The sequence below is a fragment of the Neolamprologus brichardi genome, chromosome 6, assembly GCF_056152115.1.
Source record: "Neolamprologus brichardi isolate AB-2024 chromosome 6, ASM5615211v1, whole genome shotgun sequence".
Classification (NCBI taxonomy): Eukaryota; Metazoa; Chordata; class Actinopteri; order Cichliformes; family Cichlidae; genus Neolamprologus; species Neolamprologus brichardi.
In genome coordinates, this window is record NC_142109.1 from 20,819,745 (window position 1) to 21,108,102 (window position 288,358).

At 40.2% G+C, this 288,358-nt stretch overlaps 12 protein-coding genes across 20 annotated transcripts; 9 read left to right on the top strand and 3 right to left on the bottom strand.

The window, feature by feature from the left end:
- Positions 1-12,533: 12,533 nt before the first annotated feature.
- Positions 12,534-23,739, top strand: LOC102794026 (ATP-sensitive inward rectifier potassium channel 12-like). Its single transcript, XM_006787375.3, has 3 exons — positions 12,534-12,679; positions 20,299-20,477; positions 21,370-23,739. Exons 2-3 carry the CDS (start codon positions 20,386-20,388, stop codon positions 22,967-22,969), a joined length of 1,692 nt encoding a protein of 563 aa, XP_006787438.1. The 5' UTR covers positions 12,534-12,679; positions 20,299-20,385; the 3' UTR covers positions 22,970-23,739.
- A 13,037-nt stretch (positions 23,740-36,776) lies between these two features.
- On the top strand, positions 36,777-41,401 carry LOC102794315 (transcription factor Sox-10-like). The gene is made up of 4 exons (XM_006787376.3): positions 36,777-36,893; positions 37,247-37,908; positions 38,290-38,561; positions 38,791-41,401. The coding sequence occupies exons 2-4, from the start codon at positions 37,469-37,471 to the stop codon at positions 39,576-39,578; spliced, it is 1,500 nt and encodes a 499-aa protein (XP_006787439.1). The 5' UTR covers positions 36,777-36,893; positions 37,247-37,468; the 3' UTR covers positions 39,579-41,401.
- A 3,343-nt stretch (positions 41,402-44,744) lies between these two features.
- rnaseh2a (ribonuclease H2, subunit A) lies at positions 44,745-55,433 on the top strand. The gene is made up of 9 exons (XM_006787377.2): positions 44,745-44,842; positions 46,154-46,289; positions 46,910-46,981; positions 48,475-48,601; positions 48,687-48,774; positions 50,665-50,802; positions 51,339-51,426; positions 54,690-54,813; positions 55,123-55,433. The coding sequence occupies exons 2-9, from the start codon at positions 46,163-46,165 to the stop codon at positions 55,283-55,285; spliced, it is 927 nt and encodes a 308-aa protein (XP_006787440.2). The 5' UTR covers positions 44,745-44,842; positions 46,154-46,162; the 3' UTR covers positions 55,286-55,433.
- Positions 55,434-72,789: 17,356 nt separating this feature from the next.
- Positions 72,790-154,480, top strand: mast1a (microtubule associated serine/threonine kinase 1a). Of its 3 annotated transcripts, none has more exons than XM_006787378.2 (27): positions 72,790-73,887; positions 89,262-89,293; positions 113,479-113,567; positions 114,226-114,301; positions 114,818-114,890; positions 119,747-119,907; positions 122,086-122,161; positions 124,967-125,176; positions 125,266-125,367; positions 128,605-128,737; positions 130,285-130,352; positions 130,455-130,531; positions 134,161-134,369; positions 135,194-135,332; positions 138,899-139,031; positions 139,989-140,154; positions 140,373-140,474; positions 140,938-141,060; positions 141,193-141,302; positions 145,681-145,844; positions 147,337-147,581; positions 147,750-148,001; positions 148,095-148,327; positions 148,741-148,863; positions 148,991-149,127; positions 149,739-149,926; positions 150,015-154,480. In XM_006787378.2, exons 1-27 carry the CDS (start codon positions 73,849-73,851, stop codon positions 151,679-151,681), a joined length of 5,127 nt encoding a protein of 1,708 aa, XP_006787441.2. In that variant the 5' UTR covers positions 72,790-73,848; the 3' UTR covers positions 151,682-154,480. The 3 variants fall into 3 exon arrangements, with proteins under 3 accessions (XP_006787441.2, XP_035762249.2, XP_006787442.2); XM_035906356.2 differs by having other exon boundaries at positions 89,265-89,293; XM_006787379.2 differs by lacking the exons at positions 72,790-73,887; positions 89,262-89,293 and adding an exon at positions 96,673-96,874.
- Positions 154,481-157,378: 2,898 nt separating this feature from the next.
- atg4da (autophagy related 4D, cysteine peptidase a) lies at positions 157,379-169,775 on the top strand. Its single transcript, XM_006787380.2, has 11 exons — positions 157,379-157,720; positions 160,821-161,091; positions 161,199-161,282; positions 161,632-161,805; positions 162,463-162,814; positions 162,921-162,985; positions 166,264-166,415; positions 166,504-166,582; positions 167,251-167,327; positions 167,508-167,627; positions 168,337-169,775. Exons 2-11 carry the CDS (start codon positions 160,872-160,874, stop codon positions 168,514-168,516), a joined length of 1,503 nt encoding a protein of 500 aa, XP_006787443.1. The 5' UTR covers positions 157,379-157,720; positions 160,821-160,871; the 3' UTR covers positions 168,517-169,775.
- A 780-nt stretch (positions 169,776-170,555) lies between these two features.
- smarca4b (SWI/SNF related BAF chromatin remodeling complex subunit ATPase 4b) lies at positions 170,556-188,897 on the top strand. Of its 2 annotated transcripts, none has more exons than XM_035906390.2 (34): positions 170,556-170,750; positions 171,189-171,445; positions 172,216-172,348; positions 172,875-173,417; positions 173,618-173,716; positions 173,933-174,191; positions 175,015-175,141; positions 175,309-175,482; positions 175,578-175,751; positions 175,846-176,019; positions 176,133-176,180; positions 176,634-176,764; positions 179,062-179,119; positions 179,231-179,340; positions 179,455-179,602; positions 180,756-180,919; positions 181,029-181,095; positions 181,176-181,286; positions 181,851-182,093; positions 182,184-182,297; positions 182,457-182,564; positions 182,964-183,050; positions 183,277-183,323; positions 183,417-183,583; positions 183,709-183,872; positions 184,127-184,387; positions 184,471-184,548; positions 184,649-184,867; positions 185,007-185,269; positions 185,694-185,802; positions 185,957-186,058; positions 186,409-186,541; positions 186,697-186,836; positions 187,172-188,897. In XM_035906390.2, the coding sequence occupies exons 2-34, from the start codon at positions 171,230-171,232 to the stop codon at positions 187,205-187,207; spliced, it is 5,007 nt and encodes a 1,668-aa protein (XP_035762283.1). In that variant the 5' UTR covers positions 170,556-170,750; positions 171,189-171,229; the 3' UTR covers positions 187,208-188,897. The 2 variants fall into 2 exon arrangements, with proteins under 2 accessions (XP_035762283.1, XP_035762284.1); XM_035906391.2 differs by having other exon boundaries at positions 184,127-184,354.
- Positions 188,898-194,824: 5,927 nt separating this feature from the next.
- On the top strand, positions 194,825-218,257 carry ldlrb (low density lipoprotein receptor b). 2 transcript variants are annotated; one of them, XM_087841817.1, is made up of 19 exons: positions 194,825-195,049; positions 196,986-197,111; positions 197,406-197,528; positions 198,224-198,595; positions 211,824-212,198; positions 212,355-212,477; positions 212,600-212,716; positions 212,890-213,012; positions 213,131-213,259; positions 213,377-213,548; positions 213,692-213,919; positions 214,613-214,731; positions 214,837-214,976; positions 215,292-215,433; positions 215,523-215,660; positions 215,745-215,921; positions 216,373-216,450; positions 216,587-216,747; positions 216,853-218,257. In XM_087841817.1, exons 1-19 carry the CDS (start codon positions 194,968-194,970, stop codon positions 216,889-216,891), a joined length of 2,964 nt encoding a protein of 987 aa, XP_087697943.1. In that variant the 5' UTR covers positions 194,825-194,967; the 3' UTR covers positions 216,892-218,257. The 2 variants fall into 2 exon arrangements, with proteins under 2 accessions (XP_087697943.1, XP_006787444.2); XM_006787381.3 differs by lacking the exons at positions 194,825-195,049; positions 196,986-197,111; positions 197,406-197,528; positions 198,224-198,595 and adding exons at positions 206,729-206,981; positions 210,943-211,068; positions 211,382-211,504.
- A 7,577-nt stretch (positions 218,258-225,834) lies between these two features.
- ap1m2 (adaptor related protein complex 1 subunit mu 2) lies at positions 225,835-233,714 on the top strand. The gene is made up of 12 exons (XM_006787393.3): positions 225,835-226,029; positions 228,706-228,862; positions 228,997-229,064; positions 229,259-229,389; positions 229,597-229,744; positions 230,801-230,927; positions 231,042-231,184; positions 231,532-231,603; positions 231,996-232,154; positions 232,260-232,385; positions 233,276-233,351; positions 233,469-233,714. Exons 1-12 carry the CDS (start codon positions 225,988-225,990, stop codon positions 233,492-233,494), a joined length of 1,275 nt encoding a protein of 424 aa, XP_006787456.1. The 5' UTR covers positions 225,835-225,987; the 3' UTR covers positions 233,495-233,714.
- Positions 233,715-234,050: 336 nt separating this feature from the next.
- Positions 234,051-236,765, top strand: cdkn2d (cyclin-dependent kinase inhibitor 2D (p19, inhibits CDK4)). 2 transcript variants are annotated; one of them, XM_006787391.2, is made up of 3 exons: positions 234,051-234,117; positions 234,677-234,835; positions 235,799-236,765. In XM_006787391.2, exons 1-3 carry the CDS (start codon positions 234,076-234,078, stop codon positions 236,150-236,152), a joined length of 555 nt encoding a protein of 184 aa, XP_006787454.1. In that variant the 5' UTR covers positions 234,051-234,075; the 3' UTR covers positions 236,153-236,765. The 2 variants fall into 2 exon arrangements, with proteins under 2 accessions (XP_006787454.1, XP_006787455.1); XM_006787392.2 differs by lacking the exon at positions 234,051-234,117 and adding an exon at positions 234,128-234,303.
- A 4,813-nt stretch (positions 236,766-241,578) lies between these two features.
- Positions 241,579-248,356, bottom strand: si:zfos-323e3.4 (volume-regulated anion channel subunit LRRC8C). Of its 4 annotated transcripts, none has more exons than XM_006787388.2 (5): positions 248,280-248,356; positions 247,596-247,714; positions 247,054-247,180; positions 246,740-246,898; positions 241,579-244,613 (listed from the first exon to the last, which is right to left on the bottom strand). In XM_006787388.2, the coding sequence occupies exons 4-5, from the start codon at positions 246,878-246,880 to the stop codon at positions 242,331-242,333; spliced, it is 2,424 nt and encodes an 807-aa protein (XP_006787451.2). In that variant the 5' UTR covers positions 246,881-246,898; positions 247,054-247,180; positions 247,596-247,714; positions 248,280-248,356; the 3' UTR covers positions 241,579-242,330. The 4 variants fall into 4 exon arrangements, with proteins under 4 accessions (XP_006787451.2, XP_006787450.2, XP_006787453.2 ...); XM_006787387.2 differs by lacking the exon at positions 248,280-248,356 and having other exon boundaries at positions 241,579-242,235; positions 242,316-244,613; positions 247,596-247,755; XM_006787390.2 differs by lacking the exons at positions 247,054-247,180; positions 247,596-247,714 and having other exon boundaries at positions 248,280-248,323.
- A 1,554-nt stretch (positions 248,357-249,910) lies between these two features.
- Positions 249,911-266,728, bottom strand: keap1b (kelch-like ECH-associated protein 1b). Its single transcript, XM_006787385.3, has 7 exons — positions 266,631-266,728; positions 262,160-263,355; positions 260,849-261,094; positions 259,132-259,808; positions 256,038-256,243; positions 253,608-253,784; positions 249,911-252,636 (listed from the first exon to the last, which is right to left on the bottom strand). The coding sequence occupies exons 2-7, from the start codon at positions 262,463-262,465 to the stop codon at positions 252,395-252,397; spliced, it is 1,854 nt and encodes a 617-aa protein (XP_006787448.1). The 5' UTR covers positions 262,466-263,355; positions 266,631-266,728; the 3' UTR covers positions 249,911-252,394.
- Positions 266,729-269,241: 2,513 nt separating this feature from the next.
- Positions 269,242-273,534, bottom strand: s1pr5b (sphingosine-1-phosphate receptor 5b). The gene is made up of 2 exons (XM_006787394.3): positions 273,389-273,534; positions 269,242-272,065 (listed from the first exon to the last, which is right to left on the bottom strand). The coding sequence occupies exon 2, from the start codon at positions 271,796-271,798 to the stop codon at positions 270,587-270,589; it is 1,212 nt and encodes a 403-aa protein (XP_006787457.1). The 5' UTR covers positions 271,799-272,065; positions 273,389-273,534; the 3' UTR covers positions 269,242-270,586.
- Between the last annotated feature and the right edge of the window lie 14,824 nt (positions 273,535-288,358).

A 288,358-nucleotide genomic window follows, 5' to 3' on the forward strand; every position in this document is an offset into this window, starting at 1 on the left:
CTATAAGTGAGCAAATCTCTGAGAGCTGCTGGCATCATTGGCTAATTCCTTTCGGGAATACTCAGTCTGCTTTCTTCTGGGATTATTATGCTTGAGCAAGCCACGAGAGGGGGCCTTTGGTCTCAAAAGGGATGTACAGTACACAAACTGAGGACAAACATTAAATGCTCACAATCACTCTCTACTGTTTTCTCCCCCTACAGTGCCTGGCCACGGACCATCTGCTTGTAGATCCCCACACTGCTCATCAAACGTCCGCAGAGGTTCTGTGTATTTATAAACGCACTTTAATCTGCCTCTTGTTATAAAATGACAGTTGAGAATGAAGCGCTCAGGCCCACTTTGCTTCTTGTGAGCGTGTGCATGTGTCTCGTTTTAGAACATGTTCACAGTTTGTGATGATTAATTACAGTTTCGTAAGCCTACATTTTGTCAAGCAGCGGTATCAAATGAACTCCCAAGACGAAGTATAATTAAAGATTTTTGGCAAGTAAAATGACAATTAAGGGGAGATATTTTTGTCTTTGCTGTGTGTCACATGCGTACTGTAGCTACATTCAGCTGCTCTGGCAGCAGTTGGTGTAATGAGAGAGTAGAGCCAGTATCCATGGAAATGCAGTTGGAAAAGTTCACCTCACACAAGTTAAAACTAACACCAAGGTAAACATGTTAATGACTGGATTAAAGCTATTTCATGGCCACATGGAGATTTTATTCCTCCCCCATGTCGAGCACTGAGGTAGTCCAAGGTTTCTGCTGCTGTTTTTTTTTCTGGCAAAATTATTCAAAAACACTGGCTGACTGAATTTAGATAAACTTTGAGGAAAGGTGTAGCATGAAAAAAGAAAAAGGCAAGGAAAATGTGTGGATCTGGATCATTTTTACTATACAGTTGCAATGTTGGTCTATCCATTTCAAATGTTAGTAGAAGCATGTGTCCTTGGCAGTGGAGAGGGATGTGTTCTCTGATTGTCAATTTTTCTGTTTTCCTGAATAATTAGTGATGGTGACTCTACTGTTCATAAACACACTTAGAAGCTAAGGTCTGAATTGACTCCTCAATTAAGATTTATGCAGGGTTGTGAAAAACTAAGTACACCTTTCCTGGTGTTGTACATCTAAGTACATCCAGCCAGGTGTTGATATTCAGATGCACTTGATCAATCATTATCATTATCTGTCAGGCTTTCTAGGTTTGGATGTCCCAACAAGGTCAGAGAAAATGCAAAAATTCAAGAGTTACATCTCAGACTCCACAGGCCTCAGTTAGCATGCTAAATGCTAAAACACATGACTGTACATTTAGAAAAATGCTGAAAAAGTATGGCTTATTTCGAAGAGTTGCCAGGAAAAAGCCTCTTTTATATAAAAATAACATGGCAGCACTGCTCAAGTTTGCAGAGTTGTCCTGGAACAATGTCCTTTAGAAATAACAGAACAAAGTGGAAATGTTTGACCGTACTATCTTAATTAAAACGCAACATGTCAGCACAAACTCCTCATACTAGCATGCACGGTGGTGGAGGGGTGACAGTTTGGGCTCGTTTTGCAGCCACAGCATCTGTGTAGCATCACTGAGTTGACCATGAACTTCTCTGCATGCCTTAAAAATGCTTAAAAATGCAGCACAGCAGCAAAAGTTGTCAGAATGGCCCATTCAAAAGCTAGAGCTCAACCTGATTGAAATGCCATGCTGGAATCTAAAGAATGCCCTCAAATCTCTATGGAATAAATCAGTAGTGCAAAACTATAGTGGGCTTGCAACAACATAAGAGACCAATGAAGTTTTACAGAAAATGATTATTTCAAGTTATTGCTGCAAAAGCTGTTACTGCAGGCTATTGAACTATGGGATGTATTTATTTTTACAAAGCACTGCAAAAAAAATCACTCAGTTCCCTGATTATTTGTTATTATAAAGTCCACCTTTTCCTTTCACTGATGGATTGGGAGCTGTGTGGTGGATAAATGTAACACTCCACGTGTTGGAGCTCAAATAGAGCATTATACAGTACATAGAAAGTGATTTTGGACACAAACTTTGTTTATTGTTAGTTTAAAACTAGTTTTCACAATAAAAATTAGATTGTTCAGTCCTTTCACGCATAGCGGTCACTACAGTGGACAGCTATTCAAAGGCTCTTTTCTTGTATTTGTGTCAGTGTTGGTGGTATACTTGCACATAAATCACTACATTGGACACTGATGTGTCACTCCATACCCTTCCACCCACTGGTTGTTTAATGTTACTATAGATGTATGACGTGTTTCATTGTAATTATTGTAATTTAACCCTGTCATGTATGAATTATGACAACCCCAATCAAGATTTCTTTCTTAAGTATTTTTATTCATCTTTTCATGCCTAAAGATGAATAAAAATACTTGAAAATCCTGATTGTGGTTGTCATAATTCATACATGACAGGGTTAAGATCTACTTTCCCTGCACCACATAACAGACAAGCACAGGGTACAGTGAGGTAGTTGTGATTTGCTGGTGCAATATATTTCAAATAAATAATTAAATCATTACTCGAGAAATGCAATCTAAAGGGTAGTTCAACTGTTTGCATGTTGGGCTCTTATCTTTTAACAGCAGACCAAGAACTGCTTGGTGTTCACTTCAGCTTCATGCTTTGTACTTGTCAATGTTTCCATTACTTCACCCCTCTTCTGGACATGGGGCCACTCACCATGTGCTCAGCTTTTAGTATTGTGGCTTTTACGTCAGAGTTACAAATGCCATCACGTGTGATCGATCACTCTCTCCGTTGGAACAGAAACAACGTGAAAACACTAATAAATGATGGACAAAGAAACTGGCCTCTGCAACAGAGTCTGTTACAATGTAACCAATCACACATGATTAATTGCATACCATCATTAATTACCTCAGCATGGAGGGCAAAGATTGCTCTCATCCTGGATCCTATCCCTGACCCAAGGCAAGTATTGATCGTGACCAGTGCTCCTGATCAGAACAACCTTCTGAACTCAACAACTTTAACCCTCTTTTTCACTGTCAGATCAACAAGGCCACACATTTTAGAAATCTATAATTGATGTTTTATTTAAAGCAGTCTAGGTGTTCGTCACGCATGCTTGAGTTTTACAGCAGCTGGACTTGCATACCTTTAGTTTAAATGCTACAGTATTTACCAACTTATTCTACTGCATCATTGCTGGCATTAGTTGCCATCATCTGCTACCCTGGTGTCTTACAAATCTTTAAAAACAATGGGGCAGCAACAAGTCTAGCACATGAAGCAGCTCCAAGGTTGTAATTTCTCCTTTTTCACTACTTTATCTTTTATTTTAGTCTCCCAAACCCATCTGCCATGGTGAAATAGCAAATACTTCATAAATAGCCTTAACAATAATTTACTTCACACTGTAACACATTTTAACTCTTCCCATATGTTTAGCATTCATAATTGGTGTATGAATGAATATCTCTCGCTATACTTGCATGGATACCATATTATTTATAATGAAGCAAAACAATGAATCCGTCCAATGTGTCAAAACATATTTACCAGCTGTTTATGTAAAATTATTTTTTCTGAAATCACTGTGGAGGAACTCTTCATGCTTTTGTCAAATGCACTGGAGGGTTTTTGAGCATGAACATCCTGTTTGAGGTGTTTCAAAATTCTGGACTAGGCCTCTCTAAAACCTTTGTTTTGTTCTTTATTTATTTATTTTTCTTTATTGAACCATTTGTAGGTGGACTTGCGGGTGTATTAGCAGAATTCATGGTTCCATCAATTACAGCAAGTCATCCAGGTCCTGAAGATACAAAGCAGCCTCAGACCATCACACTACCACCACCATGTTTGACTGTTGCTATAATGTTGTTGTTGTTGTTTTTTTAATGCTCTGCTAGTTTTATGTCAGATTAAACTTGACTTAAACCTTCCAAAGAATGAAACTTTTTGTCTTGTTAGTCCACAGAGTATAAAAGTCTTGGGGATCATCAAGATCTCTTTTTTTGGCAAATGCTAGACGAACCTTTGAGTTCTTTTTGATGAGCAGTGATTTTGGCCGTACAATTCTCCCATGGATGAGATTTTTGCCCAGTCTCTTTCTAATTTTGACCTTGACCTTAAGCGAGGCCTGCAATTCTTTAGATGTTGTTCTGGGTTATTTTTAGATCTACTGGATGAGCAGTGTTGGGGAGTAATGGAATACATGTACCGCCGTTACGTATTTAAAATACAAAATATGAGTAACTGTATTCCGTTACAGTTACCGTTCAAAAAGGTGGTATTCAGAATACAGTTACTTTGTTGAAATAAAGGGATTACACGGCGGTCTTTTCCTGTTTCATATTTTAGGCTATGCTCTCTCTATTTTTGGTAATTCCATGCCGGTGGAAACCCAAACAAAAGAGGCTCTAATGCCCGTGTCTCAATCTTGTGTCTTATAATGACGTGAAGAAATATTTTTAAAAATGATTTAATATGAAGGCAATAGGCAGAGTCTTACAGGCATTGCCCTAAAGAATGTAGCCTGATGGGTAGTGTAGTCCGTGCTGCAGGGAGGATCGACTGCTATACCCGTTATGTCCGTGAGCGCCAGGGAGGGAGAAAAAGGAGAGTCGAAAAGTACGAGCTGTCACTGACCAGAAACAGGAGCTGGAAGCATGTAAATATAATAATAACCACTGCAGCCAAAAAGAAAAGAGTGCCTGACAAGCCCAGTTGTAAGTAAGCTATTAAGACTCGACTGTACACTGTGTTCATCTTTTCCTCCGAAACAATAAGTTCCGTTGGAGCAGCCTTTCAAATCAAATCAAATCAAATCAAATCAAATCAAATCAAATCAAATCAAATCAAATCAAATCAAATCAAATCAAATCAAATCAAATCAAATCACTTTTATTGTCACATCACATGTGCAGGTACACTGGTACAGTACATGCGAGTGAAATTCTTGTGTGTGAGCTTCACAAGCAACAGAGTTGTGCAAAAATACAATAACATAAAACAAGCAAAATATAAGAATGGCTAAATCTGAGACTAATAAATATATGTACAATAAATAATAGTATATGCATTACTGGATGTGTATACTAAATATGTTTTTCTACGTGTGTGTGTGTGTATACATATTTTACAAATTAAATAGAGTAAGCAATAAAATATATAAAATAAATAAAATATACAGAGGTTTGTAGTTGGATTTCAACGCCTCTCTCTGTCTCTCGCTAGCAAAGTTGACCCAGACAACAAAGTAAAGCTAGTTTTCGGCTACGAGCCCGACACGGAACCCGACGTATTAGCCAGAGGTCCCTTTACTACGGTTCAGAGCCGCAGACCTGTTTTATATAAGCGTGGAATAGTTTTCTATGTTAGATCGCCTCAAAAAGTGCAGCCTTACCTAATGTCCACCCTACTGTTACTCATTTATATTAAGATTTAAAAATCTAGTTGGTATTGGTATGGTGAGTAACCTTCAGTAATAATAATAAATCACACAGCAATAGTACATTCATGTAGTTGTAAAAAAGAATGATAATATATTAAGTAATGCAAAGTATTCCGAATACATTACCCTCATTGAGTAACATAATGGAATACGTTACAAAATACATTTTGGGGCATGTATTCTGTAATCTGTAGTGGAATACATTTTAAAAGTAACCTTCCCAACACTGTGGATGAGTCATTGGTGTGTGCTTGGAGTAATTTTGGTAGGTCGGTCACTCTTCCCATTGGGAAGGTTTACTCCTGTTCCAAGTTTCTCCATTTGTTGAAGATGCTTCTTGCCACAGTTTACTGGAGACCCAAAGGCTTAGAAATGTCTCTGTTGATGTCAGGCCTGAGTGTGGAAGGTTTGTTTGATGATCTGAAACACTAGTGTGTAACAAATATGGAAAGAAATTAAGAAATCAGGAAGGGGGCAAACAGTGGGCTTGAGAAACATTGACATAACATTTATATTTGTAAGTAAGTAAATTTATACAAATTCAGACAAAGTGCTTCACGTCAAATAAAACCAACAACAAAATGGTAAATGGCCTGTATTTTATATAGCGCTTTACTAGTCCCTAAGGACCCCAAAGCGCTTTACATATCCAGTCATCCACCCATTCACACACTGGTGATGGTAAGCTACAATGTAACCACAGCCACCCTGGGGCACACTGACAGAGGCGAGGCTGCCGGACACTGGCGCCACCGGGCCCTCTGACCACTACCAGTAGGCAACAGGTGAAGTGACTTGCCCAAGGACACAACGACCGAGACTGTCCAAGCCGGGGCTCGAACCAGCAACCTTCCAATTACAAGGCGAACTCCCAACTCTTGAGCCACGATCGCCCCAACAAAAGAACTAAACAATAAAATAGAGTGAAATGTTACCAAAGTTCCAGTCTAAAAAGCTTTTCGACTCCACTGAGTTCACAGATCACAGACTGGAGAGACTGAGATTTAGAGTACTTGTTTCTATTTGTACTTGTTTTCGTTTCAGTCTCATTAAATTTGTTTTGAAGTTCGATGAAAACAAAATATGCTAAACAGGGACGTGTGAATGCCTTTTTCTGCTATTAATCACAACGTTGTGTACAGATCTTATTTAGAATTTCCTTTTATAAAATGTATTCATGCACTGGGAATGATCCTGGCTGCCCTCAACCACCTCCTGTCCCCCACCCCCCCGGCCTGCTTTTCTAAAAACATGTTGACCTGGATTGGTTCTCAAAGTGAGAAATGAGGCAGCCGCCTGCTTCTGTGTAAATTGGCTCTTGTGGCATTCGAGGGGGAGTCATCAAGCTGGGCCACAGAGACGAACAGCACTACAGAAAATAGCTCCAATCAACTGCTTATCAAACTTAAAAAGGACTAAAGAGATGAGTTATTAAAAAGGTGTTGAGGGCTTTTGGTGATAATTTCCATCGTTGACCTTCTCAATTAGGTTTGCTGTGGGAAAATGTGTGGGTGCTTTTGAAGGGAAAAAGTGATGTCTGAAACAGAGACTTGCCTGCAGCAAAACATGTCACTAAAATGAATTGATATCCCACTGCCACCTATATGGGTGCTATATCTATACACAGGTGGCTCTGTTGGCAGCAGTGACAGTCTTCCCCTCACTAATTACAGGCCTTTCTGTTAGACACAGTATTTGGTATTTATAGGATGGCTGTAAGAGTGTAAGAGTGGCTGTTTTCAGCTTCAGGCTTTTGCACTGTAACAAACTGCTGTAAAATACCAGAAATTAAGTCCTTTAATGCACAATTTAGTGTGAAAACCACTAAATACTGTGAATGCTTAGTCCTCTAAAGAAAGAAAAATAATTAACAGCAACCTACCACACATTTTAGTGTAATACAGAGTTTTATATTTAAGCTAAAAGAATCAGGTTTAACATACTTTGATGTTTATTTTAGTTATTTTGTCTTTAGATTGTTGTGATGTGATGTCCATTTTGTGTTGATGAATGCAACTTGCAACTTTTTTCACGTGTGTTAGTAAGCATGAATTTGTAAGTAATGCATTTTAATAGGAAGTATATTTTGTGCATGAAGCATTATTTTGTCGAGAGAAAGCTAAGAGACATTACCATGGCAACCATGAAACCAAAACTTGAATCTTGTGTTTTAAACAAGATTTAAGCTCAAGATCATTTCTGTCCCTACTCAGGTCTTTATTAATACACCAACTTTACATATAACAAACAATATTTAATTAATACTGGATTTAAAAATGATGTCTGAAAGTCTGTGACATGCACATGGGTCTCCTGCATAGAGAGTATTTAGGATTTTTCATGTTATGTGGATAGTGCTTGAAAGTTGTCCGCCATATTGGATGTAATACAGCCATTGGCTGCTTGGGAGAAATGTTGTTCCTGGGAGATGCTGGCTCTCGCTGGATCAAAAGCTGCATCAAAAGGTTCTTAGTGAATGCTTTGGTTGTCACAGCTTCCTGCAGTTTTTCATGTACTCGTGAACTACTAGCCCAGTAATTAGGAGGTACTAGTACGTCTTAATAAAGTCTTCAACACAAACTGGAAATGGAGAACGTTCGCTTTCAAAGTAAAAGTTGTGGGTCAGAACTGCAGGCAACATCTGCAGGGCAGGCATCACACTTTTCACAGTTTCTCTAAAGTTTGGAGAGTAGCTGGTGAGTATTTATAGACAAGTCTGTCACTTCAAAAAACAAACAAAACAAAACTATGACCGTAGCAATAGTGAAGAAAACAACAGGTTTTTAATGGCTGGCTAGGCATAAACACTTTTTCCCCAGCAGCATATGGTTGCCAGATGGTCACTGTGTGTGACTTAATGTTGTCACAATGATTGTCACATAGCCAAAAACTGTGGACTAGTAAATGTTGTGTGGCTAGTGGTCATGTGTTTGCAAAACCAAAACAGAAAAAAGTAAAGTAGCCCCTTGGTTTGAAAAGTAAAGTCAGCACAAAGTGACTGTAACCTGCATCTTTGTAAGGGCCACCTAGGGGCAACGGCTGTGGTTGCAAAAGCTACCAAGCTATATATACATATATATATTACTTTGAGTGGATTTTCTTAATACAAAAGTTTTAAAAAAATCTATAAATAAATTTAGGAGGAGAACATTTAGGAGGAAACGTTTTATAATAATGGATTGCATTTATATAACGCTTTTCAAGACTCTCAAAGCACTTTACAGTTCCACTATTCATTCACTCTCACATTCACACACTTGTGGAGGGAAGCTACATTTGTGGCCACAGCTACTAACAGAAGCGAGGCTGCCATATCGCGCCATCGGCCCCTCTGGCCAACAAGTAGGTGAAGTGTCTTGCCCAGGAACACAATGACCAAGCCAGACAGAGCTGGGGATCGAACCGGCAACCTTCCAGTTACAAGATGAGCTTCCCAACCCCCTGAACCACGATCGCCCCAATGACAATAAAAAATAAAAAATGACAAAAAGGGAAAATAATTATACCCCATAAATGACCCGACTCAGTCACTTGAATGTTAGTCATGTGTATTCATGGCTGAATGGGTGAGTAGAGTAACATTCCCTTAACAGTATGATTTAAAGTGGGTAGGAGAAATACAACACACCTTAGTGCAAGAACAGAAGAAACTCAGAAACATAACACAAAATGTAATCAAAATCATACAAATTGCAATACATTAAATAACTGCTTTATGAGTACTTAAGTAGAGTATAGCCTGAAGTATAGCCTCCTAGATTAATTCTGGCCATCTCAGTGCAAAGTTAACAGACAAATTTTTTACAGTGTACAATAAAGATCTGTCACGGGATTATTATTATACTGCTTCATGTGTAACCCACATTCAAGTGTAAATGCCACCTTGTTTTTGATTGTGAAACGTTGTGAATCATCACACTCCTGCCTTTAATGGGCAAAACAGTAATAACATGTTTAGTTTCATTCAGACTTCTTAGAAGCAGCACACGCTGTTCCTTCGAGTTATTGTCGGCCCACTTTGTCCCTCTTTGTACTCACTTACTTGATTCCCTGACCTCTGACCTCTGTGCCTACACTACTTAGTCCTATTTCACTGCAACCCAACACCTCCTCATGCGATGTAACGCCCACCTGCTGTCTCATGACTAGAAAGTAAGGAGTTTTTAAAAATAAACCATGTGGCGAGTGCGTTTGTGTATTTATGTGCAAAAGAAAGAAGGGAAAAATAAGGTTTCCATGGAAACTAAAGAATTGTGTCTAATTGGCAATAACACTTCAAAGAGGTCTGAAATAAAAGGCCATAAAGCTGGCCTCGCGCAGTCGTTTGGAAATGAATGACAACATACAATCAACACTGCTTGTTTTGATTTATTATTAATGCTTTATTTATTTACACAAATTGATAGTTCAATCTGTGCAGAACAAGCACAACATGGTTTTGGCCACTGTAGCAGCCCGTTCTGTCTATTTCTGGGATGGACGCTTATAAGAATCCAAAGAAGGAGAGATTATTTTGGCACACAGGTGCTCTGTTTATTCAGCATTCCCCCCCCCCCCCCCCCCCCCCCCCCCCACACACACACACACACACACGCACACATGCAAACACACATGTGAAAGTGCGTGAATGGACAAAATCAAATATCGACCTGACTGCCAAAAGAAAATCCCTCTGAAAGCTAGTTAATCCCCAGTTAATCTGAAGATTTTCACATTAATCAGAAATGTGCATCCATCAAATTTCAAAAAGTACTGAAGATGCTCATCACACATTTTTTGATCTGTAAGTGAGTCCTGTAATTGCTCATTCAATTTCACCTCTCATAGCAGACCACAGCAAGCCCTAGCTGCCCTACCCTAGCTTAAATTTGGTGAGAAATTAAAAAAAAAATCCTGTGGTCATAATAGCTGCAGCTCAATTTTCCTTTAAGTGTTGAGTTTAATTTATCTGCAACTTAGAGGCTTTAGATTTTTATTTCCAAATTGTCAGTTGAAGTTTCCAGGATGTTAACACAGACATTGTTATGTAACCTGTTAATCCAGATGTTAATCTTACTTAAATAACACTTAATCAAATGAAAAATACAAATGACTTGGGAGCAGCAACAAAAGTTCCATTTTATTTAGTCTCACATAATTTATGGTTGATTCTTAGAGGAGGAAGAACTGAACCGGTGGAAGGTTTGTAGTGATTTCTCTCTTCTACCACTCTTCTTGTCAAAAGACTGGTTGTTCAGTCATCAGGGTTGACAGTGCAAGCCATTTGTATCCTGCAAAAATAGACAAAAAAATGGAAGAGATCAGTTTTGTGTGTCAACTTAGTTGTAAAGCATGTGCCATTTACAGTATCCTCTTGTTGCCTACCTTTAAAGAAGCTTTAAATGATTCAAAACCAGTCAGATCCTGTGTGTCGGTGTGCTATTCCTGTAAATAGCTGAGCATTCAGCATGTTGCTATGTATATTTTTGTTGACTACTGAAGACTTTTTATATCCACACGTGTTAATATGAGGAATCGATTGCTGACTGTAAGCTGGCGAGAAGTGACAACACTGATTTGAACAGCACGAGAACTCTGCAGAATCAAAACCTGGACAGCTATCTGCAGAGGCGAGCATGGAGAGTCCACGCACAGAGATTTAATGGCCAAAAAGTTTTGTGCAGAGACTTTGGGTCCCCCTCCAGTGATAGGTGCGCTATTCACTGTGTACCCTGCATTCTTATTCTTGCTCTAGCAGCTGAGAATCCTAATGACTGCATTAAAAAAGGAAAATTTTCACACATCCAGTAAAATAGTACACCTTCATATTTCCTCAACATAAGCTGCATTAAATTTTGTAATCTCTGGATTTTTAATTAAAATTTCTGACTCAAACTGATTTATGAATACATTTCAGTAAAACTCACAACATTAAAATCAACCATAGCAGGATTTTCTTTTTAATATGAAACCTGATTAACATAAAGTCAGCTAAGCCAGATATCATATGTCAAAGTAAAGCTGCAAGTCTTTTTTTTTTTGTTGACTTTTCAATAGCCAGATCGATGACTGAGACCCACACCAGTGAAACTGAAGAATACCGTGGGTTCCTCTTTGCATGTACACCACTTTGTTATATCTGATGCCGAGTAATATGACAGTCCTCCTGCTATTAACCCTATAATGCCATCCTCTAGAGTATTAATTCAAAATCAGAGTTAAGACGTGTCCTTGATTAGCAACAATGGGCTTCCCTTAAAATGACACAATGCTACAGATGATTACAGATCAAGGTTTGCTGTGAACCTACAAATATTTCTGCACTTCTGACAATCCTGTCCAGTCTCTTCCTTATTTTCAGTCAGGTTATCAGACCAGAAAGACATATTGAGCATAATAATACTTTCAATCAAGCAGACAAAGTGTTACACATTACACATTTTATTACACATAAAATTTGTGATTTTTTTTCTTTTGTTTTCACTCAGGTCAAAACAGAACCTGAGCAGGACTGATTGTATGTGTTATTGTATGCATTAGCCATAGATATATGTTCCTAATAAATAGGCAAATCGGTGTAATCATACGGAATAAATTTAGCAGTTTTCCCAGTAAGAAGATGAAACTGTAGATGTTCCAAACATGCATCTAAAGTGGGGATTTAAGGAATACCTTTGATATTACACAAGAAAAGTCATGTTGTGTCCTTATTCCATATAAACACACACTAAAATGCTTCACAGACACTTCTTCTATTTCTACAAGATTTTGTCAGGATTACAAAAGTCTTCACTGGTGTTTATCTTTTGTTTTCTTTTCTTTTTTTTGGATGTGAGTCTCAATATCTGCCTGAGTGGGCTAAAGTCTAAATTATACAGTCCACATCTCCACTCTCTGGGGAAAACAATAGCACATATAAATAGGATCATAATCAGAGCTCTCTCTCTCTCCCTCTCTCTCTCTCTCTCTCTCTCTCTCTCCCTCTCTCCCACACACTCACGCTAGCAGGGATCAGGGCAGATGCACAACCACAAGGCTGGAGCGGCTCTGATCAGCTACTATGGAGCAACAAGCCCAAGCTCAGGATGGAGGCATGTGCAAGTTCGTGCAAAACAACTCTTGGAGCGTATTCATGACATAGGTGTTTCTCTATTAAAGGGAAGCAAGGAAGAAAAAGAGGGGAGAGCGGCAGAGACTGTAAATCCACTCAAGTTTTTTTTTTTTTTTTGGAGGATGAAACTACTAATTCAGTCTGCAATAACACAAAGGTGAGTGTTTAAAGCTCCATCTTTATGTTTGTTCCCCCACATTAAAGGACTTAGTCATAAGAAGTGTTTTAAGTTTATAATGATGGAACAATTGTGTAAGCTTTTAGCCCAGCGTATTTCCTTTCGTCACCCAAGTCTAGATCTCTTTAAAAGTGCATTATAAGGAGCTGCCACCTTCGTAGGCTCTGCTGCAGTTCTTCTTTCCCTGTTCTAACTAACTAATTAACTACCGAGAAAATGTAATCAATACTTAAACAAAACCCTGACGCTACTGAATAAGTCAACTGTAATAAATGTGGGCAGGGCAAACAGATAGAGGAAAAGATTTCAAAGGACTACATCATTTTCAAGGTTAGGATAGTATTCCGCTCTCACCACCCTCCTCCTCCACCTCCCAGCTGTCAATTATTCCTGCAGGCTTTGGATTGATTTTCAGCACTGGACAGCTCCTGTGGCCTCAATGAAACGGACACACGTCATAGCTGCAGCTTTGTTTGAAAACTGCCCCGTCATAACTTTTGCGTGCACTGTGTGAACCATTGATCGGCTTGTTAGATCTTCTCCTGCAGGGATGGACGGAGCAGAGATGGAAACTTAATCTTATGTGTTTTTAATGTTTTAATGTTTTTAATATCGAAAGTGCTGATGCCATAGTTCAGTTGTCACTCAAATACCAGCAAAATGCATTCCCTTGAGTTTCAGTCCCTGTTCATTATCAGCAGGATATCAAGTCAATCAAAGGCAAATTTTCAAGTGAAGTCAGAAGTCAGTGGTAATAAAATCAAAGTCCAGTTGCCAGTTTTTGTTTTCCTGTCAAGTCAAAGGTCTCAAGATTAATGACTAGAGTTTGGCTTCATCCACATCTCTATTACAGAGCAAAAATACAGGTGTGAGGTCATATAAACCAGTATGTTTATCTAATGCACTCTAAAGGGAAGTAAAAGTGAAGTGAGAAGAGTAGCATTTTTTCTGAAATGTACAAAATTGAAGCAGAAACTGTTTAAAGTTTAAAAATAAAGATTAGATTCCACCACTGCGTGTAATTAAAATTTATAGACAGACTGTTCATCGTTCATTCTCCAAATTGAACAGTGAAAATCACGACATAGTGTCCATTATAAAAGTGCTTTTATGATACAGATTATTGATACACTGAACAACCATCCACAAACTATCACAGCAGCTGCATCCTTAGAAAGGAAACCATTCTTCCCTTTTTTTTCATTTACTTGAGCTGATTTGCCTGTGTTCATTATCGTGAGGTCCATGAAGCCATGAGTCTGGTAAGCGCAGGGACGTTTCCAGGGTTTTGCAATTGGGGTGACACACGGGGTCATGAGAAACAGGGGCAGGGGTGGGGCACAGGAAATCCAAATATTTAATGAGATTTAAAAGTCAGTGTAGAAAAACTGGGCAAGATTCTCTGCTTCATGCACAGCCTGTTGATGTTTGATGTTGCATGTCCTGTTGATGTTTTTATTTTTTTGTGTGTTGGATACAGTAATTGTTTTAAAAGTGTAAAAAAAAAAGTATGTACATTTTTATTTAAGTAAAAGTTATATTCCTATATGTTTAAAAAACAAAAAACAAAAACAAAAGTAAGAAAAAGGAGAATACCCTAGTAATCTTCTGATGGCACATGATCTATTTATTAAGGTTTTTGTGCATCTCTGTAAATAATCAAATTCAAGGTCTGGTTAAAAATACATAAAAACATTCATAAAAATTGTATTCAGAAAATTCCTTCACTTTAAGATGGCTCATAATACAGAATTTTTATGGAACTTTCTGCAGTGTACTTCAATCGCTTAATAGTGCACAAAAAGTTATACAAACAAAAATATTTTAATTAAATAAAGCAAACATACTCATTATGTTGCACATTTCATAATCACATATATATTCTTATTGGATCATAATTAATGATTCATTGCTGTTGATCACTTTAGTGTTGGAGCTGATGATTATTTATCTTTACAATAAATTGTGTGAAGTAGAAAGTACAGTATTTGGTCATACAGTGGTGCTGGGCAATGTAATACTAGCAGTATGCTAGTCCAGCAGCTGTTACCAGCACTTACTTTATCCACTGGCTTGTATATGTAGAAGACTATAATTCTTTTGTTAAGACTAAACCTTTTCAACAGTTTCAACTAGTCACTGCTTATTTCGTGTGTGTGTGTGTGTGTGTGTGTGTGTGTGTGTGTAGTCAGGTCTGCTGAGTGATCAAGATCCTATTTTTTTTTTACTTGGACAGAGTGTAGAGTCAGTGCTGTCCTCAGGGATATGTAGGTCCTTCTCACTTAAGAACATCTTGTACAGAAATACAGAAAAATAGAGGACAACAAAAAAAGAAAAGTCACACCCAAAAGTGTGCCAGTTCTCTCGCACATTTCTTTATAAAAAAGCCTTTACACAGGCAGAAGGAAGAAATACAAAAACAGGGTGCAGAATACACGTGTGTGTGTGTGTGTGTGTGTGTGTGTGTGTGTGTGTTACTCTATTGCGGTGTGTAAATCTTCTAATTTTATGCAAATGGCACTATAAAATCTGTATTTTTTCCCACTCTTTGGCCACCTCACGTGACCTTGCACCTGTAAACCTTTATTTCTTTGCTTCTTTCCCTATTTCTTTATCTGTGTGTTTCTTTTTTCTCATTCCCCTCTTCTCATATGATCAGATGTCAGATTACATGATCAGATTACACAAAAGGGCTTAAGCCAGGTCATAGAGCTACTGCCATCCACCTTTCGTATTGTTGTTTGGATTGAGGGATTAAGGGAAGTAGTAATCTGTTATTTGGAGAGGGCTTCCTCCATCCTCTCTTCTGCATGGGATTATTATGTTGGAATATGAAAGTTTGGTTTGGCTGACGTAGTTGAATAAGAGCTACGTCACGCATGAGCATCCCTCTCAGAGTCTTTGACACAGTATTTAATAATAATATTAATCTTGTAGAGCTTTGTCATGCACTGTACTGTATCCCTGTTGAGTTTCGGTGCGACTCTGTGGATGGCTCTCTCCTCTCTGTCAGTTTATCTCGTCCTGTCTCACCGGATAAATCATCATCACACACAAACACACAGAGCACAGCGAGTCAGTCCCTTTGAGAGGAGAGATGTTCCTATGGCGACAGCTAATACACTAACTATGATCATCAATCCTCTCTCTCCCTGGACTACTGTCAGCTGGGGAAAAGGGACCAGCATGCATAAAAAACAGTAACTGACTAATGATGAGGAATAAGAAAATAGAAGAGAAAGTACAAATATCCAAAAGTGACATCGCACTACAGTCCGTTGTTTTACATAGAGGACACAGGAAAAGGTAGTGAGTGGGTCTGTGGTAAACTTTTCTCAACTTCGAGGGGAAGCAAACCACTGATTGACATATAGCAGTATAATAGACGGTTACCTAGGCAACAGGGGCCTTGAATGTCCATTAGTGACAAACGGTTAGGTTCAAAGCGATACTTGAGAAGTGATCCGCTTCCTGTGTGGACATACCTTAAGGAGACATTAATTCAGTGAAGAATTGCAGAGAATTTCAAATTGCTAGGATTATTTAAATCCACATGTACAAGCTGTATACTGCTCCGTTTAGGTTTTAGCACCACAGTTCAGCATTTTGACTAAAGCTGGAAGGAATTTTAGGTAGTTTGTGCCACATTTAGGCAGCCTGAAGAGACACCACACAGGAAGTGTTTCATATTCGTAGCTGATGGATGCGATTTAACATGTGTTACATGATGGTAAAGGCTCGTATTTAAAGTAAAGGGGTTGTTCAAACTCTACCTTATTTTATTTTTACTTATTTTGTAACTGGTGGAAACAAAAATGGGCCTGTATTTCATGATGTTTACCTCCATAGCTGTTTTGTTCGTGTTTTAGTAAGAACAAAGCTTGTTTTATGAAACTTATGAAGCCCAATAAAGTGACAGCATTTTCTGAAGCATCAGGAGTGTCACCTGCACTTCTAGAAGGTGAACTTGGTTTTGTGAAACCACTACTTCTATAATCATTAAATACATTAAATTGTATTTAACTGCGTTCACTGAAAGATGTTTCTATGGCTTTGTCAAAATGATGATCACCATGACAACAACACTATACTGTTGTGCTGTACTATAAATACTGCAAGGTATTTCCCTTATTTTGGACACTATGTGATCAAACAGATCAGCCAACGTGGCTCCAAAGGCTTAACTACAACTACAAAAAAAAAAGTTTTGTTCGGGGGCTAATAGTTTGAGAGTTATCATTTTTTATTTTATTATATCCATGCCCTTTCATATCTTCAAACTTTGTAAATTGATTTTTAATTATTTATTTATATTTTTCTGTAGTGTTGTCCGCTCTTTAAAAACAAAAATCTTCTTTACTTCTGACATTGACTAAAACTTAAAAACAAATGAAATAAAGCATAATAAACTTATAAGTATAATTTTAATTTCCACCATTGTAATAAAAAGAAACAATCTTTAACCACTAAGGATAGGCAGTTCAGTTTAATCTGCTGTCAAAGAAGTCAAGAAAACAGAAGTAATAAATGGATTTTGTGAATGTGGCTGAAGCACAAATAACGTGCTTCATGAATGTGTGTATGAATGTGGCGTGGAGTTAAAAGCATTTTGAGTGCTCGCTTAAATGTGAAAAGCACAAGGGTATATGCACTCACAGATAATTTAACTACATGTGCCTGTTCAATCCAAATGTCTAATCATCCAAATACATGGCAGCAACTCCTTGCATTTGGGTATGCAGACACGATCTAGATGCCCTGCAGAAGTTCAGCATGGTATGGTTGTGGCTGCTGTTCAAAAGAGAGAACAGCATTGGTTTCAAAAAAGAGAAAATATCTGGCGCGTGGCAGTTCTCTGGTTGAAAATGCTATGCTGATGTCAGATGTCAGAGGAGAATGGCCAGGCTGCTTTGAGCTGAAAGAAAGGTAGTAAGTTAAATAACAGTCATTAAAATCAAGGTATGCAGAAGAGCATCTCTGAACACAAAATAAATGAAACCTGAAGAAGTCTGGAAAAATGTTGCCTCGTCCAATGAGTCTTAATTTAGATCGCAGGTCAGAATTTGGTGTCAACAACATAGCTGTGTCTTGCCTTGCATCAGTAGCTCAGGCTGCCATCAGTGGTGTAATGGTGTGGGGGGAATATTTGGGACAGTTTGGGCGTCTTAGTACAAACTTAGAATTGTTTAAATGGCAAAGCTTACCTAAGTATTTTTTGCTGACCATGTCATTCTGTTGGCTGCTTCCAGCAGGATAACGCACCATGTCGCAAAGTTTAAATCACCTCAAACTGGTTTCTTGAAAATGGCAATGAGTTCTCTTTACTTAAATGGCCCGCTCAAAACAACAGAGCACCTCTGTGGTGTGTTGGAATGAGAGATGAACGACAAATCAACAGCATTTGTGTGAAGTTATCATGTCAGTATGGCATTGTGTATGTGTGAATGTCAGTACTAGTCAATTTACAATTTAAGATGAAATTACTGATATTTGGAAAAACTGTAAATCATCAAAAAAAACCAAAAACAAACTTTATCTTGAGAAGCGAAACAAAACTGTCATGTAATGTCATGTAAAACTGCAAAGCCTAAAGAAGCAAATATAATAGCGTTATTAATGACATGTTTCTGCTGACAAATCTAAACAAAATTTAGTCAAAATATAACAAATCTACAATAAATCAGGGCAACAACAAAGAGTAATTTTCCCATTATAAATGCAGGCCAAACAGACCAGTCTGTGAACTGTGTCGTGCTCGCCTTAGCCAACAAATGAACTTGTTGACACTCACCCGGGTCTGACCCGTGTGGCATGGCATACCGCCTGACGTCTTTAAGAACTCCATAAGTAAAGGTTCCCTCTTCCAGCTGTGAGAGTTAAGATGATGTAATCATCTGCCCTATTGGGATTATCCAATAGAAGATCATCCTTTATCCAGCCACTGAGCAGCCAGTTCGTAACATCTGTCCTTGGTGTAACACGAGTGTGGAACCGTTGCATACAAGGGTTCATTACACGACATCCAATCCCATCAAAATCTGCTTGCGTGTGTGTGCTCATGTGTGTTAAAATGTGTAGCGGTGCATGTGCTTGTTATTGACGTAACGGTGATATTGAACGGAGGCTTTTAAACTACAGTTGTCAGAAATTTTCCCAAGACAATCCATTTCTGCTCTTTCATTAATGCAGGCCTGTCGGCTAATTCACATCAGCCAAAGTGATTCATGTACAATAAAACATAAACCACTAACGCCCTGTTGTGTTGCGTGTGGCTGGCCCTCTACTGGTTATGCAACCTTGTGGTTTTTGTTCATCCCGGTTCCCGGTTTGCTGACATAACCCTGTCATCAGGCCAAAGCAGCGAATCAATTGTTCCTCTAACAGTAGATTACCACTGATTCATCTCTTAAAACCTTTGTCCCTTCCACAGCCTGTCTGGTTTTCCACCCCTGGTTTGGCCTGAAGGTCCCTAAGGCTAATCACTAGCAAGGACCTAATCAATGTGCTGTCATTATACAAAACTGTCTGGTCTGCTCCATGCATTAGGAAAGGCCAAAGTTTTTGAGGGATTTTTGATTGTGAATTTTTGACCTTTTTTTGTGGATCTATGGATGGTGGGCTGTGGGACATTCTTGTCTTCTGTTTGTGTGTTAGCCCCCATTTGACGAGATGTCATTACTTTATTACAAATATTCACGGTCCAGTGAGAATCAGTCGTACTATCTTCAGTGTCTCTGAGATTGCTTTAGGTTGTTATTCTCCATTAAAAAGTCTAAACTAGCGAAATTGTTATTTTTTATGTTGCTGCTTTTTCAATCTTTATTTTATCACATCAGAGCATATTTGTGTGGTGAATTAATATATATTCACTTGACTCCGGATCTGCCCTTATTCTTCGTAGCATGGATTTGGCTATGAACTGAAGATGCTGGAGATTGGTTCATTGTTTAATGACCAACTATGCAGGTGTACCTAATAAAGTGTCCAGTGAGTGACAATGTAGACTGCGAGTGATAAACAGACAGGTGAAAATTATCCGAATGTTCAGTGTTAAAGAAATTCTCAGAAATTTAAATTGGTGCATTAAAATGTAATGCAGAAATCCTCTAGATTTGCCAGAGGAATGGTGCAGAAGGTTTACAGTAAATCAACTGAATAATCTGCATTAGAGCTGGCAATAATGTTCATGCATGTTACTGAAGAAGACTGGACTGTCCATTTTACTGCTGACAGAATTTTCTATAATGTGATGGAATGACACTGGAAGGGGCAGTGGGAATCATAATCGTATCAATAATATCATTGGATCATTAATTATGGATTTACTGATGTGTTGTATGATGTGTAGGTGTTGTATATCAGTGCCTTTTATAGATCTATATATAACGATGGAAATGATGGAGGGGAAACTGAAGATGGTTAATTCCTGGGCCCTCGGGGGATATGATATTCCTAGGAATTCCCAGGAATTAGCTATGTTCAGTTTCCCCTCTATAAGTTGTTGCATTATATATGCTGTGATCTATGCTCAAGTTTTGATGTATTCTCATATTCTAAAAAACTTCAGCATGGCTCCTCTTTGTCCTCTACATTCACAGAAAATGCACCAAGAGAGCACAGTGCTGATAACAAACGCAAGTCACACCTGAGCTCATACTGCCTCCCTGTTCAGCAACAGTACGTTAATGGTTGGAACTACCCGCCCCAACCTACATTACTGCCCCCGCAGATACAGCCTGATGATCACTGGTGCCATGGGAGCGGTGCGGGTCAACAGGTAAGAGGCAATGGGAATGAAACCATGTCAGTGGATGCAGCTTCTAGAACATTTCTTCCTTTCAATTTGGCAAAGTATGTCCATTCATTAGTAGCCTTTTAAACATAGATATATTAATAGTAAACCACAAAATCAAAGCATTAGATTGAAACAGATGCACAACTTTACTCCAAGTTTTAAAAAATTGAATTACAGGATTTAACTATAGTTTAACTGAGTCTTACTAGATCACTAGGCTATCAGCTTTTAGAACATTGTTTTTAGTGAGCCACAAAACTTTCTTTATTTTTTTCCATCTACGCACTGATATTTACAACAACTAACAAAAGATGATTACAAAAGACAGCGCTGATGCCATGCAAACATGTAACTTTGGCCAAGAAACTCAGAGGCTTAATGATGCAAGGATTAGTACGGCTGCAGAATATAGATTAAAGTTGATACAGCCTGTATTTATATCTGCTTTTATATAACCTAGTCATACTAATATCTGATTGACAGCTTATTAAAAACTAACAACGTGCTTCTGTATAACACTGATCTGCAAATGAGTTACTGTTTGTGAAATTCCTAAAAAAGTGTAACATTTAATAAAGTACTTTAAAAAAGAAAAAAAGAAAAATAGTTGTACTTACTTGTTGCCATATTTCAATCCCAAGTACATAGAGCTGTTAGAGCTGCAGGTCTGTCAGGATTTGTTAAGGCAGCTTGGAAATTATTACGTTTTTTAATTCCCGTCTGTGCAGCCATTCATACTGTTGATACAGGTGGATGATAAAATCTAAAACAGCAGTTTTCATTTTAGGCTCCATAAACTACTAATTAAGAATTTAGTTTGACTCTTTTTTTTTTTTTTGTTTCTTTCTAAGTTTTTCCTTCATTTTTCTTCCAGATACAGCATCGTTTCCACAGATGAAGATGCTCTGAAGATCTCCAGCCTGGGCCTCCACAACGGACACAGTCCTCTGAGCCAGCAAACGATCTCCGGCGCCTGCATGCGAGGTGAGGAAGGAGGAGGGGGAGGAGGAGAGTGTCCCGGAAGTGATGACGGAAGAGGGGCTCTGTCTCTGAGGGTGACAAATGATCCGATTGTCCACAACAGCTGCCGAGCTTCACCTTCATGCCGCCTGGGCCTGGATCTGGGCATCGGGCGTGTGCGCAGTCGCTTTGTGAAGAAGAACGGCCAGTGCAACGTGGTTTTCAACAACATGGAGGATAAACCACGACGATACCTGGCTGACATCTTCACCACTTGTGTGGACATACGCTGGCGCTACCTCCTGCTCATCTTCACCACCACCTTCCTTCTGTCTTGGCTGCTGTTTGGCCTGATCTTCTGGGGAGTGGCATACGCTCATGGAGACTTTGACATTCGCATCCCTAATAAGGACGGAGATACTCGAAGTAGCGCAGAGGAAGGAAAAACCGAGTGGCGGCCATGTATTCTCCACATCCAGGGTTTCATTGGGGCATTCCTCTTCTCCATAGAGACCCAGACCACCATTGGATACGGTTTCCGGTGTGTCACCGAAGAGTGTCCGTTTGCAGTGGTGACCGTTGTGGTGCAGTCCATTGTGGGCTGCATTATTGACTCCTTCATGATAGGGACCATCATGGCAAAGATGGTGCGGCCCAAAAAGCGGGCGCAGACCTTGCTGTTCTCGCATCACGCTGTCATTGCTCTGCGAGACGGGAAGCTGTGCCTCATGTGGCGGCTGGGGAACATGCGCAAAAGCCACATTGTAGAGGCCCACGTCCGTGCTCAGCTCATAAAGCCCTATGTGACTGCAGAGGGCGAATACCTCCCCTTGGAGCAAACAGACATTGATGTTGGCTATGATGACGGACTGGATCGGCTGTTTCTGGTGTCGCCGCTGGTGGTGGTCCACGAGATCAACAAGAACAGTCCTCTGTATAACCTGAACCGCAATGACTTGCAGAAGGAGGACTTTGAGATTGTGGTCATCCTGGAGGGCATGGTGGAGGCGACAGCTATGACCACTCAGGCTCGCAGCTCCTACTTGGCCAAGGAGATCCTTTGGGGTCACCGCTTTGAGCCTGTGGTGTTTGAGAAGGGTGATCGCTACAATGTGGACTATTCCCGCTTCCATAAGACCTATGACGTGCCATCTACACCTATTTGCAGTGCCAGGGAACTGAACCAGATGATGGGTCACAGGGGGCACTCCTCATCCTCCAGCTCGAGCTGCTCTCAGTCCCCCTCACCGTTTGCTCCGAGGGCGAGTCATCGCCTACTGGGCTCACACTCTCCCAGTGCTTTCTGCTACGAGAATGAGGTAGCTTTGTGCTGTGGGGATGATGAGGATGAGAAGGATCCAAAGGAGCAGCTGGGCGATTTAGGTTTCAAGGAGACATTTGTGGAAGAGCAGAGAGTGGAGATGTTATGTGTTCTGGACACAGAAAATCAGATCAGCCTTGACAGACTACAGCCTGCTCTACCTTTATACATCAGCAGAGAGTCAGGAGTTTAATCAATGGTAATGACTGCTCTTCCGTTTATTTCCTCTCTTTGCGTGCACCCAACCAAAGTATTGAACTCTTGTAAAAAATAAAAGATGGTGAACGCAATAAAGCACACACATCTTGCGAAAATACACACAGCTTTTAGTTCACATGGTTTCAGATAATGCACACTTTCAGTGTAACATCAACATCTGTCGAACCGCACAGCTCACCTGCTCTTAAACACGGTGACGAGGTAATTGTCTTCAATCACGAGTTACCCTGAAAATTCAATTGCTTACTTGTCTGTTTCTGTGTGACCTGTGTTTTAGGTGCAACTAAGCTTTCTGTTATTGATTTCCATTCATTTTTGTTTTTGTAAATATGATATAATTTTATTTTAACTTTATAATGACTTGACATCATATGCAGATAGCTACAGGATAAAAAAAAGCAAGCATGACGCAAATGCTTCAAACTTTAACACACTTGCTTTCTTTGTGTAAAAATAAATTACTTCTGCATTTTCATCTTCTGTCTTCTTGCCTGAATTCTGCTGCATTTCACATCTGATAAGTAAGCACTTCTCTCTCTTTTCTTTCGAAGTTCATCACTGTATATTCTTTAGCGCTAACAAAGCACAGATGAAATCCAGAACCACACTATACAATTCAAACCTGTGCACACGATGAACAAGCACTTTACTCTTACTTTTTTTCAACAAACACAAACACTTTGCAACTGTGTGATGTTTTGTATGAACAAAACCACCTAATAAACAGCAGTATGTACTGTTATGACTGGAACTGCCTCTCGTCAGTCTCGAAATCATTTCACATTTTCAAATAATTTTACAGCTGTCATTTACCACTTTGATCAGTCCAATTACGACATACTTTTAGCCTTATTATGTGTTGTGATGTAACAGGTGCTTTTCTATGAGAGTATACAAATGAGTAGTTTCTAAAAAAAAATTAAAACCACTTCAAACTGCTAAAAACTGAAGCATGTTTAAAGCCTAGTGCAAAAAAAAGAAGAAAGGTTCAGTCTCTATATTTGAACCCTCAAAACAACTTTATAGGGGCTCAATAAGCTGGTGATTTGCAGTGCCTGCGTCCATCTTTTATATACAGTCTATGAAAAGGGCTCTAACGAAGGCTCTGGGTTATTTGTTGCACTCTTTTATTGTTGCTATAAACTAAACTTACATTAACCTCCTAGGACCTGGCGTCCACATATGTGGACATTACATTTTGGGTTATTTAGACCAAAATACCTAATTTTGCTCTACAAGGGCCTGATATCCACTTATGAGGACATTATCCTGCTACTGTTCAATCGAAATTTTAAACGAATATACTCATATGTGGCTCTTATTTTTCTTAGAAGCAAAAATCAGGTAAAAAAAAAAAACAAATTGGTAATTTTTTGTTTTTACATTCATCAGGTCCCAATCAGCCCAAATATCAAAGAGAAATTAAAAATGCATGCTGTGGAAGAGTTCTGGTCTTAAGAGGTTAAGATATTTTTAGAAAGAGTATTTTACAGAGTGAAGTCAGTGGATAACAGATTTTTTGGGGGGCTCCACAACTACTTCTTTCACTCTCTTGGTTACCATGGAAGTAGTTATGTTGGAAGTGGGCAAGTCTTAGAAGGAAGAGATGACGCCACATTTTTGTGTGTACCAATCAGGTTTCAGAACCAGCTGACTTTTGTTCTGATGAACATTTGGTTGCTGCTGGTGAAATCTAGTGAATATTGTCTTAACTTAAACTTGAGTATAAATTACTTTGATTTTATATATATGTTTTTAGTTTAAGGAGCTGATGGATGAAGAGAGAGAGAGATGGAGGAAGGTTAGTGAACCAGGAAGGGAAGAAGAGGAGGAAGTGAGGTCAGTTATTAAGGCTGAAGAGTGGAAAAGCGCTTGGTCCAGATGACATACCTGTGCAGGTATGGAGATGTCTAGGGGAGAGAGCAGCAGACTTTTTGAGCAGATTGTTTGAAACAATCCTGGAGAGTGAGAGGATCCCTAAAGAATGAAGAAGTGTACTGATACACTGATAAGGTGATGTGAGGGCTGTGGAAACTACAGAGGGATAGCCCTCATGAGCCTAACCAAGAAGCTAGGTTAAGGAGAGAGACGAGCATCAGTGAGCAAAGGTATGGCTTTATGTCAAGAAAGCGCACTGCAGATGTGATCTTAGCATAAGGAAGCAAAAGGAGTGGCAGAGACGTGTGGTGGAGACAGCGGTGAGGTGTGCAGTAGAAGTGAAGGTGAGGGTGGGATTACATCAGGAATCTGCTTTGAGCCCCTTCTTTTTGACAGTGGCCAATGAGGTCAGGCAGTGGTCTTTGTGGACTATGATGTTTGTTGACAATATTGTGATCTGTAGTGAGGCGGTGGCACTAGAGGTGGAAGAGTTGAGGCCTACTGAGCAGGCCTGTGCTCTGCTTTCAATATGACACGAAGGAATAAATCTTCTGAGTCCCATACATTCTTCTAAAATTGTTACTTAAACAAAGAAATTATGCGACAAATATATTAAGTTGCTCTCATTATATTCCACTCCATTTTGCACCCATCAAAAATCGTGTGACTCCACAGACCTAACTCCTACAGGTATATCATGATGTCACTAGCCAGAAAAAAACAGAACCTTGTTTACAGTTTTTGCTGGGACATGTCAGCCTAACGTTGCATAAACTTGTTTTAACATTACAAATTAGTTTAGACATGGGAGATAATAATTTAGATATATATGTTATAGGCTTAGATAAAAAGATAACCTCTCAAAGTTATATTCTCACATGATAAGATCAACAGCATTAGTCTTTAATGTGAATTTCAGCACTAATCAACCAATTGCTAAGATTAAAATTTGGTCACCATCACAATGCATTATTAATGACAGGCAGCAGATAATTAATAGCCTTCTTCCAGTGAGAAAACAGAATTGGTTCACGCAGACTGGAGAGGCTGCAGAGTGGTTTGTATTTATTTCTTAACAAAATAAATGGACAAAAACAATTCTCAAAAAGCAGTATTACGATTTGGGGAGTCCTGTGGACATATGTTAAGTAACAATAAGATTTATTTTGAAATAAAATCCAAATGAGAAGATTAAAATGAGATTGCAAAATGAAACAACCAGATTCAGCACCAGCAACCACTGTGAGTACCAAATACCATCACTTCTGCCAAAAAGTCCTCTGTCGTGTGCTCTTGATGGGGACTTAGATGCAGCTTTGCCCCTTGGGTTCACAGGCAGGCTAATTCAGTCGTGATATGAAGGGCAAACCCTCCATCAATCTCACCTACAAGACCTACATTTGGACAAGGATGAGCACTTTGCAGTGGCACACATGCAATATTTTTTAATCTGGTTGTGTTTTCGTTTCACAGAGTCACAGAGAAAAGGTCAGATTTCAGCCTGACAAATTGTAGACTGGAATGAAAGGATACTTTGGATACTACTGAAATAAAGAATAAAGACATAAAGAAATAGAAAAGTAGAAAAACAAAGCAAAATATATAAAGAGCATTTAAAACATCAAGAGGAACTGAAGCGAATCTGTAGGAATTTCCTTGGTTGCAGGCTCCATCATGTGGCTGAACTGCGACATTGAACAGTGAAGCCATGAGGAAAGAGCTGTAATATTACTACACTGTTATTATCATGATGTTTATTAAAATGTGATTAAAAACCTTGGAGTAAACAGGTGGTTTCTCTAAAGGGTGATCACTTACAGGAATAATTTAGCACAGTGGCTTAAAATCTGAGGTTCACAGGAGTCATATCAAAGACACAAGGCCCTCAAGAGGATCAGCTGGGTAGAAATGTGGAAAACATCTTGGGATTTTCAGTTTAGATTTTCCTGATTTCTGTCATGGGTAGCCAACTTGCCACTAAACCTCAATAGACCCAATATGTGCTTTTTCTCATCGGAAAAGGTGCTAAAAAACACAGATATTGAACTGAGAATCCTCCAGCAAAATATTAAGATTTTAAAGTGAAGACTACTTGTTGGAAGCGCTTATGTCTTATGAATACTAGTACGTGCCCACGCCTGTTTGTGCTGTCGGCAAACTGCTATACTTAACTTTACTTAACCACATTGAGAAAAAAAGAGGGGATGGTAGCTGTTGTTTATATGCTAAAAATGGGTCATTTCAGCCTGTTGCTAGGTGGTCGCCAGGCATGTACATTTCAGTTTTTGTGGATATAAAGGAAACATTATTGTCATGAAATTAAAACAATACTATTTCCTAATAAACTGCTTTAGGTTCTAAAAGGTTAAAAACAAATAGGTCATTTTATCATATTCTTGGTGGTTTCCAGGCAACCTGAAACCAATTTTTGTAGATATAAATTATAAATATATAATTATAATGCTCAACTCCTCATGGTCTAAGAGGAGTTCATGGACAAAGAAAAAAGAAAGCAGTGACAGACAGAAATTTTATAGAGACGTTCAACCTGCCACCAAAGTAAAAAGGATTCACTATTATAGAATCAGGCTAAATAATCCCATTTAACAACAGAGAAGGTGGGCACATATACTCTCAGGGTTTCGGTCATGACCAAGGTCACGCTTTCTGTTGTAAGGTGTAGCCTGTCTTAAAGGAAAACTCAGAAGTCCAGATCACTTTTAAGTTGCTTTAATCATATTTCCTGTACACGCTGCAACAAGACCTCAGTGTGACAGCTGTGCTTTTATACAATACGCAAGTGTTTACTAAATAAAAGTGTTGTTAATAAAGAGCAACTTTTTGTTGCAAGTATGCTAACATCTGACCTTGCAAATTCCGCACATGACCTCACACATTATAATTTATCTATCTGCAAATCTGAATCCAAATCAAGCTTTAAAAAATGAAGTAGTTGTTGTTGAGTTGACCATCCTTGGAGCAGACTCGCAGTCTTTCTATTTCGGGAGATGCTGTTAAAAGTGTGAATCTAGGTAGCTGCTAAATACACAAAAGTAGTAATGGACTTTAAAGCATAGAGCAAGGTCACGGCATCTCAGTGAAAGCTTAATTAAACAGGGTTTTGTTGTTCTTCCTGTTTTTGCTGTATGGGGACTTCTTGCCATCGAGGAGCTCAATAAATAATTCGTGCGCTACTTCCCCCCTGCTGCTCTTTTTATTTCCTTCTTATGCTTTCAGTCCTTCAGGTGAAAACCGATGCTCTCTCCTGTCTTTCTAACGAGATATTTCCCCTCTTTGCAGTCCTCCTCTCTCCCTGCTGTCACCCTGTCTGTCTATCAGCCTGTTTTCTGATGTCGGTTAATTATCCGTATCGTCTCATCCCCTGTCATCAGTGTCCGTGAGGAAGAGCAGCTGGGTGACCTGCGTGACCTTTGTTAAGGCTGCTAATGGCTGACTAGGATCCTGTCTAATAAGGTGGTGTGTGTTCCTCTTCGTCTAGGTTAAGCGTGTGAGTGTGTGCGTGTGCTTTCATGTGCATGACACCCTGCATATCTGCATGCCCTCTCCGGCCTCACTGGCTGTTTGCGGCCTCAGGCTGTGCGACGGAGCTGGTGACAGTGTGTGCCCTCAGCGGGGGACAGTATTCAGGCACCGGGAGCCGTGGCTGGGGGGATCTTTGATTCCATAATGAGCTGTTGTCCGTTGTTGAGCTGTGAAGCAGCTCGCTGCGGGGACAGAGGAGCATTGTGTGCAGCTCAGGCCAGCAGGGGAGGCCTGACTGAACCAGGCTGGAAGCACCACAGGGCAAACATCTTCTGGATGCTTCTGTCTGTCTCCTGCATCTTCTGTCTGTCAGTCTGTCTATATGTATCCTGCATTTCTGTTGCAACACCACATGTTGGGTTTACTTCAAATCTAAACTGTGAAATCTCTGAGATTATCCCACAATTTGTTCTTAACTACTACATGTGAATTTTAAACTACTTTGGACAGGGCTAGGCTGGCAGTTTCCTCCTGTCTACACTCTTTCTGAGCTAACTGGCTCCTTTGTGCACTCTGATTCTGAAAGGACAAATATATAAGAGAGGTATGTCTCTTCTAATTTAATTCCCAGAAGAAAAGTGAATAAGTGAGCTTTCCAAATTGTCAAACTAGATGAGTGCTGCTTCACTTCCTAATCTAAATATCTTGTCCATTTTTTTGCAGGCAGTCCCAGATTTTCTGATATCTGTACATCTCCCACTTGTCCCGCTGTCTGTGCGTCAGGCTGTTTTCCAGTCTTTTACACATCCTACTCATGTGCTCAGAGGTTTCTGACTAGTGTAAATTTCTCTGCTATTTACAGTCTTTGTGACATATGTTCACAGAGTCCTCTGGTATTGTTAAACTGTGGAAAAATTCAAGCTTTTAAAAGAAGAGTTGAAGAAAGAAGTAAAAAAAAATGACAGACGTGAGGAATAAATAATAAATCACCATATTTCTCACTCTCTACCACTAAATATCCCATCCATCTTTCTGTCTTGTTGCCTTTTATCTCCCTTCCTCTGCTCAGACAACAACAGACTCTTTCATGTAGTCATCTTTTGCTCCGACCCTCGGGCATTTTCCTTCTTTCTCCTTCGTTCACACACAGTAATTAAATGTTCTGAGAGGAGCTCATGATTGGAAAGTGGATGCCGCTTTCTCTCCTGTTTTTTCCCCTGTCTCTCTCTCTACCTCTCTCTCTTTCTCATACAAGTTGTCATGAAATCTATATTTGAGTTACTGTCCCTGATGGCATTTCAAAAGTGTTTTTTTTTTTTAAATGAAAACACAGAGGTTCTTGTTTTCATAAAAATTATTGCTTTATTTGTGGTTTAAGATCAATTAACACACAAATGATAGCATACATCCGAGTTGTCTTCATTTTTACAGTCATCTAAACTTGAGTAGAAAGTGTTGGAGCTGGAAGGGGAATAAAAAAAATCAGAAATTATGAGGTACATTTAATAATGTGTTCTGGTTTAACAGTGACTGATTGTTGTGCTCCACATTTTTTGTCTCTTTTTTTTAGTGGTTTTGAAGAGACAGGCAGGTCTGGATTAATTTACTGAATGTTTAAATTAAAACAAATCAGGGCTAGCTCTCAGTCCCAACCATGACGATCGTTTAAAATCCACAAAAACAGTAAAATTTACACTTTAAACAATAACACAATATATAAATGAAATTAATTACAGAACAAGATCAAAATATGAGAGGCATCTGAAGTAAAACAGATAGAATCGTAATGGTTTCATTTATTCAAACTGAGTTACAGAAATTCATTTTAGTGTAATTTTTTTTACTTCCAGGCGGTCAAAGCATAGAAACTGAAGAGTCAAAGAGTCTTCAGTGTAGCAATAGGAAGACTCTCTCATGGGGGCTTCATAGATAAACACAAACAAAGGTCTATCCCGTTGTTTTCAGTCAAAGAGGACCTCCAGCTTTTTCATATTGAATTCAATTCTGAGTATGTGAACACTGAAATCACCCTAATCCAAAGCAGGAAGGGATAAAAAGTTGCTTTGATTTTTTTTTTATGTAAAAAAAAAAAGAAATTTATTTTAGTCTTCCAAGTTTTTTTGTATTTTCTTAAGGAGACTGTCTATTTGATATTTAATGTCCTTTTTTCTTTAATATGCACTGATTTGGCTTCAATAGCACTGGTTCGTCTTCAACACATATGACACTTTATTGGTCATAAATGCTTTATTTACCAGGTTAAATAGGCTTGAGTGTATGAAGGTTTTTTTTAAAGGTTTTTAAAATGATGTCCACTTGTGATTTCTTTCCTTGTGCTTTCACACATTGTTGTAAACAGAATCACGGCCCAAAACAAAGTGCTGTAGTGTGCAGCTAAAAGTTCTCGCTTGTCCTTAGAGACGCTGATTGATGAAAACCTCTGAGATTAAAAGATACCTGAGTTCTGAGTTCGCCTGGGTCCATTTGATCCTAATCTTCTTTACTTTTGCTCAACTTAAGCCTTATCTCGACGTCTTACTAATTTTAACAGAACTCCAAAGAAACAATGAGAAGCAGACATAACGTGTAAGAATAAAACATGTATGTATGGCAAACAGAGTTTCATGTTCATACGGTCGACAAGTGCAGGGCGATTAATTGAATGTGACAGTAAAAAAATGATATAAGGGTGATTCTCATATTAAGTAAGAAAACATTGATGGCAACCTCAGATTCGGTCGTTGCAGGACTGCAGGGAAGAATCTTGAGTATAGATAACACTGCACATAAATGCATGACTGAACACTGTGCTGGCACGTATGACTGAGGGGCAAACCCGTCATAAATTTGCACCATGAATGCCGCCATTGTCCGCATAACCATCATCCCCATCTTCATCATCACCATCATCATTACGCTGTGAGTTTCGGCAACCTCCTGCGTCTGAGTCACAAATGTGTTTTTCTCAAGCTTCGTCTCATATAAGTCACCAAATAATTTGTAGATTTCTTCCTTGGTCGCCCTGTTGTTCATTTAGTTTCCCCCCCATTGCTCTCAATCAGGCTGAAGTTGTGCAAAGAGATGCGGACACAGCAAACCACCAAACAATAGACCATTCATGATGCCCTGCAATGCAATGATGATCCTGCTCTGCCCTCCAGCCCCCACCCTGCACCAGCTTCCACAGCTGCACAGGAATGTGGTCCAACAAGTTACCCGCTCCCCCCCGTCCTCCCCTCCTCGTCCCTGCTGCCGCCACCGCCATCCCTACCGCTGCCACCACCTCACCAGTGCTGCCGCCATCGCAACCGAAGCCCCTCTTTCCCCAAATAAAAAAGATGAAGAAGGCAAGAAACTATAGAGGGGGGGAAACTCTGCAGACTGAGCACAAAGAGAGGATTCATGCCCGGTCACATACACTCCCAGAGAAAAAAGAGGGAGACCCATTTAAGTGTGGTGCAGCTGCACTAATTCACTGGGTGAAAATGGGTGAAGAAGGACTGACAGAGGTCAGATAGCAGAATCTATTTTATTCATCCCTACGGATGGCGTGTCGCTGCATTATCATCTCCTGAGAAATCAGTCGAGAGATGGATGCAGAAAACACCTGCAGCCACGGAGTCTGTAAAAGTAAGATTTAGAGCCACCCCACAGAAGAAAGTCCAAATCTAACCAGCTTCACAGAGCCCCTAAAAACAAGCTTAACGACCCTATGATCATGACCTGCTCAAAGTCTCAATATGACCCCTGTTTCTCCCACATTTTCAGTCAACATGTAAGTCAATCGTCTGACATCCAGTCACAAAGTCAGTTACCACTGTATGTTGTTGACTCAGAAAACCTCTGAGAGAGAAAACATGCTACGCTTCACTGTACAGGTCTCAGACCTACTGACAGTGGAGTCACATGATGTTCAGTTTTATTGATAGTCTACTTTAAGAGCTGGAAATCCCCAAGCTAATGCACTGACCTCGACTGTTCTTTTGTGTTTTGGTAAAGACTCTCAGAGGAACTAAGAGTGTTTATGAATCACATTTTGCACTAAGTAAGAAAACACAGAGGAACCAAACATATGAGACTGCTTCAATCTCATAGGAATATTTTGTGGTGAAATATGAAACTACGGCTTAAATGTGCCACTTCTGAAATATAATTTCAGATTCTTTTCTTCTTTTTTCTACATTTGCCATCATTCGGAACAAATGACGCCATTCATTTCAGGCCAAATGTGCCTATTGACATCAGAATGAATGCCTTCCATCAATTATGCACCAGTTTGATGCAGAATGTGACCCAGCATGTGAATATTTGACCGCTGTGCATGCTTTCCTTATCTGCATCCTTCTCACACACTCTCTCTCTCTCATATTATCTGCATCTGCCTGTTTTCCTCTCTCTTGCTTTTTCTCTCTATCCATCATCAGATTTCAGGAATTTCCCCCTGGGAGCCGTTCAAGTATTACGGCCAAAGCTGGAGGGTGCTCTCTCTTTTCCTACTTTCCTTGCCCTCCCACCACCTGACCATCTAAGTTACTGTCTTCACAAAAAACAAACAAACAAACGAAACACCCAAAAGAAAAGGTTCTTCAGAAATAAACTCATCTGAAGCAGCTTCATGTTGTTCATACATGAAAATGCTCAGTGTGCACCTGAAGAATGGCTCTTTGACCCGCCTCCTGTTGATGAGGATCTTTGACCTCCCTGCTGATCATGGGACCTCGTCCTGCCATCCTCTCCCCGAGGAGCCACAGGAAACAAGCTCTTGTGACACAGTGGTCTGTGCAGCCATGGAGAGGCCCATTACTGCAGTCACATGGCAGGTTAGCGCAGGGACTGATGCGACCATGTGAGCTCTATTTTCTAAATAGTTACAGCTGCCCCGCGGCTCATGAGAGTTTCACACAGGACATATAAAATGCCAGGAAGTGCATGAGGGGTTTAGATTTCAGACAAAATTTGTCTCTTTCTCATTTGTTTTGTTTGTTTGTTTGTCTTTTTGTTTTGTTTTTTATCTGTGCAAAAATGAGTCAGCTCTAAAGAGATGAAGGTGATCTTTGGTTTTAGCAGCAGGTGTAATAGGCGAGGTCTTGACATTAGATGTTTACAAAGCCCCACATGACTTTTAAACCTTTGCTTTTTAAGAATCTTTTAAGTTTTTGATTATTTTTTAAAAGGGGACTTTTAACGCACATCCAAATATCATGGTTGCACGTAGGGAAAAGCTTAAGTGAAGCATATAAGCTTCAGTATAAGGAAGAAGAGGAAGAAAAGTGAAAGTCGTAAATGCTATAAAATACTGTCCCTTTATATGACAGTGAATCAGAGCTGGCACTGCCCCCAATAAATTAAAGGAGCTCGACTTCCTGCGTAGTTTTAACTGAATTCAATCGCATCTAAAATACAAATAGAATCCATGCGATGAGTAATTGTTTTTTAATATGTGTAAAGTCATTTCAAAATCATTGAGTTTATCTAAATAAATTATCGGTCTATTTTTCTTCCGCTACATATCAAAAGACTTTAAAAAAAAAGACTTTATCCAAGTGAACATCCACAAAGTTTGATCCAAATGGGCGTGGGAGTGGGTTTCAGCTGCTTTCTGGGGCCTGTTAAATTTAAAACCGATGAACAAATTTGTACACAGCGCCAAGACTAAAATACAGTCCGTTTCATGCACATATTTATTTATTTTTAAAAGCCAATTCATTTGTAAAATAGTGATGAGTTTTCAGACCGAAACACAGGGCTTCGTTAAACATTTGACACTTGATTTAATTAAGCAGCCTGGCAGATATTTGTTTTAGTTGAATTATTACTTACCTATTGCCTGTATAGTCACTTAAAAAATAAAATAAAATAAAATAATAATTTCCTATCACTAATTGAAGTTTGATTTTTTTAATTTGTTTCAGTGTGGCAAAAAATAAAGAAACATTTGGTTCAGTTATTTTCTTCGATAAAAATTAATCATGCATTTGCTTTTGTCGCACATGTAGTCATAAATTATGAAAATAATTTGGTCTGATTTTTTTTTTGTCATGCCTAATAAAACCAGAGGCAGAAAGTTCTTTATTTTATTTATTTATTTTTAATCTTAAGAGGAAATTTTGTTCAAATCAGCTGTAAAAATCTCGTTATATTTTCTGCATCGTTTAACATAAAACGCGATAATTAAATAATAAATAAAGTCACGGAGTACATTAAACATAAAAACGTCACAGATTCCAGAAACTTAATGTTAGTAGCAATAATCTAAGCTGATTATAAGGACTTAATGAGACGTGCCTTGCGCTGAGATGATCAGATACACCTCAACGAGCAGCAGAAGCTTTGATTATTACCTGGATGTGGTTTCGACCAAACGTTTTTTATTTTAATGGCGTTCTGATAAACTGGCGACACAGGAACCTCAAGGTTCTTTCAGACATGCTCCCTGGGGGGCCGTGCACATCCAGCTGAACTAACTAAACACTCTCCGTAAAACCACAACTTTCCCCATCCCTCTCTTCTGCACAGGGCTGATGTGAAAATTGCAAACAAAATCAAAATTTGATCACTTTCTTTTTTGAAAACAAACAAACAAACTAAACTAAACAGCAACTATCGGGTCACGTTTTCTTTCTAGTGCAGACCAACAACAAAACAACACAAACCTCGGAGGCCTCACCGCAAGTCCGAGCGTTGAGGGCTGGTCGATGGGGTGCAGCATGGAGGTGGGTGTCCCCCACCATCACCATCACCACCAGCACCACCACACCGCCGACTAACAACCCGTCATTCTCCAAACATCAACTTCCTACCATTAGCACCTCCGAGGCCGATATCCAGGTGCCGCAGTGTGTGTTTGAAGAAAGTGTCGGAGCGGGAGAGAAACAGAGAGATCCATGTGTCCCCGTCTGCTGCGGAGTATTTTCTATGTGTGCGCGACTAGTGTCAATGCTAGGACATAAGGGGAGAAAGACGCACACATCGCTCTCTGTTATCATTTTTTTCTCCATGTTTGCAGCACAAAACTGCTTTTTGTTCCCCTTTTTTTCATTTACGAGGGTTAATGGATAGAGGCTTGGGCGTTTGATCACATGGCTACAATTCACCTGAGATGGAGACAAAGAGAGCAAAGAGAGAAGAGAGAGAGGGAGAAAACTGAGAGTCGGGCTCAACATGAGAGGCAAAAGGATACACAGGGGTCATTGTTGCATTCATTTTGTGTGTGTGTGTGTGTGTGTGTGTCCGTTTGCGCATCAAATGCTGCTTAAGTCAATTCTCTATCTTTCCCATCATGCATTAAAATCGCGGCCTTCAATCCTGCAGCCTACAAATAGATTCTAACACGCGAACAAACGCGGAGCGGGACACGGGAAGAGGAGGTTAAGGAGACACGAAGAATGCAACATTAGATTAAAATCATAACAACACTATAGCACCTAGGTTGTTTTTAGAGATGTCACTATTTATTGAGATTATCTGTTATTATTATTATTATCATTTTAAATCCAGGTGTCTTTACACGTTTTTTGTCTGTTCCTCGCATTTTCACGCAGATAGAAGCGTAAATAACTCTTAAAGATAGATTTCTCGTCTGACATTTCAATTATGAAGTATAACACTCAAAAGTTAAAGGTTATTTCAAGTAAAGGTGTAATATGTGAGATATCAGCTAACTTCAAATCATTTCAAGACATCCCTGCTTTCAGATTCCTGGGTTCCCCCCTCCCCTCTAAAGTCGCATCCACGAATACAAATCAATAGAATAAATTTCGTGACTGTTTTATGAATTGCAGATAATACTACGAGGAATAAGGAGATACCTTAAAAAAAGGTAATGACGCTTTGTGTGATCATTATGAGGTCAAATATAGATTCAAAATGATTATTTAGCATAATGTTTATGATTTCATGATCCATAAACCCGTTCAACACATCCTGCCTAAACTGGCGTTCGTGCGTTTTTTTTCTTTTCTGTGGATTTTCTTCCCGAACTTCTGTTTACCCAAATCTCTCAAATTTGTAAGATAATTTTTTGTAAGTAGAGTTTCGTTCAGTCTGAACTGAACTTTACAATTCATTTGGTGCTTTTTCTTCAGGAACCGCACGGGGCAATAACTCTCTTCATGATTGTTTATTTGTTTGATATAACATGTCAACACGTCCAACAAAGCTGGCCTTCTCCTGCCTGTAAATGGGCGCACTGTACAGTCATTTAAGCCTCTCCAAGGTAAAAATCTCACCTCTTCTCCGTTGGAAACCTTGCAGTGATGGACAGACGGCCATTAACGCTACGTGGCTTCCGCCCAATCGGAGAGCAGCGGGATAATTAGAGGACCAATCAGAGCAGAGTCTTACTGGGAGGGCGGGGCTGCTTGTGCTGGAATGCTGCCTCTCTGGGAATGTTTTCCACTTTCAATCACTTTTTTTTTCTCCCTGTCCCTCTCACAAGGCGCTCTTTAAGCTCCGGTGTTGCCACACAGAGCAGCCATTCATCGGCTCTACAGTCAGCCACACACACTTCCATGCTGAACCACTGGACATCTAAATTGGTAAGTTATGTAATTTAAAAAATGAGAGTTTATACATAAGTGAATGTTTGATATTAATATTTTTGCCAAACGCGTAATTATTATTTTTATTAAACGTTGTATGGACTAAGTTGGATTAATAATTATGATAATAATAATAATGATAATAACAATATGTGTATATTTTACCGGCGGAATTTTATTTTCCGGAATGTGACATTATCGAAAAGAAATTCATTTTCAGTCGCTTTCTTATCACATTTAGTCCCACTAAGTAACTTAACGTGTTTATCTTTAAATAAATCACGGCTCTTTTGTTTCGGACAAAAATTTAAATGATCATTTTAACAAATTTGTGTCTGTGTGGTTTTTAGATTTAGCCGCTGTTGCTGTAAAGGATTTCCAGCTGAAGGTGGAAAGCATTTGGAGACTTTTACGCAGCAGTATGTCTTTGCCTAAGAAGAGTCAACAATAACTGGGATCCTTGACACCCCGGACATTTACTTGAAACCATTTAATTACTCCGAGAAGTTAGTTCTGTGGCAAAGTTTTCATTTGAGGATTGTCCTATAATTTAACGAAATTGAAAAGGAAAAATGTCCGGCGAGGAGCACAGCCTGTCCGAGGCGGAGCTGAGTCCCGCAGGGTCAGACGATGGTCACTCACTGTCACCGACTCAACCTGGAGCCACGCCCGGCCAGGACTCACCTCTGACGGGGCAGCAGCAGCTGACCGCGCTCTGTGTCGCGGACGGCAGCAGTGATGATGGAGGCAGACCCAGAGCCAAGGAAGAGGAAGAGGACGATCGTTTCCCGATCGGCATAAGGGAGGCGGTCAGTCAGGTGCTGGACGGGTATGACTGGACACTTGTGCCAATGCCGGTGCGCGTAAACAACGGAAACAAAGCTAAACCCCATGTCAAAAGGCCAATGAACGCCTTCATGGTGTGGGCGCAAGCGGCGAGGAGGAAACTCGCGGACCAGTACCCCCACCTGCACAACGCAGAGCTCAGCAAGACACTGGGCAAACTGTGGAGGTTTGTATTTAAAAAAAAAAAAAAAAAAAAAAAAAAAAAAGAACAGTGTGGCCATACAAGGGGCACATTTCTTGTGCGTAAAGGATGTACCGGTGCTGAATTTAAGCGTAAAATGTTTGCGCTTCAGTTTGTGGTTGTTTGGTATTAAATCGGATAGAAATAAAAACTTGGTGTTTTTCTGTTGTTCTCCTTTACAGAGAGAATTTTAAAAGTAAACAAACAGATTTTAACCCAAAGAAGTAAAGAAAAAAAGATATTTATGCATTACGCATGATTCGGAAAGCAGGAGATATTTATGATCTTCAGGCATATTTTAATAAAATATTTTCAAAATGAACTTGGAAGCAATATAAGACTAGTCCTTGTTTTTCTGCCCCCTAGGCTACTGAATGAGACCGACAAGAGGCCATTCATTGAGGAGGCAGAGAGGCTGAGAAAACAGCACAAGAAGGACTACCCGGAGTACAAGTACCAGCCCCGGAGACGCAAAAATGGCAAACTGATGCCTTCTAATGAGTCAGATAGCCAGGGGGAAGGGGAGGCCAGCCACTCCCAGTCTCACTACAAGACTGTGCATCTTGAGCACAATGGCGGGGCTGGGTCTCCACTGGGTGACCTGCACCACCACCACCATCATCACCACCATCCTGCTGGTAGGTGTCTTCCCGTTTCTATGGATGTCTTAGTGATATTATTATTTTCATGTTGCGAGAGACCTGATCCAAAATTTCAAAACTTAAATCAAAAATCTCGAAACTTAATAATTTATGCTGTAATTTTAAAATATAACTTAAGCTAGGTAAAACAAACAAACAAACAAAAGCCTTTTTGTATCTGATGTCAAAGTTCACCTTATCATGTTGCTCCTTCTTTCTCTTTTAGGTCAGGGTCACAGCCCGCCAACTCCACCTACCACCCCAAAGACAGAACTCCAGTCTGGGAAACTGTCAGATGCCAAGAGGGAGGGGGGAGCAGGAGCGCCTGGAGGATCAGGGGGGCCCAGGGGAGCCCTTGGGGTTGGAGCTGAAGGGTCATCCGGTGGTCCCTCATCTTCAAGTGCTAAACCCCACATCGATTTTGGCACCATGGACATCGGCGAGATCAGCCATGAGGTGATGTCCAACATCGAGCCATTTGACGTGAACGAGTTTGACCAGTACCTCCCTCCAAATGGTCACCCTCAGAGCGCGACTGGGGCTCCTGCAGCTGGATCCTCGGCCTCGTCCTACGCCTACGCCCTGGCTGCTGCAAGCGGGCACTCCGCCTGGCTGTCCAAACAGCAACAACAGCCTCAGGCCTCCCCGTCTTCCTCCGACCCATCCAAGGCTCAGATCAAAAGTGAATCTGTCTCTGGTACCCACTACGCCGAAGCCTCATCCTCTCCCTCCTCAGGCACCCATGTCACCTACACCCCACTCAGCCTGCCTCACTATGGCTCCGCATTTCCATCGTTGGCCTCCAGAGCTCAGTTTGAGTACGGAGACCACCAGGCCTCCGGGGCATACTATGCCCACTCCAGCCAAGCCCCTGGGCTGTACTCAGCCTTCTCCTACATGGGCCCTACACAGAGGCCTCTGTACACTACCATAGGAGACCCCTCCAGCGTGGCGCCCTCTCACAGCCCCACTCACTGGGAGCAGCCTGTTTACACCACACTCACAAGACCTTGAGGGAGACCAGCTGAGCAGAAGGAAATATGGGAAGTGTGTGAGTGGATCTGTGTGTGTGCAAAATATGTGAGTGTGAGCGCGCGCGTGTGTGTATGCCCGTGCCATATCGATGTTATATTAGAAGTTTTTACTTTTTTAGTCAGTTTAATGCAATGTGCATCCATGGGGCCTTAAACAGTTAAAAAAAATACCCACACAGTATAGAGTGTGATTCCTGGGTCATCCGCCAATCAAAACCAGAAGAAAACTTAACAAACATGTGCCATCAAAAATTTCGTAGGTTGGGACATACAGGAAAGGGTGTAAAGATAGACAAGTGAACGAGACGTTGAAAGTGGACAAATGGATTGATGAGTGACTCCGATTTGACCCAGAAGTGCTGGGTTTAGACTGACATAATCAGAATTTATTAACCAAACTAAAGGTTGTTTGTGATGTCTTTGTGTTATTTTATATGAGTAGTAAGTTTATTGTCATTGTGGATATCCTAGGGTGTAACTTTATTGTGTTTGATATGATATTACACATCTACATCTGCACCACTGCTTTTGGGGGGTAAAAAAAAAAGACATCTTTCAATGATCCCTGGGGTTGTTTTTTCATGGCCGGAAAAGGATAGCTGCAACTTTTCTTTCTCTGTAGATAGTGCAGTCTCACTGTATCACTGTCCTGCCTTTATATTAACTTTGCTGAAGTGATCAATGAAGCATTTAAGGGGAAAAATAGGAAAAAGAGAGGGAAAGAGAGCTCTAAAAGATGCATTTCGACTTGTTGCTCAGTCTCGGACACTTACCTCAGCTCTGTTTGTTTTGTGCCAACAGCAAAGGAGAAATATGACTGGATACATGGGTGACTAAAGCAAATTTCCACTTTTCTTTTTGATTACTAAGTGCCTAAAAGATTCCTGATCCACCTTTAACAGAGTTCAAATCTATAAGTGCAAAGTCTCAACCAAATCTCTCAAGATAATTGGCCAGCTTGGGTCCTGCTTAAGGATTAGAATCACATGTACGGCCGTTCTGCTCCGCATGTGGGCCAAAGCCACGCTTTTGTTTTTACATTTTCTTCCTATGTTGCGCCCTCTCCCCCCTTTTACCAATGTGAATAATGGTCATTACCACAGCTTCATCTTTATTACGTGACACATACTTTATCATTTTATACTGACCCTTTTCTCACATAGTTGATATTTTTATGTAAGTAATAATGCATCGTGTCACACCTTTGTTTCTTCCATTTTGTATAATTCTGGATAGTTTTGTAAAGTGTTTGCTATACATTCACTTGAGTATTTTGCTTCCTTACCAGAAAAGCAATGTTGAAATATTATTGTTGTCATCTATTAAATCAATTTATTTATAAAAAAACAAAAGTCCTGTGTGAGAGTGATTTAATGCAATGGTAGTGGTTCAGGTATAACATATGAAGCAAGTGAAGGGTGAAAAAAAGTAGAAATTAATTAAAAACACACAGCTGATGTGTGAACTGTAATAACAACACAACCAGAGCCCCACCACTATAAGCTGTTTAGTGTGTTTGTGTGTGTGGTAGGCTAAAATTGACTACTAATTCCCCCACATTTAATCGGCTGGGGACTGCGTGTTACTGAGAAAGACAAAGAGAGCCATTCAACGAAAGCAAGGGACAGAAAGAGAGAGAAGGGGTGGGTGTAAAGAGTCAGAGGCAAGGCCAATTTCAGCTCAGTAACCAGCGTACACTCGGACTTTTGTACATGGCCTTCCTTTCACTCTACCCTCTCCTCTCCACCTGAGGTTCCCTCCCTGCCTCCACACTCAGCTGCAGTTTAAACCCATTCAGATGGCACGCAAAATTCAAAGGTCAAGTTCATTGCTCTCTCCGCGTTGGGGGCGATGCAGACATGCGCCAAAATAAGGAAGTGGGAGTTTTAAATGAAAAGAGCAGCTCAAGCCCAAGGGAAATTGTTACATTACACAAAGGCGTCTTAGATTAATCTTAAATTATGGCATCTTAAAATAATCCTACCAATCGGAGAATAAACACTCTTAAAATCATGTTGTGGGCAAGATGAGAAAAAAACAGATAAGCAGCCATGGCTCCAGCTTTTTGCCTACCTCCAGGCCATGACAAAACTGAAAAACAAACCTTGAATGGCTTTTAAAAGGGGACATGTGAAGGAGTGCACTAAAAAAAACCCAAACCTTTTTTAAGAATGTAAAAAGATTCTGAGCAAGTTTCATGAGTAGATATAAATATTCACATAAAAACATTACATTTTTGCTTTTCTGCACCTTTACGTCATTTTATTCAATAAAGCATTTCATACTTTGTTAAACATTGGTGAGTTTATTGTGTTATGCTACATAAACTCATATAAAGTCCAAATAAACTCACATAAGACCATACTTAAAAAATACTTTCATTTCAAAGATTTAGTTTTTTATACTTCATCAGTACAAATAATCCCAAATAGTATTATAACGTAATACTATTATAGTACTTATCTGCTTTCATCCATTTTCAAGGCTAAATTAGAAATCAGCCAAACCAAGCTCAAGTAATTCATATTATGTTATTTGGGTGATCGTAACGTTGCTACAGCAAATCACAGCACAGACACTGGTGTTAGACAGGAGCACACATGATTATCTAAATGCACATGCTACAAATTCCTCAAAGAGTCATAAGTGGGAATTCATTGCTTAGATTTGCACAATTGTGTCTGAAAAAAACCCCACAAGACTTCTGGAACAATGTCCTTTGGATAGTTGAGACCAAAATGGGGGTGTTTGACTTTAATGCACAGCATGACATTTGGAAACAGCTCACACCAAACTATTGCTATGGCCTTTTTGCAGCCACGGGTCCTTGGCACCTTGCAGTCACTGAGTGAAAGTATTCTAGAATTAAATTTGGCACAATCTGCCCAACAAATAAAGCTAAAGAAAAGACTCAAAGTGTTGCAGGGTTCTAGTCAAAACCTGATTGAATGCAGCAGCATGCATGCAAACCTCAAAGAAAAGCAGGCAGAGATTCCTTCACAAATGTGAGCGACTGACACAAAAAACAGATACTTACTGCAGAAAAAAACTCCCAGATAGATAGAGGTTGTTATACAAAAACTATGGAGTGTAAATAGTTTTTCACAAGACTCCAGCTTGTCAGTTATAACATTTTTGGGTCAGACAGCAGCCCAAATGCTGATTAAAGAGAAGAAGCTGATGCAGTATCACTCCTCAACAAACAGTGGCGGTTACAGTTTTGATACAGTTTGCTGATGCCATAAAAAGAGGGGAGGAAGAAGAAGAAGACCTCAGTGCAGAAACAGGCAACAGAAGCAGCAGTTAGTGTTTCCAGCTGTCAGACGGGATTCAGAAGAACATTGGGAGGAGAAAATAATAGAAAGGAATATACTCATATGTAACAGGGTGAACAAATCACAGCTATATTTCTAATGCTGAGAGGCAGAGCTGCTGTATACATCCACACAAACAATTCAGCTAAATTTATTCACTTAAATAAGCTTTTAAATTTTAAGCTTTTTTAAAAACGTGAAATATGATTTCAGCTGCTGTTTTGTCTCATAATCATGTTTGAGTTACAGGTCCAGGCACAGATCAAAACATTTATTTTTTTAACCACATTTGTGAGATTCATGTATGCTGACATTTGCAAACCATTCAAAATGTGAGGTAGTTTGTCACCTTGAATAATGACTGAGTGTCAGCATACTTAACAACTAAAACGGCAAAAAGAAATCATCATGTTCCCAGTTATGAATTGCTCATTAGCTGATGCCAACTTTTCAGTCAAATCAAATAGGAATATCATAGTTTGGTCAATACTTAAAAAAAAAATGGCTAAAGAGCTGGGAAAGCTCAATAAAAGACATTTGCATGAGACAGAAAATAAAGTAGAGGAGGCAAGAAGCAAGACATAAGACCGAAAATAACATAAAGAGCAGATAAGAACTGGTCACAGCAGCTTAAACGGATCATATTTCATGGCTATTACAGAAACAGTAGAGCACATCCTCATCGCCTGCAGAAAAAAGTTATGTATGTGCAAGGATTGGCTAGGGTTAAAATTAAAGCTGTGCAGATTTAGTAGAGGAAAGAAACTCAATTAGTGGGTTGTTGAAAGCAACTGGCCTTACAAATACTGTTGATGGCAGTGTATTCAGTTCAGAAGGAGGAAGTAATGCAATTCTAAATGATGCCAACTGCCACCGAACTCTAAAGAACAAGAGAGTCTGTCGATGTTGTGCCAAAATGTGATTTCTGAAGTTTCTCTGTGCTTTTGAGGTCTAATATATTTTCTTATATTGGTAAACAGGTTGTAGTCAACAAGATATATTAATGGGCTTATAGTAAATGAAATGATCTGTTTTGCAAGTGTCTTTAGGAAATCACTCTGCATCATTGTACTTGTTGTAATCAGTCAAGTCCTTTTTAGCCTCTTAACATGTTTAGCTGCAATTTCTGATGTCCTCTAGGCCAGATCTCTCTTTAAAAAGGCATCTCTAAAGTCAATGAGACCTTAGTATCTGGATAAATAAAGGATACGTACAGTTCAGTTTTCCAAAACCTGATTGGCGCTTCTACCTTATGACAGGAATGTTCATTCTGACTCAAAGAATAGTACACTAGTTTATACAAAATTTCTTTATACGGAATATTATAGGGTTACTGGCTCAGAAAGAGAAACAGCATGTTTCGTCTTTGTGCTGGAATGATGCAAGAATAAAGATTATTAGAGTTTTCCTGTCGGTGACAGAGAGTTAAAAAACTTCAGTGTAGGGACTTATGGGGGACTACAAGTCCCAAAACAAACGAAATAAATACATAATTAAACATTTTTTTTATTGATTAATTAATTAAGGGAATAATTAATTAATTAATGAATATATAATTATTGTATTAAATAGCTGTCCGATTCATTTAAAACATTTGATACATTACTTATTTATAATTTATAATTTAATATTATTTAATTAATTAATTACACTTTTATTTGATTATTTAATAATGTATTTATTTAACTAACTTCGGAACCCCCGTACCGATTCCCTTTAGAGGGAATCGGTACGGGGGAAGAAAAGACTGAAATCATTGACTAAAAAACTGGGGGTGGCAGTAATACAACTCTAGAGAATTAGAACTGCCATCAAACACAAGAGAAGAAGAACCGATGACGACGTCAATCCAGGGGCGCCAAATCTGCGGCACGGTGCACACAGAAGTACTCGTCAGGTGAAGTTTGGGGTGTTTTCATCATCTGAGCAGGTCAGCATAAACTTTGCTTGCGTTTATGACGATGTGTGCTACTTTGGCATTTTCTCCCAGCAGCCTAAACTAATGACTTAAGCACAAATCTCCAGGGCGAGCTGGTTAAAACTGTCCGTTTGAGTGGCGCGTAGCATTTAGCTAACGTTTAAGCTCATAGCAGCCACACGGATGATAACAGAGCATTTCATATTTCTTTTGAAATGCACCTTTTCCGTTGATAAAAACCGTTCTCTAAAGTTGGTAGGTCAGTGTGTGTTTCATTGTGTCTGAATGTGTATAACTTAATGAGTCAGAGCTGGATCTCACATTGCTGTCATTTGACTTTTAGAGTACCATCGCACAGTGGGATCTTACGTCTCCCTTCATAAAGTCCCTTTCACGCTCCCGACACACACCCTCAGATTCACACATCATCATTTGCTCTCCTGTCAGGAGCTCAGTCTGGGTAGAGCTTTTTTTCTCCTCCTGTAAGGTAGGTAAGAAAAACAATGTTGTGTATTTCATTGTTTTTCTTACCCACCTTACATATCAGTTTATTTGTTTTTTCCTGATTTGCTGCTAAATATTGATATTAAAATATTCTTAAATATAGTGTGTAGAATTTTTTTTCTCTTTATTTTTATTTTTTTAAACAGTAGTAGAAACCTGCCAGCCAGCTGCAGCCCTTGTGGGGTACAGTCTAAATTTAATGTTTTTGGTTTCTCTTGGCTGACGAAAACTTGTTTGTCCTTCAACAGCCACCATAGTTAGGATATCGACTTGAAAAGGGAGGAGTAAGAAAACAAAATCCAGTTTACTGCAGTCTTTCTAGCAGTGATATTTTACACACTGCAACTTTTAACCTGATCCTAAAGCGTTTTTTGTTTTTGCACAAATGTATGGTCCCGTCAGTCAATGCTGTCGAAACATTAACACCCCACTGTGTGCCCTGACACACCTGATTTAGATGCTAAGCAGGGCATTAAATGATGCCGCTTCTTCAGCAAAATGTATTAAGTGTGTTGTTGCAGTTTTTCTGAGTTCAAAAAAATTAATTTAAAAAGCTTTACATTTTCTGATTCATTTTTTCCTTTAGTTTTCAGTATTTATTTTCTCTTCAGTTAGGCTTCAGTTATTTTTGTAGTGGATTTGATCCTTTTATTTATTTATTTGGTTTTAGTCTTATTAATTAAAGTTTATAGGGTATTTTTCAGGGCCATCTGTTACAGAAGTTTAAAATAAGTAAAATAATAAATACATGCCTTACTTTGTGGCTCACTAAGACAAAAATCAACTTTAAATTTAATTTAATGTTGCATGTTCTTTCAGCCATCAGTCATGGACCTCAGCCCCTTTGAAGCTGACAACTCCGTCAGCTGCCGGCTGGTTTCTGAGATCCCTGAAGTCTGCAAAACGGAGGATTGCTGTCTTGGCATTGATGAGGCTGGCAGGGGGCCTGTGCTGGGTACGTGACTTTTACTTACTCTAAGCTAACCACTCGAGGTTCTTCTATATTTGAAACACAGAGTGTAAAGTATGTAAAGTTATGCTGAAACATAGTGTTAAAATTGCACTTAACTAATTAAATGTTTGACAAATTGTAACCTTTAATTGAAAATTAATTAAACATTCATAAAATGTTTAGAAATTTTATCCTACAACTTATTTTAAAATTGAATAATTTTGTTTACTGGTCTGGATACACAGAATGTGAAATTCTGGTCTAATACCAGTGTTAAAGAACAGTTTGTCCAATGCTTTTTTTAAAATGTTTGTTTTTAATGTATTTGTTTCTAATATCCCTTCTTTGCTAGAAAAGGGAGAACATTTTTAATGGTTAAAAACCAACAGATTTTCTGATCATCTCACTGTCCTTAAACATTAAGGCAGTGGAAATATTTGACACAAGATAGTTACTTAACCTTTGGTAAATGCCATGTTATTTGTTGATAGGAGCCAACCGTATAGCTATGAGCTGATATTGATGTTTGTTGTCTCCCTGTTATTTGCCATTTGAGTTTTGGGTGAATTAGTATGTACATTTAGTAGAGAAATCTAACAGTTTTGATGTTACTTGTGATGCAGGGCCGATGGTGTATGGGATATGTTTCTGTCCACTTTCCAGAAAGGAGGAGCTGAAGGACTTGAAAGTAGCAGGTAAACCAGTTTGCTTGTATTGCTGTATTTAAACTGAGAAAAACGCAGCAGTCTTTCTGAATATAATGCTTTAAACTCATTGTCACTGCTGTCCTCCCATACAATTAAACAAAAAAAGAAAGAAAAGTACTAAGGGTGGGCGATATAAACAATATATGATAGAAACAATATAAATTTGGCCAACGATAGAGATTTTGACTATACCACTCTACCGCGATAGCGCATGTTAATGATGTCATCAAGCTGCGCCTGTTTTGGTCGAAAGCATCGCAGCGGCTAAAACCATTATCATCTGCAAATTATGCCGGGCGACAGTCATAGCAAAGAGATGAAGCACTTTTGAAATATGGGGAAAGCCAAAAACTGCGCTTCCTCCACTTCCGTAACATTGATTCATTAATGTTGAATTCTCTCGCAGCTGTTCTATTCCCATGTTGTTGCAGTATATTAATAACTAACCTCGTATTGTGGATGAATGATCTCAGTTGTTCTCCTGACTGAAGTTTGGCCCGTGTATAGCATCCTGCTATGCGATTGCATTTGTCCCAAACCACCAGAATCCCTCACGTTAACTTTTATCGAGTGGGAAAAAAGTTGGCGTTCATCCTCCAGCTTCACTGTGCTAATGTTATGCTAACATAGCTGTGTCGCTAGCAATCACGTAGCACATTATATACCAGGTAGTCCAACTTCAGTAACCCTACAAACGCCACTGCTGTTTAGTTTTGTCTTCATTTATGTTGGAAGTGATAGCAGAGCTGTACGTTTTAATTCGTTTCAAAAATCTCTCAGTCAGAACATGGTATGTCATGTTTAGGTGGAAACTAGCGAGCTAACTTCCTGTTAACTTCTAACTCCATTAAATTTAATAAATTCTGTTTTCATGGATGTAAAACTTAATTGTTACACCCAATAAAGCAGCAACGCTGATGATTTAATTAAAGATGAAAGAATTTAGACCGTTTTTAACTCTTAGTGTTCGTTTGACTTTGGGACCTGAAGTGGAAGGAGTTTTGGACCCAGATTACTCCGCGAAGCTCCTCACTACGGCAGTGTAATGCTCTGACAATCCATCAAGCAGTGCGGCTTACCAAAGTTGTACTAAAACATTTTTTTAACAGATTTCTGCACGCCAAAATCGGTTCGAGGTCAGTAAGCACAACCAGAATTCATACATAAGGAACACTCTCGATTTTTGAGAAAATTAAAGGATTTTAAGTTTGCCTTATAGTGCGGAAAATACGTTATACAGAAGAAAAGAATATATCGTGATATATATCGTTACTGCACATGCTTCAAATTATACGGATTTTAGGCCATATCGCTCAGCCCTAAAAAGTATGAAGCTTGCTAATCATTATTTACTTTGTTTCCGTAACTAAAAATGTCACCAGAAAATAAATGAGCATGAAAAGCCCCCCGGCGTTTTCCTTTCCACATTTGAAGATACAATTTGTCATTGTGTCTTCAGTGATTATTTGCTTTTCCTTTAGATTCAAAAACCCTGACAGAGGCAGAAAGAGAGAATCTTTTTGAAAAACTGGATGAAGCTAAGAGTTATGTTGGGTGGGCTCTGCAGATTCTGTCGCCAAACACCATCTCTACCTGCATGTTACAGAGGTAATTTGCGCATACAGTGCCATGCACTTGGAGGTTTGTTACCATCATTCATGCAGACTAACATAATGTCTATTTTTCCTTCAAGGACAAAATACAACCTCAACGCCCTTTCACACGATACAGCAATAGACCTTGTACAGTATGCTTTGGACAGTGGAGTACAGCTTAAAGAGGTAGGTAAACAGTTTACATGAAATGTTTAAATATGTGCACATTATTCTTTTAATATAGGGTCCGCAATGTCCTGTATAAGTCATATTTCCTCTATGTTCCTAAAAGCTAAATCTGCTTTGAAACTGTCCTTTCAGCCTAAGGGGGCACTTTTGTGTGGGTGGGCAGTTAAAGGGCAGGGGGCATTGTGGAGAGCCACACTAATAAGGTGGGTTAAATTGTGCTCAGTATTAATCTCTTTAAACTCTCTTGATGTGTATAAAACAGTTTCTGGTAAGAGAAGATGCTACAATTAGGCAATGAAAATGTGAAATAGACCTAGTAAAAACACCAATATTTTATCACTATTTAATCAACATTTCCAAAAATTAAAGAAGAAAAGTTACATGTTTTTGTAAAATTTCAAAGACTTTTAATTTAAAACAAAGCACTTTCGCTATTTTGGTTATAGTTTTAATTACTTTATCTGCAGTTTTTAAGTTCTTTTTTTCTTTTTCAATGAGCGAATCTTTTCTACCTTGTACTATGTACCTTAGAGCTCTGGATGTGCTTGCCTTTCTTCTTAAAAACAATTTTATATTTCTGCTCTCAGGTCCCACACTCTTGCCCATGAATGAGCCACACGCAGCTGTGTGGTAGCCTCTGTCACCATTCAGACACTTTATCTTGCATCTGCTTCAAAAGTCAGACTTTTTTTTTGTTATAATACCTGCCATTACACCTGCAATTTATTCCATTACAGCCTATCCAAGCTTGCAGTTTCCTAACTTTCACTGACCTCAAACCTTTTTGTTTTCCAACGTCGAAAAATGTGTTGCAGACTTTATAGCTATTATGGAGCCAAGGAGAAAAAGTTCCATCGGAAAACAAAGTTGTCTGCTTTGTTTTTCAATGGAAACTCCATACTTCCTGCAAATTCTATCTGTCTTGTTACTGTTTGCCTTGAGATGGACACATTCCCCAATGCTGCTTTTTTTCCCCCTCATGTTTGTGGGCATATTAGTTAGAGGTGGGAATCACCATACATCCCACGATACAATATTATCACAATACTTAATGCACGATACGATATTATTGCAATTTTTTAAAATATTTTGCGATATTCAGATTCTGTACATAAACTTTATCAATATTCGTTTGATCTAATATCAAAGTCTCACACTCAGTCTTTCTCTCATTTCAGTCAGTTTTATTGTTGACAAACTGAACGGTTTGTATTACAGTCTAGTCTTAACTGAACGCAACCATCTGGTACAATTATAGCTACTATGCAGCCCCTTCAGCAACTGAAGAATTTGAAAGTAAATTAAAACAAAATATAATTTTACATTAAATAAAAAAGTTTTAAACTTAATTAAAATAAAACATGTCTTAAATTAAAATAAGTAAACTGTCAATAAGTAAAATGTTTATTGCTGCCATAAAAAAAAGTTAAACACATTTGGACAGTGAAGGAATGTCAGGATTCTTGCTCAGAAAAAGGATCAACATGCTCTGAAGTCAGAGCATGTTCCAGTCCACAAAAACTTTTTTGTAACAAAATATCGACTTCTGCTGTCCCTGTATCGATACATTATTAGCAAACAAAATATCATGATACTACACAGTATCAATTTTTTCCTCCACCCCTAATATTAGTGCAGAACAGTCCACCAATGACCTCCACTACAGGTGGTCTAGAACCATACATCCCAGGTCTGATCTACTGTATCGTCAAATAAAAACCAAAATATAATAAATCGCTCTTATCCCAGCTTTATTATATTTGAAGTAGTAATTATCCTTTTTGTTTAACTGTTTTAAGTTGTAGCTCTGAGTGATCCAACCGGACTTTTTCATTGTGTATTATTTGCCTCGGTCTTAACTTTTACTATCTCTGTGGTGTTGTGCAGATTTATGTGGACACAGTTGGCCCAGCGGACAAGTATGAGCATAAACTCTCTCAGCGGTTTCCGGGTATTCAAGTGACTGTGAGGCCAAAAGCTGACTCCCTGTTTCCAGTTGTGAGTGCAGCCAGTATCTGTGCAAAGGTTAGTGACCAGTCCTCAGCTGGATTTAAGTCTTTTCTATTTTTAAATCCCTTGGCTATTAGAGTTGGTTGGTACTTTATTATCTCTAGGGTGTGAAGCTACCTTCAGAGATTTTATTGAAGTATTGAAATAAGTAGTTTTTACAAGCTGTAGTAAAGGCAAAATAGTTGTGCATTGGATTTTGCACAACTTTACTATCAGGCTAAAGAGAAGCATTTGAACAATAATACAAAATTATGTCCTTATTCGTGTAAGGATTACACACTTTTTATGGTATTTTTTTAATGATATATCTTATGCGATTATTTAGTGTAGAAAACAGAGCTTTGGTTCTTCAAATATCCAGTATTTTACATTGAGATGTTTTTTCTCCACTTAATGGTTTCTGGTTTACTGCAGTAGACAGCAGACCAAAAGGAGCAATTTTCCTTTTGCGATTATTGACCTACCGTTGCTGTTACTAAAGAATATTCATATTTTATATTTCATATTTTAAGCTCTTAAAGAGTTTTCTGGTGCTATTTTTTGGTTTGCAGGTTGCTAGGGATCGTGTCGTGAAAGGCTGGAACTTTACAGAGGACTTGGGAGAGGTGGATACAGACTATGGCTCAGGGTACCCTAATGGTAGGAAACCATGCACATATGTTATTATCCATCCGCAATAACATGTTTTATTTTAAACTAAAAGTTTGTTTTGCTTAAGTAAAAGTATGTAAAGTTAGTGCTGTGGAACAATAAAGTAGAGCAAACTTCTGAAATGTTGCTGTGAGTGTCAGTACAAACATTGTACACTGACCATAAATGATAAGTCATATTAACCTAGTTAACTAGTTAACTTTAAATTAAATGCACTTAATGCACTTAATATACCTTAGTGTAGCTGTTAAAGCTGGGGTGGGCAGTGAAAATTTGAACTGAAACATGGCACATAAACAGTGTAGAATTACTTTAACCTCAATGGAAAAAATATGACTTATTACATTATTACATACATGAATTACATATCACTGCCTTTGTGCCATTTAAAAAACCAAACATTTCTTTGGGAAATGTTTTTTTTTGTTTTTTTTACAATTCATTTCTGTATCAGCTTTATATATTATACAATATATTTAATGCTGACACTTTTTATGAAAAGATACATGGTTGTATTCACTGTCTCACTATGGGATGCGTCTCCCCCAGAAGCTCATTCATCAGAAGTTTTTATCTCATTCCACAAATCCTGATTGGCTGGTGATTGCCACTACCACTTTGGACAGAACCACCCACCCTTAAATAAGATAAGATAACCTTTATTAGTCCCACGCATGGGAAATTTGTTAAATAGCCTACAGTATTATGTAACTATTTAAACACCTCTTCTCGCTTTGGAGCGTATCTCAACCTGCTTAGGCTAGCTGTGGCGACAAAATCTAGAGTAAAAATGCACACCAAGTCTGCGGAGTATGTTGCTTGTTGCTACTTCTAAGTCACACAGGCACACTCAACATGTCCCCCCACTGCGTCCAGACTCACTGTAGAGGGCACAGTCTAGAGCAGTGGTCCCCAACCTTTTTTGCGCCACGGACTGGTTTAATGTCAGACAATATTTTCACGGATCGTGTCGCGGATAAATACAGCAAAATAAAATGATACAACCAAGGCAAAAACTGTGGTATTTTGTAAATATAATAATTAATGCAAATTCACTGTGTAATTGTGTAACTTTATTAGCAGCGTCCTCCTTAAATGTGTCATCAACATTAAGAATAAAATCCTCCTCTCTGCCCCTTAATGCTCTCTGGTCGCTATGGTGATGCGTAAATATTTCTTTCAAAATAACAAAATAAGACACTCAACTACAACACGGGAAAAGACCCAGGGAAAACGAGTTAACGGTTTTAAAAATCCTGTAAACCATAAATTTTACACCCGAGCCTCAACTCTCGCAGCCCGGTACCAAACGACTCACGGACTGGTACCAATCCGTGGCCCTGGGGTTTGTCTAGAGCGCTCAAAAAGTCAATAAATGACACTATGGCACTGCTGCCTCAAGAGGGCACTGCTGCCCACCTCAGTAACCATGCTATAACCCAGTATTTCCCAACCTTTTGGAGCCACAGTACATATTTCACATTATAAAAATCACACGGCACACCACCAAACAAAAATGTCACATAAGACATATTGATCATTTTTCCCCGTGCACCAGGTATAGCGGAATGGGCTCGTTTGTCCCCAGTTTACCTTTTTTGCTTTCTTCTGACCACTTTTCATGCTAGGGCCTTCATCTGACTCTGAACAGGACCCAGGTCAAACTGACTACTTTTTCTTTTCAAATATTTATCGATTGCTGTTACGCACTGCATTGTCTCACAGCATGACTATTATGTAATTTCTTCATCGCCTTCTGTTTTCCTGGCAGTTAGCAATTCATTTAATTAAAGCAGGTAGTTGTACTGCCCTCTAGTGGAAGAGAATGTAATTGTTCTGCCCGTTACTCATGCCGGTTGCTTAGAGTACTAATCAGGTCGAACCAGATAATCTTCCACGGCACACCTATGTGCTGCAGCACAGTGGTTGGGAAACACTGCTATAAGAAGCTTAACATCCTACGTGTGCTAGTGTTAACTAGGTGTCACAACCATATTCTTCAACTAGATGTCCCCATAACACAAGTGTTTAGGATACGCAGGGTGGGCGAGACACCGCTCCTTCTCTATCTCTGAGAGAGAGAGAGAGACAGCACTCTCAACTTCATCCTGGGAGCTGAAGTTAAGTAGTAAGCAAAATTTATTTATATAGCACTTTTTTAAGACAAGAAGCTATTACAAAGTGCTTCACATGGGAATATAAAAACATACTAAACAAAACAACAATATAAAGGAAGTATAAAAGCGTATCACATAGTTAGTGCTAGTGCAAAGATTTTAACATGAGAGTGATATAGGAGAATTTATTACTGTGGGTTAAGATTTTTGAAACCGGGAGGAGATGAAGGCATGGACAAGCATCTCCATTTCACCTTTGGAGACAATAGTCCTAAGTTTAGCAATATTTCTTAAATGAAAAAAGCAGGAGCAGGTCACAGACTTGATCTGATCTCTGTCAAAAGAGAGAGAGTGATCAAAAATTATCCCAAGATTCGGAGTAGTAGTAGTAGTAGCAGTAGCTTTAATCGAGGATTAGAAAGAACCCAGACTTTGACAAATTTGGGTCTTGATACTCTCTGGGGCAAGAATTAAACGCTCAGTCTTGTCTGCGTTCAACTGCAAAAAATTGTTTGTCATTCAACCATTAATTTCCTTAGACAGTCCATTAGCGGGATAATTTGTCTAATTCCCAAGGTTTAAAGGAGATGTATCATTGGATATCGTCTGCATACAGATGGTAGGAAATAATTTTGAAACCGGTGATTATATGGCCTAAAGGAAGAATATATAATGAAAATAACAAGGGGCTTAAAACCGATCCTTGAGGGACTCCACATGAAAATGTAGCTATATCTGACCAGAAGTTTCCCACTGAAACTAAAAGTGCTCTATCGACAAGAAATGAGGTGAACCACTTTAGGACAGATCCAGATATCCCTACCATATGATTTAAGCGGTGGATTAAGATTTGATGATGAAGTCAGGCTCATCCCATAGTGAGACATCTCACTCATGCTATTCTGAGAACCGGGGTTACACAAGTAACCTGAAGTATATCACATTACAATTTACATCAAAGGGACACTTTTTCATTAGCGACGGACATTGTTGGGATTAACAGTTTGAAATAACATTTCACTTGTTAAATTTAACACTGCCTACTTAAGACTGTTATGCTAAAATAATTTTATTTGCATGTAAATGTTTTGTAGAAAAACTAGCACCGAGTCCCACTCTTTTCTTTGTTTCCAGATCCCAAGACGAAAGCGTGGCTGCTGAAGTACCTCGACCCAGTATTTGGCTACCCTCAGTTTGTTCGATTTAGCTGGAGCACTGCCCAAACCCTAATGGACAGCAAAGCGGTTAATGTGCATTGGTAAAGAGCCTTCAAACTCTATTCTGATCAAAGTCCTACTTTGGTTATGAAATCCTCAATTAAAGGAGCATCTGTCCTTCTGTGATTCTGCTCTTATACTGTTTCTGCTATTTGTGAGCACAGATCTGGCTGATACCAATTTCTCATAGTGTATTTGCAAAATACTTTGTTTTTCAGTGTCTGTTAGATAAGAATACTTGCAAGATCACAGGTTACACTTAATCTCTGTGCTAATCGTTTGACCTTAGGAGACAAGTAGTTGGCACTGAGTTTAAAAAACAGTCATTGTCTTCGTAAATCTTTTCTCAGGGACGATGATGAAGAGGATGGCGAGAAGGCAGCACAGAGACAGAGCAACAAGTCAATGTTGTCCTACTTCAGTGTATCAGCTGGAGGTAACGACCAAAATGCAACCCACCAGGCACACCGCTTCTTCACTGAGCGGAGGCTGAAGAGCCTCAACACACTCTAAAGACACGTTAGAGGGCCTTCACATACATCCTGGAAGTCATAAATGCATTGTGGGACTTTTTTTGTAACACGGATGCAAACTTCAGTCATCTGTCTGTATTTGTCTTGTTTGTAACTTTTTTTATATATAAAGATGTTGTTTAAATATGTTTTAAAGTGTGTTCTGCATTCTGTACCGTACATCAAGAACGAGGGTGGGTTCATTGCTGGATCGCGTTGCAGTCTGTAATGCCAATACTGCCCTCCATTGGTAAAATGAATGAAAAGCATCAACAGAATGTAGCAACTACTATTCGAGTTGCCAACACAAGAAGAACAAATTATTCATCAAAGTCTGACATCAGTGAAATCTTAAACTTCATCGCAAATCTAAACAACTTATTAATTCTGTATACTTTCATTAAAGACCAATGGAAGTGGTCCATTGCAGATGTGGAACACTTTTCATACTCTGCACAGTTTTCTTCAGATTGTAGCTCTTAGGTAGCTTTTAGGTTGAGAATAAAACACAGCGCTACTTAAAACAAGCGTCTTTAATTTTAACAAAAAACCAACATAAATATTGTCACAATAAAACAACCTTTAATTATGTAAATTAGTAATTTCAAAGAAAAATGTAGTACAGCTCTAAGTATCTTAATACAATCTTTAAATACTTCACAGCAGTTGGTAGTTGTTGTTGTTGAATTTCACGTGATAATACACTGAGTAATTCTGTATCCAGCTCTTGTAGGGAGACGGTATCTTTTGATATATTATGACTAAATAAAAATGACAGTCCAGGTTTTCCTTGAGTCATCAGTCCTAACAGACAGGTTGCCAAGAACAGAAGCAACATAAAACAACATGTTACAAAAACTTCTACTAAGCATCTCAAAAATAAAATGGTACATTGCCTTTTTATCACAACCGAGGGGCGGATATTTGGAACTTAATCATGTTTAGCTTCTGTTGTCTTCAGTGTTACATGCTACAGATATGAGGTAGAAGTAGGATGAGGTTTGATGGTATTACTGCATATATTTCTCTTCTTTAAAGCCCACTCTGTAATCTGTATCAATACAACAATGTGCATTTAGAAAGCACAGCTGAATTTTGAGATGATCCTCAAATGTTTATATTCCAGAAATCATCAGCCATTCTTTTTCCGGATCTGTCCCACGCTTCATCCTCTTCTAGGCCTTTTCTCCAGGACACTTTATGATGCATCACATTTTACTACAGGATGATGAAAGGCAGCTGGCTAGGAGTTCCAGTTCCCGTCATGTGAATATGAAAATATATTCTGGCTAGGTTAGCCTAGCTGTTGGCTATGGAGGGAAATCCATTTCTCCACCTTGCTAGTTGCTGTTGGGTTTGTTTCTGGACTCCTGGATCCTCTTCCCGCAGTTCATAGCTAAGCTGGAGACGGCAAATGAGGAAAGGATGATGATAGAGCTCCCCACAAAGTGAGATGAGGCTCCTCTGGGGGCTGCTCTCAGAGCTCTCCTGGGGAAGGTTTCTCTGTCAAAGGCTGTCGTGGCAGTCATTGTCTGTGCCACTGGCTCCATGGTTGTGGAGGGTAGTCAGATGTCAGAAAGCTGAATTCCAAGGCAAGCCTCAGTTGGAGCTGTATGAATCACTGTGCTGCTGATTCCTTTCTTGATCCTTCTTCTATGGTCATTTATAACTTCCCCAGACTCCTCCTAAGTCCTTTGAGGAGCTTGATGTCCTGTTGCGTCAATGGGATTAGTTAGCAGTTGGCCCATGTGTAGATATGACTAAGGCAGATCTATTTCAGCTTAGGACTGTGCAATGTAATTCTATTAGATCATCCTGTCTTTGTTCCATAGTGAATAGGCAGCGTTATATATGGAATACAATCTTGCACTTTGTAAACATACAGTTGTCGGCCACTTTGTTAGGTATACTTGGTAGAACTACCTTAATTCCTCATGGCACAGATTAAACAAGACGCTGAACATATCATGGATCATGATAGCATTACGTGATTGCTACCGATTGGTTTCTCATTCATGATGCAAATCTTTGTGTTTCACAACACGCCAGAGTTGATATCTGGTGACTGAAGTTCAGTTGAGTACAGTGAACTCATTGTGATGTTAAGGAAACCAGTTTGAGATAATGTGAGCTTTGTGACATGGAGTGTCTTCCTGCTGAAAACAGCCATGAGAAAATGGATGTGCTGTGGTCATGGACATTGTCAGTAACTGTAGTCAGACAGGCTGTGGCCTTTAAATGATACTCAGTTGGCATTTAGGAGCCCAAAGTGTGGCAAGAAAATATCCCCCACACCATTGCACTACCACTTTGAACCTGAACCCCAATAAGGGAGCAGAATATCAGCCCTGGCAGAATGTTTCGAAATCTTCTGTTTCATCGAGACTGTGCGAGTTGTAGTCTAAGTGTCCCGTTCTGAGCTGACGGGAGTGACAGTACGGTCTTCTGCTGCTGTAGCCAAGTATTCGAAGTTTGATGTGTTCTGCATTTAGAGATGCTCTACTGTTGATCTCGGCTGTAACAAGTGGTTATTTGAGCTTTTGTTCCCTGCCTATCAGGTTGCAGCAGTCTGGCCATTTTCTGATCTCTGACATCAGCAAGGCAGAGAACTGCCTCTCTCTTTTTCAGATTATAGCATAAACTGGAGATCCTTGTGGAACAAAATCCCAGTAGATAAACCGTTTTTGAAATAGTCATACCACCCCATTTGGCACCAACACCAATACAGATGCACTTTCAGAAACATTTGATCAAATTTTTTTTCTCCCATTCTGATGTTTAGTTTGAACTTAAGCAAATCATTTTGACCATATCTGCATGCCAGTGGGTTACTGCCATGTGTTTGGCTGTTCAGATATTTTCATTTACGAGCAGTTGAACAGATGTGCTTAACATTTTATGACAAAACAAAAAGAAACTATACCACCTTATCCTCCAAATATTTCTTTTGATTTTTAAATCAAACTTCTCCCCATTTAATATTTAATTCAAGTCAGAGAAATAAATATGGAAAGTAAACCTGATAAAGTAAGGCAGATATTCAAAAAGTAAAAAGAAAGAAAAGAAGACATGAGGTGAAGCAGACCAGAACCTACAAACATTTTGTGAGTCACTGAGGACCATCAAAGAGGACTGTTGTGTTTTGTTTTTTTCCCTGACCACGTAACGTCTGCCCCCCTCGTTAAGAAAGCTGAGCTGTTGACTGAAAAGGATCAGGGAAAGATCCAGGCTGATTTGCAGGCAAGAGTACATCAGCTTAGGAAACTGAGCAGGATACGTACACACATCAACCTAAAAGTTATAATTAGCATTCTGTAAATATATTTTTTTAAAATTAAATATCTAATAATAATAAGATAAATATCTAATGATAATAAGTATCACTCAATGTTGATACATTTTAAATAATCTGTTCTCATTTAACCCCAGCATGTTAATGAAATGCTCCAAAGCCAACATCATTTTTCATCTTTCTTCTTTTTCTATATGATTTATCGCAAATACTCTTACATTTTATTACACTCGGTGACGCTGAAAGGACTTTTGTGGATTTTGTCCTTGACTTTTGCTCAAACAAATCAGGAAAGATTTTTCTGAGGGGAATTATTATTATTATTAGGGGAACTATTTTTCAACATTTTACGCATTAAACAGTACACTGATAATCGGGGCCCAAATGTATTATTTTACTCCCAATCATTTTTGTTTATGCCACATTATTTATTTAGTATTCCTAACGCTATTAACATATTTAGTTTGTGATTGAACTGATATCATTGATCATGAGTGAAATATACATATATACTAGGGGTGCAACGATACACAAAATTCACGGTTCGGTTCGGTTCGATACTTTGGTGTCACGGTTCGATATTTTTTCGATACAAAAAAAAAATATTCATGCTGTTTAATTTGTGATTTATTAAATTTTCACGGCACATTCTGCACCACATCTCTGTGCGTTCATCATTCGTTTGAAGCCAGCTCACCTCCTGCAACCACTTTTCCGAGAATACGCGCTTCTTTTGTGGTTCGGACTCCTGACATTTCTTTGGAGGTGGAGGAACACCAAAGTAACTGCTTAAAGGAGCTTCTTTGACATCTTTAAGAGTTCTAAACAAATGTCTGTCCTCCTCCTGAAACTCTTATGGACGCAAACACGCGTTGCAACTTCTTATCTTGTGCGCGTTTTTTATTTTGACAGCGAATGCGCACCTGCGGACCACTTATGTGCAGCCCTGGTTATTTAGCTTGTCATATTGCAGCCACAGAAATTCTTTTGTCCATGAAACCATAAAGCTGCACTTTCTTTTTGCCTTATAGTCTGATTTGTCATAACTTTTCCGTTTTGTGGTAAGCTTTTCTTTGGCTGTCACTTCTTCACCCTGACCTGTCTTATTTGGCTCAGCAGAACTAAAATATATATCCTGCTGCTTTTACACAGGCACTCACATAACGCTCAGCGATTCTCTGCGCGATCAACCTCTCACATGTTTAAGCTGCGGAAGATTTCACTTGTCATGTTTGCATAGTAAGCTAACGATTGATAATACGATGTCAGAGGAATTGGTGCGCAAATTATCATCACTCACCAATCAGTGCTGTCGCTCTCTATACACAGTTCGCGCGATTGCAAAGTGAAAGCAAAAAACAAGCGCAAATTCAAACGCGATTTCAATATGTCACATATTGACAGTGGCTCACCGATGCCAATGACATAATTGCCCAGCTACATTTCCAAAAGAATGCAAAAGCATTGACATATATTTTTCCTTCCTACGATAGGCCGACGGGCAGGGCAGAGATAGATTTTGGTAGCGCAACTGGAAAGATCGCTAGCTGGGCTAGCGATTTTGCGAGCCCTGTATCTGATTGAGGAATCACTCATCTTTGGAAAAGAGTTTATTACAGAGAAATGGCTCTTTCCAAAATAAAAGCTATACTATACGCTTCTTCTGGGCTATATTCTCAGCAGCATATTAAACATATCAGGTCCCCATAAGGAGAATCATGTGTTAACGGCTGTCTAAATGACTTGGGTAAAGTTTGTAGCATGCTGCTTGTTGTTTTTGTCTGCTTCCACTTGTCTTTGCACTAGGATGATGTCGGGGTAAATGTGCAGTCATATTCGTTGTGTTCCCACTAGTGCTGTCAGCGTTAATCTGAAATGAGGTTAACGCCACAACACGGCAAATCTCCGTTAATGAGCTACCGCGGATCTCCCCGTGCATGGGGCTGGACGGCCAACACTTTAACCAGCTAACTGCGCTAACACACTAGTTCCCACCCTTGCAATTGAGCATTGCTGGCACATCCAACATACTGTTTTACTTTAGTCCATGACGTGCTTACCTTCAGGGTCATACCTCACATGAAAACCAAAATAGTTCCAAACGCCAGATCTGAATGAGGGTGGGGGAGGTTCAATTTGCCATGTTGCAACGAGAGCTTAGCTTCTGTCTGCTAGCTTGCCCTGCACTCAGTGAATCTGCGTTAGACTACTCCGCCTAGGCTGCACTGTCGAGCGCAGATCCACTGAGCGCTCAACACAGACAGCATCGTCAGAAGGAAAGTTGATAAAATAAATTAAAAATGTTGTATTGTTCGATACATATGCGTACCGAACCGAAAGCACTGTATCGAACGGTTCAATATCGATACGAGTATCGTTGCACCCCTAATATATACAGCATACAGAGAACTGCACATGTAAAAAAGTAATTTCTGAATTCACTGAGATGTAAGAAAAAGCTTCCACCAAAGGTCAGACTGTACAGTCAGCTTTAATTTGAGCTGGCTTTTAGCACTGAGGAACATATCCTGTCTTGACCCAGGCACAAGGGGTCAGCAGGTCTCTAAATCTGTCATTACGCGTAGTCCTAGTTTCTTTAGTTCATCTCTTTAATTGTTTAATTGGATTGCACTGGTTTTTTTCCACTACTAGCACAGAAAGCTTTCATGAATTAATCTCTGGTGGTGGAGCAGTTGTAGTTGTGTGAGACAAGAAAATCACACTGCATAATTTTGTCCAAAAATAGGAATTATAATGTAACTAATCACAACTCAAACACTCCCTCTGCTGCTCTCTGACCCGTTAAATGTCAGACTGAACTTAATAAGGTCTGTAATAGAGATGCATGACCTAAAGTCATGTGAATAAGAGCACCCTCCTTCAGTCCTCCTAAGGTTTTACATACCAGGACATAATAAAAAAACTGAGGTCATATGGTCGTTACCAGGTTCTGAAATTATTTAATGCAACCCCAGATGAACAGCAACACATGACATTGTGACACTGTGTCATTATTTAACGAAAGCTAAGCCAAAATGCAGAAACAATGTGAATCACTCAATGATTCATGATTGGCCCACACTTCTTTACAGTGTTGCTTCAGTTCCTTGAGGTTTGTGCTCATTTGTTCATGCACATTCCTATCACAACCTTTCAGTCAGGTTGAGGTCTGGACTTTGACTGGGTTCTTGCCATTCTGTTGTATATGTGCTGGATCATTGTCCTGTTGAATGATCCAATTTGGTCCAAGCTTTAATTGACAGATGCCCTCACCCTGCCAAACAAGCCATGCATGTTCAGTGTTTTTGTAATTGTACTTTGATGAAATTTAATATTCTAACTCTTGTTTTATTGCAGTTTATCTGAGTATTGCACAGTCTGATCTTGGGGGACCTCCAGTCATGGGAAGATTTTTGATCTTAAAAAAAAAGGTGCTTGGTCTTATAACTCTTTACTTGCCAACCCTTTACTGCCAAAATTCAAATCAAATAAATAATAACACAGTGTAATATGCTTAGGTTCTGTTCATCTGAGGTTGTGTTTAAATCAGGTGATGTAAGGTGATGGGTGGATGGACGGATATGTAAGAACTTTGAATTGGGCGTACTTCCTTTTCACTGTAAGCATCCAAGCAACATTTACGTAATAAGGTTATCACTTGCAGTATCTTCAGAATGAAAGATCTGTTGCTATGGCATGAAAAACTGTGCTGTAATTAAGAGAAATGTGAAGGAGGCCATTCACATTGTTGACATTTCCACAAAAATGTCAACAATGTGAATTTCAATTTGTGATTAAAAAAGGGTTGCCCTTCAAAACAAATCTCTCTTTTTTGTGATTTTGCATTTTCAATGTGATGCAAAAAGCTGCTCGATGCAATGTTGTATTTAAACAGTCAAGATAATGTTACTGATTTTGTTTTATATAATATCAAAGACAGTCTGCACCATCTTATTAAAAAATATCAGATGGCTAAATGTTTCGTAAATGCCATCATCTGTGTCAAGTGACCTTTGAGGATTTCTTCATTAAACTGCAGAAACGTCTGCCTGACATTTCATGTTTGCCTTCTTCTGCCTAAAGATTTAAAGACAATTCAGCAGATAAGACAGCGCTTTATTTTTAATTTATATTCATATGGGTGTCATTTTGTATTTGCTGAAGGTCACTGGTGTATATTCCCACAGCCTTGAACGTAGTGTGATCTCAAGCTGCTTCTTCTCTGTGGGTCAGCAGTATGAACTCCCGCTGTGCTTTGCTGAACCTCCACAGACACCGCTGGTCCTAAAATTCAGATAAATTATTTTCTGTGGGGCTGTCTCAAGAGGCCTAACATTTCACTTGGCCTTTTCACCATAGGCCAGCTAGTTTTGCTTGAAATAGCCGATCCTGTCCACGTGGTGTCTCTGTTGCCCCACACTGGTATCTGGACTGTAAGCTTCTGCACATCTATGAAAGAGAGATGTTTTCTGTGAAGAAAAAGAGGTTATGACCCTGACATCAACTCACCAGTTACTTTATAAGATACACCCGTGAAGCCAATACAACCGATTGGCCATGATAAAATCAAAAAGTGATCTTTTTATTTACATATTTATTATTTAGGCCATGCACTAAAGTGAATTAAAAGTGTTCCTAATACTTTGCTGCTATTTTGCAATTTTTAGGGCAACTCAAAATCCAGTAAACCACACTCACCCATTATGACCTCAATAGCAAACAAGATTTTTACCTTTTTGATGATCTCAGCAACAAGTGAAAAATAAATAGTTCATTAAAGTTATGGCAGAGTTGTATTGAATTGCACTGTATTTCCCAGAAATACAGAGGGGTTACAGCAAGGTGCAGACCAATCCACCTGGTGCATAACACAATGGTGGAGGTAATAACAATAAAGAAATCTGTACTGCTATTCTTTCAGCTAAACGAGTAAAAGATGACCTGATTTCCAGTTACAGATGTTAAAGATGGCACACTTCATTAATATTTTAAGCAGGATTACTTTTTTATGTCCGTCTTTTGCAGTTTTAAAAAAACTTTGGGAGCCCTGTGTGGTCAGTGCTTAGTAGTATCTTCTTTGGAAAATGTCTGGGTAAGTGATGGCTTTTTGAAGTGTTCCTGTTTAGGAGATATTTCTGCTTTGTTGCTGTTAAACTCTTCCACATGTGAGAGACTGTGTAGTTGTCCTAAAAGCGCTTCTTTTTTGGTGATGTTTATGTCTGAGGACTGTGAAGCAGATCACTAAATCTTAAGATTGTGTTTGTTGAAGTACTCTGTTACGTGTGTTATGGTCTGTTTAGAATTACTTCTCTGTGGTATAAGCCACCCTCTTGTGCTCTTTAGCTTTTTTACAGACTGGGTGACGTTAGAATTTAGAGGTTTAACTAAATCAGGGTTTCCCCACCAGTGAAATGTTCTTGTTTTGGAGACCAAGCTGCTTGATTCGCTCCCTTACTTACAGCAGGAAGAATTTTGTGTGTCACTGCTAAAAAGCTTGTTCCAAAATGATTTGGGCTTCTTTAGAAGTTGTTTTGCAAGATCTAGGTACTGAATTTTATGGTGAGGACACAGGAGACTCTTCCAGTAAGGTCACAGCTGTGAATGTGTTATAGACGAGTACGCCAACGCTCCAGTCTGCTGAAGGTTTTCGATTTGCATTTTGTTGCATTCCTAAGGAGGGGTCCTTTTACAAGTCCTTCTTGTTGTAATCTCTCTCACGAAGTTTCATTTGTCTTCCAAGTGTCAACTTGACCTTAACCTGAGCAAACACCTATCTGAAAACACTTTTCTATCTTCCTTTAGCCTTCGTCTGCTTTGTTGGCTTCAGTTATTTTACTTCTTAGAGTGCTGGGAAGCTGCTTAGGCGTATTAATAAAATATTAATAAGTAGTATTTAAAATGTTTTCAGATTCGCATCACCTCACCCTCCCTAGAGATGATTGTGAACACTAAAGCTCCAGTAAGGTCTTTTTATTAGTTTTATGGGCTATGTGAACGCTCAAATATCATTGGTTGCCCAAATTATTGCATAGTGCTGCTTTCTAAAATTGTACTAAAACAAAGAATTATTAAAATAATGTTTTATTATTAACTTTATACCTTCTCACTTCCTATATCCTTCTGTAATGGGCTGCTTTAAGTGCCAATTAACTTATAAATCTGCACATAACTTCAGTTCATCTTCTACTCACCTAGCTCAGTTTTCACAGTAATTCGGTGCACAATATTTGGCGTGGCTCTGAATATTGTTGGAATTGTTCTATTTTTTAGAGACAGGGTCCACTTTACCAATTAGGCAATCAAGATGCACAGTATCTCTTTTCTGTTTCTCTTGAAGTCGTTCCCCCTTCTCTTTATTTTGGTAGGTTTACGAGTTGTATGATGAGGCACCCCCGAGACTGCAGATCGTATGGTGTTTTATTTAAAGACACTCACTTTCTAGACTAGGCTTTTAGCACAGCTGTAGTCTGTGACCCACTTATACACAGACACTGTTGGCAATGAGGAGAAGGTGGGTGCTGTACGGGCTGTAAGGAAATGAATAAGGAGGTAGATCTGTAGGATAAAAAGAACGAGTAAGTATAAAAAAAGAGAACAATGAGAGGACGTAAAGAGGACTGGGCTGTAAGATGAGTGTTGGGAGATTAAAGATTTTGAGATGTTTGCAAAGTTGATGCTGAGCAAAAGGAATGCAGAAATTTTGTCTATATGCAGTCGTGTAAAATAACATTTACCCAGGACTCTATGCAGTCTTGGAAAAACCTAAAGACACCCGTAGTGCTTCTATATGAACTAAAACTGTGGGTAGTACCGAGGTCCTATTAATGAAATGCACTTTATTAACTGATCATCAACAAGTGTGAGCACCTCTATAAAAGCAGATGTTTTGGCAGTTTGCATTCAGAGGTTTGTCAACACATCCCACCAAATTCACCTCAAGGTCATTCTCCACTGCTTAGAGAAATTAAAAAATACATAGGAACAACATTTCAGACTGTACTGGCCTCATTTAGCATGTTAAATGTTAAAGTTCAGGACAATAGTATTAGAAAAACACTGAATGAGTATGGCTCATTTGGAAGGGTTGCCAGAACAAAGCCTCTTTGCTCTAAAAAGAATATGGCAACACGGCTTAGGTTTGTAAAGTTAAGTTGCATTTTAACCAGGGGTAGGGAACTCCAGGCCTCAAGGGCCGGTTTCCTGCAGGTTTTCAGATCAACAGACCTGAATCAAATGATTAGTTCATTACCAGGCCTCTGGAGAACTTCAAGTCTTGTTGAGGAGGAAATTTAATCATTTAAATCAGCTGTGTTGTATCAAGGACACATCTAAAATCTGCAGGACACTGGCCCTTGAGGCCTGGAGTTCCCCCAACCCTGATTTAAACAAACCACAAGACTTCTGCAACAAGTTCATGAGAGAGATGAGACCAAAATCGAGATGTTTGCACTTAATGCACAGCTCCAAGTTTCATGGAAACCAATCACAGCATATCAGCGCAATGATGGTGGAGGTGGAGGGGTGACGACCTTGCAGTCATTGAGTTGCCTCAGTGAAGCCATTTGTCTGATAGCCGAAGCTTGGCTGAAATTAGGTCATGCAAGAGGACAATGAGCCAAAGCACAGCAGCATAATCTACAACAAAAGATGAAAGAATCAAGATTCTGCAACGTCAAGGTCGATACATCAACCTCTTTGAAATGCTGTGGTGGGACCTTAAGAGAGCAATGCATAAAGAAATGTCAGCAAACCTCTATGACATGACTGAGCAAGTTACACTTGTTGCATGTAGTTTTTCACAGGACTGCAGAGAGTGCTGTAAATATTTTATGCTTCACATGACCGTACATGCAAGCGAATGCCATAAGAACCCACAAACTATTTTTTTGTATATTGTATGTTCTTTTTAATTAAACAAATAAATGTATCATACCAAGATAACTGCAGGTGTGATTTATAACAGTAATAATTATCACATTATATGTAAGCATTCATGGTGTACTTGGTGGAAATTAGACTGATTATTTCATCTGTGTTTTACCTCATTTAGTTTCTAAGCTCACATTATAATGTTTTAGCCAATGCTGTCAATGCAACATCATGTCATGGAATTATTTACCACAGATTGTAAGCACTGCTCATCAATACAAGCATGTATGAATACCGAATGGTACTTAGTAGCAGCCTATCTGCTTTAAATAATTTGTGGCTTTTTGCTTTTTGTATAAACAAACAAACAAGCTCCAGCAAACTTCTTTAAGCCATCATGGCTCAATGTTTAGAGGGTTTTCCCAAAGAATTATATAAACTCTTACTAATTCATTATTTTGCTATGCACTGAGTAAATTTTTTAAGTTGAAAAAGACTAGAGACTCATTGTCAGGGCTGATTTTAAAGTAGCTGTTTTTGCAGGTCAGACCACATCCAACATACACACATTGTGCGATATCAAACAATTGGCTGCTGAACCAGTTAGAGTTAAGAGTTTAGTGGTTTATTCTTGCATGTGGGAGTTCTTTGGGGTTTGGTCCGACAGACACAAGCTGCACTTTGAGGAAGTCTCTTTCTGGGATTGCGATTTGTTTTCCTCTGCTTTCATTTTCTTTCTTTTGATTTAGAAAACAATTAGCTGACCAATTACAGATTTACAATGGAGTTAATTGCAGCCTGCGTGTGATAAAACAAGGTACAATATAAAACACCACAAGTTACACAAAAAAACACCAAAAGACAATTACTCTGTTGGTTTTCTGAATGTTGTATTTATTGTGCAGCTTTTTGACTGGACTGCACTGACATTAACACATTTTTCATGTTTTTTTGGCACACTGTGGTGTAATAATGGTCGTTTGGAGAAGAAAAAGCATATAGCTGATTAATTGGTCAAAAGGATCTCTGATAGTTTGTAAAACATCCTACTGGGGCTCTCTAATTTACTGTATACTCCTTGTATATAAATATGATTTATGACTGCTTGTTCCCAGTAACAGCAGTATGCTACGGTTTGTCTCCACACACACACACACACACATGCACAGAGGATTTGAATGCAGGGGGAACCACTTGCAGTCTATGAAGAGATGTGAGCTGACATGGCTCTTGTGGCAGGCTTACCACGACAGGAAATGGGATCCCAAAAATGGCAGGCATACTCCAAAACCCAGCCCCACCGAGCTTTTGGCTGCTGAAAGCTGACCCAGTGCGACCTCCCTCAGGGCATCCTTTGAAAAAATGTGACATCATTTTGGGGAGCTTTTGCACAGAGTAACAGAAAAAAAGGTATTTGCCTGTGAAACTTCATCATTTCTGAGCTCTGCCACTGCAACCTCCTCCCCCTGTTCAGACCTCGCAGCATTTAATGAACAAAAAGATGTAAAATTCATGTGTCCTCATTCATTATTGAATAATAATACGGAACAAAAAGCAGCATAAGCTAAATGCGTTGGAGAAGTCAGACAAGCTGATAACTGGGTCACTACCTAAAACCTATAATTTTTCACCTTCTGACATGCTGATGACCATATTTGTCAGATATGGTTTGTAAACCCTCCTGCTGATAAGGCCAGTGTCAACTTGATTGGATTTATGGTTAACATGTAGCACTATGTCACATCTCATAGATTTTTAAAGTTAAACCTGAACTTAAACTGTATTTATTAATGAAATCTCATTGATTAATTGAATGAAAATCATTCACTTAAAAACATTGTGGACACACAGTGTCACGATCCTGGGTCTTATGACCCAGTGTTTTGAGTTTTAGTTCTTTTGATGTTTATAGTGTTTGTTTAAGCTTATTAGGTTTCTTATGTTCATTTGCTTATTAGCTCCCTCTTGTGTTTTCAACCCCTGTGACGTCTCCCTTGCCCTTCGTGTGTTTCATGTCTGTGTGTCTTATGTTGTCATGTCTGCCTCTCATGTTTCCTGTTTTATTTTGAAGAGGTCTGGTGTTCCTGTGTTCATCGTGTTTAGTTTTACTCTTCCACTGTGACATCGTTATGTTCATGTGTGTCAGCTGTCCCCCATGTGTTCCCACTTCTCTCATTAGCCTCCTGTGTGTATTTAGTCTGTGCGTTCTCATTCAGTCTTCGTCGGATCGTCTGTGTGTTCCTATGTCAAGTCCTGCGTTCAGGTTTTCATATATATATATATATAGATATGCGCTCATCTTCATTGCCATGTTTAGAGTTTTGTTTGTTTTTCTACCAGGGTTTTTCATAGTTCGTGCTTCCTTTATAGTTTACCCAGTTTAGGTTATTGCTTAGTTTGCATTGTTTTTGCCCTTTTATTTTGTACTGTTCTGTCTGCCTTAATAAACAGCTCATCAGTTAAGTTTGAGTTTTAGAATGTCTGCACCTGGGTCCACTCTTCACACTCCACGCAGTTTGCCGAGGCAAACTGTGACACACAGAGCAATACTTCAGTAAAAAAAAAAAAAAAAAATCACAAATGCTATTAGAAACAGAGGCTTTTAAAGGGATGAGTATCTGGGTCTGAGTTGTTGCTCATTTCAGTAAATGTCAGATGCCATTGTGAAAAAGGTTCAACAAGAATGGATTGAAAGCTGTTCTAAAATAATTTCTAAAGCACAGGGCTGCCATGCACAGCTTAATACTGGTCAAATCCCCTTGAAGAAACATGGTTGCCGCACCCATGTTCTCATTGTTTAAGCTTAAAAACAACAGGAATTATTTTTGCTTGTGAGTACAGTTTTGTTTGTACGATTAAAACAATCAAACAAATATCTTATAGGTTGTTTTTGTTTTCAAGTAATATGTGGTTTAAACAGCAGTGTTGTAAAAAGTAGAAGGTTTTGTTCTATATTAGAGGACAACATACTTATCAATAGCCATGGTAAAATAGATTTCTTTTTTATTCAATATCCTAACCACTTATCAAACGAGGTATCGGGGATATTGGTTAGGGCCTGTCCCAGCAGATATAGGACAAAAAGAAAGGTACACTCTGCCACACACACCATACACTGTACACTCATGTCCATATACTCATCTTCAATTCAGAGGCACCAATCAATGTAGTATCGCCTTACACGTGAGTGACCTCCAGTTCAACACTGGGAGAAGCTGTGCTCCTTGTGCCGATCCCCAAGGAAGGGTTGCATCATGTAACATCTGTGCCAAATCAAACATGCGTGTCCAACCACTGTGGCAACTACTCAGGAAATATGTCTTTGGACTGTGGGCCCATGCAGATTCTTTACAGAAAGCCCCCCTTTAAAGTACCAGGTTTTAGCGAGGTATAACACTGAGCGTCTACAGCCATCTCTAAAACACGTGGAGGCTCTGTTATGATTTGGGTCTGCATTGCAGCCAGTGGTGTTGGTCGCACTTGTTGGAATAATGAATGCAGATTTTGATCCGCCATAGAGGAAATATCACAAGCATTTTCTACATGACGATATTCCCAAACACAAAGGCAATGCACTACAAACACACCTAGATAGAAAAGCATCAGACATGGATTGGCCTCCCCAGTGCCGGGACCTCAATGTTATTGAAAAAGTGAGATCATCTTGACAGAGAACAAATCAAAAGGCATCCAATGTTCAAAAAAGGGCCAGGGTCCCCCGATGTGCTTCAAAGGTACTGCAGTGGCACCACAGTAATAACAAAAATTCAGTTTGAAATTATTCAAGCATAGCTGGTATAGGCCCCGTGGCCCTAAACCTCATCTTTGGGACTTAAAGAAAACACAAGAAAGCTTCCCTAATAGAGTTCAGGCTGTGTTGAAGAATAAAGCTGGACATAACAAATATTGACTTTGAAGCTTGTTAGAACTGTACAAACTCTGGTTTTGCCTTATATTCTGTATTCCCATTTTTATTTGCACAGTCTTGTTTGAATAAATCCCAGTAGCCATTTCCCATTTTCCTAGCAAAGCATAAAGAAATAAAGGTTGACTTTTGCACAGTACTGTACATTAGAAGAGGGCATTTTTCTCCTTATGTCTTCAAAGTAAGACTGAAGCTTTGGTGGTGGAGTATTTGGGGAGTTGACGTTGAACTCAGAATTATCTGTCAGCACTAAATCCCGCAGTGAGAGGGAGTAAAGCTTGCCAGCTCTGTCTGCTCAGAGAGACGGGGATCATTTAGGCCACAATGCTAAAAACCATTAAAGTCCCCCTCCTGTCTCCCCCTCTCCTGAAGCTGGAGCTAGACCAGCTGCCTGGCCTCCTGTGTGTTTTTCCATCTCCACATTGATCCTTCTCACAAGCCACCTTTGACCAACATTTCTGTCTTTCTTTCTTGTGACAATGTTTAACAGTATAATATCATTCAGAGACATTGTGTGAACACTGTGATGGACTTTGCCCCTAAATGTTACAGTGCAGTCAGTGATTACTACTGTGGAGTGATTTTTCTTTAGCATTGATTGGGATGTGTATTCCTTTTATTGACTGTGTATTCACATCTGTCTTCAGGCTCAGCAGGGAATAACATGGTTCACTTGATTTGGATAATATCAGAACGCACACAGTTTCCCTTAATATGCCAGCATCCCAAAAGGCCTTTGTCTTTAAAACCACAGCAGTGGAAATTTCTCATGTTCATTCATTAGCATGTGGATCAGGGATGCAAGTAACTCAAGGGTGAGGAGCTGTGAAATGTTATGTGCCAATGAATCCCATGTGTGACAGGTGTGAATGTTGAATAATGCATAATGCTTGATGCCATTTTTCTTAGGAATACCAATAGAAAGCATGACAGGAGGCGGCTGGAAGACGCCATTTATGAACAGCAATGTTAAATCTTAAACTTGGAGGTAACTTAATAACCCTGAATGCAAACATTAAGGGAGGATTTTTTTTAAAATTTATCTTAGGTAGGAGTTCAGGTTTCAACGAACTGTCATGTAGGGGTGTGTCCCTAAAAATCCACAATATAAAATCAAACAAATGTCCTGCACCCCCAGGACTGACTGATCTTCATCTTCAACTAGAGTAGAGGCGTCAAATACAAGAAGATTCAAATCTGAACCTCTAGACTTATTTGGAAAATGTGAAGGCATACATTTTAGACTTTCAAGTATTTTCATAAATGTTAAAGCTTTTCCTGCTGATAAAGACCTTCCCCCACAGTCATTCATACCACACTAAAGTAATGCATTAATCAATAAATATTAAAATGTCAGAAAAAACCCTGTTTTTCATTATCTACTATAGAAATGGGGACACTGTAAAAATAAATACATAAATTAATTAAATAAGACAATTTATGTAAGTTAACAAAAACATTCTGCTTTATAATTACACTAGTGACCTTTTTCTGTTATTTTTCACACATTTATTTGTTACAATTTAAGCTCAAAGAGCCTTAATGATAGCTTTCTTTCATTGGCTGCAGCAGCATTTCTTTATCATGTAAAAAAAACTGAGGTATACTGTTCAAATTAAACTTATTTTTCTTACACTGAGATATTGTAGGGATTAAATGGCCAGTTAAACCCCTATACACTGACAGAAAGGAGAGTTTCATTGGTCCAGCGCACTTGAGAGACCCTACCTACGAAGTGGGCTGTATGTGGCCCCCAATGTAAAATGACTTTGACATCCTTGCTCTACAGGCCCTTAAAATTACATAAGGGTTTTAATAAGGTGCTGTGAGGTCAGGACCCTATGCAAAGAAAACGGCGAAAACTCCCAACAATCATATTTCCACCTGTGAGCAAACACTTTGGCAATAATGGGAAGGAAAAACTCCCTTTTAACAGGAAGAAATGACATGACCCATGAAATTATTGTCGTTTTTACTTTCATTTAGTGATCCTTTGGGATACCAGTTATGGTGCTAAATAGGAGCTGGTAATTGAGATATACAAAGATAAACTCCTCTACCAAAACGACTGCATTTAGTTTAATACTTTTAATATATATGTAAGAGTTGAAATAACAGGTTGAGCACTCAATGAGTTCTTCAGTACATAAAAATATTCTACAGCTATTTATAGAACAACACCAGGGGCCAGTAAATGAAGAAACAGGTACACTATGTCCCCCAGCTTCACTCTACAAGCCTCTTTAAAAGAAATCGTGTCTCCACTTTCCTCCTGCTCAGTTCCTACCTGAAACCCCTGCTATTATCAGAATAAGGAACAGAAAATCGCACATCTCAGCCGGCACAGCTAGTCTTTCTCACCGTCTCCGGTCGCTGAGGGGTTAAACGTCGCTTGGTAGTAGGAAGTGGGTGGCTGGAGCCGAGGATGGAGCAAAGACTGTGAAGCAAACACAGATCATTTCTTCACAGGAAAAGCGGTGCTACACCCGAGAAGAACAGAGTAAACACATCGAATACCCGAAGACGGACAAATCCGTGTCCCAGAGGACGAAAACGAGAAGCGATCAACCTGCTTTCGATGCCGCTGTGTTTGCATGTTTCACCAGATGGACGGGTAGAGGCGCTTCTCATTCATCGTACCTTTTCCCCCTTTTTTTCTTTTTTTTAAATGCACATATTCCCTGACGTGGATGTGTGATAAGATCGAGATCTGTGGTAGTGATGTGCAGTATACATGCAGTGAACTCTGTGTACCTGCACGCAGCACATAGATGTATGTGGCTTGGCTGCTTGAGGACTTCTTTACTGGGTTTTTAAACCAACGGAGCATCATCGCGACAGAAGCATCTAAAATGGTGATCTAATTTAATTTTAGTGAAAATGTTTTTTGTCTTGGGCCGTGGATCACCGGCTGTTCGGGAGTGAAGATGTGCGCAAACTTTGTTTTATCTTCGCCTCGATAAGCCTCGGTGTGAGGGGTTCTTCTCTATCTCCCAGCTGGACTTAAGTTCATGCAGAGCACGCTGATCCCACCGTGAAGCCTCTTGCTTATTCAGCACTTCGCAGAGGAGCCTAGTCAGTACTCTCTGTCAGTCTCAGCCAGCATGGGATGTCGGCTGGGGTCGAGCACAGGAGCGGCACTTTTTATATTTTGGTCAAACCCCGGTGTAGTTTTTTGCTTGTAGCACGTGACGGTAAACGTTTATATATGCGTATTTATATATAGGATTTATGGTATTTCTCATACTGACCTTAACAGGGCTACCTAATCTCCGGAACATCATCTGCTTTTCTCTGAAAAGTGATGTTGACACCTACCGACCCTCCGTCGGGTGTTTCGGCTTATTAGCGTTCAATTAACACGTCTTGCTGGCTCGCTGAAAGCCACGCGAGAGTGGACCCCTTCTCGCCCCGTCACCTGGAGACCAGGGGGCCTCGAGACCAACCGACAGGTGTGACACCCCCTCCGACACGCGCTATGGATGATTCAGGGATCATCCGAAGACGGAGGCTGCAGGTGAGAACTTTTGGGGTGTTACGCAAACGCAGTCATTACTTGGATAGAATGCCATCATTTCATAATAACAGAAAGTGTTTTCATGGAAGTATGGAAGATTTCTTTGGCCAGAAGCTGCTGCATGGTGGTGATTTGTAGATGTAAGATTCATATAACACGCATTCCTCTAAATTCGATGCAGTTTAAGTAGTTTTTGTACATATCATTGGATCTACAAATTACAGTTATAAGATCATCATCTTACATTAAATGATTAACAAGAAGATTACCCAGCATACAACCAGTCTTACAATCATTTAACGTGACAGAAAGAGGATTACGATACAGATCGAATAGAACAGGAGACAATATTCCCTCTTGTCTTACTCCATTAGATACAGAAAAAGATTTAGATACCTCCATACTCCACTTAACTTGCATACTTCTATGTGAGTACCAACACTGTAAAATCCTAATTAGATATGCAGGGACCCCTCTGCGTTGCAATTTAACAAACTACTTCAGATGTCAAATGTTTTGGAAGCATCTAAAGAGCACATAAAAACTATTGTGTTCTGCCTCTTAAATACAATTCCTTATAAATGTCAGTGTCCTTTTCTTAACCAGCTTACATGTATCACAACTGAGAATATGAATGCAATAATTGGCTAATATGGCACACAGACACCTGACAAATCATAATGTTGTCATAGTTATTAAAATAGATAATTAATTTCTAGTAGTGGTTACATAAAGTGATAATAAACAGATAATAATCCCAGACAGTATGAAGCTTTCTTTATATGTTGGACATCCATAGTAATCAGTCGTGTTGGAGACTGAGTAAGTTAAATGGGTTGTACTGTTACATTTGCATTATGTAGGTTAGTCACTTTTATTGTGACTGACATGTCAAGGCGCCGGTAAAAGCTTGCTCTGACGCTCGTGTGGTGGGCGTGTGAAACTAATCAAGTGAGACAGGCAGAGCTCACCATTAGTGCCACTGTTTGCTAGTCTGTCTAAGCTGCCTTTTAAATTCATTTACAGTAAGATTAGTTTGCTGAAAACTCTACCAAAAATATCCTTCTGTAGAAGAGTTCCCATCACTTATAAATAGTAATAATAATAGAAAAAATAATAGATGTAAACAATTTCCTGCAATGCTATTCCCTAGATTGTAGTTTGCCTGTGTCCCCACTGTAAGGTCAGGAGCAAAACAAGGCAGTCTGTGGGTATCACAGCCATCCCTGCCATTGTTGAGCTGCACTTCTTGAACTCTGTGTTGACATTAAGACCAAGCATTTGATAAAAGTACAGGAAGCAGTAATGTTTGTGTACTTCCCGAAATGCATTTGTGCGTGATTAACAGGTTGTTATTTACCAGTGTAGCCTTTTATTAAAACTGAACTCCCATCAGCTTTTCCTCCATCTAAATGATTTATGCTGATTACCGTCTAGTTTGACTGCTCAGTCTATAAAACAGAAGAAAATAATGAAATTACATCCAATATTAATCTCTATTGAGAGAGCTTGATTTGTTTGTTTCAGTATCAAATGACTAACCTGGACTGACCTGAAACCATAAAAGTTTGTGAGTTTTACGTCAAATTTTGATCATTAAAATAGTTGCTTCAATTTTGCATTTTGCTGCAAGTAAGTTGTTTTTACTCTGAACTTATGTGTACACTGTATTTTTAGACTGAAAGATTGACACCATGTTAAAATATACTGAAACATGGCAATCGCAGGTTACCAGCCTCCACTGGTTACATGTAGTATAAAAAGTAGTAAATCTTGACAGTGTCTTTCCTTATTAAACAGGTGTTATTATTTCAGCTCTGCTCTGAATGGGCTTCTCTGATGAATCCCTATGTGTTAGAGTTGTGTTCTTGCACCTTCTTAACTCTTCACACCAGGAGACTGATCTTGTACATCAAAGAAGTAAAGAGATCTGGATCAGATATGTAATATAGATATTCTTCTCTGCAAATGAGTACCAGAGCTTGTTAGAGTAGAATTTAGTTCACCTCAATGACTGCTCTATGCTATAATGATGGTTTGGCAGGTTTCAGTGTGTGAATAAAACACTCAGAAGTCCTTAGTGTTGAATTATTTCTTCAGAAGTTAATCATATCGGAATTTCAGCCGTGGATCTCAACACTGTCAATAGAAACAGAGAGCGGGTAAACTGGCAGGGGACAAGAGGCAATCTGATGTGCACATTAATGTTATGCACATGCAAATACACAACGAGACAGAGACACACTCTGTAAAATGGACTGTAATGGTAATCAGGAACACATAACCACATAGAAAGACACAGGTACTTGGTTCGTGTACTTTTTAGTCATGTGGTGTTTAATGTGTAGGTGTGTTTTCTAGTTTTTGCAGATTATTTTGATTTAAAAATCATGTCTCCACAAATCGTTATGGAGACTAAATTTCCTTATAGGATCATGAAGTTCCCCTAAGGTAGCATAAACCATTGAATTTTAAGGTGAAGACGTGTTTTGAAGCCAACGGTTAGTTTTTGTGTGTGCGTGCATAACACACAAATTCTGTATATGTACATACAAAATCGACTCCCACCCTCTGGCCCTATACTCTCCAGTTCCATTGAGAAGTGGTCGATATCCATATCTCAGACAGAGGAGGTCTAAATGCTGAGGATGTGGTGCAGTTGTCAGGCCCATTAGTAGGACTAATGGTGGCCTAACAGCCCTGTGTGCCCTGAGGGAGGAAGACCAACCACCAGCAGCAGGATGGCCTGAAAGGGCTCGAGGCTGGGAGGAGGAGGAGGAAGGGTGGCGGCAGCATAGATTAGAAGAAGGCAGCAGCTGTGGGCTATACTAGACCCCATTTAAGTGCTCGTTACAATATCTGGATCCCTTTACTACCTAGATCTGCTTTCATACCAGAGGGATGGAGGAGGGAGGAAAAGGACTGAGTGTATATACTGATGACATGTTTGTGTTTAGCACTGATGACTACTTCACTGGTCAACTATGAATGTGGACACTGAACTAATTTGGGGTAAAACTGAGGTAGCTGAAACACATAAATAAGTGCAATAATGTTTTAGGTCATCTAATAAGTCAATATTATATATATATGTTATATAGCACATTTAGGCACAACAGACAGTGACGTGCTGCACAGCAAGCAAAACTATCATAGGAATAATATTAATGATTTAAGAACAATAAAGAAAAATAGAGTAAATAATAATAAAAATAATAAAATAGTAAGAAAGAGGAATTAGGAAAAATTAAGCAATAGTCTGAAGATGAGAAAGCTAATGAGAAGATGTTTGTTTTCAGTTGCCGAGGAAGATGACTTAACCTGAGAAACAAGATGTGCACTGAGAATGCCTGATCACCTGTACAACCTTATCGGGGATTTGAAATTACAAGAAGTCAACGAAGTGAGCGTCATAGAACATAGCATTGTAAAGCTGTAAACTGGAGCAAGCCCACAAAAGCACTTACATGTGAGAAGCAACATTTTTAAATTGATCCTGTACGTCACAGGAAGCCAGTGCAATGATTTAAGAATGACTGGAATATGATCCCACTTCCATGTAGCAGTCAAGAGTCTAACAGCAGCATTTTGAACCGGCTGCATTCATGATATCAGGTTTTGCTCAGTCCAACAGATGAGGAATTGCAGCATTCTAGTCTAGATGTAATAAAAGCATGAATGACTTCCTCGGGATCATTGATAGAAAGAAATAATTTCTTCTTTTTTTAAATGAAAGACTTTAACGCTTGATTTAATTTGTGAGTCAAATTTAAGAAAGGAATCAAAGATAACAACAAGATTTTCTGATGTTTAAGATTTGATGCCAGGGGCTTAAGATCTGAAATGTCGGGATGAATCACTAAATGTTTGGCATTGAACAGTTTATTTTCGATTCAATAAAGCATAAACAGAAGATACAAGGTAAAACATGGGACTTTAACAAAAGTACCTGGTGCCAGGTACTACGAGTCGCGCTGAGTAGGTGCTAGTGGAAAAGGGCTGCTAGACCTCCTGAATGCCCCATTCCAAACACTTACACATGTCCAGCCTTGAGGTCCACTGTATATCAAAACTTTCAGAGATAAGAAATACTTTATTAATCCTAAAAATAGGTAAAATACTGTGTTACAATAGCCCAAACAGCTTATATCAATAAAATAAATGCAATGTTACAGACCAAAATAGGTAAGAAAGGTTAAAAAATAAAACTAAAGAAAAAGCTTGGTTAAACTGAAAATAACAGAATATACAAAAAAAGTAAAGGCTTCAAAAAATGTAAATCTTAATAAGATTCAATAAGGAGCTTAAATGAAAAAAATGATTGCATTGTACTATGAGGTGGAAAATATTTTCTGCTTTTCATCCTAGTACCAGCGACGCTGAAACAGAAGTTAGATGTATTATTGAAAACATGTATTAAATATGCATCAATTATACATGGCCTGTCGTAATTATGGTGGTGCCAAAGGAGGAAGTGAGGTGATGTTATGACGGAGTGACAGCGAAGTCTGTAACAACAGGAGATCCAAAAACATCAGAACTCAGGACAGTTTTCCAACCAAAGATGATTTCCTTTATAAATGATCATAAATATTAGCTAACTAGTTATTTGTTACCATAGTAATGATTGTTTTACCTTCACAAAGTCATCATTTAAACTCAAACCCATGAAATTGTATATTTATTTCTGAAGGGCCACAAAACTGATGTTTTCATATCAATAGGTGCATCCGATTTATTTCTTGTTCTGGAGAGCATGGGCAAATTTTATCTTTTAATTTGGAGGGCTTGTTGGACAGAAAACAAGGCAGCATTGAGAGGTGTGCCAACAGAAATCTGTGGCTGGGACATCGAGATGTACCTTTGACACTCGTGTGCTGCAATTTCAACACCAGTTTATGTGCATAATGGGTGGATATTGATGAAAATATAGGCCCAACAGATGGAGTGTGTATGCTCGACTCTGCTGTGGCTGGCACGCCAGACATATTTAGCTAATAGATTAAACATATAAGCATGTGAATTTTCATGGTCAGTAGTTTGCTGATTGGCTAAACCTGCTGTCATCTATAGTTTAGTAGTCATTTATCTCCACTGGATCCACAGTAATGTTTTATACCACTTCATCTGCTTCACGTGTTTTATCCACCTATCCTCCTCTTCATGTCCAACCTTCCTTCTGACTGTATCATTTTCATTCTGCAGTTGTCCAGCTGCCACATCATTATGATGTCACACATAAATCACTGTAAAACATTGACGTTCAGTAGATGTTTTGATCTAAAGTTTTGGTTTATGTTTTTTTCCCCCATATCTCCTGTTGGTCCTTTCTGTGATATTTGGACATGCGACAACAGCTTTAGACTGACTTACACTTTTCATGTGAATTTGATATCATGTTAAATGACAATTACAGACTGTAGTGCTCCAAAGACTTTATATCAGTCACACAAAGTCATGCTGTCATGCAACAGAAGCAGTTGCCTCATTAGTAAACACACAACAATAGAAAGTAGATCACCAGCAATCATGACTAACACCCTGAGTTTAGGCACCTTTCCATCCATTTTATTCATCTGTAACCGTAGTCTCTGCTGTGGGAGAAAGTGTATCAGTCATATGAGTTGTTTTTATCTGAAGAGAAGGTTATCATATTGTCCAAGCAATTGTACGTGTGTGGAGTACAATATACTTACACTTAACCCATATGGTCAAACACTCACGCACACACAAACAAACACAAATCATGCTGTGTGTCTCATCCTGCTCTCATGTAGGAGTATGGAGTAAGCCACTTAAACACACACACACACACACACACACACACACACACACACACACACACACACACGCATAATTTGTCCAATATTTTGTTCTGGGCAGTGTGCCCATTTCCAATATGCTAAGCACGAGGGATAAGAGTGTGATCACTGCAGAAGATCCAGCTCTGTTTGCCAAGTCCTGTCACTCATTGCCATGCCCACTGCTTTGTTCTGCCTCAACACGTCCTTCTGATGTCAGTATTATTCAGAAAAGGGTAGGTTTTGCACTGGGAGAGCAAAGTGTACATCAAAGCAACAAATCTAGGCCACAATATATTTGGGAATACTTTCAAATATTTGAACTACTTTTTGCAGAGCTAGAATTCCCATGCCAGAAACCTTTAAAGAAATAAAGTTTTTGTCAGACTTAATTCCCGAAATACATGAAGTAAGAAAAAAATACCAGCTCTTAAGGTTTCAAAATCTGCACATTTCTTCGAGATGCTACATTATTTCAGACCCTGGTGTCAAGAGCTCTGAATTGAAGGCTATTAAGAAAAAACTGAAGACTTGCAGATTGTTAAACTGAACAATACACTGTGTGACATTTGCCTTCCAATCTGCTCTGAGTTTTGGCAGTGGAAACAGAACAGAAGTCTCATGACTCTGCCCAGAGGAGCAACATATTAACATTTTTCTTTTCTATCGTTTGCACTTGGCCTTCACTTGGTCCTTGGGTAGATATTAACTGAAAAGCAAAAGCCAAAGAAAAAACATCTGTCTTAACGTCTTAGGCAAACTTGCATAATATTTTAATTTGGGTTGAACTGTCCTGTCTTTGCAAAGCATAGCGACCGAGGACCATGTGATTAATGGGCTGTTACTTGGCGCATGGAAGCTGTGCATAATACATTAAATGTGCCGGGGAGGTGTTTGTTTGTGTGCAGATTTCCGTGAGTCTGGCTATGTTGAATTAAAGCTGTAGAAAATGCTTAACTAATGCTTTTGCATCTCTGTAGTGCACGCAGGTTACATCAGAACTTTTTTTTAAAGTTGATGTTTTTGTTTAAATATTTGTATGGAGGCTTTCTTGTTATGTAATGTAACTGCAGTGCCATGAATGTGAACTGGAATTTGTCTGTGTGTCCAAGATCACACTTCTAAATTGTTGCAGTGTGAACATGGACACATTTTTGCATTAGTATAAGCACAAAGGCAGAAAATGGGTGCTAATAATGAAACGTCCCATAAACACATTGGTCAGTTTATTACGAACATCTTGCTAGTTCCAGGTCGGACCTCCGTTTGTCTTCAGAACTGCCTTAAATCTTCATGGCATAAATTTAACAAGGTGCTGGATTTTGGTCCATATTGGAATAATTTGGAATTCTCACATTGGCCGTCTGAATAATGCAGCAGAAATTGTGACTCATCAGACCTGGCAACATTTTTCTAGTTCTTTATTGTCAAATACTGGTGAGCTTGTGTGAGCTGTAGCCTCAGTTTCCTGTTCTTAGCTGACAGAAATGACATCCAGTGTGGTCTTCTGCTGGTGTAGCTCATCTGCTCAGATATGTTGTTCTCCATACCTGAGTTATAACGAGTATTTATTCAAGTTACTTTTGTCTTTCTATCAGCTTGAAGCAGTCAAAACTGCTTTCAACTGATATTTTCACATTTTTGGTCCATTTTCTGTAAACATTAGAGATAACTATGTAGAAAAATCCCACAAGATCAAAAGTTTCTGAAATATTCTACACACCCTATCTAGCACTAACAATGATGCTACATTTAAAGTCACTTCAATCACCTTTTGTTCTGTTTTGATGAACTTCAGCAAGTTGTCTTGACCGTGTCTGCATTACCATATGACTGGTCACAAATGGTCATGAATCATATGACTGGTTGATTAAATATTTGTGTTAACAAGCAGTTCAACACATGTACCTAACAAAGTGGCTTGTGAGTGTGTAACCGTGAAGACAGAGAATGAGTTTTAATAATGAGCCTCAGTGATACTAGCACTGTATTGCTTATGCATCTTCTAAAGGATGATCTTTAATCATTTCAGATGTGCCCAAGGTGTCAGTTGTTTTAGAAAAAGAAATGCATAAAATACATGAAATGTCATAAAAAGTGATTTTATTTTGAACATGATACATTCTTAAGCATGAAAGTGACGGTGCCTGGAGACAAATACCGTAAAGGAGATGAAACAGAGATCAGATAAACAGAAGCAAACAAGTAACTGTTTTTCTTAAATCAGCTGATCAGTTTTTTTTTTTTTTAATTAATGTAACAATTGTTTAGTAATGTGACATCTTCGTTGCATTACAATCAGTTCAAAATCTCAAAATTTAACTTTTGGCACAACTTTGTATAAAATAGTTTTACATTTACTTGTACACACCTGGAATCAAAGGAACATCAGCAAATTGTCAGTGTTTTTGTTGTTCTGTATTAATTCATTTACTAAAAATTAGCAAAAACACTTGTTCATCAATTGACCAGAACAACAGAAGTACACATAGATTCAAAAATATGTATTAACTTTTCATTCAGGCTTTTAGAGACTGAAATAGCACTTTGCTACATCATGTTAAGGATGCACAGTGATTTATTTATGAGATTGAAATCCTTATTGATTAATGAAGGATTGCCCTTTTTTGTCTTCTGGCTTAGGTCTGACGTGTGTCAGGAGATTGTGGCTACTGCTGCTATTGATTAATTTTATTGTATATTAATGTGTAGCTTAAATGTACAATTATTACATTTAATATTTAATTATACAATACGAGGTTTGTGTCATTGTCAGAACTTCTTTTCTCTGAACTCAAAACAAAGGAGAAACTTTCTTGAATTAAAGAATCTCAAATCTCTGATGAAAGGCTTTTTAATTATGAAGAGTAATGGAGTTTTCAGATAATTACCAATAATCTTTTTAAAATAATGGATCAATTAATCAGTGCAACACTGCGTCAAATGTGTTTCAGATTTGCATTACTATCATTTTTTATATATTAAAACATGTAAATACTGAACAGTGGAAAAATCTTATATTAGAGCTAAAATTTAGAGAATAATAGTAATATTGGTTTGTGCCTATATCTTGCTGTGATACGCTTAGTAATAGCCAGTAACAAGAAAGCAGTACATACAGTAGCTGTCAACTGAAAAGACAGTGAGAGGGAGCAGGTGTTGGGGTTTGGTCCATTAGCCATCCCTATTGCCCCATATCCACACACACACACACACACACACACACACACACACACACACACACACACACACACACACACAAGACTCCAGTGGGGCGCTCTCTGAGTCACCCTGGCGTAGCTCACTTCCTCTTGATGATGTACCGTATTAGCATCCCTGAAAAAACTGACCATGATAGATGATGTCACTCCCAGATAAAAACTGTCTGCCCTCCGCTCTACCTGAAATGCTATTATTAAAGTTGCATATTTTAATATCGAATATAAGTTGTAATGAGTAGTTGTCAAGTAGCACTTTCTTGGCAAGAGTTCAGTGAAGACGTCATGTCTGTTCGGCATTTATGAAGCTTCAGTTTGGATATGATAAGTGTCTCTTATTATAAAGACTGAAAACAAGGAAGAACACTGCAAAAAAAGATGTGACAAGAACAAAATATGTAGAAAAATGGCTCATGACCCAAAGCACACCACCTCATCGATCAAACATAACGGCTGGTCTGTTATGGCTAGGCCACCTATGGCTGCCAGCTTAACTGGCACACTGCTTTTTATGTATGATTGCACTGCTGACAGAAGAATGAGGAGGTATACAGGAGCAAACTGTTTGCTCAAATTCAGCCGCATGCATCAAAACACGCAGCCAAAGCAACCAGAATTATTCAACTCAGTCTGATTTTTGCTTGTTGAAAACTGGGCTAAAGATATCGACAAGAGCTAAAGGTGGTTGCAGTGTGAGAGCATCACCAAGGCAGATAAGAAGCATCTGGCTGCGAGACAAAGACTTCAGGCAGACAAAAGATTTTCCTCAAAATATGAAGTGTGATGAGCTTATTTCTGTCCTTTCATCCAGTTACCTTTGACTTCAGTTTCTAAACATCTGGACCAACTGTTCTGCGTATTAAAACCTTGTATACCTTAACACATGGACCATTCTTGTCGTGCTAAATACTGAATATTGTAATGTAATTTTCTATCAACGGACTGCAAGTGTGTTCATGGCCCACGGTGTTGGAATTGGGCGGGTTTGGGTAGCCAGCTTGTTTTGAGACTGGAGACAAAAGCTCCAGCTGTCAAGTCACGTTTCATCAGTTTGACTTTGTAATGCTGGTTTACTTAAACAAAGGCAACGAGGGAGACGGAGGGACAGAACTCTCAGGATCAAATCAAAACCAGTGAAAACCAGTCGCAGTCCTTTATAATTACCTTATTTCCCTCAACTTATGTGACCCTAGCATCTCTAGTCACTTATATTCATTTGAATTCACAGACATGGCTGTGTGTGACAAGCCGAGTGGGGGGGAAAAGACGTTATCTTTTTAGCAAAGCCATTGAGAGGTAGAAAATATCCTGATAAGCGACACAGGACAGGCTGACAAGAGAAATTGACAGTAACCTGATCTTAGCTAAACTGAATGTTTAATGGTTTTAAATTGGGACTTGATGGGTAACAAGCAGCATACAGATTCATCCCAGTAGATCGTAATCACATCAGAGTCCTTACAGTTGTGTCCCAGTGTCATAAATATAGCAGCAACAATTTTTAAATTGATTTTGTCTCCCTCCAACCTGGTGTTTCCTGAAGCCCTAAGGTCTCCAAGCACTTACGAGGGATTATTTGTCAAACTGCTTTTCACTGACAGTATACATGAACAATATAATATCACCTTAAAGCCAAGCTGTAAATTAAAACATTGCTTTTTTTTAAAATTTTCATCTAGGGTATTTTTATTAAGATAACATTGTTGGGTCTGTCTAGCACAGGCCCACCGCTGGAACGAGACAATTTAAAAACACAGCAAAAGCATTGAACACCAAGTAGGCAAAGTTCTTCATGTTACTCATGCATGAGGGAGACCTGCCTGGAGCCAAGTGTCGTTCCACCACTTGACCTCCATCAGACTCTCAGCCAGGTTCCCCATAGCACTCCTTTTATTGTGGTTACATGAATATGCATTGGGTCATTAACATATAACATCTTACATAGGTAAACATGTGAACAAAGAATACTGTGTGTGTGTGTGTGTGTGTGTGTGTGTGTGTGTGTGTGTGGGGGGGGGGGGGGGGGGGGGGGGGGGGGTCAGAGTATGACCCCATAAATGACTTCCCTAAACCTACTGGTCTGGAAAGTCCACCAGTTCATCTAAACAAAAGGCACTCAGACTAAAACAGATATAGCTACGTTTATCCTACCATAAAACAATAAAACAAGGTACGACCTCTTCCCATGCTCCCAGGATGTAGGTGTGGATTCCAGAACACTCTGGAATGCACACCAAGCCTTTGCAGCCTGCTAAAGATCACACATCCTATCACTACACAATTAATTATACACCTCTAAGCATATATGGTTAAATATTTCTAAGCATAAATGACAATCAACAATACAAAACCTAACAAACATATTGAACATACCCTGGATCCCTACTCTAAACACTTAAGCCAGTGTTATACTTTAATCATTTTAAAATCAGCTCGGGGTTTGGCTGTAGTGCAGGGGTCGGCAACCTTTTCTATCATAATAGTAATTTCAGAAATGATATGCTTATGTTGCATATACAAAATTACATAACTAAAGTTTCACTACAAGTTTATTTTTTCATGCAACATTTAGGAAATAAGGGATCATTATTATCATGTTATGGCCCACTTTGAAACAAACCAGCTGTAAAACCATGCAATCCCCTAATGAAATTTATTGATAGTAAAAGAAAGGGGGCCAGTTTCCATTTAGTTTTGAATAAATGGAAACTAGCCTATTGCAGACCTAAGCAACTAGTGAGCAAGTAGCATTAGTGGTGAACTCTAAGGAAGAGCAAATTCACAGATTGCGACTTTATGAATGTTAACCATTCATATATATATATTATTGCTAAACAATTATGGTTCAGATAAATGAGGAGATGGTACCAGGTGACAGATGTATGCTGTGATGCACATATGATTTTTTTTTAACCGATGGGCAAAAGAAAGAAAAATCTTTCCTTTACCTACAGTAGTTAATATTTATGTTACATGTAACTTTTGCTATCAGTTGCAGGAGTAAATCTCATAAACGTTTTCTGCAATATGTGGATGTGATTAATACTTAGGGGCCACAGTCACAGTATAAGAGGTACTGTATAACGCTCATGGAATTTACATTAAATGTACTTTAATCTAGGGATGGACGATATGGCCTAAAATTCATATCGCGATATAATTTGAAGCATGTGCGGTAACGATATATATCACGATATATTCTTTTCTTCTGTATAACGTATTTTCCACACTATAAAGCACACTTAAAATCCTTTAATTTTCTCAAAAATCGAGAGTGTGCCTTATGTATGAATTCTGGTTGTGCTTACTGACCTCGAACAGATTTTGGCGTGCAGAAATCTGTTAAAAAATGTTTTAGTACAACTTTGGTAAGCCGCACTGCTTGATGGATTGTCAGAGCATTATGGCTGCCGTAGCTTCGCGGAGTAATCTGGGTCCAAAACTCCGTCCCTTTCAGGTCCCAAAGTCAAACAAACACTAAGAGTTAAAAACGGTCTAAATTCTTTCATCTTTAATTAAATCATCAGCGTTGCTGCTTTATCAGGTGTAACAATTAAGTTTTACATCCATGAAAACAGAATTTATTACATTTAACGGAGTTAGAAGTTAAGAGGAAGTTAGCTCGCTAGTTTACACCTAAACATTTCATACCATGTTCTGACTGAGAGATTTTTGAAACTAATTAAAACGTACAGCTCTGCTACCACTTCCAACATAAATGAAGACAGAAAACTAAACAGCAGTGGCGTTTGCAGGGTTATTGAAGTTGGACTACCTGGTATATAATGTGCTACGTGATTGCTAGCGACACAGCTATGTTAGCATAACATTAGCACAGTAAAGCTGGAGGATGAACGCCAACTTTTTTCCCACTCGATAAAAGTTAACGTGAGGGATTCTGGTGGTTTGGGACAAATGCAATCCCATAGCAGGATGCTATACACGGGCCAAACTTCAGTCAGGAGAACATCTGAGATTATTCATCCACAATACAAGGTGCAACAACATGGGAATAGAACAGCTGCGAGAGAATTCAACATTAATGAATCAATGTTACGGAAGTGGAAGAAGCGCAGTTTTTGGCTTTCCCCATATTTCAAAAGTGCTTCATCTCTTTGCTATGACTGTCGCCTGGCATTTGCAGATGATAATGGTTTTAGCCGCTGCCATGCTTTCAACCAAAACAGGCGCAGCCTGATGACATCATCAACATGCGCTATCGCGATAGAGCGATATAGGTCGTGTCCAAATTCATGGGCTGCATCCTCCTCGCGGTCTACGTGGGCCGGGTCCTCAGAAGATCTGGTAGGCCGGAAGTAAACGGCTGGGGAAATTGGACGGTCTAGCCTTCTGATTAGCGTCACCGCTGTCCCGGTGGAGTTTAATAAACTCGGCCGTCTGCTCCTTGCTATCTAAAATATAACAGGACACTGGCGTAAATTCTCGACCGTCTCACACTTCTGTTTAATCAGTTTTCTGTTTGACGTTTATTTAGCTGTGTGAAAATCCCGGAGGAACCCACCCGGGGGATTAATAAAGTTTTATTTTATCTAATCTAATCTAATAACTTTAATCTCAGCCAAACCGATTTACTCACGAACAAATAAAACACTGAAAAAAGCCCAACAATAACATTTTAGGTTGTCTAAGTGACTTATATATTACATTTAACCTGAGTAGCGAAACTCCGGGGTTATCTGAAAATGATGTGCCGGGAGTTGCGCCGTTCTCGGCGGCTTCAATGACCCTCGAGCTCCCGGCTTGCTATCGAGCTGGTGGGTAGCAGATGCTCCGAAAACGTCGAAGCACTTTTGCAAATATGCGATATCTTGATAAACCGAGCAGATATTTGAAGTTTACACAGCTACTTTCTCGCCATGTTATAAGCTTATTTTGTGACCCAGAAAGATTAGTAAGAGTAATTTTAAAACTTAGTAGCGGCCGCCATTATTGGAAACTGGAGTTTGGCTAGGCGGCGCTATGAATTCTGGGATATGGTAGGCCACAAAGGACACACCCGACCCATCCTTCAAATTCGGGGAAAAGGAGGACGCATTTGTCGGCTGCATTCGGAGGAGTCTACGAATTTGGACAGCCTTCGGCGTATCACTGTGACGTAATCGGTCTACAAATGCTGCCTCAGGAGGATGCAGCCCATGAATTTGGACAAGACCATAGTCAAAATCTTTATCGTTGGCCAAATTTATATTGTTTCTATTGTATATCGTTTATATCGCCCACCCCTACTTTAATCCTAGTTTTGTGGCAATTACTTTCTACCCTTGTGTCATATATCCATTTATCAGCCTCTTCATTACTGGGTTACTGGTCTGGATCATTCAGAACTTCCTTAATTCTTCATGGCATAGATTCAAAAAGGTGCAGAAAGTATCCCTCAGAGACTTTGATGTCATCAAGCAGTTTCTGCAGATTTGTTGGCTGCTCTGTTGGATTGAGAGCCATTCTTTCATTGTTGGTGTCCAACAACCATACCATTTTCAAAGCCACTTACATCTTCCCTGCTCGTTCTGATATTCAATTTGATCTTCAGGAGGTCGTTTTGAGCATGTCTTCATGGCCCCAATGTAAACATAGCTGTTTAGGTATTTGTGTTAACAAGCGCTTAAACAGGTGTACCTAATGTGGCTCATAACTCGATGATGAAATTTTTTTTAAGACTTTAGGACAAAATGTGTGCTTTCATTCAGGTTCCTGTATGTTCCAGAACATTTCACATTGAAACAGGCACGTCTAATCCCCACCTGAAACAAGAGGACACAAGCAAGGACAATGACAATTTTATTTATATACCACGCTTCATTACATGTAAAGTCAGAGTGCTAACACATAAAATAAAGGTATAAAAATCTGTGTATATTCACATTGCCTTAAGGCAGAGAAAACAACATATTGCTACATTTTTTTGTGTAACTCAAGATCAGTCTAAGTTTTGACCTTGATTTGAACGTGCTTGTCCTGTTTTCTGAGAAATTATGCTGTGCTTCAAACAAAACATCAGTGCAAAATGTGTGAAGGGATACAAAAGGAATTCATGCCACATTAAATTGATAATATGACAGAAAATTTGGTAATTGCGTGTCTTTAATAAGTAATTATATCAGTGTGGTTAGATTATTCATAAACTCCTGCTGGTAACAGTCTGTATAATGAGATATTACAAGAGATGTTATGCTAATTCACATTTCATTACCACACTAATAGTAACTAATAGTAACAGTTTTCTGCCTTTTAGAAATGAGTCCTGCAGATTGCATGATGTGTAAAACTCTAACCAGTCTCATTTGTCTGCTCCCCCTCTCCTTCCTTTTCTCTCTTGCCTTCTCTTTCTCACCAGAAGGATCTACCTCTGCCCCGAAAAAGTAGTGGGTAAGTTTTCCTCTGCATTTCTCCTACATAATAATATGTTTTTTTATTCAGTAGTATCTGTAGTGCCCATGTGTGACATCATCAGAATACTTACTGGAGTTTCTTTGTAATGTTGGTTGTATGGCTGTGTGTGATGTGAGTTTTTTTCTTGCTTTGTGGAATATCTTGAATTTTGTGAGATCCTGGTGGGAAAAGTATGATAATTATCTGTGAGGTATTAAGGAAATCAAAGAGCATTTAATGTGCTTTGCTACAATATACTGCTATTTTGCAATTCCTTGTATATTGTATGGGCACAGTTGTCTGACTTGAATGGCATACTGTTGAAAAATGAAGAAGGAATCATATTTTTTAAAGATTTTTTAAAACCATTTCAGCTTTATTACAAGAAGTCATGGTCAAATGATGTTATTGTGTAGTGAGAGCCTCATCTACTGACTGCAGCATGTTTCAGCTTTGCAGGAGCTTTTTCACTCATGGAGCTTCTCTGCTGGTTCAATCTGTTGCACCACTGAGCTGTGCAATGAAAGTTCAGCAGCAGGAGCACCGTGCTGTGACCTCAATGCCCCGTGTGGATGAGAGGGGTCTGAGGGTTGAGAAAAGAGAGCAGAGCAGTCTAGGACTTAAGCTGTCGAATGTTTAGTTACTTACCTTGTGGTGGGAGAACTGCTTGTTTATTGAATTACCAATATAATACCAATATAATATCTGCTGTTGCAAACTTACAGTTGGTGTGTCACCAAAACAAAAAAGCCCTGCGTGATGATACCATAGCTGGTGTGGCTATCCTAAAACTGTGAGCGTTCAAGCGTAACAATCGGTAAAAACTGTGTCATCTCCTTGTCACCCAAGCATGATTAGTCACTCTGCTACACCTGTGCCCCTTATACGTTCCCCCTGCCAGGCTGTGCTACACTGCCACCCATGGTGAACCCAGTGCAGACAAACACAAACATAGCATGAAGCCCTTACAGTTGGTTAAGTAAGGCATCAGACAGTGAAGAGCACCCTGACATAGTTAATGAAGCTCTTAAACATGACTGAAATAAGGACTTACAAAAATCACCTTACACATACGGTGAAGATAAAGGCTGTGCTGAGATTTATTCTCAGAGAAATATTCAGAGCAACAGAATGTTTCTTACCATTTTCTCTTTATAGCCTCAGTCTGGGTGCCCCGGCTGGCTGATTCGTCTCTTAGTGAATGGAGCACAGAAAGGGAGAGAGAGCTGTCTGCAGAGGGAGAGCAAGACCTTAACTGCAAAGCAGAACGTGTCCATGGATTCTGCACAAAGTGCTTTATTGTAGGTTGGCAATAATGAGGTGAAAAGAAAAGAGTCACGTACCTAAGCTGAGGTACGCATATATCCTTTGCCAGTAATGGGTTTGACACCCATTAAACTTCAGAGCTGTCTCTAATTCTTTGTGACAAAGATTCAACAAGGTGCTGGAAACAATCCTCAGAGATTTTGGTCCATCTTGACATGATAGCATCACACATTTGCTGCACATTTGTTGGTTACGCATCCATGATGGGAATCTCCCATTCCACCATATCCCAAAGGGGCTCTGTTGGGCCATTTGAGTACAGAGAGCTCATTGTCATGTTCAAGAAACCAGTTTGAGATGATTTGAGCTTTGCGACTTGATGTGGTATCCTGCTGGAAGAAGCCATCAGAAGACGAGCAACAATTTTCTGGTAGCATCTTAAACGAGGCTGAGTTGGTATTTCTGGTTGATTGTGATTATTTGAGTTACTGTTGCCTTCTTATCAGCTCGAAGCAGTCCGGCCATTATCCCCAGACATCTGACATGAGCAAGGCATTTTCACTCAGACAACTGCCACTCACTGGATCTTTTTCTTTGATCTATAATCGCCAGACATGGTTGTGTTGGAAAATTCCTTTAAATCAAATGAAATACTCCAACCAGCCGGTCTGGCATCAAAAACCATGTCACGGTCAGAGTCACTTAAACAGCCTTTCTTCCCCATTCTGATGTTTGAATTTCAGCAGGTTGACTGAGTTCCTGCCATGTGATTCGCTGATTCTACATTTGCATTAACAAGCAGTTGAACAGGTGTACCTAATGAAGTGACCATGAGTGTATATTGACTTCCCAATATTAAAAATTAAATGCTTATCCAGTTAATATTTATGCACACCGCTTAATATTTCAGAATTAAATTTACGCCCACTTTTATTTTATTTTAAGGGGTTTTTTTTAGTTTACGTTTGTTTTGTTTTGACTGGCTCCTGGCTGCAGATGAAGAAAAAAACACGAAGCAGATATTTTTAGAATCAACATGACTCACACTTCCCTGGGTACGTCCGATGTCCATTGTGAGAAAAAAAATGCAAGAAAGAAACGGCTTATAAATAATAGAAAATAAGAGTCTCTGTATAATTTTAGGTTGCCTGACACTCATTGTGTTTAAAGTTTAAATAACATTTATATTGCAAACACAAAAAATGTTGGTTGAGTTGGCTGCAGTGTATGACTCATTTTGTACATGACTTCATCAAGATCATAACTTGAAAACTGTAAGAAAAAGACCCACTAACACTTTCCTGTAGTTGTGCCTTTGAATGAAATGATTAATGGGAATTCCTTCATAATGTCCCACGTTAAAGTTATCAAGTCCAGAGTCAGCTTCACAAAAATATGACTGACTTTTCATACTGAAAGGAAACTCTGCTTAAGTGAGGTACTTTCTGTGCAGTGTAGGAGTGAATGGGATAGAATGAAGTTTCGAGGTTTGACAGAACCAATTAAAATGGCTCGCGGTGTGGCACAAACGTGTGAAACCCCTTCACATTTGACAGCTATGTTGGTTAAAATATGAAATGTATGTATGTATGTATAAAAGAAGCTTAAACGACGTGCGAGTCTCTGTCCATGGTGCTGAAACCAAGTTCCCCACTTTTCCTTTGCCCCTTAGTGCTGGTTTATCATTGATTCTTTTGTCCTCGGAATGCAACATAAGAATAGAACTAAACGAGTATTTTTATTTTTAAATCTCGATTTATATACTGGAAGCCAATGTAATAAAAACTTTGCTGTTCTTAAAAATCAGAAGCCTTGTTTTATTCCTCCCATCCGTCTTAATTGCTCTTTACTTTTTGGCTGTGTCCTCTCTTTTGCTGCTGCTCCTGCTGTTAAAAGCCTTCCACAAAATCAGGGAGAATTTGGAAATTTGCCTTCTGCTCAACATGCAGCCGGCAAATACCTTTGAACCTGGAGGACAGTGTAATTTTTCTCTATATGCTTACTCTTTGCTGTCATTGCTTCAAGTGTTGAAATCCTTGAAATTTTTCTGAAATTGATGTAGCCATGCCTTCCTCCCTCCCCTGCTTATTTTCAGCTCGCCCACTTTTGCTGTGCATGAGTTGAATGTGAATCGCCTAGCTCGCTCACATGTCAGTTTGTCATGTAAACTGTTATTGTTGTACTGCCTGTCCTGGTCGTTTAGGGGGTTATAAATATGAAGCATGGTGTTAATTCTCCCCATAGAGCTCAGTTTAAAAAAAATATATTATTAACTTCATTTTTTTTATTGCGTGTACTTCTCTGTTTAGTATTCTGTATACATCTTACTCTGAGCAGAGGTAATGTCTGCTAGCAGTAGTCTGACACTGTTAGCATATATACATGCCAGGGGTAGTTAATGTGCGTCTGTATCCTCGTTTATTGCAGTTTACTGTTAGACTCGGTTTGGCCATGCGTGTTTGTGTGTGTGCTCTTATGTGAATCATGTATGTGTGTCTCCAGCGGCTGTCATTGGATGTATTTTGTCCGTGACCTTTGACCTGTGTGGAAGGGTGGCAGATGTCACAGCATGACATGAAGGTGATGCTGGAGAGCTGGAGGCTCACAGCTGGTGCTGCTTTTGGGTTTTCTTTACATGCGTCGTCGTGTTGGGCAGTGGGTGTAATGACTGACAGTTTATGCAGAAAATAAATTGAAGGACAGGCGGGTCACCAACAAAAATAACACAGAAACACGGAAACACCCACCTTGTCTTCTATATGATATCATGCCACCCATCCCTCTCTCTGTGACCCCCGCTGTGTTTCAATGATATCATCGCCCTCCTCCCACTTCCTCCCCTTCTCTCCTTCTCTTCTCTCCCATGTATATTTTATCCACCCAGACTCCCACATTAGAGACGGCATCCATTATTGAATTACTCCCCTCAGCACTACTGTGCAACTGTCACCCCACGTCAGCTTTAACATTTGGTGGATTTGTTTCAAAGGGAGGGAGAGAGGGCGTACACATATGCACACACACACAGAAATGACATCTCTCGTGGTTGGGCATTGCAGAGCAGCTCCTGTGATATCTAGGACAAAGAGACAAGTGCCAGAGCTCATCCAATCTGGCATTTCATATTTTAGAAAAAAAAACATAACTGTGTCAGTGTGTTTCTATATGCATGCATTAAAGTAAAAGGCTGGCATATAGCCGTGGTCAGAAGTTTACACGCTGTCATCATGGGCATGAATATCATGGGGATTTAGGGCTTTTAATGATTTCTTTGAGCTGTTCTTTTTACAGGGTGGAATGACTGAGCAGCATACATCTTTAATGACTTAAAAAGTAAGAACTGGGTGAACAAGCTTATTTTTGATTTTCTTATATTTGATTAAATTTCCCCGTAGCAAATTACATCTTGGTCATCTTGATTGCTTTTGGTAATCATCAAAAACTTCTACCGTTCTATGGCTGGACATTTGACTGCTTTTCTTATCAGAATTGGTAGAGTTAAATGTTGAATTTGGAGGTAGTCCTTCTTCATTATTCCATCCACTTTGTACAATGTATCACTACCACTGGCAGCAACGCTCCAGAGCATTTTGCTAGCACCACTATCCTTGACAGCTGGTACAATGTTCTTAGGTTTTAAAGCCAAACAGCTCAGTCTTTGTCTCATCTGACCATAAAAGTTTTCTCCAGAAGGCATTTGGCTTGTGCATGTGGGCTGCCTCAAATTTCAGTCAAGCTTGAAGGTCTTGATTTTGGAGCAGAGGCTTCTTTTTTAAGTGCCAACCTCCCAGTACATGGTGATGTAAAACTCACTGTGTCACGGTGGACGGTGACACTGGTATTCCTGCAGTTTTCAGTTCATGGCAGGCTTGAGCCTTGCCGGTCCCTGAACATCCTAACCAATCTCCTCCCAACTGACGGTTACAGTTTAGGTCCTCTTTCAGACCTCGAAAAAAACCAACTCTACTCAATCAGGATCAATAACTATACATTAATAGACCTTGACCATGATAAGTTAAAAAACCCTGTAAAACATTTAGCACAAATTACTAAAGGATTTAAGTGAGTGTATGGATATATTTGAGCCTGTATGTTTACTTTTGAACCCGTGTGGATTACAGAAAATCCTAAATAAATTCAAACTTGTGCACAAAGTAAAAACCTGAAAAAAGAACAGTTCAAAGAAATCATTAAAAGCCAACAATTACAATTACATTTCTGCCCACAATGAGTGTATTTAAACTTATGATCACAACTGTTGTTTTTCAGTAATTTCTCACTTCCCCATCTGCATCTGCAGATAAGTACTAATTTACAGCAGTAGAACAATGCATGTGGGAGTAAGTAAAAATAGAAAAAAGGCAATATACCAACCAATAACTGGCTTAAAGAAATGTTTTTAAGGGATGAGTTTGCATATATTTTCTGATTATCCCAATAAATCTAACAGAAGATCTAAGGATAAATTTATCCTACTGTTAAATAAGTATTGTAGTGTAGCAAAATGCCTGGTAGGTCCTCTGTGTTATAGAGCTCCCCATACCATTGCATTGCACATGAACACCAGTAATTATTTTGAGTGTTTATCACCTGCCTCTGCAAAACAAGAAAGTACTTAGTGTTTTATTAAAAACCCAGAGTATTGGTGTCAAAATCTTCTGACTAAATGCACGTGTGTATCGTAGGCAGTAAGCCATGATGGCTCCTACAATATCTAATATCACATTACTGCAAACCTGACCTAGTTTAGTTGTAGTAACAGAGCTTCAGAGGCCATTTTTGATTGACTGAATTAATGAAGCATCACCTTGATGATCTATGAGCAGACTGGGAGGCAACACATTTGTGGTTAGGGTAAGGCAATGAAAGCAAGTAATAACAATTAGGAAAATATTGTGATTTTTTTTTAAGAAACGTTAAGATAAAAAAAAAAATGCTTCATAATCTATTGTCAGCTATCCAACCAGCCTGAATGTTACTATAAAAAGCTTTCTTCTGATTCTTGTGTTAATGCAAGTAGATTTTGCACTATAAGGTTTGATAATATTATCAAAAAAGAAACATGTTAGTAGTTGTTGCTTTATCATGAAACCTACAGACATTAATACCATCCATCCATTTGGATCCTATCCCAGCTATCATAATTGGCACAGGTTGGCAGTCTATCACAGGGTTAACACATAGAAAACAGACAGTCATTCACTATGGCCAACTAACCTACCATGCATGTCTTTGGACTGTAGGAGGAAGCCAGAGTGAACTTGAGAGAAAATGAAAACTCCACACAGTCAGCCAGTGGATTCAAACCCAGGACCTTCTTGCTGTGAGGCAACAAAGCTAACCACTGCATCACTCTGCTGCCCTTGACGATAATACAATATAACGATAATATCATATTTAAAGCAAACTATACAAACACAGACGGCAGTTGATGTTGGCATCGGTACATGGGGCAGAAAAGAGAGAAAGAAAAATATAACATCATTGTCCTTGAATGGTCTGTTTTTTAAATGATGTCATTCCCTGCCTGGTGGTGCTCATGTGTAAGCTGTAGCAGACACAAAAACGCACAAAATAACACATGAAAATCACATTGCAGTGTCCCTCCTCTCTTTCTTTCTCTGCCTCTCTCTGTGTCTCTCTTGTCATTCACATTAGTCTCCAGTTCACTGCCCCCCTCATCTCTCCACCTCTGATTGGCTTTCACTCTGTTATTCTTGCACTCTCACTTGCGTTCCCCCCACATGCTGTTTCTTTCTTTCTTTCTCTCATTCATACTGCATATACCCCTTCCCTTTATCTTGTTCTCCTCCTCCCTTTTCTCTCTCTCTCTCACTCTCTTTGGTGCCCCCCCTCCCCCTTTTGCTCTGTCGCTGTACACTTCCTGGCTTGGCACGATACCCTTGAAAACAGCTCCACAATCCTCTCTCCTTCCGAGAGGGATGCTCGGCAGCCTGTTCCCCCTGTCTCCTCTCTCTCCCCGTCTCTCCTTTTTTTCCAACTTAAATTCTCATTTTCTTCATCTGTAACACAGATGACATTTACAAATCCCTCTTCTCTCCCTTGCACACACTCCTGTAGGCATGCTCACGTGTACAGACATCAAAGAGAGAATGTGTGTGTGTTTTTAACTGGCCAGAGGAAGCTGACATGCCAGCGTGGAGCGTAATCGCTGCTTCTTGACTGAGCGCGAGCCTGTGTGTGTGTGAGAGAGTTTATTTCGGTGTGTGTACGTGTGGAGGCTCAGCTGCTCTCATGTTCATCTGCCAACACAGCCTCTGCCGCTACCAACATGTTTCGACGCACAAAAAGGTAAACGCAAGCAATCTGTCAACGTGCAGTCTTTGTGACCGGTGTGGTGCCCTGCTGTTGTTAGTATGTGTTGATTCATCGAAGGAGGTTGTTGTGTTTTTCCATGATGTGTCCGTTGTCCCTGCCAACTGTCATGCTGTCTCACAGTTGTCTCCCTGTCTCCATTTAGCTTCAGCAATATGGTGTGTGTACTTGTGTGTTTGTTTTTTGGCATACATATGTGTGCGTATAATGTGCTTCTGTGCACACAGCATGTTTTTATATGTGACAGGTATATGGCAGGAGGGTTTTTATAAATGCATCATTTGTTTGCTTATACACTCCTTATGTGTGCTCATCTCTCTTTTACAATACAGTCCAGCATAAGACTTGTTATTTGTATTTTCACACATGTTAATCTTTATTTTAGAGTTGCACATGCTTTAGATTATGGGTTGTGAGTTGGGCTCCTGTCTGGCACACTCACTCTGGAAGGTATGTGTGTGCTTGTTTAGTAGCCTGTGTGTCGGAGATAGCTTTATGAAGTGAAAGCATTTCCAGTGTCCAGGGAGTGCTTGTGTAGCAGAGAGCCAGCAGTGGGCAGTACTAGAGTGCTGGCTGCCTGGCAAACCTCCTGCCTTCCTCTTCACTTCTCTCCCTCTCCTCCACCTTCTCTCTTTCCTTTATTCTCTGTCCCCAGCATCCCCCATCTATCTTTTTTCATTGTGTCTTTTTTCCTCCCCCATTATCCCCTCCTCGCCGGTCTCCACTGTGATTAATTGTCCTCATCTCATGTCATCTCAGGGGCATTAGTCGGACTCTTCACTGTCCCTCTCCATGTGCTGTATGTGAACAGGAGTAAAGCCTCACTCAAACTACCCCCCCATCCCCCACCCCACTTACTGTATGTGCCTTAGAGAAAATGTGTTTATTTGGGAGACTGTATAAGTCTGTTTGAATTCCCTGTATGATCTTAACTCGTGTCTATATTTACACAGATGACTGTAAACTAGCAATACAGATCCACCACAGTATGAATTTACATCAATATGAATCCAGTGATCCTGTGCTCATTTTTGGCTTGTTTTTGTCTTGGCGATTAGTCATTCATGAAAGTTGTTGTTGATTAATTTTCTGACCGTTCGAGTTTTTATGTTTGTTGGCACTGACCTGGCACTGTCTGCAGCACTAAATATGGAAAGCTGTCAAGTACTGTTGGCATCCGATGTCTGGTTAGATTCATAATCGGGTTTTCTTATTCTTTGCTAAGATGCAAACAAATAATTTGCCAGTTCTTAAGTTTAATTTCGACAGAGATCTTGCAGAAAACATGTTTATTAAACATAATTTTGCTTTAGGGTTTTTACAGTACTGTATTTTCAAATCCGATGCCAATATCCAGGAAAATACTGAAAAGGGGGAAAAAAACAAAAGGCATTTTTAAAAATAAGAGTTAGAACAATGATGTTCTGTGCAAATGTATTCAGCTCCAGCCCTGTTTGTTTCCTGTGCTTCTGGTGACTTGGCACCACATTTTTATTAGTGATCACATAGAGTTAAGGCAGACTGCCACTTTTTCTGTGTACTTGTTGGTGAACCTTTACCTACTTCAGTCTGGGACAATCTCGTTATTGATTGGAATAAAATAATATTTTAGACTAAAATATAAAATGCTGCGTTTTGTAAAAGAAGGTTTTGGTTATGCTAATCAGTGTACGTGGATAAGACAGAACTGTCCAGAACAGTGTACTAGCCACATTTGTTTTTAAAAAATGCATTTTATTCCTTCTTTGTAATGACCTGATCTATATTTTTCACTTTGTAAGACACGTATGACTTACCCTCTATTCTAGATCGAAACAACATCAACATCTGTCCATTTACAGTTCAGTTTTTGGCACTTTTGACCAGAGACAGGATGTCTAGGTTTCAGTGATGTTTGCTGGCTGAAACCTGGTGAACAGACTGCCTATTAACCTTACAGATGGTCAGGACTGATAATATTTGCTGCCTAGCCCCAACAGTGACATTATTTTATTATTAGCTATAGCCGCTAGCCGCTACCTTAACCATAACTTAGCAGACTGCTAATGTGGGTCATTGCTACTAGTTAAACACATAATGTTAGCGTGTGCAACAGCCAGGTTAATATTTATGATAACTGTTTAAATGGGAGCTTTACTCACTTCTCAAGATTCCTCAAAAAGCCACAGTGTTGTTCTTTAAGACGTTTGTTGTGCTGCTGTTCTGGTGTTCAGCTGCTAGTGATGGGAGGGGCTGTGTGTCTGCCTGTCTACAGTGCTGCTGTTGTGTGATGGCACTGTTGGCATCAATCCTGTTACAAAAAGGAATATATGTATGTGCTGCCTGTGATATTTACATCTTAAAAAAATAAAGCTTTATCGCATTTTCATAATTTTAATAACAAAGGTATCATAAGTTCTAGTGACATCCCTGTTATGCATACTGATTTTGTAAAAGTGTTGAGACTCAATTATTGTATCAGCACTGAAAAACGTTCACCCGTCCCAGGTTCTGTGTTATAAATATCATCCCTGCTTCCTCTCTTAATCTGCGTTTTTTTAATTATCTTCCTTTCTCTTTCTTTTGTGTGTGTGTTTGTGTGTGTGGGGTTTCTTGGCCGACTGTGGCAATTAAGAGAGATAATGCTTTGTGTCCACTCCAAACAGATTGAGCTAGAGGAAGACAGTAAAAGTGTGTGAGTAAGAAAGAGAACAGGAGGCACGAGACAGCAGCAGGAAGAAGGAGAGTGGGGTGGGATGAAAGGCAGAGCCTGAAGTAGAGTCTCAGTGTACGTTTAAGTGCAGCCCATGACAATAGAGTCTGAGTCCTTGTCTGCTTCATTCTGTCTTACTTGATTTCACCATCTAAAGGTAAACTCTGGAGGTTTGTTGCTCTGGATTTTGAGATCCTGAAAGAAAGGCAGGGAAAGAGGAGAATTAAAAGATTCAAACTGGATGACAAACAAGTGAAGGAAGTCTTAATGGCTTTCTTGCCAGAGACCTTACCTCTCTCTCACATACTGTATATATATATATTTGTTTGGACATCATGCAGAGTACCAATGAACCCACTCATGAACAGGTCAACTCATGACGTTTCAACCCACTCACATGCAGGTGTTAATGTTTATTTTTCATTTGCAACGCAAAGGAAAGACTGTGACTCAGAAGGAGCGATCATTAGTATTTAGGTTTCCTGTTAGCTGAATCTTCCTCTTTACTAACTGGGCACCAAACTGCAGGCTTTATTACATGTTGCTACTCTAATCTAACTTCATTAAATATTGTAAATACTAGTTCCATTGTACCAATCTGATATGTGCAGATGTTGTTGTGGTCTCTGCAACAAGAAACTCTCAGCTTCAATAGAGCATACATTATGTTGATGGACCTGATACCCAGACATAAGTAGGTTCCACAATTATCTGCTTGAGCACATACTCAGTGGTGTTATGGCTTTTAGATGCTACAAAATAATGGTCCTTTTTCAGATATTTTTGTCAGCACAGTGTTCATGTATGAGGTTAAAAACAGGAACATGCTTATCTGCACTTTGCAGCAGCAGATGCATAAAACCTGGGTCTGTCATTTGGTGTTTGAGCAGCTTTATTGCTCTGCTGTTTTTTATTGAAATAGCTGTGCAGAGAAAGGTAGTAAAGAAAATGTTCAGCATCGAACATGGATTCTCTTCTCCGTGCTTTATGCCTGTTGTTTGTACCGTGACGGCACCATCTGTTACTGGCTGGTGTTCAGGCTAGCCTGGACCAAAACACACAGACTGTTTTTGGTTCATCTCTGATATTGCGATGACATTATAACACAACTTATCATATAGACCCCTGAGCTGGATGACAGCCTGGCAAACCTGAACTGCATGATATCAAACCTGAATCTTCTGATAAGACATTTTTAGATAAAGATACATTTTCTTAAGTTCATCTTTATTATTCAGCACAAGGAAAGCTTTGAAATTAACTGAGCAGCTGGTGTCCGTTATTTTATTCAGTATAAATTTCTGACATGCATAGTTATTGAAAACTGCTATTAGAGTTGACCAAGAACACTGAGCTCATTTTGATCTTGCAAACAGAAAATATTTGTGTCAAATTAGTATAACACAAAACAAGTTGATATCTATTTCTCAGCAATTTACTGAGATTTCAGACACATATTAGAGTCGCTTTCTCCATGAGGTATGTGAAATAAGGTTTAAAGTGGATGTTTTCAGTAAATATGAATAGATATGGTGCACTAATGCAAAAGTCTGTCTTATTTTGTCAGTGATATTGTTTTTGTGTCTGTTTATCATTTACACCCATAAAACATATGTTGCTATGCTTGTTACCACAGTCATATATCGTAACCTTTGCTAAATAATTCGTTAAATGTGTTAAAGGTAACATGATCAGCTTGGATTTTCATATAAAATGTTACTTCTGTAACATTTTAAGCATCTTTTGATGACTGCAGCAGTACTTCACTTATGAACTTGGCCTGTATTTGTATAGCGCTTTTACTAGTCCCTAAGGACCCCAAAGCGTTTTACACATCCAGTCATCCACCCATTCACACACACATTCACACACTGGTGATGGCAAGCTACATTATAGCCACAGCCACCCTGGGGCGCACTGACAGAGGCGAGGCTGCCGGACAACTTAACATAACGCCCTCATATTGTACCGAACAGTAGGACTAAGGTGATTGCCTGATTATTCAAATTTTGTCTTAATAATCATAAGATTGTGGGTGGGTTTTATGAATGTGAGAAAGAGAAGTTGTCTCTGCTCTTGACTCTCTTGTGATTAAAAAACGAAATATGTTTGGAAAGATGTGATTGCAGTGTGCATGATTTGGTGTATTTATAAAAAACAAACAAACTTAAAAGTAAGAAAAATGTGAATTATTATATTTTGACAATCAGCTTGTCACATGGCAAACACTCAATACAACATGGTTGAGACGACATGCTGAAGTTTAAACTGAGCCTCAAAATGGGGGTGAAAGGTAGCTTAAGTGACTTTCAACATTGTATGGTTGTTGTTGTCAGATGATCTGGTCTGAGTATTCCAGAAACCGCTGATCTACTGGGACTTTCCCACAGAACAATCTCTAGAGTTTACAGAAAGGGTCCAAAAAAGGAGATAATATCCAGTGACCTGCAGTTCTCGAGTTGAAAATGTCTTTTTGAGGCCAGAGGTCCATTCTGCCTTGTATTCATGCTGATGGCCACAGTATTTCTTGGTACACTGTGATGCATACTTAACTACAGACAGAGAATAGAGCACTTGATGATCTCTATATGCACAGTAATTTTGACAGTGGTTCAAACTCCGCGACTGTAGAAAGAAATGCAAACTGAGAACAGCTTTGTTTTTGTAAAGGCACATCTATACTTCCTAGCACTAAATCATCTTGCGGTAACAGCGTTGTCACATATCTGATAAGAAAATGTCAAAATGGTTTCATTTACAGTTGAGTCATTTTTCTGTCTTGGAACACTGAGTTAATCTCCCCACTGCTATCTCCAAGAGATGTTGTGCCTTTGCTTTCTTGTGAACTCACATGCATTACCCATAATCACGTGATTTTTAATGTGTGCTAGACATGAGACTCCCTACTAACGCAAACGAGTGCTGCTCACTCAAGGAAGGGTTTTATTCTTTATGAGGTGGTGGCTACGGATCGTTTGCTGTGAATGAGGTCACGAAGGGAACAAAGTGAAATGCCGTTGTTGCAGTGATTCAGAGCACTTCTCGGGTCTCCACATGCAGTCTCTGCAGACAGCTGACACAGCTATCAACGCAATGTGGAGAGAGTAATGCAGACAAACAGGAAACCAGCAAATGAAAGGCCTGATAGACACATGCAGAAAGAGCCAGATAGCTCTTTGCACTACCACAACTTCCTGCTGCATCACTCCGGCTGAGGATACACTTTCACACCTTAACAGGACATCTGACAACACCCTCATCTATAGAGGGAATGATGTGACTGAAATAGATGTCTGGATTTTTATTGTACCCAGTACTTTATTTATTTATTTGTCATATTTATGAGCGCTGCCCTGACTGAGGCACTGCTTTGAGACCAGTGAATCTTTGAATGCCATGTTGTGTCATCATACTTTTTTCATAATACACAGAAAGCTGTGCTGTGCTGCTGCTTCTGTGATTATGTGAGCTGTCTTTTTTAAGTAGTTATAAAAATTAAGTTAAAAAATCGAATCCAACTTGTGAGTTTTCTCTTGATAGGAAAGAACCTTTCACGAAGGTTCACAAGGTTGCAACCACAATCAATTAGCAGTGTGCGCTGCAGCCTTTAAATTAGTCTTTTATTAGCTGTGATTGGTGTGACGTGTCCATGTTGATTTGATTAAACAGACACTTTGATACTTTTTAGCAAACAAACACGTGTGAACTCAGTGAGGCGTCCAGGTTTTGTTCCAAGAACAAGCTGTACCGAAGATTTCGGTACAGCTTAATATACCGTCATTCCTCAACCAACCTTAATTTATGTTCTTTATGCTAAGCTAAGCTAATTACTGATCTTTGTGTATACTCAGTACACAACAAAACAAGACTTATAGGCATCTTTCAATTAACACCTAACAATGAATTAAAACAGTCCAGAACAACTACAGCTAAAAGGAAATTAGTTCCATCCACAGTAACTTATTTTTGGCGTGTAGCTCTCTGCTGGCAACTCTCCATCGTTCCAGGCAGAGCAGCAGCAAGACCCCAGCACAGAGAGGGCATCCATGTTAACAGAAATGACACTGATTAAGTCAGACACATAAAGATGAAGAGGTGGTGTGGAGATCAGCTGATTTGGGTTGGGATTGAGATCAGGGGATCTGTAGATATTGCAGCTGAGCTATTAATCTGAAATCTGAACAGATTTCCCAAAAGATGTTTAACTTTAAAAAGAAGGTTGAATACCACCAGGTTGAATAACCCATCTGTAGAGTACGTGGCTGCTCAGATGTGATTCTAACCCTGTTGTGATACAATCTCCTCTTTGAGCTTTTTTGTATCACCTTTATTGCTACAAACAGTAGGGAAATCAGTGGGATCAGGGTCAAATCTGTTTGTAATAATACAATGTATAACAGTGAAAAATTGGTAAAAAATCAAAAAACCTCTGCTGTCTACATACATAAAAACATTAAACAGAATTTCACATCCAACAAGTCCAACAAGATCCTTTTAAATTTCAAACCAAAATAGTGACATAGTTGCTGCAGGACAGTGATCTAACGAAAAAAAAAAAAGCACAGGTGAAAGGCATTGTTTTATATAGTATACAACCATACACCAGAGTTAAGTCTCTTTTTGCGAAGAGACATGTCGCAGGGAAGATGCACTTGTTAGCACAGGCTCACTCAGATTGATTGCAGCATGTTTACAATCTGCCTGCATTTATCAATTAGACTTCAGTTACTTTCAAACCTTCACCAACTGATCTGAGAGTAATTGCAGTCAGTCTGTGCAATTGCCTTCCTATTGAAAGTGGTCATGCAAATGTTAAAGGTGCTGTACGCTCAGTCTGTGGCCAGACATTCATGGGAACTACTTGCAATCATTTACAAAATGCTAAAAATTGAGTCATAAGCTTTTGTAGAGTTCAGGATCACTTCGTTATTCATTGTTAATGCACTCTGTCAGTCTCCTCTATCGGCTACCCACATGGTCAGTCACAAGTTTAACCAGTAAGTCAGTCTGAATGACAGGTTTTTAGCAGACCGGTCACCAAATTAAACAGTCAGCCTCACTGTCTGTTAGCCAACTTTCTTATACAATCAACAGCTGCATAAACAGCTAGGTTTAAAAAAACACAGCAATGTATTAAGTAATGAATTGGCAGCAACTCCTAGTAACAAGTGAGCATTGTCCCTTTTTCAGAAATTCAAAATAGTCAAAATAGTTTTTTGACATGCTGAATTTTTTTCTGTGACCTCTTTTATTCAATCTTCTTCTTCTATTTGTCATTTTTTAAATTTTCTTTTCTGCCTTGTACAATGGTGAAGCTATGGGTGTTACTTTTTTGTCCGGCTTTGTCACGCTTTCCCCTCGGTTAGTCTCTCATGAGGAATAACACCAAAAGCCTCTATTTATGTCTCTCTGTGCTACATGGCATAGCAACAAGAAGGCCATGTGACTAACCCCTGCAGCAACTCCTGACATCCAGACAGTCCTGTTGTTGCTCTCCTGTTTTCTTCATCATCATTTATCTTTTCTGCTTTTGTCTTTTACCTTTTGTCATCACCTGTTTTATTTAATCTGCTGCCTGTCAGAATCACTCATTCATTCTCTCAGTCTCCATCTAGATGTCCAATGCTCAATAAATCTGCCCACATGGCTTGATTTGGACAATTTCCCAAGTTTGGGATCGATCCAGGTCTCAGTGACTGTTTCACAATGTGCCTGTAAGAACAGAGGATGCACTAACAAGGACCAGCCTCTTAAAGGGGCAGCATTTTATTAGGTACAACCCTTTTCCCACAGTTGTAAATATGCACTCTATTTTAAGAGGTCCTGGCAAGAGACAGAGAGACAGAGAATGTCACCTGACAGGAAGTGAGACTGGATGGATCGATGGTGTACCCATTGAAAAGGTCTTGTGTCCTGTGTGCCCTGTGAGTCAGCACTTAGAGCAGAAGATGACACCACTGACTGATAGACAACACACACACACACACACACACACACACACACACACACACACACACACACACACACACACACACACACACACACACACACAGAGAGAGAGTTAATAATCAGCAAGGTAAAGCACATTAAGCATGCACAGGCGCTCGCTCACACCTATCTGATGGATGGTGTAATGGGCGTAGGTAAAAACTTGTGTGTTTCCATTCCATGTGTGTGTGTGTGTGTGTGCGTGTGGGTGTTGTGTGTACGCCGGTGGACCATGACTGATTTTCTATTTGCATGCACATGTTAGCCTATGACAGGTAAACCCCTCATCATGCACTGTTAGGCTGTTCATTCAGAATCTGCTGTCCTTTAATTGATTGTATTTAATACGGAGCTGCTGTGTTTTTATCAGTGACCATTTGTTGTAATTAGTGTGCTCAGCTGTCTGACTATAATGTGGTCAGACAGCTGAAATCTTTTATGATATCAATGAGAAAAGAAACCCAAGTGTTTCATATCCCAAACTAGTACAGTGCTATCGAAAGGTCGTGAGTCACCCTTCAGTTCTTTATGTGTTGCGAGCAAAATGGGACAAAGTTGGAGCGTTTTATTGTACAAAATAACCCCAAGTCAGAGTTTGTACCATTTTAATGAGCTTGAAAGTCATTGTGTGATAACCTCAGAGGCTGAACCTCTTAGGCAAACCTTCTTGTAATTTCTTTAGTTTTCAGGAATAATTCTTCTAGATTTTTGAAATACATTCAAAGCTCTTTTTGAATTCCATCAATTCTGACAAGATCCCCAACATCACATCCCTAAACCATGACAGAGGCTCCAGTGTGTTTTACAGATTGCTATAGACAGTCACTGTTGTGTTTAATTTGGGATACCTGAGGCTTTTCTCCTCATTTCCCTTTCTTAAGAATCGCTTCTTCACAGCCACATTTGCATCACTTCCTGTTTTTCCTGAGGTTTCACGGTTTTCACGGTTGTTCCAATACCGTTATGTTCTCAGCTCCCAGTTCTTACTTTAAGGCACACTACATTATCACATATGAAGATCTGGATTTTAATTAACCCAAATTTGCCTTCGGGGAGAATCTTACAATATACGTCACATCTGTGCTGATTTAAAAACAGGTTGTTTATCCTTCCAGAGAGACTATATCAGCCCCAGCATTGCGTTAAATATCCCAGATTTAATCCCCCACATCCATGTGTTATTGTTTGCATCATTTTTATTTTCAGTTTATTGAATCTTTGGTCGGTGTTATGGGGACTGACCCTGTGTTTTTCTCCATGGTGTGTTTGTGTGTAAGAGACTAATGGCCCTATGCCAGCCAGAGGCCTGTAGGGGGATAATTGCTCGTCAAAGCTTCTGCACGAGTCATTACCACAGATTTAACCTTTGACCCCCTCGAAGCAAGCTGACCAGAGCATCATAACCACTTACAGCACTGGGGTTTCATCACTGGGAGATTGGGACACAGGCAGGGGTTGTTGGCTGTCTACATGTATATTTGTGGTATGTGGTAATTTTTTTTAACAGCAGGATGTTTGCATCTCTATTTAATTTTAAAAAAAGTGTATATATTAAAAAAATAGACTAATTTATGCATGTAGTTACTAATAGCTTTGTTCTCTAAATGCGCGGCGCCCAACAGTATTCGTTGACTGGTCTGTAACTTGATCCAGCTGCTGACTGGTACTGGGCAGGTAGAGTTCAGTGGGTTCAGAACAAACGTGACCAGTGACAGTTAACACGAAACAGAAAAGTCGTGGCTAAGGTGAGCTCTAGAGTTGCTGATAATTATGCATTTGCTTCTCCAGCCACACTGCTGATTTAAATCACACCTTAGTTTTCATCATAGTTCATTTTCTCCTCAATTAGTGTTTAATTAGTTTGTTGGCTTTTTGACCTTGCACACATCAGCAATGTTTGCAGTGCTGCAGTTAACTTCTGTATACTCACACTGTTGAGTTAAGTTTCCCTTAAGTGGCTTATTACCATGTTCTTGTTAGTTAGAAATACTTGACGGAGACGTGAATGAAGCAGAAGCTTGTCATTGCTGAGGATGTTTGATAGTTTCTGCCACAAACCTGGATGCCGTGTGCTATGTCTCCAGCGTATTGCATATAAATTGCACCTCAGGGCTCCGTGTTTGTTGACTGTTTAATCTGCACTCAGCATTAATCTCATGTTAAAAATGCTCCTTGTCACTGATTAATATTAACAGCAGATTTTGTAGGAAAATCAGCTAATATTACAAGATGATTGCCTGTATATAAAAAATGGAAGTACCACAGTGACACTACACGTTATGAATTCTTGAGCTTGGCTTTCTTCCCATGTTTTGATGATGTGGCTAGCTAGCAGTGGGTCTGACTGTAATCAAAGAGTACAGCACGCTCACATTGTAGCAACTTCTCACTCCAGAGGGAACCACACCCTATTTCTTACTCTTTTTAACTTCTGTTTTACTCTAAAGGAAACCATCATTTACAAAATCAATGTAACTTTGTATTAACAAAGACTTCACACTTGTGATCAAGACCATAAAGTCAGTAGTGAAAGTTGGCACCGATGTTATAAATGAAGTAAGAATTGCGATCACTTCGATCGTTTCTTCTACATAGTCAAACTTATTTTTGCAAGCAGAGGAGTCGCCCCCTGCTGGCCAGTGGAATCAAGAACATCTCTTATTTACAGTGAATGCTCTGAGGTGGTGTAGCCTTCCTATGATACCCATATGATAGCTGGGATACATGCCAGCTCCCCAGCCTTAATTTGTTGAGCAGTTAAGAAAAGTATGTCCACCTCTTCTTCATGCTCGAGATGTTTTAGACTATACTTGGAAGCAAAAAAACAACAAAAAAACAACAAAAACATGTATGTCCTATGCTTTGACAGAGATGACAATGTCACGCAGACACACTTTTCTTCTCCCTCCCATATTAAAAGTAGCATCACACTCGCAGCTTTCTCGTCAGCTCTGGTCGGCGTCCACAGAGGCCCACACAATGGCAGCATGCACCGCTGACCCCAGTGAATCACACGCCGCCTGATTGACACTAACCTCCCGCCTCGCCACTAGCCCTCTGTCACACACAGATTGAGCCTGCATGATGGATTACACAATGGATTATGATGGATTAAAAAACTGGCATTCACGAGAAAAACACACAAATGCTCATTGGCTCTGTTGTGTGAGCAGACTCTGGTTCTCAGTACTGAGGTTCACTGCCGGGTGAAATCTTTTTTCACATTTTTTTGTAGATTAGAGCTGATTCAGTCTCGTACTCACCTTAATAATTTAATTTAATACAAGCTGTCTCTTTTCTTGCTGCGCGCTCTGGTTAAAACCAAATAGTTGTAGATGACGCCGTTTGCTTCTCATGAGTGTGACTCTAAATCTGTTGCTATGGTAACATTGTACAAACCCCCCCCCAGTTTCTCTTCGTCTTTCTTCTGTATGGATCGAGAGAATTTTCTCTTGATTGGCCTAATCTGATCTGAAGCGGTTTGAATATTTTAAAAGGAAAGAGTCTTGTTTTTAGTGACGCTTCAGCCTCTTATGTTTAAAATTCATGCATGCATGAGACGGATGACTGAATGAGCACAAATATCACTGTCAGCCTGAAAACAGAGAAGCTGGCAGATGATGTATTGCAGGACTGTTTGGCTGTAAACTGACAAACTGTAAACTGTTTGTATTTGACTACTAAACTAGCGGCAGATTTATGATCCAAAGATGGCAGTGTACAGCGTATTAACTGTGTCTACGTTTCTCCCACACATACACACAGAGACACACAAACACACACACATACTAACATCTTCTTAACCAGACTGAAAGAAGATGAGCTCAGGCTGCACGGCTATAACCGTGACGGAGTGATTTAAAGTCACATTACCACACACACCAGCTTTCTCTTATCTCCTTTGCTTTCCCAGTGAAGTGTATCCACGGCGTGTTAGTCAGAAGCCCCAACAGCCGCCTATGGCGCCTATATTCCTCACTGACTGCTACTAATTATCAGGAAGGGATATAGGGTGAACATGATTGGACTTTACAGCTTTCTTAAATGATCTTATTGGTACTCCCTAGAGAAGGGACAATGGTGTAAATATACAGTTTTTATAGAGTGTGCATACTCATAGAACAGAGCAACTATAGCTACATTAGTGAGCCTTTTTGTACCGATTTACTCCCCACGATGTCACACATAATAACTGGGGCTGCAGCTAATAGGAGTTGATTGGTGAATTTATAATTTGACTTTAAAATATCAAGTGAACCACAGGAAGTTTTATCAGAGTAACAGTCCAAAATACAAACATATTCATTCTAACACATATAGACAATAAGAGACAGAAATATGCACCAGATACAGCAATGAGCAAACTGTAATGTTTTTGGTTCATCGGCTAATTATCCACAAGGACTGATTTTTTTTCTGTGTTTTGACTGTTTCAGTTTTAATACTGTTTCATGTCTTACCTCATCATATTACCGTTTCCTCTTGAAATTGTAGTTTTAGTAAAAAGAAACCACAGATATACCTGTTCAAACACACATTAGGGCAGATAAATAATCAGCCAATCACATGGCTTTGTTGATGCCAGAGGTTAAAGGAGAATTGCCGAAATGCTTTGAGCTGATAAAAAGACAGCTCTTACTCAAATAACCAGCTGTTACAACTAAGGCATGCAGAAGTGCATCTCTGAACACAAAACATGCAGTGAAGTAAGTGGGCCGCAGCAGCAGAAGACCACACCCACCTCTAATAGTGGGAATCTGAAACTGCTATTACACAGGCGCAACAAAATTGGACAATAGAAGATTAGAAAAATGTTGCTTGATCTGATGAGTTGCAATTTGTGCTGCAACATTTAGATGAAATGGTCAGAATCTGCTGTAAATCCATCCATAGCTGGAATCAAAGGCTCAGGTTGCTCTGTTGGTATAATGAACAGCATTTAAACAATACATCAAAAATTTAAGGCCAACACATCTGCAGCATCTGAGTAGTATCATGTCACTATGGCCCGAAATGTCAGAGGAATGTTTCCAGCACTTTCTTGAGTCTGGATCACAACAAATTATCAGAGTAGCTGCTAAAACTGATAAAGTGGCCAGAGAGGCAATATAGTAGACATCCAACAAACAGAAACAGGCGTTTTGTTAAGAGAACATAAACACGTAAGCTGAGAAAAAATTTACAAATGCTGCTATACAGCTGTTGATGATCAATATATGGTGACCTCTGTGACCTCGACCTCAGGGTCGAGGTTAGAGGTCAAGTTTTCTAAAAATCTTGTGAACAAAATAAATCAAGAAAGATTTCCCATTTCCAATTTTCACATTTATGCCATAGGTTCATCTAGCACGAGGCTGTGCGGCAGCAATGGTGACTGCCAGTATTTTCATTTATATGTTGTTTAAACTTAAAATACAAGCACAGGAAAGCTGGAAATTGTGTGTGCACACATAATTATACAAAACAAACAATATTTTTATGAACTGTAAACAAAAAAGGAAAATATATTATGCAATATTATATATATTAGAACAATGCAATGTAATACACAATATTGCAATGCTATTTAATTTGTGTTATTTAATTTTTTGTATAGTCTCATACTCATATTCCTAATTATGCTGCATCAAGTTTGATGCTAGAAAGCGGTTCTTTATGCCGAGGAGCACTAAAGCACTTTATGAGGCTTTCTTTTGATGTGTGACTGATTTGTGCTCTGTATGTAAGTCTGTCTAACAACAGTAACCCAAATAAACCAGATTGCAGTAGGTTGCAAGGCACTGAGCTTGGTCGATGGTTTCAGTTTTGTAAAAGCTTTTGTAAATGTGTGTTCATGCTGGTTTTGTTAAACAGGACTTCTTGGTAAATGTTAGAAAGGTACACTGAAAGAGATCTCAAAAAAAAAAAAAAAACAGTGGAATATACAACCACCATGGTAGGATGGTTTTACGACCCGCCCCCCCTTTCCCCCGCTGTGTCTGTCATATGTGCTCCACTTAGTTTTAACAGAATTGAAGTAGCAGGGCTCTTACGGTGACCTTTACTGGTGTGACTGGCAGTTGGAGTATAGAATAAAGAGCAGAGCTCCTATTTAACCTTTGCTACAGTACAAATGCTTAGGGCAAGATACCCTTTTGAAGCATTTCATTTAAGATAATGTTGTAATGCAAAGAGGCTCTCAACTCCACAGGAAGATTAGATGGCTTTGCCTTTGTAGGGTTTTCATTCTGCTTCGTTTTTTTATAGTTTAGTCAACCTTGTATTGCCTTAAAGGGGAGTTAGGGGAGAGAATGACTTTTCCTGACGTCACACATTTCAATTATTCATCATTTAGAGAGTTAATTTGGGAGAAGGAGAAAGCAATATGGATCCGGACATGAATGCAGTTATCAGAATATGGTGACGCCGTTTGTTGTGACTGGGGATAATAGAGAATAGGAGGAAAGTCTCAAAAAGGAGGCAGGTAGAATTAATGCTCCTTCCTGGTAATATGTGGTTTGCAACATTAGGTACTAGACCTGAAAGTGAATCACTCCCATTTAACGAGTCACTGATAGAGTGTTTCTCCTGTAGATACGATGAATCATGAATCAAAAGCTAAGAACGTGTTCTGAAGTGAAGCTTGAGTGGTGTACACTCCAGCGATTCAGCTTTTTGAGAAAGAGCAGCAGTGAGAATGTGGATTTTTCATGCCTCTAGGAAAAAAGAGGAAGGGAAATGAAAGTGAGTTTCAAACAGGTTCAAGGAAATGTGCACTCGAGTCTTCTGTGCCTTTTTTTTTATTCCTTCCTCTGCCACCCTTCCCCCTTCTTCTCTTCTCGTTTTAAGAGAGTTGAAGCAAAGTATGGTGTTAAGCCACTTCTAGCCCTCTGTCCAAAGCTAATGCATTCCCCTTAAATATTTCAATGTGCTTCTCTTATGTTCTGCAACACTGAGTACAAGCTCTCCTTCAGCTGGCACCCACAGAGGCGCACTGCCACCAATGAAATCCTGCCAGTTAGACTTCTCATACTGCTAGAAACAAGCACTGAAGATTTGCATTTAAAAAAAGGATAGAGATGAGGGAGGTAGGAAGGAACTCTAAGACTGGGATGTAGATTATAGATACAGGGTTTGACCATGTTTGGGATTTTTTTTTCTTTACTCCTGGGTGTAAATGCTGTGATTGTTTTTTACTTTCTGCACAGATGTAGAGCAGCATGCTAGCTGATGCAATAAGAAGCAAACTTGTGTTATTTGTCAGATTCGTTGCTGCTTTCTAAAATCTGCTCTGACGGGCACTAATGTGAATCACACACAGAGACATTAAAGCCCTGTGAGCAATCCTTACAGGAAAAGAGCACCTGAAAAATCCTCTTCCCTCTTTATGAGCTGTTACATAAAACAATGACCCTTGTGCACTCTCCGTCAAAATGCACAGCGGCACCTCCAGTGGCGGCAGCATGTGTAGTCTTTATGGTTCAATAACTTCGTTCCTTCATTATGGTCTATACCTGCCCTCCCTGTTCCTTCTTTTCCTCCCTGTCTTCGTTCCTGCCCTCCATCAATCTAGCCTTTATATTTCACAGCGGCAGCCATCATGCAGCTGGACCTTGAGGAAATTAAAATCTGTCTTGCTTTGTCGCACTCCCCTGTGGACCTGCAGATGTCAATAAAATCCTCTATTATGTTCTGGCACATGCACACACAGAATGACATACTGTACTCAAGATAAACAGCATGCACACAAATATTTAACTGCAGGCTATAGAGTTATTTGGGCTGTCATGTAAGCGCACGGCCAAGCTCGGCGAGTGTATTCATTAACCTGGTGCTCCCTGAGTCGTTTGGGCTGTCAGCTGTTAATTGATCTAATGAAGACAAATACTGAGGTGCTCTTTGTTCTTGTTTACGTTTGTAGTTGCAGAACCAGTAACCGGAAAAGCCTCATCCTGACCAGCACCTCCCCCACCCTGCCACGACCGCACTCACCACTGCCCGGACACATAGGTCAGTATGCCTGGTGTATATGTTTTACCACATTCTCAGTTTGATTCCAGCTGCCTTTCCTGAACATCATATCAGTCTGTCCCGCCGCTTGTTTCTTAGCATCTCAATTATCTGCTATGAAAGCCAAAATAAACTGTCAAAAATGGGCATTGTTGAAAATTTGAAATAAAAAGAAAAAAAGAAAAATTAAATGAGGTGCAAAGTTTGAAAATAAAACAAAATTTACATTCACTGTTTTTACACCAGCCAAAGGATTGTAATTATATTTTTTCTGTTGACTCTTTCTGCATTTGCATGCAGTCTGCAGTCTGCAGCTTGCTTGCATTGGCTGTGTATCCTGTCAGGTTGATCAGTAGAAAGCTGTAAAATATCCCCATGGCTGTCTCATTGCATCGGCATGCAGGAGCAGAAAAAAATCCAAGAACCCGCTCATGCAAACATGGATCCATATAGTTATAAGCAGAGGGATTAGAAATGAGATGCACATTTCCTAAAGCTTTTGACACAGTTATTCTGAATATTCTAGGAAGTGAACAAAACCAACTGACTTTTAATGTAAAACAACCACAAACAGAATGTATTTTAGTTTATTACCCTGCCCGGTAACCCAGAGCGTCTGTTTTTTTTAACTGTTTTTTCTCCATATGTATTTTATTAGGAAGCAGTCCATTGGACAGCCCGCGCAACTTCTCACCAAGCGGACCTGCCCACTTCTCCTTTGCCTCTTCTCGAAGGTTGGCATCAATTCTTTTGTGCAAAATATTGGAGCTTGACTGCTGTTAGGATTATTCTAAGACACATGCACACAAACACAGTGAAATCCTTCAGGGAACACACCCACTCAGTCGCACACACGTGTAAAATGGAGCTGCAGCTTTGTCCTGGGTCTGTGTGACTGAGGCGTGACAACAGGCCGACATGAATCAGGCGAAGTGCCTGGACTTTGCCCAAACGAGTTCCCCCTCATCACTCACTCAGGGGAAGTGTCAGACTCCGGGACAGCCGGAGGAGGCCTCAGGGAAGAGAGGGATGAAAGGAGTGAAAGTGTAATTGGATAGATTGAAAGGCAGTGAAGGTGGCAGAATTGCTCCGGTATAACAGCCAATTGTCCTGTTTGGAGGAACAAAAATAGAAACTGACATTTCAAATTTTGGCTGTTAAAAGTTGTAGAGAAAAACAGTTTTTGGTTCCCTTTGTGTCTAACATATGCTTTCCTGTTTTTCACTTTTGTTTTTTATTTCTTTTCTCAGGGCCGATGGTCGCAGATGGTCTTTGGCTTCTTTGCCTTCCTCAGGATATGGCACCAACACACCCAGCTCAACGGTAGGTTTCAGCAGAAGATCGAACTCTTTGATTATCATTCCTGCAGTTTAATGTGATCATTGCTGGAATTTTTTTTTGTCTGGTTAATGTATTAAATGCATTTCCTTTGTCATAAAAACATGTGCAAGGCTGATTTCATCATATTTTCATTGTTTATTCTTTACATCCCGTCTGTTTTTCCTGACTTTGTTGGTGCTTTGCTACATTCCTTGCTACCTGAAAGGCAAATACAGATTAATGGAACAAAAAAAGGATATAGCATTTGTCCCATTTCATTTATGCTTAATCCGATTTGTCAGAGTTGATCTTCAAAAACATCAGTGTCACTGACTCATTGTTGTAAAGCTTTTGTTGCTAGAAGGCTGACTCTATAATTTACACTTTCCGTAAGGTGGAAATGAAATTGTTCCTACTTGCAGCAGCTTTTCAAATCTTACTCTGGCTGTGGGTAAAGATAAGGAGACTTATCGCATTTCAAAATTCTTCCATGCGTCTCATCCGTTGAGCCCAAGGTTGTTCATTCCGGCACCACTAAATCAGAGGGTGTTTTCTTTGGTGGAAAATAACCTACAGGCCTTGAGGGCTCAAGTCAGAATCACCACTATTAGCTATCAGAGGGCGATAAATGTCTAGTCATCATTTGATTGACATATTTCTACTTGATTATTGCCTGCATGAAGATATTTACAATCACTGAGCACATGGGCATTCAGCCTGGACAGATGATCCATACTATATACAGACAAATCGATCGAGAGGTCGCTCCTGTTAATGATGCTGGGCAGGTGCATTGCCATCTCAGCCACCATTTCTGTAAATGTGTGTCTAAATGAGTGAATGAGAGGCAAATTGTAAAGAAATATGCTGTGCAAAGGTTGAAAATCACTATGTCAGAGCAGTTTATTTGTCCTTCATTATCAACAAAGGCTTCCGCACCATATGTGGCAGCTGGAGCTCAGATGATACAGCGAGTGGGCCATTAGTTGCTGAGTAGTTGGTTAGTCCTTGAGTATTTAAGTACTTGAATGCTTAAGGACACTTATTCCTATACAAATATTAAAGAAGGAGAATAAATGAAAGCAGTTGTATAAGAGGTTACCAGCATAATTGACCATACAACAGATGTGGCTTCCTTGGCGACAACTTTCCTCCATCTGTTGTGTATCATTAACTGCACAGCCACTGCTGCTGACTAAATGTGTCTTTGTAAGACAAAACATGTGTCTGTCAAACTATGCTGCACAGTGTAGGTGCAGTGAGCTTCATATAAACCTTCTGAAGTAAATTGTTGAGCCTCTGCGATCATCGTATTTTTTAGTAGACATTCCCCCCGAGCTCCCTTACGAAAGTGCAAAACAGAGAAGTGTGACCAGATACTACGTACTGCCTTTCATTTATAGTTTTAGCAGAGAATCGTGAAAAATGACAACAAGAAAATGTGAAATGTGTATTTTGTTTTGTTTTTTTCCCCCTTTGGCTAATTTGCTGCCTAAGTCATGAAACTGCACCAGAACTTTACTTTTGATTTTTCTTCCATTGCTAAATAGATGAGGTGCATTTTATAGCCTGTGCATGAATATGGATTTCACTCAAAGAATTCATTTGCATATATTTACATGCACAAAATCAGCTCTGGCGCTGCTGAATTCATATTCTAAAGTTGCATGTGCTACATTTGTTCCGTTTGGCTTTGAAACAATTACAGGCCACAGTCGCGGCTAAATGCCATGCATACACAAACACGCACAACTCCCCAGTCTTTGACTTTGTAATTCCTCTTGTCAGTCCCAGATGACTGTTAAGAAGCTTCTGAGTGGCAAGAACATGTATCATGTGTAAACCAGAACTAAAAATAAGTAATCAGTTGCTAAGATATGTTCGACCTGATTTATCTGAAACTGATGACTTGGCCTCTCTGGAAAAAGTAGAGCAGAGATAATTGAAATGTAACCAGTCTGTATTCATGCCTGTTCCAGTATGTATTTCTCCATCCATTTCTTCGCAGAGACACAGAGAGATGATAAAGAGGGACAACGGAGACAAATAAAAGAGAGTGTAGGTGGAAATGAAACTCGATTTGAAGCAAACAGAGTGCCAAAAACAATGTTCGCTTTCTTCTTGAGTGCAAGATGTTTGCGGCATAAGAGACTACCCGGAGAATTGAACACTGCCAAGGCCCATTTGGTAAAGACTCCATTTGAGAAATGGACTTTAATGTGTTTGATGCTCAGGTGGATGCGTTGACTCATAATCCACTCCCTGTACATTTCTGTGCCGTCCTGAACGCGATCGTTCCCTCAGCCTCTCTTCTCTTTCGCACATCATTTCTTTCATTGACTGCCTCCCGTGCTTCTCACAGCTGCACATGCAGAGACACGCACACACTGTAGATAACCCATTGATCTGTTTTTACTGAGATTGAAGGTGGTTGCTCTGTGTCTCCATAATCTTCTCCACCTCCATCACTCCTCCTACCCTGCCTTCCGTCCCATCAATCAGTTTTCAGTGCTCTCCTTGTTCTCCATTACTTGCTTGATTAGCTACAGCAGGGCCGCTGTATACTGAACAGAGCAGATCAGAGTACAAGGTGTATGTGTGTGTGTATACCTATAGGTAGAAATGACATAATATTTTAGAGAAAACCTACAGAAAAAGTTGGAAATGTATACAGACGGTTTAAGCCTTACAGATGACACAAACAATAGATTCCTAATTTCTGCTTAGATCCTGCCTCACACAGCAAAACAGCAATTTTACACCAGGGCAGAAACAGGCTTGTCATATTACTCCTAATGCTCAGATTTATTATTATTTTTTTATATTTTTATTTCTACCTTTAACTTGTTTATAGTTAATAGTGCAGTCATGAGCTGAAAAAGCACTTTGGTCTTTTAAAAATAAGATGCATGTTGAATATTTCACTGAAAAACTTTGTAGTGGGAAGAAACTATGTTTTGCCATATGTCGGATTATACTTTACATTTCTGTCTTGGTTCTTTGTTAGAGATAGAAGTACATTAAAAGGAGTCAGTTGAATTTGTTTGGACATCTAGCTCTTAATCACCTCCTAGGTGAGGTGTTTCGGGCAGATCCTCCAGGGAGGAAGACCCTGATACACATGCGGGACAAACTAAAGAGTTTACATCTCTCCAGCTGGAGTTCTGGAGAAAACCACCCTTGTTTTTCTCCAGAAGAGCTGACGGAGGTGATCATTAAGAGGGGGGTTTGGGCATCTTTGCTTAGACTGCTGCCCCCGCAACCCAGATGAGTTTTAGAAGATGGATGAACGGATGGATGGATGGATTAAAGAAAATAATTCCAATTTTTTGTTCAAATGGTGAGACATTCTCATTTAAAATCAATGCAGTCAAACAGTTTCATAGCTTATAAGTGCAGCAGTGTCAATACACAATCCAATGGCAAATGCATTCCGCTCATACAACCTGGTATTTTTGTACCATTATAAGTGCTGTGTGCATTTGGTTCTAAGCATACAACCTATATGTTGCTGAGACTGCCTATTTTGTAATTTATTATGTCCGTGCCCTAAACCAGTAGTGACTTTATAACACATTTTATCATGAATCTGAATCTTTAAGCCACACTTTTCAACTCTTTGGAAGGATCTGCTGCAATTCACTTTTTTGAGATTTTTAGTAAATGCAGTGAAAAAGAATCATTTTATATAGAGGCAACACTTCCAGTAAATATTCCATTCTGGGACTGACTTTATATTTTCCTATAAAGCTGTTAAGGCCAAGCATTTTTTATGATCTTCAAAAATTTCCTCCTCGGGCTATTCTCAGCGGCAAATCTTTCTCACTCCATTTATAAGCCCGATGCACCTGAAATGAATCTGCATATTCTTCAAAATATCTTTCAGGAACAACATGCAGAGACTAATTTCGCTTTCTGTTTAGCCTCAAAGCCATTAAAGGTCAGAAGCATTAAGGTTGAATGACCAGTGATTCAGCTGTGCCACCATAATAACAAAACTAAATGTTGGAGATATTTATCATATTTGTTTTTTTTAGTAGTAAGCAAGCAGAAGTGAAGAAAGACTGACACGTTGGAGAAATGCTCCAAATGAAGTAGCAAAAGCAAATCATATAAACTTTTATTTATTCATGACATCCATCATGTTCAGTGGCATTTCCCCTCATTCTTCAATCTTGCTCTGTCTTTGGGGAACTTCTTAATTGATCATGTTGCACTCTCAGCATTGCAATTTCTATACTTTTCTTCAGCCTGCAAGAGACTAAGACCTGAAAAGAGTTTCTAATGGATTTTTATAGCAGAAATCATTGTGTGGCCAAAGCCAACCATTATGTCCCATTGGGAGATGTGTTCATTAAGGCTCTCATTGATCCAGGCTGTTTTTTTCCTTCGGTGCTGTAGAAAAGTCTTTTGTTTAAAACCAGGCAGCGCTGCCATTAATCGCCCAGAGGCATGAGATGCTTAACCAGCAGTCAACTTTTACTCAGGGTGATTTTTTGATTCCCTGCAGTCTTTTTGCTCTGTTTTTCAGTCTGCGTTACTCTGTTTTGCACTCCTACACCAACTCCTTCTGGATATTTTGCTTGTTTCGCCACCTCTCTCCTTGTTCTTTTAACTTGGTTTCTTCTTCGTTTCAGTTCTTTGTTACACCCACTCACATTATAGTACACCTTGTTCTTCTCTTCTCTTCTCTTCTCTTCTCTTCTCTTCTCGTCTCTTTGTTTTTGATGTTCTTTTTCATCACTGGATGTCTATTTTTAAACTATTGATCTTGCAGCTCTTACAAAGGCTTAAAAAAAAATCAAACGACGGACAGTTCACTTTTTAACCTCCTTTTCATGTCTCTCATGTCTCTCCAGTCATCCAGCTCATCCCAGGAGCGTCTGCACCAGCTGCCCTTCCAGCCAACCATGGATGAGCTGCACTTCCTGTCCAAGCACTTTGGCAGCACAGAGAGCATCACAGACGACGACGGCGGGCGCCGCTCGCCACACGTCCGTCCTCGCTCCCGAAGCCTCAGGTGAGAGCATGACAGGTAATGGGCAAAAGACTGTTTAAGTAAAGGATCCCATCCCTCCTGTGTGACACTGGAGAATAAAGATGTCAACATCAAAGCTTTATTTGTAAATGTTTGAGTATTCTGTGTAAGACATAACAAAACTAGCCAAAATTCAACATGGCAAGCTGTCATCAAAGGACATTTAGCAGCCATTAAAGATGATAAAAGCGATATTTATTCAGTTACTGTGCAGGACCAACTTCTTTCTGTTATTAAGAGGTGTGGAGTGCTCTCAGTCATTAATTCAGATGAGTCGCCTTTTGTGAATGTGCCAGTGCTTTATTTGGTGCAGCTCGCATTTACAGAGAGGGGACATTTGGTTTGTTAGGCCTTTTCATGAAACACATCATGCTCTGTTTTGAAGATGTGTCTACCTTAATAAACAGTACTTAAGTCCTTGCTGTACCGGCACCAATGCAACACTGTAAAATCTCCCTTTATCATGGTATAGCGATAGGTTTGCAGTAGTACGCAGGACACAGTCGACAGAGGTGGAAAGTAACAAAGTACAAATATGTTACTTGAGTTTTCAGGTACCTGCACTTTATATGACTAGTTATTCTTCTGACATGTTTCTTTACTTTTAGTAACAGTATCTAGTTTACTGTTACCACTCTAGTAACAGTAGTTACTAGTTTTAACTCTAGTTTTAACACATTTTAGGAGAATATTTTGCCTTTCACACATTAAACCCATTTGAACCTAAATAGAGGGAACATGAAAGACAATCCTATTGGTGGATCCCACATCAGTGCTTATTGCTTCTGACTGGCATAAAAGACGCAGAGATGATATGCAGGGAAGAGAGCAAAGACGGACCTATGACAGAAAAAAGTACCATTAGCAGCTTTATGACACACAACAAACAAAAACAAAGATATTGATCAGTTAGCTTTTCACAAAACTAGCGGATAGAAATACCCCTCGAAGAGTTACTTTGTACTTTTTTTGTCGTTAAGCTGCCGGGGCGGCGAGCCACGTGGACACCTACATTTGTGAATGCGATAACTCAAGAAAGAGGCAACGTAGGAGCTTCAAACTGATACCATAGGTGTGTCTAATAGGAGGCTGAGGGGTAGCGCCAGTTTTCACTTTGACCTAAAAAAATTGAATTAATATTTCTACCTAAATCTTTCAGAATGCAAGTACTAGCTGTACTTCTACTTAAGTGAATAATCTGTCTACTGTTTCCACCAGTGCAACAATAAATAACCATTAATTATCTTTAAGATGTCAGCTGTCATGGGCAGTTTGCTAAAAACGTACATAAACAGTTTAAACTGGTCCCTAAGTATAATAAACAGTTCAGAATAATAAACTAACAGTTAAGGATAAATGGTTGAGGACGTTTTTATATTTTCCTCTGAAAAGCAGTGAAGTAGAAGTACAAGTGCCTCAAACTGTAGCACACCATTGATGTCTCTGTACTTAGGGTTAGGGTATTTTCCACCACTGTTATTATATCAGTAGCGAGTCCAGCCTCCCGTGTGTTGAGCATCTCCAGGGTGTAGCAGCTTCTTTAATAGCTGAAGCCTCTGGTGTACACTCCCTGCAACCACACCTATTATAGCCTCCCCTCTGGATGCAACATGTCCTAACTACATCCGACACATCACTACTCATCAGTATTCAGTTTTCATATTAAGCTCCTCAGCAGTTCCTGGCCTAGATAAAATCAGCTCGCAGACTTTCCTTATTGTGTATATGTTAAATTATAATGTGTTTTCCCATAAAGGACTTTTTATCAGTTCCTTTTTCTTTACAGATGTGTAGATCAGATCAGTTCCGGAGAAATAAATTCAACAAAGTAGACTTTTGCTGCCATATGTTGGTTTAGCTTACATCTTGTGAAAACATGCTGAACTTTCATGTTTACATGCTTGTGACATCTTTGCCACGGTCAGGATGGAGGAGATGTAGGAAGGGACTGCGTCCATAATAGAAACGTGGTGTACTGAATTTCTGATCAGTTTATTAGTGTTATATACCAACAGGACAGACATGAGGGAGTGCGGTGAATATTTTCTCCGCTCAGGTGAAAAGTACAGAATTGCTTCTCTTTGGGCTGCCTCCTCTCACTCTGTTCTGCTCAGTCGGTGCTGTATATTACACTCCTGCTCTCTGTTTTTCTGTTTTCAGCCCGGGGCGCTCACCATCCTGCTATGACAATGAAATAGTGATGATGAACCATGTCTACAAGGAGCGCTTCCCCAAGGTCAGGCTCGCACAACAAATACGCAAGTGTAAACTGTACCTCCACGCACACCTCAAAATACACACACACATGCGCGCACACACATACACAATATGCATACTGGCAACAGACATCTCTCAGCTACATTTAAAATATTTGTTATATTTCTTTTATCCAAAGTGAGTCACTATTTGCAAGAATCTGTTGTTTTAAGTAAGCAGCTGATGATCTAAAAGTGCTGGAGGGGCTGAACATATAAACAAAACAAGAAGTAAAACAAAAAAAGCAGCAAAGCAGCTCCCTGGAATTTCAGACAGTGATAAAAGCTGCACTTATTTACCGTGATTATGTTAAAATAATTCAAAGGTAAAATGCTAAGTTCTAGTTCCAGAGGGAACAAATAACTGAGTTAAGGTCTTGTTGACCTGATGTTGCTTTAAACAGATTTTGCATATGAATATATAGAATTTATAGGCAGGGAGATGAATGGACACTGCAAGTTTTCTCCCTGAGCACGCTTTGGTGACATGGTGAAGCTTGCCATCCCTCTTTTGCACTCCTGATGGACTGCAGAGACCAAAACATGGATGGCATATACACCAATTAAACTACTTGCTGCTACACCAACCAGCAGACCAGTGACTACTGACCAGGACCAGTTTGAGGTTCATGGCTGTGTTTAAAAATGCTTCAAAATATGGGCAGCCTTGTGATCAATGAATGACACACACCCTATTTTAAACCATTTCAAAACTAGAATTTAACATTTAATTATTTCAAAGTGTAGTGCGCACTCTGTGCCCATTTCTACTCATTTTCAGTTCGTACTGGATTCCACTTTCAGGGTTTTCTGCTGCCACAGATTCCCTAATGTACACTTCTCTTACAACAAGCAGGTATCTGTGTGCTTGGTACTTTAAACAATGCTCACCACTCTTTATTTATTACATGGTTCATGGTAAGCTGTTAAAAGGTCATCCATGTCTAAAGTCCTTTAGCAGATCATAATTATAAAAGTCAATTAGATGTGTTTTAATGACTCTGAGACGTGTAAACATGACTCAGTGTCTCAGGGAGCCAACCATTTTGATGAACAGTGAAGTGTGTGCAAGGAAATCTTTCACATTGCAGGTGTCCTCAAACACCTGCCTACACACACACACACGTATACACACAAATCATAATCCTGCTCATTCACAGTGATGCATTGTGAAGCAGCACGAGTCTTCCCACTCACAAATCCCAAGTTGGTGAATGCAGGTTTAATATTGCTGTATTTTTTTTAATGTTACTGTAGGAGTAGTTATCATTTGCATACTTGAAAAAGACTTGCAACAACTGTATAAAACTATCTGTTTATATTTGGGCGAGTTAACCTGTCAGCTGAATAGAGCAGGGCGATATGACCAAAAATATTTATCACAATATACATTTGAAAATTTGCGATAACGATATAACTCACAATATAATTGACACTAGACAAAATACTTTACAACTCCACAACTTGCAAAAAAAACAAAAACAAAACATCAATGTATTTTCACTTAAACAAGCAGCTGTTTTTTACGTGCATTAAAGTTATCTAAAAATTTAGCAAAGTCGTACTAAAACATTTGACAGATTTTCGAGCACCGTGTGCCACATAAAATCGTTTCGAGGTCAGTAAACACAACCAGAATTCAAACATAAGGCACACGGGATTATAAGGGGCACTGTCGATTTTCAGAAAAACCAAAGGATTGAATTTAAGTGTGCCGTATTTTCCAAAATACACTGTAATAACGACGGCCCGCTAGCATGCGCTACCAAAAATAGTGCTTTGTTGTTTATCTGAGGGACGAAAGCTAAACCAGTTCCACACCACTGAAGTTGCAGCATTTTTACAAACCAATCTGGTTCATCCATTTCATTCAATGATCCACTTTCGCCCTTCTCGTTCTCCGTCGCCGCCATGCTTTTTCCGTCATCTGCGTATGAAAACAAAGGCACTGCGCATGCGCATTTTACCCATATTCTATCGCGATATTTCATTTTCTTATCGTTGCCCAACATTATACTGGTATTACCGTGAACGGTATGATATGGCCCAGCCCTACAGCTGAATTAATTATAATGACCATTAAATGAGCTTAAGTGTCTTTACTTATTAGAAAATAATAGTAGCATCCTTCCAGATAATTGTTTGCTTCACCATATATGAGTACTGGTAATTTCTGAAAATAAAATAGGCAGAAAAGGCACATTAATTCTCTAAAGTAGCACTTTACTGTGGCATAATAATAGCAAGCTGAAATACATACAGATTGAAAGCACAAAAATGCACTCAATATGAAGGTTAAAAAAGTGACAAATCAAGGTAAGCCTTTATACACACAAGTTTGCAAAGTCTAATGTAGTTGTCGGTCTCCTCCTGAGGTTTGAGTTTTATGAATATGATGGAAATACTAAAAAGAATAACACAGTCAAAAGAGGTGCAATAGCAACCAAATGAGCAAGGACCAAACACAGGGCGCGTCACGTTGTGTTACATCACTTCACACATCATTTTTGTTGAGGTGCCTTAGCTGAGCTGAGTTTCTGCAGCCCGAGAAAGAAATATCCTAAAAAATCTTTTTTTTTTCCTGCAGGGGAATGAACAGTGAAGTGCAAAAAAACATCAAGGCCCTTCCACAAAGGCTTGTTCAGAAAACAATGAGTGTCGTGTTTAAAGTAGCACATTTATATAGAATGTGTGGAGCTGACTGAGCACCGTATATTGAGATAAAGACAGGTGATCGTATTATCTTACACTCACTGACTATTAACCACTGTTGTGTCTCTAATCAGGCCACAGCTCAGATGGAAGAGAGGTTGGCAGACTTCATCCAGAACTACTCCCCAGAGAGTGTTCTGCCACTGGCCGACGGGATTCTCAGCTTCATCCACCACCAGATAACGGAGCTAGCCAGAGACTGCCTGACCAAATCACGCGAGGGCGTCATTACCAGTGTTTACTTCTGTGAACTGCAGGAGAATCTGGAGAAGATGCTGCACGACGTGAGTTGTGTAGCAGGAATCTGATGTGATGTGCTTCCAAACCTCACTAACTGACCATGTCTCTCCAAATTTCTGTCTTTCTTCATCAGGCCTACAAGCGCTCTGAGAGCTCGGAGCTCACCTTCGTCATCGAGCTTGTCAAAAAGCTCTTCATCATCATATCTCGTCCTGCCAGGCTGCTGGAGTGCTTGGTGAGTTCCGCCCTGCTGATCTGATTGTGGCTAAACTTTCAAACACATCGAGAATCCAGACTTTCTTTATTTCTGGAGGCATTTTCTACCCAAATTGAGCTGCTCAAAGACACTCCCATCCTCCCACATGGAAACGGAGGGTCGAATATGCTGAACTGGTACTACAGAATCTAAAAGTAGGGCAGAGTGTCAACTGTTTGTTCATTCTGAACTGATGAAACATAAGTGTGTCACTGCAGGAAGCTATGCTGCCACTCCAGTCAGGAAAGGTTTAAGGTTTATTTAATCTTTTATGTTGCATCTGTTTTACCAGTATGTTATTAACAGAGAAAGACAAGACAGGATGTCTTCTTTATGTGTTTCACTTTTGCAACTTACAAGTATAAATAAGTAGTGTTTGCAGCAATAAAACTGTGGTGGAATAAAACAGGATAAAGGTCCCAATTATACAGATAAAACTACAGCAATACTGGTGTCTCTACACAGCATTAGGAGGCCAACATTTTGGCTACTAAGCCAGAGAAGATGTCTGTGATAAATTATTGCCAAATAGCAACAGACCTCAAACCAACTGACCTCAGACAATCCCCTGGGGTATCCCATTGCTACTGCCTTTTTCCCCGTTAACCCTGACATTTTTACAGAAGTACAATTTTTTTTTTTTACACCTAAAAAAGAAAATCTGCATACAATTTCATCAAACATGGCAAACACCTCTGTCTCAGATTTTAGAGAATTCAGAAGTAATTTGAGCCTTTAAATTTTCTGCATTTCCTGTGTTGAATCTTGCATATTTGAATCTCAAACCAACTCTGCTTGATTTGTTTTTATTCTGTCATAACTTCAGCGCACACATAACACATTTATCACCAGTTGGTAATGAGATACAGGCCCAATCCAGTGGAACATGGAGATGAAATAAGCAAGATTATAAAAGACAAGAAAGGCAATGCACAACACCTCTTAATCTTTGAGTTCAGGTAGTTCAACCCCTATTGCCACAGGTGTATAAAACCAAGCCTTCAGGAACAACAGCCACTCAGCCATGAAATGTCTGACTACATAAAGTTAAAGTGCTGAGGTCCATAGTGTGAAAAGTCACAAATGCTCTGCTGCTTAAATAACTGCAGAGGTCCAAACCTCGTCTGTCATTAACATCAGCATAAAATACTGTGTATCAGGAGCTTTATTTGCCATGAAACTGCCAAATCAAACATACGCAGCTACAAGCTGTGGTGACCCTTGTGATAAGGGAGCAGTCAAATGTAGCTAGCTAACACGTTTTTAAAAGAAATACTGACATTGGACATCAGAGTACAAATAACTTTATCGTGATGTGATTTAGTAGCATGTCATATTTTTCCCCTGTTAATTACATGTAAAAATTTGAAATTTTAGACATACCAGTTGCCAGATTGCCATGAATTTGTGATATTTTTTTAATCCAAGCCAGAAGATGTACCATTATTTGTTTCACGCCTGTCTTCTCTTGACATGGCTTTGCTTGCATTTGGAAGCAGCTGCTACAATCCATTCTCTTGCTTCCCGTAAACATTGCTTTACCTACAGCATTCTTAACACATGGGAGTGTATGAATGCTGAAATACACTGTATTATACATGGAGGTCATGGTTTTGTTCAAGCTGTGTCATTCAGCACATCAGTCATCCTCTGTTGCTGCAAATTGCATGATTATTGCTTTAGGATATTTTTCCCTCTCGTTCTTCCCACCCCCTCAACTTGTCCGTTTTCACAACAGAACATCAAATCCGGTCCAAGACGGAGCTGTGTCCTTGACATGCTGATTCATTAATTCAACAAAACTTATTTAGTAATAACAAGCCTCTCTGCATCCACAGGACACACCTGAATATCAGCTCCCTGATTGATGGTGCGGTCCCTCCTCCCAAACCCTCCCGGCTCATCTTTCTGTTGCCAAGGCGACCGTCAGAAAAGGTCGATAGGGTCAGGCAGGATGTGGAGGGGACTTTAGATCTTCACGGCCCGTGGGTTAGAGAGGAGAAGGCACACATAGATGAAATGTTGTCCATATCCGTAGAGTTCATTTAGCATTCAAGTCAGTCACAAGGTCTGATTTGGTGAAAATGTCACACAGTCAGAAGGCTGTTAGCTGCAAGAATATTATCCTCCAGCAGCGCAACTATCAGAGAGCCAGGTTAATTCCCCATCTCCGTACTCCTTTTTTTTTTTCCCCCTCTAGTCGAAGGGAGCAGATATGAGAGAGAGCAGGGAAAGAAATGATCCTGGCTGCCCCAGGCTTTCTAATCAAAACGTTACTCCACCAACAGCAATGAGACCGAATCCCATAAGACACCACAAAAGGCTTTATCATAGGAAAAAATGAACATTTTCAGAGAAAGCAATTTAAAGTTTGGAAGTGTATTAACACTGATTGTGTTTGTTTGACAGCCCTGTAACAGTGTTCGGTCATGAATTTGCTGCAGGTTGAACTAAAATCTAGTTTTATGATTATAAGTTGGATGTACTCTTAGAATTACTTACTGTTTATGTCTAATGGCACAACATAACATCGTTTTCTTTATGCTCGACTAGTGTTAGCTGTTATCACATCCTTTTGTGACTCCACACTAGAACGTTGTGGTTCAGTAGCCGGCTGTTGAACTGGAAAAACGTAATCTGACACACACTTTGTTATTGTGTTTTATTAACACACTACAGTTTGGATATTTTAAAGTATATAAAGAAGGATATTGGTTCGTGATTTTAATTGAAATAGAAACTATAGAAGTAGAAATAATTCGAGGTAATAATTTAACTTATAGCTTTCACAGTGTAAATATTAGTTGGGTTTATCAGTTGAATCTGAATTAAATGTAGATTTTTGAGTGTTTAGTCTGGTGATTCTCAAATTATGTGACCTTTCATGAAATATATAATCACTGGCCAGTTTTTAAGGTACACCTTGCTAGTGCCACATTGGGTGTCCTTTTGCCTTCAGGACTGCTTTAATTTTTCACGTCACAGATTCAACAAATTGCTGGAAATATTTCACAGAGATTTTGATGATTGCAAACATAATTCAAATTTTTCCGCGTGTTCAGAGACGCTGTGATGATTTCAATTGTCTTGTGTTGCACACGTCACCACTTCAGCAGTGGTCTTTGTATGTGAGATCATGTTAATTTAAGATGCATGTACAGTACGAGTGTTTTGTAGCTTTTCTTGACCCCTCCTTGTTTGTTGTTGGAATTATAGGAGTTCAACCCAGAAGAGTTTTATCACTTACTCGAAGCAGCAGAGGACCACGCCAAGGAGGGACAACTGATGAAGGCAGACATCCCTCGATATATTATCAGTCAGTTGGGACTGACCAGGGATCCACTGGAGGGTAAGAAATGGGAATAATAGGTTTCAGGTTTTATTCCAGAGGTGTATATATAGAAAATATGAAAACAAATGGAAGTGTAAAGTTTTTAATTTGCAAGAATGCTTTCCAACAGATGTTTGCTGGTTTCAGGTGTTTACTTTCACTCCCAGAGCTGGATAAGTAGATCAATACCACTTGTGTCTGAGTCCGGATTTGATTAACCTACTTCACTATAAAAGCCGAATGCTGCTGGAAAGAGCTAGCCTGGTACTGTTCAAGGGGGGAAACGGAGCCACCAATACAACTGACTGTACAGATTAGCATGCTATGCCTGTTAATTTAGCAAGTTAGCATAAATAATGTAAGATTTTGGTGGGGGTTTTGTGCTATAACTCTCCTCCTGATCTAAAGCAGTGAGGTTCAGTGACTTCACATAATCTTAGTATTAAACTGATACAGTAGGAAATAGTGACACACTGTAACAGCTTGATGTTTTTGCTTTAGTATGTTAGTAAGATTTGGCAGCAATAGTCGTTGCAAAAGTGCATTTCATTTAGCTAACGTGGCTTCTCACTTGTATCTTTTCCTCTCATCCTATCTCCAAGCACGTGAGAAAAATCTACAGAAAAAAATGTTTCATCTCTATTTTGGGTGGTGGCAGTATGAGGCTTTAAAAAGTGCCACTTTGAGATATTGATCAGCTTTTCTTTACGTCCACGATGAGGATATATTGAGATGAAGAGTCTGAGCTGCTTGGATCATTTGCTGTCTGGCGGTGCGGCTACAGTTCTCTTTTTCATTCATCATCATGGCTCGAAATCAGCCCCCAAACTCACAGTTCACTATTCCCATCTGTTCAGCCACTCCCAGTCTAATCCATCTCGCATTAGCTGATGGGTTAAATGGCTCAGAATGACTCTTCACAATAAGCCACGGTGCTTTTATTTCAGAATTCATGAGAGATGTATCTGGTTAAGTCTTTGTGAGTTAATCTCTTCTAACAATGTGCCTGCTGATATCTTGATCTTGCACTTTCTTTAGCACCTACACTGTCATGCATAGGCACACATGCACACCCACATAGCTGCTTACACTTTCGCACTCACATTTCTTTTCTTGGTTTCTCACACAGAAACAGTGTCAAACAGACACTGACAGAATATACAGTTTCCAGCTCAGTGACTTTTATCTTATATAAAGTTTAGAACTACAAAGGGGCTTTCAAAAGGTAATTATCATTCAATTATTTCAACAAAACAGTTGTGTAATCAGTGTATTCAAGCAGCTGTCACATACAAAAAATGCAAGAACACTGGAAATTAGCTGCCACTCCTCTGCCACTGTTCATGAGGCGAGTAAGAACAAAGTGAAGAGGAGGGAAATCTGAAAAAGAGAAGAAAAATTAATAGAAAGAAGCTGTTTTAATTCTCATATTTTACTTTGTGGGATTTGGTCTGTAGCGGTTAAGAGCTGCCGTTTTTCTAACTGCTCACAGCGGTGTGGGAGGCCTAGTGTCGCTTTTTATTGTCACTTCAGGTTTGTCTGTTAACTAACATGTGTCCCAACAGAAATCGTGGGCTTTGACAGCTACGACAGTGAGGGTCCGCACACTCCAGAGACCGATGACTCAGCAGAGGTGACAAGGAAACACGCATGCACAGACACAGGAAACAAATTACTTGTTTTGTTTTGTTTTTAACTTTGAATTATAATTGTAAAACTCTGGGGATTTCATCAGGGAAAAGGGAGAGCCATCAAGCCACCAACTGAGGAAGACTTTCAGACCATAAAACTGATCAGCAATGGAGCCTACGGGTAAGTAATTGATTAATGCGTCACTGATCACACATAGAAACCTAATCGTATCCAATTTTTTCCTCGAGCTTTAAAACGAATCCAGTGGTTAAACTTGGTAAAGCTCATGAATCTAAAAACATTTATATTCGAGCTACAATACAGATATATAGTCTGTCTTTATGTCACACACAGGGCAACAGCATGAAGAATTTGGATCATGAAAACATCCAAGAAAGCTATTTATGAAGAGATTTCTAACAAGCTCTAACACAAATGGCAGAAAGATTGTCAGACTGAAAAGCAAAGATCTAGAATTGGACTTGAATGTGTATAAAAAATATTTGTTCAGTCTAAATTGGAACTGGTCAAATCCATCAGGAGCAGTGCAACAAATATTTGAAACAATCTTTCAAAAGTGGATGCTGGTGCTGAGTTTACATGTTTGTCCCTTTGGAGCCATTAATTTGAAAAATTCATTAGCCAGTTCAGCTTTCAAAAATTTTCCAATCTGGTAACTTCCTGTTTTAAGACCGGATGTACATTTCCGGTAGCTTTACTTTGTGGTCAATCGCTACTACGAAGATGGACTCCAAAATCATGGCCAAAATATGAAAACAGAAAGATTGCGTTAAGTTACAAAGAGCAGAAGGTGGGAACACTCACCATTGCTGTGTCATAAAAAAATCTAATTATCAGTTTTGACGTTTGAAGAGTGTAGATCGATTGGTTGTTTACATCACTCAACACAAGCAGAACTGCATTACAAAATGAGAAGACACATCGTCCACATTCAGAAGCACATCTCTGTATAGTGACAGTTCTAATGATTTAAACAGGCAAATGTTCAGCATTCAAACTACAGGCGAACATTAGTCAAAGCCAGATGTCTCCCCGTTATGTCGACATCAGCGTGCACAGTAAAGTACACACCTACACAGCACGTCAACAAATCATGAAAAAAAGTCACAGGATCTAAAAGATGAATGAATGATTGCTGGTAAGGGTCTCGATATATCAGTACTTACGAAGGGTATGTTGTGACTTACCTTCAAAATTCTACAAATACTGAGAAATATCAAATTTGAATCCTTTCTCTCCTTTGCTCTGAGGCGCAGGGGAAAAATATCGACAAGTCGATGAACATCATCTACAGATTTATTCGGTAAATGCCCAAGACGTCTTGAGAAATATAAATCGCCGCTTGATTCATGCATTTGGTTGACTTGTTTTGGAAAACCCGACCGTAAACAAGGCGCGACTATCACGCCGGAAAATAAGCGCTCTACACGAGTTTTCCTACCGGAAGTAGCATTTGCTAAGGCGCACATAGCCTATTACAGAATTTCAACCTCTGGCTAAATTTCACCAGTTACACTCTTGACTTAAATGCTCAAGTATGGTGGACCCGAAATGTCAAATGCACAACTTACGAAAATCATGCGATTAAAACACATGTTATCTTGCATCTTTTTCTTCTTCTTCTCACAAAACTGATGAAGACTTTTAAGCGTGTCTCGGTGCAGTCCTTTACATATTTTAGTTTTTGTAACCGCTGCAGTTGGTCCTTCAGATAAATGCCTCATTTCTGTTGTGTTTTGTGTGCTTATACAGCGTTTTTTCTATGCAGTCTTTTTCAAGTTGAAGTGTATTTTGAGCTTTCAGGGCCACTGTACCTTTGACTATAAATAACTGAAATTTATAACTTCAAAGCTTCTCAAGAGCTCATTTGTCTCAAGTAAAGCCGAGCAATTCACATTTGCTACATGTTACTTCAGTAGTCCGATGACAACTGCAGAGTGCTGTGCAGGTCGAGGCACTGCCTTTTCACCCATGTGATAGCGCTATGACACATACAACTCGGTTAGGACATTTAACATTCATCCGGTGACATTTTTTTCCTGTGCAATTTAATGAACTTCATGTATTTGATGCATGAAGTCTCCTTTATCCTTGGCTCAGCTCTCTCATGCTGGCACATCCGTCATCTTTTTTTAGCCTATTTTTTTTTAGCAGGCTACCACAGAGAGACAGATAACCATTTACTGTCACGCCAACAGCCACTTCAGAATCACCAGGTAACCTAACCTTTTGCTTTCACCTAGTACTCAAAGCACTTGTTACACTGCAAGCTGCATCCACAGACACTATTTTGTTCATGGACACATGAACAAAAATGTATGTGGGGTTCAGTTTCCTCCCAAATCCCTGATAGCAAGTTTTAAAAAAAACAAAAAATGTTTCAGATTTCTACAAGTTGACTTCTAAATGGTTGAATATGCATGATTTAACAATAAGATCATTCAGAAAGCAAGACTAGTTTACTGTAGAAATTACATGTTCTTGCCTTTGTCAACAGCCATATTGAAAGTGGCCAAGATCTTGTGTTTTCAAATTGCTAATTGGTTTTATCAAACAAGTGATCATAAAACAGTTTATGTACCAGTTTTGGTACTTGTGTCCGCCTGTAAACGATTTCCCTATAATGTCATCTGCTGATATGTTGTTACTGCTGCAAAGCTGATAATGGTTTCTGTTCTCAAAAAAACAAAATCATAATGCCCTGGGTCCAGAAATTGAAGGTTGGTAATCACTAGATTTTCTATTAGCATAATGATCCCAATCATGCATCCAAATGAATCAACATTTAATAGAAAACGTTACTGGGACACGGTAGCAGTCACTGAAGTCCTCAGGATCTTGGGATGTAAAGAAGACAGTGGCACTGTGAATACTAATATAAATACTAATGATAATACCGGAAATGTGAGCAGGAGCCAAAAATACCAACTAAAAGATGATGAAGCTTGAGAAAACCCCCTGAAAACTTGAGTTAGATCACAAAACAACAAAGGCACTTCTATTAGTATTACCAAAAATAGAATTTGGTTGTTGTAAATTTTTGTTTAGATAAAAATTATTATCAAGGTTTTATGTATTTTTAGTGTTCATATATAATATTGTCTTGTAATGCCATGAGGGATGAAATATAATTGGCACGGCACAGGAAAAAAAAAAGAAATAATAAATACAGACACTAAAAGCAGCGCTTAATCCTTCATTCTGTCACAGAGAATAATTAAAACGCACAGAGAGATTCAGGATGTATTTTAAAATGCACATTTGACATGTTGTCAGGAATCGGGATTGTCGGGGATTCAATGATTTGAAAGAAAATAAAATAATAATACATTTAAAATGCACTTCACAGCAAAGAGACGGCCAGTGGGGATGTAAACACACGAGTAACATATGGTCTCCTCTCCACCTTGACCGGGTCACATGCTGCTGCATGTTAAAGACTGTCAAAAGCTGAGTTAGGTGAATCAGCGAAAAAAGCGTTGTACCTGGCAGGCCAGCATTATTCTACCATTATCTGCCAATGAGAGAAAATGGGTTATTTTTCAGGTGCAGTTCAAAGACTCGGTTCAGGATCAAACAGAAAATGAAGATTACGAGCTCGGGGGTTGACATTTTGTGCTGGAGGTTTTCAAGTCTTAATGTCCTCCTTGATGTGTCCACACAGCCACACTTTATTGAGCTCGTGTCTGAAAGGAGATGAAATATCCTCTGCAGTTTGTACCACCTGCTGTTTTCCTCAATACCTCATTTCTTCTGTTCTGTACTCTTCTGTCTCCCCTGCGCTGCAGCGCCGTCTACCTGGTGCGCCACAGGGAGACACGTCAGCGTTTCGCCATGAAGAAGATCAACAAGCAGAATCTGATCCTGAGGAACCAGATCCAGCAGGCGTTTGTGGAGAGGGACATACTCACATTTGCGGAGAACCCCTTCGTCGTCTCCATGTTCTGCTCCTTCGAAACGCGACGACACCTCTGCATGGTCATGGAGTACGTTGAAGGTAAGGGGGTCGGCTGTGGTTTTTCACTAGATCTGAGTTCAAATTGATAAGATCGTATGAAGCTACTCTAAACACGTGCCTTGATTTCTTTTTTGTTGTGTGTTGGTCAAGTTTGTGCCTTGTGTGTAAAGTAACACATTTCCTCCCTGACTCTTTTACATTTGTGAAATAACCTCCAGCACATCAGGATACGCTTTTCACGCCACCTTTCCTTTTGATGCTGTAGCCATGGCCTTTTCTGTTTTATCTACATTTTTTTATTTTAATTTTCATTCAATTCCTGGACTTATTTTTTAAAATTGTGAATAAAACTGCCACCTGAGCCTCTGGCTTCTAAACCGAAGGTCAAGCATTCAGGAAACGTGCAGTGAAGTATAATGTCTCAGTTACAAAAAAGGGCAGGGGAGTTTCACTGGCTCACGGCTAAAGCTCGACTCAGTTTTCCTTCTATTTGTGCTGAATTCTATTATTTTGTCAAGATCGCTGTTGATTCACAGACACACTGAGCTGTCAACGGTAGGTACGAATTTATGACTCATGTATGATGGCAGTGCCAAATATGGATGGCACAAAAATTAATTAAAACCCCCAAAAATAGAAACATAAAAAGCAAATCGTTTTACTAATTCACAAAAGACTTCTAATGTTCTAGTGATAAAAACAATGACTCACATTTAATGAATTTGTTCTCCCTAATCAGATCAAAATATGTCTTTCTGGGGTTCGGCATCATTTGTTTGAAAGTTTTAACACGTCGAGCATAGATTTATGTTATAACTACAAAATCACATTAACAGTAACGTGTGTTGTTTATGTGATTGCAGGTGGGGACTGTGCCACTTTGCTGAAGAACATCGGGGCTCTGCCTGTTGAGCTTGCGAGGATGTACTTTGCTGAAACTGTATTAGCCCTGGAGTATCTGCACAACTATGGGATCGTCCACAGAGACCTCAAACCCGACAAGTGAGTGTTTAAAATTTATATTATCAATCAATATAACCACTTGTTTAATTACACCTGTTCAAATATATTATTAACCAATCATATGGCAGCAACCCAGTGTATTTTGGGTTGTAGACATAGTCAAGACAAACTACCAAAGTTCAAACAGAGCACCAGACCAGGACAGAAAAGTGCTTTAAGTGACCCTGAATGTAGCATGTTTGTTATTTCCTGACAAGCTGATAAGCTGAGTATTTCAGTAATTACCGAGATTTCCACACAAAACCATTTCTAGGGTTTACAAAGAGTGTTCAGAAGAGGCAAATTATCACATGAGGGGCACTTCTCTTGAGGAAAATGCTGCAGTTAGCACTATTGCTTCACTATAAGAAGGTCCTGGGTTGGATTCAAACAGATGACCAGGACCTTCTTCATATTCTCACTCTGCTTCTTTCTGTGTACTCAAGCTTCCTCCCCAACATTTAAAAGACATGCAAGGGGTTGGGTTAATAAGCAATTTCTGAATTTGCCATAGGAGTGAATGTGAGCTTGAATATTTGTCTGTCCCTCTGTGCTAGCCTTATGTTAGACTGATGGCCTGCACAGGGTGTACCTAGCCTTTTACCCTATGACAGCTCGAGCCCCCTGTGATCCTAAATCATGAAAGTGGATGGAGAGATGACTGAATGGATGATAATAATAATAATAATAGACATGGACCGAAGCCTAAGATAATGCAAAAACAAAACTCATCCAAGTTTTTCTTTAACAAACAGCCCTTGATAAAACTTTAAAAGTCAAAAGCCTGGATCGGGTGCATTCATTAATCGAATTGGCAGCTTGCACATCTGGAAAGGCACCATCAGTGCTGAAAGGTATACATAGATGTTAGAGCGGCACACGCTCCCATCCAAAGGTCTTTTTCTGGAACAGCCTTGTATATTTCAACAAGACAATCCTAAACGCCAAACTGCATCGAGTGCAACAGCCTATTAAACAAGTCCAGCTGTTGAACTGGTCTGTGTCCAGTGTCCTCTGTCCTTTCACTAACTGGAAACCTAAAAATAATAATGAAACCAAAAATACAACAAAGAAGACCCCAGACTGAATCCTATATGGGAACAGGAGACATTCTTCTCCCAGAAGTTCAACAACGGATCTCCTCAGTTTCCAGACACGGCTGTGGCCATGGTATTTGTAATGCCTTATGTAATTTGTGTAATATACTGGGGTATTTATAATCAGAGGTATTTATATCTATTAGAACTATTTTGTCATGTTTTGTAACATTTAATTTACTTTAATTGGTTCGGTACTTACTGTGTCAGAGCTTCTCTGACTCCATATCTTCACATAATCAGAGATTAATAAAGTATTCTGATCATGGCCCAGTACCAACTTCTTTTTTATCAACATGTTTAATGTATTTAATTTCCTCAGTTTAAGTATTTGATGTGTTTAATGTTTTCTATTGCAGATAAAATATGGGTTTACAAGATTTGCAAATTGCTAAATTCTGTTTTATTCAGATTTTACACAGCTCCTCAATTTTTGAGGGATTGGTCCTGAAGAAGGAGTCCTATCGGGCTTGGTTAGCCTGTGGGACTCCGGAGGCAGCCGACAGGTATCGACAGGCCAAGCGGAATGCGGCTCGGGCAGTGGCTGAAGCAAAAACTCGGGTGTGGGAGGAGTTCGGAGAGGCCATGGAAAAAGACTTTCGGACTGCCTCGAAGAGGTTCTGGCAAACCGTCAGGCGTCTCAGGAGGGGAAAGCGGTGCTCTACCTGCACTGTGTATAGTGCTGGTGGAGCGCTGCTGACGTCGACTGAGAAAATTGTCAGGCGGTGGAAGGAATACTTCGAGGACCTCCTCAATCCCACTGACGCGTCTTCCAAGGAGGAAGCAGAGTCTGGGGATGAGGGGAATGACCCGCCAATTTCTGGGGGCGAGGTCACTGAGGCAGTTAAACAACTCCTTGGTGGCAGAGCCCCTGGTGTTGATGAGGTCCGCCCCGAGTTCCTGAAGGCTCTGGACGTTGTAGGGCTGTCCTGGCTGACACGCCTCTGCAATGTTGCGTGGAGATCAGGGGCAGTACCCGTGGATTGGCAGACCGGGGTGGTGGTCCCCATCTTTAAGAAGGGGGACCGGAGGGTGTGTTCCAACTACAGGGGGATCACACTCCTCAGCCTCCCCGGGAAAGTCTATGCCAGGGTGCTGGAAAGGAGAGTTCGTCCGCTAGTCGAACCTCTGATGCAGGAGGAACAATGCGGTTTTCGTCCTGGTCGCGGAACACTGGACCAGCTCTTCATCCTCTCGAGGATACTTGAGGGTGCATGGGAGTTTGCCCAACCAGTCTACATGTGTTTTGTGGACTTGGAGAAGGCATTCGACCGTGTCCCTCGGGGTGTCCTGTGGGAGGTGTTGCGGGAGTATGGGGTGTCTGGCCCATTGCTATGGGCCATTCGATCCCTATACAACCGTTGCAAGAGCTTGGTTCGCATTGCCGGCAATAAGTCGGACTCGTTCCCGGTGGGTGATGGGCTCCGCCAGGGCTGCCCTTTGTCACCGGTTCTGTTCATAATTTTTATGGACAGGATTTCTAGGCGCAGCCAAGTGGCGGAGGGCTTTCGCTTTGGTGGCCTCAGGAGCTCATCTCTGATCTTTGCGGATGATGTGGTTCTGTTGGCTTCATCGGGTGAGGGCCTCCAGCTCGCACTGGAGCGGTTCACAGCCGAGTGTGAAGCAGCGGGAATGAGGATCAGCACCTCCAAATCTGAGGCCATGGTTCTCAGCCGGAAAAGGGTGGAGTGCCCACTCCGGGTCGGGGATGAGGTCCTGCCCCAAGTGGAGGAGTTCAAGTATCTCGGGGTCTTGTTCGCGAGTGATGGGAGAAGGGAGCCGGAGATCGACAGACGGATTGGGGCTGCAGCTGCAGTAATGCAGACGCTGCACCGGTCCGTCGTGGTGAAGAGGGAGCTGAGTGTAAAAGCGAAGCTCTCAATTTACCGGTCGATCTACGTCCCTACCCTCACCTATGGCCACGAGCTGTGGGTAGTGACCGAAAGGACGAGATTGCGGATACAAGCGGCGGAAATGAGCTTCCTCCGAAGGGTGGCTGGCATCTCCCTTAGAGATAGGGTGAGAAGTTCGGCCATCCGGGAGGGGCTCAGAGTAGAGCCGCTGCTGCTCCACATCGAAAGGAGCCAGCTGAGGTGGTTTGGGCATCTGGTAAGGATGCCCCCTGGGCGCCTCCTGGGTGAGGTGTTCCAGGCATGTCCCACCGGGAGGAGGCCCCGGGGCAGACCCAGGACACGCTGGAGAGATTATATCTCTCGGCTGGCCTGGGAACGCCTTGGTGTTCCCCCGGATGAGCTGGAGGAGGTGGCTGGGGAGAGGGAGGTCTGGGCCTCTTTGCTTAGGCTGCTGCCCCCGCGACCCGGCCCCGGATAAAGCGGATGAAGATGGATGGATGGTTTGGATTGCTTTATGGCTTATAGGTGTATAAAAACTTCTGTTTTTGGTTTTGTTTGGGGTTTTTTTTTTCATGTCATTTGCCAGAATGAATGCCTGTTTTCTCTCTTCTTGTAGTCTCCTGATTACCTCCATGGGCCACATTAAGCTGACTGACTTTGGCTTGTCGAAGATGGGCCTAATGAGCCTCACCACCAACCTGTATGAGGGACACATTGAGAAAGATGCCAGGGAGTTTCTGGACAAGCAGGTACGGTACCCACGACCTCACACCGGTCGCATTAAACATGTTAAAACATGAAGTACAGCATTTTAATGCAACATTTTTAATTAGTAACTTTATGAATGAGGTGCATGTCCACTTAGAGGCTAATTAGCTGAATCCCATTTTAAAAAATCCTTTTTTCAACCACGCATGCAAACCTGCCAAGTCATCTGGCAAAATCAATATTATCCGAACAAAGATGCTGCATTACAATGCTTCCTGTTTAGTCTGAATAAGTGAATCATTAATGAACTCCATCTCCATAACAATCCTGTTTTGCAATTACAGTAATTGTTTATACTCTGAATTAAACCAGTCGTGAGCAGTCAGATTGGGCCGCGTGTCCTTTTCATCTTCTCAGTGGAAGCAAGCATCTGTGTTTCTGCCAGTAATCACCTCACATCTGCAGAAACAGACTGCAGCTTTGTGGTGGAGATTATGGCAGAGAGAGAATTTCTCAGTCAGTCAGAACTTTTACTATTGGGCTGTCCTGATGTGTCTGATTTAATTTGTCCACAATTCTTGTTTTGGATAGTTCCCACTAGGTGTCACTCAGTATTGATGTACTGTTTGTTTATCCAGAGCACTTCCATTACGTCCACAGTCAGGGGCGTAATTTCCAGGGGGGTTAGGGGGGTTATGACCCCCCCAATAAAATTGTTAATTATCTTGCATAGATAGGCTGTTGATTTTCTTTACTAATTTCAGTTATTACCAGCAAAATAGTTGCATGTTTAATCATCTAGGAATTTATCCAGATTTATTTATTTATTTAGACAGAGATCTTGACCACCCCAATGTTTAGCACAAAGTTACGCTGATGTCCACAGTAGCAGCTTATTTTTATTAAGGATGGTTAACTTGTCTTTCTTCCTCTTTCTCTCCTTTTCTCCTTTTCTTTCTTCTTCCATTCCTCCAAATTGTCTCAATCATTGCTCACAGGTTTGCGGTACTCCAGAGTACATCGCTCCAGAAGTGATTCTCCGCCAAGGCTACGGGAAGCCGGTGGATTGGTGGGCCATGGGGATCATCCTCTATGAGTTCTTAGTGGGTTGTGTGCCTTTCTTTGGAGACACTCCTGAGGAGCTGTTTGGACAGGTCATCACAGGTGAGGAAACTGTGATAAACCTATGTTGCTACTATGTTTTAAAGGCCTTCTCAAACTGCAAAGATTATAAGTGGTTAATGATAAGTGTACTAAGACTTAAAGCCTTCTGTAAATGTTAGAAACCAAAGATTTCGAATTCTGTTCCAGAAACTAAGTATGTTTTTTTTTCTTTATTATTATTCTGACCTTTTGCTCTCTGTTTCTTGTGCCTCTGGTAGATGACATAGTTTGGCCAGATGGTGATGAGGCCCTGCCTGCAGATGCCCAATCCCTCATCTCTGCCCTGTTACAGACCAACCCTCTGGTCAGGCTCGGTACAGGTACTGGTTTGCTCTTTCACTGGATAGCTGGTTTGACATGTGCAGCTATTTGCAACAGGAATACGAATGCAAAGTAACATTAAAATGAACAGGTGCAATATAAAACAAAAGTATTTGGGGTCTTGTTTCTTTTTGTGCCCACTGATTATGTAGCTAAAGCTAGCCACTGGCTAGCTTAGCTGAAAGACAGATAAAGCCACCTAAAACAAGCTGTGGCTTTAAGAGAGCATAATAATTCTTCACCTCTTGACACAGACAGGAAAGCTGTTTCTCCCCTGTCCACCTATAACTTTCTGGCTTAAGCGTTTATATAATGCATAAAAAAGTATCATAAAAAATCTTATCATATCCACTTGGCATTCTGCAATATATTTTACATTTGTTCTTGAAAGACTATTCATCTCATTCATCTTTATTTTTGGATGAGGGTAACAATTAATGTTGTTTACACCCCCACCACCAGGGGGCGCATTTGAGGTAAAGCAGCACTCCTTCTTCAGTGAGCTGGACTGGAACAGTTTGCTGAGACAGAAGGCAGAGTTCATCCCTCACCTGGAGTCAGAGGAGGACACAAGCTACTTTGATAGTACGTGTGTCTGGATTTATGTGAAATGACATTAATATTAGGTTCATGGGTTATTTAAGGATGTTCTGACACAACCCCAGCCGGAAAATCACATTTTATCTTCTCTGCCTCTCTCTCTCTCGTGTCTGCCAGCTCGCTCCGATCGTTATCACCACATCAATACGTACGACGAGGATGACACCAATGACGATGAGCCAGTGGAGATCAGACAGTTCTCATCCTGCTCTCCTCGCTTCAGCAAGGTCTGACTTTGCCTCTCACTTTTTTTAATCTCTGTCTCAGTCACTTTTACTTTTTTTTCCTCACTCTGCCACATTTTGTCACACAGACATCGGACAAGATTCGATGAGTGAAGAGACAAGATTTTTAGATAAAAGTAGGTCATCCTGTACATAGTGTAGCATCTGGAGGTCGGACCAGGTCTCATGTCTGCTGCTAATAACTCTAATTGGACTCACTCCTCCATCATCGCTGATGCTCTTTTCTCTTTCTATTTTAAGACAGTCAAGGTCTTCCACCTGCTATTTTTCTAATTTCTCACACTATATTTTTTGCTGTTCCTATCTACAGATGTGTTATGATCCAGACATCTTTTTAACTATATTTGTTTTCACATTCACACTTTCTGATCGGCTCCTCCAATTCTGATCTGTGACTCCCTCTTCTGTCACACTTTCTCCCTCAGATGGGATTTTCTCACTTCATGCTGTCTTTTCATATCTCTTTGTCTAACTCGCTCTGCCTTCCCTCCATTTGCTCCATCCACCCCTGCTTGAAAACAGAAAATGCCTCAATGAAATCCCAATTTCAGTTAAATTTAAAATAACGTTACAGTTAGCGATGCAAGGCTGTTTGGCAGATTTTTACGGGTATTGCACGTGAACAGAGACATCTGCCAAGGACCCTGAAACGACAACATCTGTGGCAAATACACTTATGAATTTAATTCATTTTAATGTACTGCTGTAGAAATATCATTATTAATAATGATAATTTAATCACAAACTACTTTAATTATTAGTTAAGTGGCTTAGATAAGCAAAAGTCTGCTGGTTTGAGTTTCTTTGGTGTGAAACTGGGTACTTCTCTCTTACTTCTGTAGCTCTAAAGATAAATCTCTGACATTTGGACTGAGAGTGAGACAAACTTTGGTATTTTATTTGAAAGCTTTCTGACATTGTCCACACCAGGCTATCAGCACAGGAACAAGGAACCTTACTCGGAGCATGCAGGAGGGAAAACAGATTGTCAGATAAAGACTAAAAGAAAGACAGGAATGTTTATACACAAGGAAGTGATTACTGATTAGCAAGGTTTCCAAACTCAAAATAAGACAAAACCCAGACACTGTGACACCAAGCTATTAGATCATTATCCAAGAAATTAAAGAACAATTTAATTAGTAATGTAATGTCGTTCTGCAACCAACAAGGGCGTGAATGCAAAACTTAGACCAGCACACTTTTAAAGTAGGTTTGGTGACACTCATTAATCTTTCTTCTGCATGCTATAACAGAATATCATGTGTCACCTAATACATCAGTGTTGCTAGACCCCTTTTTTAGGACAAGGGCCCCAGTAAAATCTCAGGCTTGAATTTTAACAAGCACTTATATTTGGCAGGGGATTTGTTCAGAAGCCGAGGAGCATTTGCTGGTGTGTCCGGGCATGGAGGCTGCAGTGAGCAGCCAGTTATCCATGGATCACCATTCTGGCTGAAACAAGAATCAAAATAAATGTGCATCAACACAGTTAGGTCACTTAAATAAGGATCGTAGTTAGGGGAAGTTTAAATAGCATGCTGTATGGCACAAGGTGGTCTTTGGACAACTCTCTCCAAACTTCCTCCTTACATACTGAAAACAGTTTGAATGTAATTTTTAATTCATCACACTGATTTTCAGTCCTCAGCCTTTTCTTCTTGTTTCCCTTCTCTAAAAATGGGCTTGTTGACAGCCACTTTTCCACTGAGACCATTTTTGATGAGGCTTCAGCAAACAGTAGGTTGGATAACTGAAGAGCCAGATGCATCTCTCAGGTCCTGTGTCAGATCTTTGCTGGATTTTTTTCCAGTAGCAAAAATGCTATTTTATGCCTATCAAACTCTGCTAGCGCTGTCATTTTTCATATTCAACTAGAGAAATTATCAATTTTTATGACATACTGCTAGTATCAAAGTGCCTGAAGGTACAGCTTAAAATTGATTCTTTGCCAAGTTAAGTTGCCTGTTATTTGTAGACACAACACTGGTTGTTCCCCTGAATTAGGTATCTTTTAATGTTTGAGTGATTCATAGAGTTAAGTGGATTCATAGAGTTAAATGAAAAAAAGTATCAGGTAGGACTGGACTGAGAGTGAATGACTGTAAATGAGCTTAATGACTTTAAGTACCTTCAGAACGCCTGGAGAACTGTTGCTGAAGATCACTTTAAAAAATACAAGAAAATCTGACTCCTTTGAAGCAAAATATAAAGAAAATGAGGGGTTTTACATAGTGCTGTATTGTCTTGATCCTCTTGAACCACTAACAAACAAAGATAAAACTAGATGATAGAACAGAAGAAACTGCTGCTAAATGACTGCGGTGCATTTAACAAATGAAGGAATGCATGAAGCTAAGAAATTGTTTGTAGCTGTTAACATTGTTTTTCCTGCTGAGCCGATAGCTCAGTCTTCAGCTGATACTTGTTTCCATGGTGCACTGCAGAATATTCTTTAGGCTTTCCTTAACACAGCTCAGTTCTTGTCCTCCCCCACACAGCTTAGCTTTCCTGTGTTACTCTGCACATAATAAAGGCCTTACAATTTAATTATTCACATGTCTTTGTGGTACGTTAATACTCACTTGCATGCAGAGAAAACATTCATGCTGCTGGGAGTGTCTTTACAGTAGTGCAAAGCTTCTTAACCACTTAATTTGATAATAAATAAAAAAAAACCAAAAATACTGTACTTAAATTCATAGATTAGTGATATTGTAATATTTCTACAATATCTTCTAAAAACAGGCAGCTGAGAGATCCTCTTTGTTTTTTTACCCTGGGTGGGCCTTCCTGACACAATGCTCCCAAAGATTTATGCCTCCTTCTACTCTCAAACATATGTTAGGCAAATGAGTTAACTGCATTTTACTTTTAGATGCACAGTGTTCCCACGATTAAAACCCCACTGATTATATAGCACAGTAACCATTTGCCATGATTACATAATGCACACAGACTTGCATCAAAGCAAGCTGGTTAATAAATTCCAAATGGACATTTTCTCCAGTCTTGCTCACTCACATATCTGCAAAAGCCAAGGTGCAAATTTGTATTTTTGAATTGACGCTGCCAATACTGAGAATTACGACTGCCAGAATGTCCTAAAATTTAACAGCTCATAATGTTCTCCTTATCAGACTCTTAAAGTATTTTGGCCAGACTGTGACACATAATTTTCCACAGAAATTGCAAACCTGAGCTGTTAGAGGCTTCCTAAGGAGGCATATATGCATGTTTTAAAGGCTGAATCATCTAAAAGAGTAAAATCTTTTTTTAATGGTCTGCACACATTTTGAGCTGAGCTTTATCTCCTGTAACTGAAATTGCAGTGCGACCACAGACAGTTTGCTTGGGGATTCAGGTGTGTTATACAGCACTGGATGTAGCCTCAGGCAGTGATTATGAGTGAGCTACAGATCTTTGGTGAATATCTGATTATTTTATTTGTTATACTTCTGGCTCTATCCTTTATGCAACTTTCATACATAAGCAGACCTGTAAAAATAAACTGAAGTGCAAAAGCTGGTGAAATTTAAGGAATCTGACATCTTCCCCACTGGTTGGCTGTAGCTCAGGAAATGCAGCGGGTTGCCTTCTAATCAGAAGTATCGCTGGCTCCTCCTGTCCATGTGCTAAAATATTTTGGGGTGAGATACGGAAACTCAAGTTCTTACCAATCCATCGGTAAATGTTAGATAAAAGTGCGTAGGTGCACTCGGTGGTTGGCCGAATGACACTTGTAGTCTAAAGCACAACGAGACAAAAGGTGTCAATGATAGTACCAGTCCATTTATTTGTGTATTTTATGCCAGGTTGCTACCAGAAACTATAGACTGAAAAGATTAAGTTTCCAGGTCAAATGGGGACGTGGCTCAAAGGAAACTGAAGTGGGATTGCATAGTTTTCTATAGGAAAGCTATGCAAACTATGCACTCCCTTAATCTATAACCTCATAAATACCTTCCTGAAGAGACTTCAGTCTTGACAATCATACTGAATACTGCATGCTATTAATTTTGTAAATTATGTTACCAATTACAGTAAAATAGATGATAAAGCAGTGTGCGTTTTAGGCTGGGCAGCTTTGTGAAGTTGCTGGTTTCAGGAAAAAAAATGACATCAAGCTTTGGTTGATGTCACAGACTTTTATCTACAGTCTATGCCAAAAACACTCCACCTGAACTGAATAATGAAAATCATCATATCACCAGTAATTGTTGAAATAAAGGCATGTGTCTGAAACAAATTCACACAGAATGTATATCTGCAACTCCAACTCAAAAGCAACATTTCTCCTGAGCTATTAATCAAAGCCAACAGACCAAATGCTCATCGATCTGACTGTGTCCCGCTGCAGGTGTACAGCAGCATGGAGCATCTTTCTCAGCTGGAACAGAAAGCTACGAGCTCCGTGTCCCGTCGGGAGCACAAGGGCCCACGGGAGGACAAGGTAACGAAGAGAGAGAGCATGGGCAGCTTCAGCATGAGGGACAAGAGCTGGAGGACTGGATCCCCTGAGATGTGAGTGGTGGGCAGCACTGAATAAGGTTCAGTTTATTGTAGGTATGACACAGTAAGGAGGGGTGTTCTTTACACCTAAGCAACGTATGAGGATGTTCATGAGGTGATTCCCTGAAGGTTTTTTCCTTTTGGCAGCCTCACTTATTTCAGTTTGTCTGGAGTTTTATTTCCGTCTCACTCACACCAGCTCTGACACTCGTTGTATAAAAAGATCTTTGTGTGAGAATTTGCACTCACTTTGAGACTAAAGCGGCATCAGGTCCACCCAGTCTGAAGGAGGAGAGCGGAGTTTGATTGGTGCCTCATATGTTTCTGTTCAACGGATTCATTAGTTTTATTCCATTTCATTAGTTTGAGTGCAAGTGGTTCAATGATACTTGTACCCTCGATTCTGAAGCTGTTTCAGTTCCTAACAGACACAGCTTATTAGCTCTTCGTCTGTTACAGGAAACGCCTGCCTCAATCTTAATATTGAAAACTAAAGACCTCTAATTAGCTTGCATCAATCATTTTAGTTTGTAGCTCGCATAAATGGAAAATTTACTCTCATTGTGAGATCTAATTCATTCGTACTGTGGTTTGCATACACCAGAAACAGATTTCCATTACTTCTCATGTCTCCATTTCACCTCAGGCTGTTTGTCAGGATTGAAATCACTCTGTATTCACACGTGAAAGGAAATAACTGATAGGTTCTGTCTCCATAATAGAAAATCAAGAGACTCATTATTTATTACCTTACATATTTTCTCCCCATCCAAAACAAATGGACATTATCTGTATCATCTCTCTCTTCAACCAAGTCTTTTTTTCTTACAGCTCATTATTTAATTATGATTTAATTAGAAAAATAATAAAATGCATGATCTGATTGTGTCCCATCTTTCTCTGCTAAAAAAATCACTGGTGTTTAATTACTGCTAATTCAAATGCAAACCCATATGGAAAAGAAATAGTAAAAACTTACATGATTTACTCATGAAAGTGGCCACTTTCTCATTACTTTCATATATTGTTTTAGTAAGTATCCAAAACATACAAGTTTCATTATATAATTTTTCAAGGGATCTTATATCTGTTTTTACTCTTGTATGCTTTTCATACAAGTTTCACACAAGACAGATACAAACTTTATAAGATTTATATATATCTTTTCCATATGGGAAGTGAAGTGATGTGGTTCATTAACTAGAAATAAATGTTTTCCTTAGAAATTTTTAAAAAACTATCATCTCAGACTTTTTGTCATATTTCTTAAATTGTGGGTTTTTATTATTCCTAGTCTAGAATCATTGACATTCCCATCGGCTGAATTTTTGTAGAATGGTAATTACCGAAAGCAGGGAAGGAAAAGCAAAACACACCCACACAGGTTCTGTAGGGCTGTTAGAGCTGTAATAGTCATTGCTGCACTGTTAGAGCAGACAGTCACTTGCGTGGTTGCAGAGAAATTTGTGCCATTACCTTCTCTGACTGCATCCTTCTCTTACAGGAAGCGCCTGTCCTGTTCAGAGTCCCTCTACACAGAAGGTGATGCGAGCCCTCCTCTTGGTGCCCGACGACGCTTCTCAGCTCTGATGGACACGCATCGTTTTGCCTCACCTCTAGAGGGCGAGTCCGAATTCCTGTCCCGCCAGAACTACATGAAGGTCCGTGGCACTTCGCTGGACGGGACTACTGTCCCCTCACCGAGCCTGCTGGAGCAAAGGAACAGTCTGAAGGAGATCAATGGGGCAGGTGTGTCAGCAGGCGGGAAAGCCTCAAAGATAGTGAAATGTTTGCAAGGAGAGAAAGTGACAGATTTTAGAGCAGATAGAGAAAGCAAAAGAGGTTTTGCTTATAAGATGGCTACTGTTGAGTCAGCTGGGTCATTTTTAACATTGTTATTAATTTGTGTGCTCACAGACAAATCTCCAAGGCCAGGAGAGACTCCGGGCATTACCACAGCCATCACCACATTATCCCCTGCAGCAACCGGCCGGGATGTGATGACTCCTCTGTATGACCCTCTGGGGCCCCGAGCAACAAATGACTTGGTCCTCCGGAGGGCACGCCATCAGCATTTGTCTGGTGAGGGAGAGAAGCGAAACTCCAGAGCAGGCAACAAGGTCATTAAATCAGCCTCTGCCACGGCCCTGTCTGTTATCATACCGTCAGGTAAGAAGGGCAAGGAAAGAGACAATGAAACACTTAATAATACTACGGATGCGTCATACTTATTTCTCCTCTTTACCATCTCCTTGCTTTTAGTGGAGCAGCATGGCGGCTTCTCCCCGCTGGCCAGTCCCATGTCGCCCCACTCTTTCTCCTCCAACCCTTCGTCACGCGACTCTTCACCCAGCAGAGACTTTTTCCCAGCAGTCAGTGTGCTGCGCTCCCCCATTACCATCCACCGCTCCGGAAAGAAATATGGCTTTACTCTCAGAGCCATCAGAGTCTACATTGGAGACAGTGATATCTATAGCGTACATCACATTGTTTGGGTAAGAAACTCTCAGACATGTATTAATGTTGTAGCTGAACTCCATAACCTCACGCAAAGAGGGATGGCCTGTGTTTTGATTTGTGAGTGTGCTTTTAGAAGTGGAGCTGCCATTAAATAGGAATCAATAATTTAAAAAAGGGGGATTAAACTGAAGGGAAGCACTTAGAATGCAGAGCAGGATTAGGACGGCGGTAAAGCTGGACAATAAGGACATAACAAGATCTAACACTGCTGTTGAACGTTAGAGCCACTTTTCTAATCTCACCATACACAAATATGCTACATAATCTGATCTGAAAATATTTGTCTTGTCTTGAGATTTACCAGTGAGAATCTCAACATAAGCATTCTGTTTACATGGAGGTGATTTTCCCCCTTCCGCGAACTTGAATATTTTTTGCGTTTTGGCAGCATGTGGAGGACGGTGGCCCCGCCCAGGAAGCTGGCCTTTGTGCTGGTGACCTCATCACTCATGTCAACGGGGAGCCCGTCCACGGTCTGGTCCACACTGAAGTAGTGGAGCTCATCCTCAAGGTCAGCAGGCTTATTTATTCTCAGTTGTTCCGCGCTGGCAATATAAATAACCAGCTTTCAATTTCAAGAGAAGGCTTTATGTAAATGGGCTTGTCAGTGCGGAAATTATTATTGCTCTTCTGTGCAGAGTGGCAACAAGGTGACGGTGACAACCACACCTTTTGAGAACACCTCCATTAAAGTGGGCCCTGCTCGTAAGGCCAGCTACAAGTGCAAGATGGCCCGGCGAAACAAGAGGACGATGGGCAAAGACAGCCAGGACAAGTAGGACAAGTAGCTGCTACACTGCACTTATACAACGACTCAGCTGAACTCTCGCCTCAATAACATATTTTTCATTATTATAATGGCTATAGACCAAAGAAGAGTTAGCCTTACTAACTCAAGAGCTTTACGTGTTTTGCTTTATTAATTATAACAGTTTTGTGGCTGAGGTACACATTATACATTAAAGCAAAACCTGATTTCTATTTATTTTAATGTACTACAAAAAAAATATCTTCGGAGACTATAACAAGACTTCGAAGTCAGTAACTGCCTGAGGTCAAAGCTATCTTGAATGCAGCAATGACAGGAAATTTGTCAAAACACTATAGAGCAGCACATCGCCCTGAGTGGTTAGTTAAAAACAAAATGTCTGATATGATTAAAATAATAGAGAATTAAATCAAAATTGTGTAGTGTTTTTGAGCTTAGCAACAGTTTAAAATAGTCAGTGTACTGTATGATCTGTAGCTAGTACGCACTACTTGCAAACCCATCAGTACTGTGCTTTTAAACGAAGTTAATAAATACTGTAAATTACTGTCGGTTATTTGTTGTTCCCAATTCAGACCTTCCTATCTTCTTTATTTATGCTCTTCTCTATCCCGCAGTAAGAAGCGTAGCTCCTTGTTCCGCAAGATCACAAAACAGTCCAATCTCCTGCACACCAGCCGCAGCTTGTCCTCCCTGAATCGCTCTTTGTCCTCCAGTGAGAGTCTTCCCGGCTCCCCAACTCACAGCCTGTCTGCACGGTCTCCAACTCAGGGCTATCGCTCCACCCCTGAGCCCTCATACTTGGGTAGGACACTGAAAATAATTAGTGCACAAATTAATTTTACTTCTTTGGGGGTTTTGACAGCTTCACTCATCTTTTCTGCCCTCTGCAGGTGCGTCCTCTCAGAGCAGCTCTGCAGCATCCAGCACTCCAAACTCCCCGGCTCCCTCGCAGCACATGAGACCCAGCTCACTGCACGGCCTCTCCCCGAAACTCCATCGCCAGTATCGGTCTGCCCGATGTAAGTCTGCCGGTAATATTCCACTGTCCCCGCTGGCTCACACGCCCTCCCCCACCCAGTCTTCACCTCCACCTTTACCAGGTCACACTGTAGGGAGTTCCAACACAACCCAGTCTTTCCCTGCCAAGCTCCACTCTTCCCCGCCGGTGGTACGTCCCAGGCCCAAGAGTGCTGAGCCTCCGCGATCACCTCTCCTCAAACGCGTGCAGTCAGCAGAGAAACTAGGCTCGCCTCTAACCCAGTCAAGCTCTACAGGAGGGCTGGGGGGTCCACTGAGGAAACACAGCCTTGAGGTGCAGCACTCTGAGTACCGCAAGGACGCCTTCCTCTGCGAGCTTGGGCTCCAGAGCCTGCTGGAGACAGAAGGGGAAAATTTGCCTCCTAATCCTCCCCCTCTACCCTCATCCTCAACTTCCCCAGAGACTGGTGTGCTGAAGCCAGCGAGGAGACTAGGGAGACAGGAGTCACCACTGAGCAGGGAAACACTACTGGCTGGAAGGGAGAGGGAAGAGAAAGAGAGAGGAGTGGAGAGGGAGAAGGAGGCTGGGACAGGATCGCAGTCATCCTTAGGAAGAAAACCTCATGCAAGTGAGCAGCCTTTGAACTCACAAAGCTCTGTACTAAGTGCAGGAACTACTAAAGCTATAACCCCTAGCACACCTACCAAAACAACAGGGGGTTTAGGTGCTCACAAGGGGCCTGAGAAGCTCACCCAGAGTCAGGCGGACATGTCTCCAAAACAGCTAGACTCCAAGATAGCCAAAAGTCTGTTTTCTAATAGTAAACATCCACTGGAGCAGCAGCTAGGGGGCAGACCTGAATCAAAACAGGAAGGAGACAACAAGAGCCGATGTGGTCTTCCTGGAGCTGCCTACAGCAAAAGCTCTGCTTCTGCTCCAGATAAGTCCGCTGGCATCAACACAACAGTGACAGGAGGTCCTCTGAGCAAAACCTTTAAACCATCAGGAGTTGGAGACGCCCTGAGAAAGATGGGGACTGACAGCAGTGACACAAGGACACCAGACCTTGGCTCCAAAAGCCCCAAACTACCAGCTCGGGTCCTCCCTCCTGTCGTTCCCCCGCATGGGCAGGTGCTGTCACTGGCCAAAGTGAGGCAGGGACTCGGGGCTGTCAACTGCTACCGGGGATCACTCGACTGGGAGGACAAATGTCGTCTGGAGGTGGTGGAGGAGCACTCACCCTCTCCTTCTCCCTCCCCAACCGCGGTAACCCCCTCCCTCTGTGGACCTTCCCTCTGTAAGTCACGGCCTGTCTCCCCTGGTGACAAGACAAGCTTCGTCAGCCAGCTGACCACTGTGGCCAAAAACGTCCTCGGGCCGATCAAGCTCGGCTCTCAAGAGGGGGCCAAGAGCAAAGAGCAGCAGTCTAAAGCAGCAGAGGAAAAGCAGGGAGGCACAGTGGGAAAGTCTGACTCTCCAGCTGGAGGTCGAGTGGTTGTTGGGGCTGCAGTGGTGACCCAGAGTCCTGCTGGTTCACCGCTAGAGAAGGCAACAGGTAGCAGCCTGCCGAAAATGTGACCTCATGGAGTCCCTAAATGGGACTTTAGTAAAAAGAAAAAGAAAAAAAAAGAAGATGCCTTTTTTGGACAATGCAACAGAAGACTAGCACTTAAAACCAATGTACATTCCAGTTTAAGAGTATAAAATGTTATTTATTGATTCCAATCACTGACTGAATCTAACCTAAAACCAGGAGTAAAAGATCTACTGTAAAGGTGCATTAACTGTTGATTTTCTATTATAAATACTTTAATAAGAGGACTCTAAATGTAACGTGAAACACTTTATCAGATGTATATGTGAGTCTGTGTGAATGCATGTCACATGGTTTGTACTGTACATGTGTAATAGGTACAAGATGGTCAAAAAGTGCTTTACAGATCAAAACATGCTGAATACTGTGAATACCAAATCCAGTCACTCTATTTTTTCTTTCAGCCAGCCCTTTTTTTGTTTGGGGGTTTGTTTGTTTTTGTTTTTGTTTTTTTTACTGCTCATCAACCAAAGCAGTGAAACAGTCAAATCAAAGTTGACACATCAAACAGTTACTGAGTAAGAAGATAATTGAGCTCTTTATTCATCATCCAGCAGTTTACTTTCCTGAGTTAAACGGTCAGACGAAGCCAAAGCAGGCACTCTGTCAGTGGACGTCACAGCGAGCACAGTCTCGCAATCTCTGTCGTAGGGGATTTTGTGTGTGTGTGTTTGTGTGTGCAAGCGCATGTGCGTTTAGCTACCCTGGGACAATTTCTGGTGGTTCTTGAAGGCCACAGAGGAAAGCGAGAACGTCAGACCTCGGCGCTCGGCGCTTATCTCTCCTTCGCAGGATGGGCTACCGCAGCCCTTTTCTTCACTCCATCTCTGGCTGCTGCCACATTCGCAAACACACACTCGCACATCGCCACAGGAAGCAGCCGTGTCAGCAGCTGATTTTCATGCATTTAAATCCATACGCCTGTGGTCACACGAATTAGGACACAAGTGTGTTTATGAGTGGATTAAGAAGCGTGTGACCATGTTTGTGTCTGTTCAAAGACTCGGCAGACTCAGCGAGGGTCATGGCATGAAAATTCTTCTCAAAATGAGCAGTCAGGATCCAGTAACAGTTAAAGTATTATTTTATTTTTTAAGCAGGAAGGAAATCCTTCCCCAACAAATCAAACCGGCACAGTGAAGGTTGCTTGGGAGACTATAGCATGTTAAGGCATAGAAAAATGTATTATGCACATATGCAGTGAACCCATGTGTTGTTTTCAGGCAAATCTGGAAAAGCAGGCAGTCATGGATGTAGCATACTATAATCTACTTGTTAAAGGGCTCTATAGCAAAAGTAGGGTTTGTGCATACATGGAATATCACATCGAGCCTGTTCTCTTTAAACCAGGCTATCTACAGTGTAATCAGAATGACTTTGTATTTAGGTACTTACAAGTTAGCTTGTCCAGACTGATTAATATAATCCTCACATTTTGCTGTGCAACATACAGATAAAAGTGTTTGTCAGTGATCTCAGCAGGAATGCTGGGAAATGTTCACAGGAGACACACACACACAAAAAGATGTTCCTCTCTCATTGGTCATAGTCACTTTCTTGTCATTCATGACTATCCAGTGTACATAATCTTATGCAAATCCATGTGTGAGAGTAGGTGGCTAAACAGATTAATCCAGATGTGATTGTTAATTGTCACTTTCTGCCAGTGATTTGATTTATTGTAGATATTCAAGGTTCTAAAAATGTAAAAGGGAAACTGATTCAGCCAACAACAGCATGTAAATCTGACACCAAGGCAGAAGTTCACGGACTAAAATGTACTTTTACCTCCAAACCTCAAACAAGTGGTTCAATCTGCACAACATATCTAGTCAAAGTTTGTCTCGGTCACTTCCGACTGGGTGTTCAGTGTACAGTTTAACGAAGAGCAGCCGCTTGTTGCTTTACATTGTTGTATCTGCCTGGAAATCCGCAACAATGAGCTTAAGACTGCACAGAGCTACAAACCAGGAGGCTGATCTCTGCTGTGTTGGCACTCTACAGTTTTTTCACATAACCATTCATGAATATGAAAACATATCCCATGCCTTACATGCTTGGCAGGGATTTCTTTTCCCATTTGACACACTACTCTACTGCCCTCCAGTGGTTAGCATCAATATCAAATATTTGAAATATCATAATCTATTGGAGTGAGTGTTTCCTTGATGAAGTGCAGAGCACTGATTTGATGGTTGTTGTTAGCCATACGGTTACCAAATATGCATTTAAAGTTCTAATGACAAAATATTTGCAGTAATTATCAAATGAACACTTGAAACATGAATTATTAATTTTCCGTTGTGACTGTTAATTATATCTTTGTGAATAGTTACGTTTTTAAATATACTGTCTTATATTCACAGCAAGGAGTTCTTTTATACCTTGATGTAATAAAGGAGTGATCAGGTCATCTCAAATCACCCGATTAAGAAAACAAACTCCTGCAGTTATTGTATCAAAATTCAGGCCTTTTGCTGATCAGTGGTGTCTATAATACATGTTTTAAAATGTCTTTTTCTTTCCGTGGTTGACAGAGAGAGTAGTAGAAATGCACTTTATTTGAAAGAAAAAAAATCTTGAGTTGATGATATTGTTTGTAAGTTACTATCCTGTATACAATGTGGATTCTACAAATGAACACAAAAGTCTGATAAGTATAAAAAACATTCCACATTTCTCTGTTCACTCGAAGTGTATTTAGTTGTACCACTGCGGCATTTTTGTTTGTGATAGGTGTGACCTAAATGCAGACACCTGAAGTGCAGTACGTGGAATAAAATTCCGTTTTTGTTCCAAAACTTGCAGGATCTCACTCTTTTTTGGCTTTAACCTCTAATCCCGCAGCAGCATTTATCACAGTAAGCACACTTCTGGCTACAGCGTGCAGGTAATTATAAATAAGTTCTTTACACCTGAAAAAAGATGTTCATGTCATCGTAGCTGTTACTAATAGGAGAGCTTGGTGGGTATTGTTAATTCTGACTTCAGTGTCCTACTTTATGAAAGGGTCTTACCAAGGGGCAAATATGAAACATTTTTAAAAAATAGACCTTCTTTTAGATCATTTAGAGCCGTCAAAGACAGGTGTAGCTAATAACCTTTCACAGCTGCTGCAGCGCTATAATCTCTGGAATAAAGTCATAGTTAATGTTATTAGTTATCTCTGTGTTTCTCCAGCTGTGAAAAGGTTTATGAAGCTGATTCCTTTGCAAATGAAAAGTGATCCTATCAAGCCTATCAAGATTACAGTTAGCTGCATTTATTAACAAAATAAAATGGATTGGAATCTTCTTCTTCTACTGAAAAAACAAAACTGTCATTGACTAGTGGAGAAAACATTCACATCCTTTAAGTGTCTAAGGCCCATCTATTTTCTGCTACTTTTGGAGTTGCAGGGAGGCTGGAGAATTTCCTAGCTGGTACAGAGCAAGAAAAAAGGCACACCTTGTACAAGCTGTGAGCCACTAGACAGACAACCACACACTGACATCTGAGCCTACAGTCAGTTTGGAATCACCAGTTAACCTTAGGGACCAAGTCTAGGGCGTGATGTATGTGTAACCTCCACATGTGAAGCCATGTTAAGACGGAACTAAACAAATACTTGCACTACTTGTGCATACTCGCGCTGAATTTTTTTTTTTCTTAGAATAAGGATAAATTAAATCAAAATAGTGTGCTTGAACTAGGGCATCATGGTGGTACAGTGGTTAGTCCTGTTGCCTTACAATGAGAAACCCCTGGGTCTGACTTAACCAGGCCAGCTGGGGCCTTTTCTGTGTAGATATGCATGTTCTCTGTGGGTAGTCTGACTTTCTCTCATAGTCCAAAGACATGCTTGTGAGGTTAAGTGGTCTACCGTTCTGTGATACAGTAAACTGGCAACCTGTCTGCAGTTTGCCCTATAACAGCTGTGCAGCTGTACAGGTGCAATAAATTATTACTTTCATAGCTGATTAATTAAGCAACGTTATAACCACCAGTCTAACCCCTGAAAATCAAATGCTTGGAGGTAATTTATTTTTACATGAAAATGTATCCATATGTATTTGAAGACATATGACAGGTCTGTTAATATATTACTAATTTAAAAGATGGTAGTGGTGAGTACTATGATTTTTGGTTTGAAGACAGTGATGCTGACAAAAGACAGGAGGCAGAGAAGATTTTCATTAAGAGTTACTGATATGGACAAGATTAGAAAAGAGTATATCAGAGGGACAAATTAGGCTGAGGGGTTTCAAGAGAAAGTTAATGAGGCAAGACTGAAATGGTTTGTAGATGTACAGCAGAGGGTAAGTGAATATACTGGACAAACAATGTTGAATATTGAGCTTGAGAGCAGGAGAAAAAGACCACAGAAAAGATTGGATGCAGTGATTGAGGACATGCAGAGGGTTGGTGTGACACAGGAGGATGCCAGGGATAGGATGACAGGTTAAAAATATATGTTATAAGTATATAGCTTAAAGTTACTTACCCTTCTTTATCCTTAAAGCTTGAGTCTTCTACCAAAGCCCTGGGGGCTTTAGGGTCCTGCACAGTGCACTGCTCTGGACGGAGCTCTCGAATATCGTTTATGGGATCTGCTGGAGCCACTTCCCCTGTTTGGCAGTCATCGGATTACCACAGTCACCATTGTTGCCTTCACCCTACACATCTTTTCTAGCTCCTCTCTTAGCCCTTGGTATTTCTTGAGCTCCTGATGTTTCTTCTCCCTCATGTTGCTTTCACTTGGTACAGCTGCATCTTCCACTATGACTGTCTTCCTCTGCGTGTCCACCACTACTATGTCCAGTTGGTTAGCCATCACCAGTTTGTCTGTCTGTATTAAGAAGTCCCGCAGGGTTCCCTGCACAGGCTTATCATTCCATGATGGTTCCTCTTCTTTCTCACATAATCAGTTGTGGCCATCATCCTGGTGTACTCATGGACCTTGCTGATTCATCCTGGATGGTGGTTCTGACACTCATTAGTGCTCAGACTCGTTCCTTCCTTATAGAGGAGGTGGCTAATGTTTGCTCCCTTTTGTAGTCTGTATCCATATCTAGTCTTCTTAATGTTCTGGCTAAAAGGGGGTTCAGGCCTATGCAAAACAGCAGTGGGGACAGAGCATCTCCTTGGTAAATCCCGCTCTTGATGGTGACTTTCCTAAAGAAGGCTCTTAAGGTCCTGTTGATCTTGTACAGTTCTAGGCACTCCGGGATCCATGCATGAGGGATTGATTCACAGGCTTTCTTGTAGTCAGTCCAGGCATAGCACCTGGACTGTCTACAGTGCTCACCCTGGTCTTACAGCCTCAAGAAACTGCTCTATCTATCAGTAGCTGGCGTTTCTGCCAATTCCTTACTGGGTCCTGCTTGAGACTTTTTTTGTTGGATTTTGGATGTATGATGGTTGAAAGCTGCACAAAGGTAACTAATTACACCATAATTATTTACTAATATATAAACCAAAATTATATGTTACTTATTAGTTTAACTTTTTTCAATTGTTGGCATGTTTGTACCTAAATTTATTATTTATGTTTAGTAACGCATACTTTTTAACCAGGTCACTCATTGCATAACTACAGGACTTATTATTAGCCAATGGCACCCTGCACTGCGCATTAGTGCAATATTATCCTATCAGATTTGCTACAGGATTTAATTCAACCAATAGTGGTGCGCCGGAAAAGGACAACAGGAAGTAAATGTTGTCCGGTCAGGGGCTGTCACACGGAGCAGCATAGACGCTATGTAGTAGCTTATTTTCGTAACCGTGTAGATAAATGACCTCCTGTGTTAAATGGGAGGAAGTTTATCATTCGTACATTAACTGTATTTTATTATAAAAGCATTAAGCTCTTCTGGGATTCCGTCTTCAGTGCTAGAGAGCTAACGCCGGGGCTAGCTGCTGAAGTTAGCGTGTTCAGCCAGCTAGTTTCAGGCTGTCGCTTTACGCGAGGAGGGAGGAAATATCCGAAATGAGTGTCTCTATTACGGGGTACCGACCTGCTTAACCGACCTTTACATCAGGTATGTTGTTGCTGGCCTGTAATTCTTTAATAATGGTTAAAGACGCTTTTTAAATTAGGTATGCGCCGTAGTGCTGGTGAGTCTTTGTGGCCAGAGGAGTAAATGGGAATTGACAGTGAGGCTGCTGGTCAGAAATCCGTTCATATACCCTGACACTGGTCGTGTCATGAGAGTGTTTCTATAATAGATTATGGCTAATAAACCGGTTGACTTACAGGTGGTGAAAAATGGTAGCCACCATCATCATCAGATGACTTTTACAGACGTTGAAAAGCCCGACATACCGGTTGTCAAATGGTTATCACATGATGAGTGTTTTTTTTTCTTCTCTACCATAGAAACGTTTCCATCAGCAGGATCAGTTAGTACTCATCGTAATACTCTCTGTTCCCTGTCGAAAGTGCTACTCATCAGTTTCAGGGCAGGGTGAAAAAGGTCTCTGGTACTTTCCTTAAGTGTTTTTCAAATTGTGAAATGGGCAGCTGTGGATGATTACTCGGATTTACTCTGACAGTTTGGGGTTTTTTAATGTTTCTTTGTGCAGTTTGCACTTGATTCTGACTTACAGATGTTAAATACTGAAGGATCTTACTTTGTTCTTGTTTTTTTTCTTGAGTTAAACATCCATAATGAAACAAGGAAACCTGTGAACTGCTCAGGTCCTTAGGCTGTTATCAGGTCTCTCAAACGCAAACATATTGTTTTCAGCAGAAAGTATGAGTGTGGATCATTGACAGACTGTATAATGCAAGAGGAAAAGTGTGCATACACGAACATTTGTTTTTATTTTACTTAACCAGACAGACAACTCAGATTAAACATCTCTTTTGCAACAGTATCCTGGCAACAGTTCAATCAGTTATACAAGCTGATGATACAAATACACAAGGGAGGCTTCAAACACACATGTGATTAAGAAGAAGGTGCAAAAGCAAACAGCTTCCTCAGTAGTTATTAATAATGACCTTACAGAGTTTTTAGAAAAATATAAATATCTAGGGGCACACACTAAAATGATATTCAAATACCAGTGACATTTACATAAAAGAATACAGCAATTATAGTAAATGTGGAAGTTGGACATAGAATGGGTCTTTTCGTTTCCAGCTCTCTGTCTTAGTCACTGTGGCTCAGGTGGCTCAGTGGGTCATCTGTCAGTCAGCAGGTTCCTTGACCGTTTGAGTCTACCTGCGGAAGTGTTCTTGGGCACTGAATCCAGAGTTGTACGTGCTACTTAAGTTTTATTGTGTGAATGTTAGAAAGTGATTAGCCACGGATAACAATCCTCCTTCTTATAAGAAGTATTATTTAATGAATGACTTTGATGTTTTCAGGGGAAATAAAATTTGTTGCAATTATATACCCACATACATCAACTAAAAATTTGACTTCTTCTTTTACCCTAATGGTTTATGTAATTAGTCATTTAACTGCCAAAGTGCAAACTCTGCCTCTTCTGTTGTTACCAATTCCGTTTTAACAATAGTGAAATTGGGTTGAGTTTGTTTGTTTTTAGCAACATGAAAACAAGACAACACTCCCCACAACCACCAACACAGCTGGTCCTCCTATTACATCAAACAGAAAACACACAACCAGGTTTCAGGAGAAAAAAATGTTAGAGCATACAAACCAGAAACAGGTGCTCATCTCTGAAGGCAGTGTTGAAACTGAAAATGTGTACTTTAGTTATACGTCAAAAAGACAGAATCTGCTAAACAATGAAGTTTCTCTAAATTTACAGGCTAATAATCAACATATAAAAGGAAAATACTATAGAAAGTGATCAGTACAAGATTCATGGGGCCTCTGAATCTTACTTTTTTTTAAAAAATTGCTCCTTACATCAAGGTAGAATGTCAGCATAAACAAAACTATTGAATGGAAATACACCAGGCACTACAGAGGATTATCAGTATTCTTATACTACCAGACTTCAAGACCTGTGGGTGGTACTTGACCAGAAGCAAAAGGCATCAGTAAATGTATATTTAGCATTCTGATTACAGAATGGAAGCTTATTACTTATTACTATCACATGGATGACAAATGTCACGTCTATCCGTTGATAACTGGATATATGTGACAACGGCAATGTAGAAGATGAAAAACATTCAGCACTGAGTAGAGCTGTGCGATATGACCAAAATCTCATATCCCGATATAAGAATTCAATCGTCCCCATAACGATATAAATCACAAAAATGTAACATTTTCTGTAAATTCTGTGAATCTCGGGCAGCTCGACTTGTGTGAAGTGTTTCCAGCTGCGCGTCATGTTGCTGGAGTCGAGTGTTTTAACCGATGCATGAAACTACACATTTTTAGACATAAGTTGTAACAGCCGCCGTTTTCTTTGTGAGTATTTATTACACGGTGTGCTGCGGGGAAAAGCCTGTTCTAATGTTTGAGTCTAAGGTTTATTTTTTAGCACCTGGCGGCTCTTTTTTACTTCTCATCCGTAAATAATCTGCTCTTTCACGTGATTTAGTTTATTTTGAAAAGTCTCGACAGGATCTTGAGCTTTATTGTGAAAGGCTTATGTGGAACATAAACAAGCGGACACGTGATGGTGTTACCGTCGTTGTTGCTAAAAATTAATATAACCACTACAGTGACCATCAAAACCATGAAAAAATATTACCGTAAACAGTTTATTTTGCGACACCACGAAACAAACGATAGCATAAAATGAAACGATAGACGTTTTTATATCGTCATCCGATATATATAGTTATATGGAACAGCCCTAGGACTGAGAGATAAATATTTCAAGAGGCTTTTCAAACCTACAGTTTAATTTGATGAAACATAAAATTCACTTGTGTTTATAAACTAGAAATAACAGGGAGATTTCAGACTTCTGTTAAACAAGATAGCACAGATAATTAAGAGCCAGGAAAAATCCAGTGTAACTGTGTGCTGTGTATTCAAAGAAGAAAAGCCACTTTTAAAATGACTTTAAATCCAAGTAAATATTTGAGTTAATAAGTATATGAGTTGCAGGATGAGTGTAAAAGCGTTTTGAGTACAAGATGCATCAGTAGTTAATTTTTTACCTAGATTCTTGTGTTGTTCCTCTTTTTCGTTCATTCATCAGTTCTGTGTCGCAATGAGGAGCACAAGAGGTAAGCTCTGAGGTCTCGGAGCCATGAACTCAGTTTCCCCGAGTGCAGCACAATACGTAGGGGGAGTCATGCAAGATGAGCTGGTGGACAGGGGGAGGCAGCAGCAGCCCATGGAGCGGCAGGGCAGCTTTGGAGTCAGGCCTCCACAAACTCAAGGTGCCAGCAGAGAAGCCGCCGGGGAGCTTGATGAGATGGACAAACTCAAGGCCAAACTTATGTCAGCGTGGAATAATGTCAAATATGGTTTGTAGTCAGTTTTAAGTAATGAAGACTGAGTGTGGGATTTTTGTTTATATAGAGGAGTACTGAGATTTCTGCTTTGAGAATCTTTTTTGCGCCTCTGTCTGCAGGCTGGACTGTTAAGTCTAAAACCTCATTCAACAAGATGTCTCCTGTGACTGTCCTGGGTCACTCCTATCTGCTTAACAGTGAAGGTAAGTGCTAAATGTATTAATGCATCTTAAAACTATTTCCTCTCTAGAGAAACGTAAAGAAGAATAGACCCCAGGTGTTGTAGTGATGTGTGCTGTGGCTAACCACACTGGTTAACCGTTTCCTTTTCAAATGTTTATTTGACATGAGAAAGCTGAGCAGTAGGAACTAAAACAGATCAAACCTGCGCTTTTATTTCCAAAATATTATATGCAGGTATCATAACTGAGCTTTTTCATCATTTAAAATTAGTAATACAAACAGCTTAATGCTTGAACAAAGTGCTAGAGCTCTAAATATGTGTGTGTGTGTGTGTCTCTTGCTTCACCTCTCTATTTCACTCCCTCTCAGATGAGGTGGAGCGGTTCCACCTAGCGTTTGTGTCCAGGATCTGGTTGACCTATAGGAGAGAGTTCCCTCAGCTGGAGGGCTCCACCTGGACAACAGACTGTGGTTGGGGCTGCATGCTGCGCAGTGGGCAGATGCTGCTGGCACAGGGGCTCCTGGTTCACTTGATGCCCAGAGGTAGGACTCTCCATCTGGTACACACATTTTTACATAAGAAGTGTTCATCCATTAGGAATATAAAATATCATAAAAATTAGGTTGCGGCACTGACCAAGATGTGTCTTCTCACATATAACTCAAAGCTAAAGATGGCCCATCTCTCATTTCTGGTTTAGCCAAGAGAGATACCTTAGTAGAGGGTGCAGGAAGCTATGAATTCACCAGGGTATAACCTGTGGTAATCTCAGTGTGACATTTGTTATTCGTTGGCTTTGTACTCTGGAACTGTCCAGTTAAAGACCATTTAATTTACTATCCCAGTTCGTTGCCCGTCGCCCCTTGGTCAGTTACAGAAAAAGTTAGGTGTCATTTCCAGATGAGTGAGCAGTGTCCTCGGTTTCTCAGTCACATCAACCACCACTATGATAGCAAGGAGAAAACCCTCAGATTTGGGATCTCACCTACAGGTTCCCACATGGTAGCAATGTCCATCTTTTATATACAGTCTATGGTTGCCTAAAAACTGACAACCCATCCTTTCTCTAACTCTGTTCTTTTGTTTTATACACAGTTTTATACTGTTTTTTTCTGTGTGTATACTCATGTCTGTAACATCCTCTGATCGTTTAAAGTCTGAAGAAAAAAATTAAATAAATCTTGTTTCTGTTTTTCTAGACTGGGTTTGGCCAGAGTCTCAGCAGCTTACTGATGTGGACTTTGAGGTATTCCGTCCACGTTCCCCAGCCCGGGCTGGAGGGGTCCCAATACCCTCCTTTGGCTCTCCACGAGGTTCCAGCACCCCTGAGAAATCCCTGCCAAGCAGTCAGGCACCCAGATGCAGCCAGAAGAAAAGGGTCCACGATTCCACAAAGGACAGGCAAGAACACATCCACTCCAGGCTTGTTACCTGGTTTGGGGATCAGCCCCCAGCACCTTTTGGCATTCACCAGCTGGTGGATATTGGCAAAGGTTCGGGGAAGAAGGCTGGTGACTGGTATGGCCCCTCTGTAGTGGCACACATACTACGGTAAGGGCTTGTTTTTGCAAGCAAGGCTTTTCTGTGTTGTGAAATCATTTACACAGCAGTTAAGCATTTCCAGAATTATATGGAATTGTTTTCTTGTCCCTTTCAGGAAAGCAGTGGACAAAACATCTGTGGTCACAAACCTGGCTGTATATGTGGCTCAGGATTGTACAGGTGAGATTTATAGAGCAGATATTTGTTTAGCTTAATAATGAGAAAAGAGCAGATTGATATTTGCTTTGCACCAAGAGTGTAAATACAGTCACCGGTCAGTGTTTTTGTACATCTAAAGTTGAAAGCATTTTTCAGAATTGGGGATTAACAAACTTAAAATGTGGCATGGTTGTTTGCACCAGGCGGGCTGGTCTGAATATTTCAGCTGATCTATTAGGATTTCCCCACACAATCATCTCTGGGTTTTATAGAACGATCCAAAGTAAAGAAGTTATTTGGAGTTATTTGGCCAAAAATGCTTTGTGGATACCAGAGATCAGAGGAGAGTGACCCGACTGCTTCAAACTAATTGGAAGGCAACAGAAACTCAGATAACCACTCATTACAATTTAAGTATTTAAAAGAGCCTCTATGAATGTAGAACACTTTGAACGTTGAAGCTAATGAGCTACAGCAGCAGAATATCATGCCAGGGCCACTCCTACCAGCTAAGAACAGGAAATTGAGGCTAGAAGTCACACAAGCTCAACAAAATAAAAGAAGATTGGCTTGATGAGTCTTATTTTTTTCCTGTATCATTTGGATCCTAGTGTTAGTCTAGCATAAACAACATAAAATCGATCCTGTCAGGTTATGGTGTAATGGTGTGGGGGATAGTTTCTTAGTACCAACTGATACCTTAAGCTACGGATAGCCCGTATAGATTTGAAAATTGCGTTTTTGTCTGAAAACGCTCCGCCTCCACACTGGCGTTTTCAGTCGTTTTCACAGAGTTGTGCGTCCACATTGAAACGACCCAAAACACTTACGTTCTAGTCCTGCGCATGCACAAAAGCGAGTGAGAATTAAAGAATTTGAAGAAAAGCTATGTGGAGCATGTACAAACTGATATTAATCATTTTAGGGCAGTCAAAATTGAGAGCAATCAAAACAACTACTGTATAATGCACTCCACTATCTTTGTTTAATTGGTCACATGACTGCATCACATGACTAAAATGCGTCATCGAGACGGAAAACACCGTCTCAGTGTGGACGGGAGGCCAAAACGGAGAGAAAACGATGTTTTCAAACAAAAACACATTAGTGTGGACGTAGCCTTAAATTTCACACGAACCAAGCACCTTTGGGATGTGGTGGAACAGGAGATTTGCATAACAGATGTGCAGCTGTCAAATCTGCAGCAACTCTGTGATGCTGTCACATCAGTATGGACCAAAATCTCTGAATGTTTCCAGTGCTTAGTTCAATTTGTGCCAGAAATAATTAAGACAGTTCTGATTGCAAAAGGGAATCTAAACCAGTACTAACTAGTAGGGGTGCAACGATACTCGTATCGATATTGAACCGTTCGATACAGTGCTTTCGGTTCGGTACGCATATGTATCGAACAATACTAAATTTTATATTTATTTTATCAACTTTCCTTCTGACGGTGCTGTCTGTGTTGAGCGCTCAGTGGATCTGCGCTCGACAGTGCAGCCTAGGCGGAGTAGTCGAACACAGATTCACTGAGCTCAGGGCAAGCTAGCTAGACAGAAGTTAAGCTTGTTGCAACATGGCAAATTGAACCTCCCCCACCCTCATTCAGATCTGGTGTCTGGAACTATTTTGGTCTTCATGTGACGTATGACCCTGAAGGTAAGCGTGTCATGGACTAAAGTAAAACAGTATGTCAGATGTGCCACGCAATGCTCAATTACATGAGTGGGAACTAGTGTGTTAGCGCAGTTAGCTCGTTAATGTGTTGACGCTGTCCAGCCCCACACACGGGGCAATCCGCGGTAGCTCGTTAACAGAGATTTGCCGTGTTGTGGCGTTAACCTCATTTCAGATTAAGGCTGACAGCACTAGTGGGAACACAACGAATATGACTGCACATTTACCCGATAGCATCCTAGTGCAAAGACAAGTGGAAGCAGACAAAAACAACAAGCACGCTTACAAACGTTACCCGAGTCATTTAGACAGCCGTTAGCACATGATTCTCCTTATGGGGACCTGATATGTTTAATATGCTGCTGAGAATATAGCCCAGAAGAAGCGTATAGTATAGCTTTTATTTTGGAAAGAGACATTTCTCTGTAATAAACTCTCTTTTCCAAAGATGAGTGATTCCTCAATCAGATACAGGGCTCGCAAAATCGCTAGCCCGACGTCCCGGGGCTAGCGATTTTTCCAGTCGGGCTGCCCTGCTCTGCTCGTCGGCCTATCGTAGGAAGGAAAAATATATGTCAATGCTTTTGCATTCTTTCGGAAATGTAGCTGGGTAATTATGTCATTGACATCGGTGAGCCACTGTCAATATGTGACATATTGAAATCGCGTTTGAATTTGCGCTTGTTTTTTGCTTTCACTTTGCAATCGCGCGAACTGTGTATAGAGGGCGACAGCACTGATTGGTGAGTGATGATAATTTGCGCACCAATTCCTCTGACATCGTCTTATCAATCGTTAGCTTACTATGCAAACATGACAAGTGAAATCTCCCGCAGCAAGCTTAAACATGTGAGAGGTTGATCGCGCAGAGAATCGCTGAGCGTTATGTGAGTGCGTGTGTAAAAGCAGCAGGATATATATTTTAGCTCTGCTGAGCCAAATAAGACAGGTCAGGGTGAAGAAGTGACAGCCAAAGAAAAGCTTACCACAAAACGGAAAAGTTATGACAAATCAGACTATAAGGCAAAAAGAAAGTGCAGCTTTATGGTTTCATGGACAAAAGAATTTCTGTGGCTGCAATATGACGAGCTAAATAACCAGGTCTACACATTAGTGGTCCGCAGGTGCGCATTCGCTGTCAAAATAAAAAACGCACACAAGATAAGAAGTTGCAACGCGTGTTTGCATACATAAGATTTTCAGGAGGAGGACAGACATTTGTTTAGAACTCTTAAAGATGTTGAAGAAGCAAGCTCCTTTAAGCAATTACTGTGATGTTCCTCCACCTCCAAAGAAATGTCAGGAGTCCGAACCACAAAAGAAGCGCGTATTCTCGGAAAAGTGGTTGCAGGAGGTGAGCTGGCTTCAAACAAATGATGAACGCACAGACAGGTGGTGCAGAATGTGCCGTGAAAATTTAATAAATGACAAATTAATAAAAAGGCATCAACATTTTTTTGTGTATCGAAAAAATATCGAACCGTGACACCAAAGTATCGAACCGAACCGAACCGTGAATTTTGTGTATCGTTACACCCCTACTAACTAGGTGTACCTAATAAAGTGTCTGCTCTCTATGTCATGCCTGTTTTAACCCTCACTGTTTCTGTGCCTTGTAGTGTACAAAGAAGATGTGGTGCGTCTGTGTGATCGGTCACTGAATCAGACTTCTTCCGATCCGTCCAGTCAGGACTGGAAGTCTGTTATCATACTGGTCCCTGTCCGGCTGGGAGGGGAGGCCCTCAATCCATCCTACATCGATTGTGTCAAGGTCTGTCAACCATCCAGTGCCTGACCCCACTTCCTAAAGGATTTTAATTGTCTAAACTCATATTAAAAATATTTGTGTTCATTCTCAGAACTTCCTGAAACTGGAATGCTGTATTGGAATAATCGGAGGCAAACCAAAACATTCGCTGTATTTCATTGGTTTCCAAGGTGAGGATTGCCAAAAACATACTCTGAAATTTTTTTTAAAAATCTTTTTGCATAAATCCAGCCAAAGCAAGGGCAGCTAGGGAAGAATTGACATTTTTTGCTGTTAGGCCCCCCTGCAACCCGTATTATTCTTGCAGTGGCGATGCAGGAGCCACACATTCTCTCAGGTGTGGATAATGACGCGCTGCTTTGGTGGGGAACTGCTACTTCTGCTTATCACGCTCTGCATTACTCTTCACGACACTTTACTCTTAGACTTTAACTTAGGATATCTAGAAGCATAAGTAAAATGTGCTTTTAAAAAGCTGATTGCTAACATGTTTAACTGCTACCTGACACTGGTTTAAAACCCTTAAGGCAAAAAAGCACATCCCAAATAAATCTTCACACTACAAATGGAAACTTCCTGTATGAACCATCACAAAGCCTCTCTGAAATTAAAAATATAAATTGGGCCTTTTGTATCAATGTCTAATATAATATTATACATATGTTTTGGTGGTTTGTTAAGGAAGTAGAGTTTGTAACTTACAGCTTTGGGCTTCCGTGGTAGTTGTTACAAAGGTCAGCAGGAACAAGCTGTCTGAATTATAAAAAGTATGAGAGACTGTTCATCATTTAACTATTTGATTTATTGTTTTATACTTGGATTCCTCTCTGTCTGGCAGATGAGCAGCTGCTGTATCTGGATCCTCACTACTGCCAGCCAGTGGTCGATGTCAGTCAAGTTAACTTCTCACTGGAGGTTTGCTGCCTTCTTCATTACTCTTCTCTTCTGTCTGTCTGGCTTTTATCTCCTTTTTTTCCCCTGGGATCATATCATATGACTTCAAACTCATTCACGGGTCATTAAAGATAACACGTCTGCTTAGTTGGCTCTGATCTGTTTATTGTATGACCCGTGTCTCCTTTTACCACTCTGCAGTCGTTCCACTGTAGCTCTCCTAAAAAGATGCCCTTCAACCGCATGGATCCGAGCTGCACCATCGGTTTCTACGCCAAGAACAAGAAGGACTTTGAGTCTCTGTGTTCTGCTGTCAGTGAGGTGAGTTTTTACAACCTCCTCACATTTTTGTGGCTCTGATTTAATTTATACAACATACTAGAAATGAGCAGCGTTTTTTTTTTTTTTTCTTTCGTGGAGATAAATCTGTTCTGTTTCTGACAGTTAAATATGTTTGAGTTGGTTTGGAGGAAAAAAAAAAAGCAATATTAAGCCATCACCTTCGGCTCCAGAACGCTGAATAATCATCTTGCTGTTTTCATTTCTGCACAGATACAATTTCAATAGCTAAAGTTGCATGAATTTTTCAAGCAAACATTTCCGATTTCATTTTTTCTGAGTTGAGGTCAAAACATGAGAATTGGCTGCTTTTCTTTGTAATGCCTAACAGTCAGTTGAATACGAGAGCAAATGTAGAAAGCGAGTGCTACACAATCAAATGCAGGTACTGTATGTAGATCTTCATATTCCATTCAAATAATATATGTGCTAAGGATGTAATTGGTTTGTTTGGGCTTTTGCATTAAAATTATTACAACTTTCACCATTGCTAGAGCTTGTCCCAGTCTTGAAGTGTTCTCGGTAATTCATGCAGTAATTTAAATATAATAAATTGGGAGATATCATTATGATAGTTTGAAGAAGAAAAATGTCAAAAACTGTTTTTTTCCCCCTCTTTTTCTCTGCGTGTGATATATTCTGTTTTGTTTTTAAGATTATCTGCTTTAACTGGACTTTGTTGTCCTTCCAGGCTCTGTCATCGTCGAAGGAGAAGTATCCTGTCTTCACCTTTGTGGAGGGCCACAGTCAGGATTATGGACTTGAGGGTCACAGCAGCAATCACAGTGGACCTCCAGCTCATATCCTGCCTCCAGGAAGACTAGGCAGAAGCAACAACAGAAGAAGCAGTGAAGAGTTTGTCTTCCTGTAAAGCTCTGAGGACGATGCTCTCCCATCTGTAGGGGGCAGAAGTGGACACTCGATTGCCTTTAAAAGACTTGATTCTGTCGATGCTGCAGCTGCAAGGCGGGCACAACTCTTTTGTGCTTTGTCTTCCTCACTGGTCAACACGGCTGCTGTCATCACCTCTGTGTGGGTGGCATTATAAGCTAACAGGCATTAGTGACTACTGGCTGGAGCACTGCTTTACCTGACGAAGGTCACTTCAAAATGGATAGAAACGTTTTAAAGTACTTGAAATGTTCTTGGTTCATTTTATCAGATGACGAAAGAAAAAAAAAAAGCCTCAGTGGTGTCTGCATCATCTTTAATTGGCTCACTCGTCAGCTGCCTGATATTGTTCATGACTTGTATTATATCACATTCCCTCTGCTGAATATTTTTTTTTAATTTTTATTCTTTAAATTAATTTATCAGATTTAAGAATGTGTGTTTTGTGTGCGAGTGAGTGTTTTGTTTGTGTAATTTATTTGTCTTTTAAATTGTGTTTAGGATTATGCCGTGTCGCATCCCAGAGAAATTTCAGATTCTTCCACGAGCGTCTTGAACAGCTGTAAATTCATTTTTAGACCTCGTGGTCTCAAGCCCATGCACTTTCAGCTCTGACTCTTTATTCATTAAGGATACGAAAATCTGCAAGAAATCTGCTGTTACATTGTTCCTGCTGCTTAAAGAACTAAAGGTCAGGTATAAAGAAAAACAATGCCTAAAGTTGGAGATGACTTTTGTATTTTTGCCTGTCAAACTGTGGCTTAAATCATTCCCGCTATACTATTATATAAACATGTTTGCAAAGTAAAACACCCAGCTCTTACTTATGTACGTGTTCTAGATTTTACCTTGCACCGCCAAGGTAATGAGACAAACCGAAGCTGAATGGAGATCTTTTTTTTTTTAAATTTATTTTGTTGTTTGCTTGATTTTCAGACTTCTGCTGCAGTGTCTCTGTGTTTTTGTTTGTCCCCTTTTTCTGTAAGAGCTACTACTGCAAGTTGCACTACTACTGTTATTGAGTTTATTGTCCTGATTAAACTTCAGACACTGGAATTACAGTACATGTTACTGTGTTTTGTGTGTAGATTTGAACTGCAGGTATATACGCTGTCAAAGGAACGAGAGCGATGGGAAATGATCGATTCAATGTTCTGTAGTTAGCAGGGTCAGAGCAAATATGCTTGTTGTAAAGTTTATGCAGCAAATGCTGAAATAACATGTGGCATATAATTTCATTACTCACACCTTGTTAATACCATGTTGGAGCCCTCAACAAGGTGCTGGAAACATTCCTGAGATTGTTGTCCATATTGACATGATTGCATCATACAGTTAATGCAGATTTGTAGGTTTTGAATCTCTTGTTCCACCACATTTCAAAGATGTTGGACTTTGAAGGCGATATGAGTACAGTGACTTTATCATCAGTTCTGAGATGGTTTGTGACATGGTGCATTATCCTGTAGGAAGCAGCCATCAGAAGATGGGTACACTGTGACCTGCAACAACACCAAGGCAGGCTGTGACATTTAAATAATATATGATAAATGTCCACCACATCATTACGCCACCATGACACCATTTATGGTATTTTAAATTGTGGGGGAAAAACAAGCATGCAGTATGTATTTTTTATTTTGTTTTTTTGTGCTTTACAGAATCGAGACTAAATTTAAAAAACGGGACAAACGCAATGAATGAAAAGTGCAAAAACCTCACAATAAATTCTCAAAATTAAAAATGCCAAATGTGCACTGCACAGAGGCAGAAAACGGTGTATTTTGGTTGTGTGTGTTGCTTTTCAAGGTTGCAGTTATTAAGTCGCGTGATTCTAACACCTGCGTTCACAGCCACCGTTCACGATTTCACTGTTGTGGGTGAAATCTAGCCACAGGTTATCTCGACATTTAATATTCCACGATTATTTTGGATTTTCAAACAAGAATTCAATGTTGATGCACGCCAAGTACAGGTTTGCCGTCTCTGCGCACGCATGCGCGATGCCGTGCGGCCGTGACTAGACATTCGGTCATAGGAGCTGTGGAGGGGGGCGCTCGAGCCACGTCGGTGAAAGAAATCAACGCTTGCAGGCAGATTACAAAGAGGGTGAGTAGGCTAATTGCGACAACTGCTGCATCTTCCTTCATCACCCGCAAATATCAGCTCGGGAGCGCAGAAATCCACCCAGGACTGCCAATCCTGTTGATGCGGGTAGGTCTGTCGCACAAGCACAGTCCGCCATTCCCCTTTTTTATATTTAACGAGACACCCTTTCATGCCAGAGTGAAAAGATTCTCAGCAGCACGGGCTCTTGTGCATAATTTACTGTATTTCCCCGTCTTCAGCTCAAGTTCAGTGGTAGACCCGGCAGCTGTAATTGCATACGCGCGCAACGGGTGATTTGGTGCAGCGCAGCTGGCGAGCAGAGAGTCTACATCTGATAGGCTGGACAAAAATTCACCCCTCTCCCGCAAAGATTGTGCACCCTCATCATTTATTAGAAATGCAGCTGAAGTCATATTCAGACTTTATTGCCATGATTTTTTATTTGTCCAAACCAAAACCTTATTACTTCCTTCTTAGATAAGTAATTGGTGCATATTTCATTGCCCTCTTACTGAAATTTGTCATTTCTCTTCCTTCTCTCAGGTCCCTCCTGCTCATCCAGGAGCAGGAGATCCCGGGCGATCATGTCAACACCTGATCCCCCCATGGGAGGCACCCCTCGCCCTGGTCCCTCCCCTGGTCCGGGTCCTTCTCCTGGGGCTATGCTTGGCCCCAGCCCCGGACCCTCCCCAGGCTCCTCTCACAGTATGATGGGCCCCAGCCCTGGTCCTCCCTCCTCTGGACACTCCCAGCCAGGGCCCTCTGGATATGGCCCGGACAGCATGCACCCTCTGCATAAAGTAAGGGCATTCAGGCAGCAGTCCCAGTGAGACGCTCTAATGCTCCTCGTGTTTCCGTCCTTTAGGGAACCACAGTTTGTCAGCAATTACTTTTTAAACCTCATTGCTACAGATTTACAGTGACTCTTAAACAGAAAGGATTTAAACATTAATTTCACTTGCTTAAGAATGAAGTGTAGATGATGCACATGTACAGCAAATCATTCAAGCATTTTCATCTTCAGATTTCCATCTTCATTTAAATTTGATGTTTTCATCATGCTTAATTTTGCTCTTTGTAGTTATTAGATCTAAATATCAGTATAATGTTAACAGACACACATATTATCTAATATTTATTCACTAAATAAATTATTAACTACTAGCTAAGCTTGAAGGGGAATGTATCAGAAATATTTAACCTAAGAAAACCATTGATTTGTCCCAGTGATTACGGGTACGTGATTTATTTCAGTGTTTTTTTCTAAACATTATTATTCACTGAGAGTTGAAAACTTGATATGCACTAAGCAGAACCTCTACCTGTGAACCATATCAATGCTCCTCTTCCATATTTGACCCAAAAATTGAACATGTTTGACTTGACATTGGTTAACTGCTCTTACTCTACATGTTTTTTTTTTTTTCATATAACTACGCTTCTGCTTACTTAAGTTTTGCCTTTGGTATTTGCTTTTTAACTCAGTGAAACTTCTGCAAATCCTCTGCAATGGCGACTTTTGTTCAAACTGATAGTGTTTAACTTCAGCACTGTCTGATTCCTCCCACAGCCCATGGAGGGTTTGCACGAGAAAAGCTTGAGTGAGGAGAGCCGTTTAAGTCAGATGAAGGGACTGTCAGTGAGACAGGGCGGGCACAGTGGTATGGGCCCCCCACCCAGTCCTCTAGACCAACACTCACAAGGTAGGCATGTTACCTAAACCATTCTTAAGCAATTTGCTTAATTCCTACATTGCGTAAGACATGTGACGGCTTTTAAGCATGACTTAACGGCAGTGGTGTGACTATGTGTCCTGACTGGCTCAGAGGGGAGTGTCTCTGTTGTCTCCAGCTGTAACATGAACCATGAAAACCTTTTCACTGTTTCATTTATGAAATACTGAATGATATACAACTGTCATGGCTCAGTCTAGCGCAGACAAAGACAGCCTGCTCTGTGCTGGAAGGATGGGATATAGACAGGCTTAACGTGGTGAATCACAGTTAACAATCTCCTGGAAATAATCATAACAATAATAATAATCCGGGATTTGATCAAATTTAGACAATAATTTATTGTTTGTTAGAGTTTGCCTCAGGTTTGGTACGATGATAAGTTTTGTGTTTTGTGCTTGGCTTGAAGACTGTAAGATTATTATCAAATTTTCCTTTGAGGACCCGTAGAGAGTGATTCTCTTTACCTGCCTGCCTTTTTCTCTGTGTATTCCAGGCTACCACTCTCCATTAGGTGGCTCTGATCACTCAAGTCCCATCCCTTCAAATGGTCCCCCCTCTGGGCCCCTTATGCCCTCATCATCTTCCTCCTCTTCCTCTGGTGGTCCTGGCTCTGCCTCTACACCATTAGATGGCTCCAGTGGAGATCAGCACATTTTGGGTCCTAATAACCGACCCGTCCCTCCAGGCAGTTCTGGACCAGGCCCAAGCCCTGGACCCAGTCTTGGCCCCAGTGTCCCTAGCCTTGGTCCTGGCCTTGATACCAGCGGCCCTGCGGGACCTGGAGGTCCTGGTGGTCCAACTCCCTTTAACCAGAACCAGCTTCACCAACTTAGAGCCCAGATCATGGCTTATAAGATGCTAGCACGGGGACAGCCCCTCCCAGACCACCTTCAAATAGCTGTCCAAGGAAAGAGGCCGATGCCAGGGATGCAGCAGCCCATGCCTAGTCTGGCTCCCGGAGCTGGAGGAGGGCCAGGAGGTGGTCCAACAGGACCAGGGCCAGGGCCAATGGGCTCAGGCTACAGCCGAGGTCACGGTGAGCAAGCATGAGGAATGTCTGAAATAGCAGTACTGTTTCTTATAACCTGAGGGCTAATACATAGAAGACTAATTCACACCTCCACTTTAAGTCTTCCTCAGCGTTTCATAAATCTCCCACAGTATTGTTTCTAAAATCTTAACAAGGCCTTGTTATGGATATCATCCGTATTCAATCTGCATTCTTTGATTTCTTAGGAATGATGGGTCCAAATATGCCTCCCCCCGGCCCATCAGGAACCCCAGTTGGGATGCAGGGTCAAAATACTAATGGACCTCCCAAGTCATGGCCCGAAGGTATGTGGTGCTGCTATAAGACCTTGTGAAAACTGACTGTTTTTAGTTTTTAGTGTTAAAACGGCTGACTAAGTGCTGATAGAAGAGTTGAACTATGCTGTCATACAGTGTTAGTTCTGCTATAATTCCTAATTTTCCTTTAGACGTTCATCATTTTGTGTAGACCACAGTGACATCCTGACTTTTTCTACTTTTCCTCACTACACTTTCCTCCAGGCCCCATGGTGAACGCAGCAGCCCCCTCCAACGCTCCACAAAAACTCATCCCCCCTCAGCCCACTGGCCGGCCATCTCCTGCTCCCCCTTCAGTTCCGCCGGCTGCCTCCCCAGTGATGCCCCCACAGACCCAGTCTCCCGGCCAGCCTGCGCAGCCTACTCCCATGATGCCTTACCATGCCAAGCAGAACCGCATTACACCCATTCAGAAACCCTGTGGCCTCGACCCCGTGGAGATACTGCAGGAGAGGGAGTACAGGTAATCAAGTCTTTTGGGGGATGCGCTATCCTCTGTCCCATTTATTTATCTGTTGAACAAAATAGCTAAATTGAGCTTTAGTTATCTGACTCTTAAGGGTTGTGTTAATTTATACTGCACCATAATCAGTACATATATTTAGAGATGGCCTACTTTACTTTGTTTTAAAACTTTTAAAGCATATAATATTTACCACAAGCTTTTTCTTGTATATTTTCTATCTTATGTTTATAATATAGTACAAAAAAATCAAAAGTACAAAACAATACATCATTTTTTGCATCGACATTTGGAAGCAAATCTTCTGTCAAGGCCAGTTTTGCTGTTTTTTTCCACACCAGAATTGAATAATTTCTTCCTTTTCCACTTTACCTTGCCTTTCCACCAAATTCCCACAAATTTGGCTCGACTCTTTCTATGTAATACTTTTTAAAGATGTCGGCACTCCACCGGCAAAGTTCTCGACTCCAACACCTCAAACACTTCACACAGTTGCAAAGTGATTTTGTTTTTGTCCTGGTTTCAATGCACCCCTCTCTCTGAAGGGAACTTTGGTTTTCTAGTGCTTATTTAGTTGTATGGCACAATGTTAGTGTTAGCATACTTCTACACACCTAGACTAAAGGCTGTTAATATCTCAGTAGTACCTTTTCTCTTCTGTGTGCTATGGTAGTTGTGGTTTTGTCTAGACTAAAAAGTCTTTCCTTTTTAACCTTATTGATATGTTTGAGGGACTTTGATATTTCATAATTCTCACCATCAGCTCCTGCACAAAAAACCTTTTTTTCTGGGATATAACTACTTGTTGTACCTGCTTCTTCAGGTTACAAGCTCGTATAACCCATCGCATTGCTGAGCTAGAGAATCTACCGGGTTCTCTGGCTGGTGATTTACGAACCAAAGCCACCATAGAGCTCAAAGCCCTGCGACTACTTAACTTCCAGAGACAGGTATGCACTACAGTCACATCCTCACCTTGAACCTTAACAGTAATGCATCGTTGGCAGTTATGGTGAATCAGAGACCATTACGGTTTGTGTGTGTGTTTTCAGTGTGGATGGTTCTGCTGGTGAGTTTACATTTTCTGTGTGTTTTCTATTGTGTCTCTCTATAAAAGCTGCGTCAAGAGGTGGTGGTGTGTATGCGCCGTGACACAGCTCTAGAGACCGCCCTTGATGCCAAGGCCTACAAGCGAAGCAAGCGACAGTCTCTCCGCGAAGCCCGCATCACAGAGAAACTGGAGAAACAGCAGAAGATTGAACAAGAACGCAAACGTAGACAAAAACATCAGGTTGAGCCCAAACTTCGAGGTTAACTCTGATATTTTTTTAAAGTTTTGCTTCTCACTGATAATCTCTTTCTGTCCTTCATCCAATCTAAACAAAGGAGTACCTCAACAGCATCCTTCAGCACGCCAAAGACTTCAAGGAGTACCACCGTTCGATCACAGGCAAAATCCAGAAACTGACCAAAGCTGTGGCCACCTACCACGCCAACACCGAGCGGGAGCAGAAGAAGGAGAATGAGCGTATTGAGAAAGAGAGGATGAGGAGGCTCATGGTAAAAAGAAGAAACTATAATATCACTTAATGCCCATCACAAACGTAGCAGTACACAAATCCCTCCTACACATTGTACCATTTTTTTTACCCAGGCTGAGGATGAGGAGGGCTATCGCAAACTCATCGACCAGAAGAAGGATAAGCGCTTGGCCTACCTGCTGCAGCAGACCGACGAGTACGTTGCAAACCTCACAGAGCTGGTCCGAGCCCACAAAGCTGCACAGGCCCTCAAGGAGAAGAAAAAGAAGAAAAAGAAAAAGAAGAAGGTACACAGACAAACACAGACACTCCACTGTAAAGTCTGAGTAACACTGATTTTTTTTTCTGATTATGTTCTGTCGCGTATAACCTGATTACTTATTTTTCCCTTATGTTGCAGGTGGAGAATGCAGAGGGTCAGACTCCTGCTTTGGGTCCTGATGGAGAGGTGAGCAAATGCAGAAGCCTTAATGAAGACTGTAGAGATAAAGACATGGTACAGGAGTTGAAGCTGCAGTTTTAAGTCACTGTTCACTGCGGGGAATCATTTCTTCAGTTCGATTCTCATCGGGCACAAACGGCACTGACATCACATGACATGGTAACCCGCAACAGGAGACCAAACAAAAGCCTTTTGCTACTCGGAAAACAAGCAAAATATCACCCACTATTTGACTGAGCACAATGATAAACACCTGGACTTTATCACAACAAGAAAGCAAAGTGGTTTCGCTGTAAAAAAGATTTATAGAGCACGTGTTGTACTGAATTACAAATAATTGGGAATTTTCTTGATACTGTGAACTTGTTTGTTTGATCAAATAGCTGCAGCGCCAGTGATTAACCATCTGAATCTCTGTCAGCATTTAAAGTCTTAAACAAACCCTCTCTACTCCTGCAGCCTCTGGATGAGACGAGTCAGATGAGTGACCTGCCGGTAAAGGTCATCCACGTGGACAGTGGGAATATCCTGACAGGGGTGGACGCTCCCAAAGCTGGACAGCTGGAAACTTGGCTGGAGATGAACCCTGGGTGAGTCTGGATGCAAAGAGGAAGGAACTTGTGTATGCAAATGTTTATAGAAAAGACATATAAATGTTTTAATGCAATTGCCCAGAGAGATGATGTTTACGGGTTATTAGTTTGTCCGCACGTCTCATACTGAACACAGTCTCTTAGGTAGATCTTAAGACAAACATTCAGGATCAAGGATAGAGGGATCATTCTTTGATGTTTGAGGGTATGGTGATATCACACAGGCTGTTGGGTGTAATTCATTTCAAATTCATTAAAACTGTAATTACATTACAATTGCAATTATGTCGTTACATTACAAAGGTTCTTCAGTTGACTCCACACTTTTCATAGAAAAAAAACCCAGCAAAAAAGCATCAAACTGGCCTGTCTTTTGTTCTTTTCTTTTGTTAGCTGATTTCAGTTCATGTGCAGTGATCTACAGCTTTTGAGGAGTATAGATATGCGTATTACTTTTATTTTTAATGCACCAAAGGACAAAAAACATCTGGTGAAAAGCTATGTCCAGGACAGACAAAACACACAGCACAGAAAACACCTTTAGTTAAGGGGTGGAAGAGCAGTGTGTTATCTCGTGGCAAGAAGGTCCTGGGTTTGAATTCGCTGGCTGGCTGGAGCCTTCTTGTGTAGAGTTTGCATGTTCTCCCTGTTGGTGCTTTCTGGGTACATGACATTCACGTTAGTTTTACTGGTGGTTCTAAATTGGCCTTAGGTGTTAATTTGAGTATGAATAGTTGTCTGTCTCAGTATATGTCTGTGAAGGTTCTCAGTCATCCAGGTCATCGTAGTCAAAGGAGCTTGCAAAGAAAAGCGTCTGGACTTTAAGTTGCTTGAAGACGTTTCACCTCTCATCCGAGAAGCTTCTTCAGTTCTAAGGTCAAATGGTGGAGAGTCCCAGATATAAACCTAGTGGGAGTATCCCCCCAAAGTGGGACAAAAGGACCCCCTGATGATCCTCTAATCACCTGAGCCAAGGTGTGAAAATGGGTGTGGGTCCCAATCAGTCAGTGTTTCGGGTGAGTTCATTGTGAAACCTGGCCCCACCTTATCATGTGATTTCCTGAGGTCAGATGGCCCAGGATGTGAGTGGGCGTTAAGGCGTCTGGGGAGGGAACTCAAAACTGGATTATAGATGGCAGACAGTTGGTGTCGTAAACCACCGCCTCTGTTCAAAGATGGTCGCTCACAGTGGACATAGATGGCTTCTTTCACTCCTCTTTCAAACCATCTGACCTCTCTGTCCAAAATGTGAACATTGGCATCCTCGAAAGAGTGACCTTTGTCCTTTAGATGCAGATGGACAGCTGAGTCTTGTCCTGTGGAGGTGGCTCTTCTATGTTGTGCCATGCGTTTGTGAAGTGGTTGTTTGGTCTCTCCGATGTAGAGGTCTGGGCATTCCCCGCTGCACTGTACAGCATACATCACATTGTTGACTGTGTTTAGGAGTTTTGTCTTTCGGGTGAACAAGTTTTTGTCTGAGTGTGTTGCTGGGTCTGAAATGCACTGGGATGTCATGCTTGGAGAAGACTCTCCTGACATCAACTGTCTGCCATCTATAATCCAGTTTTGAGTTCCCTCCCCAGACGCCTTAACGCCCACTCACATCCTGGGCCATCTGACCTCAGGAAATCACATGATGAGGTGGGGCCAGGTTTCACAATGAGCTCACCCGAAACCCTGGCTGATTGGGACCCACACCCATTTTCACACCTTGGCTCATGTGATTAGAGGATCATTTGTCCCTCTTTGGGGGGATACTCCCACTGGTTTTAAATCTGGGACTCTCTGCCATTTAACCTTAGAACTGAAGAAGCTTCTCAGATGAGAGGTGAAACGTCTTCAAGCAACTTAAAAGAAGTCCAGACGCTTTTCTTTGCAAGCTCCTTTGACTCTGTCTCAGTATGTTAGCCCTGCAAGAGACTGGTGATCTGTCCAATTGTTCAAAATTTCACACAACTGCCTCATAAAAAACGAACCACATACTAACTGTACAAGTGATTAGCATTATCATTAACTTAAAATGACACAGCTGAGCATAACGACACCCGCAGCACAGATAGAGATTGAGCTTTACGGATGATTAAATCATTTGGAGAAATTTAGTTTTTAACAAAATAGTCTCATATATACATTTCTGCCCCACTTATTCAAAATGTTCAAGAACAGCAACATCTCCTCTTTTCATTATTTGTCATTCAGCGGTTTTGTCGTTCCCTGGCAGAGCTACTTTCAGCGTTAAAGGACAATATCAAGGGACAAATTTTTTCAAAGTGTATTTATGTAAATTTGTCCAGATATGAGGTGGCTCCCCGCTCAGACAGTGAAGACAGCGAGGAGGAGGAAGAGGAGGAGGTTGGTTTAAATTTTTTTTAATTTTTTTTGTGAGATGTGTTTGAAGCCACTTCATATTTGTTCATCCAGTGGGAGTTAAAAGCAACTTTTAGTTCACGTGCTGTCTCTCAGGAGGAAGAAGAGGAGCCTCAGCCTTCGGCAGCTCCAGTAGAGGACAAGATGAAGATTACAGACCCAGACAGTGAAGATGTGTCAGAGGTGGACGTCCGACACATCATTGAGTGAGTTCATGTAACGTTCATTTTTGTGCAACGTATGTGCTGTTTAAATACAGCGAATTCCACCAAATGTCATTAATTTTGTGACTGATTAAGACTTTACGTGTCATTTTACAGAAATGCTAAACAGGACGTGGATGATGAGTATAGCGGTGCAGCGTTTGCTCGAGGACTCCAGTCGTATTACTCTGTGGCTCACGCTGTCACAGAGAAGGTGGAGAAACAGTCCAGCTTGTTGATAAATGGGCAGCTTAAACAGTATCAGGTGAACACGCACAAGCAAGTACATGAAGCACTGACAAATCCTGCAGTTCAGACATTTTACATCTGGATATTGTTTATACTTCATCAGAATCAGAATACTTTAATAATCCCAAAGGAAATTATGCACTTACTCTGCTTCTTCTTCTGGTTGTTGCCATATTAATTAAACACATAGAGACATTAAAAGGCGAATAAATTTGAAGGTTGCCATAATTCAGTGGTTTTCAGGCTTTTTATTGCAAAATGCAGTGGGGGAAATAATTATTTTATCCTCTGCTGAATTTGCAAGTTTGCTGACTTACAAAGAAACGCTCTTTCTTACAAAGAAAGGTAGGATTGTCAAATTAATTTGACGCGGAGGGGTAGTGGGCAGTGGGGTTAGGTTAATTGATCAGTCTAAATTGCCCATAGGTGTGAATGCGGGAGTGAATGTGAGTGCGAATGGTTGTTTGTCTCTGTGTGTTAGCCCTGCGACAGACTGGCCGCCTGTCCAGGGTATACCCCGCCTCTCGCCCTATGATAGCTGGGATAGGGTCCAGCGCCCCCTGCAACCCTGAAAAGGATAGGTGGAAGCAAATGGATGGATGGAAGGGGTAGAATTTTTTAATATAGGCTTTTCTATTTTCCATCCGTCTATCTATTCTCTTTAGCTTATCTTTATCAGGGTGGGGGGTGGGGGGGGGGCAGCTGTCATAGGGTCTATTGGGGGGGGCTAACGTTTTCTATTTTATTGTTTCATAATTTTTTTTGACTATTTCCACTACTTATCTATTATTTTTGCCTTTTCTGTTAGCCTTTCTCCTCAAATTTGTTCAGACCCAATTAATTCTTTATTTAATTTATAGTAAATCTTTTTGTTGAGCCATCTGTCCAGCATGCACTCAAAAACTACTATAGGTGTACCCCCGTAGATTCTTATACCATTGCCATCAATATTCTATTTATTTCAATAAAATAAGTATTTCTTTAATGCCCACATTAATGTTTTCTTATTTTCTTGGGATGTTTTTTTTACGATTTTCTATGTGAATGTCCTTTTTGGCAGATTCTTAAAAAGTAGGACTTGACATTGAAGTGGGACATCACAGGAAACAGACTCTCTCAGATTTCAAAGCAGTAATAAATACCCCCCCCTTCTTTTTTTTGCCTTTCAGATTAAAGGTTTGGAGTGGCTGGTTTCTCTTTACAACAACAACCTGAATGGGATCCTGGCCGATGAGATGGGTCTGGGAAAAACCATCCAGACTATCGCTCTCATCACATACCTCATGGAGCACAAACGGCTCAACGGACCCTACCTCATCATTGTACCTCTTTCGTGAGCTCGCACGCTTTTGCTATGACAGTGTTTCAGTCCTGCACAGCACTTAAATAAAGAAGAATGTAATAAATTGTTTAACTACACGTAAGCTGTCTCTCATTGACAGAACTCTTTCTAACTGGGTGTATGAGTTTGACAAATGGGCGCCATCAGTCGTTAAAGTGTCTTACAAGGTAACACAAAAATGGGTGTGCCTGTCTTTATCTTAAAATCTTCTAAAGAATTATTGAGATATTGAACCTTTTTTTTTTAGGGGTCTCCTGCTGCTAGAAGAGCGTTTGTCCCTCAGCTGCGTAGTGGCAAGTTTAATGTTTTGCTCACCACTTATGAGTACATCATCAAGGACAAACAAGTACTGGCCAAGGTGAGTTTGACTGCACGGACAAACACAGACTCAAGGAAATGAGCGAACACATTGAGGCTGTGATGGCATAGATCCTTTATAGATTAAAAACATTTGTTTCTTTTCATACCTTATTTATCATACTTCTGTTTTACTTAAGGTGTTTGTGTCTTTGGCTCCTTAAATCCCCCCAAATCCTCTAAAAGTTTTTGAGTCTGGCCAATCTGACCTCCCCCTGCATCTCAGTGCTCTCTCTCCTAGGTCCTGCAACACACTGACACGACCTGTAATCCACGTCTCCCACTGTCCTCTGTGACCATCATGCTGCTATGCACTCATGTAGTCATATAGGGTTCCTGACTGTGCTCACAGGTGGGTGTTGCGCTTCAGGCAAGACTTTCCCATGTGGTGGTTACAGGTACTAGCCTGGGACTGGGCCAACTTGAGTCATCAGGACAAAGTGGACAAAAAAAAATCCTCCTTTTACGCACTTTCAGTTATTGGTTGGTGTGGCTGGACAGGAGCAGTGATACAGGGTATTGGCACCGTGGTTTCGCCCACATGTGATCCTCTTCTCTCCTTCAGATCCGTTGGAAGTACATGATTGTAGACGAAGGCCACCGCATGAAAAACCACCACTGTAAACTGACCCAGGTCCTGAACACCCATTACCTTGCTCCGCGGCGAGTCTTGCTGACGGGGACGCCGCTGCAGAACAAACTTCCTGAGCTGTGGGCGCTGCTCAATTTCCTCTTGCCCACTATCTTCAAGTGCTGCAGCACCTTCGAACAGTGGTTTAACGCCCCTTTCGCTATGACTGGAGAGAAGGTGTGCAGAAATATAGGAAGAGTTTTGAGGTTACAGCAGGGGTCTGTTTTGCTAACTAAGAGTGTGAACTGTCTCTTTCTTCCACTTCAGGTGGACCTTAATGAAGAGGAGACAATTCTGATTATTCGTCGTCTCCATAAAGTGCTACGGCCCTTCCTGTTACGGAGGTTGAAGAAGGAGGTGGAGGCACAGCTTCCAGAAAAGGCATGTTTCACACGCACTGTAAAGGCAACATCCCGTTTAAGCAGCTCTTGTTTTCTTTGGCATCATTTCTTGAGGAGACGTATAGAAAATGAAGTTTTTCTGTTCCAATGTTGTGCATGCATGCTTAATGGAAACACATGTTTTTCTCCTATCCCTCAGGTGGAGTATGTGATCAAGTGTGACATGTCTTCTCTTCAGAGAGTCCTCTACAGGCATATGCAGGCCAAGGGGGTCCTGCTCACTGATGGATCAGAGAAAGACAAGAAGGTGAAGGAACACATAATTTGAAGTATTGTATTGTATTATGTCTGTGAAGGTTCTCAGTCATCCAGGTCATCGTAGTTGGAGCTTGGAAAGAAAGTCCAGACGCTTTTCTTTCCAAGCTCCTTAGACTGTATTGTATTATATTGTACACTCTCCTTCTGTCCCTTTTATTCTTGCTTGCTGTCTTCTTCATCGCTCTTGTGCACCATCCACTGCTTTGAATACTCTCTTCACTTCAGTTATTATGCTTTTACGTTACCGTGCTTTGAACTAATGTTGGTAAAAAAAAACAGCTATCTTAAGAATGTTGGATTTTTTTTTTTGCATGTACTTCAAGTCCACGCCCCACACTTCCCAGTTATTAGCAGTAAAAACATTTTTATCATATCATATGGTCAATAGGGTAAAGGGGGCACGAAGACACTGATGAACACCATCATGCAGCTGAGGAAGATCTGCAATCACCCTTATATGTTTCAGCAAATAGAGGTAACACTGACGAGCCCGACACATAAATACTTTGTCTGTAGTTATTTGCCTGTGTTTATCAGTCCTGCTTTTATCGTCAGAGGTTCTCTTTACTATTATAATAAAGAGAATTTCTGAGGACGAGAGCAGCCATTTCTGACTTCTGTTTGATGTGTCAGTGAGCTAACGGTCATCAAAATCAAGCCACAGTTGAACTGAAATATTTGGTTGTACATTGTGTTTGTAGGAATCCTTCTCTGAACATTTAGGATTCTCTGGTGGGATAGTTCAGGGGTAAGTACTGCTTCCTCTTTAGGTCCTGATCTCAAACACACACAAACAAACTGCAGCCTTTGTAAAAAAAATATCCTCCTTTCGCTCCCTCAGACCTGACCTGTATCGGGCATCAGGAAAGTTTGAGGTGCTGGATCGAATTCTGCCAAAGCTGAGAGCCACAAACCACAAAGTGCTGCTTTTCTGTCAGATGACCTCACTCATGACCATCATGGAGGACTACTTTGCCTACCGTAACTTCAAATACCTGCGTCTGGATGGTGAGACACTGATCTGTATGCGTATCAGTTCTTGTTGTCCCCTTTTTATTTGTTTCCCTTTGGTTTATCTTTTTTGTGAATTATTGCCTGCATTTCCTCTTATTTCCCACCTTCATACCTCTCAGGCACAACAAAGGCTGAGGATAGAGGAATGTTACTGAAGACATTCAATGACCCAGAGTCAGAGTACTTTATTTTTCTCCTGAGCACAAGGGCTGGAGGCCTCGGCCTCAATCTGCAGTCTGCCGACACTGTAGTTATTTTTGACTCCGACTGGAACCCACATCAGGTGTGATGCATATTTATATTGATTTTTTTTAAAAATCAAATCAGCATTCAAGCTCATATCAGCTTTGATTTGCCTTTTTTTTCGCACTTAGAGGCTGAAGATAAAAGTCCAGGGTCTGTCCTCAGAATACTGGGGAAGATATTTAGGTTTCAGTATTTAATATTGTAGTGTTCACAGTTTATTGACAGTGAAAGCAGAAATGGCAAGGTTTGGCCTCCACAGCTTAACTTTCTTTATCTTTCTCTCCTACCCAGGACTTGCAGGCACAGGACAGAGCTCACCGCATTGGTCAGCAAAATGAGGTACGCGTGCTACGTCTCTGTACAGTCAACAGTGTCGAGGAGAAAATTCTGGCAGCGGCCAAATACAAACTAAATGTGGATCAAAAAGTTATCCAGGCCGGCATGTTCGACCAGAAGTCTTCCAGCCACGAGCGCAGGGCCTTTTTGCAGGCCATCCTGGAGCACGAGGAGCAAGACGAGGTCTGGGGTCAAGACGTGTGCCTACACATGAATGTGTGTGCGTGCATCGCCAACACACAATTTAAAGAGTGTGTTTTCCTCTGCTCTACCTGCCATTGTGTGTCTGCTGTATTCAGGAGGAGGATGAGGTGCCAGATGACGAGACGGTCAACCAGATGATTGCTAGGAGCGAAGAGGAGTTCGAGCTGTTCATGGTGAGTTTCTGTGTGTTTGAATGTGAGATAGAGATTCAACCGCGCAATAATATTGTGTCCCCACATCTTTCCCTGTGTTTTCCTCTTCTTGCTTCCGTAGCGTATGGACCTGGACCGACGCCGCGAGGAGGCTCGTAACCCACGACGAAAACCACGGCTGATGGAGGAGGACGAGCTGCCCACGTGGATCATGAAGGACGATGCTGAGGTTGAGCGACTTACCTGTGAGGAAGAAGAGGAGAAAATGTTTGGCCGAGGTTCCCGACAACGGAAGGAAGTGGACTACAGCGATTCGCTGACTGAGAAGCAGTGGCTCAAGGTGCGCCTGAGACAAAGATTTCAGGATATAAATTGGCTTCTAAACTAACTGGCTTTCTGGAGGAAAAGGCAAATTTGTGGGGGGGTTTAATTTTAACACTTATATGCTAATCTCTCACTCTGTATCTTTCCCTGTTCAGGCAATAGAGGAAGGCACACTGGAGGAGATGGAGGAAGAGGTGCGGCACAAAAAGACGACCCGCAAGAGGAAGCGAGACCGTGACCTGGATCTCCCTGGTCCCTCCTCTTCCATAGGGGGACGTGGACGGGGGGATAAAGATGATGACGGGAAGAGGCAGAGGAAGAGGGGACGGCCACCTGTCGAAAAACTCTCACCGAATCCTCCCACCCTCACAAAGAAGATGAAGAAAATTGTGGACGCTGTCATCAAATACAAAGACAGGTAGCAGAAATTGTGATTGTGGCAAATATGAAGATTTTTTTTCAGTCATTTTAGTCAATTTAGAAAGAAAGTTCAACACTGCCAGGCTTTCTTTGTGTCATGAGAAAGGGGTAAAAACCCCAGATTGTAGACCCCATGATGTCATGAAGTGATTTCATGAATGCTGAGACTGAAGATTATGCCAAATGTATATAATGATAAGAGGATCTGATAGCAGTTGTTAGGTTTGGTCTTCAGGAAGACCAAGTGGCAGTTTATATTTTGACTGGACTAAACACATTCACGTGTCTGGGGTGGCAAAAAACCCTGTAACACTTTTAATAAATAGCCAACAGCAAATTCGCTTTGAGAGCTATGATTCGTTGGATTGATATTGCGCACTTTCAGATATTTGGTCTCGTGATAATAATGTCATGTCCTGCAGCGCCAGTGGGCGTCAGCTGAGCGAGGTGTTCATCCAGCTGCCGTCTCGAAAAGAGCTGCCCGAGTACTACGAACTCATCCGCAAGCCGGTAGACTTCAGGAAGATCAAGGTAAGATTAAATAGAGAATAAATACATTAGTAGCATGTTTTCATTCCTGCAGCAGAGCACATTAAAAAAAACATGTTTAAAGGTTAACAGACTCGCTTGGTGTGTTATTCTCTCGCTTACATACCCAATGTTTGTGCTGCGTCTTCAATGCTAGGAGAGGATTCGAAGTCATCGCTACCGCAGTCTGGGTGACCTGGAGAGAGACGTCATGCTGCTCTTCCAGAATGCTCAGACCTTCAACCTGGAGGGGTCGCTGGTGAGACAGATGTGCTGTATAGAAAAACACCTGCTGTTTTATTTGTTTTTTACTTGCACAACACAAATCTGAATCAGAATTTGTGTTATTTAACTGGTACATATTAGTTCCTGTGGATGGATTACAGTTGAAAGTGAAGCCTGATTAAAGCTGACGAAAGCAAACACTCTGAGGTCGCATTAAGGCATAAAAGACCTCATCGGAAAACTCATCATGCACGGCAATATATCAGACATTTAATTACCAGTTGCTGATAAATGATTTATGTTTAAATGATGTGTTGAGGCTGAATGCTTTACCCTGGAGCCACATGATCATAATCAGCATCTGCTCGCTGTGTTTATGAGCAGATATACGAGGACTCCATCGTTCTACAGTCGGTGTTCACCAGCTTGAGGCAAAAGATCGAGAAAGAGGAGGAAAGTGAGGGAGAGGAGAGTGAAGAAGAGGAGGAAGAGCAGGAGGAAGGATCAGAGTCCGAATGTGAGCATGCCTGTGCATTTCGTGCATAAAGAGGAGAAACTGTTCAAGTGTATTTGACTGTGTCCTAACTGATTTAGATTGAGTTTGTCCTTTTATGTCCTCTGGCAAACATCTCAAAATGACAACATGTTCTTTCCATGTGTGTTGATTTCCAGCCCGTTCAGTGAAGGTGAAAATCCGTCTGAGCAGGAAGGATAAAGGTGGAGATCGAGGGAAGGGACGCAGCAGACGGACGGGACGCACCAGAGCAAAGCCGGTCGTCAGTGATGATGACTCTGAGGATGAGCAGGAAGAGGTAACTCAGTGTGTGTGCTGATGTAACCTTGTGAAAAGCAGGATTTTAGTAGAAAATTGAGACAAAGGAATACAAAAGGAGAGCTCATGTAGAAACGCAAAACAGAGCACAAAAAGCTGTTTTTTTTTGTCATTTTCCTTTAAACGTTGCAAGCATTTGTGTGGGGAATTCTTATGGGATTGATAGTTTTTTGCTCAGTGCAGGTAGAGGCACAAATATACACGTTTTGTTTTTTTGTTTCTTAGTTTGCAGGATATCTCAGGAAACCTGTAAAATGTGTGAAACTAGAAGTCTTCTCCAGTCAAATAAAACATATCTCTGTTTCCTTTTTTCAGGAGCGCTCCCCAAGTGCCACCGATGAGGAGGCCTGAACTGTACTGTGAATTAGGAGAGAAGGGTGTATAAAGGGATATCCCACCAAATCAATCAACACTTCTAAAGTAATAAAACATGCCTCAGTCCACTCCATCCACCCTCAGTCAAATATGTTCGAGAGACGTCGAAGAAGAGGAGTTTCTTTCTGTACATTTGCAAAGACATGTGATCATCAGATGGCTCCATATACCATAAAATATATGTTGCACAGGGAGTGTTGAGATATTTGTATACAGATATAATCTAATTACTGCTTCATTGGTGACAACTATGAAGAGAATAGCACACAAAAAACACAACAGTAAAATATGCTGTGTCAGCAAACCATGAGGCGGTAATGTAAAGGTGTATTCTGATAAACAAGAGAAAAGCTGCTGCCCACTACACAGAGCAGGACATGCATGTTTGTAATAAGCAAAGGTGGGAAAAGTTCCTTATTGTCATCTTTTTTTTAAGTAAAATGTGTAATTATAATTAAAAACAGATCTCTTCTTTAATTTTAGTGTACCAATATTTAAGACCTATTTCAGTAATTATCTAGATATTATATGTGATAACAGTGTAGAGATAACATGCTAGGAGTCTTCATCAGCCTGTCTTCAGATAAATGCCCCGAAGCTTTGTGTGAGGCAAATTCTAGTCTAATGGAAACATGTACTGCAATGTCACTTTATTTTAAAAGTTCCACTGTTTGGCATTTATTTAAAGCTATATATAAACATTTAATGTATATTTGTGACCAGTATAGTATGACTCAGCGTACCTATTTTTACTAATTTACTGTGATTATAACATCAAGATATTCTATTGATTTAGAGCTACGTTTGACTATACTGTCATGTCACAGTTATTAACAAATACATAAATCCAGCTATGTAACCATTAAGTGTTTGCATATGCTTATAAATGCCAAATATGGAGCTTCAAATGTTATCATCAAGACTATCATTATTAGACATTAAGTTTGATTTTTGGACAATCTGTCCTGATGTTTCACCTCTGCCTCACTTTGATGATGTTTTGTGACAACAGTCTCTGGACCTGCTGTGATTTCTGAGGTGTGTGTACATCACGTTTCTGACTGTTTCGGTTGGAAAGCCAGCCAGCTGTGTACGCAGGGTGTTTCCAGACTTCTCAGAAGCTCTTTAGCAACACACCACAGTTATTTGTCTGAGGTTTGATGGAGCTGAGGCCCAGTCACTCGTCACTACTTTACAGAATAAAAACACCCTACTTTACCTTGCTGCTGCTGCTTACCTGTCACACTTCCAGTATAAGCACTTACAACTGTTGATTGTAGAATTCAAGAATCACAAGGTTGTAATACATGAGTACTGTAACTTGTTCTTCTGTGGTTGTGTGGTGACTTTAGGATTTCAGAACAGTTTCATCTATTTCGGCACTTTTTCTGCTTTTAATTTTTAAGACAAAGGACCAGAGGGACGTCAGCTCCTCTCTGTTTGTGAATGCCTCACGGCCGTATGGTGTTGGATATACTGTATAGAGTATTTTCAGATTATAATGTCAATGCATGTATGTACAGCTTGCAAATTCAGTACTGTACTTATCTCATTACAGTAGGTAACCAGAGTGAACCAAAGCATTGGTGTTTGCATCTGTGTTGTGTTGTTTCATTGTGGCTAAAACTTGGAACAAAACAATAAATTATTGACAGTGTGTGATGTAGTGCCGTGGTTAAACGAGTCAAAATTAGTCCGTATGTTGGTAATTGATAGTTTGGGTCACTTTAACTAACATATAAGGGCTTGTTACATGGATCAGTTCAATTCGGTTTTATTTGCATAGCCCCATATAACATATATTAAAGGGGCTTAACAAGCATAACAAAAGAAAGCAGGATTAAGTGGTCTTTGCTCACTGGATAGCCCAGTTCTGTGTTCCTTGTAGTCTATGATTAACATTAAGGCATGTGTGGACTGTATTTTGTAAAGGTCAAAGTTCAGAACACTCAAGGCAAAATTCACAAGTAAAACACGAGTTTTTAATGTTGAAATGCCAAATACCAGCTGCTCGTCAGGCAATCAGCTATATTTATTATTTTTCTGACAACTTGAGCCCAGAAGGATAAACGCCAGTAAGTTCGTCTGAGTTAAAGGTTTTGGGGGTATTTACATGTCTCAGTTGACATTCTTTAAATCCTATGTCTACAAACTAAAAGCGCTACGGCAGTAGTTTTCATTTCAGCAGATTTTTAACTTCAGACCAAAACAAACCTGCTGTTAGGATCAACTGTAAGGTGTAATGACTCCACTTCATCACTAGTAGGAGGTCTCATACAAGTAGAACAGTAAAATCACACCTATGCCCTTTAGGTCTGTCAGTTTTCTTAAGCCTGATACACCCATTGAGCTTTCTTCAGTGAGTTTTAGATGCTGTTGTTTTTACCATGGCCAAAGCATCAAACATAATGTAAAATTAGCACTGTGTTGTAATAGTCCCACAGGCTTCTTAAGTGATTTTTTTTCTCTTTTTTAATTCCTAAACTATAAAATCAGGTGTCACAGGTGAGATGTGTGAGTTTTTTGGTTAAAACTGAAGCTCAGTGAGTTTAGTGTTGGTCAATAAGGGGAAGAGGGGAAAGTACAAGGATGAGTCAATATTCCTTCTTTGGCTCTCGGAGGAGGCGGACGCACTTTTTCTCCTCTCCCTTATCTTCCCTGCTTATGTCCTTGTCTAGTCTCGTGTTTTTTTTGTATTTTCTCTGGAACATTCTCTCACAGTCTGTTCTCTAAAACCTAAAAGAGGAATTATGGATTGGATCAACTGGTCCCTAAATGCAATTGACACCCCTTTCTCAACGAGAAGTTTGGGCTTGGGTGAGCCTGAGTGCTGAAGATATCTACCTACTCGGAACCATGGTAACAGGGTTCTGGCTGATCAGAGCTGGCTTGGCCCTGACTTATCGAAGAATTAAGGAAGCGGAACCGGCTGTTCAAACCCCCACAAGGCTGCCCGCTGGGATTGGAACGATGGGAGAGGCGTGAGTTTCTCAAAATGGGCTCATTGAGTCAGCACGGATAAGTTCTTGGAGAGGCTACGGCTGCTGTGAATACTCAGAATAAAATCTCTGACTGCAGACTGGATACATCTCGCAAGGGCTAGCCTGGAATAACATCTCGGGGAGGCTCCCTGCCGTGAGTTCTCAGAAATTGGCTCCTTGAGCACAAGAAATGACAACATCACGGAACGCAAGTATGGCGAAGCTCGCGGCTCTCCAACGGGAGATTGAGAGACCAGTGTTGGACCGTAGAACTGCTTTGAAATTCATATGAGCTGTTCGCACTAAAGTAAAAAATACCATCACTTATGCGGATACCCCTTTGGCACCAGCTGCAAGGCCGGAGCAGAACAACAACACCCTGATAACGACTGTGTTTAGTCTGTTCCTTGCCATTCCATGCAAGGCCACCTGGGTTGACTGGAAGACCGTTTACTTAGCCTGGCAGGGCGAAGGACACTGTCTCAGCTGAACTATGGACACGCAAACACATACATATACTGATACTGATAAGCACTCACTGACGCATCACCCTCCCTACCCCGGATCCAATGCCACCTCCAACGCTTACCTCCCCTCTGGGTCAGTTGGAGGCGCAGTTGAAAGATTGCAGCGGTCCCAGATCAGATGTACACACTGGAACTCTTTCCCATGTTGCTTGTCTGTGTTTATTGTGCTATGGTGTGTTGATATCTGTGCATTCCTGTATTATCCTTCTGTGTTACACATTTAAATGTTTTTTTTCCTCTCGCTACCTAGCCTGACCTGTCTCCCCAATGTGATGTTTGTGTATTGTATGTACGGTTGGCAAGGTCTGTCATCTCGGTTGTGGGCAAAAGACCTGCAACTGACAAATAAAGGCTGTCTCATCATCATCATTTCCAGGAACCTTTACCCTTACACAACCCTTACCCCTAAAGCAACTTAAAATTAGCTGTTACATGTAACATCTGCTGAGAGGGGAGCTGAGCTGTTTTTCACCTGGTTCTGCTCTGATGACTCAAACTGTTTAAGTATGTGTGTATTTTGCTTTATTTTTCTTGTATAATTTCATTACATTGTGAGTTTTTGTCTAAATTCATTAGTTTTTATGCTGTTTAAAAAAACGAAAACCCAGCATTATGCCAGGTTTATTTTAGAAATGGACTGATCTGATATTACGTATTGGTATCGGTCCGATACTGATCTAAATTACTGGATCGGATATGGGAGAGAAATAGAAAATGTAATCCGATCCGAAGTATCACAAAATCACCTCACAAAACGCGCTACTTGGCGTAACCCAGCTCGGGGCATCGGAGCAGTATGTGTCACGTAATACAGCTGCTGTGTTCTGCGAGACCTGTCGGCGGGCTGTTGGAGCATTTGGCACCTTGCTACATGCTTCCTGACTGCGGTATTTCATTTTGGCGAAAACTATACAAGAGAAGTAAAGCAAGTGTGTAAGTTCATCCCTGAATGTTTGCATAGTATTTCCACGTTAAGCTTAACAACTGATATATTGAGCCACAGCTGGACTGGTCATCGGAGTTCCATATTGAGGTGAAAAGGAAGCGATTTGTCCCATACTTCAGCTAGAATTAAAAATAGACACAAAGCTGGAGTTATTCTGTCCTTGCTGCACATCTACTTCTCTCATTCGCTCCCCCTTCCTCTCCTGTTATGACTTCAAACATGAAACTGATCATTGATCAGCTGATCGGCTTTTCTGCCGCAAGTCCCGTCTTTCTTGTTTATTTATCGCCCACTTTGTGCTAGAAAGAGGAGACCAGCTCATAAACAACAGCAGCACGTTTAAGCTTGATCAGCTGTTGTTAGAATGTATTTGATATTACTTTCTAGTATCAGCTGATGTTTGCTGGAGCCACAGCTGTAAAAGCTGCTGGTCATGATATCTGTTTGGATATGTGGTGAGAGGGAAACATGAAGATGAAACCAGGAGATGTCCTTACTGAATCATCAGAGCTGAGCAGGTGATGGTGAAACAGGTTTACCTTTTAGGTGACACGAATGAGTTGAAGGGAAGTTATGAACTGTTTCCGAGAGACAAAAAACACCAGGATCCTTTTTTACACTGCTGACTGCTGGTAACTGTGCAGGGGCGGTCTAGCAAAGTTTTGCCAGGGGGGCCATGTAGGGCTTTAACAGGGAAATGGGGACACAAAGAAATACTTTTCTTTGTTATGTTATTTGAAAACTTTGAATAAATAATTATCTGAATCTTACAACAAAAGTGGTCATCTGATTAAATGTATAGAAATCCATTAGTGTATATAGTAAGTAATAAGTCATATATACACCTTAGTAAGCTATAGTACTTTTTCCTTTGGGGAGGTACCATCTGTGCAGTCTGCAATTCTGTTGAAGAAAGCTGTTGAATCTATTTAATTATTGTAGAAAAATAATTGATTTCTGTGCATTTGTCTTACACTTGCATTAAATTAAGGTTGATTACATCGATTACGCATCATGAGGTGGAGGGTGGGGTGGTGGTTCCCTAATATTTTTGCTGGGAGTTGGCAACCCTTTTAGTTAGGTTGCTTAATATTTCCACTAAGTACTCTTTAAAATACCAGAAAATACCAGAATAGGGGGGATCGTGTAGGTTTAAATTTAGTAGATTGATTAGTGTTGCTGAACTATAAAATGTTTTGGGTGCAGTATATTTTTTGCATACAGGTATGACAGAATAGCTTCAGTCTCTTGTTTTTTAAAACTTGATTATGAACTTATACAAAATGCAGCAACATATTTATAAAAAACATTTTTATTGATTACAAAATATCGGATTCATATTGGTATCGGCAGATATCCAAATTTATGATATCGGAATCGGTATTGGACATTAAAAAGTGGTATCGTGCAATCTCTAGTTTATTTATATAACTCGAATTCATAACAGCAGATACCTCAATGCTCTTCATACTGTGACGTAAAGAATTGGACAAACTACAACAATCAAGCCAGCCAATGTGAGCAAGCACTTTGTGAAAGTGGGAAGGGAAAAAAACTCCCTTTTCTCTGGTAGAACCAGGCTCAAGGAAGGGCCAGCTGCGATCAGTGCGGGGAAAAGAAGAAAGACAAGAGAAAAGTAGATGGAACAAAACACAGATGAAGGGAAACAGACAGAAAAGAAAGATGTAATGAAATGCTGGAGTGAAGAAGTGCCGAGTGCAACCCTCAGCAGAATGAGTGAGTAGCAGCTTGATTTATGAGCTCAAAGGTCAACCGGAGAGGCAGTCTGTTTCTCAAATTCAAACAAAACAAACTTGTGAAACTCTGTTTTACCAGCGTGTTGTAATAGTGAGTGTAGCAGAATCTCTAATCCAGCTGCCAGGAGGAGTGATTGAGGGAGCAGTGCCAGCTGAGGAAAGTGACGTGAGTGTTGTTACTCCATGTGGGAAACAGTTAATAAATCATCAGTTGTTTCCAAAATGCATCAAATGTCTGTAATTCATGCGAAGCAAGAGTGGCTAACCAATGGCACCTGGAACTGCTCTCCGAGTGGTGCGGGGAGGGTATGATGGTATCACCTGCGCCGTTGTCACCAATTTCCAGCTTCATTTTGCATAAAACGATAGAAGCAGATGACACCCCCCCCCCCCCCCCCCCCCCCCCCCCCCCCCACCAGTCCTTCATGTAGATGCATCTACAGACAGTGTGTTGATGCATCTGTCTATCAGGGGACAGAGCAAAACAAATCTACCACTTCAGCCTCCTAAAAGCAAGTAAGGATGTGGAGCCTGTTTCTCTGGTGAGCGCCGTGAACGACAGAGATGAGTTGGGGCCGCAGGTTCCAAATCTCAGCCATCTCCTTTCTGAGGACCATCTCTCACTGGTCCAGAGGCCAGATGATACCAAGTTGTAGCTTTGCTATTGGGTGTTATTCCTTAGCTAGGTAATACAAATCTCATACAACGTTACAATGACTGTGTGATGGTACAATCTTACTCACACGAGAAAAGGGTGACTCTGAAAGGACTGAATGCAATGGTAGAGATGGAGCTAACGGAAGAGTCGCAGAGTGCCTGGTGTTGCCCTGTTGTTATTATTGTGAACTAGCTTGGGTGTCACACCTAGTGCTTCAAGTCGACAATCTTCTGGACTTGTTGGGCACTGCTTGTTTTTTAATGACTCCGGATTTAACAAATGGCTACTGGTAGATTCCCTTCTCTCCAAAGTTAATGACAAAAACCTCTTTTGCACCTCCACATGGTGTTTACCAATTTGTCACATTTCCTTACTTACTTAGGCTTACTTAGTGCCCCAGCCACCTTCCAACACCTCCCAGAGAAGATACCCTGTCTCCATAGTACTGCCTGAATAATGTGATCGTCCATATCATCACCTGAGCGGATACTCTAGAAGAGTGAATGTTTACCTCTGATTATAAAAGAAAAAGTAATTTTTACTCTCGGGGGTGTTGTTGCTAATGTAGAAAAACATTCTTTTATATTTTGCCTATTAGCCTGTGTTACAGCAATAACTCTTCTTGCCAATAAAAAAAAAACTTGTTTCCAAAAGCTCATTTTAATTCTGTGAGCAACATTATGAAACTTACAGGTATATTTATTGGTATTTGTCAGAGTTTACACACACACAGAGAGAGAGAGAGAGAGAGAGAGAGAGAGCTGGGATTGGTGCAACACTCATGTGACTGAGGCTCTCTATATAGTTTTGCTCACAGTCATCTTTTTATTCTTGTCAAAGAAAAAGAAAAAGAAGATAAAAGACGACATGTCTAAGATTTGTAAGGGACTCGCAGGACTGTCTGCTTGCTGGTGTCTTTTGACACTTGTTCATTGTTCGTCTGAAACTGGTAAGAAATTGAACTTTTCACCAACTCTTTCTTTCCTCCTGTGTTGTAGTAGATTTGATTTGCTTCATTAAAACATATGCAGAAAGGAGAAGTGTGATAAAACTACATGTGCAATAAAACCAAGAGTACATCTGTTTACATGCAAAAAAGAAAAAAGCTTTCCCTCTAGGACAGATGTTTGTCTGTAAGTCGGAAACACACTCAGACTTTTTAATTTCAAGTTGTAAACTGCTGCATGAACTACTGCTGAACTACTTTAACCAGCTTGGCTTTTATAGTGTCAAATAGTTTTATGGGGAACAGTTATATTTGGCACAGTTTAGCTTCATACCCACACACTGTTGTCTTCTTCTTTCAGCTGCTTCTTTTATCAGCCCCCCTAGCAGATCATCAGCCTTCACCTTATCCTACCTCCTCTATCACACAAACCCTCTGCATGTCTTCCTTTACTACTTCCATGAATATTCTCTGTGGTCTTCCTCTTTTCCTCCTGCTTGGCAGCTGTACTTTCAACATCCTTTGTCCAGTATATCCACTATGCCTCTTCTGCACATGTCCAACACGTTACTACAAATGCTCAGCAAGGTATGAATGGAGAGATCATTGCTGATAACAAGCTGGTGATGTTAATTGTTAATTTGTCCTCACGGCACACTGGACTCCACTTGTGATTTGTGTAGTTGATAAATGCCACCTACATTTGCAGAATGGGAATTTGAGGTGAGTGCACCACCACAGGTGGATTTGTGATAGAAGTGATGATTGAGGTGATGGCACTGCATCGAGCCTGCTACATGTGGTATATCCCCGAGGACTCAGTGTGAAAAAGTGAAATATACTGCTCAATAAATAACTCAATAATTAATTAAATATTGAGCAATTGTGACTGTCCAGTCAGAAAGCATAAACCATTGTGAATTCTTTTCAGCTGCTTTGGTGTGAATGACTTCGGGGGAATAATTCTTTGTCCAAATACTTTATATTGAAGTCACTTTGATTAGTTCTAACATGAGACACAGTGTCAATAACTTAATTTGTTAATTTCCTGAGTGAAGCAATAACTAAATTTCCTTTGTTAACATGTTTTGGGTTTTTTTACACCGCTGTTTGTCTGAACTTCAGTGGCCTTCAGTTGTAATTTTTTCCCCCGTGTGTATTTTTCAGTCATTCATTAACTGCACAGTGTTAAGGAACGGCTGTGTGCAGACAGGAATAGGACCCAAAGTGCAGACTCCGGAGACAAAACTTAAACTCAAACCGCTTTAATCTTAAACTCAAATATAACATAACTGGAAATATCAAAATAAACTTACACCGAAGGACCGAAAAACACACAGCTAAATAAACGGTAGATCGCGACAATGACAAACTGAAACACAGGGCTTAAATACATAGAGGGAGAAATCAGGGAATGGACAACAGGAGGGAAACACAGCTGGGGCAAATCAGAACTGACGAGACAAGGAAGCGTAAACTGAACACACTGAGATGAGACAGAAACCTTCAAAGTAAAACAGGAAACACAAAACACAGACTGAACAAAAGACACAGACTCACATGCAGGCACTACAACAGAGGGAACAGAGACGTGGGACCAGGGCAGACACAGACTGGACACGGGGATACAGCAGACAGGGGAGACAGCAACCAAGGATTACACAGAGACAAACCATAAGACATGACTCACGAAAACCCAAAGACTAGAAATTATAAATAATATAATAAACTCAAAAGCCCTGGGTCAACGACCCAGGCATCCTAACACACAGTGATAACAATTTTTAGGAGGAATGATTACAGGTTTTAACATGGCCAATAAAGTCTGAGCTTATTGATGAGTGCTGATAAGAGGATCTGGTGATATTGAATGTAAACCAGGGTGGCAGTTTGTCCTCACGTCACACTGAACTCCAGTTGTGATTTTTGTCTTTCACAGATGCAGCCTACATATGCAACGCCAATCAGTTTAAGTGTGGAAATGGGAGGTGCATCACCCGCAGGTGGATTTGTGATGGAAGTGATGATTGTGGTGATGGAACTGATGAGCTGCCCGCTAGCTGCGGTATGTTATCACATAATAGCTACACTTTACACTTGGGATTCTTGAGTTTTTTTATGCTTGACTGATCAATTTCTTGATAATTCTTTAATATTTAGAAAACAATAAAAACACAGCAAGTCCACTAACTTACAATTCAAATGAAAAATATTTAGTTTTGGATCAAACTGTCACCACAGTGAATCAGAAACACATTAACAAAGTCAAATGATTGTTAAGCTTTATGAGATAATAGCAACAAGCTGTGTCTCTCTGTGGTCACGTGAAATGAGTCATGCTTGATGTTTCTCTCCTCAGGAGTCAAAATCTGTTGGGATTCGCAGTTCAACTGTAGCAATCCCATGAACCAGTGCATACCAAAAGACTGGCAATGTGACGGCAAAGCCGACTGTACTAACGGCGCTGATGAGAAAAACTGCAGTGAGTTTTCTACCAGAGCCGAGTTTTTCTAGACCTCAAAGTTCATGCTAAAGCATCCACAAACAAGACACGACTAACTGAAAGTGTTTTTGGCAAGAATGAATTTTGTTCATTGTATAATATTAATATTTCAAAAGGGATTTGAAGAACAGACTTCTTCAAATCTGTTTTGAAGAAGTCTGTTCTTCAAACAATACAATTCCTACTGTATCTTTGGGCACCTTGTTACCTGCATTTTGACACAAAAATAGATCATTTCTTCTTTTTAATCAGAGATCAGCATCAAGTCATTTAAACTTCTGGGAAATTGATCTGGTCAGTTAAGTAGCAGAGGGGCTGTTTTATCCGTTTCAGCTGCTTTGGTACTAATGAAAGCTACAACATGTTGGGACATGGTTTAGCAGTTGATAACTATGTGAACCATTGTGTCGCAGAGAAATGGCACTGTGGATGAAAAGCTGACTATAACAGCAGTGCATTGCAATATAATTACCAGTGAGGTTACATAAGAAAGCTTAGTAACTGATGCGAAAAACTAGACTTGACTGGGATTGTGTGCTTTTTACCTGTAGATTACAGTAGGAAAAAATTAGTTAATATAAGTTAAAAAATGTATTTTAAAAGTGTTATTGTTGATGTGTTTTCCACCTTTATACCCATATTAACTCCTATTTCCCTCTCTTATCACATTACAGCGGCCAGGCCGTGTGGAGATCGTGAGTTTCGTTGTGCCAATGGCCAGTGCATATCCAAGAGCTTTGTTTGTGACAACGACAACGACTGCTCAGATGGCTCAGATGAGGTTTCCTGTTCCAAAACCAACTGTAGCCCTCACTCCTTCCAGTGCAACAACTCAGTGTGCGTGCCTGCGTTGTGGATCTGCGATGGAGACATTGACTGCACCGATGGGTCTGATGAGTGGCCCGAGAACTGTGGAAGAAAGCCAGAGAAGACGCCTCGCTGCAGACCTCACGAGTTCCAGTGTGCAAATGGGGACTGTATCCCTGGCAACTGGAAGTGTGACGGAGGGTTCGACTGCCGGGATTATTCGGACGAGGCTAACTGCAGTGAGTTTTTAAAAATGTCTTTATAGTTACCATTAAAGCCAACCTGCACATTACATTTTTAATGGAGACTGACAGTAAATATTTTCTGGAGGTATTATGTTTCTTCTTATTCTAATCTCATTCTCTCGACGATGGGTCTGATGAGTGGCCAGAGAATGGCTCAGTAACTGATAAATGCCAAACTCATGAGTTCCAGTGTGTGAATGGGGGTTGTATCCATGGCAACTGGAAGTGTGATGGAAAGTTTGACTGCCAGGATCATTCAGATGAGACTAACTGCAGTGAGCTTTTTTTTTACTTTTTAAACAATTCCTACTGTATCTTCAGGCACCTTGTTGCCTGCATTTTGACACAAAAACAGATCATTTCTTCCTTTTAATCAGAGTACAGCATGAAGTCATTTAAACTTCTGGGAAATTGATCTGGTCAGTTAAGTAACAGAGGGGCTGTTTTATCCGTTTCCGCTTTGGTGTGAAAGAAATTAAAAACAGGTGCACTAGAGGGACAACACTGAACTCCTCCAAAAAAGGAATGGTTTCACAAGTGAAGCCCACTGACATTTTTCACTCCTCATCTGTTCTGACTGTTTTTTCACTAGCTTTGGATTTGGTTAGGGTCAGGTGGTGCGAATGTCTCTGACTAAACAATCAGAAACAGACTACACGAGGATGGCCAAGGACACAGCATCCTCTAGTGCAGCGGTTTTTGCACCACGGGTTGGTTCATGTCCGATGTTATTTTCACAGACTGGCCTTTCAGATGTCACTGATAAATACTACAAAATAAAACCAGTACCGGTACCCCCCCAAAAAAGCAGATTTATTCATAACACACGGAAAAAGACCCAGGTAAACTGAGTTAACGATAAAAACGATAGAAAAATAATGATAAAAAGTACCGGTCTGTGGCCCAGGGGTTGGGGACCACTTCTCTAGTGGACCCTGTGTTCAATCCCACCATAGAGTCTGATTGTCATTGGAATACTAGAATTGTCAGGTCCACCATTTGTGTCCTGTGCTTCTCACAGATGATACCAGCCTCACCCTGAGAGTATGTGGCAGATTTAAAAGAGTGTTGAGCCAATGAGAACATTAACCTGCCTGTATGGTGTCTCAGAAGTTTGGTGGTTGGTCACTGATGGTCTGGGTGGGCATATCCATGAAGGGATGCACAGACCACAAACTTGGCAATGGCACCCTGCCTCTCTTGAGGCATCACAATGGAATCCTTGGTCTTTTTGTCAGAGTAAGGGTTGACAGTGGGTCAGACCATGGACACCACTGCTGTGGGGTCCTGGTGCATGCCTGGCCTCATGCGGTGATAGTAAACAGACAGATCCTGGATGATGAAGGAATTGATACCACTGACTGGCCCCCATGTTCACCTGACCTAAATCTTATAGAACAGCTCTGGAGATATTATGATTCAGTTCATCCAACACAGCCATACTGCACCTCTGACTGACCAGGAGCTGAGTGATGCCCTGGTCCAGATCTGTGAGGAGATACCAGATGACATCAGTCATCTCATTAATAGCATGTCCCGATGTTGTCAGGCACCATACAAGAAGTGGTGCTTGCTAAAGAGCAGACTTACTAAAGATGCGGTGTTAGATTAAATAAATGTTTTTTATGTGTCACGTATCTAAATATTACTGATCATTGATTGTTATGTTCAGAAACGCATTAGCAAGGCTTCTGCATGTGAGTTTTCAGTTGGATAATCATCTTTTGTTCATGAATATTATTTAAAATATTTCTGCCTCTTTGTCTCTACAGGCAAAAACGAGTGTTTGACTGGAAATGGCGGATGCTCTCACCACTGCAACGATCTAAAGATTGGATACAACTGCTCATGCCCTGCTGGATACAGGTTAAAAGCAGACAACAAAACCTGTGAAGGTGAGAGAACAGACACATTTCTGCACCCTAACAAGCAGGCCATGGGTCATAAACATGTGATTTAAGAAAGTTTATTAGAAACTCCTTTTTTTAAGAATCCAAAGATGCCAAGTTCTTTCTTCTATTTGTTTGTTTGCAGACATTGATGAATGCACTGAGCCGGACACTTGCATTCAGATTTGCATCAACCTGCCAGGCAGCTACAAGTGTGATTGTGAAGAGGGCTATGAGATTGACCCTGCCACTAAGACCTGTATAAAAAAGTTAGATTTAAAAAGTTAATGCATTGGTATTCCATCCATCCATCTGCTTCCGCTTATCCTTTTCAGGGTCGCGGGGGGCGCTGGAGCCTATCCCAGCTGTCATAGGGCGAGAGGCAGGGTACACCCTGGACAGGTCACCAGTCTGTCACAGGGCTAACACACAGGGACAGACAACCATTCGCACTCTCATTCATTCGCACATTCACACCTAGTGACAATTTGGATTATCCAATTAACCTATCCCCACAAGCTGCATGTCTTTGGACGGTGGGAGGAAGCCGGAGTACCCGGAGGGAACCCACGCAAACACGCAAACTCCACACAGAAAGACCCCGGCCTGATGTTGGAATTGAACTCAGGACCTTCTTGCTGTGCGGCAACAGTGCCAACAGGAGGACACATGACCAAATCTTGGAATAAACATAACCATGTAACACTCACTGAGTTACAGAAAATATTTTAAATGTCAAACATGGGTCTTAAGGTCAAATATTGCCATCATAAGTTTCCCTATTAAAACATTAGCTTCCTTTAAATCAGTTACCTGTATTTTCTCATTCTTGGACAAATTGTAAATAATTCCTTACATAACCTGAAGTCTGTGCTTTACTCAGTGTTGTTTCACACCTTAAGGAAGTAAACACTGAAGGCCGACTGAGCTGTGTTTTAACACAGTCTTAAGCTCCTGCCTGACCTTCCGTATATCCTCTGGATATGAACAGAGCTGATGTTTCACCTCTGCCTCACTTTGATGATGTTTTGTGACAACAGTCTCTGGACCTGCTGTGATTTCTGAGGTGTGTGTACATCACGTGTTTCTGACTGTTTAGGTTGGAAAGCCAGCCAGCTGTGTACGCAGGGTGTTTCCAGACATCTCAGAAGCTCTTATTTGTCTGAGGTTCGATGGAGCTGAAGCCGAGTCACTCTCCACTACTTTACAGAATAAAAACCTTGCTGCTGCTGCTTACCTGTTACACTTCCAGTATGAGCACTTACAACTGCTGATTGTAGAATTCAGGAATCACAAGGTTGAAATACATGAGTACTGTAACTTGTTCTTCTGCTGATGTGTGGTGACTTTGGGACTTCAGAACAGTTTCATTATTTCGGCACTTTTTTGGTATTGGATATACTGCATAGAGTATTTTCAGATTATAATTTCAATGCACGGATGTACCGCTTGCAAAATCATTATAATTTATGGACACATAGCTAGTTACCTCTTCTACCACACATGTAGCGTAGTTTATATACACTCATCATGGGCATTAATGTCATGCTTGGACCCATTTTGCTTCCAGAAATGCTTCCATTCTTTATGGCATAAAGTCAACGAGATGCTGGAAGCATTCCTCTGAGATCTTGCTCCATGCTGATATCACTGTTTGGGGTTTCTAACCTAAACCGTGGCAGTGTCACACCGTTGATGCAGATTTGTCAGCTGCCCATCCATCCTGCAAATCAACCATGTCACCACATCCCACCGGTGCCTCATTGGATGATCTGGTAGCTGTGGAGACCATTTGAGTACTGTGAATGTAATAGAGGATTAACGGATGGTAAGTTTAAAACAGAAGGGAAACCCTTCTGACGGGAAGAGCAGTGGAGCAGCCAAGGGAAGTAGTAAATATAAACTCAAGTTGTTAAAACTATAATTTATTTACAAAAAAAAGCACTAAAATACTCTGGCCAGGCAGAAAAATGACATTAAAAACATTAAAAGCAGTTAAAACAATGCAGCTAAAATGCACTAGCCTCAGCCATGAAGATCAAGTCCCATAAGAGTCAAAATGGCGCAGAAACCAACAGGATCGTCGCCGTCCTGTCTGACTCTTCGTTCTGGTGTGGCAGGTTAATGATCAGGAGGGGCGGAGGAATGGGCATTTCCCCGGAACAAATCACATAACAAAACAAAAGCATGCAAAAACCCAACAAAATAAAACACTACACATTAAAAATAAATAAATAAATAAAAATCAAAGAATAAAACAAAACACTACATGCAAGGAAATAAAAATACTAAGTTAAACGTTGTCCATTCCACCCTGTGACATGAACTCATTGTCATGTTCAGGAAACCAGTTTGAAATGATCTAAACTGACACTCAGTTGATACTAAGGGGCCGAAAATATGGTGAGACATAGATTAGACATACTTTTAGATTAAAGGCATTTTTTCATTTGAGCTTTTAAACGACTTTCTTTTTATTTTAGTGTGAGGCTGTGTGAAGTTTAGATTATGCTGGACAAATAACTTTAAAGAATTATTTTCAATATAAACAACTACTCAGCATTATTGGCACATTTATCAGAACTGAAAAGTTAGTTGCTGATGATGTTACTCCATTAGATTGTATTCCTAATAGCTGGAGGCCAACAAGAAGAAATCCCAATAAGTGAGTTTGAGTCTAAAGTTTTGGAAGTATTTATAAGTTTTAGTCTTCTAAGTAAGAAACATCTCAGGGGAAACTATTTATTTCTTCCCTCCATGAAACACGTGGCAAGGTGTAATTATCCAATTTCACCACTAGGAGGAAGTCTCATACAAATAGAAGAAATATTTTAGGCTTGACCCAGTGAACTCACACTCATGCTCTTTAGATCTGTCAGTGATTTTAAGCCCATACACCCAAAGACCTTTCTTCAGTGAGTTAAAAAAAAAAATCCCAGAAGTACAAAATCAGGAGTCCTTCTGTTCATTTATACCTTTAATCCTCTTATTAATAATACCATGGTCAAAGCATCCAAGAGAATCTAAAAGTAGATGTTGTAACAGTCTCACTCCAAGTATGGTGATACCAGCAAATCAAAACAGAAACTCTTGCAGATGACAAACGGCACTGCTATTCCCCTAAAATGTATGTTTGCTCATGAATGTACAGTATGCCTAAGGAGATGTACACATCGCAGACTCCAGAAGGTCCACAGTGTTGATTCATAAGGATGAGAGGAGGAAGGGGACAAACTAGTTTTCCTTATTTCTAGAAACCCTTGGACTGCCCCTGCAGCAACTTAAAAGCAGCTGTTAACATCTGCGGAGGGAGGAGGGGCAGCAGCAGCAGTAGCAGTGGAAAAGTAATTCACACTAATTTTGGGCTTCTTTGCCACGACAAAGCAGTGAACATACACGTCACACAAACAGCACACATATCTGGTAACATGGACATATGTGTGTAATTTTATTTATATACTTTTCCTTGTATAATTTTAAATTATAATAAGAGTTTTTTGTCAGAAGAAGCTTGAAGTCCAAGTCCATGAAGAGTTCCCTTTAATGGCTTCACAATAACTTTTATACTTCTGCGTTTCTGTCAGCAATAAAATAATTTATTGCTCTAAAGGAAGTTCCACTGTGTTCACAGGCAGCACAGAGAAGTGCTGATTTTAAGCAGAATGTTGTATGATTTCAGAACCACAAATGTTCAGAGACAGACCTGAATTAGGGGAAGACTGTGAGTTGCGAAAATTTCACGCAACACTGACATAAAGACACACCCATGCTCTTGGAAAAAGTTGTGTAAGTGTGTGAGCATGTGTGTCTGTACTCTTCCGATTTCTGATTTGTTAGTTGTATTTTAACTGGAACCTGTTAGACATTAGCTGCTTTGCCATCACATCTGGCCTTCGGGCATCAGAGTGTGCACACGAATTACGTATGCATGTGCACACTTATCAGCTTTGTTGGCCTTGAGACACTCGTCATTTTCACAACTCAAGGCATTTAATGATGTGGTGTGTTTCTGACTGAGTCCAGTTCTCTCTTTAGTAGAAGAGCGTGAATAAGAATTCAAGGCTGCCTGAATTCACAGAGCAGGGAAGATTTATCTAGTAGGAACTAGTCCACTATTTATTCCATCTCTGGTATCTTCAACTATTAATATGTTTGCTAATGGAGGGAAGCAAAATATCAATTCAGGGTACGAATCAGTGATTGGCAATCAGGGTGTGAACACAGAGTACCAACACTGTCGAGAGGGAGATTTGGAGACACAGTAGTCATCAGGATAAGATGGAGAATGTTGGCAATATTTCAGAAAGCTGCTGATTAATTAGGACTGAGTGATGCTGGATAACATCCCCACTCTTATGTCAAAGAACAAGATCATGTTAATGGCAACAAGCAACGAGAAACGGCATATGGTTTATTTGCACCCATGCTTCCAGTCATGGTACCACTGTATGTTCCAAATCTATAACAACTGTATATAATGATAATATGTATTTGCTAGAAAAAAACATTTTCACTGACATTGTTCTGAAATAAAATAAAATAATGGCTTACTTCCATTTAGCAGTTTGAGGTCCAGGTGGGCCAGTGTCACACTAGAGTGGAACAGGTCCAACCTTGTTTCTGTTAACAGCAGTGGTGATACTGTGTTTGTATTACTGTTCACATTGCAAATAAAAAGGGGGGAAAATGGGGTTTGTAAGTCATTATTAAGGAGGCCTTTTAATGACTCACAGGCCTCTACGGAAGTAAGTAGAGTTGATGTTTGACTAAATGTACCGGCCATGATGTAGGCACTATTTAAAGTGTACACATGGTTTAAGAGCTGCGCCTCTGTGTGTGTTAGCAGTGTGTGTGGGGATGCCGGGAACCAGAATATGTAATCCAGCTGCTTTTTTTACATTCCAGGAATGCCTCCCACAGATTATTCCCTGCCCCTACAAGGAGCCAAGCCCAGCTCCTCCTCCCTCTTTCTTACTCTGGGAGCACTCACACACAGCACTTTAAAAACACTAAAACACTTTATCTGCCTGATTTGCCTTCTACATATGTATCATATCCATGTATTCTGAAGCAAAACTCTCTCTTCTTCATTGGCACTGATCTCTAACCTATTAAAAATGTGATTTTCGCCAAAACATGCTAGGAAAACCTGGAATCACTTTTCTGTATAACCAGACACTCAATTTTTAGGAGTTACATCAAGCAGCATTATGGGGAGGGACGAGGAGACAGTAATGTGGCAGACCACTTTTCCTGGCTGTAGAGGTTTTCCAGGGAAGAATCCATGAGGCGTCTGGCCCCCAGAGTATCTGACTGATTCCAGTAAATTGCAGCTTTTTCTGCAGCAAACAAAGTGCTTCACTTATAAAGCCAATATTTTGCTTTGCAAATGATCTGCCTGCGCTTGAAGATCGAACAGTGACTGTTGACACAAATAACCTGATATTTTGTATTTGCATAGACCTGGTTAATACAGTAAGCTAATGTATGGCAGTTTGTCAGAGTTAAAGCATCCCGACAATTCAAGGCATTATGATCAGGAGAGCGGCCAGGCTGCAGTGAAACTGATGGAGTACAAAGATATGTATTGTACATATCTGCACTGCATTCGGCCCATTATTATGAATTATTTATCATCATTTCATTTTGCTTTTTCAGTCATCTTTATGTTAGAATCATTCATAAATTGTCTGGTTAGTTTTTTAATATGGAATTGAGGTTGAATAAAAGGGTGGTGGTGGAGGGGGCTGAAAGCTGCACAACAACCACACTCTAAATGTGTGTGGCTCTCATCACTCTTCTTCTTCTTTCTTGCTACCATTTAACTCCACATGTTGTAGCACACTCTCACACTTGCTCTTTTTGTTGCCTTCATTTACCAAAGTGTTATCATCACAGTCAGTCTGACTGTAGTGAGACTGCATGTGGTATCTTTTGCGGCTTTTTTGTAAAGGATGCTATCAATGTGTTACAGATAGATACTTTATTGTGCAGTCAGAGTTTCCTCTTCCTTTCAGACACATTATACGTTCTAAAACACACACACACACACACACACACACACACACACACACACGAGGAAGCTATGCTTCTTCATGGAGGAGTGATGGAACCAGTAGGCTCCACCCCCAAGCAATCCTCAAGGCCAAATTCAAACATCACACCACTGGTTTGGCACCGCCCTCGTGCCAGCCTCATAGAAAATGGTCAGATGTGACACGGGCCCCATAATATATTTTGCTCACACTCGACTTTCACGGACCAGCACTGGGTGACTCTCCTCTGGGACTCTGTCTCCTCCGGAGTCTTTTTACGCACAGATACAGCCGCGAACTCTTCCTTCTTTTTTCACATCTGTGCGCACAGCTGACTTCTATTTTGTAGCTGACAATATAAGAAGAAACGGGACATGTTTGGGATTTGGAAGGGACTCGCCGGGCTGTCCGCTTGCTGGTGTCTGTTGATGCTTATTCATTGTTTGCCTCAAACAGGTAAGAAAATAGATTTCACGGTAACTGCATTTCCTTTCTCGTTTTTTTTTTTGTTTTTTTTTGTAATGAAAGGTGTAATAACCTGATTCTTTGTATCGGTATATAGCTGTGAAATATGTTCGATGTATCAGTATTTTGGTTGCTTTGTGGGCTTTTTGCTTGGTTTTTGTCGGTGTTATAGATTTAAATGTTGACGTCTTCCGCTGAATGACTCGGAGTAAAAATAATTCTAATTTTGAAAATGTTCTATGAATTCTGTGATTCATATACCTGCGATTAAAAAAATATACTTTGAGATATACAAGTCAATAATTTCGACGATGATTCCACAACGTGGTTTACGATTTCGGCATATATGAATGAATGTACGCACGGCGTTTTGATTGGTTCGTTTCGCTGTAAAATGAAACAGAACATCCAACCATGCTCGACTTGCCGGCCGGCTTTGAGTTTCGGGTGGGCGTGGCCCAAAAAGGCCGTTGTCAACGAATGGAGCTGGGAGGGGTGGAGGGTGCGGCTGAAAGACGAGGCTTCCTCCTTCCAGCGGGATGCAGGAAATTGGATGCAAGAAAGTCTGCATTTTTACTGTAGCTGCGCACATTTGTTGAAAAATATCTGAGGAAATAGCTTCGAAGTACTTTTACTGACTGCATAAAGAATGAGTTAATGTACATGTTAATGAACAGTTTGGACACTCAGAGGTTTCCAGGCCTCACAGAAGACAGGATGTAGCCTACGTTTTCCACTGTGACGCAAAATGGGGGAAACTGAGCCAGAAGAGACGCAGAAACCTTTGAATACAAATATGAACTAAAGAGAATTAACTGAACAAAGCAGATAATACAAAGGCGGTGTCGAAATTCGGATTAAACGGATATATTCCATAAATGGCTTAAATTGAATATTTAACACGATGAAACATTAACATTCATTAAAAAGGGAATGAACACCCCCTGCTTCATTAATCCTCCCTAAAATTTGTACTCTCTAACAAGAGCTTTTCAGATTTTCGCTTCCATTCATCATATTTGCTACTGTATGTATAGCTGTGCATGTCTGTGTGTATGTGTGTGTGTGTGTGTAATAAAAGCCTCCCTTTTCCTACATGGGAGAAGAAACCTTTACAATGCAGTGACTCACAAAAAGAGACACTTTATAGTCTTGCTAATTTATTATTTAGAAATACCTCCAGCTTTAGAGTATAGGAATCATTCACGCATTAACTTAGTCTTTACATAGGCTTAAAATACTGAAATTATTTGAAGGTTACAAAGTAAAGCATTGCAAGTTTCGCTCTTCTGCAGATGGCCACCTCATTATCAAGCCTTGCACTTGTTCAAAGCATGTTTCAATCTAACGTCATTCGAGCACATTACTGTCTTCATTTATCATGCAATGACTCTACTGGACTCAATAAAGTGCAGCTACATGACCGGACTAATCATCATAAATCCAGACCTAATGCACAAGTGAGTGCTGTCGGTCCTCGTGATGGATATCCATCCTGGTTATTAATTAACTGCTGGGTATATGATTGAATAAATAAAACCTTCTCTTTATGAAGGCCTCTGGTGTGTGTATATTGCAGACACGTACCACAGAAAGACAGCAATGCATTGTTAGAGAACAAAGTCTCATGTAGTCACAAGGGATGATTGTTATCACTCAGCATTGTGACTGATTGTGTAAAGCAAGTTTCTGCTGTCAGTCAAGCTTCAGTTTTACTACATTTTGAACTAAACCATAGCTGCCTGGCATGTGTTTAAGGTAGTGCCTGAATAGCCTTGTATGGTAGTGTTGTATGTGTGAGGTCTGGTGGCTTTGAAGGTTTATACTGTGGGTATAAATAGAAACTGGAGGGTGCACTTTCTCTTGCAGAAACAAAGTACGCTCTACCTGAGCTGTCTGACATCCTGTTCAAACTAGTAAACATACTGGCAGTTTGTGGTCTTAGGTTTTAAGGCTCTAGCTGTTGCATCTACAGCTATCTTTAAAATAGACTAGAGGTAGTTTTTGATACAGTAGTGATACTTCTGAACTTAGTTTTCAGATTATAAACTGACTAAAAGTGATAAAGATCAGTTTCTATTTAAACTGCAGTGTTCACAAATTTGCTTTATGACATGTTATGAACAAAGTGGCAAACGAGGCCACGAACCGTTGGGGAATTTCTGAACATTGAGGTCTAAAAATGTCAAAACACAAAACAGAGAGAACTTACCAGTATATCACTGTCATCAGCCAGGTGCAAACTTTACTTTTGTCTCTGAGAAAGACTTACGGTAATGAGTTCATGGAAACCTCATTTTACTTAGCAGTCTTAATGAGAGACTAAAGAGGCTTGTGGGAAACATTAGCAGTGGAAAATGAAAACATAGGCTTGGGAAGTTTATATTTTCCACCCTTGGGGACGAGATTGAAAGTTTAAAGATCGGGAAGAAGAAGCTTTTAACCTGCTTTGGTTCCTCCTTTTTTCAGTGGATTCAATTTAAATGGCTGCTTCATAAAGGGGAAATGAGTGAGAGTTCTTAGTTTGCTGTAGATGTAAACTGAGCACTAATAATGTGCTCTGTGTGCGTTAGTTCTGTAGTATGTTTTGGAAAGTCTGTTCCTGGAACCTCTGCTGGCTGTTTGCCAGGCTTCATCCTACGTTTGTGTCAGAAGTGGACATGCAGAGCGTTTTTCCCCCCCCCCTTTAAGGGAAACTCAGACTCAACTAAATGTTGCTAAAATAGCAAGACAAGAAATACAGTACATTTCTCAATTCAATTACTTTTCACAGTGCCAGAAAAGCAGGGAGGCAACCCTTGGCCACATATCAAGTGTTGAGAAAGCATCCTCTCTTTGTGCTATAACCATCCGCACCAACTTATCGTAATCAGTCAGACCTGTTCTGTTTCTTTTGTAACGTGTCATCACTCATTTACACTTCTGGGATGACAGAATTTCTTCTGTTTAGAGCCTCCGCCTCCATCTGCGGGTCACTGTGGTGATGCTGTTATGAGGAATGCCACTTTGGGACCAATCAGCAACTGGTGGTGTGATGGTTCAACTCCTCCCATGCTATTGTCTTAAAGGGATAGCCTGACAATAAGCTAAGCCTCCAGGTCACAGGAGGGACAGGCACTGAGGAGGTGATGGAGGATGACGCATATTTGGGGCAGTGTCCGGCCTTTTTTAGTGCCTATTTCACTGAGGTAACCGCCGCGACCTCTGAGCCTGAAAGAAACCATGGTCAGTTTAAGGTTGCAAAGCTTTAAACTTTTAAACACAGTAGTGAAACGATGCTTTGCCATGGTCCATCTGTACACATCTGATGTGGCACATGTTTAAGCCACATAAACCAGGGTATTTACCCAGATAAACAACTCTTTGCTGAAGAAAGGAACGAGACTGAATACATTTTCTGTTTTTGTCTATATCTTTTGACTAAGTTTGTAAAAACTGGGTCTTGCATGTGAATGACTTCGGGGGAATAATTCTTTGTCCAAATACTTTATATTGAAGTCACTTTGATTAGTGCTAACATGAGACACAGTGTCAATAACTTAATTTGTTAATTTCCTGAGTGAAGCAATAAGTAAAACCTGTTTTTTCTCTCCCTTTTTTACAGCATCACTTATCCATACTTTACTGTCTTTGACTCTGAGTAGCACATTAACAAATTTCCTTTGTTAGCATGTTTTGGGTTTGTTTTGTTTTTTTACACCGCTGTTTGTCTGAACTTCAGTGGCCTTCAGTTGTAATTTTTTCCCCCCCTGTGTGTATTTTTCAGTCATTCATTAACTGCACAGTAATAACATTTTTTAGGAGGAATGATCACAGGTTTTAACACGGCCAACAAGCTGTGAGCTAATTGATGAGTGCTGATAAGAGGATCTGGTGATATTGAATGTAAACCATGGTGGCAGTTTGTCCTCACGTCACACTGAACTCCAGTTGTGATTTTTGTCTTTCACAGATGCAGCCTACATATGCAACGCCAATCAGTTTAAGTGTGGAAATGGGAGGTGCATCACCCGCAGGTGGATTTGTGATGGAAGTGATGATTGTGGTGATGGAACTGACGAGCTGCCCGCTAGCTGCGGTATGTTATCACATATCAGCTACACTTTACACTTGGGATTCTTGAGTGTTTTTATGTTTGACTGATCAATTTCCTGATAATTTTTTAATATTTAGAAAATATTAAAAAAACAGCAAGTTCACTAACTTATAATTCAAATAAAAAAAAAAAAAGTTTTGGATCAAACTGTCACCACAGTGAATCAGAAACACATTAACAAAGTCACTGCAGCTTCTACAAGTGAATGATTGTTAAGCTTTACGACATAATAGCAAAAAGCTGTGTCTTTGTGTGGTCACGTGAAATAAGTCATGCTTGATGTGTCTCTCCTCAGGAGTCAAAATCTGTCGGGATTCGCAGTTCAACTGTGGCGATCCCTTGAACCAGTGCATATCAAAAGACTGGCAATGTGACGGCAAAGCCGACTGTACTAACGGCGCTGATGAGAAAAACTGCAGTAAGTTTTCTACCAGAGCCGAGTTTTTCTACACCTCAAAGTTCATGCTAAAGCGTCCACAAACAAGACACGACTAACTGAAAGTGTTTTTGGCAAGAATGAATTTTGTTCATTGTATAATATTAATATTTCAAAAGGGATTTGAAGAACAGACTTAAAGACAAGTAATCTTTAAAAAAAAAAAGAAGCTAATACTAATAGTGTATTTATAATCCTGAAGTCTAGTTAATAAATAGAAATAAATATGTAATAAGTGTTGTTGTTGATATCATAATTGATTGATTTCTAACTCCTATCCTCCTCTCATGTTTCACCACAGCGGCCAAGCAGTGTGACGACCGTGAGTTTCGTTGTGCCAATGGCAAGTGCATATCCAAGAGCTTTGTTTGTGACAACGACAACGACTGCTCAGATGGCTCAGATGAGGCTTCCTGTCCCAAACCCACCTGTAACTCTCGCTCCTTCCAATGCAACAACTCAATGTGTGTACCGGCGGTGTGGCGCTGTGATGGAGACAGAGACTGCGACGATGGGTCTGATGAGTGGCCCCAGAACTGTGAAGGAAGGGAGCCAGAGAAGACGCCTCGCTGCAGACCTCATGAGTTCCAGTGTGCGAATGGGGACTGCATCCATGGCAACTGGAAGTGTGACGGAGGGTTCGACTGCCTGGATCGTTCGGACGAGGCTAACTGCAGTGAGTTTTTAAAAATGTCTTTATAGTTACCATTAAAGCCAACCTGCACATTACATTTTTAATGGAGACTGACAGTAAATATCTCTATTCCATTACTCTCTCTCCCCACCTGTCTTTTTGTGTTTTTGTTCATTTACCTTCTTCCTTCTCTTCCAGCTCATTCCACTTGCCGCTCAGATGAGTTCCAGTGTAAGGACGGCACTTGCATTAACAAAAGCCTCCAATGTAATGGACGTGCTGACTGCAGGGACCTCACTGATGAGATTGAATGTGATACAGGTAAAAAGATTTTATTGAGTTTCACCCACAAACTGTAATCAAAAGCTTCTTTCTTGTAAAGAAAGAAAGTCCCACATGCTTACATTGCGGTCTCATTCATACTCCCCTGGTCTCTTCCACAGTATGTGAAGGCCCAAACAAGTTCCAGTGTCGCAGTGGGGAGTGCATCGACACGGAGAAAGTGTGCAACAAGCAGAACGACTGCAAGGACGGGTCTGATGAACCAGCGAAAGAGTGTGGTAAGTGAAGTCATCTTGTACACATTCATGGCTGCCAGCCTGTAGGGAAATATGACTAGAATACCAGACTTGACCTACATAGCTCGTGGTTTGAATGAGTAAATTCCCGGTCAGCTAAGGATTTGGTTGTCGTGAATATTATTTGAAAGCTTTTTGCCTGTTTGTCTCTGCAGACAACAATGAGTGTCTGACCGGAAATGGCGGCTGCTCTCACTACTGCAACGATCTGAAGATTGGCTACAACTGCTCCTGCCCTGCTGGATACAGGCTGAAGGCGGACAACAAAACCTGTGAAGGTGAGCGGACGGAGACATTTAAAATTCTGCCTCTTAAGGACCAGACAATCGTAAACATGTCATTTAACAATGTGCACATTAGAAACAAATAAATGAGCCAACTTCTTCAATTCTGCAGACATTGACGAATGTGCTGAGCCGGACACTTGCACTCAGATCTGCATCAACTTGCCAGGCAGCTACAAGTGTGATTGTGAAGAGGGCTATATGATTGACCCTGCAACCAAAACTTGCAAGGCTGAATCAGGTAATGTTAGAAAGAAAGCCCACTTACATGTAAACCCACTTAACGCTTGATCCTGTGACGCAAGCTTCAGACAAGACAGGCAAGTTTAACCAAACTGTCCTCCTCTGCCTCCACCAGGCACAGTGCCCACCTTGTACTTCACCATCAAACACGAGGTGAGGAAGCTGACAGTGGACCGCAGCGAGTACGTGCGTGTGATCCCACAGCTGAAGAACGCAGTGGCTCTCGACATGGATATGCCAAACAAGATGATCTTCTGGTCTGACCTGTCTCTGAAGAAAATCTACAGGTTAGAATCTTTATCTGTGTCCCTTCTTTTTTACATGTCTTTATGAGTTTCTTGCTTCATTTCGCATAGTATGGAGTGGCTCTCATTCAAGACCCATGATGAAGATAAAATTAATCTCTCCACTCTTGCCTTCCTCCAAACAGCTCTATGATAGATGTGGCTGGCAATTCCTCTCACCACAATGTGGTGGTTGAAAGTGGGATAGAGGCCCCAGAGGGCATTGCGGTGGACTGGATCCATGGCAACATCTACTGGACTGACAGTGTTTTGAAGACTATTTCTGTAGCAACAACGGATGGCAGTAAGAAGAAGACCCTGATCGCAACGGACCTGGACAAGCCACGAGCCATCACAGTCGATCCAGTAAACAAGTAAGTGTTTAAACAGACATCACAGCGAGTACGTTTCCTTAGATTAATGTCACTAGATCCACTGAACACATAACACCTGTTCTTAAACAGCTCCATTGGCTTCCAATTCACCTCCGTGTCAATTTCAAGATCCGGCTTCTCACTTTCAAAGCGCTTCATAACCTTGCTCCTCCATAGCTATCCGATCTTCTCCATGCATACTCACCCCTTCGTACACTCCGCTCTTCTTCAGCTTCCCTTCTGTCAGTTCCACCTGCTCGCCTGACTACCATTAGACTCAGAACCTTTAGTTGTTCTGCCCCGAGACTTTGGAATGCACTTCCACTTGCTCTCCGGACCACACACTGTCTCACCACTTTTCAATCACGTCTCAAAATTCATCTATTTAGAATTGCATACACCTAATCTGTCTTAGTCCATTTTTACCTTGCCCAGTTCTTATATTTGCCTTTATACTTTTATGACTGTCTATGTCTAAATTTTATTTTACCATATTTAATATATATTTTTTGCTGCTATTGCTCATGTGTTTTTGTAAGGTTACCTTGAGGGTCTGAAAGGCGCCTATAAATAAAATGTATTATTATTATTATTATTATTATTATTATTATTATTATTATTATTATTATAGTTTGACATGAACTGGTGCGTTTTGTCTTTAGCCTCATGATTTCTTTACTGTGTCCTCTTTAGTTTGATGTACTGGACAGACTGGGGTGAAGAAGCTAAGATTGAGAAGAGTGGGCTGAATGGTGCAGATCGCACTACTTTAGTAAAAGACAACATTATGTGGCCGAATGGCATCACCCTGGGTAAGCACAGCTTCCTGAATGCATTTTTAACAGTGATTTTTATTTACTGTGTAATGAAAATATAGTGGTCAAAACTATTATTTGTGTGTTTCATTTTCCTAACAGACATGGTCAACCAACGTCTATACTGGGTGGACTCCAAGCTGCACTCTCTCTCCAGCATCGATGTGAATGGAGGGGCCCGACACAGTCTCATTATTAATGAGGAAAAACTCTCCCACCCACTCTCACTGACAGTCTTTGAGGTTAGTGATGAAGGCAGTGTATTCCCAGATTAACTTGAAGGGAAGGTCAAAGGGATTGTTGTTATTTTATTAAACTGCCACTAAGGATGAATCCTTTTGGTAATGATTGCAGGACGGGAACCACAAATCTGCCTGACTTATTAGCAACACTAGTTGTTTTCTTAAATTGCTAAAACCAGCCAGTCCAAGTCTAACGAAGTTCATGGAGGGTTTTTATCTGAAATGGTTTAACATACAAAGCCAGAGCTTCAATTGTTGAGCGCTGTACTAATTGTTAATCGGTTTAACTTAAGTTGTATTTCTTTCTAAAAACAGGAGAAAGTATTTTGGACAGACATGAACAACGCTGCTGTGTTTAGTGCCAACCGTTTGACAGGAAGCGACATCACTGAGCTGGCAAACGACCTGGGCCAGCCAGAAGACATCATACTGCACCACAACCTCAAGCAGCCAGACAGTAAGGAAACATTTGTACATTAGAGATATTAAAAAAAAATCTGTGAAATTAGAACACTTTTTTCTAATGTCTTCCCTGTTTTATTTTAGGTTCAAACTGGTGCACGAATGGAGGTTGTGAGTTCCTGTGTCTACCTGCCCCTCAGAACGACCCACAGTCTCCCAGATACACCTGTGCCTGTCCTGATGGCATGGTCCTGGGACCTGACATGAAGAAATGCGTGGCAGGTAAACGTCCGCTCCTCTTGTTACTAAAAAAGATGGAATTTTACATCAAATCCTGAAATTAAACCCTTTATTTTTATTTTGCAGAAAGCACAGCTGCGCCTCCCAAAACTGCTGCTCCGCTCCCACCAAAAGGGCCCACAAATCCTGCTACACCCAGGCAGCCAGACCCGACCACCACAACTACAACCACCAAGACACCCACAACTACCTCTGCAGTGCAGCCTAATCAGAAAACAGAGAAGCCTGCCGTCACTGCTCAAGGTACAGAAACTTTCTTTAAATTTTTAGACACTCAGATTATTGTTCTCATCCCATTTATGATTTTTTTTTTTAAATTGTGGGCAAAAACACTGATGCTGCTTTTGGTATCATATTGTATGTATGTATTTTTCTACCTTTTGCCAAAATAGAATTGATTATTTTGACATTTACTGTATACTGGCACTGTTACAACTGTTACAACAACAGAAAGCTAACTACTTACTTACTGCCTGGTTGAAATGACCAGTAGTAGTTTTATTGAATGATATTTATTTATTGGGTGATATATGATGTTGAGTTATATCTTTATGGGTAATTTTATGGCTAACTTCCTAGACTCTCTCCACTGGGTGTGACGCTAAGCTAACTGTCTTCTGGCTCATGTCAAATAAGAGTGGTATTGTTTTTTAAGAGACTGTATGAAGAAAACATTTATTTTCTGCTTTTGCAGGTGACAGACAAGCAGCCGTGCAGCCTGAAGAAGCCCCACCTTCCCACCCTGTTGCTCTCTACGTTGTGTTGCCACTGAGTAAGTCCTACATTTTAGCTCTTCACAGCTCTCTGTCAAACAAAACATGATATCTTAAACCTGCTCACTTACTCAAGGATACTTAATCTGCTCTCTTTTTCATTGAATGGTATTTAACTATTCTCTTCTTCTGCAGTGATTATGGCTCTTCTGGTATTTGGAACAATGTACCTCTGGAAACACTGGCATAGGAAGAACACCAACACCATCCACTTTGACAACCCCGTGTACCAGAAAACCACCGAGGATGAGTTACACATCTGCAGGAATGGCTCTGACGGCTACGTGTATCCTGAGGTATCTTAACCTAAAACCATTTTAGAAATATTGTTTCTAAATAAATAAAGATTAATTAATCAGTTTGAAAGCTTTGCTCATACAACGTTACTCCTTTTTTTCCAGCGGCAAATGCTGAGCATGGATGACACGGATATGGCTTGACCTGCCAATGAAGAAAAAACTTGTTTTATTTGAAGTGCTGGAAACAAGAACCGCTTCTTAACAACATCATTCCCTTCCTCCGTTGACCTCATTGTGTGGCTTATGTCTCTGACCTCAGCACTGTGCCGTCCAAGCCTGCAAAAGGGTTGAAAGAAAAGGAAACAATCTTTGAAACTTAGGAAAATAGGGCATAAAGAAGTCCGACCACTAAATTATTACTAAATGAAGGACTATTAGATAGTTTCAGTAGATGATGTTCTTAGTCCTGGAGACATGATTCTTTTGATGCTATCTATGTTTTTTAGGCATTCTTGCTAAGATACAGATTGTTACAACACCTTTAGGTGCCGATTTACAAGGTTAAGTTGAAAAACCTAAACCATGTTGTCTTAACACTCCTGTATGCCTTCCAGTCACACTCTTTTAGGTTAGTGAAGTTTATGGATGCACATACAGTAAATGCCTTAGTAATCCCACTCCACTGAGTCTTCACGGCATCATATTAAGGCCTTCTGTTATCCTGCATACAGAGTTTGACAGTCAGTCATTTATATTGCCGTCATCTCTAATGTTTTCTGTTTGAATCCATAAGATATGAGTGTGGTGGATTACATATGGTTTACACTGTAAATCACCAAAGCTGCTACATTTTCTGAAGTTAACCAAAATGAAGAAAATGCTTGAAAATCCTTTTTTCTTCTTTTTTTTTCTTTTTCTCGCTATGAAGATAATTAAGGTAAAAGTGATTGTAGATGATTTTTTACACAACTCTATGAACTGTTTCTGTATATATTTTCTGTAAATATATCTTGGTGTCGTCTTTTTACGTTTGTAAATTTTAATCAAGAAACACTGTAAATAGGTAATAGATTATTTTATTTATTTATGGAAATATGAGAGCTACGGTTTTTGATTGTTGTCTGCTGGCTGTGAATGTGGTACTTACTACATGTTAAGTGAGGTGTTCTAGTAGAGGTGGGCTAACCTCTACGTCGTGCAGCTGTTATTTAAGTTATGTCAGTCAAACCTTTGCGTACGCTGCTCAGTTTCCCAGACAAGTCACCACACCTGAGAACTCTTATTAGCATTTTAAGGTTTACACAGCAGCACTGAAGAAACTTATTATTCCTCACTCCTTTGCTTTTTCAATACAGCCGTGAATCAGATAACTTATTTTTCTTTTTCTTTTACTGTGATGTTTTGTTTTGATTGTGGGATTGAGGCACATACAGCACGACTGTACACAAAGCATAATGTTCTCATACAACTCAGAATGTATGCATGAGTCTCTTTGTTAAATGCACATATCTTTTTTTCCCCTTTTCGGTTGTGTTGGTATTTTTTTAATAAAATACAAAAAAGGAAATATTTCTAATGTCTCCCTTGGCTCATTTTAAAAAAAGAGATAGCAGATAGCATGTATGAATGGGGTGCTGAAGTACTCTAGTCTCAGGAAATGCAGTGCAATAAACTCCATAAACTTCTCACAGGTGAAAAAATAATGTAACCATTACATTGAGAGCCTCTGTAGTGTAATGGTTTACACATTTCTCAACAAGGGAAATATCCCTGGTTCAATTCCGGGATGACGACATCTGCATTGGTCAAGTAATAAAGTTGTTGCTGTAGCTTCAACCTCTTCTGCTCTTCTCCACAAACTTAGCAGTAGGTGTGTTGTTTCAATCTCAGGAGGAGACACAAGTCCCACGGGGGTTGCATCAGAAACAGTATCCATCTGTGAATAAGAAGAAGCTGACATTAGGTTTGTAAGTACTACACAGCCCTAGTGTGATGATTAAAATTATATCATACACAACATACCTCATAACACAAGCATCTTCAACCCTGGGGACACTTGTACTTAGACCAAAGAACAACCTGAGCTATTTTTGAAGGTTTCTAAGTGTGGTGCATTAATTAAAGAGGATCCACAATGGACGTATTCACTAATATTTGTTATATCATTTTTATAAGATTGTAATTTGAATAAAAACCCCTGATGATGAACATAGGGAGACTTATAATAGTCGAAAACAAAATCTTTCATCCTCGAGCCCAATTCTTTTTCCAAGTGGACGTTTAAAGCGTTTAAATGTTAAGCTGATCACCTGGCTGAATGTTTGCCCTTCACTGCCAGGGCTAATTATTTAACACAACATACAATGGATTTCTGTTGACCCTGTTTTTCTTTTGTTGCCTAGAAATGCTGCCATTACTTTCCAAACACAATAAAATAAGCACACACAGTGTATATAGTGCTGCAGCTAATAACCATTAAACTCTCATCCAGCAATTCTATTCTTTGTATTTTTCCAGCGAACAATGGGGAACTTTGTGTCCTTAAGCAAACATAAACAAATCATTTTTATCTCATTTAAATAAGTGGCTCATTTCACCTGTTGTTGGGTTTTTTTTGTTTTTTTTACAGAGAGACATGTGGTTTAAAACACTTAAATAAAGAAAAGTCAATCCCCTCTATTCATTACAACAGACAGGGGCAGCTTTTTGATTCGGTTACAGCGCAGGAGAGAATAATGCATGCGCGTAATCTAATGCTTATTTTTCACTGGGAACTTAATGGCTGTCCTTATTCTGCAAAGAGTTTACTAATGGGACTTGAGTTGGTGGTTTATAATCTTGTCTCGTCATCTTAATGGACAAAAATTAAGTTTGAAAATAAACTCTCTTTTTTTAATCTCTGTACTGAGAATTTCTGAGTGGAATCACTCTCTATTTACCCATATGCATATGGGTATCCATTAAAGATAAATGGCCAAACGCATTATCCTTAATGCCCCGTGGTCAAGCAGTACACATGCATAATTCAGCCTAAGTCATTAAAGAAAAGGAAAGAAAGTGCAGCACTGTTTGAAGAGTCCAAGATGGCCCGACACACTAATAAACAAGAACAACCAAAACACATCCCCTCATAAATCTAATAACCCTCCTACATAACTCTGGTTCTCCTCTGTGTATTAAGAGGATGCAGAGAACAGTAGTGCTGGTCACTAAGGAAGAGGTGCTGTATCTTTAATAGCAACTAGAATAATTCATCCAACTGATATAGTCCACTTCATGGAAAAATTAAGACACACTGCAAGTATATAAACCAATGACAGAGACCATGAAGACTTGTTAAGTAACAGCCTGATGAAGCCTGCGCCTCTTTCGGCATCTAATTCTATAGTCGAGGAGGAGATGAAAACTGAAAATGACAAAAAGAAATAAAAGATTATTCTAAATTTGACAAATATTAAAAATACTAATCGGACTCTTGAAGTATTTTAGGATGTTCAACTGCACACAAAAAGTGATGATGCAAAAGTAAAAAAAAAAAACGGAAATATTTAGGAAAACACCATCAGTTTATGACACTATTTGTTCTGTGGTATGAGACTTATTTTTCATTTGTTTTTATCTTATTTAGTTTTTATTTTTGTGTTCAGTTGGCTTAATTTCCAGAGTGTTGTTGGTATTGTTGTGTTGTAAATTTATCATAAAGAGTTTGTTGATCAGATTAATGAGAGGCTGTGGCACAGTTTGCTGGTAGTGACAGGATAGGCAGGACTTGTCAATACTCAAGAACATCAATGTCACAAGGTCCAGGGAAAGACAGAAGCTGGGTGGTCCAGGAAGTGATCCAAGCAGGTGTTGAGGGAACCCACTTGAGCAGAACGGCTGAGATGCGACAGGGTGTGGAGGGGAGCAGACAATGAACCAGGTGATAGGTGTGACTGCCATCAGGCCTAACATTCTTCTAATGACAGAGCCATCGAGGCAGGTAGTCCTCCTGGAGTTGACTGCTCGCTGGGAAGATGGGATGTCAGTGGCATTTGAGAGGAAGAGGGAAGCTTACATTCCTCCCCGAATGAAGTCAGCAGCCAACAGTTTTCCAGAGAGCCACTCTACAGGTCTATCAAGCTACTGGGGATCAGGGAATTACACAGCAAGATAGCCATCAGGCACATCACTGATGCAGCTGAAAAGGCACCAAGATTGTTGTGGACCAAAAGGGTGAACCCACAAGCTACCTTTATACAAGTTGGGACTGGTTACCCCTGACTGAGTTGTCTAGACAAAGGCGGATCATATTGAAAGACCTGAAAAACCAGAGGTTACACCACTAATGATGTGTCTAGGTTGCAACATAGGGTGTGAGTCAAAACTCAAGTTTCACATCATTGTTACTCTAAGTTTTTAAAACAAGAGGTGCAGTGATCAGCACTGCTGCCTCACAGCAAAAAGATTGTTTAGCGAAAGTTGTGGGGGCTGATAAACTGAGATAAACAGTTTTGTATTTTGTTGCAAAGTGTTGAAGTTAGTAAAAAGGACCCGTTATCTAATCTAGACTGTAAATTACAGCAAGTCATATACATTCACTCACTTCCTTACTGTATCATTGTGTTCTGAAAGAACTACTCTAAGGTATGCTGAGTGAAAGAGAGTAACAGTCATGCTAACCCATAAGTTCCAATTCATATATGTGGTATACTTCTGTGTTCTGCACAATAAACAATAAAAAAAGGTCTTTCTATAAAAGCTAAAAGGTAACATCATGATAGGACAGAAGGAAGTTAAGTGAGTTTTCCTCATAATACTCGGCTGATTTTAACAGAGAAGTAAAGACATGATTAAAACTAAGTCATAAAGGTTTAATTTTATGGACTGTGCATGCAGGACAAGTATTACTTGTGTGATGGTACACCTACTGTACTATCTATCTGTTTGCATATTAGAGGGATGTCTCTTTGCCAGGACACAAAGTAAGCCATCAAAAGATAAATAACATAAATAATTATTGGACTTATTTTAGGACTGTGTTTATGGCATATCATAAAGAGAGCTAAAGTGTGATTTGACATCACGTTTGGGCCCTGCTCATACGATGGTACATGCTGCATCATTGTCACGTTGACTCACTGGAGCGTTGTGGTATGTTGTCTGTCAAGAACTGGGATCCACATTCCACTTGAAAATTTCCACACCCAACAGTCTCACATCTGCTCGAAGCCAAATGTCATCTCTATATTTGCACAATTGCTTTTCAGTCAGCTTGTGGTTGCATATTTAAATCAAACGATTTGGCCTGATTGCATGTACGGTAAAACAGCATATCCAGAAAACTAAACCTTATTTTTCCCTCGCCACCAGCATCACTGTTGACACTTGGATAGTTTGCTTGAGAACCATTGTCTGTATACCCAGGAGACAATAGATACCCTTAGGGCTCAGGTGACTAGTGACACCTGTTCCCCGCTATGCTGGCTTTCATCTGCATCTTCTAATCGCCTCACCATTTACATATGTTTGTTGTCTTACGATTGGCCTAGTGGCAAAAAAAGGGTGGAGCTCGATCTCACACCACTGATTCGTAAGCAAAGGGGAGTGTTTACGAAAACCGGCAGTGGGAGGAGATGGGTGACAGATGGAGGATAGATATTCCCCTGTCAGGTTACCAAACAGAGTACCAAATGTCCCGCTGGCAAGGTAACAGCAACAACCTGTTTTGCTTTTGTTTGACGATGTAGAGGCCAAACAGGTTGGCTATCTCTCGGCTGATACGTGTGCTGTAAAATGGAAAGCTGTTTGTTTTAACACACTGTAAAATGAAGAGGCTCCATTGGATGAGGAGAAAAGTGCAAAGTCAGGTACATCTCTGCTGGACAGTCGACATCCAGTCCAAAGCACTCACAGCCTTTATTTTCAATGATATTAGTTTCACCCCGAGCCACCATGCTGAGTTCAACCGCCCTGATCCCAGCAGCCTCCGTTTGCTTTCGCATAGTGCTGACAGTCAACGTTTTGGTGTTTCCCATAGAATCATGATTTTGTATTACATTTTATCTCACACATCCAAGCTCACTAATGTTTCTAGCACCTGTGGAGAGATAAGCATACAAATCTCGAGTCATTATAAGTAAAAAAATTAACTCTTATGCTTAGCTAATGCCTAAATATGGTGAATTATTATTGCTGTGCTGTATATTTACCATGTTCAGGTGAGTTTTACTGGTATCTTGCATAGTACAAAATACCACCCTACTGTAACTGGAGATATCATGGGAGCATCATGTAAAATAGCAGTTAAGAAAATTAATTATTGTTAATTTTACATTAATATTAATCACAATGATTAAGTGGTTTAATTTGAGTGGTGTTTTGCTGAAATGTCTTACATTTGCTCCTGATTTTAAGTCACATTAAGAAAGGTATGATCAAGACCTTTTCTATTTTATATAGAATGGATTTAAAATAATTGAGACTTTAGATATACGCAACAGATATATTTCCAGTGTCATAGTAAGACAAATGTACCAACCCTGTTAAAATTGACGATGACCATTCTCTACAGATGGCACTGTGGAAAACTCTGCACAGCAAATCATATTAATAACGTTAGGGCATTGTGAGTGATTGTTTTGCCATCAGAAAATATATATATTCTATCCAAATCAAAGAAAACCATTTTTAAGTTTTAATTATTTATTTGTTTGCTTGTTTGTTTGTTTTGTACTCACAGATAAGAAGCTAGGATCTAAGATTAAATCCCACTTTGGCTACAACATAGCAAATAATATTTAATGCTCTGCTGAATTTGAGATTCTGCTGAACATTTCAGGTCAAAACCAACCCTCAGTCATGCTCACTTCCTTAAGCTGACATGGACACAATTTCGAATGGATGCAGATTAAAACATCTGAAGTATTTTAATACAATTAGGAGTGGACATACTATTGTTTTGTTGTCAAGTGTGTAAGCAGCAGGAAATTATTTTTCTTCTCGTCTGACTATTGCTTCCCTATCTTTGCAGCTGTTTCTGTTCTGCCATTGTGATTTCTGTATAGTTCAGATAACATCAACTAATGAGGGAGAGCCAAACACATACTCTATTTTGCACATTGCTAAATGTTAAATGAAGACGCAGAGACGCTGGTACCAAAAACATTTCTAGATCTCGAATGGAAAAAGCTGCACAATGCTAAGAAACTGTAGCGGCGCACAATTTTAATTAAAATGCATCATATAAAATGACTAATATCGGCGCACCAGCCTATTCTGAGTCACTTTATACTGTATCTTATATCCTGTGTGAATGCAACATGCCTAAGGTGTGCCTATCTTTTTTATAGCTAAGATAAAGTAATTTATCATTAGAAAAAAAAGTGACGAGATAAGGGGAACCAACCCTATATTGTCAAAAGGGGTGGGATACTGGAAACGACTGATCTCCATCTGGTGTCCTGATGCAAATGTTCACACGCGCATGTTATTCTAAGGCAAGCCTCTTTACACACAGATGATAAGTGGAGGCTGAGATCTGAGGCACAATACCATATGGAGAGGCCGAGCTCCCGAAGCACGTGAGCAGAAAAATGTTTGTACCGCCCTGAAGCTAAAGACAGCATGCCACACTCGCAGATCAACGTAGAACAGGATTTAATCTTCGGGGGATTAATAACACCCAACGTGTTGTTTGTCTGCAACACTGCAACTATTTATTTCTATTGTTCATTTAAAACATAGCTTTATCATTGAAGAAGTACTGACAGGTGTCATTTAAGAGAGGAAATGTCATATTATAAATGTCAATAGTGAATACAGAATGATCAAGCTTAAACAATGAAAGAAATACTTCAAACAAATCAAAGAAGAATAATCTTTAAAAAAGCAACAAGCATAAGCCGAGGTCACCACGTGTCTCAGATATGTTTACATTGGATTTCTGTCTTCATGGAGTTCTTAATAGGGCTCATAAATTTGTGCAATACCTGTCATTCCAAGTATAAGTGCATGTACTACACTAAAAGTAGAGCCAAGGTGTGCTGGAGAATATTTCATCTGATAGGGGGTGAACTGGACTTATGGAGGAATTCAAAAAAGATTTCAACTTGGGTAGGACAAACACTCTAGGCGGAAAGCCCAAGGGTCAAAACAGGTGACAGCGCCGAGCACTGCATCACCAATAAGCTAATAACCAACTAACTAACGAAGTCTAAAATCCCCAGTGTGTAATACATACTTCAATAGGTTTATGCTGCTTAGATTTTTAGCAAAAAGAAAGCAAAAAGTCGTACAACAGGTTTGGCAGCTTTTCTGTTTGTGCTGCTGTAAAAATTTGTATTTACATGTAATATTTATAGACATGGATAGATGTTTTGCATGACTTTTGAATTTTGTGTCTAAAAATGAATCTGTATACTTTTAATTTTATTTTTGGTCTTCTGTTTGAATTTTTCAACTTTCATAGTACTTTTATTAATATTATCATTATGAAAAGAAGAAGAAGTATAATTAGTTCAGTCGTTATTCTTTCTTTATTCTTTATTCAGATTCTCATGAGTTGTTACCGCAGCGATAACTATTCTTCCTAGGGTCCACAACACAACACATCCAACCATCGATCTACAGACAATAAACCAATAACTTAAAAATCACAATTACATCAATAAAATGCAATAAAATAAAATAACAAGTATTTCTTTTAACTTATACTACAGTCACACAGCAACAAGAAAATGTGTTACAGATGCTTAAAATAAGAAAATGTTACTTGCGACTTGAGATTTAAGCTAACATCATACCTACCCACAATCTTCACAGGTGAATAATCAGGTGTGCTTAAGAAGTGCTGCTTTTACTGCTTCTGAAAACCTAATTCCAGATATAAGTTTATGACATTATTTTTCAACTTGTAATATGAAGCAGCATTTGGAGGGGGTGATGGGGTGGACTCTTATTTGGAAGAAGAAGATCAACGCTGAAAAACCTCTCGATCAACAGAGGTCACGAGGTCACACACTTGTCGCGGTGCCTGCTATGATTTGTCGGTTTGTGGCGCACTCTGGCGGCTAAAGCGGGGAGCACACCCTTCCTGGACTTCATTTACTCAGGTGAGCTAGTTAATGTTTCACCTGCGTGCTGTGACGTCATTGGACCTTCAGGAAAAAGACACCGTGGAGTCCGCGATCAGCCCGGCCTGAACGGTTCCTGACATTTTCAGGACAAAGCTGCTGCAAAAAGTCTCGAGTTAGGCTTTAAACTCAATTTCGGCGCGTCGTGAAATCTCACGCTGTTGGTCCTCCGGGTTCAGACACGATGTCCGCCTCCGCTATCTTTGTGCTGGATCTGAAGGGAAAGGTAAGAGCAAAGCTCGAGCTAATTTTAGACAACTGATAATTACTTATTCCTGCCACGCGCGCAGGAATAAGTAACAACACAGCAACCAGTTTTGGTTGCTTGGTTGAATTTTTTTTGGTGCTCTTTTAACTGTTAAACATTAAACGCGTTGTTAAAAATTTATAACAGACCTCTCTTTCTCACACTCTTTCTTATATTTCTTATTTTATTTTACTTTTAGTTTTCTACTTCCGGATACATGGCAATGCAAATAAAGCTTTAAACAATGGAAGCGAAAGCGTGTTGCCGCACATGTAGCCTTCATGTAGATAGTTTGTGTCACCGTCACGTTTATGTTTACACAGGAACCTGAATGACTCTGGCATGACAGACAGAACATGTAACTTTACCCTCGAGTTAATGTTTCTCGTGGCTTCATGTTGCGTGTGCGATGGGGTGACATTACTATTTATCTACTCCAACCCAAGCTCAATCCATACGTTTTTTAATTTATTTTTTCACCAGCAGTTTCAAGGTTGTTGGTTTTGCATGTGTCGTTTCCAAGGCCAGTCGACACTGAGATGGAGAGGTGGTGTACCAAATATAGATTTGTTTTTGGAGGGGTCTGGGTTCTGATTGGTTAAACAAATCATCATCAAAAACTTTTATTTACACTTTTATTCCCCTACACCTAAGGTTCCATCACCAGATAATAATATCTCCTTCTCATGCATGACCTGGGTGAATTAGACTGTTGTTATACATGTCATGACACAATCAGTCCCATCAACAACTAAAAGAAAAATATTTATGGATCCTAACTTTATACAGAGCTGTCAAAAATACTATTATCTTCCAGCTTTCCATTTTTTTAATACTTTTAAAATGAAGGGGCAAAAAAAGGATGATTATTTCCATTCAGAGCAGATTAGCAACCACTTCAGAAACAGGCTGCATGCTGGTGGACACATGTGCACAAGGTTTTCTCTTCCACTTCTACAGGGATGTGAAAACAGCATAGAATTTTAGTCTACTTTATAGCTAGAACTAATAATAATAATAATAGTCACATTGTAACTAATCATTGTAATTATTGTCTCAGCATCTGTGGTAAAGTGCTGCCATATTGGTGATTAAAAGCTTTAATTTTCTGCTATTATTTTACTTATGATTGGTATTTTCTTATATTTAGTGGTTTTGTCTTTTGAAAATGCAGTTTGCCTATTTGATTTTATTTATCTCATAATCTGATCATTAAAATTTATTTTCCTGTCTGATCAGTTAAGGGAGGAATATGCAGGTGTCAGGGTTCAAAATTTTCGATAATATGCTTTCCCCCAGGTGCTTACTTCCATTAAGAATCTTCAATTTTTTCGGCTGCTTCCTTTGGAGTCTGCCACAGTGGATCATCTGCCTCTATCTCACCCTATCCAGTAGCATCCTCATCTGTCACACCAACCCTCACCATGTCTCCTTTTGCTACATCTATGAACCTCCTCTATTGTCTTTTTTCTGTCTGACAGCTACATATTGAAATCCTTTGCCCTCCAAACCATCTCAGCCTCACCTCTCCAACTTTGCTTCCAAAGTGCTCAGCTTGTCCTGTCCCTCTGATGTTCACATTTCTGCCCATCTTGGGGGTTTGTGTATTTTAACGTATATTAAATGTACATATTATTCCAAAACAGGAATGTGAACGCTGAGTAAGGCCATGTTCCAATTTCTTGTTTACTTTTATTCACACATCAGAATTTTTAGGTTTAAATGTCTAAATGAAGCCATGTTTAATTAAAGATCGATTGATTTGTGTAAATTTCTGGTAGATAAAGGCTTGGTTTGTTTTGTTTTTATAAAGGATATTTATGGATATTGTGGTGTTTTAACAGATAACATGTTTGTATAAGAAATATTATGAATAAGACTCGGAACCTTAAAAAAAGGTTGATGTCTGAATCTCTGTGACAAATTTTTATCACTTTGTCCCACTATTAGGGACAAAATGATAATTATCCATCCATCCATTCGCTTCCGCTTCTCCTTTTCAGGGTCGCGGGGGGCGCTGGAGCCTATCCCAGCAGTCATAGGGCGAGAGGCGGGGTACACCCTGGACAGGTCGCCAGTCTGTCGCAGGGCCAACACACAGGAACAGACAACCATTCGTGCTCACATTCACTCGCACATTCACACCTAATGGCAATTTGGATTTTCCAATTAACCTATCCCCACAAGCTGCATGTCTTTGGACGGTGGGAGGAAGCCAGAGTACCCGGAGGGAACCCACACAAACACGGGGAGAACATGCAAACTCCACACAGAAAGACCCCGGTCTGATGTTGGAATTGAACAACAGTGCTAACCACCGTGCCACCGTGCTAATCTGAGAAAATTTTAATTAAAGAGAAAGAAGAGTATTTCTTAAAAATAAAGACAATTTTAATATTTTCCCTCAGTGTTGTTTAAAATCAGTGAGCTTAGTTCTTTTTACTGAGAATCACAAGATCAGTTGTTATTATTGTGATTATATCCAATCATTCTCTAATCGCTTTTCCAGTTGAGAGTCTGTTTGAAACTCCACTATTTTAATATCCATTGCCTTCCAATCATTTAACAGAATGACACTAGAAGCCATTCAATAAGTAGTAATTTCTATATTAACAGTTGTCTCGTAACCACGTGCTGGTATGCTTCCTTCTTCAGGTGCTGATTTGTCGGAACTACAAAGGCGATGTGGACATGTCAGAGATTGACCACTTCATGCCTTTGCTCATGCAGCATGAAGAGGAAGGTCTTCTCTGTCCCGTAATGTCACACGGCAACGTTCACTTCATGTGGATCAAACACAGCAACCTCTACCGTATCCCTGTCCTGAGTGTTTAATGACATCCTTTGCAGGCAATGACCGTTAGCAATCATATGAAAAGATGAGTCCTTGATTTTTACAGCAGTGTTTTTAACTTCATAACATTCCTTGACCTGATCTCGATACAGTTGTTGCTACAACAAACAAGAACTCCAACGCTTCCTTGGTGTATGCCTTTCTCTACAAACTAGTTGAGGTGAGTGATGCCTGGTGTGGTGAATAATGTAAATATTTCCTGTTACCTGTGCATCCTGGTTCCAAAGAAATGGTTTTGTTGTTCTGGGACATCAGTGAAACATGACAGTCAAAGATGGCTGTAATCCAGAGTAAATTCTGGCAGTTACTCAAATCCTGTCCAGATAATGACGGTGTTTGCATGTCCGTACGCAGGTGTTCACAGAGTACTTTAAAGAACTGGAAGAGGAGAGCATTCAGGATAATTTTGTGGTTGTCTATGAGCTGCTGGATGAACTTATGGACTTTGGATTCCCTCAGACTACTGACAGCAAGATACTACAAGAGTGAGAATCTTCAACACACACACACACACACACACACACACACACACACACACACACACACACACACACACACACACACACATACATACAGCACATATGTGTGTGTGTTTTGTTTTTTGTTTTTTTGTTGTTTTTTTTTTTAAATATGTCTTTAAAAGCTAGTCTGGTGTTGCATGACAGCAAATCTTCACCTCTCATCTGCTGTAGGTACATTACTCAGGAAGGTGCCAAGCTTGAAGTAGCAAAGAGCAAGGTGCCGACAACTGTGACCAATGCTGTGTCCTGGAGGTCAGAGGGTATCAAGTACAAAAAGAACGAGGTCTTCATTGATGTCATCGAGTCCATCAATGTATTGGTAAGATGAAAGAAAGGATTCGTCATTCCATTGGACTTGCATACTAACTATTGGTTTGGTTATGTAACGACTATATTATTGATTCAATTCTGAAGTCTTGTTCAATTCAGTTTTATAGTTAGTCCTATAAATAAGTTAGTTTTAGGACTAACTGCTTATTTACGTTTTTGTAAAGGGAACACTTTAATTACACATTGGATCTGGATGAATGCAATATTCAAATTAAAAAAAAATCTTTTCTGACATACACATTTCGGGGGTGGATTCAAAGTCACCCCAACAATTAAGGTTAAAGATTGAAATCACAGGCTGATATAGTTCCTACATTTTGGTACCTTGTCCAGTGGTATCTCCTCCCAGAACTCGAGTAGTCCGTGAATTAGCTTTTGGACAGTCTGTAGTGCTGTCAGATGCTCTGATTGGATTCAGGTCTGCTTTGATATTCCAGGAAATCATGTCTCATGAGGTAAGGCAATGTCCCGCACTACGAGTAACCCAGAGCCCACTGCACCAGTGTAAGGTCTCGCAGTGGGTCTGAGGATTTGGCCAAGTTTGTCCACACAAACAAGGAATTTGACTTGTTCACTTTACTCTTCTACATGCAAAAAAAGTTATGTTTTTTAAATAGGCAGTATATATAAAAAGCAAGAAAAAAAACAAGTCTTAGAGAGTCTTAAAGTCTTAGAAACTATACAAACTGTAAGTGCAAAACTTAGTAGTGCAATGTGCACGTGACCTGAATTTCAACCTGGCACCTAGCAGCATTCAGGGTAGCATGATGAAGTCTGTTTAGTCCTCCGAGGCTATGGTGTGTAACTGTAACTGATATTGTAACTGTTACTGATAAGTGTAACTGATATTATAACGTGATGTACCCTTAAATTTTAGCAGTGTGTTAGTGATGCCATTGATGTATTTTGTCAGTTTAAGTGACAAAATACTTTTTGTGACAAAGTCAAAATCATTTATTTGAATCCTTTTCTTCTCCTTAATAATTGTTCAAATATTTGTCAAAATAACTCATTTTTAAATGATTTAATAATGTCATTTGTTTAGGTGAATGCTAATGGCAGTGTGATGAGCAGTGACATTGTGGGCAGCATCAAGCTAAAAACCATGCTGTCGGGGATGCCCGAACTGCGCCTGGGCCTCAATGATCGAGTGCTTTTTGGCCTCACTGGACGTACGTATGCGACCTCTGCGTACCCATTATCACTGTGTTACCCCAGTCTTAGAGGAAAAACAAGTTGGTGCTGTTTATTTGTACTTTAAGTACTCTGTGTTGATTTATGCTCAGGTGACAAAGGAAAGACGGTGATGATGGAGGACGTGAAGTTCCATCAGTGTGTCCGTCTCTCACGCTTTGAGAGCGATCGAACAATCTCCTTCATTCCTCCAGATGGGGAGTCTGAACTCATGTCCTACCGCATCAATACTCATGTATTGTCCAGCTCACTACTTTATACTCATATGAAATTCAGATATTTGTTACATTTATTAATCTTTATGTTTTGTGCACTGTAGAAGTTGCTAATAGAATTACTTCCTTGTACTAGTTACATAAATAAATACATAAAAATGACTGAGAAATTCACACGATAAGGAAAAGAAACAGTGTAAAGACTTAAACAGACTAAGTGAATGAAAGAAAGCAAACTTATGTGAGCGTTACAGTACTATACATTAACACGTGGATTAAATTAACATTTAAACTGAATTATTTGCATGTTAAGTAGATAAAATGTTAAACTTGTGTGTAACTAAACACTACCTTTTGTTTTTTAAAGGTGAAGCCTTTGATATGGATCGAATCTGTCATAGAGAAATTTTCTCACAGTCGAGTGGAAATTATGGTTAAGGTACTGTACTCAATTATATATATATATATATTTTTTTTTAACCACAATTACATTTATATCTATGGTTTAACTGTTTACCCCCAAACCTGCTAGAGACAAACTGTTAGAGCAAAAAGTGATTTCCATTGTTCCATTTTATTTATGGCCCGATTTTCACAGAAACAGTTGCTTCAAAGTGCTCCATATCGTAAGGTAAAGACCCTACAGTATTAGAAAAAAACAAACAATCACACGACTCCCTGTTAACCATCAGTAACTAACTGTCTTTGTTCGGTTTCAAAAACTAATGACGTCCTTACGCTGCCTGTTCAGTGACGGGGCAGTCTCCCTTAAACAACAGGAAAAAGGTGACTTTCATAAGATTTCCTACTATAACATTCCTGTATTTGCAGGCAAAGGGACAGTTTAAAAAGCAGTCTGTGGCAAATAACGTAGAAGTGAGGGTCCCTGTCCCCAGTGATGCAGACTCGCCAAAGTTCAAAACCAGCACAGGAAATGCCAAATATGTGCCTGAGAAGAACCTGGTTGTGTGGACCATCAAGTCTTTTCCTGTAAGAAATTCACAACATGTTGTAACTATTGCAGACCGGATTGCAGACTAAAGTTATGCTTTCTTGTGTCTTACACATTTTTACTGTGTGTGTCCATCCATGCAGGGAGGTAAAGAGTTTCTCATGAGAGCTCATTTTGGTTTGCCCAGCGTGGAGAATGAAGAGGCGGAGAGCAAACCTCCCATAACTGTGAAATTTGAAATCCCATACTTCACAGTCTCAGGAATACAGGTGTGTTGGTTTCCTTTAACGTCAAAAAACCTAAGTAGTATGACTAAACTACAATCAAAGCATCTTTATGGAAAGTCTTGTATACTGTTTTTATTATTTATGCATTATAAAGTTCTAAATGGTACCCGGGAAGCTTCCTATTCTGCTTATTATACTATGAATAAAGTTCAACACAGCCAGGCTTTCTTTGTCTTACTTGACTTAACAAAACCTAAAACCCCAGTTGGAGATAATGGGTATCATGTTGGCAGTTATCAGCTTTCTCCGTTAAGCTGGGCTTTCTGCCTCAACGTCTGTGCTCGCTCATACAAAAAGGTGTGTTTCATGGGTCGTGTGACTTTTCTTCCACACAAAATGACTACTATCCTACTCCAATCAGAGACGTTATCACAATCATACGATAATTACATGGCAATTACAAATCTAAATATAATAATAAAATGCAATATTGCAAGCACATGTTAATCTAGCAATTACAGAGAAGGTTAAAATAAGCATTTAATTGATTTATCCGTAAGTTTCTTTTTTGCGATCCTCTTCATTTCTAAGGTGATGACTGGACATTAAACTGGATACATTTAGACTCTAAAGTATTAAATATTAAATGTAAATGGTTCCCCAGCAGAGAATCTATTACGCACTTAAAACACGCTGTAGATAAAAGATCACACTTTCATCCGGTTTTAAGCAAAACCTCTGAACACATGATTTAGCCAGGCATAAAGTGAGCCACTTTCCTGGCACAGAAAGCTCTTTAAGCTCAGCATAGTTCACTAACCCATTAATCTCACTTCGTAGTTCACCCCTTTGGTCCAGTATCAATTGGTGTAATGATTGTGGGAAGCTGGACTTTAACTACGCAAATGTGTCTTGCTGCTTTTTTCCACCAGGTGCGGTATATGAAGATCATAGAAAAAAGTGGGTACCAGGCTTTACCGTGGGTCCGCTACATAACACAAAGTGGAGGTATATTAGTAGTCTGTTGGACTTTGGTTGTACCAAGCAGGAAGTGACCTACCCAGATGCAATAACTGAGTCCAATTTTAACCTTTCTAACTCTCTTTATTTATTTTATTTTTTTAGATTACCAGCTGAGGACCAATGTGTAACACCTGTGGAGAAACCTGAATACATTTTCCTCACTTCCAGGACTTCCTAAGGAGCATAAATGATCACTTTAACTAGACTGAAAGAATGTCTTTAAATTTTCACCTGCTCTGTGTAACATTGATCTTGTGTGTGTGTTGTTTTGTGTTTTTTAAATCTATAAGCAATTTGATTGTGATGTTCTATTGTGTGAGCACTGCAAATTATTTAATTATTAAATTAATAAAACGATTCACTTCGAACAGTTTGTAATCATTAACCTTGGTGTTAATGAAAAAACGTTGTCTTTCTCTTGAGTTTAAAACACCACACAAGGTGGATTTTGCCATCGTATTGTAGTAAGGCTTTGTGCAATCACAGTCGCTAAATTCCGCCCAAAATTAAATGCTTACACCCGCCTTTTTCCACACTTGCCTCTGGAGAAATACACTCGAAGGTTAGAAATCTGAATGAACTGCCTTTGAAGACCTCAACGTATACGAATCGCCCGCTTTCTTAGCCGTGTGCGCCGATTGGTCAAATGCTCCTGTTACCACAGTGACAGCGTAGTAACAGAGTTGTAACTCCTCCCGATTTACCATATATGGAAGCACAACACCCTCTTGGCGAGCTGCGATTGGCCAGCGTATGTTCTCCCCAATGTTTGTAAATTGTAGTCTGGAGACACCGCTGTATAGCGCTCAGCGCGCAAATGTATTTTGTAATGTTGATAAACGTATGTTGTTTTAATTACTTTTAAAAATTACTGGTTCGTGGAGACAGCGGGGTCAAAAATCTTGGCGACGCGTTGGATATTGTGGAAGTAAACCAGGTAGCTTGAAAGCGCTTTCGTTTTGTTTTTTTAGCTCTCTTTTTAACGTTAGCTGTTAGCCGGGAGGCTAGTTGTTTGTGTCTTTCAGTTGACTTGCCTCTGGCGGTAGAGCTTATATTTGTATTGTTCAGCAGTACGCTTTGTTAAAGCGGCCGGCAGAACTCCGAATAGTAAGCACGGAGTCAAATAACATGGCGTCAGCGGGGAACTACGGCTTACGTTAGCCGGATGCTGTAGTAACGTTAGCTGTAGGCGACAATAACCTGCCAGCCTCAGTTTCTTTTTTTTCTCCCTCTTATCGTGTTTGTTTTGCGTTCTCGGGGAGCTCGTGGTTGAGCTTCCTCGTAACTGTGGTACGTCTCTCTCCGAGCAGGCAGGAAGGCAGACTATAATGGTCCTTAGTCAGATGGATGCCGGCAAAGCTCTGACGGCGGCAGCTGCCAAAGGGAACACCAGCGAGGTGCAGAGGATCCTGGAGGAATGCAGAGTGCATCCTGATACTCCAAATGAGTTTAGCAGGACTGCCCTACAGGTGAGGATCAATTCAAGTGTTCACGTGAGATATATAAACATATACAGAAGTATTAACAGCCCATATTTCATTCGGTGGACAAACATAGTTCGTCCCACGGTCTCAGAATAATCTCCTTCTCTTTTGTAACGATGGCCTGCGGAAAAATTACCAGCCGCTTCTCTCGAATATGCTTGTAGCGCCATGTTTTTAATGTTAGAATAAAGCGTGTCAATAAAGGTGTCTGTAAAGACAGTAAAATTATAAATCATTTAACTTAAAGCGAAAGCTTCTGCCCCCACAGCCCGTTTAGTTATATGGCGTGAATTTAACGTTATAGTCATGTTATAAACAGCAGTGAATAGGAGTGATGCCTCACACTGGAGTCCACCTAATATGTCCTCACCATTTATAGAGCGACCCCGAACAGGGATGTCGCAGGAGGTTATTGGGTTTATTATTTAATTCACTGTTCAAATTTAGTGAAAACAAAGTGTCCCTCAAAATTTCTCTAAACTCAGGGTGACGAAACTTTGAGTTTGAGATGTTTCATATGTAATAAAATATATTAAAAATCCCTCAAAATTTCAGAAGTGGAACTAAAAAGCTGTTTGATATTTATGCTTTATAACTGACTTCAAGTATTATTTAAGTGCAATAGTTAACATTAACTCATTTTCTTCTAACCCCCCCCCCCCAAAAAAAAACAAAAAAAACAAAAAAAACCAAAAGCAAAACAAAAACACTAGATGAATGCAACACACTGGTGTAAAATTTAATGTAGGGCTGCTGTATTGACATGATTTGTTTTTCCTGCATAGATGTACTAAAGGCCTAACTCTTCCTACTTTGTTTGCTTGTGTTTATTACATTGAAAAAGAATCCGGCTTGATGCAAGACTGTTAAAAAAAACTCTCAGGGTTGCACACTGGTGTTGAATTTGAGAGTGCACTCTCCTCACCTCTCCTCTAATGTCTTCAACAGGTGATGATGATGGGGAACTCCAAGATTGCCAGCCTGTTGTTAGAAAAAGGAGCCAACCCCAACGTCCAGGACAGACACGGGATAACGCCTGTCCACGACGCAGCTCGAACAGGCTTCCTTGACACCGTGGAGGTTCTGGTGGAGTACGGCGCCTCAGTAAACATCCCGGACAGGAGTGGCGCGCTCCCTATTCACATCGCCATCCGGGAAGGCCACCGGGATGTTGTGAAGTATTTGGCGCCACGGTCCAACCTTAAACACGCCAACGTCAGCGGTCAGACAGCGGTAGACGTGGCCCGAGCTTCATGCGTGCCGGATATGATTGACTTGCTTTTTTCGCACATTCATAGTTAGCCTGAAAAGTGGGTGTATTTTGCCTAACCCTAACCTCACACTTTGTTTCGCTTCAGTCCTGGTAACTTGATTTTTGTTGCTGTGTAAAGGATTTTTCTTTTCTTTTGTTAACAGTGGCTCAGCATTATTATGTGACAGGACATATTGTCTTGGCAGCTTATTTTCAGTGGATGGGTGGCTATATACTGTAGACACCTCTTTTGCACAGTGCAATTTAGGCACCTTATATGAACATATACATATATATCTGTTTTCCCTATGAATTGGGAGTGCACATTTGTAGATAGTCCCCCCGCCCCCAGTGTTTTCTAATTATTTCCTTTGTGTAAGAATTGTAACAGTTGTATGTTGTTGTTTTTTTAATTTACAAAACTTGACATTGTGCACCCTGATTGCTTTGCATAGTTGTGTTTCTATTAATTAGATGTACTTAGAGTTTGGATTTACTCCTATTTATTGTTAAAATAGGATTGAATATTCCTCTTTGTAAATAGCAACCCTTATTGTGATTTGTTGAAATGTTATTTATATAAATACTTTTAAAATCTAAGTGAGATTATTCACTTCACTATTTGAAGAAGAAAGCACAAAATAAAGTGTTGAACTTGAAGTTTTGCTGTCTTTTCATTTTGATTTGGATTCTGTAATTGGCTAGTAAGAGCTACTGCTCTTGGGTTTCTGCTCACTGGGATCACTCAGGTCATCTCAGGGTTTTTTTGTGTGTGTGTGAATTTAGGGTGTCATAACAAAAGGCTAAAAAGGAAGTGATTTACTTTTATTTTAACTTCTGGGCTTTAGTGGCCATTGGTCAGAACTGGCCTGGTGGGGTACAATCTGGACCACTGGATGCTGGGTGAATTGTTAAAAATTACAGAGTAAGAGTTTTTACCAAAGGGCCATGCTGACCTGGTTCGTTGAGTTTGATTGAAACATTTTTTTAATGATAGAAAGTTGAAAAACTGAGAAATTCTGGTGTAAGTAAATTTATTTTTCGTTCTTAGGCTAGATTTATTACAGGTTTAATGTTTTAAGGAAGTACTTATTTACACTTAGTTGTTTTTTTTTAATAGGTTATGGTGCAATGATTTTACTATTAAAATGAGATTGAACTGCATGTGACCTATAAGTTTGACACTCCTGATGTAGAGAATGAAGGGGGATGGGAAGCCTCGCTTCTGTCAGTCTGCCCCAGGGCAGCTGTGGCCACAACTGTAGCTTACCTTCACCAGTGTGTGAATGTGAGAGTGAATGAATAGTGGAATTGTAAAGCGCTTTGAGGGGTCCCGAAAAGCGCTATATAAAATGCAATCCATTATTATTATTTATTATCTATTGCACATCCACATGAATTTAAAATCAACAGTTATAATCGCCAAGATATGTGTGTTTTCGGACTGTGGAAGGAAACTGGAGCGCCCGGGGAAAACCCACACAAGCACAGAAAAAACATGCAAACTACACATCAGGCCTCAGGAAGGTTCACATCCAGAAGCTTGAGCCAAAACTGCTAACCGCTGCATCACCACACCACCTACTTGTTGCTGGAACATAAGAGTCCACAGATAATCTTTTCTTCACTATCTCAAAACCCCGGCTCTGTCCTTGACTCCCGATGCTTTTCATGTTTTTAAAATCCCCCAAAAACCCCCAAAACAAAATAGATTAACACAACTGAAAGAGGAATTTAATCAATCATTATGTGCTTTTCTTTGCATCTTTTCATGCAGTCTTAACCGCCCAGACGTCCTTATGGTGATCCACCAAGGGCATTTGCAATAACTCCACGCTGGAATGTACAGCGCGGTGAAAAGTCTCACAAAGGTCACAAAGATAGCTGAACTGAAACTAGAAATGAATGAGAGCCCTGTTTTGTTGGAGCTTGTAGGTAACAGTGGCACAGTTTGCTGATGTTTGTGCTCGGGGCTCTCGTGGTACAATGGGTATTTTGTTTGCTTGTGTGCTGCTGGCCAACTTTACTTGCCAAGAAAGGAGATACAGTTCAACTGCTGCGCTCACAGCTCACTATACAGACATCTATGATGTCACAGAACGATCACACAAATCAAATTTATTTCAATAGAAAACACACAAATTTCCATTTGAATGAAATAAAAAACAAACCAAGTGCTGTGCTTTAGAACAGCTGATAATATCTGCCTACTTTTAAATGCTGATCTTTTCATCTTCAAGGAATATTTTAACATTAAATGAATGTGATGTTTATTCAGCAGCGCTAATCCAGACTCAGAATCTGATGTTTGAGTAAAGTCTACTGGAGCAATTCTGCTCAAAATGCTGTCTTTCCCCACCCATATTTTCCCAGATAGTTTAGCAACTTTCCGCTCAGAGGTCTGCTTCGTCACCACGCCCTTAAATTGTGTAATAGATATTTAAGTATATTTTTTCACCCTAACAGATAAATCAGTCACAAAACCGGGATGGTTAAATATACAGCCCAGCCACTAGGTAGAGCTCAGCGACTTCACTGACTGGGTGTGTGGCTGTTACATTCAAGCACTTCCTGAATGTAGCTGGGTTAATCCACAGATTGGGAGAAATATGCAGGTTTACAAGCAGCAGTAACAATAGTGGGAGTAAACAAGAAAACCCTGAATCAGCATACTGGTGCAGTCACACGCAGATGTGTGTAAATTAAGATGACACAAGGAAAACTATCCCGATGTCTGACCGAACTAACGTAATAACTAAGATTTCGCACTTCTTGTTTTTCTATTCTGCTTGGATTAAAGTGTTGTTATTATTGTTAATACTTGTGTCTTTTTATATTATATTTATATCTCCGTTAATATCTATTTATATCTAAATACATGCACAGTGGATGCATCGGAGAGCATCGGGGTAAGTATCTTGCCAAAGGATATTTGGTATGCAGACTGGAGCAGACGGGGATCGGTCTGAGTTTCTACACTTCATTTCATACAGTTGTATGTACTCTCAATTTCCCTCTGGGATTAATAAAGTTTCTCTGATTTTGATTAGAGCGGAGAGGAGCAGTGAGAGGTGACAGACAATAGGGGTGACACAGCTTCACAGATTCATAAACCACTTGTCCACAAATGCCCCTCACTAAAGGTCAATCCAAATTTCAACAGTATCAATACCAACACTGGTATTTTTATCGGATCGATATTAGAGATTTGCCCACTGAATTGTTTTAAATCAATATACCTCAAACATGCACTATGAAAAATGAATCTTTTTTGTGCTGACTGTCGTGTTTATTTTTTATAGCCTAACACATTTAAACAACAGAGGTTTACACAAAGTGCTTTAGCGACAGAAACATTTACAGCCCAGGCCTCCAAAAAACACAGTTTTAAAATAAAGTGATTTTGTGGTTGTTAAAATGTGTTCAGAATTTGCAAAGTGATGGTGATTCATCTCATAAATCATGAAACACCGCTCTCCTCTATATAAACTGCCTTCATAGGTTAAAAGTGTTGATATCAGTATTGATATCGGCAATACCAGCCCTGTATTTACTTGGTATTGAATCGATACCAAACAACTGCCCCTGACCTCTGTTACAGCTGTGGTGATTATGTTGCCAAGAAAATAAATCTGCATATTTAACTAGCAGTTTGATCATTTGTTTAAAACATGTTATCAAAAATCTGAATTTACTCCTCGCATTTTAGAATTTTGGTCCAACAAAACAAGATATTTGGTGAAATGAACTGGAGCACTTTGGTTTTGTAACACCGCTTTATTCAGATCTAGACCAAACTGTTTATTAGAATAATATGTCAAATAATCAGTAATTAAGATTATTAGTTGGTTGCAGATCTCTAATCTCTTTCATTTACGAAATGTAATAGAGCTTAAAAGGATTTAGGGATTAATTTCATCTTTAAAAACATGCTCTTGTGCTCATGGAAGGAGGAGCTTCCCATGTGTGCAATTTTTACTAGACTGTAAGATGTAGAGAACTGCAAATCAAGTGCTTCCTTCATTTTTTTTTCATTTGAAACTGTTATTACCTCTGGATTGTTTGGCCTTTGGCATTTGGTGAGATTCCAAACGATGAGTCACTGGAAGCTGTTACACGCGCTGCTGTGCTTCTCACTTCATCAAGCTGCACGAAATCACAGCCTGCAGGGACTGAATGTGAACCTTTACCAGAAACGGCTCTCTGCACACTCCTCACAACCCAAAGCAACAACCGTCTTGGAGACATTGCATTGCTAGTTTTTCCAGTCAATTATTAGTCACATTTAGACTGCTACTTGACTGCTACTTTAACTGAGACTTAACCCTTTCATGAATGAATTATGAATATCCTCATTCAGGATTTTTCTTAAGTATTTCTATTCATCTTTAGGCATGAAAAAAAGATTTTTGAACTTCATTATTTTAAACATGTACTTTTCAAAGAGTTCTTTACATGTCCACCTAGGCGGACAACAGATGTGTATGGACTAACACATCATTGTCCAGTGTAGTGGTTTATGTGTATACCATCAACACCGACACAAATACAAGAAAACATCCTTTGAATAGCTGTCCACTATAGTGACCACTATGTGTGAAAGGGTTAAAGAAATAGAGAAATGATTGACAAATCACTTACTGTGCAACTTATTTCCCTTCATAATAAGTGCTAAATTCTCCCTAAAACATCTCAATTCCTTAATGTGACAGAAAATAGCACACACAGTAATCCTTGAATCAAGGGCAAGTGAGTGTGCTGATTGACACGAACATATTAAGAAGTCACACAAGCCAGAACATGACCGACTGCATTTCATTTGAGCAGTGGAAGCTGTTTCCAGGAAGCACTGGTTTTATGTGCGTCTGAACATGAGATGTGAATGGAGGAAACAATGGTGAAGGAAAAGTGCAGAATCCATGCATCTAAAGTTTTGCATAAAGGATGTTTGAAATTTTTTAAAAAGAAAGAAAAACAATATTTCAAGTAAAAATATATCCAGTTTAAAGCATTTAAACAGCTCAGCCTAGTCATCCAAGTTAGCAAGTTTCCATAGTTGCATGTTACGTGCCACAGCTTTTTAAAATTCTGCTGCCTGGACATCACCTCCAATTATCACCTGCACTATGCTGAAACATTAGTGGAAACAGTAGCCATTACCACTGGCACTCACATCATGCACAGTCAATGTTGTAGAGAGTGAACCTTTACCTTATTCATACCACCCCAGTATGAATTCACTCACTTCTCCATTTGACTGAATGTGTAAACAGAGATATGAACACCTTTTATCCAGCTACTGAAAGGCTTTTTCTCCCTCCACATGTTTTGGAACTGAAACAGAGCGACATGAACCACCACACTGTAAGAAATGCATAGTCACGCTGTGCAAACCCGTCAAGCAGAATACAGTTCAAAAGTCTTTAGTAAACAAACGGAGGTGCAGTCCCAAAACATTTGAAGGTTAAGGCTTGTTCGCTGTTTTATTTCTGTAAAGTACTTATAGCTCTTATTTCATCACCACATACAGTATTAATCTGATCTTGAATTACAACACTTTTTTTGTTCCACTTTACATTTCTGTGTCATCTACTGAAGTAAAAATCACGTTTTGTAAAAATGAAATGTAGATGTGTTTTTACACATTTTAACTTAATAAAATATTAATTTACCAAAGAAGATGCTATTTTCAGGACAACACATAAAAAACATTTTCAACTGTGAAAATCAAAAAATATAAATCATTTTGTTATGACTGCTTTTAAATAGAGTCTTTAAATCTTTTTTTAATGGATATGCAAAACTGGGACAATTAGGATTTCCACACTTGTCCACAGATGTGTTTTCCCTACTAGAAATGCACAGTGTGGTTTAAGCTGCCTGGAGAAAGCGTGCGGGAGGCAGCCTTCATGATGTCCACTTAATGCATGCAGTTTGCATATGGCACAATTTGACATCACATGGACTTTGTGCTAGGCACCTGGTAGATTAAAGACCGTCTGATCCAACTGTGTTAGACCTTTGTGTTCTCACCAGCACCTCTTTAGGTCAGTCCTATGAAAGTCTTCAGCTTTAGAGTTACTGGTTCTCTTTTAGTGGTCAGCTGTGGTTTGGGTTTTCCTTTTCCTTCTCTCTGAAAAATATTTGGATCAAAAATGTTTTTTCAAGCTCACCCACCACTCTTTAATTAGAAAACACAAGTATGTGACGAACCTTAGCTCCACACACTCAGCTTTTATTTAACTTGCTTCTTACATCTGATGGCAGTTGATCCAGCAGGTTATCTTCTACTATCAGCCCACTCAGCAGGGGACAGTCCCCTATCTCCTGAGGTAAGTACTCCAGACGGTTTCCTTTAATATCCAGCCGGACCAGCTGGGCAAGGTTGGCTACTTTTGAGCTGAGGTGTGAAAGGCGGTTGTTACCAAGAATCAGCGTTTTTAGCCTTTTACAGGAGAACAGCTCTTCTGGCACTGTCTCTAAGGAGTTGAAAGCTGCAGAGAAGAACTGCAGGCTCTGCAGGATGTTCACTTCAGAAGGGAGCGAAGTGAGTTGATTGTGAGAGATGTCGAGGTGCCGAAGTTTGGTGCAGTAGAAGAGGCGAGAGGGAAGCTTTCCTAGCTTGTTCCAGCTAATGTCCAGTGTCTCCAAGGTATGCAGCTTAGATATATGTTCAGGGATGTATGAGATTTTATTGTGCCATAGCCGAAGTGTAACTAAATGCCTGCAGTGCTGTAAGCTCAGGATCTCCTCCACAGTAGTGAGTTTGTTTTCCTTCAGGTCCAGCTCCTGCAGATTGCTCAGGCTGAAGACAGCACTTGGGATGCGCTCCAACTCACAGCCCACTAATTCCAGTGAAACTAAGTTGGTTAACTTCTTCAGGATGCTTAAAGCCTGGACCCTGACACTTTCATTGTAGATACGCAAGCGTTGCAACTGGAACGCAACATCTGCTATGCTGGAGGGGATCTTTGTAAGTTTGGAGCGAAAAGTGAGGACCCTCAAAGCTCTAAGCTCTTTAAAGGAATCCAGAATGGGACTTTTGGACACCTCGTTGGTTAAAGGACCTTCCAGGTGGAGCTCTTCCAGGCAGTGTAAGGTGTACATCCACACAGGAACCTCTTCGAAATGCTCAAAGGTTAGATATAGAATCTTTAAATGTTCTCTCAGGTGGTTTAGGGCAGCAACTTGGAGCTTTGCGGGGCAGTAGACCATTGATAACTCCTGGAGAGACTCTAGCTTTGCTATACTAGCCGGTATGGTGACATTCTTCATCTGCTCGAGTTTGAGTGATTCCAGTTCGGGAATCTCAAAAACGGTTTCTGGAAGCCCTGGTAACATTAACAGGTGTAGCTCTAGACGGTTTCTGGTGTTCCTGGCTAGACGCGTGCGCAACTTTTTGTCAGTCCACTCGTAGTTTAGATTAAGCTGATGGAGGCGGCTCTCGCTGACTTCAGAAAGAAAGACAGCAAACCTTTTAGAATAAAGAGCATCATATTGGTCCACAAGATGCAGCAGGAAGGCAAAATCATTCTTCACATCAGGTATGTCATTAATTCCGGTCTCCAGTCTGACCTGCTCAAAGTAGTACTCCTTTAGAGGTCGATGGAAAAGCCAGTAGAGGGTATAGATACGCAGAAGTCCAAATACGGCCACAAAGCAGATATAGCAGTAGGCAAGCTTGGAGAAAAGATGTGCTTTGTTGTGGTTACAGCAATAGATATCAAAACCAGTCAGCTCAGGCGGAACCAAACACTGCACAACTATCTCAATGTTAGGTACCAGCAATGCGGTGTAAATAATAATCAAAAGAAAATGGATGACCTTTACTGAAGTTTGCAGCACGTACATGTGGTACAAAATGTCTTTTTCCTCCACATGAGTTCGGAGCTTCTTCACCTTTTCAAATAGAGCTTTGGCTTGCTCTCCTTCCTTCTTATCCAACAAAGAGAGGGTAGACTTCGGTTCTGCACTTTTCTTTTCTTGATTAGACTTAACAGAGCAGGAGCGAAGGAGGCCCACAGTCTCCTCCTCATCGATTTGTCCTTCTGTGGAGCCTTTAGTCATAGTGTTCCTCCTCCAGTTGACTAGCTTCTCCTCGCCTCTTTCCTCGGAAACTTCACTCAGGGCTCTTGTGGTCCAGGGTGAGTCAAAGCACTTGTCAAGAATGTTGACAAAGAGATCAATTTTAGAAGATGTCCCAGGAAACTTGAACCAGAAGCTGCTTGTTACCATGAAGATTATGGTGTGGATAACCACGAGGTACGGAAAGTACTTTGCATACCAGTGAACAGACCTCTCATAGCAATAGTTGTTGACGAACACGTATTGATGAATGTCCAGATTGTTCTTCCGCCCAAACACCTCCACTATGATGGGGCTCGCCGGGGTCACCAGTGTGTTCTGCAACTTCTCATTGTCCCCATAACTGCTGATGTTGCTGCAGTCAATTGCTTTTGGTGTTGGACTGGTGAAGTGGCTTGGCAGGCATGCAATCTTGTCTTGGGTGAGCTATAAAAAAAAAAAGAACATAATAATATTGTGATAAAAACAAAGCCCAGTTCACTTGTTGGTACGCAAGTATTTCTGACTGGAGAACAGCAAGGCCTAAACTAATCTGCTTGTTCTCCCTCTCAGGCGTAACATAGTCACAATTTGTCAAATCCCAAGGCGTTCCTGAGGAATGCGAAAGGTGACCTTCCACGTTCTTATGCTACGTGCCAGGTTATGGATGAAATCTAGTAGAATGATGCTCCCACGGTAATACACGTTCCAGCCATGTATTCCAGCCCTAACCCTAACTCTATCCCTAACCTCAACCAGCATGTTAGATAGTGTTTTCCAAAGTGATTTAAGTAAAACAAACGTACACGTGTAGATTCATTCCAAATGGTTCTCATGTTTCCTCATTTTTCTGATCTTGTAATATAGGGACGTGATGGGTTCCCGGAAGTGTAATATACTGACAATTTACCACTTAGTGTATAATGTTACGCTTTGCGAGTGATGAACTAACAGGTTTCACCTTGCGGGTAAAGCCTAAATGCAAAAGCTAAAAACTGCAGATGATAAAATCAGATAGGGGTTTAAAAATACACAAAATCCTCCGCCCTTTGATGCGTCATCAAACAGACAAGCAACAATCAGAAACAGGCTTATACTTTCCAAGCCATGACATCAGACATGACACTACTTGGAGGGATGATCCATTCCACCTCTTCATTAAGACACTAAGCACCAGTGTTTCAGAGTAAAAGTCACTATTAACATGCTGCTGTAGGAAAGCAAGAAAAATCCATCACCAAAGCAGAAGATTCCACTGTAGTGGAATATTTTCTTTATTGTTTTCTAATTAACGAGATTTTGTGCTGCTGCAGAGGTTAATGAGCACAGCGTGTCTAACAGCTCTAAGTGAAAGGGAGATTTAATTCTGCCATTTCTATTTTTACATTTAATTGGATTACCTATGTCTGAAGAAGAAATCACAACACTAAAATCCACAATTAGAAAGTGCTTCGCAGTTTGGATAAAAACCGATTAAAGAATAAAAGTACATATTTATACTTACAAACACACAGTCTTTCATTCATTCCTACATACACACTTATGTATACACATATGAGAAGAACAAAAGGCCAAAAATAATTAATGGCTTTATTTATGGCCTTTTGTTATGAGTATTGACTAGTTTTTTGTTAGCAGCCTAGCTGCTGTATTCTAGGCCAATGGTAGACGGGCTAAAGCAGACTGAGAAATGCATGTGAAAAGTGAGTTAGTTATAATCGAGATGGCAGAAAATTAAAGTATGTACAAAAGTTTCTTCATTACTGGTAGATTTTTGAGATATTTCGTAAATGAAAGAAACCAGACTGGATAAACTTGGAGTTGTGAAAATTTTGGTCGAAAATAGCAGATGATTTAATATTTTTAATTTAAAATTAAATGTGTGTGTTACACCATCCTTGTAAAGGTGGTGGTTATATGTTTAATTGCTTGGTTGAAATCCATAATAACTTTATAAATGTTACACTGACAGAAGGAATAAATAATAAATATTCTAATGAGTGTCAGACTATAGAGAACCCCTTTGGTTGCTGAATTATTTTCACACATTCAGTTTCGCCAAACAGACTGTGTAGATGGTGCAGCAATTCAGACAGCTTTGTGACCAATTCTTTTCATGAATGCGTCCCCTGTAATGCCCCTTTGTTGTTGGTGTCTACGCTTAAACAACAATTTAGTACAATTACAGGAATAAACTGATGCTTCTGCTCTGAAAAACACAACAGTTATGAAATCTGCAGTAAACAAGTTGTGAAATTTGTATGTTATTATATCTGATTAGCGCTGACTACACTGTAGTCCCTTTGCTTTACTTTGGTGCTATTTTAATGTGACACAGAAATGATATTCATGTGATGAGAGACACACATTAAGCAGCCAGTTTGTGATCTGAATGTGCACAAAGTGGGTCAGGAGAAACAAGTTCGTTCAGCTGTAGTGCTTTCCTTTTTCGCGTGACTGGGTGGGCAGATAACGCAGGAATTATCATGGCATCTACAATGAGACAGACAAGGTCAGCGATGACTTGGTTTTACTTTTTGAAAACTTATGGACACGAAGTGTAGACACCTTACCTGCAAAGTGCATCCAAAGACTCCAATCATGAGCATAGCAATGCACAGATACTCTGTGAAAACATCCCACCATGGTTTCAGGACCCTATACTTCGAGCTGGGCTCTGTGCCGAGGGATCTGAATTCACCCACTGGGATCATCCTGGCTGCTGCTCCACACTGATGAAAGGAGACGAAAGGAAAGGAACGAGTGGATTTGAGCAATGAAGCTGGAACAGGCTTTCAATGCAGAGAAGTCTCCAGAGAAAATCTTGTCAAAGGTTTTAAAGTTACATGACACAAAGAACACACATGAGCTTTGGCTGTTTATTGACCTTGAATGAATGGACGCTCCTCCTGCGCTCAAAGGGGGATTCAAACAGGATGAACTAGTCTGACAACAAAGAGAGTCTCTCTCTCTCTCTGGAAAGAACGAAAACAATTTTGTGTCCTGAAGCCCACCTTAATAGATAAACAGAGAAAGAAGGACAGAAGCTCCACTGTTTTATAACAATACTACTGCATCAAGACGAGATAAATAGCCTGTTAATTTGTGATGTGAGCTGTGCGGATTTGTGCACACACAAGTAACCAAATACAAATCATTGCAGCAGACTTCTGCCTGGCTAATTTCTTCTTAACATCGCTGCTTGTGTTAAATTTGAGGTAAAAGTGGCGTTTCTTGTGGCGTTGTCTTCATTTAACAACGCAGGTAATGAGTGAACTTACAAAGCTACTTCCTAAACCAAACGAGTATAACCTCGAGAACGTATCTCCCATTAAGTTTTAAGTTTCCACTGAAGTTTGAAATTATCTCAGAAGTTTCGTCCAACAGAGTAAAACAGAAGCAAGCGTCAGCAAGATTAATTTTACATACCTGCGCGCACACAGGATCCTCTGGTGTCCGGTGGCAGTGGCCAGAGTTTTTTTCATCACTTTCAGAGGCGCTCACCGGTGTGAAGCTCGCGAGAACTCACGCGGCACATCCAAGCGAGACTTTCAAAATAAAACCACTGTCAGCAACCATGTTCAACGCATGTGAGCGCTGACTTTACAGAGGCACACTTCAAGTAATCTTTACGTAGTTAATGTGATTACTGCAGTTAGTGTATATTTGCGCCCCTAGCAACAATTTAAAATGAGGCTTTATATTAAATTAACCCATAAGACTCCAGACCCATTTTTATTTTCAGGAAAACTATGAGAGCGTAAATGCTAAAACTTTAACAGGAGATTTCTTCAATGTGTAGAAGATGAGTTAATAGATCAAACTGTATAAGCGGACATTTCTTCACCTATCACAATAGAAGATCCCTGCCCGGTCCTAACAATCAACAACCCATAAACCCGTCAGAATACAAGCACGCGGTCTGTTATCGTATGACTTTCAAACGATAAGAAGGCATGGTTATTAAATAACGCTCCTGGTCTCACGCCAGACAAAGCAGGAACAGCCTCCTTATTTTTCAGCCACACCTCGATTAGTGTTGCGTAACCTTGACATTTTTGTAAACTCATGCTGTGGTAATATTCGGGAGAAGAAGGGAAGAGAGGAAGTTACCGCAGTGACTTTCTTTCCGTCCAAACTGAATCACAAACTTATCATCCTCCTGTCTTTGACGTGCGTTTCTGGTTACAATCTAACGTCGGGTGTTAAGCAGAAAAGTTTAGAGGCCTATTAACTGCTTAAATTTCCATCTGCAATATTTGAAAGATATTGTTTTCTTCCAACGAGAAACTGGTGACGCAGCTGTATATCTTCACAGATTCTTTTTTAAGTCTGTGTTTTTTAGGCCTGTGTTTGCCAAGTCTTAATACTCTTGTAAGCCCACACAATACTTCTCGGTAGTGTAAACAGTGGTCTACCTTATCCACCTGCTGGGTTTAGCCAGGAAATTAGATGTGTTGGGAGGTATCATGGGTGGTCGGTAAATGACATACCTGCTTTTGCCTCACTGAAAAACACACTAGAAAGATAATAAAAACGAGACATTGCACACTAGTATCTACACGCACACATACTTTATTAGGTGCATTTTGCTCATATTGGGCTGAAGCTCTTTTTGCCATGTCCTAATCCTTCATGGCATAGATTCAAAAACATTACTCAGACATTTGGGTCCTTATTGATCACACCTTCACTGTCAGCTACACATCCATGATATGAATCTCCGGTTCCACCACATTCCAAATATGCCTTATTAGATTGAGGTCTGGTGACTGCCGAGGCCATCGGAGAATTGCAAACTCATTGTCATTTTCAGGAAACTGGTTTGAGACGATTTAAGCTCAACATCCTACAGGTTATTCCGCTAAAATCAGGATAATGTCGAAAATGGGTACACTTTGGTCATTAAGAGATGGACATGGTCAGAAAGAACGCACGGGTAGGATGTGGAGTTTAAATGATGCTCAGTTCGTGCTCAAAGTATACACTTCAGCATCACGAGCAGCCTGGACATAGAAAGCAGGATTTCTTGCTTACATGAGATTCTGACCCCACCACACAAATTTAGCAGCATAAATTAAGAATCATCAGAGCAAGAGAGGGGAAATGATGTGGGTTTCTGCTCTTGTTGCCCATCTGCTTCAACATTTCGCCTCTACTAAAGATACTCTTCTGCATATCTTGGTTGTAACAAGTGCTAAATGAGTTACTGCATCAACAAGAGTTTTTTTCTTGCTAATTTGATATTTCTTCTTTTTTGCTGTATTCCGTGTAAACACTAAAGGTGGTTGTGTGTGGGGGAAATCCCAGCACATCTGCAGTTTCTAAAAAAAAAACTTGCCTGGCCCCAACAACCACACCACATTCAAAGTCACTTAGAATCATCTTGATGACATTCACTTTGAACTTCAATAGGCCACGTAGACCATGTGTTCATGCCCGAATGTAGTGGGTCGCTGACACGTGACTGTATGATTAGATAGTTGCATTAATGAGTAGTTAATCAGATGTACCTATCAAAGTGGGCAGGGAGCATCCATCTTTAGCAAAAAGCGTAAACTGGTAACTTTATTTTAGGGTAAATGTAGAAATAAAATACAAGAAGATATAAAGGCGCTTTAGCTCCCTCTAGTGGCCACTACTGATTTGAAAACAGCACAAATGAACGTAACATCAAGAAGAAAAAACAAAACACACACAACCCAGCAACTATCAGAACTAAAATTATTACATGACTACAGCAGTGCAATAAACACATTTTAATTAACAGTGCATTACTGTACAGGGTAGTTCTTACTTGGGGGGAGAAATGTACAAAGCAGATGTTAAATATTTTCATCTCTAATCCAACCACTGGACAGGGGGGGGGAAAAGGTCCCTTTCAAGGTGAAGCGTCGGTTTCTCTTTTTTTTGTTTTATTTATTTTTGTTTTTTTTAAACAAACATCCAAAATCTGCATTAACAGGCATTCCTAGTTTGTTACAATGCATGCTAGTTATTAAAACACTACACCAGAGTCCAATTTAATACAAAGCTGATGTCAGTTTAGAGGAAGAAGAAAAATCACAAAGGACCTGAACAAATAAATAAAAAAGTGAGCTCTGAATTCCTGTACAAGACTTTGTAGAATATCAATGTACAAAACATCACTTAAAAACATTTGTAGCTTAAACCGCTGTTACAAATACATTTTTTTAAGCAAGTTTTTCTTTTTTCCCCTTTTTTAAATCATTAGTATACAATATTTGAACACGAATACACAAACATGGTCATTTCTGTGTCTGAGGTCTCAAGGATGTGAAAATCCAAAAAAATTGTTTACTGCGCGCGGGAGGTTCTCATTTCTGTCTGTAAATAGTGAGATGTTTGAATCCAGGCCGTTTAAATGCTACAGTATTGATTCCTCTAAACACAGCCTAAACTAATTTCTTCATTCTGTTGGCGCTTTGCACACTGATCCCACTGGACGACAATCGTGGAGCCCGAGAAGAAGCATCGCTCAGTATTTTACTAAAGTTTCACATTTTATGCAATCAGTTAAAGAACACATTTGTTACTATGCAGACTCTTGTATCAACACTTGAATTTGTGACAGTGGGCCTCATGCAAGAACCACTTGCTTAAAGCAGATCTTTTCTACCATAATCTGAGATGACAATTTATACAATTTGGCAGGTGCATGCACATTTTCCCCCACACCCGTACAGCTGCATGACTGCAGTTGAAGGAACAGAAACTCAGCTGCCAGTTTATGATTATACACACTTAACTAGATCTAATGCTCTATATGACATCCTGCAATAAATCCTACCTTCATGAAGGTTGTAATTTCTGATTAAGTGGTTCCATAAAAAGGTGGTGATTCTGTGGAAGTGTTAGGCACCAAAGTGACAGCCGTTTATTATTTTGCCCCAGTAAGATCACTAAAAGGCGACAAAACAGTAGAAACCCACTGTGAAAGCTGGATTTACTGCAGGACTGCTAGTTTTAGCCGTGCCTACCAAAATAAACCTGCAGCCGAGCGTCAGGTAGTCATGTAAGAAAGGCCAAAGTATTTCTTCTTGGAATCTAACAGCACACGTCATGGGTGGTGTTGCAGGCGAGGGATCACACCAACACCAAATGCCTCGCACAGGCCGTTTGTTCTTGGATTTAAAACTGGAACCACCTTGCCAGTTTGCCTGAAAAAAATCCTCTTTTACATCACAGGTATATTCTTGTGTGTGATCCAGTAATCCAAAATGTTCTTGAAAATATTTAAGGTGGGATAAGAGCTCTGGAGCTGCAGAATCTGTCTTCAGCTTAGATCAACAACAACCGATTTAAATATCTTCCGCGTGCCTTCACAGGCGTCATACAGGATGTCCACTTTAAATAAAAATAGATTATTTGCATAAAAATGAGTTCTAAACAGATGGTGAGTTTAAACATGTACATTACTACTAAAAATAACAGCAAATAACTGTCTACATATACAATAAACCGGAGGGAAATAATGGTTCCTGTGCTATATCAAAAACCTCCTGTTATTACACAGTTTTTTGGATTGCTAGTACTGGATATATCCAACATCAGGAGCTTAAATTCTTCTTCTTCATTTATTTATGTATTCTTTTTTAATGTGCAGATTGTGATTTTGTAAAGAACTATTGGACTGAATTAAGATGGCCTGTATAAGCACGTCAAACAAGCTCTTGCATGAGGCCCACTGTACGAGCTTCATCTTGCGGCTCTCTGGGTTAACACTAATTTCCACACAGTGTCTCAGCCTGTGCCTTCCCACACAAGCACCTCAGGAGAATATACCGACATAGTGATAATGCCCACAGGCATTGTAATGGCACTTTGATTGCTGCACACACACACACACACACACACACACACACACACACACACACACACACACACACACACACACACACACACACACACACACACACACACACACACACAAATGCTACGTTTTGTTTACATAATCTGATCGCTTGAAGTATTTCCTTCACCTATCAGATTTAGTTTGCTCTTTAAATGCAATAAAGAGCCCCTGATGACTCATCGGGCCAGTAAAGTGACCTTTTTACTATGGAGCCCTTTTCTTGAACTTTACAAATTATGATCTAGCTGAGGGCTTTAAATGCCGCGTTGGAGCACAAAGCTGGACTGTCTGGATCTTATAACGACACTCAATTTAAAGGACCAGTTTTCACAGGTCAGTTTTGAGATGCGTGTCAGTGTGTGGATCGGGTCCTGCTCAGATCTTCGCGTGCATTTGCCGAAGGGTCCGCCTTGCCACTGGTTCTTCCACCGTCACACGCCTGACACTGCAATAAATCCTTTTGGCAGGGCTCCATGGTGACAGCCACTCCCACGCCGCTGCGGCCTGAAGTCATGTGGGTCACCTCTGACCAAGTGTCCTGCTCTGGGTCGTAACACTCCACACTGTCGAGGAAAGTGCTGCCATCGTAACCTCCTGTAAGCACAGCACAGATCTGAGCTATGGATAACAAACACTAAGTGGAGTGAGTAAATAGGAGTTAGTTATTGCTACTGTGACTCATAAAAATGTAAATATTTACATTTTATAGTCACAAAAACTGAACAAGTTACCCAAGGTGAATCATGCCTTGCAAAATGCATCTAAACACTTAACGGTTACACTACAAATAGTTTTAATACGCAGACACATGAAAAAGAAAGCACACCCTGTTTCTAATTTTGACTTCCTAGGTAAACACAACATCACATGACATATTACACACTCTGTCATTATGTAACACAAACAGAAACGCAGAGGCAGTGTGTGAAAACCAAAGTACACCTTCCCTACTTGCATAAGAAATAAAAGTGTCGGTAGCAGCTAAGTGCTGATAATTAATTGCACTTGATTAACTGATCATCAGCAAGTGTGAGGACTTCTATAAAATCAGATATTTTTTGGCATTTTGCGGATCAAAAAAACTAAATAAAAACAAACAAACCCCACAAACCTGCAAAGACGCAATTGAACAAACCACAAGACAACCGTCCATGGTGGTGAAGGTGTGATGATATGGGCATGTTTTACAGCCACAAGACCAAAGTACTGTTTACCAAAGTATTCTAGAGTCAAGTGTGAGGCCATCTGCCTGCCGCTGAAGTTTGGCCAAAACTAGGTTATGCAACAGGCCAATGATCGCGAGAACAGAAGCAAAGCTACTAAAGAATGGCTGAAAAAGTAAACAATGAAGGTGTTGCAATATCCCAAAGTCCAAACCTCAACCTGAATGAAATGCTGTGGTGTGGTGCTCGTGACCTAAATGAGTACTGGCTCACACCCAATGATTGTAAATGTGAGAGGTGAACAAAATAATTGCATTGACATCAGTATAATAATTAAAACATATTTTGTAAATCAAATCGTTGCTTTTCTCTCAGCAGGCTTCTACGAGCTACATTACTCACCCAACACATAGATGCGTCCATGCAGCGCAGTGACTCCCAGAGCGCTGCGTCTGTGCCTCATGGAGGCAGCAAAGCTCCACGTATCGGTTTCTACATCATAGCGCTCCACCGTGTTCAGCTGGTTGGTGCCGTCGTATCCGCCCATCACAAAGATCTGATTGCCAAGTGCACACACGCCTAAAAGAAAAGGTCAACTCTTTCATTTATTCAAACTAAATGTGGGCAGACACATGTAAGCACATGGCAGAACTGGCTGAAGAAAAGAGTAACGTCTACGCTACGGTCACAGGTAGCTTTGTTTTGACTGCCATCATTAAAAAAAAAACCAAAAACCAAAAAAAACACAATTAAAACTCCAGGCCAAACATGTATTTAAGGACACACAAAGAAAGACATACACACTCCCCACATAAGTGTTTTGTTTTTTCTTTAATGCGTTTCTTGATTAAGAAAAATCATTACCTCTGCCAAGGAGGTTGTGTTTATTATAACACTTGTGTGAGGGTTCATTCAAATTTGGCTTACATCCACCATGATCTTAAAGGTCAACTTAATGATTTATTTGCTAAAAAAAAAAGAAAAAGAAAGAAAGAATCCTTATAACTTAGAAACTATGATCCTTACAAATGTGGTGTGTCAACATATATGAAGTACCAGCATAAAGATTTTAATTATCATGTCAAATTTGACCTCTTCAAGGTCAACACACAGATCTGGAGGTCGTAGAGCTATTTGAAACATTTAATCATATAAGGTATGATCAATGGAGATTTTAAAGATAAAATTTTCTTTGGACTTCTGACCTCTTCTTCGGAGTCAAATAAGGTGAAACTTAAATAAAAAATGTATATTTTTATTCTGTGGTTAGCATTGCCCCAATGTTTTTATTGTCAACATTTAATTTCTACTGCACTACAAACTTTATTTTTTTTAAGCAAATTGAAAACTAATGAAATCCAAAAAACAAAATGAATGTATACAAAACACAATACTAATCCCTTAAAATTTAAATAGTGCCCAAAAGGTGAGGTGCTTGGGTGGGGGATTGTGCTCGGAGTGCTTCTTGTTTATTGACTCTGTACAGAGACTGACAACATAGCAGATTTTGCCCACTGTAGCAAAGCCAAAATATCTCATGGACACCTTTATCCTATCACACACAGTTTAGAAGATGGATGCTGCCAGAGCAATGACACTCATTGATTTGGGAAGTCCAGTTACAAAACCTCAACCTGAGCATTTTCACCGTCTCCATCTGTATGTTTTGAAACCAGAAGTGAGGCGTTATCTCTGGATCTGTGTATGTTTGATTTATTCTGATCTGAAACTAGCGACTGAGCCCTAATAAGTCATGAGGAAAGTTCACTGAGATCACAGAGAAAGGTAGCTTAGGGCCATTTTCACTTAGATTTCTATTCAAAGTCTTTTTACAAACAGATACATGATTTACATGATATCAAAGTTTGACTGACCCACACAATCACTGAATTTCACACAGGTTTCAAGTAACAGCATTTGATTGTTAAAATTTGAGACTGGTGTATACCAAAGTACTGATAAGCACCTTGACAAACGGCACTGCTATTGGTACCCTGCAAAGTTAAAGTTTACAAATTTTTAACCTCCCCATCACAGGGAAGCTGCTGCTGGAGCGATAACCTTTAACATTGCTGTTTGTTTGAATCCAGTGTTTTTTGGTCACGGTTGACAGGACAGACTGTTCAAAACTGTGGATAGAGCGATAACCAGTGTTGACGTGGTCAGACCTGTTACCAGTCGTTAACCCCAGATGCACGCTACAAAACACACCTTGCTTTCATAACTTATCGCAGAAGTTAAAAAAGCAACACAAAACTAAGCTTACCAATTTGACAAAAGGGGCCATAGTCACGCTTCCGTTTATTTTACATCAAAATATGGAAAGTAGTATCAATAAGAGTACTAATAAGCATCCATACATAAAGACTTCCTGCCAAAGTCTTTGGTCTGTTCTCTAGATATGAGTAATAACTGCTGAGGTAACTAGTTTCTTCCCAGAGTCCAGTTGGATTTCACATCTCAAAGCTTGCCAAAAGACGGCAATAAAATGCCTAGATATTTTGGCTTCACTTTTTCCATATACACTCTGTGATGTGTACTGCAAGATCATTATAGGTTCTGTCTAATTTCTCAATTTCTTTTTTTTGAGAAATGTTGCTTTTTACCTGAAATCTTTGTTTATTTGCTTTGCCTCACTATTAAGCTGCCCTTGCTGTCTGGTTTAAGTACTGCTTGGGTCTACCTAGCAAAAACAGGAAGGTCTGCAGGGGCAGGAAGTCTTGCATATCTTTACAAATCACAGGTGGAAAACTGCACGGGCAGTTGTGTAAATTGATTGTTTTTCAGAAACGTTTTTCATCATTAGGAGGGAGCTTTACAATTCCTTCTTACCAGCTCCGGAGCGGACCGTGTTCATCGGAGCCATGGTCTTCCACTCATCCTTCTCAGGGTTGTAGCACTCACAGGAGCTGAGCCGGTTGGCCCCGTCGAACCCCCCCACAGCGTAGAGCAGCCGGTTGATGACCGCCACACCCACACCGATACGTCGTGTTAACATCGGGGCTACCAGCTGCCACTGATCCTGTTCTGGATCATACCTGTGGAGAACCAACACAAACTGAGAAGGCTACATAGTTTGAAAAGAAAGTAATTATCGCTATATTTCTGAGCTTTATCTCCCCGTTTTCTTTTTGCCAACTAGTAACATTAGTCAGTTTACTTATCGGGTTTCTAAATCGCAAATGTAACCAACTCTTGTAACTAATCATCCCAATGAATGAACCACTGCCAGGAGTCTGCACCACAGATTCATTAGTTTCATTCCTCAGTATCTGTGGTTAGCCATTGTGCGACAGTGCGTCATATGTGCTTTCGGATGTTACATGATTGTTCAGACCGGCTGGACATGTTCCTCTTTTACCGAGACTGTGGGCTACCTGTGTAAGATCTTCCATTTTAGGAACAAAGCCAACTTTTGGGTAAAGTTTCTGCCTTGAATTAAAATTTAAGTAATCCCCATTTTAAATGGCTAGCAGTGAAAAATCTGGAGCAGGTTTATGTCAAGGTTAGTCAGAGCAAGGCCAATACGGCACCTCGGATATTTCTCATGGGACTTGTTGATGGGCTCTCCGCTTCCCTTTTTGTTATTATTTATTAAAATGTATGTTGTTCAGTCACTGTTAATACCCAACACCAGAAAGCACCTAAATAAAGCTGCCGTTTCACAGGTGTGGATTAAAAGCCGCATCCGGCAGGATTATCTCAAGATGTTAAGCAATCTGAGAAAGAATGAGCATTAGTTCTTCTTGATCTGGTCATATAACAATGTTCGTGCAAGCATTTCGTGCCAAGCTTAGATTGAGAGAGAAAACAAAAGGTGTCTTGTTTCTCTTTTCAATTGTCACTAAGTTTAATATTACAAAAATATTTCCCTGTAGACTCAAACACCCTCACAGCAGCTTTGTGTGATCTAAAAATAAATTGCAGGGAGTAAAATGTTTCCAGGAAGTTACCCGATTACTTCTCTTGACAGACACAACCATAAGCAGGGCTCGCAAAATCGCTAGCCCGACGTCCCGGGGCTAGCAATTTTTCCAGTCGGGCTACCAAAATCTAACTCAGCCCTGCCCGTCGGGCTATCATAGGAAAATATATGTCAGTGCTTTTGCATTCTTTCGCCAATGTAGCTGAGTAATTATGTCATTGGCATCGATAAGCCACTGTCAATATGTGACATATTGAAATCGCGTTTGAATTTGCGCTTGCTTTTTGCTTTCATTTTCATTTTGCGATCGCGCGAACGGTGTATAGAGAGCGGCAGCACTGATTGGTGAGTGACGATTAATTGCGCACCAATTCCTCTGACATCGTCTTATCACTCATTAGCTTACTATTCAAACGCGACAAGTGAAATCTCTCGCAGCAAGCTTAAACATGTGAGAGGTTGAGTGCGCAAAGAATCGCTGATCATTATGTAAGTATGTGTGTAAAAGCAGCAGGATTTACGCTGGTATTTTAGTTCTGCAGAGCCAAATAAGACAGGTCAGGGTGAAGAAGAGGCAGCCAAAGAAAAGCCGATTACAAAACGGAAAAGATATGACAAATCGAGCCCGTTCTCACTCCCGAGGCGTAACATGGCGACGTTTTGTCACGTCCCGCAGCGTTCCTTAGGAACGCGAAAGGAGACTTTCGGCGTTCTTATGGTACGCGGCGGGTTATGGCTGAAATCCAGTGCAATGACGCTCCCGCGGTAATCAACGTTCCAGCCCTGTATTCCAGCCCTAAACCTAACCTTATCCCTAGCCCTAACCATAACCTTTTTCCTCACCTTAAACAGGACTTAAATGATGTTAAATAGCGTGTTTCTAAGCTATTTGAAGGAAAAGAGCGAACATGTGTAGATTGAGTCCATACGGTTCTCACATTTCCTCATTTTTCCGAGGTCGTTAGGAATGTGGTGGGTAGCCGAAAACGTAATATGTTGACGATTTGTCACCTAGCCTAAAATGTTACGCTTTGGGAGTGAGAACGTGTTGGACAAATCAGACTATGAGGCAAAAAGAAAGCGCAGCTTTTTTGGTTTCATGGACAAAAGAATTTCTGTGGCTGGAATATGACGAGCTAAATATCATGATGTTCTGCCAGGTGTGTTGTGAGTTTCATTTGATTTCTGAGTCGACAAGCGCCTTTGTTACTGGGACCAGTCATTTTAAGAAAGACCCCATCAGAACCCATGAGAAATGCAAGAAATGCATTATTGCCCAGTCTGCAGTATGTTTCCCAGAACAAACACCAATTGCAAAAAAACATACTACAAATAAACCAAGCACAACAAGAACTCCTGAAAAAGCTGTTTAGAACAGCTGCTATATTGCAAAGAGTGAACTACCATTGGCAGAATTTAGCAGTCTTTGCAAACTTCAAAAAGCAAATGGCCTAGATCTTGGTTCCACTTGCCTCTTACCCGTGACTTCAGTGAAAATTTCAGATTCAGGATCTGACACAGACTGATTCATGTTCTACACAGTTCTTACAAGTTCATAGAAATTTCTGTTCAATTAGAACCAAGTATTTGAGTTGATGGTTTTAATTTTTATACAGTTGTTGTGATTTGTATTTTAACAATTTTTTTTGATTAATTTTTGTTTCCGTTTAAAGTATAATATTGTAAAGGAAACAAAACGTAAAAAAAAATTCTTTTTTTATTCGGGCTACTTAAATTTATTTTGGGCTACCAAAAACTGAAGAATGCCTGCCCGAAGGGCTACCAGAGATTTTGAAATTTTGCGAGCCTTGATAAGCCTTTCATTAAAATGACCTGTGCTGACCACATACTGTAATTGTTACTTAACTGTTCAACCAGTAAAAGACTGCTGGTTTTCTTTCTACATTCAAACACACATAATTGATAAAAGAATAAATTCAGAATAGGCAGAATTGGAAAAAAAAGAAATACCATCTTCCATTATTAGTCAACTTCACTTACCTTTCCACACTATTATGATGAATGCACCCATGTGATCCACCAACTGCATATACCATGCCATCGATGACTCCGACTCCGATTCGGTTCCTGGGCACGCTCATGGGTGCACACGGCAGCCAGCAGTTGTTCATAGGATTGTAACAGTCTAAAGCGTTTGAGTCCATGTTACCATCAGGCGCGTTGTTTCTTCCACCAACAGCATAGAAAAGCCCACTGATCACACAGGCGGCCAGGCCGCTTCGGGGTACCTGCAGGTCGGCAAGCCTCAGCCAGGTTCCCGTGCAAGGGTTGTAAGCCTCCAGGTAGCTGAGCGACTGACGGAAATAACCCCCTGCTGTGTAGATGAGCTGCGGCACCTTGGGAGTTCTGCAAGAAATCACTTTGGTGGGTTTGTGGAGGGTGAGGTCCTGGAAGATCTGAGCCAGGTAGTCTTTACACTGTGGGTCCCAGTCCAGAGACTGAAGCTGGGTCTGCAGGAAGTTGGGGGTGAGGGAATGGCAGCGGACAGCCTGGAGTAAGGCTTGGACGTACGGTCGCCTGTTCTCCCGGTCATATCGCACCCAGGCCACGCATGCCTGGAAGACTTCGGACTCACAGCGCACGTTGAGCTCGTCGCGGCTGATCAGGTTGACCAGCTGGCAGTGGGACAAGTTGAAGAATTCCTCTTGGGTTGCTACCTGGAAAGCAGGAGTATAGATTTAAAGTAACTTTTTATGATAAATGTGTTGTTAAAGAATAAAGTATCTGGTGTGAGTAATTACAACAACTGGAAAGATTTTCCAAACAACTGATTAATATTTCTGAGCTAAAAGTTTCCAGACCGCTAATGATAGCTGCATAAGTCCAAAATCCAGACATATATGACTGAATGGAATCTAGACCAGCAGCAAATTCTCATCTAATTTTCTTACCTAAAGTAACTGCTGGATCAATTAAACTGTGCACAGTCTCTGTTCCAAATACAAACAGATTTATTTTAAATTACGGATCAATCATGTAATCTTTATCAGTTTGTTTGTTTTTGCTTATTTTGATCAGTTATAACATAACAGTGAGAACAAAACCAACTCTGGCAACAAATAATCTCTTTCTAACAAAGGAAAACTGGTTTCCTACCCTGACAGCCACAATATATTTAAAAAGTCAAACCTCTGGTGAGCAGGCATGTATTGAATATTACACCATTTATAGGTTTAACCTCACAGACAGACATGTGGCACGTCTTTGTCATAAGCTGGACCTGCCCTTGATCTTATCTCCTTATGAGGGAGAAATATTAACTGTCCTTTCATTTCTTGTACTGCGTTGTACCATCATCTTTTGCAGTCAGGTATGCTTCAGCCGCAAGTAAACCCACATAGATACTCGCAAGTCATTGTGACTGATAGCTTGAATTCTCTTGGCCTTCTTGTGAAGAGAATGCATGCTGTGAGTCTGCCAGTGGACTCATAGCTTGAACTCACCAGAAGAAACCACAATGCAGCAAGTGAAACATCGTTTACTCAGACCTCAAAACACTTTACACACAGATTTCCTGCCCCAAAAACGTGAACAGATTTGTAGAATATCCCATGTTTAATTCTTGATTTCTAAGTTACAAAATCATTACTTAAGCTCCACAAATTAGGAAAAAACAATTACAAGGAGTGGCTCCAACTTCATGTGCAGCCCAACAATGCAGTTCAGTGATTCTAACGAGATGCTATTTAAGCCTTACCTGGCTGAAGTTCATGTAGATGTATTCTCTGGCCTTCTGGTGGAGCTCTGTGCAACCGATCTGCTCTGCAAAGCTGGCAATGCCAATAGCGTTGCTGGGGTCAAGCTGCTGGACGAGGAAATCACAGCAGGCCTTGACCACGCTGTCTATCTGGTACATGACAGCACCATTCATCACATGGATGACACACTTCTCACCCACAGAGATGCTGGCTGTGTAGGCAAACTCTATCAGTCTGTCCATTACCTAAAATGGTGAAAAGACACAACGTAAGGAGTTGGACTGTGGGAAGTCAGTGCACAGATGAGAAAATTAGAGCGAGAGAAGCTGGAGAGAAAAATTATTTAATGCTATGCTAAATTCTGGAAGGAAGGAACCCAGATTAGCATCTCACAAGCTATCACATCATAGATATTGTGTCGATCACGCTCTATGTGAGCTCAGTAAACACCCAACGCAAGTAAAGGAAGTCAAGGTAAAACTGTTTAGCCACTGTGCATACCTGTTTCACAGAGAGAGAGCTTACTTTTTAAAAAGGTGGAACTTCAGTCCTGAGTACCATAGAAAAATATTTATGCACTTTTACATATGACTCATAATTACTTTGAACATATTATTTGCTCGTGGAAAAAAAAGATAAAAAAAGAGAAATGCACTCAATCCATGGGTACACACATTTTCCGAATATAAATTACATGTATTGCAAAAATGTTTTAGGCACTTCAGATAAAGAGATTAACAATCATAAAGTGTGATGTAGAAAATGTAAAATCCAAATATGCAGTCATATAGCAACAAGGAGGAGTCCTACAGAGCAACTAAAAAGGGCAGGTATTGTAGCAAACCCTCCAAGATGCTTGGAATAACCCATTTGGTTAATAATCAGTGTGATGTAAGGCTGATATTCATTTAGTTTTGACTTTTAATTGCACTTGTACAAAGATAAATGATAAAGAAAAACAGTAGACGGTGTTATCTATAAAGGTATGATAATCTGAGTATGGTTTTAAAGCAATTCTGACTTTCTGTTTCACTTTAAAGCAGTGCAGAATTTTTGTGGAAGTGGAGCCAATTTTTTTTTCTAACAATGCTGGAAAAGCCCATTGTGGTATACAACTTGGTTTTAAAGTTACAAGTCCCATACATACTGGATTTTCCTTGTAATAATGTGAGGCCAGTTTATGCTGAAAGAGGAGTAACTCGATTCCCATTTAGTTATTCGGAAGTCAACAAATAAACACAATACTACAGCTTACATTTAAACGAGTACAAATCAAACAAAACATTCAGGCAAGGATAAAACAGACTAACCTTGGGGTGAATTCCTTCGATGGGCACCAACTCCATACCGCACTCCTTCAGGCCGTTGGTGAACATGGCCCTGAAGACCGGGGACGAGGAGGCCAACACCACCTTGTGAGCCACAAAGTCCACCGCCTCCAGGTCCTTGTAGCGCACGCGCAGTGTGACGTCGCACAGCTGCCGCTCCAGCCGCAGCTCATTCATGATGGCGAAGGCAGCCGACGTGTGGCTCTTGAGCGTGTAGCTGAAGACACGGTGACCATTGCGCGTGGACGGAGTCACCAGCGCTTTGTATTCTGTCAAACACTCCGTCATTTCCTACCCTTTCTCCTCCTCTTTGGTCGCCTTCTCAAGAACAGTGGACGGCGTTATGGGGCATCCTTGCACCACATGCAGGCATGGGTCGAAATAAAAGAAGAATTTAATTTGAGGACTTTGGTAGACAGCCACACAGAAAGCTCCAGGCCCTCCTGACTTTTCTATGAGTAAAAGAGTTATGTCTGGTTTATAAAAACATGGGGATTTCCTTGCTATGTTCAGTACTTCAGTCCAGCCATTCGGCCCATTATGGCATTACTAGAGCGTTGAATGCGAGCTGCCACTCGTGGCTGCATGTACTAATATATGCTGCAGTTCCAACATAATTAAAATGCCTTGAATTAAGGGTCCCTCTGGTTTTGTTTGAAGGTTAACTTTTCAGAGAAAGAGTTAGAGAATAGCAGGCAAAGTAAGAACTGCTCCAGACTCAGATCAGTTGTTTGTGTTGGCAACACGGTTGCTTTCCTTTCCACTTCTCTATTATTTCAGCAGAAACGTATTAATCATACCTGGCAATATAAACAGTCAGTTTGCAGTAAGTCTCTGTTATCTTGTCTTCCTCTGAGCCTTCTAATCAAATATATTTTGACTGCTCAAAAAGTCTTCAATCAAACAACTCAAGAGCTGTGCCAGATTCACAAACTGTGCAGATCAATCTTGCACAGTGATAAAAAAAAAAAATTAAATCTATTGCTTTGTTACAAAAAGTAATAATCAAAGCTGTCTTCAAAAGAGCTATTCAGAGTCTGAGACTCTAGGTGAGGCAGTTGAGCCTTTAGGAAAGGAGTGGTAGCGGTGTTTCGTTGTTTTCTCTGGAGAAGCCTTCCTTGAGGATGCCCACCTATTTGTTTGTTTATTTACTAAGAAGCAGTTGGTTCAGCTGACAGCTGGGGAGAGAAAGAGAGAGAGCATGTGTTTGTTTCATACTGATAAACTCTGCCTCTCCGCTCGGTCTACATACGTACATCAGTGCCTTGCATAGCGAGTGATTCAGCACTATTGTTTATCTATGAACTCATACAACAAAACTTTATCAATGCAGTGACACATAATTCTGTCATTCTTCCTCATGCACTCCACTTACAGTCAAGGCTTTGTCTTTGTAACGATGACTATACAGCTCATTAAAAACAAATACCATCTTCTGCTTTTATGAGTCCCAAGCTCTAGTTCTCTCTATCTCTCTCTAATACTAATGCACGGATCCAGTTTTGTTTTCTTTTTTACCCCAGTTCTGATACGACACAATTACCTCAACTCAACATACAATAAGGTATGTGTTAGTACTGGGTACCAATCCAGGAACAGTGTTTATTTAATACATTTGAGTACAAATGAGCAACGAAAAATACCCTGGAAATCATTATCAGGCTTGATTTAAAACATTGCTTTACTAATTCTGTGTGCAATCCAAGACAATTTAAAAAGCTTTTCTTCAAATTCTTTAGTTCTCAATTGCTTTTGGGTGAAAATGACTGAAAAATGCTAGTGTGGACGCGGAGCGTTTGCAGACGAAAACGCTGTTTTCAAATCTATCCGGGCTAGTGTGGACATAGCCTAATGCGTTTTCATTTGTCATGATAGTCATGATAGTTTCTCCTTATCTAGCATCTCTTCACACACAGGTAGTGTGCACAGCTGATAAAAGACAGGGTGACGTGAATATTGATCGAGTTAGCGTTAAAACTCCACACACGCAAAAGAAAAACTGTTGGTGAGGAACTCAAGTGCCTGGAATCCTACTTATTACTTTCACTACTTTTAAAAGGAAAAAAGGTCCACATAGAGAGGCTAACAATATAAGCAAAACGGCAAGTAAGTGTAAGTGAGTGTGTAAGCAGCAGCTAGGGAGTGCTGCTCAATTTGAAGGACAACGCCGTGACTTAAATTAGGCTTTAATTTAACAGGCCAGCATGAGTAAGTGTGCTCTTGCTCTGCCCTGTTCCCAATCCACTGGGGGTTTGAACAGAAGGAACAGTTTGTTCAAACCAACAGCAGAATCCAAGTACATCTATTGCAGCATCTTCCAGACATGTTTAAACCAAATTAGGCTAAGAAAACAAAACAATCTTTTAATCAGAGTCAAGAGGTACTTTTATCGAAGTAATCCAGGAGGAGGAGAGGGCTCTGGCTCTGCAGACTGGCTTACAAACAAATACTTCTACAGGTAATAGGTAGGATCAGATCCACTATGTTGAACCCATTAAGTTGAAAATTTAATGCCTTCCTTTTTATTCCAATCCCACTTCTTCTTTTCAGAATATGAACTGCCTGCAACATTGACGTACAATACAAGAAACATGTGGTTAATGTCTGTTTGGAGCGCTCTGATCAGGAAGAGTCTGAATTACTCAGCAACAATGCTGCTGTGAGGGTTCAGTTATATAACAAAGCACCTGTGAGTTGTGTATACACACCAACACAAACACACACTCACACTGATCGTTACGTGGAGCATTGATAAAAGGACGCAAAACAAAACAAAAGGCCAGGTTATATGACCTTGTAGCTTTCCAATCTGCAAATAGGTTACAGTGTGCTTTGCAATCATTAAAGATTAAAGGGGAAAAAAACCCCAAACTAAGTTGGAGAGTTATTCATTTTACCAACAAATGGGGACACGTCAGTAACCATGATGGAACTCATCATGAGGAAGTCAGCCAGTTAAGCTCGCTGTAATATGAAACACACTGCGATTCACATTTACTGCTGTGCCTCCCCCCTTCCAGGATTCTGGGTGAAATAGTTTCACAGGAGAACATATTGCTCAACTCGCCCACTTTCCACAGCAGACAGAAACGACTCACTGACAAACAAGCTCTCCAAGTCCCACGCTATACCTGCTGCATTACTCTGACATTTCATCAATAATAAAAACACGTTTTGGGGTATGATGAATGCGACAGGTATAACTGGGTCCAAGCCGCTCTAAAGATAGTATCTTATATGTTGTTGAATCAATCAATTGATGAATCAGCTGACAAACACTGCACGTATTATGATAACATTTATTATTAAGACACATGTGGGAGATCCTGAAATTTCACAAGCCATAAGCCAAATGACTCCTAGCAAACAATCTGGAGGGTTTTCCTCCTCTAACATGAAAAAACTTGTTCATTACAGGTGCAATTAAACTGTCACTCGACGGTGACACTAAACAAGGAAGTTTCAAGGAGTTGGCAGTGGTAAATCCTTACTAAAGGACGAACTCAAACAGAAACTGAAAATGTCCAGTATACATCTTTAAAAGACGAACGTGAACGATAAACCAGCGATTTATGCTGATGCTGCTAAAAATCTTCCACTGCAACCCTAATCTTGACAAGAAAGTTGGCTCATCAATAGCACAGTAATAAAGATGCACACTCACCCCTGACAGAGACCCTGCACGTCGGCGTGCCACCCTTCAGGCCTACAGGTCTTGGGTGTTTTACAACAACTGGAGGGACTCTACAAGTTTAACAGTTTGATCTGAGCTACACCTACAGCTGTGTCAGCGATTTTTATTTTGTTTTGTGCTACAAAGCAAGCTAACGCAATCGAGCCAGAAGTGAAACAAACACAAGTACAGAGTCCAGCGCGTTTCTCGGGCATTTTGGCAACCAGCTCTCCTCGGTGACTCATCGTGAACTCTTCACCGAGCAAACAGTGGAACTGGATGTACCAAAACATGACCCAGAAGTGAAGCCAGTCCCTTACATAAACCCTGATGGACTTGGATTTCCGCGCCATTTACCTAACATGAAGAGCACACAAAAAGCCATCGTGTGTCCTCTACGAGGATCATTTCTGAGCTTGCGTTTGTAAAACAAAAATAATCCACAGACCTGGCATGCAAAGGTAGAGCAGAGCAAGCTAAATCGGCTGAAGGTTTCTGGTGGGTTTGCAACGACGGTGAACTCAGAAGGTCTCACGATGAAAGAGCCGTAATCCCCCTCAAAACAACAAGTCAAACGTTTCGGAAACAGAGCTGACAGCAAAATAGGCTCCTAATAATAGACAGTAGAGTAACGGCTGTGAGCCGAGCTCGCAACAAACGTGCTAACAAAGCGGTATCAAAATATATTCCTGCTAACAAGACCGCACAAAATCCAGATATGTCCAAACAACTGACATTAATCACTAATGGCTCCTTAAATTTGGAATAACAGAGAATTACCGTAGTCTAGAACAATTCCTCCATCGCGGTCTGCCGAGCCGCGAGCCACACAGAAAGGAGGGGAAAGCTGTAACTCAGCGTGACTAAGCATTGTGCCGGCCTCATCTCGCCTTCACAATAAGAGCTCGCCACCAAAGCGTTGGCCCGCCTCTGTTTATTAGTAAAGGCAGACAAACGCTCCCCGTGGGAGGGGGCTTTTATTGAGAAGGAATTCTTAAAACGAAGGAAAAGCTGGGCCAGTTTTTGGCAGGGAGCCAAAAACTGCAGCATTAACGTCAATCAAAATCTGATACAAATACCATATAAAGGATAAAACTGCAAAACAGGTACTTCTTTTAGCAACTTAAAAAGGGATCTCATTATGAGAAAATAAACAGAATAATGCAGTAACACTGCTTCAAAACTGTATGAGTAATTGTTGAAACCCCAGCAGGAAATTACTAAACTGGCATTGTTTAACGATCACTGTGTTGCTCAGACATAATGGTGTGTGCTCTAGAGACATGGTTATAATGTTCCTGCAGTTCTGCTTTAAAACATGAATGACTCCTACATAGCACAGGAGCTTGGGATGAATCTGTTTGCAGTGCTGACACACCACTAAGGTTTTTTTCCCCTCCTTCCAAAACACGTAATTCAGGTCACAGAATTTGATGTTCTGCCTAAAAGCCAAAAGGTGGCACCAAAAGCTAACTGTGAGACTGCAAGCATAAACATTCACTTTTGAGTTTACTCCCGTGGAATGAGCTGCCATAATATAACCAAGACATTTAAGCCCTGTTGCTCTGCAACCACAGTTCACCGCTCATCACATCAAGCAGTCCATAATAACATTCCATCTATACACCTTAAGGCTGAAAGGACTGGCAAATCCTAGATATGAAATGACAAGTCATGTTTCATACACCACTTAGAGTTCCCCCAAGACTCTGTTGTGTGTCTGCGTAAAGATCCAATCAGAGGAAAAAGCTGAAGTAAGCCTTGAGGCACCAAACTGCTCTTCTAGATGGATGCTTCCTATACACTGATAGTCCAAGTGTTGGTTAAGAGTGCACTCACACTTGGACTATCAGTTCCCCAGCTCTGTAATTTCCCCAATTCTGCTAGAGCAAGGAAAAGTACAGGTTTTTAATTTGTGCCTGTGGCATCAAGGGACTATCAAGGGTCATAACTTATAACAGCTGAGTTTGTTGCAGCAGATTGGAAGCCAGAGTACAGGAAAGATTCTCTGACTTGTTGACCTCTACCAGGAGGCACAGTTCTCATGGATAGAGCAAACATCTGGAGGAACACCTGCACTGTACAAATCATATCAGAGTTATTCTAGCACCATGAGGCAGGGCTTATGTCTATAGGCCACAGAAAGTAAAAATCACAAGAACATATCTGCTATCTATCACAATAGGCATGCTTTGCATTGTTGACATTTTTTAACAGTGGCCTGACAAAAACAACAACAACTGAAAAACAAGTGAAGAACTTAACAGCTTATTTTAGCTTCATGCAAATCAACCAACAGTCTTTACCAGATTTGCATGTTAGCATTAAAAACCATGTCTTCATAACTGTAACTTTGGCAGTATTATAAGACAAATGTAGACATAAATGCAGGCACTAAACACAGTTTTCTTGCTATAGGAGCTAAATTAGCTGGACACATAACAGCCGCGTAATTTTTCTTTATTTTAACTATAGTCGATGTGGAGGGCCAGTGAGAGTGAGGGGATAGTCATTCTTAATCACTGGTTGACAGGAAAAAAACAAACAAAACAAAACCTTAGTGTTCAGTGTTTAGGTTACATTGGGTGCACTATTACACTTGGTGTGCTGGGCATTATTGACAGCTTATTTCTAACAGTGGTGTGACATTTAAAAAAAACCCTGAAAAACCACATACCAACTTTTTTTATTTATAAGTCACTGGTGGTCATGACTTCGAACAGTTGAGTCTGCTGCAACAAAAAGCAAGCTGGAGGACAGGAAAGATTCCCTGACTTGATGACCTCTGCCAGCAGGCACAGTGGATACAGCAAACGCCTGGAAGAGGGGTTTATGGTTGACTGCAGAATGCCTTTAGGGCAAAGACAGTTAAAATCACATGAAAAAAATCTACTGTCTGTCACACTAGACGTGCTTTGCATTATTGACTCTTTTTTTTTTAACAGTGGCCTGACAAAACAACAACAACAACAACAACAACTGAAAAACCATTTAGCAGCTTCTTTTAGTTTTCTGCAAATCAATCAATATCTTTCTATTGTAGCTTAACTGGATACATAACAGCTGTGTAATCTCTCTACATGTTAACTATGACTGGCAATGTGGAGGCCAGATCAGTGTGAGGTGATAGTAACTCTTAACCACAGGTGAAGAAGTATTTATTTAAAAGAGGCATTGTGCGGAGGTTAAGCCATACTGAGATGGGCTAAAGTTGAAGTATATAGGTCAATGCCATTACCAGATGTGAAATGAGGGAGGCTGACTTCCTGTGATACTTCTTCGCTTAACCACAGCTACACTAACACAGTAATACACACTGATGCACTTAAGAATGCTGCAGGGCACTAACAGTGAAAATAAATTGAAAACCCATTGGAATGTTTTAGAGAAACACTTTATTTCTTTTATGAAAAGAAACACAAATTTTGCTAACGTTTTCTTGTTACAAAATATATATATAATTTACAATAGAGATATATAAAATATGCTCACAAATACATCAAGTTCACTACATACATTTTAGTACAAAAAACCCACAACCTCATTTAATCAATTAAAGTCTTGAATGACGTAAGAAAAAAAAAAAAATCATTCAGTACCTTTAACTGAAATGTTCTGTTAACTTGATGAACAATGAAAGGAAGCTCTGAAACAATTGCTCGGTAAATTTATACCAGTTTAGAATGAGCTGTAACTTACAAAGGCAGAAATATTTTTATCCATAAAAATTGTGATGCAGCTGAATGAACTTCTTCCTAAGGTTGTCTTCTTCACAAGCTGCAATGTAAAGCCTTGACATGATGCAACTGCAGCTGATTTGGTTTCAGTTGGAGTTAAGCTGTCAGCCAGTGGAAAGTAAACATTACTTGTAACATTATCTTTCAGTTAATCCCATGCTAAGTATGCTGACATTTTGTAAATGCAGCGGTTTTTACTGCAGATGTCAGGCTGACATTTCAAAAAAACTGGACACGACCCCAACAACTTTCCACGTCTACCGCAGATAGGTTAACCATCTGTCATTTCAAAACTGTCAGGGGGTTTTAATTCTCACCTCCTCTCCCACATACTTTATTTGCATTCAGCATTCAGTAATTTCAAGAAGGGTGCCACCTCTTTCCTGTCAACTTAATTCCTTTGCATCACATACACAGATATGTGTAACCAAACATCTACGCGTGCAAATCTACCACACGATCAGTCTTCGAACCAGCGAAATCCAGGTGTCTGCTGATTACACACTGTAACTGTTAGGAGTTTTTATTCTGACTTTAAGGCACAAAGATGAGAAACGTTAGCCTCCATATTATTCCAGCAAGTACATAGTTTTCAGTCTTTCACTCTTTGAGTTTACAGAAGCATCCTTCTAAGCTTCACACAAAATACAGAAGTCCAGGAAAATAATTGAGTCCAAGGTTGCATATGTCAGTGCAAATTAATAAAGGAGACATATTGCTAGCATCATATACATAAAAACCATTGCTTGTTCACATTTGAATTACATCCTTTGCTCTCTGGTTTGGTATGCTTCATCAAAATGAAATTCGGTGATTCAGTTATATTGCCATAACTGCGCCACACTGTCAAAGGTGAGTCATCGTCTTTCATACGCCCCCCTTTCTTTGGCTCTTTGAAAAAAAACCCCACAGAACTGTTTCTCAATAGTGGATGTGCTACATATCCTCTATTGAGCGGGAAACCCATTTACACATTTTGGACACAGTCAGTCAAAGTCTTTATGACTTAAAAAGTTTGGGGTATAGGGCTTTAATTGTAGAGGGAGTGGTGATGACATTTCCAGACGAAATGGTGGTCTCCAGACCCGGTTCTAACTTCTGGGAGGGCACCTCAGTTTTACTGAAACTGCACTCCAGGAACGGCATCCCAATCTTTTTCACCTGCCCATCCGAGGTCATTAGACATGGCCGACAGAGGAGCTTCAGAATGGCCCTCCTCATGTCCTTACTGGTCAGTGTGTAGATGATGGGGTTGAGAAGCGAGTTGATAATGGCTACTCCCAGGAAGTACTCAGCCTTGTAGAGCACAGAGCATCCACGGATGGGGCAGGAAAAATCTATCAGGAGGAGAATGAAAAGGGGCAGCCAACAGGCGATGAAGACTCCCAAGACAATGGTGACTGTCTTGAGGAGAGCAATGTACTTCTCTGACTTCCTGGCTAAGCCCTTCCTTATGCTGCCTGACAAGCCAAGCCGCTGGCGCTGTGTGTTGGTGCGGACGATGCGGAAAACACGCACATAAAGCACCACAATGGCCAAGAGCACAGCACTGAACACAGACACACAGCACAGAATGTAGCTTTTGGCATAAAGCGGGAGCACCGTTGAACACTGGTCCAGTCTGCGGATGCAGTTCCATCCCAATATTGGGAGGATTCCCAAAAACCCTGCCACGGCCCAGCTCGCACCAATTAGTGCCAACATGCGTCCCCGCTTTGCCCCATGATACGGCCTCATAGTCACCATAGTGACATGGCGTTCAATCGCAATGGCTAGTAGACTAATTATAGAGGCAGCCAGAGTGATAAAGACCCCTCCCTCCCGGAGGAACCACATCAGTGGTGTCAGTTTTAAAGTATTTTTTCCCGATAGGAGGATATTGACCATGTAGGCAATACCAGCCAGCAAGTCTGACAGAGTCAGGTTTCCCAGCAGGTAATACATGGGCAGGTGGAACTTTTTATTCCTCCAAATGGCAAGCAGAACCACAGTGTTCTCCAGGATGATGAGGACACACACCACCAGTAAGGCAATGCTTTCAGGTTTGAGCCTATCACGGTTGCTCAGCTTCTCAGTGTAGTTGTAATGCTTTTCAATGACAGATTTGTCCTGGTATTCACAGAAGAACTGCAGGTAGCATGAACATGAGGGAGTAGTGGAGGTGGGGGGTGAAGCTGAAGTCACTCTACTGGAAGAATTTAAAGCCTCCATGCCTGATGTTGCTTTTCTTCTATTCTGTGTGCACTCAGTAGCTACAAAGTCATCTTTGATGATGTGCTTTCAGTAGTAGGAGCGGTGAAGAATTTATCAAATGGATACCCACTCTCACAAAAAATGCCAGAGCCCTTTCAATACATAGAGGGATTACATGCAGCATATACAGTGTAATCCTCCAGGATCCTCAGATGTTTTCTTTGCCTCTTTTTGCCAGCAGAGGGTGGTTTTGAGCTCTGCCTGGTTAGAGAGCTTAGACATGCACTGCAAAAAGACATGAGAATAGAACATAAAAATGATGGCAAGATGAAATGCAGAATCAGTGAAATTGAAAATAACTGCTTAAAATAAAAGTCACAGTTTTAAATGTACATATTAAAGTGGATATTTACTGGTCCCATAATCTGACATTTGGCCCAAAAAGATTGAGTGCGTCAAATCTGATGAATCCAAAGAAACCAAAGTGTAGGCTGAATATATGAAATCTATTGCTGCATCGTCTGACAGATACATGTACAGGCAAGTATGAATGCATATTCAATTTCATTTAACTTAGGCTTGACCTCTTGTTATTCACTAAAACAGATGAGAGAAAGTAACTATTGCTGTTTGTGTGTGCTGGGCTGAATAAGATGCAGAGAGCAGAGGGGTAAATTTAATGTCAGACGGACATTTAGGTTTTGTAGCAGAGTATAAACTAAATGCCAGTTACTCTAAGGTTGTTAGACAAGAACCATCACACTGTGTGCGTTTGATTTGACACACATGCAGCTCATTTTCATTGTGTACATGACGTGTGTTTGAAGCCAACTTCACATGTGCAAATCTACTTTAAACCCTCAAAGTTTAATACAGAAACAGCACGTCTGAAGTTTGTGCCATTGGCCAATTCCAATATAAATACACTGATGGATTTAGCCATTAGGCTGGATACAGTCAGGGGTGATTAAGTTTACATTCTTTTCAGTCTCTTGTTGTGTGAAGGATTTTTCCCCCCTTTTTCTTGAGTCATGTGTTAACATTTAACAAATGTTCTGGAGGCTTGAACTCATTTAGCTCACTGGCAAGAATTTGGGAAATGAATGCAACATGAGCATAGTGTCTGTGTGTCGGCTCTCTCCATTGTACAGTCATGATTTACATAATGTAGAAAAGTATGAATGAAGATTATAAAAGCGTACCAGGATTTCTGTGTCAAATGATGTGACTATGAGCATTTGTATGCAATAACTAAAGCACTTTTTTTCTTTTAAAGATTTCAAATTTCCTGGAAAAATGTTTTTTTTCCCCTGTATATCACTTAGAGAGAAATATCTATAAATGTTAGTTAAGATATTTTGGCATCCTTGCTTATCCCTGGTATGACAGCAATAAAAAATACAAAATAAAAATAAAAAAGCAAGTTTAAGATGTTACAAATACATTTTTACGTAAATCAGGAAAATATAAAACCTGTGTTCTAAACTGTATAAACAAGCCTTAACTTCAACTTCAACTAAAACAAAGTGTCTAAAGAAAAAATGGTAACAATATTGTCAAATTTTGAATCAGACATGGGAAACACAAAGAAAGAACGAAAGAAATTACCTGGGAAATGTTGTAGTATTACTTTTATCCTGCACTTCATTTGCTGTTCAGTCATCAAAATCCAGACAAGCACACCAAGTGAGTCACAGTCAAACTGACGAGGCAGAGGGAGTGAAGTGCGACCTTAGCTGAAACATGCATCAGCTTCGGGGGTTGGTCTTAGCCTGAACTGTCTCTCCCCCTTACATTCCCTCTCTCTTCTTCTCTCTTGCTCACTCTTGCACATTTGCACAGATAGTGTGTGCGCGTGAACACATACAGAATACATACAGAAGTGTGCCGCTTCAGATGAGCTGGTGCAGAGGTCTTTATCACATTTCATTGTATTCTGTGGATCTCAATACACGACATCGGTAGTCGTGATTATAGTTCAAGGTCCGTGTTGTGTTAGTGATGAACCAACAAATATAAACGGATGATATCAACTGAATTTGTCTTATTTCATCACAAAGCCTTGCCTTCTCATTAAATATAGAAAACATAATGACAACATAGGAAATGTTTCTGGGTCTCCGATTAAAATCTAAACTGCCCTCATTTCCCTTTAAGTGTTAGCGCTATTATTACAGGTGCTGTTAAATAAGGGGAAAAAATCCAAAACTAGGGAGAACACTGACTTAACACATAACATATTCATGTTCCCATGAATAACTGCTATGCTACAACTCTTCAGAAACATTTCATACACTGAAACTTTGCAACTACTTGGAAAAACACTGGAAGAACCAGTTTTGAACACTGCAGCAACAGTCCCACTCTGGGCCAAGTGAAATAAGGACATCGAGCTTTTTTTCCTGTCAAGTTCCACAGAAATTCGATTTAGCTGTCTCATGGTTATCTGTTCTAAAAATTCTACTTTTATAGTGAGGGAAGTGAAAGGAATCTAATTCACATGGTTCAAGCCCACAGTGACATCCCAGGTCTCAGAACCTGATTGTAGCATGCTTTGACACGCATCAGCAGGTTACCTGTGAAACCTCCCCTGCAGGGCTTGCAGACCGTTTATCAGAGCTAAACAAAGCAGGGGAGAGGTAAATGTGAAGCAATGTAAGTTAAACAAAACTTTTGTTGGTTTGTTGTGGGTTTCAAAGCTGACACTTGGAGTTGTGCAAATGCACACACTGCTCTGTAGAAGGAGAAACACTGAAAGTGATTGAATGCATGTGAATAAGCTGAGTAACTCAAATAACGTTCTCTGCCCACAGGTTCTGACAGTTCAGATTCCTGCTCTTTATCCGTCTGTTCCTCTGATTCGTTACACCACCGTATTCAAACAGAGGCTACCTTCTACCGAACCTGTTTGGTGTGGCAAATATAACTGGTTTAGCTAAAGGATTTGTCTTCTTTGTGTATATCTGTGTCAGCATGTGGGCAGTGCATAACACAACAATATGTGTTTGTGTACTGATAGCATTAAGGGTTGCCTCACCTGATAAAGGCCGTTAAATGTGACTGCTCACATGCTGACATGCATTAATGAACCGGTGGTCACTCCAAAGCAGCCGTTAAAAAAGGGGGCAGTATACTCAGCAGTAGAAACATGACTTTATTCCAGGTATAGCACAAACTTTATTCTTCACAAAGATGACTGTGAGCTATCTGAGTTACTGCAAAATCAGCAGGTTTCCATTCCTCTGTTCCATCCAGTTAATGTTGATATTATTTCCAGTGTGTTTGCACCTTTTATCTATTTGTAAGGCAAGTAACACACAAAACTTTATCTGGTCTTGATGTTTTTATGCGTTGGTGTATAAGTTACATGCTTTACTCACACTTCCTGCTGTCTGCACCGCTGCATGTAGGGGGGGGATTCCTATCAGGAGATCATTAAGGGTAATATCCTATGTGGGTGAAAACACATCAAAGAGAGGTATGGGTGTAGGACACTTATGCTCATGTCTCATTTTGTTTTGATTGCTGACATATATATTTTTTGAGATCTTTTACTTTATATATGCTGTGGTTTTTAAACAACTGAAACATACACTGCATACCTCTTCCTCTTGACATGTATTTTTGACATATATGTCTGGCCACACACACACACACAAACACACACACACACACACACACACACACACACACACACACACACACACACACACACACACACACACACACACACACACACACACACACACACACACACACACTTTCAGCTAAACCAGGTCTACTTGGGTGTGGATTTAATGTTGACTTATTTGACCACAAGGATCTGTAAAGGAGGTTTATTTCACTGGGCCGCAGCCAACCGGCTGATTTGATTCTATCGAAGGAGTAATGGCTTCTCTAAGCTGTCTGCATGATGTTTCAGCTGTAGTGTTAATATTCTAAAATCCCTGATGTTTTGCAGCCTGTGTGGACAGACATCTCTGTCAAAAGTTAATGAACACTTGGAAAATCGAGGAAACAAGGACCACCTACAGTCTGAGAGCTAGGAAAATGCTGTAACTCTTATGGCACCATAGTACATATTTCACTTTGTAAAGGTGAATTTTGGCCTACACATGAACCTAAGCCCTACTTCTTTGCAGTGCAATAAAACTTTAAAATATCCCAGACGTTATTTCACTGCTTCAGCTTTTGCTTGTCAGGCATTCAGAACGGCTGGGGTTTTGATTACCTAAGAGGAAAAGATATGAGCATGGCATACTGGGCTTTAGAGGACTATCTAAATGGTCTTTGCCTGCCAAGAAGCTAGGGTCTCTCTGAGGCTATCGCACAACTGACCCTCCTGCAATCTATCACCACTCAGGCCTCAGTCCTAATCGACTGATAAGTTTTTCAAATCAGGCAAACCAGATCAGGTCTATAATCCTAGGAAAACATTCCTCATTAGTTGCTATTGTGCCCCTTTGTCTTTTATGTCCCTGCAATACTCATGTACACAGCAGCACTCTGTCTCTCTTCTTTCCCCATTTCCATTTCAATATATTTTCCAATACACTTCCATACCCAGTCAAAAGATGCCCTCATTGCATGACATAAGACAGTTCAGCCTTCTCATCACTGCATTGTTTATTTGGATTTTCCAGCCAACTTGCTGTGGTTAAGGGGCCAGTGAAGGGTGAGGAAGATCTCTGCTCTTTTGAAGTGGCAGCAGGGCCCAGTTGCTTAAGAAGGAGGGATTTGTTGAGGAATGGGGGAGGCTGTGGGAAAGACAGTGCAACCGATCTGGTCATCTTCTGACAGCAGCAGTGAGGAACAATGAGTCATCACAATTACGATCCTGTCTTGCAGGAAATGACCACCTAGTGCTCCAATTACAGTGATAACACCAGATAACATCTCAAAGACAAAAAGAAACCAGTGCAGATCCCTACACGTGTTTGTGAATGCATGCAAGTAAACTTCTGTTTTCAGAAACAGACATCCAAACCAATCTGCAGGCTTTATACAGCAGTTTCCATCCTCGACTACAGGGGTGGTTCAGGTCACTGAGCGCTCTTTTGGTGATCCATTATTTTTCTCTCGGCTTGGCTGTGTTTCAGTGCTGAAGTTTTGTTGGGTGAGTGTGGCTGCTTTCTGGTTGTATTCAGTCCAGCACCAGCCGACTACAGGCCTAATGAGATCCAGATTTGAGAGCCTTTTGGGTTTAGAGTGAGATACTGACACCCTTTTGGCTCCAAAGGGTTGTAACCATACCACTCAACCATCAAGATGCTTTGTTCATTCCTGCAATGCCAGAGTTAATGTTCAAACTGTGGTTTGTTTCCCGACATGGAAATGTTTCAGCCTTGTGTCAGTTAGGCTTTGCATGATCACACTTTCACGCATTCATTCGCACATGTCTTATTTGACAAAAAGAAAATAAAAGGTTTTGTGGTAACTGTCAAACCCTCAGTTAAATTATAAACTTGGCTTATTCACAGTTTTTACTCATATATATAATTTATACATCGATAGATCGATAGATAGATAGATAGATAGATAGATAGATAGATAGATAGATAGATAGATAGATAGATAGATAGATAGATAGATAGATAGATAGACATAAAACCTTAAACTTCAGGTAGCAATAATCATAAATTATGATTACAACACGTAATGTAAAAAAGGGTGCTCACCAAGACAAAACCAGTCAAGTCATCCACCTCTGCAGTTTGACTAAGCACCGGGAGTGTGTTATCATCTTTCAGCTTTTGTTTGGGTTCACTCTCACTCCTCGGATCAGCTCTATTTCCCTTAAGCAGCTGTTCTCAGTGGAATCGTTTAGAAATCCCTTTGGGCCATCTGCCCTGCATCAAAGCAGACATACTAAAGAGCCTGTGTTCTATTTGTTTGCGTAGCTTTCTGGTATTATGTGCATTCAACCCAAGCGAAAACTACCGAGATACATTTGTGTGAAATCTTTTAACAAGCTCAGATTATGACAAGTGAGAGAGACCAAAAAGAGGAAGAAAAGTGTAACAAACAAGTTAACACCTAAGATCATTGTACAATGTGATTTTTTTTAAAAATGAAGATAAATAGCCAACATTTTCCAGTTGTTTCAAATATTTTTCACACTGTCTAAGTGGTAGTTACAATACAGCTATGTGTGTAGTTCCCATTAAATGCAACTATGACCTTAATGCTTATTTACTGTATAGTTCAAGTGACTCATGCTGTTTCTGTTATTGATTTCATTTCCATACAGACAATTCAGTAAACACGGAGGCTAGAGGAGGACTGTATCAGCTTTGAGAGCTTCTTGGATTCATTGCACACTTATGAAACTGAGGAGCTGCTGGACCTGCTCAAGATGCATTGAGTTGGTAGAGACTAAAGCAAAGTTGGAAAGATACTGAATTTTGGATTTACATACACTATGTGGTAAAAAATTTAAATACTACAAATGTTCAGTTTCCTTAAAAATGTGCAAATAAAGTACTGCTGTGTGCTAACTATATCAGCCTTTCTGGTCATCATTTAACACCTTGTATTTCACAGGAAGTTTTTTAAGTTCATACTGAATTTGCAAAATGTATCCTGAGTCCTGACATATTGAAACTGCAGCGGGATTATCTTCCAAACATTTTTTTGAAACACGCTCAAACTCATCTTTCCAAACACACATGAATGCACACGAATTCTGCCCTCACGGATATCTCCAGAGACTTGATGGTAATCAGAGGAGATGGGCGGACAAAGACATTACAACCGCACGGCAGCCATACGGATCCCTGTGGGACGATCACGCTTGGGTTTTTTTTGCTTGAATGATTCCTGCTCTGTTTCTTTTAGGCCCCTTGAAATTCCATCTTCTTGAAAAAAAAAAGGAAAGAAAGCAGGGAAAGCACAAACCAGTAAGAATGTAAATGAATCCCAGATATCCAAGCTTTGGCCTCTCTCTGTATCCTGAAATCATTTGTAAGAATGCCGAGCCAAGGCGCAGATAAGGTGAGAACAAGAAGGGCTCAGAGACAAGCTCGGACCTGAAAGCGTTTCCTTTTTTATTTCTTTCATCCTCTTTTAATCTGCTTTTTTATTTAGTGATCTTGACTTCAACACACATTCTTTTCACACCAGTTCTCTTTCTGCTCTTTTAAAATCTCCATTCAAAAAGGACTCGGGCAAAATGGGCACAGTACCAACTAAGTCAACAAGATGTAAGGTTAGTGTGACTGGAAGTGATTTAAAATTAAATTTCCCTTCCTCTTCTTTTTTCCCCCCTCCTGTGTTTATTCCTAAAGTACATACCATTCAGCTCACCTAAAGAACTAGCTCCTCATATGTTCATAAAACCAAACTAAAGTTATGGTGACCGCATTAATCGTGTTAAATATTTGTTTTCGATTAAGTTCAATGCAGGCAATGACAGTAACTTTCAACCAGGCTTCAAACAAATGAAATTTACTAATAAGAAATGTTTTATGGTTTTAGCAGCAGGTAATTTCAATAAAATAACTTAAAAATCTGTGTTAAATTCTCAAAATTTCTACTTACTCAGAAGTAATTTAAAATTTGGGGAACTAAAAATTTCGACTATTTTTTTTCATCATCAGAAAGAAGCTTTCATATAAATGTGATGACAATCACTAAAACTAAGCTAGAACCCGGTGGTCATTAGTTTAGCTTAGCAATAAGGCCGGAAGGCCTGCTTTTACTAGCACCAAGAAATAGTTTTTAAAAATAACATATTTTCATTTAAATAGTAAACATACAATATGTAATAAAGAAAAAGATCAATGTGATTTTAAACTTTTAACAGGGATTGAGCCACACTAATAGATTTCTCCTGTTTAGCATTAGCTATGCCAATCCAATCATAGCCTAGCCACATTTATGTGCCATGAAACAACTTTGAGAAGTTTTGCATCTGCATTTTCATAACTTTGCACTTTATGAAGTCTGCGTTCTCTGTTCTGTTCTGGATACCTAATATTAAGCGTCAGTATATGATTCATTATTATTAATTAATTTAATTTATGCTTCAACAAGAATTCTATGCTGTCGGTACGGAATAACTGCAAACTTCTCTGAAACCCTTCAATGTAGTATCCATTCCTCCTCTGTATTTCTGGTTAATTGTTTGGTACAGGTTTTGAATTTATCAGTGAGAGAATAACAATAACCGCCTAAATATAAAGATGAATAATCATAACTTCAATACAAGGAAGTTATGATTATTAATACATTTCTTAGAATGGACATGATGAAACGCACAAAGAAGTAGAAAAAATGCATTATTATAATTCACCCTGCATCTTTTAATGATTGAAAAATATTAGCTAATAGTGAAACTAATGATGACGGTTGTGCTTTAAGTTCAAGAGGATCTTTATTTAAATATCTACTTACATTTCTGCTAGTCTATCACATCCCACACTGCTAAGCTTACTTTTTGTGTCATCTCTCTGGCTAATCCATTTTCAACTTCTGCTAAACAATCCGCCTCTGTTCTGTGTGTTTAAATCTTAGTGCTTATCTGTCATTTTGCTTTCTACACTCACCTCCTTCACATTTTCACTTTATCCAAGTCTCCTGCTGCTTCATTTCTACCACCATCAGTGTCTAGCCCAGGGGTGGGCAATCTCAGTCCACGAGGGCCAGTGTCCCTGCAGGTTTTAGATCTCACTTTGGGTCAACACACCTGAATCACATGATTAGTTCGTTACCAGGCCTCTAGAGAACTTCAGGACATGTTGAGGAGCTAATTTAGCCATTTAAATCAGCTGTGTTGGTTCGAGGACACATCTAAAGCCTGCAGGGACACCGGCCCTCGTGGACTGAGATTGCCCACCCCTGGTCTAGCCTTAGCCCTCTAAGGCTAGTCCTGTCTTATTTCCTACTATTGTTATGCTTTACTTTGCCCTGTAACTTCATTTGTGTCTAACTGCCAGAAAATGACTGCTCAAATTCTTTACTTTGATCAATTGTGTTCAGTTCTTTCAAATCATATCCCTACTTTAAGAAAAATAACTGTGCAGTGCATTGTAGCTGACACACTATTGTTAACAGATCATTCAGGCTCCTATACATAACCCCCTTTTCTTTTCCACCCTGTCAAATATCAGTCAGTACTCTTTATTTTTTTATTTTTGGTAGTTCTATGAATCATCCCCCTCAAAGTTTGACCCTCTTCTGAACTGCTAAATGTCATTCTCTGTCATTATATCTGTGGACTCTCCTTAAGAGGGTAACTTACAACATGTCCATTGGCCCAGTTGTTTTTTTTACTAACAAATGGAAGTTGCTGATGGGATTTGTGTAAGAGTTTGATTCCCGGTTATTCACACGGTCATGTTTCTGTTTAAAATAACGCGTCCTCGTTATGTAACTTTGAACTTAAAATCTTATAAATAAACATTTTTAAAAAAAACCCAAAAAAAACAAGGCGCACACATCTTGAAGCGCTTGTGCCAAAATGTTAATTCAAAGCATTGTTGTATGACATATTTGCTGGAAGCAAAACATCAAAAAGCAGTAGCAAGCCTAAGGCTTGTCCCAGGCCTGATGCTGTTAATGTATTTGGCATTTTGCCCTCTGATTGTGTTGTTTTGCACACACACAACAGTTTGGCTTGTTCAGATATATAGTGGGAGGTGTTATCAGAGGAGCAGCACATATTTCCCCCTCTCTGATATATCTGTCACATCTTACACTCGTGACTTTTAGTCAGATAAAAGTGTGAAGGGAAAATAATAATAAAAGGCTGTATTGCATCGTACGTAAAGCTTCATGTGAGCTCTCTTATTGCCTGGCATCTTTTAAAAGACATCACGGCTCTTTCAGTAAGCCCATTAGTAAAATTCAATGCTCTGATGTCGTTTGGCTTCTGCAAACAATTACCTGCGGTTTAGATAAATTCAAATCCTGAAACTTGTTCGGTTTCTGAGCCTCCGCGTCTATGTGCCAGTCATTTGTGTCCTTACCCCCTTTAAACCACTCTCACTCCCCCCCCCCCAGAAACCACATTTCCAAGCTGCTTGTTCCATTGCAACCAATTTGATGTCAGGTCACAAGCACACTAGCAGCTGGGTCCTGTTTCAGTGCAGTGCAAGTTCAGTACAGGTTTCAGTAAATGGAGTGCCATGAGTAAAACCCCAGATTGCACACGAATACAAACCAGCTGGCCTCTGCAGCTAAATTGCTCTACGGTGAAAAGTAAAGTGAGGGAATTTGAATTTATTAGAAAAGCTCTAAATGTGAACTGCAGTTTTTCCTTTTTCACTTTGAGTGATTGCAACAACACAACCATATCTACTCTGGCCAGCACATTTACATATATAGCCATGCACATACATAATTTCTTCTTCTATAGCCATGTTTGACTTTGCATCTTTTAGGTGACCCATCTCCTTTGCTTATGTTTTAGTAGATCAGAAATAGACTCCGCTGACATTCAGAGGGGACAGAAGAAATCTCTAGAGAAAAAGGTTTCCTGTCCAACTTCCTTCTGCTGAGAATTCATTGTGGATTTAACTGGTTTTAACCCATAAATACTTCTTATTCTGACTTCTTATTAAACTGTTTTTTATTTATTTCTGAACCCTATCAAGTTACTTGCTGCTTTGTCTCCAGACAAATCAGTTTCTTGCAGTTCGTCAGCTGCAATCAAAGTTGTCAAGCTGGGTCAGAGCAGGGGTTTCAAATCAAGCATCAGTCCTGGGGTTCACATGCCTGAACTAAACATTGCTGGCTTTGAAAAGATGACTCAAACACTTTGGCAAGACTGTCAAAAGTTTTGCTCAAACCCACAGAACGTATAAATTCCTGTCAGGATACCGAAGTTTCCAAACCTATGAAATAAGCCATGGTGAATTACAGAGGAATGAGTAGAACATGATCCAGAAGATGCGGAAAAAAAAAACTGTCCTATCTCACTTGCAACCAGTTCAAGGGAGATTTTGACAGTTATGTTGGGAAAAATACCGTTGAAATCCCGTATTTATTATTTTGTCTGCACATAGTTGGGCTTCAGTACCAGTCAGCTCTGTGGGACTGCAGAGATCAGAGGGTCACTGTGAGTTTCAGACCCATGTCTTATTTTGGTGTTTTGTTTGGGTGCTTCACAGGAGGGAGGGTATTTTAGTTTTCCCAGTGACCGATAGGCCTTGCTGTTTACAGAAGCATAATTATTCGAGTCACTGCCCAACATGCTGTTCCCAAATAGGGCCCTATGGTCCCCATATAACTGCTCGAGGCTTGGTGAAAAGGAAGTTGCTAGCTGCTATAAACCATTTTACTGTTTAGGGCTAAGTCTGCCATTGCAAAGTCCTCCGTGTTTAATGTGTGCATCGAAAAGGATTCATAGAGCCAGAGGTATTTTAGCATCTTAGCTGCAAAACCTGTCAGTTGAGATGGATTTCACAAGTTTCCTGATGGGCCTCTGACATTCCCACTGGGATTTGTCATGAGGGACCTTTCTCCTTTTCCCCCTTCTAAAAGTAGGATGTCAGGAGGAATTTAGGGGGTTGCGAGGGCAAAGGAAGGGGAGGGGGAGGGGGGGGGGGAGATAAATACAAAGAAAGTCACTTTGAAGAAGAGAGGGAGACAAATCTGGAAAAAGAAAGAAAAGGTAAACACACACAGAGATGAAGGCATAAAAATTTAAACATAAGCCAGAAGCACATTACTTTTTTTTCCCCGAGTCACCCATAAAGCGGCTTTAATGAAAACATGGGAAAGAGCTGTGATCGTGTCTCTCGGTGAAAAGCCAGGAATATGCCAGTGCCTGAAGAGAAATGGCACTCTTTAAAGCTTGTTTAAACTGGAGTGCAAAAAGATTGTCCATAATTTCTCATGTTGTCATCTGGTGTCTCCCTCTACAATCTGAACCTTTCTGATCATCCTCTTCTCTGACTGCTGCTCTCTATAGAGTTTAGTAGCGAATTGTGTGTTTTTTCACATGTGCTCCTGTTTAATCTGGAAAACACAAAATCCCCTGCAACACTGAGGCGACAAAAACTGTGTGCAGAACGGGCTCTTACAAGAGCTTTTTTTTTATTTAAATCAGGAGATTTAGTTTGTATTTACTGGTTCTGCAGCAGTTTGTTTTGCTGCTAGTTCAGAGGGACATTATCGTTGAAACTTTGAGGAGGAGGAGGAGCATAAAAGATGGAGATGCGGTATGAAATACAAACTGTGTGCGTCCCCTCGGTTGGACATGCTGGAGGGCTATTTCCCCACCAGGAGTGGGGGATGTTTATTTACTGTAGAGTCCACTATTTTGTGCTTCCGTTCTCACTAAACCTTTCCTCCCACTTTCTCTCTCACTTTACCCAATTCGCCCCCTTCTCTCCTGCGTCTCCTTCCCCTCAACCCACTCTTTCCTGCAGCTTCCCCTTTCCTTTAAGATGTCAGATCAGGCTCATCTTTTCCCTTCACAAATTATTTGTCATCAGTTTAGTCACGAGTTCTCGTGCCAGCATCAACACTTTGTACATTGTAAAAGAAAAAAAAGGAGTATGGGGACTACATGCTCATCTCATGCAGTGTTTAACCAGGTGCGATCATGTGAAAAATACCTTTTTTACAGGACTGTGTGCAGAACACTTTACTTTTCCATTGTAGTGTAGAGGGTAACTAGCAGCCACATGCTTTTAATCAAAGGCACTTAATTAACTGATCATCAGCAAGTGTGAGCACTTCTATAAAAGCAGAATAAAAGCACAAGTTTACTGGTCTGCAGCATGGATGGGGGATATGAAAAGAGTTCCCAGAAAATTTATTCCAAGGTCAGAGAAATTGCAAAAAACCCCAGAGCCACATCCAAGAATCTACAGGCCCCAGTCAGCATATTAAATTGCTTTTTTGGAGGGTTTGCCTGCCAAAAGCCTCATCTCTCTAGCAAAAACATGGCTGCATGGCTTTGTTTTGCAAAGTTGCATCAAGGCACAAATCTGGGGAAAACCAAACACAGCATATCAGCACAAACACTTCATACCAACCATCAAGCATGGTGGTGGAGGGCAGATGATCTAGCCTTGTTTTGAAGCCACAGGACAAGCGCACCTTGCAATCATTGACTTGATCGTGAATTCCTCTGTACATCAAATAATTCTGGAGTCAAATATGAGACCGTGTGGCCAACAGCTAAAGCTTGATTGTGAAATGGATCAAGCACACCAGCAAATCTACAACAGAATGACTGGGGGGAAAAAAAAGAATTGAGATGTTGCAATGGCCCAGTCAAAGAACAGACCACAATTGATCTTAGATCTGTGCATAAACAAATGCCTCCAAACCGAAGCAACATCCTAAAGAAGAGTGGGAAAAATTACTCCACAACAAAAACAGAGACTGATAAAGTCACACACAAAATTATTGGGTCGCTTTACCGCTGCTCATGGTGGTTCTAGAAGTTACTGAATTGATGGGTGCATGATTTTAACTGTTTTTATTTTGTTGTGTACCGACGAGGATGTTGCTTTCAGTGCTTCTAATCGGAGGGTGACTGTTTATTTTGTCTTTCCTATCTTTATGACAAGGAAATTTTCACCCTGTCTGCATGGCTCTTTATAATATCAACATCACCTTTGCTTACAGATACAGTCACACATGATAAGACAGACTAGTTGATTTTAAGCTTTAACCTTTGCTCCACATCTTCAGTTCACCTTATCACTGTATCCACTTCTTTCTGTTTTTCTTATGTCAGTGTGTTACTTTGCAGACAGAGATAACGCAGGAGTTTAGATTAGCTGTCTTTCATAATGAATTGGATGCAGCAATAAAATAAATAGATTTAGGGATAAAGCTAGACTGTGGAACTGAAGCCTTATGATGACGCATAAAAAGGAAATTCAGTAACATTGTGAGCTATCTGTTTCATTAATTTTCAAAGGAAGGGATTCCAGTTTTCCATGATTAATGCTACTCTGTCCAGTTCAGCTAAAAATGCCATTGGGTGAATGGGTGGATGTGACTCTTATGGAAACAGAGAGCAGACGAAGGCCAAATCTCCTTCCAGGCTTTTGCCCAAAACTTCAGTTCTTTCAGGGCAGCTGGAAATTTCATGCCCATTTCTGGACTTCTCTTTCGGCCTCTCTGTTTATTCTTCTTTCTCACTTCAAACGCTGGATTATGCAGCCGTTGACTTTGAGAGACGCAATATACTGTGTTAAAAACATAGACTCAGCATGCATTAATGAGGCATTACTACTTTCTTTTATTCTGCACATAAATATCATACCAGAAGAACATAGAAGGGCGATTAAGCGATTAAAGCAGATTACTTCTCCAGGCAGTGTTTGTATATTTTTCCAATTGGGACTATTTGTTTGCTTTGGTTCGGGTTCAACTACTCCCTAAGTACAGATGCGATTTTCCGATGGCTCTTAACTGGTTTTTAAAGTTCTCTACTTTACCACTACTGACCTTACAAGTCATTGTAGAGCTGGGGGGAGTTGGGGGTTTACTGAAACCTTTGGCACACTTATGGGCATGTGTGTTTGAATATGTTAAGGCATGTTTTTCTCTGAGTGAGAGTAGCTATAATACTGCCTGGAGCTAGAGAGACAGCTAGAGTTAATGGCTCAAAAAACCCTTGCAAATTCTCTGGAATTCACAATTTAGCAACAGTGTCTGTCAGCTTTCACCTTACACCTTTGAACAGCATTCTGTGACAATGTGTTCCCACTTTGTACATTAATCACATTCCCACCCATTCCTGTTCCACTCGCCGTGTGACCCACAGGTCCACTTTTTTTTGTTTTCCTCTGTATCTGGCTGATTTGGCTCTTTAAGGGCGGCAATAACATCAATTTACCCAATTAAACCAGAATGCGTGAAGACTTAGCACGTTGCTGCTCTCAAGCCAAATATGTAATTGAGCTAATAGCAGCTGTTCAAACCGGATCTTATAACACATTCACATGTTCCATTAGGAGCTGCACTTGCGAGCCAGCGGCGGAGTGACTGGCTCCAGATGTTCCTCAGAGTGCTGAAAAAAGCCTCCCAGGACACAACAGAGGAGATGAGGAGATGTGTTTTCTGTCGCAATAGAAAAATGAGAATCTTCCCTGTTGAATTTTAAATACCCTAAAAGGATATCTATTTTTACCAGCTCTGAGCTTATAGGGCTTCATTTAATCATGCAGCCTTTCTTTGGCATAAAATAGATTGTGGCCCCATTAGCTGTCCAAATGATAAGGACACAGAGATTCTGTTATCATATTTTTGGCTCGGAAAAAGGCAACGATTGAGTCACATATCGAGAACAGAGCAGATTTGGGAAAATTCTGCTTATGTTTCTCTTTTGCTTCATTGTTAAGCGGATCTTTGTTTGTACTTGTTTCACAGATGTGTCCTGAGGTGTTTATGACGGTGCTTGTTTCTGCCAGTGAGAAAGATTTCTATTGTTTCGTGCAGAGAAATTGGCATCTTATTAGCACCATCTATATAAACTACTGTTTCAAGGTTTGCTGCCAGGAAACCTTCCCAAGACCAGACAGCTGCGTTCTCAAGGGAAAGTTATTATTGTTGTTGCTCTCCTCTGTCAGTTTGCACAGAAGTTTGGGGGCTTTTTTTTTTTTTTTTACTTTTCTGTCATCATTCAGGATTTCCCCTTTTCGTCTGTCAAGCATTTCATATTCGAGCTCATTAAGTCTAAGCCTCCAGCCAAGATAATTTATGCATATTAAATATGATCAATTAATTAAACTCTTATTTTACTCACTTTATCATGGCAGCTGAGATTGTGATTTAAGAAACACAGGTTATCGGAAACATCGCGATTTTAAAGCCATAGTGATTTGAATTCATGTCGTTTAAACTCTTGTCATTGCTTTCAGTGGTCTGCATTTTCAGTAAATTGCTTACATCAGTAATTGCTTTCCGGTAGGTCTCCAAGAGGCATGGGAAATCTGAAAATTTGATCTAAATACTAAACCGCTTAAAAATGGGTTGGAACCTCTGCAGTTATTTTAATTGTGCGAGAGCTCCTGACCCAATGCTCAGGACAAAATGTAGTCTGGTGTCGAGTTTGTTTGTGTAAATGAGCAGTCACAATGCTCCACACGTCATTTTGTTTTAAGTTCACCTTTGCAAAGTCAAGAAGTAAAGAAAGTGGACCAACCCATTGTTAGATACACAAGGGGGAGTTCATTTTTCTTTGCTAAAGTTCAGTTTTACATCTGTAATCTATTGATATTGATTATACAATCGATACACGGAGGAGGAAATTCCCATAAAAAAGAGCCTGTTTGGAAGTCATGTATGGGAATGAAAACTTTAGTCCCTTATTTTTGTACCTGCCTACAGAGAAACTTCATTGGAAGCAAAACTCATGTATTCATACTTTTTCTCAGGAAAAAGGAAGTAAGGTTATCTGCACTATTTCATGCTGGGATCAAATAAAACAGAATATGGTTTATCTTTTTTTTTTTTTTGCCTGTCCCGTTTGGCTCTTTTGCCATCAGAATTATTTTCTAAAGGCGAAGAAAGATGCCCAACGGATTTACTTTACCAAATTGACCATCCCAGCCTTGCCGTAATGGTCTATTTGATTCACCTTATATTGATTATTTTATTTTATTTTCA

Bases quoted from the DNA above. Each gene is read 5' to 3' on its own strand.
- LOC102794026 (XM_006787375.3), top strand. From the start codon at position 20,386: ATGGTTGGAACTACCCGCCCCAACCTACATTACTGCCCCCGCAGATAC. The intron at 20,478-21,369 runs GTAAGAGGCAAT...TTTTTCTTCCAG, and splicing joins GGAGCGGTGCGGGTCAACAG to ATACAGCATCGTTTCCACAG.
- LOC102794315 (XM_006787376.3), top strand. From the start codon at position 37,469: ATGTCCGGCGAGGAGCACAGCCTGTCCGAGGCGGAGCTGAGTCCCGCA. The intron at 37,909-38,289 runs GTTTGTATTTAA...TCTGCCCCCTAG, and splicing joins ACACTGGGCAAACTGTGGAG to GCTACTGAATGAGACCGACA. The intron at 38,562-38,790 runs GTAGGTGTCTTC...TTTCTCTTTTAG, and splicing joins TCATCACCACCATCCTGCTG to GTCAGGGTCACAGCCCGCCA.
- rnaseh2a (XM_006787377.2), top strand. From the start codon at position 46,163: ATGGACCTCAGCCCCTTTGAAGCTGACAACTCCGTCAGCTGCCGGCTG. The intron at 46,290-46,909 runs GTACGTGACTTT...CTTGTGATGCAG, and splicing joins TGGCAGGGGGCCTGTGCTGG to GGCCGATGGTGTATGGGATA. The intron at 50,803-51,338 runs GTTAGTGACCAG...TTTGGTTTGCAG, and splicing joins CAGCCAGTATCTGTGCAAAG to GTTGCTAGGGATCGTGTCGT.
- mast1a (XM_006787378.2), top strand. From the start codon at position 73,849: ATGGATGATTCAGGGATCATCCGAAGACGGAGGCTGCAG. The intron at 145,845-147,336 runs GTGAGTGGTGGG...CTTCTCTTACAG, and splicing joins AGGACTGGATCCCCTGAGAT to GAAGCGCCTGTCCTGTTCAG. The intron at 149,927-150,014 runs GTAGGACACTGA...TGCCCTCTGCAG, and splicing joins CCCTGAGCCCTCATACTTGG to GTGCGTCCTCTCAGAGCAGC.
- atg4da (XM_006787380.2), top strand. From the start codon at position 160,872: ATGAACTCAGTTTCCCCGAGTGCAGCACAATACGTAGGGGGAGTCATG. The intron at 161,283-161,631 runs GTAAGTGCTAAA...ACTCCCTCTCAG, and splicing joins CTATCTGCTTAACAGTGAAG to ATGAGGTGGAGCGGTTCCAC. The intron at 166,416-166,503 runs GTCTGTCAACCA...GTTCATTCTCAG, and splicing joins CCTACATCGATTGTGTCAAG to AACTTCCTGAAACTGGAATG.
- smarca4b (XM_035906390.2), top strand. From the start codon at position 171,230: ATGTCAACACCTGATCCCCCCATGGGAGGCACCCCTCGCCCTGGTCCC. The intron at 183,584-183,708 runs GTGAGACACTGA...CATACCTCTCAG, and splicing joins CAAATACCTGCGTCTGGATG to GCACAACAAAGGCTGAGGAT. The intron at 185,270-185,693 runs GTAGCAGAAATT...CATGTCCTGCAG, and splicing joins GTCATCAAATACAAAGACAG to CGCCAGTGGGCGTCAGCTGA.
- ldlrb (XM_087841817.1), top strand. From the start codon at position 194,968: ATGTCTAAGATTTGTAAGGGACTCGCAGGACTGTCTGCTTGCTGGTGT. The intron at 198,596-211,823 runs GTGAGTTTTTAA...GTTTCACCACAG, and splicing joins TTCGGACGAGGCTAACTGCA to CGGCCAAGCAGTGTGACGAC. The intron at 215,922-216,372 runs GTACAGAAACTT...CTGCTTTTGCAG, and splicing joins GCCTGCCGTCACTGCTCAAG to GTGACAGACAAGCAGCCGTG.
- ap1m2 (XM_006787393.3), top strand. From the start codon at position 225,988: ATGTCCGCCTCCGCTATCTTTGTGCTGGATCTGAAGGGAAAG. The intron at 229,390-229,596 runs GTGAGAATCTTC...CATCTGCTGTAG, and splicing joins GACAGCAAGATACTACAAGA to GTACATTACTCAGGAAGGTG. The intron at 231,185-231,531 runs GTATTGTCCAGC...TGTTTTTTAAAG, and splicing joins CCTACCGCATCAATACTCAT to GTGAAGCCTTTGATATGGAT.
- cdkn2d (XM_006787391.2), top strand. From the start codon at position 234,076: ATGGAAGCACAACACCCTCTTGGCGAGCTGCGATTGGCCAGC. The intron at 234,118-234,676 runs GTATGTTCTCCC...CTCTCCGAGCAG, and splicing joins GCGAGCTGCGATTGGCCAGC to GCAGGAAGGCAGACTATAAT. The intron at 234,836-235,798 runs GTGAGGATCAAT...TGTCTTCAACAG, and splicing joins TTAGCAGGACTGCCCTACAG to GTGATGATGATGGGGAACTC.
- si:zfos-323e3.4 (XM_006787388.2), bottom strand. From the start codon at position 246,880: ATGATCCCAGTGGGTGAATTCAGATCCCTCGGCACAGAGCCCAGCTCG. The intron at 244,614-246,739 runs GTAAGGTGTCTA...TTTTTTTTATAG, and splicing joins TCTTTGGATGCACTTTGCAG to CTCACCCAAGACAAGATTGC.
- keap1b (XM_006787385.3), bottom strand. From the start codon at position 262,465: ATGACGGAGTGTTTGACAGAATACAAAGCGCTGGTGACTCCGTCCACG. The intron at 261,095-262,159 runs GTTAGTCTGTTT...TCACCATTTTAG, and splicing joins TCGAAGGAATTCACCCCAAG to GTAATGGACAGACTGATAGA. The intron at 256,244-259,131 runs GTAAGTGAAGTT...GGTTCTCCACAG, and splicing joins CATCATAATAGTGTGGAAAG to GTATGATCCAGAACAGGATC.
- s1pr5b (XM_006787394.3), bottom strand. From the start codon at position 271,798: ATGGAGGCTTTAAATTCTTCCAGTAGAGTGACTTCAGCTTCACCCCCC.